Raw genomic sequence first — 233629 nt, 5'->3', positions numbered from 1 at the left:
CGTAGGTCCCGCAGCTCGTCTTAAAGACGGGGGGTGTGGGGGTTCGCAGCAGCAGAGTGCCAAGGCCTGGGAAGCGGCGCGGCGCGTGCGCAGTGGCGCTCGGCGGGACCCGCTGAGGCAAAGCGGAGCTGCAGTGACAGAAGGGAGCGGAGCGGCCGCCGGGTGGGACTCACCGAGGCGCAGGGGCTGGAGGTGGTGCTGGGGGTAGGCGACCGCTGGACCGTGACCAAAGCCATCTAGGCGCTGCTAGGTTGTTCCGGGCAGGGCATTCTTGTCCTGAGTGTTGGGGGCGGGAGGGTGACGGAGCCGGGATGGGGAAAGGGGTGTGGGAAGGGGGTGAGGGGAACGGGGAGGAGAAGGAGGCCGCGGGAACGGCCGCAGGCTCCGCACCCACCACCGGACTCTCGCCGACTGACGCGCCGAACGGGCGGCTGGCGGGCGGGCGGGCGGCTCGGCAGCAGCGGGGCACAATGAGCGCTCCCAGTGCGCAGGCGCCACCTGTCAGCAACCGCCTCTCCCCTCGGCGCGCGCCGCCGCCTCGCCGTAACCCTTGAGTTGCCGGAAGCCGGCCGGTTGTTTGCGCCTCTGACCTCCGCCCCTTCCCGGGTTTCCTCCTTTGCTGTGGAATCGCGCGGTTCGCCGGCGCTGGGAGGCTGTGAAGTGGGGTGGGGGGAGGGGCCCCGGGCCTGGGAGCCGCTGGAGTCCCCTCTCCTGAGAGACGACCATTTTCTGAGGTGGGGGCGCACCGCTTAACCGATCTTAGAGAAAGGAAACGGAGGTGAAAATCCTGAGGCAAACACGTTGTCTAGTGAGAAAGGACTCCCCGGGGCTTCAAAGGCTTTCTCTAGGCGGGAGTGAGACTTACTGGACTTGAGACCCTCGTGGCGCGACGAGGAGACGAGTTTATCCCCCTTTGACCCGGCTCTCGGGGGCTTTTTCTGAGCTTGATCACCCTCTGTCTCGGATTCCGTGTTTTATGATGAGACTTTATGAAAGAAAGAAAGCAGGCTTTTTAATCTTCATGGTACCCTCACGCTTCCTCTATTACCCTGGCCCCTGTCTAAGGACTCATTCATTCCTTATTCCTAAGGTGAGAGAGGCTGTATGAGCCCGGGAGGCCGAGAAAGCCGGGCTCACAGAGTTGTAAGGGTCCAACCTGCTATTTACCTCCCACTTGCTTCCTGCTGAGAAGAAATTCTTTTAAATAGCATTTGCTCCTTGAGATGTTTTTTCTCCTTCGGCTCTAGATTTCATTATTTCATAGACATATGTGAAATGTAGGTTATTAAATATTTTACAGGAATAATCTAAAAGATAAACCGTCGGCATGGGGCGGGCGGGTGGCTTGGTTGGTTAAGCATCCGACTTGGGGTCAGGTCATGATCTCACAGTTTGTTGAGTTTGAGCTCCACATAGGGCTCTGCGCTGACAGCTTAGAGCCTGGAGCCTGCTTGGGATTCTATGTCTGCCTCTCTCTCTGCCCCTCCCCTGCTTACGGCCTGTCCCTCAAAAATGAGTAAACGTAGGGGCGCCTGGGTGGCTCAGTTGGTTGGATGTCGGACTTCGGCTCGGGTCGTGATCTCAAGGTTTGTGGGTTCAAGCCCGGCATCAGGCTTTGTGCTGATAGCTCAGAGCCTGGAGCCTGCTTGGATTCTGTGTCTCCCTCTCTCTCTGCTCCTCCCTTGCTTGCTCTCTCTCTCTCTCTCAAAAATAAATAAACATTTTTTAAAATGAATAAACGTAAAAAAAAAAAGAAAAAAGATAAGCCATCAGCAGACCATAAGCAAAGAAAGTAATGAAAAATCAAGATTTAAAAAGGGGGAGGGGTGGAATCTCACTATGCAAATAACATTGGTTATTTGCACAGAGAGAGTTGGCAAAGCTATTTCTCAATTTGAGTGGATGTTCTGGAATATACCACCATCTATATCAAAGCTGAGGAAACAGGCATTAAGGAGTTTACAGTTATTAAAGCCACCTCCTCCAGTTTGTCACTCAAACTCTCTTGGGTTTCATTGCTTCCTTTAAACTGACAGGGCTGTCATGTGCTCTTTCTGGCTGCTGTATGGTTAAGTGCCACTGGAGCCCTCTGTGCTGAGCCTTTGTTCTCTCCCTGGGGCTCTGCGGTTGAAATAATTAGCAGGGAGGTTCCATCAAGAATCAGACACTGAGGGTCCCTGTACTGTACAGTCCTGTGTAGAATGAATTGCAGAGAAGCCAGCTGGTAGGCTTTTGCCCCCTGGTGGTAGTCAAGAGTGCCTGCGAGACAAAAATTAAACAAAGATAATATGGTTCACAGATTAAACAATCTGACTGTGTTTTTCCCAGAGCTGCGAAGTAAACAGGAAAAGACAAGACAAAGTTCAGAAGTAAGAACTTTGAACCAATGCTTAGGAGACCACACAGGAAGCAATATGCATAGCTAAGAAATATACATAGCTGAAAGCTGAATGAACTCAAATGAAACATGCGGTTTATAAACCAAAGTATCGTTCTAGAAAAACTATTATATAAATCAATAGGTCTTAGTAATGTATGTTGATTTTCTTACTGACTCAGGATAGCAAAACTGCTTATTTACTTTTGTGTCAACACAATATTAAGAAATTCTTTTGGTAGATGGGAGAATTCCATTAATCTCCCAGTGCGAAAGATCACTACCATAGGAGTCAGAAGACCTGGCTTCTACTGTCTTCAGATTCTGTGTCTCCCTCTCTCCCTTACCCTCCCCTGCACCTGCTGTCTCTGTCTCTCTCTTAAAAACAAATAAAACATTTAAAAAAATTTAAAAGAAGACCTGGCTTCTAGTTCCAATTCTGTAAAACCTTATGTAAATGGCTTAAACGTTTTGAGCATTTGTTTCTACAATGGAGCTCTAACTCACAGGATTCTTGTGATCATATGAGATAATGCATGGTAAAGTGCAGTATAAACTATAAAGCCTTGTATGTAATTAAGATAACTTTATTATTCTTTGAAGTATGTTCCAAGTTCAGTCAGCTTTTGCTGAATGTACCTATGTGTAGAAAATAGCATCAGGCAAAAAGGGACTAAAAAGGACTAAAAAGACATATGATTCATGCCTTTCTTACCGGTGAGAGAAGCAGACTAGTGGTCAAGAGATGTGTCATCTGTAGGAAGATATAGAACATCTCTGTTAAACATATCTGAGAAGACAAAATCCTGGTCAAAACTGGAATTATAAAAACAAGTTGGGATTATAAGGTACCCAGATTCACATTAAGTATTTGTATCAGGAAATTAATTTGTTAATTTGCAGAGGAAATCTCTCTTCCTGGCATATAACCTTTTAAGGAAACTAAGATTTGGAAATTACTGGTCCATGTTCATTAATTTATTCACCATTAATTGAGAAAATACTGAGTGTGTATTATATAATAGACACTGTTTTAAGAACAAAATAAAAGTCTATCCTCAGGGGCTCAAAGCCTGTTAGCAGGGAAAAACCCACCAAATAATGACAGTATGGCCTAGAGGCACTGTGGATTTAGTCACCTCTGCTAGGCTCCCAAGGGAGACACATATACAGGAGAAGTCTAGTTATGTGCAAAGTGCTTTCGAAACACAGGAAAAGGTCTGGGCAAATGTACACTTTACAATATTGCCTTTCAGGCTTTGGCTGCAGAACTAGATCAAATTTGAAATCTATATTGTCTTCCCTGGGCTCCACCCTGGTTTGTACTTTCTGGTGATCTGAGGAATTATTTACTTCTCCAATAGAGAAAAGACCCTAGAATCCTCTTAGTATGTTAGTTGAATTTGAGAAGAGAGAGGCCAAGAGGAGGATTCCCAAAAGAGGGAGCCAGAGACAGAAGTCCGCCTAGTTCTATTTATAGCCCCTTTATTCTTCCCACCTGTGATAATGGAGGCCTACTTTTGCTATTGGAATTCCTTTAACCTTTAACTTGTGACATCATTTCTTTGGGTGTGAAATTACAGGGAAACTTTTGCAATTCTTGAGTCACTTGTTTCTTAAGCTATGAGAACTTGATGAAAAGTATTAACTATCTCTCCAGAGAGATAGACTTGCGCGTTTCACACACCCACTGAATCCATTGAGAGGCCCCAGGTTGAGTCCTGCTCTAAAGCTAAATGTAACCTGGTGTAGCCCCTCTGGAAAACGGCGTGGAGGCTCCTCAAAAAATTAACAATAGAACTCCCCTATGACCCAGCAATAGCACTCCTAGGAATGTACCCAAGGGATACAGGAGTGCTGCATAGGGGCACATGGACCCCAGTGTGCCCCAAGCAGCACTTTCAACAATAGCCAAATCATGGAAAGAGCCTAAATGTCCATCAACTGACGAATGGATCAAGAAGATGTGGTTTATCTATACAATGGAATACTACATAGCAATGAGAAAGAATGAAATCTGGCCGTGTGTAGCAACGTTGATGGAACTCGAGGGTGTTATGCTGAGAGAAATAACTCAGGCAGAAAAAGACAGATAACCACATGTTTTCACTTAAAAGTGGATCAGGAGAAACTTAACAGAGGACCATGGGGGAGAAGGGGAAAAATAGTTGGGGAGAGGGAGGGAGGCAAACCATGAGAGACTCTTGAATACTGAGAAGAAACTGAAGGCTGATGGAAGTGGGGGAGAGGGGAAGGGAGGTGATGGGCACGGAGGAGGGCACTTGTTGGGACGAGCACTGGGTGTTATATGGAAACCAACCTGACAATAAACTATGAAAGAAAAAATAAAACAAAGCTAACGCAGTGCTTCTCAACCTTTTTCCATATAATGACATCCATAGAAATAATGATATTTGTATAGCATACTGGGATAAATTTAAAGGAGATTTGGAGGCAACTATAATGGAGTGTGGTGAAAAGATGTATTTATATAATATAATGAGAAAAGAAAATTAAAGTATTCAGGATATGAAACATTGAATTTGTAAAAACTTCCAAATAAAGTCTTCTCAAAAATTTAATGAAAAACTTGAGATTGCTTCTATAAACATAATGTTTTTTTTTATGTAGGGATTTAAAAAACATTATTACAATATTATTGACTATACTCTCTAAGCTGTATTTTTCATCTCCATGACTTATTTATTTTATAACTGGAAGTTTCTGCCTCTTACTCCCTTTCACCTATGTCACCTGAACCCCTATTTCCCTCCACTCTGGCAACCACCACTTTGTTTTCTGTATTTATGAATCTATTTCTGCTTTTTGTTTATTTGTTTTGTTTTTTTGGATTCCACATATAAAGAAATCATATAGTGTTTGCCTTTGTCTGACTTATTTCACTTAATTTAATACTCTTCAGGTCCATCTATGTTGTTGCAAGTGGCAAGATTTCATTCTTTTTTTATGACTGAGTAATATTCATATATAAAATATTCATATATATGAATGCATTCATATACATAAGTATATATAAAGAAGATGTGATACATATACATATATATCATATCACAATATCACATGTGATATATATATGACATATAGATATACACACATCTCCTTTATTCATCTGTCTATAGATGAATACTTGGATTGCTTCCATATCATAGGTATTATAAATGCTGCAATAAACATAGGGGTGCATATATCTTTTTAAATTGGTGTTTTCACTGTGTTTAGGCAAATACCCACTAGTAGCATTACTGGATTATATGGTAGTCCTATTTTTAATTTTTTGAGGAATATCCATAATATTTTCCATAGTGGTTGCACCAATTTACATTCCCACCAACAGTGCATAAGCGTTCCCTTTTCTCCACATCCTCACCAACACTTGTTATTTCTCGTCTTTTGATGCTATGCATTAAGACTGGTGTGAGACAATATCTCACTCTAATTTTGATTTGTCTTCTCCTGATGATTAGTGACAGTGAGCATCTTTTCATGTGTCTGTTGGCCATCTATATGTCTTTGGAAAAATCTATATATCCTCTGCCTATTTAAAAAATTTTTTTCTTTAATGTTTGTTTATTTTGAGGGAGAGAGAGACAGAGTACAAGTGGGGAAGGGGCAGAGAAAGAGGGAGACACAGAATCTGAAGCAGGCTTTAGGCTCCGAGCTGTCAGCACAGAGCCTGATCCAGGGCTTGAACTCAAGAACCACGAGATCATGACCTGAGCTGAAGTCGGACGCTTAACCGACTGTGCCACCCAGGCGCCCCTACCTATTTTTTAATCAGAGTATTATTTTGTTAGTGTTGACTTGTTTAAGTTCTTTGTATAATTTAGATATTAACTCTATTGGTTATATCATTTCCAAATATCTTTTCCCATCCAGTGGGTTGCCTCTCTGGTTTGTTGATGGCTTCCTTTGCTGTGCAAAAGCTTTTTATTTTGTTGTGGACTCAATAGTTTATTTTTTGCTTTTGATTCCCTTGTTCAAAGAGATATATCCATAAATATGTTGCTAAGGCCAATGTCTAAGAGTCTACTACTTATGCTTTCTTTTAGGAATTTTATGGCGTCAGGTCTTACATTTAGGATTTTAACCCATTTTGAGTTTATTTTGGTGAATTAGGTAAGAAAGTGACCACTTTCTTTCTTTTGCAAGTAGTTGTCCAGTTTCCTTGGCACCATATATTGAAGAGACTGTCTTCATTGAATATTCTTGCCTCCTTTGTCAAAAATTAATTGATCATATACATCTATTTCTGGGTTCTCTATTTTGTTCTGTTGATCTATGTGTCTGTTTTTCTGCCAGTACTATACTGTTTTGACTGTTATAGTTTTGTAGTGTATCCTGTAATCTGGGATTGTGATACCTGCAACCTTTGCTCTTCTTTCTCAGGATTGCTTTGGCTATTCAGGGTCTTTTGTAGTTCCATACAAATTTTAGGATTATTTGTTCAAAATCTGTGAAGAATGCCATTGGTAATTAGATAAGGATTATGTTGAACCTGTAGATTGCTTTGGGTAGTGTGGACATTTTAACAATATTAATTCTTTCCAATCCATGAACGCGGTATATCTTTCCATTTGTTTGTGTTATCTTCAGCTTATTTCAACAGTGTATTATATTTTCAAGGTATAGGTCTTTCACCTTATTGGTTAAATTTATTCCTAGGTATTTTACTCTTTTTTGGTGCAATTATAAATGGGAGTGGTTTTTTTATTTGTCTTTCTGCTACTTTCTTATTAGTTAATAGAAATGCAGCAAGTTTCAGTATATTAATTATGTATCCTGCAATTTTACTGAACTCATTTATTACTTCTAATGGTTTTTTGGTGGAGTCTTTAGGGTTTTCTATATGAGGTATCATGTCATCTGCAAATAGGGGTAGTTTTACTTCCTTACCAATTTGGATGCGTTTTTTTTTTCTTTTGTCGGATTGCTGTGGGTAGGACTTCCAGTGTTATGTTGAATAAAAGTAATGAGAATGGACATCCATGTCTTATCTTGATCTTAAAGGAAAAGCTTTCAGTTTCACCATTAAATATAATTTCAGCTGTGGGTTTTTCATTTATGACCTTTATTATGTTGAGATATGTTTTCTCTAAACCTACTTTGTTGAGAGTTTTTATCATGAATGGATATTATATTTTATCAAATGCTTTTCTGCATGTACTGAAATGATCACATGGTTTTTATCTTTCCTCTTGTTAGTGTGATCTATCACATTGATTGTTTTGTGAATATTGAGCTATCTTGGAATAAATCCAACTTAATTGTGGTGAATAATCCTTTAAACATATTGTTGATTTGGTTTTGGTTTGCTAATATTTTGTTAAGGATTTTTGCATCTATGTTCATTGGTGGATTTTGGCCGTAGTGTTTTTCTTTCGTCTACTAATGTCGGGCTTTGCTTGTTCTTTTCCTAGTTCCTTTAGGTGTAAGTTTACATCATTGTTTTGAGCTTTTTCTTGTGTCTCAAGGTAGATTATAAACTTTCTTCTTAAAACTGCCCTTTGCTGTGTCCCAAAGATTTTTGACCATCGTGTTTCCATTTTCATTTGTCTCCATGTACTTTTGTTGTTGTTGTTTAATTTTTATTTCATAATCATAAACTCAACTCTGCAATCCAGCTAGACCTGGAGGAGAGTAAGGAAAATATGGAACCCATAGAACTACAGTGACAGCACAGATTATAGGATATTTCAAGTAGATGGGGGTGATGGGGTGCACTCTTGAGCTACAGAAGGAATGGTCTGGTAGTTAAGATAAAACACAAGTCAAATTTATTAGATTTATCCAGTCAGCAATGGTGATCTTCTTGCTGGTCTTGCCATTCCTGTACCCAAGGTGCTCCATGGCTTCCACAATATTCATGCCCTCTTTCACCTTGCCAAAGACTACACGCTTGCCATCCAATCACTCAGAGGAAAAACTGGGAACCATTTGTGTTGGGTCCAGCATTTGCCATGGACAAGATGCCAGGACCTGTGTGCTTCAGGATGAAATTCTCATCAAATTTCTTCCCATAGATGGACTTGCAGCCAGTGCCATCATGGCATGTGAAGTCACCACCCTGGCACATAAATCCTGGAATGATCCTGTCAAAGCAGGAACCTTTATAACCAAATCCCTTTTCCCAGGTGTTCAGAGCATGAAAAGTTCCCTGCTGTCTTTGGAACTTTGTCTGCAAACAGCTCAAAGGAGACACGGCCCAAGGGCTCACCATCCACAGCAATGTCAGAGGACATGGTGGGGTTGACCATGGCTGGGTGGCATGGGCAACTCTGGGATGGTGACACCTGCAAGGCTGTCTCCATGTATTTTTTGATTTCCTCTTTGATTTCTTTGTTAACCATTGGTTGCTCAGTAGCATGTTGTTTAGCTTCCATGTGTTTGTATTTTTTCCAGTTTTTTTTTCCTTTGTAATTGATTTCTAGTTTCATATTGTTGTGGTCAGAAAAGATGCTTGATATGATTTCAATCTTCTTATTGAGACTTGTTTTGTGGACTAACACATGATCCTGGAGAATGTTTCATGTTGCACATGAAAAGAACATCTATTCTACTGTTTGGGGGTGAGATGCTCTGTACATATATATTAATCCATCTGATCTAATGGGTTATTTAAAGCCACTCCTTCCTTATTGATTTTCTGTCTAGATGATGTATTCATTGACGTAAGTGGGGTATTTAAGCCCCCTACTATTATTGTATTACTGTCAATTTCTCCCTTTATGTCTGTTAATATTTGCTTGTATTTAGGTGCTCCCATGTTTGGTACATAGATATTTACAATATCTATCCTCTTGTTGCATTAATCCCTTTATCATTGTGTAATGCTCTTCTTTTTCTCTCATTACAGTCTTTTCTTATAAGTCTATTTTGTCTGATACAAATATTGCTACCGCTTTTTCCACTTTCATTTGCATGGAATATCATTTTTATCTCTTCACTTTCAGTCTGTATGTGTCTTTAGGTCTGAAGTGAGTATCATAGACAGCATATAGGCGCATTTTGGTTTTTTTATTCTTTAAATCACCTGATGTCTTTTGACTGGAGCATTTACATTTAAAGTAATTTTCGATAGGTATGTACTTATTGCCATTTGTTGTTTTCTGGTTGTTTTTCTAGTCTTTTGTTCCTTTCTTATCCTCTTGTCCTCTTTCCTTCTGGTTTGATGGCTTTCTTTAGTGTTATGATCAGGTTTATTCCTCTTTAGTTTGTGTATCGTAAGTTTTTTTAATTTGTGGTTACTATGGGGTTCATATTTAATGTGTATTAGCAGTCTATATTAAGTCAGTCACCTGAGTTCACATGTATGCTGAAGAACACATACTAAAGGCACTAAATTTTTACTCCCCCTCCATGTTTTATGTATGTGATATCATATTTTACATCTTTATTTTGTGTATCCCTTGACTAATTTTTTGTAGATATAATTGATTCTACTATTTTTGTGGTTTAGCCTCCTTACTGGCTTTATAAGTGATTAATCTGTTACCTTTATTGCATGTTTGTTTTTACTAGTGAAATTGTTTCATAATTTTCTTCCAGTTATGATCTTTTCATTTAAAGAATTCCCTTTATTTTTTTTCAATTAAATATTTATTGAACAAATGCAGGACAAACGAAGCGGGGTAGGAGGAGATAGTCTGAAGATACAATAAACCCCTCCAAATATTCAGAAGGCATCACGCAAAAACTGAAAGACTTGTTCAGTATTTCTCCAAAAGGCAGAACTTGAACCAAAGGATAAATATAAGCAACCAGTAGGCTGCAGGACAGTTGTGCAAAGTGGATCACTTATCTTAATAACTTCTTTGCCAGTATAATGCATTCCACCCTACGGTTCCCTGCCTCTGAGAGGAATATTACATCTAATACGTCTCCTGAAGGTCTTAAATAGTCACATTTCATGGCAAACCCTTCACTGCCAGTACACTGGATGTACTAATACTACCAGGAAAAGATGTGATGGTCTTTTGTTCCTCATCTACATTTCAGCATTCTGTGTGAGTGATTTTCAGGAGGTGAGGAGAAAGGAGAGCACATTCTCTGAAGAGGGTGGATTGGAACCCACAGCAGCTCAGATATTGCCTCTGGAGACAGTCCTCCTCAAATCCCACATGAATCACTGTAACTGTCAACCATCGGTGCAGACGTGGGTGTGCTGTGTGCTACAGTAGGGACAAACAGTTGACAACCACTGTCCCACATGAAGCAGGAAAGCTGTGTTTTATAGTCATTAGGAAATATAAACTGCATAATACTGACAGGCTCCATCCAAATTGTTAAATATTACAAAATGAGAGTTGTTGCAACAACTATTCAGGATAATGTTTAAGGACAAAATATATACAATACACTTTATATATGTAGTTTTTCACATACTCAGTAGGGAATGCTGAGGTGCTAATCCATCCAATAAATTGAAAATTAAAATATTACATTTTTATATTTGTCAGTATGCAGGATTCTGAAGGTGGATCTTGAATTCATAATAATATATCAGTTTTCGAGGGAAGCCACATAATCGGTCAGTGTGGCTAACTGCTGCTCATTGGGGATTGGTGGAACTGGGGCAGGTTCTGATAAGGGAATAAACCAGTTGAAGGAAACATCCAGGGCCCCTGCAACTGGCTTTTTGGACATAACATTCTTGTGGCAGAGTGGGCCTGCCATCCTTGTTCTAATGTACCTTTCACAGCCTCTTCCACAGGAGCCCGACAAAGGCTGCAAAATCACTGGCTCTTTATGGAGGTGTAGGCTTGAGCAACCAGAGTGAAGGCTCTTCTCTTTGTGGCATCTCTAAGTGCTTCCGTGATAGGCTGGACCATCTCAGACCACTGGTGTGTGTCGACGGTCATGTAGATCCCAGGGAAACCTCTCTGCCAGATTCTTTGTCCACCTGACCAAATTCCCCCAAATTCAGAATTTGCAGATTCTATAGTATCCTTTTCCAAAGATATCTTGCATTATACATGTCACTGTGGAGCAGATATAAAGCCAACAGCTGACCATACACTGGGGATGTAGCAGTTCCTCCAGGAGCCTCAAGCTCCCAGTTCTCACACTGATCCAGCAACTTGTTGAAATTAAGGCACTTTCTGCCATCACCACCACTGGCATCTTCCCAGCCAGTCCCACCTCAGCACCTTCCCAAAAGTGGACCCCAGACGGTCCCTTGGCCATCGCACCCACAGTAAAGTACTAAAGAATTCCCTTTAGACAAAAACAAAAAACAAACAGAAAAAGAAATTCCCTTTAACATTTCAAGTCATCATCCAGAATTTAAGAAGAGAGAAAGATTTTCCCAGATAAACAAAAGTTAAAGAAGTTCATGACCGCTAAACTAGTCTCACAAGAAATGTAGAGTTTTAGGATTGAAATGACAGCACGTAATTCCTGAACAAGACAATTCAACAATGATCGCTTAGTAGTCATTATTGATGAGAAAATAATTCATGCAACTAGGTGATAAATTTAAAACAATTTGCACAGCAATGAAAAACTTACAAGTATAAATCATATTTGACTCTATTCGCTCTTACTTTTTTTCCCACTGGCAAATGTAAGGTGGCACTATCTTATGATAACATGACTGGTTTTAGAATTCACTTTTTCATATTAAGTATATATTACAAAATAATGATCAAGCTCTAATTTGCAGAGTATGACTGTGTTATTAAAATTAAAATCCTGCAGCTAACTTGGATGTAACTAAAAGGACACATCAGCCATAAAGAAAAGGAAGAATTCAATATATACAAAGAGAGAAATTGGGAGTTGAGTCCATAAAGAGTATCTTGCACGCCTCCCTGTGTTTCCTGGCCATATCTTAGGCTGTGAGTCTTGCCCCTTGGGTACCTGGACCATGCACTCTTCCGGCAGCTCCAAGGCTCAGTGTTTGTGACAAGCGGCAATACTTACTGCAACTGGCTTTGGAAAGTGATGCCCTGATAATAGAATACTCCTTGGTTTTGCTCTTTTGTTAAAGGATACTTGCTTTAATAAAGCAAATTCTTCATTGTGCTTGCCTCCTGTGGGACCATGGGGGACACCAGAATGTATCATCAGTCTCTGATTATTTTGGGCTACTCTCTGAGAAGCCTTAGAACAAATTGCTTCTGGCCAGGGGTGAATTATGTAGAGGCACCAACCACCCCAGTCCTTTCAGGCCACTTGTAGGGCTGAATAGGTAACTATCTTGCGGTACATCTGTAACTCATTTGTTATATACTAAATGAAGTGTGTCACTTAAAAGACTATGGTTTATATAGCTAAGCTTGTTAAAACGGGGGAAAAAAGAAATCATAGTTTCTGTTTTTAATAATCCAATTTCTTACGTTTGAAATTGCAATATAACAATTACAAAGTAATATAACTATAAATTAGTACAGGTGGAATATATAATAACCAGAGAATGATTGAGTCATGTATTGCCTTCACCTGGTTGTAATTTTTCTTAAACTTTAATAATCTGTTGCTAACTTTAATAGTCAGTGTCCATACAGGAAATGGAAATCATACCATTTATTTGAAGAGATAATTTAACAAGAATTGTTAACTAGATATAAAGTGAAGGAGGTGACTATAAAGCTAAAAAGAGATATCCAAGATATTATAGAGGGAGCAAGTGTTACCACATCTAGAGCTGGGGAAAAAATGAAGCAAAGGAAAAAACTTACAGACGTAGAGGAGTGACCCCTCAGAGCTGAAACTCAGATCTCAGAAGATGCTGCTCAGCTGGTGTGGGGGGTCTCTGAGCTTAGAGAAGGCACTCTGTGGGACCCAGACCTCTAAGGCAGGAACGCTGGCTGGCTGGTGCTGATGTCTTTGAGTTGATGAAATGTACAGAACTATAGAAAAACTGCAAACTGGATTCAGTTGATGCTGCAGAAAGGGCCTGCTGCTACCAAGATGAAGAATCATTGCTGGGATAAAGCACACAGGATCCAAAAGGCTACAGGAAGCAGTCTTGGGGTGGACAGGAAGGAACAATTCTCTTGCCCTTCCTCAGTCTTGGGGTCTCCCTCTGCTGCCACCAATTAACAGAACTTAACAGAACCACCTGGCAAGGCAAAGAAATGTGGTTTTCAGAGTCCCAGCTCCAGCATCAAAGAAGAATACAAAAGGGTGAGTTGAGAGCTGAGGTAAGAATGTAGTGACTGGCATTTGACTGATGTGAAAATTGATACCAGAAATGGAGTTTATCTTTAATCCTCTGGTTTGCATGTATCTCATGAAGATAGTTAAAGACCTTGCTTCTTCCTTCACCTCATATCCAATGAGTATAATGTCATCAATGTAGTGGGCCAAGTCAGTGCTGATTGGAAGGTCAAGATTCTCAAAATCTCTATGGACTACGTTACGGTAGAGAGCAGAAGAACTGTTGTAGCCCTGGGGCAAGACAGTGAAGTTATATTCTTGGCTCTGCCAAGTAAAATCCAATAGCTTCTGGTGTTCTCTGCCAAGTTGTATGGAGAAATGAGCATTTGCCAGGTCAATAGCTGCATACCAGATGGCGGGGGTGCGTTGATTTACTCCAGTAAAGATATTATATACAGAAAGTAGCTCCAATTGGAGACCTCACCTGATTAAATTTATAATAATCTATAGTCATTCTCCAAAATCCATCCACCTTCTTCACAGACCAAACAGGCAAGTTAAATTGGCATGAGATAGGTTTTATCATTCCCTGCTTCTTTCAAATCTTTATTGGTGTTACTAATCTCTGTAAATTCCCATTCTGCCATCCCAGGAAAGCCATAATTTTTGTTTATTCTCCTGGTGTACGTATATGTGGAATAGGGGAGTTTCCCTTCATACTATAAACCTCCTTTTTTCAGGATCAGAAATTCTGATCTGGGATTCTAAACTGAAAATTCTGTCCGTTACCATGTATCCTAATTATACATCCAGGAACTGATGAAATCACTACAGAGTGGTTCTATGGATTTACTTAATCCACTGTGATTCAAACTTGAGTTAAGGCTTAATTTCTTTGGGGATGGGGGGTGAGGAATGGTTTAAATAGGTGATAGGAATTAAAGAATGCACTTATTGTGATGAGAACAGGGTGATGTATTGAATTGTTGATTCATTTTATTGTACAGCTGAAATTAAAATCACACTGTATGTTAACTAACTGGAATTAAAAAAAAAACTTTTAAAAAATAAAGAGAAAGTGCAAGGACTAAGCTCTGGGAGCACTCCAATATTAAGAACTCTAAGAAAAGACGAGTAACCAATAGGCGAGAAATTAAAAGCAACTAGGAAAGTGAAAGAAAAACTCAGGTATTGCTATCCCGGAAGCCAAGTGAAGAAAGTACAGGTTTCCCCCACTATCTCAAAGTACGACGTTCCTTTGAAACCTGTAAGCTAGAATAACATAAAGCAAAGAAGCAATTAACATTTATTTATATGGAAAAAAATTTTGAACATTCCTAGACCGACAAAAATCAACTCTCTTAGGCTTTTCTGTTTCCTTAGGACACATCTTGTTAATGGATGCACAAAATATGTCGAGATAAAGTACAGATGCTTCAGACACAGTTCAAAGCTACAGTTGCTGAATGCTGAGCTGCTGAGTGTGGCTCATAGGAAGGAGCTTAGGGTGCAGGCTGCCTCTATAATCGCTTCCTGCAAAACAAATGCTGAATGCTATTTTTGCTTTTTGCCTGTTTTTGTAAAGGCAAAAATCCTGTTGGATTTCTTTCCCTTAGGGAAACCAGGTGGTGGTCAGTGCATCACCAAGATTAATGTTCAGTTATGACCTCAAGACCTAACTCACCGATTGACCCTAATTCAACTGTGTTCAAACTCTTCATCACCACTGGGAGAAATGGTGCAAATCTTAAAGGACCCTGCACCCCAAGTCATGCCGTGGGCATTACAACAATACTCCTTCATGAGACTCTCATGTTGTGCCACGTGCAATTCAATAATACTTTGCTAGACATCCCAGCAAGCAAAGTCTTCCATGTCCATGCAGATTTCAGAATGGAGAAAGATCATTGTGAAGATTCAGATGTCCTCCAGAAGTTCCTGGGTTCTCACCAGATCATCCTCTTTACCCTCTTTGTGATGCTGTTATAACAGTTTTTGTCTTCTGGCATACAATGCCTTCTTAAACAAGATACAGATAATTCCAGTTGTTTATGTAGCAATTCTAGGAATACCACAGCCAGGTTCTTAGACCCCCACATATTCTGCCCCACTCTTTCATGACTCTATAACCCCCACCACCCCAGAGTCAGCTACAACATTGGCTATGGAGTATAAGGCACTAACCTCCACTTGGACAAGTCCCCTTAACTGTAGAGGACTGGAGATTTCTAGCACTAAACCAGGAGACTAGCAGCAATCTCTGTACTCATAAGCCCCTAAACAAGGGTTTTGAGAACTGATTAGATGATCCTAAGCTGTTCCATAAAAAGAAAGAGAGAGAGAGAGAGAGGGTCTCAGTTTCTCACCTGTCCACCACAAGCTCACACTTAAATTGGTGGACTGCAGTGGCATTTAGAGTCCCCAGAAATTAACATCAATTTAGTGCCAATATTTAGAAATCCCTGAAAAACATGAATATTTCTTTTTCCCTGGCACATAGTCATCTTAGGAGATGGCCACAGCTCCTTGTAAAGATGACCTGGAGGAAGAGGTAGCCTCCGTTAGGGGGATGCAATGTTGCCTTCAGTTATGGGGCTTAGGCCTGGAAACTGGTAGAGGTCAGAACTCTCTACTGTGGTGACTAAAGTCATATTTTGGGCCACCATATATGGATTTTTTTTTATACTAAATGTTGGTGACCAACATTTCGGTAGGTTGGCCATCTATTTTATTCCTACAACTACCATAATCATTTAGCCACAGAGATCAGCGAGGGTCAAAAATATTTTGATTACCACTATATTTCTACTTGCCTCTCTCTCTCTTTTTAAAAAAATGTTTATTTATTTTTGAGAGAGAGAGAGACAGAACATGAGCAGGGGAGGGGCAGAGAGAGGAAGACACAGGATCCTAAGCAGGCTCCAAGCTCTGAGCTGTTAGCACAAAGCCCAACATGGGGCTCGAACTCACCAACTGTCAGATCATGACCTGAGCTGAAGTCAGACGCCAAACCCACTGGGCCTCCCAGGTGCCCCTATATTTCTACTTCTCTTTATGGTAAATGTGCCTACTTTGTCTTTGGTGGTTAAACACTGAGATTTAGCCTCTGCTACTCTGAAATGAGTCATCCCACATGCCTAACCTACAGAAGAAAACCACTATAGAGCTTTTCAAGGATTTAAATTCTCCCATTCACTAATATAATTTTCAATGCTTTAGTAAGGGGATGTTCCCAGAATCTTCCCAGAGGATATACTTGGAGGGAGTGGATGTGCAGGCCAATATGTGATAAATCTACTCCAACATTCCTATCTCCCTAAGTCTTTGGATTTCTTCCTGCACTACGCCAGGGAAGTTCCAGTATCTGAATTTAAAACACAGGCCACTGTGGAGTTCAAGTTTCAGTGAATTTACCAAATAAACGGTTTGCATTGCTTACAGCTGTAGATGCTAAGACATTAAATCCCTAATTTCTGATAAGTGTACCCATATTAATAAATTATAACCAATTCAGCATTATATTCTGTGCTCCTTGCTTAAACTCCCTTAGAGTATACTCTCACATATTTTCTGGGTTTTTGTCATCATATATGGAAATCCTGAGAATCTTTTGCTGTAAAAGCTACTTCCTCCTGGTCAGACTTTGTATTTGCCCTGCTGGAGCACTTGAACATCTGACTGTAGTTATGAATCTACTAGAAGTAAGAGGTGGCTGTGGTGAGTCTTCAGGAAAATGGACGTCCCCTAGCAAGGAAATTGCCCCTGATGAGATTATTACAAGGTTTTCAATTTAGTGAAGGCTAGTCTCCACAAGTACAGGAGGTTGTACTGCCTTCATTTGCAAGAGAAGCTTAGAGAGACTCAGGAGTTTGAGATTATTAGTCTCCTAGTTCCACTAAATGTTGGAAATTTGGAATGAGGTCCCTCTTCCAATCAGTGACCTAATTTTCGCATGAGTAACTTGGATGGGATGTGAATTCAGTTAATACTGTAATTCTGAAACCCATAATTCTTGATGAATTGACTACCATTCTATAATGACTTTCTTTGTCTCTTGTTGCAGCTTTTGGCTTAAAGTCTGTTTTGTCTGATGTAAATATAGCTAGCTACCTCTCCTCCATTTTGATTTCACTTGCATGTACTATCTTTTTCTATCCCTTCACTTTGAGCCTGTGTGTGTTCTTAAAGCTGATGTGAGCCTCTTGTTTAGGCAGCACATTGTTGGGTCTTGTTTTTCATTCATCCAGCCACTCAGCATTTTGATGGAAAATTTAATCCATATGCATTTAGAGTAATTATCAATAGGGAAGAACTTAATCATGTCATCTTGTTAATTGTTTTCTGGCTGTTCCATAGTTCCTTCGTTGCTTTCTTCCTCTCATACTGCCTTCCTTTGTAAACTGATGATTTTCCAGAGCGGTATGGTTTGATTACATTCTTTTTATCTTTTGTGCATCTACTGTGGGTTTTTGATTTGTGGATACCATGGAGCTTACATAAAACATCTTATAGATACAATGGTTTATTTTAAGCTGATAACAATTTAATTTCAATTACATATAAAAACTCTACCCTTTTACCCTCCCATTTAAAAAAAATAATTTATTTTGGGATGGCGGGGGAGAGGCAGAGAGAGACGGAGAGAGAGAATCCCAAGCAGGCTCCACACTGTCAGCACAGAGTCCAGTGTGGGGCTCAGTCTCATGAACCATGAGATCATGACCAGAGCCAAAACCAAGAGTCTGACACTTAACTGACTGACCCTTCCAGGCACCCCTCCCATTTTGTTTTTGATGCCACAATGTACATCTTTTTATATTGTATATCCATTAGTAAATATTGTGGCTATGATTATTTTTAATACTTGTGCCCTGTAACCTTTATACTAGAATAACTGATTAGCACACTACCAGATTACAGAATTAGAATTTTATGAATTTGACTATATAATTAAATTTACCAGTATGTTGTATATTTTCTTGTTATCTTTTTTTAAAATTTTAAAAATGTTTTATTTATTTCTGAGAGAGAGACAGTGTGAGCAGGGGAGGGTCAGAGAGAGAGGGAGACACAGACTCTGAAACAGGCTCCAGGGTCTGAGTTAGCTGTCAGCACAGAGCCTGACACGGGGCTCAAACCCACAAACCGTGAGATCATGACCTGAGCCAAAGTCGGACGCTTAACCGACTGAGCCACCCAGACGCCCCTATATTTTCTTGTTTTCATATTACTAGTGTCCCTTCACGCCAGCTTGAAGAACTCCTTTCATCACTTCTTGTAAGGCAGTTCTAGTAGTGGTGAACTAACCTCAGCTTTTGTTTGACTGGGAAAGACTTTGTCTCTCCTTCATTTCTGAGAACTTTGCTAGATTCTTGGTTACTTTAAGTATATCACCTCACTCTCTTCTGGCCTGTAAGGCACCACTAAGAAATCCACTGATAGTCTTATGGAGCTCCTTTGTAAGTGGCACACTTTTTTATTTTTATTGCTGCTTTCAAGATTTATCTTTGTCTTTGATTTTTAAAAGTTTTATTATAATGTATCCTGGGGAAGATCTTTTTGGGTTGAATTTGTTTGCGACTTCGTGAACTTAGATGTGCAAATATGCCCCCAGATTTGGGAAGTTCTCAGACATATTTTTTAAAATAAGCTTTCTGCCCCTTTCTCCCTCTCCTTAGATTCTCATAATACATAGGTTGTTTCTCTTAATGGTGTCCCATCAATCCCACAGGCTTTCTTCATTCTCCTTCATTTTTTCCCCTTTGCTTTTCTCTGACTGGATCATTTCAAATGATCTATGTTCCTACTGGATATTTACCCAAAGAAAATGAAAAAACACTAATTTAAGAAGATGTATGCACCCCTATGTTTATTGTAGCATTATATACAAAAGCCAAGGTGTGAAAGCAACCCAAGTGCCCATTGACAAATGAATGGATAAAAATGTCACACACACACACACACACACCACACATATGAATATTACTCAGTCATAAAAAAGAATGAAGTCCTGCCATATGTGACAACATGGATGGACCTAGAGGGTATTATCCTAAATGAAATAAGTCAGAGAAAGATAGATACTTATATATGGAATCTAAAAAAAAAAGCCAAAAAAACAAAAAGCAGAAACAAACTCATAAATACAGAAAATAAAGAGATAGTTGTCAGAGGACGATATTGAGGGATAGGCAAAATAGGTGAAGGGAGTGGGGAATACAGACTTCCAGTTATGGAATGAATAAGTCACAGGGATTAAAGGTACAACATAGAGAATATAGTCAATGGTATTGTGATAGCATTGTATGGTAACAGATGGTTCCTACACCTATAGTGAGCATAGCATAATGTACAGACTTGTCAAATCACTATGTTGTACACCTGAAATTAATGTAATATTGTGTGTCGACCATACTTCAATAAAATAATAATAAATCTGGGTTCAGATTTACTGACTCTTTCTTCTGCTTGTTCTCATCTGCTATTGAAGCTCTTTATTAAATTCTTCATTTCAACCTGTATTCTCCAAATCTAAAATTTCTGGTGTTCTTTTTTATATTTTCTCTTTGTGGAGCTTACTTCATTCTTATATGGTTTTCCTTATTTCATCAAATTGTTTATCTGTGTTCTCTGCTAGCACTCTGAGCATCTTTAATATAATTATTTTGAATTCTTTATTAGGTAATTTATGAATATTTACTTCTTTGGGGTCCATTACTGGATGTTTACTATGTTCCTGTAGTGGTGTCATGTTTCCTTGATTCTTATGATACCTGTCACCTTCATACGTGTTTGTGCATTTGAAGAAGCAGTTACCTCTTCCAGATTTTATGACATGACTTTGGTGAGGAAAGACCTTCCCCTGTGGCTGGGGGCATGCTGGCACAAGCTGCGACCCTTGGTCTAGTACTGCAGGATGCCAAGTGTGAGGGCATGTAGCATCTGTCGATGGGGATAGATGGAGGTGGCATGGTGTCTCATTGGCTCCAAAAGCTATGGTCCATGACATCAGTTACATGATCCTTAGTGAGAGCTACAGGCAGTCCACAATGTCTGCAAGGACTGTTGGATTCTTTAATGGCACCTCCAGTCTAGTGGCTAGGGACCATGCCAGGCAGTGATGGTGGCCATAGCCAGTGGTGTGCACCCTCCTAGCTATGGGGCCAGTTGAAGGGGCTGGCTGCAGGGGCCAGTTGCAGACAGATGTGCAGTGGTGAAGGCTAGGGGCCTCAGCAGGTGCTGGGGCCAACTGCAGGCACACAGGCACATGCAAGGGCTCTGGTTGTCAGTGTGTACCTGTGTGACCATCGGGGCCAGCTGTGAGCATGCGTTTGGCAGGGGAGGCCAGTGATGGGAGTTGAGGCTGGTGTCTTGCAGGTGTACAACTGTAGGGTTAACTGCAAGTAAGTGGAGCTGTTCAGACCAATGACAGGGTTAGGGTTCAGTTCAGGCCCACCAGCAACTGTACAGATGTTGGCTGTTGGCGTATACCTGTGGGCCTGCAGGAGCTTGCCCAGGAGTAGAGGCTGGGAATGAGAGTCAAGCCAGCAGCGTGCAGGTCAATAGATTCAGGAGTCTCCTGCCATTCTCCGCAGTTATCTCTATCTTACACTGGCTTTTCTTTCTTAGCCTTACTTTCAAGTGTTCATCAGCAAGGGTTTATCCTTAGCTTTTGTTTTCCATCTCTTAGAAGATATTGGGTGAGCTCCACTAGCGTCTTCCTGCAAATGCATCTTTCTGTCAGTACCCAGGAGTTTAAGACTCATGAAATCCAGCTAAATGACATTTCTTATCTTCTGTTAGTCTGACAAATCAGAATTGTGTATGATTACTTTCTTATACTGGGGAAACCCCTTCCTCAAGGATAACTAGCTACCCTTTCATATATGACTGACAGTCCTGCCAATCAAGATGTCAAATGCTGCAATTCACCAATTTATAAATCTATTGGGAGTACATGTAAAAGACTCTTATCAGATTCACAAAAACTAGGCCTCATAGATGACAATCTAAGTAGAATGACTCTAGAATCTCATGGGTGGAAATGTGAGGTGTGAAGAGTGCTATGCACTACGAGTAATTAAAATGCAAATTAATACTGTTCAGACTGGGCAGTGCTTCTATCATTATCCAATGGACCTGATTCTGCATAACTTCCTACCAGTGCACCACAGTATATTTCAGTGGCATTAAAATTTACTGAGAACTTCTATCAAACTATTGAGCAGATATCTTAAATGTGTTAACACCTACAAACTCAAACTTTTATCATTCCTCCAACCTATTTTTCTCTCCTTTCCTTATTTCATTTAATGGCATCACGATCCATTCAGCCTTGTAAATATTAAAAAAATACTCAGTGAATCTTAACTATTTTTCTCTTTAGATCCAATTTTGCTCCCAATCCTGATCATCATACCTGCTTTAGTGTAGGTTTTCTCAGAACAGACTCTGACCCAAGGAGTTAAATGCAGGTTCACTTGGGAAGTGTTTCCAGGAAACAATGATAAGGGAGTAGGGCAGTAATATAGGAAAGTGAAGGAAGCCTGTACTATTGGACAGGTTTCACTGAGGCAACTGAGGCTCTATCCCACTGGGGAACTCTGGGAGACAAAAATGTTCCACCCATGAGACTATATGCAACTTCTTACCCATCACTGGCTGAGGATTTCTCCTAGAAAATATCAACTCTCAGTCACTTATTACCATCCCACAATTTGGACTTGCACAAGCCCTCAGACAGAATTGCAGGTGCTTGGAGTCTAAGACCATCCGCATGTACTGAAAAGTGAAGCTGAAGGCATATAGTTAGGGTATGGGCAATGTCTGGCAGAATGTAGACTAGAGGGACACCTGGGTGGCTTAGTCGGTTAAGCATCCGACTTTCGCTTGGGTCATGATCTCGCGGTTCGTGGGTTCGAGCCCCGCGTCGGGCTCTGTGCTGACTGCCAGCTCAGAGCCTGGAGCCTGTTTCAGTCTGTGACTCCCTCTCTCTCTGACCCTCCCCTGCTCACGCTGTCTCTCTCTCTCTCTCTCTCCTAGAAATAAATAAAACATTAAAAAAAAAAAAGAATGTAGACTAGAGTAAGGAACATTGAAACGTGCAACATTTCCCGTGCAAAATTTACCTCCATTCTCTGCACCTTCCCCCTTTCCTTCACAATTCTAGTCATTGCTGGCAGAGTTAACTTTTTAAAAACACCAATTTGATAACATCTGTCTTATGCTTAAAAAGCACAGAGTAAAGTCCATCCTCCTTGATTTCACATGAATAAACTTTACAGACTGAAAAATTACCTTTAAAATTTTTTTAACATTTATTCATTTTTGAGAGACAGAGTGGGAGTGGGAGAGGGGCAGAGAGAGAGGGAGACACAGAATCCAGAGCAGGCTCCAGACTCTGAACTGTCAGCACAGAGCTTGAAGCAGGGCTTGAACTCACACACCGTGAGATCATGACCTGAGCTGAGGTTGAATGCTTAACTGACTGAGGCACCCAGGTGCCCTGAAAAGTTACCTTTTTAGCCTCATATTCTGCCATTTTCTTTTACATAATGACTAAGCTCTGTACATGAATGCTTCACTTTTTGAACTTTCATACCCTAGTGTGTATTGTTCTGCCTCAAATATTCTTTCCCACTCCTTTACACAAAAATACTAGTCCTTTAAAATCCAGTTTAGAAATCTATCTTTCTATGAAAACTTCCCCAACCTCCCTGGGAAAATTAATTGCTTACTCCTATGTGTTCCTTTTTTTTTTTCTCTTTTTATTTCTGAGAGAGAGAGAGAGAGAGTGAACAGAGGAGGGTCAGAGAGAGAGGGAGACACAGAATCTGAAACAGGCTTCAGGCTCTGAGTTCGCTGTCAGCACAGAGCCCGATGTGGGGCTCGAACCCACGAACTGTGAGATCATGACCTGAGCTGAAGTTGGACGTTCAACTGACTGAGCCACCCAGGCATCCCACTCTTATGTGTTCCTTAACATCTCTGCTTTTGCACTGTGCAGATTGAACTGCGCCTGTTTATCCTTTTTTTCATCACTAAACTAGGAATTCTTCCAAGGAAGTTTTCTTGTCTCCCTGAGCACAGGTCTCATTCAACTTTTTTTTAACCCCAATGCTTGTATTTAGAAGGCACCCAATAAAGGTTTATTGCATTGAATTTATCTGGGTGCATCCAAAACAAAACTAATTTTAGAAGAAATGGAAAGGAGCTTCTTTGTAACTTCAGGAGATAGACACTATAAGCAAAGAAAGCAGACTGTGAGAATGTACAATTGGAACCTATCAGAGAAGCCTATTTTTATACGTACTGCTTCAGAAAGGGTTTGAGGCAGCTCTTCCTAAGTGTTGGAATCTGTTGTCTCCAAAGGCAGTACTTCTGGTGTATTCAGCTAGAACATGTGTTGATAAAAAGAAATGCAAATACTCTAGCATAGTATAAAGACACCATTTCAAATTAAATAGTCCCTAGATTGTAACTGGCCTAGCAGCAGTGGCCATGTACATAAAATTTACCTTTTAGCACCTAGTCTAAATATACACAGATTCTTAAATTATTTTTGGCACAGCAGCAGTTTTGATAATTTGTGACTGAATCTGTAGTCATTTGCAATGAACTAAGGATCGGATAATCATCTACTTTAATTCCTTAGTATGAATAAGTAAACAAGATAAATCACATTCCTCTCAGAACTCCCCACTCAAAAAATGCTTTGTAGAGAGATTATTATTCTAATGTCTGTATGTCTTTCTTACATGAATTGGGTAACCATCAGAGTTTCGCTTCACCTCATCTTGTTACTTCAAAAATTAATGAGGATGATAATAATGTTTAAATTTTTAAAAAATATTTATGTTTATTTGTTTTTGAGAGAGAGAATGTGAGCAGGTGAGGGACAGAGAGGTGAGGGGAAATACAGAATCTGAAACAGGCTCCAGGCTCCGAATGTCAGCACAGAGCCGAACATGGGGCTCAAACTCACAAGCTGTGAGATCGTGACCTGAGCTGAAGTCAGGTGCTTAACTGACTGAGCCACCCAGGGGTCCCATGATGATAATAATGTTTTTTAAAATTCACATGCATTACTGTTGCTGGTGTGTGTGTGTGTTTCTTTCTTAAAATGATAATGGTGGTGATTATTATGGTTGAGTTTTCCTATCTCCCTGAGCACTAGCCTAGCACTAATCGAGGTATGGTCAGTAATAACAGCAGTAACAGTAGTACAGTTTGAAAAGTTTAGCAGTTGAGAACTTAGTACCATTCAATAGAATGGTGGGATGCAATGGGAGTTGGGAGTGACTTCGGTCTCCAACAGTACTTTATGTTGTTTAATAATATTTTCTTTCTCTCTTTTTGTTATTAACGTTGGTCTGATAATAGTGTTCCCTACTATTTGATGATCCCTTTTAGAGGTCCAGATGAGTGAGTCAGCATCTCCAGAGGAACCCAAGCCTGCTCAGGTACTTGGCTTACATAGATTTCTAACCATTTAAGCAAAAGAGGACTTGAGATTTAACATTCTTGAGAAAATTGAGATGCAAGATCCTATTTTATTATTTAATTATTTCTCTTCTTAGTCGAAGTACTCTGCATCAGGTCATGACAAAAGTGCTGGGAAAAGGGGTTCAAATAATAGTTGGGTCACAGTAGCCTTCTAGTTGGTTGACATTTATAACATGTCTGTTACTGTTTGAATTTGTAAGACAGCTACTTGGTGTGACTTTAGTTGGTATGACGTTTGCCCATTATGTAAATCTTTTTACATAAAAAGTTTGCTATACTAGATTATGAGATGTTAGTTTTATTTTTAGCTTCTTTTGGATCCCACTTACTAACACTGTTTCCATTTCAGGAAAATGGGAAAGAAGACAAAGAAAGGAAACAGGAAGCAACTGAAGTGAGAGCCCCTACTGAGGTAGAGTTTTCATGAATAATCAGATGTTAATGCTGGACAATACACTGGTCAAATTAATTTTCTTATGAAAAAGGAAAAGAGGGGTGCCTGGGTGGCTCAGTTGGTTAAGCTAAGGCTCTTGATTTCAGCTCAGGTCATGATCTCACATACAGGAGATCGAGCTCTGCATTGGGCTCTGTGCTATGTGCATGGGGCCTGCTTAAGGTTCTCTCTTACTCTTCCTCTGCCACTCCCCTACTCATGCTCTTGCTCTCTCAAAAGAATTTTTTTTTACAAAAGGAAGGAAAAGAGGTGGGTATTGAAAAAGATAAATAAAATAGCAAATGGAAAGGGGCAAACTCACATTAACCAGTAAGCTGACTCATCTGAGTCAGTTGCAGGAAGCATCCATGGACAGGTAAATTATTTGTGAAAAGCTTTTTAAAATTATATATAAATATAGGTCGCTTCCTAAAATCAGAACCATTACCCCACGTACAAAAACCACCAGTTTTTAGGGTAACTTTCATTCTGAAAGTATAATTTCCATGTTAATAATTTAAGTAATTTTGTGTTTATTTGAACACAAGACTTCAGTGAGGAAGAATATTCCTTAGAAAAAGGGATACAATTGAAAATAGTTATATGGGGCCTGGATGGCTCAATTGGTTAAGCTTCTGACTCAATGTCAGCTCAGGTCATGATCTCATGGTTCGTGAGTTTGAGCCCCACACCAGGCTCTGTGCTGACTGCAGAGTCTGCTTGGGATTCTCTGTCTCCCTCTCTCGACCCCTGCCTTGCTCTCTCTCTTTCTCAAAAATAAATAAACTTAAAACTTAAAAAAATAGTTATATGGATTCACCATTAAGTTCAATAATATGCGTCTTAAAAATATTCCGTTATCATTCTTTTAAAACTACAACAACATGAGTACAAAAGACTACTTTGTCACCATTTATTCATAAAACTAACCTTTAATTTCAATTAAGATGAAATATTTTTCTTTCCACCACAAACATAGAAGGTGATTCTAATAGTAGAAGAAAACAGTAGCATTTTCAAAAGTCCAATTTCATTTTGCAGTGTTCTCAAATATTGTTTCTAGAAAGTATTGTATAATTTGAAGATTAATGTACATCTGGAATAATATCCTTAGAATATCACTTTGTTAGCCCTAGGAAGATGGGATGACATGTTGAGCCAATGTATTTTATATTATCGATGCAGTAAGTAGGCTTTGCTTCTAATACACAGCATTAAATCCTAGAAAAATCAAACATGTTTGGTAACTCCTACAAGCCATTTATCTGCATTCTTTAATTGGGAGGGTTGATGCAACTTCGAGCAAAGTAACTCATTTTAAAATTGGGGTTTCTTTTCTCGTTTCAGAGTTCACAGAGTATACCAAGCAGCTCTGCCTTAGACACCAGCAGCAATGTGCCAGAAACAGCAATAGATGCAGTCGAATCCCAAGGTAGAGAACTAGTCTTTCTCCTACACAATGGAATTGAAAACAATTATGTTTTCACTGGGGATGCATTCCTTAAGATTTTGCCTTAAAAAATATAATCTCAGGAGTATTTTAAACACAATTTGGGAAATAGTTTAAAATGTATTCCCTTAATCATCTATTAATGTTTTTGAAGCAACTTTATGACTATTTATTCTGTGCTTAAAGAGAAAATTTAGCTGAGAGCTGGCTGATACATAGCAGGCAACCCATTAATGAAAACATAAAATGAAGAACACAAATGATTTGGCCTGCTTATTGTATTTTTGTTTGTTTGTTTCTCCTTCTTACCTCTGTAGTTGACCACATATTTATTCTGTTTGACCTCTAGCCTCATCCTTAACCAAAATCCCACATGATTATGCATATTGGAAATATATAGGATCAAAGACAAAACACAAGTGGGAAAGACATTCATCCCTTTCACTGCAGTTCTTCAAACGTTAGATACTTAGTGAAATCCTGTACAACAAAAATTCTTTACAATATTTGAAATTTAATAATTTTAATTAATTGAAATATGCTTCAGTTTAAAGTATTAAGTGGTTAGTATGTGCTAGGCTGTGCTAGGCCGAGTTACCATAATAATTATTAAAGCATTTTCTAAATTATAAATTGCTATATGGGTGCTACTTACCACTTTTAGGTGCTTCCTTTTCTCCAAAGGGTTTTCGGTCTCTTAAACCAATTAAAAGCAGTTATTTAATGGGGCACCTGGGTGGCTCAGTTGGTTAAGCGTCCGACTTTGGCTCCAGTCATGATCTCATGGTTTGTGGGTTCAAGCCCCAAGTCAGGCTCTGTGCTGACAGCTAGCTCAGAGCCTGGAGCCTGCTTCAGATTTTGTCCCTCCCTCTCTCTCTGACCCTCCCCTGTTCATGCTGTCTTTCTCTCTCAGAAATAAATAAAGAAAACATTTAAAAAATTTCAAATATATATATATAAAATAAAAGCAGTTATTTACTATTTCTTCTTATGAACACACATTATAATACATACACATTAAGAACCAAACTTTCCAACCCTTACTTTGTTTTTATTATAAACTTGTACTATTTTCATAGGTTCACTAGGTTTTAAAAAGTTTCTTGGAAAGTCCCTCTCCTCCTGCTTCACCCCACACCCCAGTTTCTTGATTTTATTTCTTCCTCATTCCCAGCCTCCATCACCATTGCTGTATACATATACTTTGCCTTTACCTTAATTACTTCAACCAGGTGTTTTGTTTTTTTTTTTAAGTTTTAAGTTTATTTATTTATTTATTTTTAGGAATCTCTATCACCCAAGGTGGGGCTCAAACTTACAACCCTGAGATCAAGAGTCACATGCTCTTCTGACTGAGCCAGCCAGGTGCCCCTCAGCCAGGTTTTTAAATGAACTCTTTCATTTTATTTTATTTTATTTTATTTTATTTTTTAAATGTTTTATTTATTTCTAGGAGAGAGAGAGACAGCATGAGCAGGGGAGGGTCAGAGAGAGAGGGAGTCACAGACTGAAACAGGCTCCAGGCTCTGAGCTGGCAGTCAGCACAGAGCCTGACGCGGGGCTCGAACCCACGAACCGCGAGATCATGACCTAAGTGAAAGTCGGACGCTTAACCGACTAAGCCACCCAGGCGCCCCGAACTCTTTCATTTTAAACATGCCAAACAGAATTGTGATCTAGGTAATTTGTTATAAATTTAATTAGGCGTTCACTTTAATCAGTTCATGGCCAAATTTGCACATGCAAAACTTCACACATGCATACCATGATGTAATTTATTGCCTCTCTAGAAAACGTGTCAATCAAGAGTTTGTGGTATTTCCTGTTCTTGTATTTTCAATTTCTGTTCTTGCTTTTCTGTGTAGGGTAGAGGGAAGTGTGTTTTGTTTAAGTCAATGCATTCCAGGATGTGATATACGCTGAAAACATTGCAGTTGCTTATTACAATCAGTTGCAAGGCAATGTACTTATTTATTTGGTGACCAGGCACTATTCAGCCTAATATTCTAAATCTCCCTTTGTAAGAGTGTGTGTGTGTGTGTGTGTGTGTGTGTGTGTGTGTGTAATAAGTGGGAAGAGGAACTGCTAATGCAATTTCAACATATCAGAGGAAGTGTCTTTATTCTTGTCGTATACTTTCAAAATTAAAACGATGTTATCTTGTCAGGCAGCTCTCAGAATGCACTCAAATACATATGTTTGCAAAAAATATTGTGTTTAAGTGTACCATGTGAATTCCTCATTTCTTTACCCTAGTTATTGTACTTTTCAGGGGATGAGCTTAACTTGCATTTTGAGTGGTTTTTTTTTTTGAAAATGTGTTTGCTCGGGGCACCTGCCTAGCTCAGTCAGTGGAGCATGTGACTCTTGATCTTGAGGTTGTCAGTTTAAGCACCTTGTCGGGTGGAGGTATTTTATTTACTTAAAAATAAAAGAGTAAAAGAAAAAAAGAAAATATATTTCTCAACTCTGTTCTTATTTCACAGCCCTAAGATGAACAGTTTTGTAGGAAAATACATTTTCCTATAGTTATTGAATCTTAATTCCAGTAGTATTTAATAGTGCTTCTTTTCCTCCTTCTTTCTGTATAGTCCTTCTACCTTATGTACAAATGTTAAGAATCAAGCCAGCTGGAAAAAAATCAAGCCAGATGAGTTTCAGACAGAGCCTATATTTAAGGAGAACATCACACATCTAATTGAGTAGCCCTGCTGGGTCTATTTGCACCAGTTTAATCAGCCAGCAGTCCCACTAATGTTATAAACCCTTTTGTGAAGAAAGAATCTGCTAAAGCTTATTATAATGTGGATTATAATTCATGCCTATATATGTCCTTAAATAGGGTTGTACTGAGGCCCTGCGCAGCAGGGGGCCATGAACTAAGTACGGGAAGTGGTAAAAGTCACTTCGAAGGCTGGGCCTTTCAAAATATGAACAAGGAATTCTTTTGTGTCCCTACTTATTTAATTGAAAGCATTTATGCCCAAAGTACCTGAATGTGTCTTTGTATGTTAGAAGGTAGATTAATGCAGGGGTGAAGGTATACATGTCAAAGAAGAATGTGAAAGACCCTTAATGCTATGAAGAGTTTAGGAAGATAATCCTGAAAAAGAATTCAAGAGCTTAGCATAGTGCCTGGCACAAAGTGAGACATCTATAAATATTTATTAGAGTGAATGTATAAATGAATCAATCAATCTGTGAAAGGGTTAGGAATGTCCAAGCATAGACCTGCTAAAAAACCCAGTACCTGTTTGAAACTATATTCAGTTGAACCTCAGAATTAATTTGCCCTTGGGGTGGTGCTGTAATTTATGAACCTTGAACTCAGAGGTCTCTTGATCAAAAGACGATTGCAGTTAGGCTTGCTTAGAATCCTGATTTATTAACCCTACTATTGCCTCCTCTTCTTTTCTTGGTTTTATAGCTATAAGAGAGAAGTGTTTGACTAGAGTTGTAATCAAACACACATCTTCTTCCATTCTACATATAAATGCAAACACTAGGATTATTGCTTAGCAACCTACAATAACCAAGCATACTGGAGAAGCACTGGCTGTCTGCAGCAAGTTGGAGAATGTCCTAATTCATGTGTGAGTGTACAAATAAGCCATGGCAAATGGGTAGATATCAAGTTGCTATATATCTGTAACAGTACCTTTAAAGCAGGAAAGGATCCTCTTCGGGTTATATCTGAGAGAGTAAAAGCAAAGAAAGTAACATTAGAATCCACAGACTTTAGGAGAGCCTGGGTGGCTCAGTCAGTTAAGCATCCTCGGCTCAGGCCATGATCTCAAAGTTCATGGGTTTGAGCCCTGCATCAGCCTCTGTGCTGACAGCTAGCTCAGAGCCTGGAGACTGTCTTCGGATTCTGTATCTCTCTCTCTCTGACCCTCGCCTGCTTGCACTGTCTCTGACTCTCAAAAATAAACATTAAAAAAATATGTAAGAATCCACAGACTTGAAAAGATTTTTTAAACATTTTTTCAAATTTTTATTTATTTATTTTGAGAGAGATACAGAGAGAATGAGTGAGGGAGAGTCAGAGAGAGAAGGAGAGAGAGTCCCAATCAGGCTCCACACTGTCAGCCCAAAGCTTGATGCGGGGCTCAAACTCACGAACTGTGAGATCATGACCTGAGCCAGAACCAAGAGTCAGATGCTTAACCGACTGAGCCACTAGGTGCCCCTAAATTTTTATAAAATATTTATTTATTTATGAAGGAGACAGTATGAGCAGGGAAGGGGCCAAGAGGGAGGGAGACACAGAATCTGAACCAGGCTCCAGGCTCTGAGCTGTCAGTACAGAACCCCATGTGGGGCTCGAATCCATGAACCATGAGATCATGACCTGAGCTGAAGCTGGATGCTTAAGCAACTGAGCCACCCAAGTACCCCAGAACCTGTAGACTGTGAAGAATTGCTCTTTCACACTTAGTAAGCATTGTCACCACCAGAGTGGAAACATCCCCTCCCACTTAAAAAAGCAGTTAACTTGTTTGCAACTCCAACTGAGAGGTTAGGGAGAGCATCACTTCTTCCATATTGGTATGAGAATTAGTCAAAGAGCAAATCAAACCTTGGGAGGAGGTTCATAAATACTATTCACTATTGGACATAAGACATTCTTTAGATTAAATGTTGGGTTTTAAAGAGTTTCTTTATAGGCTACTTAATTTTTTCCTGGGAAGAAAGATGGATACTATCTAGGTAGGATTTAAAAGTATTCTTCAGAGTATTTTCAATTAAGCTAAGGGAAATTTTAAATAAGTTAATTAAACAAATTTTGAAATATTTGTGGATAGCTCCCCACCAAAAATGAGAAAGAATAAATACATTGCAATACAGTCATATAGTGAAATACTATGAAACAATGAAAAATGAATGAAGTTCATTACAAGTATACCCTCCCCCCCCAAAAAAAAAATCCCTAGGAATAAACCTAACCAAATTGGTGTAATACCTGTAGTCTTAAAACTATAAAACACTGATGAAAGAAATTAAAGATGATACAAAGAAACAGAAAGACATTCCATGCTCATGGAGTAGAACAAATATTGTTAAAATGTCTATATTACCCAAAGCAAGCTACACATTCAATGCAATCCCTATCACAAATACCAACAGCATTTTTCACAGAAGTAGAACAATCCAAAAATTTGTATGGAACTACAAAGGACTCTGAATAGCCAAAGCAATCTTGAAAAAGAAAAGCAGATTAAGGGCAAGATGGCAGAGAAGTAGGGAACTCCATACATTGCACTTGCCCCCATAGGAGAAGGCCTGAAGCCATAGGAACCCTTACAGAATCCAGAAGTTTGGGAAGAAAAGGAGACAGAGTCCGCTGAGAAAACCTTCTAGCATGAGTGCCAACTGGGGAAGATAAAATCGGGCCGGGAGCAGAGACACAGAGGGACCGGGAGATCCCCCCCTGCGGGGAGTCTAGAGGGGAAAGAGAGTGGCCGAAACTGCTCAAGGCCCTGTTCCTGTCGCTGGAGAAGGGAAAAACCTCCGCTCGGGACACAGAAGGATCCAGTTTCCTGCTCTCCAGCTGACCCTAGGCAGGACGCACTCGTCCAGGCGACCCCCGGGGAAACTGCTGCCTGCTCACCAGCTCGACCTGGAGGGGACGCACGGCGGCTGCGCCTTTGTACTTCTGGCTCGGCTGGATCCCTAGAGGGGAGGCGAAAGGCTTAAAACTGGGAGATTTGCCCGCGAGTTTGCGTTTTGGGCAATGGGACACAGAGGGACCTGGTTTCCTACTCTCCAGGTGACCCTACGCGGGACGCACACGTCCCAGGCAACCCCCGGATGAAACTGCTCCTTACTCGCCAACCCGACCTGGAGGAGACGGGAGCAGCGGCTTCTGGCTTAATCCCCAGTGGGAAGGCAAGAGGCTTGGTACTGCCCTGAGGGGCTCGCCTGCGAGATTATGTTGCCGGCAATTTCAGTGGGGCCCGCGGACTGGGATCTGGAAACGAGGACTGGCCTGTGATATAGAGCACGGCCCACCTTGGCTGCGCCCCCTACACACGGAGTTTACATACCCAAAAAAGTGAGTTGCAGCGCTTGGTTCAAGAAGGGACTGGAGCGCCGCCACTCTTCTCCCCACAACAGCCAAGGCAGGACTCCCGCGGAACGCACTGGACCAAACCATGCCCATCCCTGCTAGAGAGCTGCCCTCTTCCTTTTTTTCTTTTTAATTTATTTTTATATTTTTTTATTTTTTATCTTATTTATTTATTTTTAACTGGAGCTGGGGCAAGACCACATGGATGCTCTGCCCTGATTAATTCTGGTCACTGGCTTGCTTAAACAGTCACATTTAATCCATTCTCTAAATGTAAATTCTACAGCTACCTACCTTTTCATCTCTTTCTTCTGGAGTAATCAGACTATATGGTTTCTCTGGATAACACCATCATCATTTCTTTCGCCTCTTCTCCAACCATATTCCACTCTTTCACTCTTTGAAAAAAGCTTATTCCTTCTGCCAGCTCATTTCATTTCCAATTTCACCTCATCCCCGCCCTGTCATTTCTCTCTTTCTCTATGCTCTTCAACCAGCACTGCATACACCCAGCTATTTATTTGTAGCTGGGAAACCTGGTTATATGCTTTAAACTGTTCTTTGTCTATTGAGTTTCTTCTTTTTTCCTTTTCTTTTCTTCTTTTTTTCTTTTTTATGTATTTTTATTTCTTATTATTCCCCTTCCCTCCTCCCTCTATTCTCTTTTCTTTTTCATTTTCCTTTTCAGTTTACATGTGTTTTGGATTTATCTGTGCGTTTGTGTGCCTTTGTTCCCTGTGTCTTTGTCTGTCTGTGTCTCTTCCAGGGCTACCTCAAGAAACAAGCCAAAGTACACATGGCAGAAGGTCCCAAATACCACTACGAGTAGAAAATTAAATAACCAAGGTCTCAACAAGAGAGACTGAGGGATACCATTCAAAGAACACTTTCTGAATGGATAGGCCTTGGCAGTCAAAGAGCCTTCTTTGGTACAGCAGCGCTCACAGTTGCAGAGTGCATAACAAGCTTTTAAAACTAACAAGAGATAGAAAGCTAACCAAAATGACGAAATGGAAGAGCTCGCCTCCAAAGAAATTCCAGGAAGAACTGACAGCTAAAGAACTGCTGAAAACAGATATAAGCAAAATAACTGAACAAGAATTTAGAACAATAATCATAAAATTAATCGCTGGCTTGAAAAAAGCATGAAGGACATCAGAGAAACTATTGCTACAAACACTATGGAGCTTAAAAATAGTTATGATGAATTTAAAAATGCGATAAATGAGATACATAATAAACTGGAGATGTCCAATGCACGGATCAAAGAGGCAGAAAGGAGAATAAGTGATTTAGAAGACACAGTTATAGAAAAAGAAGAAACTGAGAAAAAAAGATAAACTGATCCAGGAACATGAAAGAGTTTGAGAGCTCAGCGATACAATCAAATGGAACAATATCCGTACCATAGGAATCCCAGAAGAGGAAGAGAGAGGTAAAGGTGCTGAAGGATTCCTGGAACAAGTTATAGCAGAGAACTTCCCCAACCTGGAGAGGGAAGTAGACGTTGAAATTCAAGAGGCACAGAGAACTCCCCTCGGTCGTAACTTGAATCGATCTTCTGCACGACATACCATAGAGAAACTGGCAAAATATAAGGACAAAGAGAGAATTTTGAAAGCAGTTAGGGAGAAAAGGGCCCTAACATATAAAGGAAAATCTATCAGGGTGATGACAGACCTATCGACTGAAACTTGGCAGGCCAGAAAGGAATGGCAGGAGATCTTCAATGTGATGAACAGAAAAAATATGCAGCCAAGAATCCTCTATCCAGCAAGCCTGTCATTCAGAATACAAGGAGAGATAAAAGTCTTTCCAAATAAACAAAAATTGAAAGAATTTGTCACCACTAAACCAGCTCTACAAGAAATCCTGAGGGGGACTCTCTGAGGGAAATGTTGCAAGGAACACAAGATGCTAGAGACACACTGCAAGCATGAATCCCACAAACGACACAATGACTCTGAACCCATATTTTTCAATAATAACACTGAATGTAAAAGGACTAAATATCCCAATAAAAAGGCATAGGGTAGCAGAATGGATAAAAAAACAAAATCCATCTATTTGCTGTCTACAAGAAATTCATTTTAGACAGGAGGACACCCTCAGATTGAAAGTAAGGGGATGGAGAAATATCTATCATGCTACAGGAAGTCAAAAGAAAGCTGGAGTAGCTGTACTTATATCAGACAAACTGGAATTTAAAGTAAAGACAGTAACAAATGATGAAGAAGACCGTTATATAATAATTACAGGGTCTATCCATCAGGAAGAGCTAACAATTATAAAGGTCTATGCACCAAATATGGGAACACCTAAACACATAAAACAATTAATCAAAAACAGAAACAGTCTTATCGATAATGTGCTAATAGCAGGGGACTTTAATACTCCACTTACAGCAATGGACAGATCAACTAGACCGAAAATCAATAAAGACACAATGGACTTGAATGACACATTGGACCAGATGGATCTGACAGATATATTTAGAACTCTACATCCTGAGGCTATGGAATTCATATTCTTCTCAAGTGTGCATGGCACATTCTCCAAGATAGATCACATACTGGGACATAAAGCAGCCCTCAATAAATAGAAAAGAATTGAGACCATACCATGCACACTTTCAGATCACAATGCTATGGAACTCAAAATCAATCACAGGAAGAAGTCTGGAAAACCCCCCAAAAACATGGAGGCTAAAGAACACCCTACTAAAGAATGAATGGGCCAATCAGGCAATTAGAGAAGAAATTAAAAAATATATGGAAACAAATTAAAATGAGAATACAACAATCCAAACTCTATGGGATGCGGCGAAAGCAGTCCTAAGAGGAAAGTATATTGCACTCCAGGCCTATTTCAATAAATTAAAAAGGGCAAGTGCAAAATCTAACAGCACACCTAAAACAACAAGAGAGAGAGCAACAAGAGCACCCCAAACCCAGTAGAAGAAGAGAAATAATAAAAATCAGGGCAGAAATAAACAATATAGAAACCAAAGAAACAATTGAACAGATCAACGAAANACACATGAAACGATGCTCAGCATCCCTCCTCATCAGGGAAATACAAATCAAAACCACACTGAGATACCACCTAACGCCAATCAGAGTGGCTAAAATGAGCAAATCAGAGGACTCTAGATGCAGGCGAGAATGTAGAGAAATGGGCACCCTCCTGCACTGTTGGGAATGCAAACTGGTGCAGCCCTTCTGGAAAACAGGGTGGAGGTTCCTCAAGAAATTCACAATAGAACTCCCCAATGACCCAGCAATAGCACTGCTAGGAATCTACTCAAGGGATATATGAGTGCTGATGCATAGGAGCACATGTGCCCCAATGTTCATAGCAGCACTCTCAACAATAGCCAAAACATGGAAAGAGCCTAAGTGTCCATCAACGGACGAATGGATCAAGAAGATATGGTTTATCTATACGATGGAATACTACATGACCATGAGAAAGAATGAAATCTGGTCATGTGTAGCAACATGGATGGACCTTGAGGGTGTTATGCTGAGTGAAATAAGTCACGCAGAGAAAGACAGCTACCATATGTTTGCACATATAGGATTATTAGGAGGAACTTAACGGAGGATCATGGGAGAGAAGGGGGAAATAGTGGGGGAGAGAGAGGAGGCAAACCATGAGAGACTCTTGAATGCTGAGAACAAACTGAGGACTGATGGGTGTGGGGGGAGGGGGGGTGATGGGCATGGAGGAGGGCACTTGTGGGGTGAGCACTGGATGTTGTATGGAAACCAACTTGACAATAAACTATTTTTTAAAAATTTTTAAAAAAAGAAAGAAAGAAAAGCATAGCTGGAGATATCACAATTCCAGACTTCAAGTTATATTACAAATCTGTGGCAATCAAAACAAAAATGGATACATAGATCAATGATACAGAATAGAAAATTCCAAAATAAACCACAATTTAATGGTTAATTAATCTTCAATAAAGCAAGAAAGAATATCCAATGGGAAAAAGTCTCTTCAGCAAATGGTGTTGGGAAAACCAGACAGCAATACGAAAAAGAATGAATCTGGACCGTGTTCTTACACCATAAACAAAAATAAACTCAAAATGGTTAAAGACCTAAATGTTAGACCTGAAACCATAATAATCCTAGAAGAGGGAACAGGCAGTAATTTCTCTGACATTGGCTATAGCAACTTTTTTCTAGATGGATCCCCTGAGTTAAGATGACAGAGCAGCATGGAGTCCTGGAGCTTATCTTATCCCTGAAATGCACTAAACCATTTTGAACACCTAGGAAATTGATCTGAGGATTCACACAGCAATCTGCATAACTTGAGGTATGTGGTGAGGAGAGGTGAACTGGGGGAGAGAAAAGCCACAGAAGGTAGGGAGGTTTTTTTGCAGAGAGAGAACAGAGAAAGAGAAAGGGGGAGAGTGCAGCCCATGGGGATCGCGCAAGAAAAGCACTTCCCTGAAAGTAGCTGGAGAGAAAGAGAGAGAAAGAGTAAAAACAGTCAGAGAGGACTGAACAAGAAATCTGTGCCCCAAAACCATTGACAGGGAGAAAGGAGAGGGATTCTATAAACAGTGGAGGACAGACTCTGAATGTTCCGAGCTCAGTGCCTGACAGTGACCTGGTGAGGAATTAGGGCAAATCCCCAGGCATGTGGTCTGAGGGTCCATGTGCCACATGGGGAGAAGTGGTTCCCCTGCTTGGAATGCATTTGATAGAAATCACATGGCCATGCCACAGGGAAAGGTCCCAGCAGACCCTGGAGAGCAGCCAATGTTTGATGGTATTGGGACAAAGATGCTAGAGTGTGGTAAAACCTGGCGCTGGCTGTGTGTTGTTATTTCCCATAATCTCTGAACCTCTGCTGCTGTGTGATCACATGCGTGTTTTCTGGGGCAAACCCAGTCATTGCTCAGTAAGACACCCCCTTCCCCAAAGAGTTGACCCATGTCCAAGCTGTGGGGGTCTCTGAAGTGTGGGGGTTTGAAACACTCCTCCATCTGAGATAAAATTCTGGAGGGTGGTGCCACCTGGCAAGTGGACAGCTTGGACATGGACAAGGTAGAGGTGGGGGAATAGATGGAGGCCTGAGAGAAGGAGGGGTGCTTGACCGCCTGTTGGTGAGAGCGGTGAGAGCCAAGAAGTTCCTGTTCCAGAGACGAGGGGGCTGGGTGAAGCCATTTCCACCTCTACTGCAGACAGGCATATGCACAAAACACTGATCCACTCCACTAACCTAAGCAGCGCCACCTAGTGGAGAATGGAGCCATTACACTAAGTCTCACTCAACTGTGCCCTCCAAAAACATCCTCCACAAAACCAGCACAAGTCACTCCACCTGCTTAGTGTAAGGATTTAGTGTATAGAGGGCTTCGTTGTTCTAGGGGAAACTGGATGTAACTTCACTTGGGTTTCATTCTATTTGCTGGTTCAGTTATTTATTTGTTTTCTTTGCTTCTGTTTTTGCTTAAATTGTTTTCTTTTTTCTTTCTCTTTCTTACACACAGAGATAGAAAATTTTATTTTTATTTTTTACTTTATTTTTTATTTTTAATATTTTTTCATTCTATTTTATTATATAATTTTTAAAAATTGTTTATTTTTTTCTTGTCCTTCCCTTTTTTCTCTATTCTATCAATTGTCTTTCAACAAGCAGACCAAAATACACCTAGGATCTAGCTTCCTTTATTTGAGTTTTTTGTTTTGTTTTTAATTTTTAAATTTTTAATTAATTTTTCCCCCTCCAAAATGACAAAATGAAGGAATTCACCCCACAGAAAAGCAGGAAGAAATGACAGCCAGCGGCTTAATCAACACAGGCATAAACAAGATGTCTGCAGTAGAATTTAGAACCATGGTAAGAATACTAGCTGGGGTTGAAAAAAACATAGAATCCCTTTCTGTGGAGATAAAAGAAATAAAATCTACACAGGATGAATTTTAAAATGCCATAATTGAGATGCAATCTGGAATGGCTGCCATGACATCAAGGATGGATGAAGCAGAGCAGCAAATCAGCAATATAGAAGATAAAATTATGGAGAATAATGAAGCAGAAAAAAGAGGAAACAAAGGAAAAAGATCACAATACAAAACTAAGACAACTCAGTGACTTACTAAAAAGGAGTAACATCTGAATCATAGGAGTCCCAGAAGATGAAGAGAGGTAAAAAGGGACAGACGGTTTATATGAGCAAATTGTAGGGGAAAACTTTCCTAATCTGGGGAAGGACACATACATCAAAATCCAGAAAGCATAGAGAACTTCCATTAGATTCAACAAAAACTGACCATCACTAAGACATATCACAGTCAGATTCACAAAATACAGAGACAAGGTAAGAATTATGAAAACAGCAAGGGGGAAAAAGTCATCCTTAATCTATAAAGGAAGGCAGATCAGGTTCACAGCAGACCTATTCCCAGAAGCATGGCAGGCCAGAAAGGAGTGGCAGGATATATCTGACATGCTGAATCAGAAAAATATGCAGCCAAGAATTATTTATGTAGCAAGACTGTCATTCAAAATAGGAAGAGACATAAAGAGTTTCCTAGGCAAACAAAAACCAAAGGAGTTAGTGACCACTGAACCAGCCCTGCAAGAAATTTTAAGGGGGACTCTTCGAGTGGAGAAGAGACAAAACAAAACATAAAAAGAAACAAAGACTAGGAATGACCAGAGAACACCAACAGAAACACCAACTCTACAGGCACCACAATGGCTAAATTCATATCTTTCACTATTCACTCTAAATGTCAATGGACTAAACCCTCCAATCAAAAGACATAGGGTATCAGAATGGATAAGAAAACAAAACCCATCCTTGGCTCAGTTGGTTGAGTGTCCGGCTTCAGCTCAGGTCATGATCTCACAGTTCGTGGGTTCGAGCCCCGCGTTGGGCTCTGTGCTGACAGCTCAGGGCCTGGAGCCTGTCTTTGGATTCTGTGTCTCCCTCTCTCTCTGACTCTCCCCTGCTCATGCTGTCTCTCTCTCTCTCTTTCTCTTTCTCTCTCTCTCTCAAAAATAAATAAAAACATTAAAAAAAAGAAAAAGAAAACAAGGCCCATCTATATTCTGCTTACAAGAGAGTCGTTTTACACCTAAAGACACCTGCAGATTGAAAGTAAGGGGATGGAGAACCATCTATCATGCTAATAGACATCAAAAGAGAACCAAAGTAGCCATACTTATATCAGAAAGACTAGATATTAAAATAAAGACTAAGGGCATTATAAAGATGAAATAAAGATGAAAGAGGATTATATCATAAGTAAGAGGTCTATCCACCAAGAAGATCTAACAACTATAAATACTTATGCCCCCAACTTGGAGTACCCAAATATATAAATCAATCACAAACATGAAGAAACTCATCAATAATAATACCATAAGAGTAGGGGATTTCAATACCCCACTTACATCAATGGACATACATCTAAGTACAAAATCAACAAGGAAATAATAGCTTTGAGTGACACACTGGACTGTATATTCAGAACATTACATCCTAAAGCAGCAGAATACAGAGTGCACATGGAACATTCTCCAGTATAAATCACATACTGGGTCACAAATCAGACCTCAACAAGTACAAAAAGATCAAGATCATACCATGCATATTTTCTGACAACAACCCTTATGAAACTCAAAATTAATCACAAGAAAAAAATTGGAAAGACCATGAATAACTAGAGATTACAGAACATCCTACTAAAGAATGAATGGGTTAATGAGGAAATTAAAAAGTACATGAAAGCCAATGAAAATGAAGACAGGACAGCCCAAAACCTCTGGGATGCAGCAAAGGTGGTCATAAAGGAAAGTCTATACCAATCTGGGTCTTCCTAAAGAAGGAAGAAAGGTCTCAAATACACAACCTAACCTTATACCTAAAAGGCTGGAAAAAGAACAGAAAACAAAGCCTCAAATCAGCAAAAGAAGGGAAATAATGAAGATTAGAGCAGAAAGCAATGATACGGAAATTAAAACAACAACAACAACAGTGGAACAGATCAATAAAATCAGGAGCTGGTTCTTTGAAAGAATTAACAAAATTGGTAAACCCCTAGCCAGATTGATCAAAAAGAAAACTGAAAGGACCCACATATATAAAATCATGAATGAAAGGGGAGAGATCACAACCAACACTGCAGAAATACAAACAATAATAAGAGAATATTTTGAGCAATTATATGCCAACAAATTGTGCAATCTGGAAGAAATGGACATATTCCTAGCAACATATCAACTACCAAAACTGTAACAAGAAGATATAGAACATTTGAACAGACACATAACCAATAAAGAAATTGAATTGGTAATCAAAAACCTCCCAAACCACAAGAGTCCAGGGCCAGATGGCTTTTCAGAGGAATTCTACCAAACACTTAAAGAAAAGTTAACACCTATTCTTTTGAAACTGTTCCAAAAATAGAAGTGAAAAGGAAACTTCCAAACTTGTCCTATGAGGTCAGCATTACCTTGATTCCAAAATCAGACAAACACCTGACTAAAAAGAACTACAGACCAATTTCCTTGATTATCATGGATGAAAAATTCTCAACAAGATACTAGCAAAGTGGATCTGACAATACACTAAAAGAAATTATTCACCCTAATCAACTGGGATTTATTCCTGGGGTGCAGGGCTGGTTCAACATCTGCAAATCAGTGTGATGCATCACTTTAATTTTTTTTAAAAAAGGATAAGAATTACCTGATCCTTTCAATAGATGCAGAAAAAGCATTTGACAAAACACAGCATCCTTTCTTGATAAAAACCCTTAAGAAAGTAAGGATAGAAGGATCATACCTCAAGATCATAAAGTCCATATACAAAAGACCCACAGCTAATATCATCCTCAATGAAGAAAACCTGAGTTTTAGCCCTAAGGTCAGAAACACGACAAGGATGTCCACTCTTACCACTGCTATTCAACATAGTGTTGGAAGTCCTAGCCTCAGCAATCAGGCAATACAAAGAAATAAAAGGTATCCATATCAGCAAGGAGGAAGTCAAACTTTCACTCTCTGCAGATGACATAAACTGTACGTGGAAAACCCAAAAGACTCTACCAAAAACTTGCCAGAAATGATAGATGAATTCAGCAAAGTCACAGGATATAAAGCCAATGTACAGAAATCATTTGCATTTCTATACACCAATAATGAAACAGCAGAAAGAGAAATCAAGGAATTGATCCCATTTACAATTGCACCAAATACCATAAAATACCTAGGAAGAAACCTAACTAAAGAGCTGAAAAATCTATACACTGAAAACTATAGAAACGTTATGAAACAAATTGAAACTGACAAAAAAAAAGAAAAAAAAAAACCTTCCATGCTCATGTATTAGAAGAACAAATATTGTTAAAATGTTAATACTACTCAAAGCAATCTACATATTCAATGCAATTTCTATCAAAATAACAACCAGTATTCTTCACAGAGCTAGAACAATCTTAAAATTTGTATGGCGCCAGAAAAGACCCCAAATAGCCAAAGCAATCCTGAAAAAGAACACCAAAACTGGAGCATCACAATTCTGGACTACAGGCTGTATTACAAAGCTATAATCTCAAAAACAGTATGGTACTGGCACAAAATCAGACACATAAATCAATGGAACAGAATAGAGACCCAGAAACGGACCCACATATGTTATGGCCAACTAATCTTTGACAAAGCATGAAAGAATATCCAATGGAAAAAAGACAGTCTCTCTAGCAAATGTTTCTGGGAAAACTGGACAGCGGCATGCAGAAGAATGAACCTGGACCACTTTCTTACACCATACACAAAAATAAATTCAAAATGGATGAAAGACCTAAAGGTAAGACAGGAAACCATCAAAATCCTAGAGGAGAAAACAGTCAAAAACCTCTTTGACCTGGGCCACTGCAGCTGCTTACTTGCCATGTCTCTGGAGGCAAGAGAAACAAAAGCAAAAATGAACTATTGGGACCTCATCAAGATTAAAAGCTGTGGCACAGAGAAGGAAACAATCAGCAAAACTAAAAGGCAACTGACAGAATGGGAGTAGATATTTGCAAATGACATATGAGATAAAGGGTTAGTATCCCCAAATCTATAAAGAACTTATCAAACTCAACACCCCCCACCAAAAAAAACAAAAACAAATAATCCAGTGAACAAATGGGCAAAAGACATTAATAGACACTTTTCCAGAGAAGACATCCAGATGGCTAACAGACTCATGAAAAAGTGCTCATCAGCACTCATCATCAGAATAATACAAATCAAAACCACAATGAGATACCACCTCAAACCTGTAAGAATGGCTAAAATTAACAACTCAGGAAACAAGAGATGTTGGTGATGATGCAGAGAAAGAGGAACTTTCTTATTGTATCCTTTAATGGGTAAAAGTTACTGATTTTGATGAAGTTCAGTTTTCTATTTTTTCTTTTGTTTCCTGTGCTTTTGATGTCCTATCTGTGAAGTCACTGCCAAACCCAACATTATAGAGATTTTCCTCAAGTTTTATAGTTTCTGAGAGTTTTATGGTTTCAAGTCTTAAATTTAAATCTTTCATTTTTAGTTCATTTTTGTATATGGTGTAAAGGTCCAACTTTCCACCTCCTTTGATATCCAGTTATCCTAGCATCAGCTCTTGAAAAAACTGTTCTTCCCTCATTGAATGAACTTGGCACCTATTGAATATATGTACACACACACACACACACATTTACTTACATATATAAATATATATATGTAGATTTATTTCTCGTCTGCCTATTCAATTCAGTTGGTCTAGGTCTGTCCTTATACCTCTGCCATGTTGTTTTAACTACTTTAGCTTTGTAGTATTTCAAAATTAAGTAATGTGAATCTTCTAAGCTTATTCTTTTTAAAGATTGTTTTGGCTGTTCAGGATCATTTGTAATTCCATATGAATACATGGATCAACTTATCAATTTATATGAAAGAGACTTAGAATTTTGATAAAACTGCATTGAATCTATAGATCCCTTTGAGTGATATTTACATTTTTACATGTTAAGTCTTTCGATCCATGAACACAGGATTCTTTTCATTTATGTATGTCTTCTTTAATATTTTTCAGCAGTGGTTTGTAGTTTTCAGCATTCAAGTCATTCATCTCCTTGGTTAGATTTATTCCTGTCTATAATTCTTTTAGGTGCTATTGAAAAAGGAATTGCTTTCCTAATTTTCTTCTTGGATTGTTCATTGATGTTGTATAGAAACACGACTAATTTTTGTGTGGGTATTGTATCTTGCAACCTTCCTAAATTCATTTATTAGCTCTAGTTGCTTTTTTGTGAATTATTCAAGATATTCTATATACAGGGTCATCTCATCTGTAAATATAGGGTTTTTTCTTTCTGGTTTGGATACCTTTTAATTTCTTTTTCTTTTCTAATATCTCTCTAATACCTCTGGCTAGAACTTCCAGGACAATGTTGAATAGCAGCTGTGAAAGTGGGTAGCCTTGTCTTTTTCCTAATCCTAAGGGGTAAGTTTTCAGTCTTTCACCACTGAGTGTGATGTTAACTGTGGGTTTTTAAATAAATATCATTTATCATTTTGAGGAATTTCCCATCTGTTCCTAGTTTTCTGAGAGGTTTATTTTATTTTATTTTTGTAATTATGAAATGGTGTTGGATTCTGTCAAATACCTTTTCTACATCAATTGAGATGATTATGTGTTTTCTTTTTCCTTCATTCTATTAATGTGATGAATTACACTGATTTTCGTATGTGGATCACAAATGCAATCCTGGGATAAACCCCATTTGGTCATGGTGAATAATTCTCTTACTTGGATTTGATTTGCTAATATCTTGTTGAGGATTTTTGCATCTGTATTCAAAAGGAATATTGGTCTGCAATTTGCTTTTCTTGTGATGTCGATATCTGCCTTTGGTATCAGAATAATGCTGGCCTCACAGAATGAATTAGAAACTGTTCTGTCCCCTTTAATTCTTTGGGAAGATCTTGGTAGGGATTGATTTTAATTCTTTAAATGTTTGATTGCACTGGTGAAGCCATCCAGTCCAGAACTTTTCTTTGTTGGTAGAATTTTGATTACTAATTCAATCTCTTTATTTGCTATAGGTATGTTGAGATTTTCTATTTCTTTTACAGTCAACTTAGATAATTTTTCTGTTTCAAGGAATTTGTCCATTTATTCTAGGTTATTCTTTTTATCTCCGTGAGACTGGTGATAATGTTCTCATTTTCATTTCTTTTTTTATTTTCTTTTTTAATCCTTTATTTAATTTTGAGAGAGAGACAGAGACAGAGTGAACGAGGGAGGAACAGAGAGAGGGAGACACAGAATCTGAATCCAGGCACTGAGCATGGAGCCCAATGTGGGACTTGAACTCATGAACCGCGATCATAATCTGAGCCGAAGTTGGACACTTAACTGACTGAACCATCCAGGCACCCCTCTCACTTTCATTTCTTAATTTATTAATTAATTGATTAATAATTAATTAATAATTATTAATCAATTAATTAATAGAGAGCACGCACGAGTTGGGGAGACGGGGAGAGGAACAGAGGAACAGAGGGAGGAGAGAGAGAATCTTAAGCAGACTTTATGCTCAGCACAGAGTCTGAACGGGGCTTGGTCCCACAATTCTGGGATGATGACCTGAGCCCAAATCAAGAGTTGGACACTCAACTGACTGAGCCACCCAGGTGCCCCTTTCATTTCTTATTTCAGTTGTGTCTCTTTTTTCTTTGCCAGTCTAGCTAAAAGTTTTTCAATTATGTCAATCTTTCCAAAGAATGAACTTTTGATTTTATTGATTTTCTCTGCTGTTTCTTTATTCTCTATTTTGTTCGTCTCCACTCTAATCTTTATTATTTTCTTCCTTCTGCTTTCTTCCTTCTGCTTCAGTTCTGAGTTTATTTTGCTCTTCCTTTTTTAGTCCTTAAGATATAAAGTTAGGTTATTGATTTGATTTCTTCTTTTTTTAATGTAATCACAGCTTTAAATTATCTTTGAGCACCATGTACACTGCATCCTATAACTTTTTGTTTTGTTGTGTTTTCACTTTCATTCATCTCTAAGAATTCTCTATATCCCTTGTGATTTCTTCTTTGGCTCATTGGTGTGCTTAAGGGTGTATGTTTTAATTACCACAGATTTGTGAGTTTTCCAGTTTTCTTTTGTTATTGATTTCTAATTTCATCCTGCTTTGGTCAAAGAAGATACTTTATGTGATATCTATGTTTTTAAGTTTATTGAGATTTACTTTATAGCCTAACATACAGTCTATCTGAAGGATATCCCATATGCATTTAGGATTTAGGAGAATGTGAATTCTGCTTTGTTGGGTAGAGTGTTCTCTATATGTCTGTTAGGGATAACTAGTTAATTTTTGTATATGATGTGAGGTAGAGGTACAACTTAATTTTTTCCCATGTGAATATCCAGTTGTTATAGCATCATTTGCTGAAGAGAAATTTTTCTCCATTGAATGACCTTGGCACCTCTGTTAAATATTTGTTGGTCATGCACATATGGATTTAGTTCTGGACTTTTAATTATATTACATTTACTTACATCTATTCTTATGCCAATACCAAAATTTTTATAGTTTTCTTCATATTGGTCGTAATACATTTTTGATAGGTTTATCTCTAGTTATTTTCTTTTTTTCTTTTTTTAATGTTTTATTTATTTATGAGAGAGAGAGAGAGAGACAGCATGAGCAAGGGTGGGTCAGAGAGAGAGGGAGACACAGAATCTGAAACAGGCTCCAGGCTCTGAGCTGGCAGTCAGCACAGAGCCCAACGCGGGGCTTGAACCCACAAACCATGAGATCATGACCTGAGCCGAAGTCAGATGCTTAACCGACTGAGCCACCCAGGCGCCCCAATCTCTAGATATTTTCAAGTTTTGTTGCTATTATAAGAAGAAATTTTGAAAAATTTTATTTTTAATCCATTATTGCTAGTACCCAGGATATCTTATCCCTGTCATCTATCTACCTATCCATCCATCATCTAACAAATTATAAAGAATTTATTAAAAATGTTGATTTAAGCATCTGCAATGGTGACTTCAACCTCAACTTCTGGCTCAATTCTGAGGGAAGTAATCTGCTTAACAATCTCAAAAGGACTGTGCAAATCAATGAGTTGCTTGTGGATCCTCATCTAAAAATGATCCCAAATGTTAGAACCTTCACCACAAGGAGTTTTTCTTCTAGTGATTCTCAAAGTTTTGATAGGCATCTGAACTGGTCCTTTCACTTTGCAATTCTTTACTTTTGCTCCTCTGATCTTTCTCCAAAGATTTTACATTCTGGTTGGTTAGAGTATTCTAATTTGGTAAGTTGCCACCTCTGGTTCCATGGGTGTCTTCCCAGCCTCTTTAAAAGTCATGGCTGCCACACTGACTTGTTCCTCTGAGAGAGTCAACAGCAGTGAGTCAGGAACAGGAGCCAGAGCTTTGCTATAGCGCCAACTGCATCTTCCTCAAAAGACTTTTGTATTTTAATCATGTATCTTGCATTGATTATTTGGTGCTTTTAAAAAATTGTGGTAAAACGCACATAATATAAAATTTACCATTTAAACTATGTTGGGGTGTACAGTTCAGTGTCATTAAGTAAATTCACAATATTGTGCAATCATCACCACTGTCTAGTTGAGTAGTTTTTCATCATTCCAAACAGAAACTCCATTTGGTAAGCCTTTTAAAGTTCAAGATTTTTTTATTTCTTCGGGACTATGAGATTTCCTTGCATTATCTCTTTGAATATTTCCTTATCCCTATACTCTTGATTCACTCCATTTAACACTTTTAATAGATGAGTATTAAAAGTTCTAGATCTATCTTCCATTCTCTTATTTCCTTTGCCCTTTTTATCTGCTTTGGCTTGGTATTCCAGTTTGCTGTTTAGTTATTTAGTATTTTCTGATCTTCAAGTCAATGTATTGATGGTTTTGTTGGCAACAGTAATTCTTTTTCATTTCCACGTGATTTCTCTCTTTCTTTTTTGGTTTGTTTAGTTTCTTTTTTAAAGATCATGACCTGAGTAGTCAGATGCTTAACCGTCTGAGCCACCCAGCTGCCCCAAGTTTCTTTCTTAAATAAACTTTTATTGTTTATTTTAATTTTATTTTTATTTTTTAAATATAATTTATTGTCGAGTTGGCTTACATACAACACCCAGTGCTAATACTATTGTTTATTTTTAAGTAGTGAAGTCTGTCAGCAATTCATTTTCTCTCTGTGTAGAGGCATTATCCTGACTCTCTAGCCCAAACCCCCTTGTCCCAATGCAGGGGTGAACACCTCTGATGCCTCTGATGGTGAGCTCAAATGGGGATGAAGGTACACAAATGCTCAGTGATTTCCTAAACTTGGGGTGCCTCAAAGTTGCTCCCAAATTTCACAGTGATCTTCTCTTGTGTTTCTTTAGTCCTATAGTTTTCTCAATCTGATTCCACGTTCCATACATGTTTCAGAAAACTTCAAAATTTCTGACTACTGAAGACCTCCTTCATGATTGCCATGATTGCCAGTTTTCTCATGTTTATATTACACACACACACACACACACACACACACACACACACAACTTTTTAGTCATTTCTAGATATTTTGGTAGGTAGGGAATGTAAGTACCTGTTCTTACTCTACTATCTTGGTCTCCATACTGCATTTTAAAGAATTTTTTTTAATGTTTATTTATTTTTGAGAGAGAGAGATGGAAGGAGGGAGCTGCAGAGAGAGAGAGGGAGACAGAGAATTCAAAGCAGGCTCTCTGCTATCAGTGTAGAGCCTGATGCAGAGCTCAAACTCATGAACCATGAGATGTGACCTGAGCTGAAGTTGGATGCTTAGCCAACCAGGCCACCCAGATGCCCCACTCCATATTGTACTTTTTAAATGAAAATCTGAAAGAGGCTGGAAATATGAGCCTTTCTTCAAGAGAGAGTAGACCCTTTCATTGTCTACTCAGCAGACATTTGTTTACTCACCTTTTTGCCTGACAACGAAACCTCAGTTCTGTAGCAGATGGAAATCATTTGATATCAGAGAGCTTGCTCTTTTTTTTAAAGTTTATTTATTTATTTTGAAAGAGAGAGAGAGACAGAGAGAGAGAGAGAGAGACAGACAGAGAGAATCCCAAGCAGGCTGTCCACAGTGCAGAGCTTGAATTCACATACACAGTGAGATCATGACCTGAGCTGAAACCAAGAGTCAGACTCTTAACTGACTGAGCCACCCAGGCACCCCCAGAGAACTTGATCTAACCCCTAATATGAAGGAATAGATTATGATTACTCAAACCTATTCATAGTAATTCCTTTTCCCTTTACCAGGTATTGGTCTAGGGGTAGACATGCAACTTAATAAGTCCAATGAAATATAAAGGAAAATCTTAGAGTAGCAAGTCTAGGGTATTCTCTTCTTATATATTCAAACAGAACCATAAGAGAAAAAAGTCCCCTTTGTTCTCAAATCTCTTATCCTTTAAAAGGATGCTGGGAGATACAATAGCTGTCTTGTGAGCCTCAGGTAGAAGCACAAAAATTAATAAAGAACAATAGAAACAGGCTGTGTACTTAATGAAAAACAGTGAGCCGCTGAATGACATCTGATTAAGTCAATAATTAATGTCCTTATGGTTAAAGTCACATTACCTGATTTTCTGTTACTTTCAGTTGTGTTTGAATATGCCATATAAATAGATGCAAAAAAGCTTTTTTCAAATAATATTCTAAACTAACATAGATTAAAATCTACTTCTAGTATGTCTTACATTTCCCTTCTTTTCCTCCTCAGAAATAAACTTGGAAGGGCAAAAAAAAGCTTCACCTGATTTAATAATGGACACTGACACTAATGTCTCAAAGAATTTTGTGGTTAGAAAACCTGCAAAAGTGATTTTCAATTTAGATCCAGCTGTACTGAATTCAAAGCCAGAACAGCCATGGAAGAAAAACTTTTATGAAAGAGTGGAGGCAAGAGCCCAGGCAATGCAGCAGAAAATAATAAATAAGGATAATTTGAAGAAAGAACTAGAAAAAAAAGCTGAAAAAAAACTCCGTAGGGATGATTTGGCCAAAGAGTGGTTTAATACTGAAAAAATGACAGGTAACACTCGTGCATATTTGCTTGATAAACTTCTACCCACCTTAGTGCCTGGAGTGGAAAAAATGTTAATGCAAGTAGAAAAGAAGAAGCTTTGGGCAGAAGCTGATATTACAACCACGTTTGATCCAATTAATCATTTGGGGGAATATTTAATGAGAAATAATCCTTCTTATATCAAAGACTCAGGAATGTCTGGTTATCAGAGGGTGATGAGGGATGTCACAGAAGACCTGAAGATACACGTTCCCAACACTGTCGGCAACAGGTACAATTTTTTTTTTTTTTGAGAGAGAGACAGAGCAAGCTTGAGCAAAGAGAGGCAGAGAGAGAGAAGGGGACAGAGGATCCAAAGCCGGCTCTGCGCTGACATCTGAAAGCCCAATGTGGGGTTCAAACTCACAAACTACGAGATCATGATCTGAGCCAATGTTGGTCACTTACCCAACTGAGCCACCCAAGCACCCTGTAATTTGTTACATTTTCAGTTGAGGATCTAGGTCCTTTTGTTGAAAGGAAGTAGAATAATAATATAATCATACAAATAGGACTTAAATATTCAAAAAGTATTTATTGAGCTGCTAGAATTTATGAGGCACTATGAAAATTAATGAAGCATATGAAATAAATTCCTTGCATTTGTGGATTTAGTTATCTTACTATGATCCATAGTATATATTTATTTGTTTATCATCTGTCTGCCTGCACTGGAAAGTAAGCTATGTGAGAGCAGGGACTTCTTAATAAATTTTTTTTCAGTTAGGCAGCATATTTACAGTTCAAAGTCAAAATGTGTTAAGAGTTATACAGTGAAAAGTTTATCACCCATTCTTATTCTCCTTCTACCCAATACTCCACCTCTGCCATAAATAACCAGTGTTCTTCATTTTTAGTGGATTTTTTCCTTTTTCTTTATACATACAGAAGCAAATGCAAACTTGGATTCTAAATTTTCTTCTTTTTATATAAGAGCATCTGACTGAGTTACAAGTATTTTCTTCTGTTTTTCATTTATCTTTTGTCATGCAGAAGATTTTATTTCTATGTGGTTGAATTTATTTACCTCCATTTTATGGCTTAGAGTCATTGTTACATTTCAAGATATTAAAAGAATCCTCCCATGTTATCTTCTGGAGTTTTAATATTTTAATTTCCATTTTAGGTATTGATCCATATGGAATTTATCCTAATATAAGATGTAAGATATGAATCTAACTTTTTCCTTTTCCAAATGGTTACGTAGTGATACCAACAACTATTGTCAAATAATATATTTTACCCCACTGTTCTGAGATGAAGCTTTATTTACTAAAACCCTGTATATTTTGGAGTGTATTTCTGGATCTTTCTATCCTATTCCTCTGACTATCCCCTTGTTCATGCACCATAGCACACTGCTCAAATCACTGAGACTTTTAAGTATACAGACAGCCCCCAACTTACGCTTAGGATCTTTTGACTTTACAATGGTGCAAAAGTAGTGTGTATTCAGTAGAAACCATACTTGTAGCTAGCAATATGCAGTATGATGCTTTCTCATGATGTTGGTAAATAGCAGTGAGCCACAACTCCCAAACCCATGTAACCATGATACTTTCATGATATCATGCACTTACATAAAATTACATACATATATAATCATACACTTAACATACATTACACACACATATCATACACTTACATACAGTACATGATATGCATTACTTACATACACTTACAACCATTTTGTACCCATACAACCATTCTGTTACTTTCAGCACAGTATTCAATCAATTGCATGAGATATTCAATACTTTTTTTAAAGTTTATTTATTTTGGGAGAGAGAGACAGCATGAGCAGGGGAGGAGCAGAAAGAGGGAGGGAGAGAGAAAGAATCCTAAGCAGGCTCTGCACTGATGGTGCAGGGCTTGAACTCACGAACCACAAGATCATGACCTGAACTGAAACCAAGAGTTGGACACCCAACTGACTGAGTCACTCAGGTGCCCCAAGATATTCAACACTTTATATAATGGGTTTTATGGGGCACCTGGGTGGCTCAGTCGGTTAAGCGTCCCACTTTGGCTCAGGTCATGATGTCGCGGTTTGTGGGTTTGAGCCCCGCATCAGGTTTTGTGGTGACAGCTAAGAGCCTGGAGCCTGTTTCAGGTTCTGTGTCTCCCTCTCTCTCTGCCCCTCCCCCACTCATGCTCTGTCTCTGTCTCAAAAATAAATAAGCTATTAAAAATTTCTAAAAAAATAAAATAAGTTTTGTGTTAGATGATTTTGTCCAACTGTAGACTAATGTAAGTGTTCTGAGCACATTTAAAGTGGGCTTAGGCTAAGCTGTGATGGTGGGTAGGTTAGGTGTATTAAATGCATTTTTAGCTTAGGATATTTTCAATTTATGATGGCAGCCAAAACCCTATAAGTCAAAGAAGATCTGAATTTTAATAAATCTGACTGTGTTGGTCCTTATTATTTACTAGTCTTTTATTCTAGTGTTTTTACTTTTTAATGTGAACTTTAGGATTGATTCACCTACTTAAAAAAAAAAAAAAAGAACAACAAAACAAACCTTATGGGAATGTTTATTGAAATGTTTAAATTAACTTAGGGAAAATCAACATCTTTAATAATGACGTATGTTTCTGAGAACACCTATCTTTTCATTTGCTCATCTTATTTTGTATTCATCATTGTTGTCTTAAAGTTTTGTTCTTTTTTTCATTTAAGCTTACATCTCTTGTTAAATTTATTACTAGTTATTTAATTATTTTTTATTCCCATTGTAAATGGGAATTTCTTGTTTTATTACAGTGTCTATCTATATGTAGTTTCTATCTATACCTATTAATTTTGTATATTTTTGCATTCTCCTACCTTACTGGGTATAACTGTTTATAGAAAAATTTTAGTTGATTATTTGGGTTTTCTAGCGAGGCAATCATATTATCTGCAAATAATAGGAGTTTTCCTTCTTTTCCAATTTTTATACTTGCAATATCTTCCTTTTACCTTGTTATATTGGCTGTTACTTCCAATACAATGTTAAATAACAGTGATGATATGGGCATCCTTGTCTTGTTTATGACTTTGGTACAAACCTTCTCTTTTCTCCCCATCAATGGTTTTGGGGAAAGATTTCTTGTTCAGTCCCCTGTGAAGGTTTTCACTCTTTCTCTCCAGCTACTTTTGAGGGGAGTGCTTTTCCTGAATGACTCTGATGTGCTGCACTCCCTCCAATTCTCTTTCTCTATCTGCTCTCTCTCTCTGCAAAAAAACAGCTCCCTACACTCAAAAGCTTTTCTCTCCCACAATTTACCTCTCTGTACCTTGTACCTGCCAAGTTCTATGGCTCAAGTTATGCAGATTGTTGAGTTAATCCCCTGGTCAATATCCTAGGTGTTCAAAATGGTTTGGTGTTGATCTAACTGCATTTCCAGCACAAGTTCAGGATTTCCATATCTCTCTGCCATCTTAACTCCTCCCCCCACCCCCAATTTTATTGACCTATTCAAAGAAACAGCTCCTTGTTTCACCTGTTCTATTGTTTTTAAATTTTAAAAATTCATTTATTTTTTCAAGCAAAATGTCTCATATATTTATTAAGAACCAACCTACTGATGCAGAAGCATAGTAAGAGAGAAAAATCATTTCCCTGATAAAACATGTCTATTGTATAGGTAGCAGTAATGTTGTCCGAGTCCTGGGGATACAAGCACATGGCCTGCATGCAGCATAAATATGTGTGCCATCTCATGTGTGATCCCTTATAGTCCCTAACTTGGTTCTTCTCCAATGCTTCCTCTTGAAGTTGTACATGATTTTATTACTAGTTTTCATTTGATTCCACTGAAGAATGGGTTGGTTCTACTTTTGTTTCTTGGCCAAGAATTGCTTGATCTTGAAAGTCTTGTAAGAAGACATGGCAAGGAACACTCAACTGCACACACCATTATGGCAGAGAAAAGGAAAGCTGTTCTTTTTTTTTTTTTTTTAAAGCTTCTATGTTATTTATTTCTGCTCTAATCCTTATTGTTTCCTTCCTTTTGCTTGGTTTGGGTTTTGATTGTTCTTCTCTTTCTAATTCCTTTATAGAGTGATTTTTAAAGCTCAAGAATGATTGTTAATTTTGTCAAACACTTTCCCAACACCTGTGAAGATGATCATTTGATTTTCACCCTAGACTGGTTAATGATGGATTCTATTATTAGACGTCCTAATTTTGAGCCATTGGAATTCCTAAAATAAGTCACATTTGATTGCTGTGTATTTGGTTACATTGAAATATGCTTCCTATTAGTAAGACAAAACTAATGTTTCATTCTTTCCTTTAAATTACGGATTCAAAGTATTGTATATTATATCTCTAGATATCTATGTGTCTACCTATTTATCTATCAATAGTCACTTGGAGGGGCAAGAAATGAAAGGTTTTTTTCCCTTTTGGGGTAAGAGTTCCTTTTAAGTATCATAATGGACACATTGATTTTAATGTATATTCAATGTATTTTAATCTATTATAGTTACTTTTTCTTTTTTTCTTTTTTTAAATGCTTATTTATTTTTGAGACAGAGACAGAGAGAGACAGACTGCAAGAGGGGGAGGGGCAGAGAGAGAAGGAGAGATAGAAGTTGAAGCTGGCTCCAGGCTCTGAGCTGTCAGCACAGAGACCACCATGTGGACCTTGAACTCACGGACCTGAGCCAAAGTCAGATGCTTAACTGACTGGGCCACTCAGGAGCCCCAAAGGTTACTTTTTCTTTTTGATCCTCAGTTTGACCCAACTTTGGCTCCTGTGTTCATCCAACATTACTCTTTTAGTCTTTGAAAGCTTCATGCATTTTTTTAAAAAGAATTCTTAGTTCCTTTTAATGGGAATCACTCATCTGAGAGCTAGGAATTCTCATAAATATTGTATTATCATTGCTTTAGGCTCTTTTAGGACTAAAAGGTATAATTTTTTAAAATAATGAGTAAATATTGATAATTTCATATCAGATATAATGATGCAGGTTCTTTACCTATCTTTGAGTTTATATTTGTAACTATCTTTTTTCCTTACTAAAAATCTTGGCTCCTAACAACATTGACAAAATTAGTTGTCTTATCCTACAATTTATGTAAGATAGCTCCAAAATAATAATACTAACAATCCTACTAGTAATAGAGCTACTAAATGATGTTAAATTTCTTTTAATGTTTATTATTTATTTTTGAGAGAGAGAGACAGAGTGAGAGTGGGGTAAAGGCAGAGAGAGAGGGAGACACAGAATCTGAAGCAGGCTCCTGCCATGAGATCATGACCTGAGCTGAAGTTGGGCACTTAACCGACTGAGCCACCCAGGTGCCCCTACCAAATGAGGTTTTAGATTTATTTGCAGCTTTTTTGTCCATTGAATATATCCTACTAAGTACATGTATGTGAAAAATGAAGTCATACAAAAGCTAGAAGAAACCAGGGGTTAAATTCCTTTATTACCAGAGAAAAACCTTTTTCACCATGACTCAAAATTGTGAAATTATAAATTTGATGACATAAAAATTAAAAGCTTTTTGCCTGGAAAAAGTCACAAGTGTGTGGAATTGAGTCACAACTACTCGATTTTGCTGTTGTAGTACAAAAGTAGCTCTACACAATGGATAAATGAATAAGCATGGCTGTGTTCCAAGAAAACTTTTTTTATGAATAATAAATGTGAATTTCATAGATTTCCTACCATGCAACAACACATTATTCTTATTTTGATTTTTAAAAGCTTTTTTAAAATGCAACTGCCCATCTTAGCTTTTGAGTGGAACAGTGCGAGGCAGCAGACCAGATTTAGGCCCTACACTTGATTTGCTGACCCCTGGTCTAGATAACATCTAGGTCTCTTCCAGATCTAAAAACAAACAACAATAACAACAACAACAACAAACAAAAACAAATAAGACACTTCTGATTCTCCTCCTGAATGTCTTCTCGCATGAATACTTATACTAAAATTTATATTTATTTATTTATTATTTATTTATTTTAAAAAATTTTTTAAATGTTTAATTTTGAGAGAGAGAGCGAGCACGGGAGGGGCAGAGAGAGAGGGAGACACAGAATCCAAAGCAGGCTCTAAGCTCTGAGCTATCAGCACAGAGCCCAACGTGGGGCTCGAACTCACAGACTGCAGGAACATGACCTGAGCTGAAGTCAGTTGCCTAACTAACTGAGCCACCCAGGTGTCCCTATATATATATATTTTTTTAATAATTTATTTTTAAATTTACATCCAAGTTAGCATATAGTGAAACAATATTTTCAGGAATAGATTCCTTAATGTCCCTTACCCATTTAGCCTATCCCCCCTCCCACAACCCCTCCAGCAATCCTCTGTTCTCTATATTTAAGAGTCTCTTACGTGTTGTCTCCCTCCCTGTTTTTATATTATTTTTATATTNTTTAATTTTGAGAGAGAGAGCGAGCACGGGAGGGGCAGAGAGAGAGGGAGACACAGAATCCAAAGCAGGCTCTAAGCTCTGAGCTATCAGCACAGAGCCCAACGTGGGGCTCGAACTCACAGACTGCAGGAACATGACCTGAGCTGAAGTCAGTTGCCTAACTAACTGAGCCACCCAGGTGTCCCTATATATATATATTTTTTTAATAATTTATTTTTAAATTTACATCCAAGTTAGCATATAGTGAAACAATATTTTCAGGAATAGATTCCTTAATGTCCCTTACCCATTTAGCCTATCCCCCCTCCCACAACCCCTCCAGCAATCCTCTGTTCTCTATATTTAAGAGTCTCTTACGTGTTGTCTCCCTCCCTGTTTTTATATTATTTTTATATTATTCCCTTATGTTCATCTGTTTTGTATCTTAAATTCCTCATATGAGAGAAGTCTCATGATGTTTGTCTTTCTCTGACTAGTTTCACTTAGCATAATACCCTCTAGTTCTATCCACGTAGTTGCAAAAGATGAGATTTCATTCTTTTTGATTACTGAATAATACTCCATTGCATATATATACCACATCTTCTTTATCCATTCATCCGTCTATGGACATTTGGACTCTTTCCATACTTTANTGTTGATTTTGTATCCTGCAACTTTGCTGAATTCATGGATCAGTTCTAGTAGGTTTCTGGTGGAGTCTGTTGGGTTTTCTATATAGAGTATCATGTCGTCTGTGAGAAGTGAAAGATTGACTTCTTCTTTGTCAATTCTGGTGCTTTTTATTTCCTTTTGTTGTCTGATTACTGATGCTAGGACTTCCAGCACTATGTTAAACAACAGTGGTGAGAGTGGACATCGCTGTCGTCTTACTGATTTCAGGGGGAAAGCACTCAGTTTTTCCCCATTGAGGATGATTTTAGCTGATGGCTTTTATGATGTTTAACTAAGTTCCTTCTATCCCGACTTTCTCAAGGGTCTTTATTAAGAAGGGATGCTGTATTTTGTCAAATGCTTTATCTGCATCTATCAACAGGATCATATGATTTTTATCTTTTCTTTTGTTAATGTGATGTATCACATTGATTGATTTGCGAACATTGAACCAGCCCTGTAGCCCAGGAATGAATCCCAGTTCATCATGGTGGATAATTTTTTTTATGTGCTGTGGAATTCGATTTGGCAAGTATCTTGTTGAGGATTTTTGCATCTGTATTCATCAAGGATATTGGCCTGTAGTTTTCTTTTTTTGCTGGGTCTCTGTCTGGGTTGGGAATCAAAGTGATGCTGGCTTCATAAAATGAGTCTGGAAGTTTTCCTTCTATTTCTATTCTTTGGAATAGCTTGAGAAGAATGGGTTTGCTCTTTTAAATGTCTGGTAGAATTCCCCAGGGAAGCCACCTAGCCCTGGGCTCTTATTTCTTAGGAGATTTTTGATAACTGATTCAATTTCTTCACTAGTTATGGGTCTGCTCAGATTTTCTATCTCTTCCTGTGTGAATTTTGGTAGTGAGTGTGTGTTTAGGAATTTGTCCATTTCTTCTAAGTTGTCCAATTTGTTGGCATATCATTTTTCATAGTATTCCCTGATAATTGCTTGTATTTCTGAGGGTTTGGTTGTAGTAAGTCCATTTTCATTCATGATTTTGTCTATTTGAGTGCTCTCTCTTTTCTTTTTGAAAAGCTAGAGGTTTGACAATTTTGTTTATTTTTTCAAAAAATTCTTGGTTTCATTGATCTGTTCCACTAGTTTTTTAAAATTATTCTATATTGTTTATTTCTGCCCTGATTTTTATTATTTCTTTTCTCCTACTAGGTTTGGAGTGCTCTTGTTACTCTCCCTCTGGTTCCTTTAGGTGCACTTTTAGATTTTCTACTTGCGCTTTTTCTAATTTCTTGAAATAGACCTGGAGTGCAATGTACTTTCCTCTTAGGACTGCCTTTGCCGCATCCCATAGAATTTGGATTGTTGTATTTTTACTGTCATTTAATTCCATATATGTTTAAATTTCTTCGCTAATTGGCTGATTGGCCCATTCATTCTTTAGTAGGGTGTTCTTTAACCTCCATGTTTTTGGAGGTTTTCCAGACTTCTTCCTGTGATTGGTTTCAAGTTTCAAAGCATTGTGATCTGCACGTGTGCATGGTATGATCTCAATTCTTTTCTATTTATTGAGGGCTGCTTTATGTCCCAGTATGTGATCTATATTGGAGAATGTGCCATGGGCACTTGAGAAGAAACTGAATTCCATGGCCTCAGGATGTAGAGTTCTAAATATATCTGTCAGATCCACCTGGTCCAGTGTGTCATTCAAGTCCATTGCTTCTTTAATGATTTTCTGTCGAGTTGATCTATCCANTGTTAGGGCTCTTTTCTCCCTAGCTGCTTTCAGAATTCTCTCTTTGTCCTTATATTTTGCCAGTTTCACTATGATATGTCATGCAGAAGATCGATTCAAGTTGCGTCTGAGGGGATTCTCGGTGCCTCTTGGATTTCAATGTCTGTTTCCTTCCCCAGATGGTGGAAGTTCTTGCTATAATTTGTTCAAGTGCTCCTTCAGCGCCTTTCCCTCTCTCTTCCTCTTCTGGAATTCCTATGATACGGATATTATTCCCTTTGATTGTATCGCTGAGCTCTCGAACTCTCCTTTTGTGTTCCTGGATCAGTTTATCTCTCTTTTTCTCAGCTTCCTCTTTTTCTATAACTGTGTCTTCTAAATCACTTATTCTCCTTTCTGCCTCTTCAATCCTTGCATTGGATGCCTCCATTTTATTTTGCATCTCATTTGTAGCATTTTTTTCATTCATCACAACTATTTTTAAGCTCCATAATCTTTGTAGCAATAGTTTCTCTGATGTCTTCCATGCATTTTTCAAGCCCAGCAATTAATTTTATGACTATTGTTCTAAATTCTTGTTCAGTTATTTTTCTTATATCTGTTTTCATCAGTTCTTTAGCTGTCAGTGCTTCCTGGAATTTCTTTGGAGGAGAGCTCTTCCGTTTCGTCATTTTGGTTAGCTTTCTATCTCTTGTTAGTTTTAAAAGCTTGTTATGCACTCTGCACCTGTGAGTGGTGCTGTACCAAAGAATTCTCTTTGTCCAGGGCCTGTCCATTCAGAAAGTGTTCTTTGAATGGTGTCTCTTGGTCTCTCTTGTTGAGACCTTGGTTATTTTATTTTCCTACTTGTAGTGGTATTTGGGACCCTCTGCCATGTGTACTTTGGCTTGTTTCTTGAGGTAGCCCTGGAGAAGAAAACAGACAGACAAACACACAGGGAACAAAGGCACACAAACGCACAGACAAATCCAACAAACACGCAAACTGAAAGGAAAAAGAAAAAGAAAAAAAGGAAGGGACACATACAAAAAAAAAAAAAGGAGGGAAGACAAATAATAAAAATAAAAATTCATAAAAAAGAAAAAACCCAATAGACAAAGGACAGTCTAAATCATAGAACCAGGNCTTGTTGAGACCTTGGTTATTTTATTTTCCTACTTGTAGTGGTATTTGGGACCCTCTGCCATGTGTACTTTGGCTTGTTTCTTGAGGTAGCCCTGGAGAAGAAAACAGACAGACAAACACACAGGGAACAAAGGCACACAAACGCACAGACAAATCCAACAAACACGCAAACTGAAAGGAAAAAGAAAAAGAAAAAAAGGAAGGGACACATACAAAAAAAAAAAAAGGAGGGAAGACAAATAATAAAAATAAAAATTCATAAAAAAGAAAAAACCCAATAGACAAAGGACAGTCTAAATCATAGAACCAGGATTCCCAGCTACAAATAAAGAGCAGGGTGTATGCCGTGCTGATGGAAGAGCATATACAAAGAGAGAAATGACAGGGCCGGGAGGAAGTGAAATTGGAAATGAAATGAGCAGGCAGAAAGACTAAGAAGCTTAATTCAGAGAGAGAAAGAGGGGAATATGGTTGGAGAGGAGGTGAAAGAAACGACGATAATGCTACTCAGAAACCATATAGTCTGATTACTCCAGAGAGATAGAGATAAAAACGTAGCGGTGGAGGTGTAGAATTTACATCTAGAGAATGAATTAAATGTGATTGTTTAAGCAAGCCAGTTACCAGAATTAGTCAGGGCAGTGCATCCATGTTGGTCTTGCCCTGGCTCTGGTTTAAAAAAAAAAAAAAATGGCAGCTCTCTAGCGGGGATGGGCGTGGTTTGGTCCAGTGCGTCCTGCAGGGGTCCTGTCTTGGTGCTTGTGGGGAGAAAAGTGGTGGCGCCCCAGTTCCTTCTTGAACAAAGTGTTGCAACTCACTCTTTTGGGTGTGATCTCCCTGTGCCGGGGGCATAGCCAAAGTGGGCCGTGCTCTATATCCCAAGCCAGGCCTCGTTTCCAGATCTCAGTCCAGGCGCCCAATTGAAATTACCTGAAATATAAACTCGCAGGCGAGTCCCTCAGAGCAGTTTCGAGCCTCTTGCATTCCCCCTGGGGATCCAGCTGAGCCAGAAGGACAAAGGTGCGTCTTCAGGCGCTGCTTGCGTCCCCTCCAGGTCAAGCTTGCGAGCGAGTTGCAGTTTCTCCTGGGGTCACCTGGGACGAGTGTGTTTGCCTAGGGTCAGCTGGACAGCAGGAAACCGGATTCCTCTGTGTCCCAAGCGGAGGTTTTTCTCTTCTCCAGGGACAGGGACAGTGTCTTGAGCAGTTTCAGCCACTGTTTCTTTTTTTTCCCCTAGATTCATCGTGGCTCCCTGCAAAGGGGGATCCCCCCTCCCTCTGTGTCTCTGGTCCCAGTCCTGGCCGATTTTATCTTCCCCAGGTCGCACTCACGCTATCAGGTTTTCTCAGTGGACTCTGTCTTCTTTTCCTCCCAAACTCCTGGATTCTGTAAGGGTTCCTATGGCTTCAGGCCTTCTCCATTTGAGAGATGGGGCAAGTGAATATACGGAGCTCCCTACTTCTCCGCCATCTTGCCTCCTCTCCAGGGTAGTTCTATTTTTAACTTTTTGAGGAAACCCCATAATGTTTTCCAGAGTGCCTGCATCAGTTTGCAGTCCCACGAGCAGTGCAAGAAGGTTCCCCTTTCTCCTCATCCTCGCCAACATTTGTCATTTCATGAGTTGTTAATGTTAGCAATTCTGACAGATGTGAGGTAGTATCTCATTGTAGTTTGGTTTGTATTTCCCTGATGATGAATGCTGTTGAGTTGGTTGGCCATCTATATGTCTTCTTTGGAGAAGTGTCTATTCATGTCTTTTGCCCATTTCTTCACTGGATTATTTATTTTGGGTGGAGTTTGATAATTTTTTTTATAGATTTTGGATACCAACCCTTAATCTGATGTCATTTGCATATATCTTCTCCTATTCCATCGGTTGCCTTTTAGTTTTGCTGATTGTTTCCTTCACTGTGCAGAGGCTTTTTATTTTGATGAGGTCCCAATAGTTCATTTGTGTTTTTGTTTCCCTTGTCTCCAGAGACGTGTTGAGTAAGAAGTTGCTGCAGCCCAGGTGAGATCAGATGTTTTTGACTGCTATCTCCTTTAGGATTTTGATGGCTTCCTGCCTTAAGTTTAGGTTCTTTATCCATTTTGAAATTATTTTTGTGTTTGGTGTAAGAAAGTGATCCAGGTTCATTTGTCTGCATGTCGCTGTCCAGTTTTCACAACACCATTTGCTGAAGAGACTGTCATTTTTCCATTGGATATTCTTTCTTGCTTTGTCAAAGATTAGTTGGCCATACATTTATGGGTCCATTTCTGGGTTCTCTATTCGGTTCCATTGGTCTTAATGTCTGTTTTTGTTCCAGTACCACAATGTCTTGATGATTACAGCTTTGTGGTACATCCTGAAGTACGGGATTGTGATGCCTCCAGCTTTGGTTTTCTTTTTCAAGATTGCCTTGTCTATTTTCTGGGTCTTTTCTAGTTCCATACAAATTTTAGAATTGTTTGTTCTAGCTCTGTGAAGGTGTTATTTTGATAGGGATTGCTTAAAATTTATAAAAGGAATTTCTAAAATTTCTTATGATTGTTTTAGTATTCTTCTTACAGGGTAAGCAACTAATCAGAAAGTTTAGAATAACAATTCTTTCGAAATTAGGTACATATATCCCTCTAGAATAAAGTAAGAGATATGTACAGAACTTTTCATTTGTTTTATATTCTATAAGGACATGGCATTTTAATTTTCAGTTGAAGCAGTCTTTCTCAGAGTGTGGTTGCCTAAGAATGAAATCAGGATTACCTAGATGCTTAGTAAAAAGTACAGCTTCTTCCTCAGATCTTCTAAATCAGAACATTTAGGAATGCATTGAAAACAAGTTTCACAGGAGGCCATTATGTACACTGACAAAAAGCTTCAAAATCAATTATGTAGAGAAACCAAATTAAGGGAGTTTTAGTACTAGTGAAAAGTTCCAACAGCAGCAGGGGTGGTGTCATTAAATTTAATAAATAGCTTAAAGTACATTTCTGCTCACCATCTGTTCTTGCAGAGCAATAAATTGGATTTGTATTTAGATCAATTGCCATGGAAAATACTTAAAATTTGGGAGCTAGTGTCAAGGCTGTAAATCAATATATTGACAAATCCTTCCTCCTGTTAGGGATATGTAAATCTCAGTCAATACATAAAACTAGTCATTTATCAATATCTGTAATAAGAAGAGTAATGGGCACACTTGGATGCTAGCCTAGGTACCATTGCCAGCAAATAACACGACACAACAGTTTATTCCACTGGTGCTTCCTGAATTGAGAGTTTGAATATTTAGGGTCATTTAAAGTTGATAAGAGCCTAAGAGCCCAAGTTTCCATTAGAGCAATACTGTAGGAGTTTCATGAGTTAAAGTAATCATAGATGCTTTGCCTAGATTGTCAGGATTAGGGCTTCATCTCTTTCTGCAAAAATCCAAGATCTATATGTCAACAGGTGACAGTGTCAAGCATCTGCAGAATATTCAGAAATCCTTAGCTAAAACAGTCTTGCTTTTACATTCTCTAAACTATATCATTGTTTGGGTCATCTTAGAGAGTTGTGGAGAAGTCCATTTATTTTAGGAATGAGAGTTTTTCTTATTTATATTCAAGAAAAAGGCAAGTAAAATTTTTGTTTGGTTTGTCAAGACTTTATCTCCTGGTGATGATGTTAAAGCATTCATTTGCCTCAACTAGATCCAAAAAAATTTTCCATCTCACTACTTCTCTGGGTAAAAAGGATTCCTCTCTGTTTGGTGCTTATGAACAATAGATAGAGAAGACACTCCTTACTGATTTGGAACAATTTTTATAGTGGTAGCCACTGAACTAAAAATCAAAATATCACTGTTGTTTATAAGTTTTACATATGCAGTATACCTTTATTGCTTTTCATCAGGGTTTCTGAACAGATTAAGAGTTGAAGTGAACTTTTAATCCTTGTGTGTAATTTTGCAAAATTGATATGGTTAGGTTTCTGTCCCTTTGGTTTCCTTCATATTTTCTTTTATTTTAACATCTTTCTTTCAGTATCTTTTCCCTCTGATTCTTGATTTTCCTATGCTTGGAATTGCATGTTTTATAAGTCACAACTTCCTCTTCAGAATTGGCAAAGAAGAAGTCAAACTCTCACTTTTCGCAGACGACATGATACTTTACATAGAAAACCCAACAGACTCCACCAGAAGCCTACTAGAACTGATCCATGAATTCAGCAAAGTTGCAGGATACAAAATCAAGGTACAGAAATCGGTTGCATTTTTATACACCAACAATGAAGCAACAGAAAGAGAAATCAAGAAACTGATCCCATTCACAATTGCACAAAAAACCATAAAATACCCAACCTCAAAGCAAACATATAAAATAAACCTTAAAAAACATAANAATGTTCATAGCAACACTCTCAGCAATAGCCAAACCACGGAAAGAGCCTAAGTGTCCATCAACAGACGAACAGATCAAGAAAATGTGATTCATCTATACGATGGAATACTACATGGCAATGAGCAAGAATGAAATCTGGCCATGTGTAGCAACATGGATGGACCTTGAGGGTGTTATGCTGAGTGAGATAAGTCAGGCAGAGAAGGACAGATACCATATGTTTGCACATATAGGGGGATTAGGAGGAACTTAACAAAGGGCCATGGGGGAGAAGAAGGGGAAAAATAGTTGGGGAGAGAGAGGGAGGCAAACCATGAGAGACTCTTGAATGCCGAGGACAAACTGAGGACTGATAGGGGTAGGGGAGAGTGGAAGGGGGGTAATGGGCATGGAGGAGGGCACTTGTGGGGATGAGCACTGAGTGTTATATGGAAACCACTTGACAATAAACTATGTAAAAAAAATAAGTCACAGCTGCCTTATTGTGAATTGATAATGAAAAGTATTTGCTCTTAAAATAGGATTATAAACTTTCAACAGCCTGATTATAGTGATTACACATTTATATGTATGTTTAAATTTATAAAACTATGTACCAAAATGGTCAATTTTACTATATCGTATTTTGAAAAATAAAAATAATTTATACAGTATTACAGAGGATATTAAAAAATTTTAAACAGAATATTGCAGAGATGTATATTAATTAACTGGAATTCAAATAAAAGCTTTAAAAAATTACAGAGATTATTAATGCTAGAATTTTACACTATTCCAGAGAAGCAGGGCCTATTATACTGTAAAATTCCGCACTTTTCTCTACCAGTACTGAGCCTGGATGAGAGTTCAAATGAACTAGGAAGTAGATGTAAAAGATTCAATGCAAAAAGTTGGGTCTTTTCCTGTGTGGCAGTTATAGTGATGCCTATCAGGTTCTGGCTTGGTAATGATCTTTGATCCCTACATCCTTTGCTTATTTTATAATCACTGTGGGGTCTGTGCTGACCTTGAGATACCTTTTAGTCATTTTCCCTTTGACAGCTCTTTATTAGCTTTATGGACTAACAATGGATCATTTAACCCACAAAGAGAAAGAATCACCACAAACTATGTCATAGAATTACTTTCTACACCACAGCTACATAAAGGAGAAAAATAAGTCAGGAAAGTGCTCAGGCATTAAGGATGCACAAGCCAAGTAAAAGCTAAAAAGAAAGAAGACCCCACTCTTTATTTTACTTAATAATTTAAGGAATTTTTTTACTTCGTAATTCCCTGAGAATTAACTCATTGTATGGTGTTCAAAGAACTTATGCAGACCACGTGACAACATCCATTGTGTATGTTTCTATTGGAATTTGGTATCTGCAAAGGGTTTGATGATTTACTTCAAAGTACTTAGTTTTTGTGTTTCAAAAAAAAAACCACCCCAAAATATCTAACTCATGCTTACAATACACCAGTCACTAGTACTTGGCAAGACTAAGGGAATGATATGCATCTTCTTTGGTTGCCAGGAGACAGTGACTTCCTAGACAGATGTCTGTCTGCTTATACTCCACACCAGCTGTCACCTCTTTACCGAGCCAAATTCTTATGGTTATATTAAGCTAGGAAATCCCATGGCTGCTTCTCCCACAGGTGATATTATTAATACCAATCATTTTGTCAATCATATTGAGTATCATAGGTTATCAATCCAGTAAAACAGATTATGCCAAAAGTGAGTGGATAGATAAGGAAAATGGTTTTTTTATAACATGTGAATGACTAATACAGCCGATGGTGTGTGGTAGGACTTTATCAAATAGATTCTACTTTTGTTCAACCTAAAGCATAACAATAACGTATGTATATTACTAGTTTCCTATCCATCTCTAAGCCACACTTTGTTGCATATGTATATATTCCATTATTAAGTACTTAGAAATTCAAGTACATATGTACTGAGAACTCATGGTCTCCTTGAATGTTATTTTAATATCCTTCAAACACCCACCCTACAACTTGATGGTGAATGAATCTGTGGTCCTACCTCCAGTGGCATAGAACATTCCTAATGTTAAAAAGACTGAAGTGAAGTTCCTGAGTCAAGTACACTCCAGCTGGAGCTGGATATCTGGCGTAATGCATGATAAGGTATGGTGGTCCTAGAGTAAGACTATCCAAGATGTCCAGAAATTCCTGGGATTTGCCAGATAAGTTATTGATTCATTTAAAAAATTTTTAATGTTTATTTATTTTTGAGAGAGAGAGTGCAAGTGGGGAAAGGGCAGAGAGAGTGGGAGACACAGAATCTGAAGCAGGCTCTAGGCTTCAAGCTCTGAGCTGTCAGCACAGAGCCAGACACAGGGCTCAAACTCATGAAATCATGAGATCAAGACCTGAGCTGAAACCAAGAGTCAAACACTTAACTGACTGAGCCGCCCAGGTGCCCCTACTTCTATTTTTAAATCAGATTTATGCTGCTTTTCTTTAAAAATATCTCAATATACTTGTTAAGATGGGTAAATTGGTTTATTAGTTAGCTTTTGCTGCATAACAAAATACCTCAAAACTTAGTGGCCTAAATCAATAATCATTTATTTGCTCATGATTTTATGGGTTGATAGCTTTGGGCTGGGCTTATGGCTTATCTCTCCTCCACATGGTATTGGATTCACTCATACATTGCAGTAAGATGGCAAGTGATGGTTTTAATCACTTCTCTATTCATTGGCTGTTTGCAAAAGCAATGGAGGTAACTAGATCATCATCCAGCAGGCCCATTTCCGAGGTGGTGGCAAAAGGGCTTCTAAGTTCATTTAAAAAGGGCAAGGCCCAATGTTCAAGCACTTATTCATTTCTTTTTTTCCAGTTTTATTGTTATATAATTAATAACACTTTTCAACTTTCTGCTTGCATCATGTTTGCTAATGGCCCATTAGCCAAAACAAGTCACATGGCCATGGCCAGACACAAAGGATGCAGAAATAGAGTTCATCTCTTAATGGGAGAAGCTGCAAAGTTACATTGCATACAAACAGACATGTGTACGGGAATGGGAAGAATTTGTGATCATTTTTGCATTTTACCACATTTTAAATATGGATTTATGCTTAGAATCTGCTTGTAGGTTATGTCTACCCTACACTACCCAAAGTTAAGAGCTTTGGATGCTGTTGATTGATTATCCTCATGAGATAATGCAGACCACAGAAGAAAAATTTTATTCACTCCCTGCATGAGTTATATAATCAATTTAAAACTCATTTGATTATATTTGGAGTCTCATGTTCAGTTGCCCTGAAATACAGACGAGGTGTGGTTCTTTATTAACAAGAGGAAAGAAATGAGGTCTGAGCTGAGACCTAAAGGTTGTGGAGGATCTAGCCAAACAGAGGAAGCATGACAAACAGAAACATGACAAAAACCCAGTTTTGTTGGTCTATTTTTCAACAATTGGCACACATGAGAATTTGGAGACACCCAGTACTTATCATTTACTTATCTTGTTCTTCTTTGGACCCTAAGCTTTATAGTGGCAGAGTCTATGTTAGGTGCCCAATAAACACCTAACATGTGTTTGTGTAATAAGTGAATAAGTGATTGACTTTGTGCATCAGTGTTTGAATGAATGAGAAAAGGCTAGAAGAAAGATACAGACAAGGAATAGAAAGTCATGCAAGGATGAAGATAGAAATTGGGGAGAATGTTGTACAGAGAGAGGAAAGAGGGAAAGAAGGAGAGAGAGAGAGGAGAGAGAGAGATAGATAAAGCAGCAGAGGGAGTAAGAGTGGTAGAAGAACAGGAGAGCCAGCAGAGGAAGGGACTGGGAGAACCGAGATGGATGGTAGAAGCTTGGCTACTTAGCAGTTGCATCAGAGGAACTTAGCACTTTTATGGGGCACCTGGGTGGTTCTGTCAGTTTTAAGAGTCTGACTTCAGCTCAGGTCATAGTCTCACAGTTGGTAGGTTTGAGCCCCATGTCGGGCTCTGTGCTGACAGCTCAGAGCCTGGAGACTGCTTTGGATTCTGTGTCTCCCTATCTCTCTGCCCCTCTCCCGTTCTGTCTGTCTGTCTGTCTGTCTCTCTCTCTCTCACACACACACACACACACACACAAATAAACATTAAAAAATACAAATTACTTGGAGTACCTGGCTGGCTCAGTCAGTGGAGCAGCAACTCTTGATTTCAGGGTCATGAGTTCAAGCCCCATATTGGGTATAGAGCCTACGAAAGAAAGAAAGAAAGAAAGAAAGAAAGAAAGAAAGAAAGAAAGAAAGAGAGAGAGAGAGAGAAAGAGAGAAAGAGAAGAGGGAAGGAAGGAAGGAAGGAAGGAAGGAAGGAAGGAAGGAAGGAAGAAGGAAGGAAGAAGGAAGGAAGGAAAGAAGGAAAGAAAGAAAGGAAGAAAGAAAGAAAGAGAAGAAGGAAGGAAGAAGGAAGGAAGGAAAGAAAGAAAGGAAGAAAGAAAGAAAAGAGGAAAGGAAAGGAAATGAAATGAAACAAAAGAAAAGGAAAGAAAACAAAGTGAAATGAAAGGAAGAGGAAAGGAAAGGAAAGGAAAGGNAGAGAAGAGGGAAGGAAGGAAGGAAGGAAGGAAGGAAGGAAGGAAGGAAGGAAGAAGGAAGGAAGAAGGAAGGAAGGAAAGAAGGAAAGAAAGAAAGGAAGAAAGAAAGAAAGAGAAGAAGGAAGGAAGAAGGAAGGAAGGAAAGAAAGAAAGGAAGAAAGAAAGAAAAGAGGAAAGGAAAGGAAATGAAATGAAACAAAAGAAAAGGAAAGAAAACAAAGTGAAATGAAAGGAAGAGGAAAGGAAAGGAAAGGAAAGGAAAGGAAAGGAAAGGAAAGGAAAGGAAAGGAAAGGAAAGGAAATACTAATTAATCTTCCAGCAGCTCATAAACAGGCCCTTCTGCACTATTTACCTGTTTTTATTTTCAAGCTTAAAGGTTTATTTTTGAAGGCCTATTTACATCGAGAATTTTGAAGGCCTTACATGAACATAAAGTAATCACTTAGATTTTGATTGATTATTTTGGATTATTAGAAGTATCCAATTTGCCAGCCCTAACCACAAAGTCTTTTGCATTTCCAAATTTATCAGATCAAATTGGAAGGCCTTAGTCTTTCTTCTTTGAAACATGAAGACCTGGCTCAAACAAATTGTATTTGAAACTAGCAGATATTTTTATTATTTTGAGTCATTTTGGTATTAGAGTCAAAACCAGCTTGAGGGTTTTGGAGTTCTAATAGGGATGACAAATATGGGAACAATTAAAATCACAATTCTTCCCCCATTCCCAACATGGGCACTGTAGCTCTATCTGAATATAAAGATAACTATGATGCTCAGGGGCTGTCATAGTATTTGGCTCTAGATGTTTAAAAGAAATTGGCAATATATATTCCTAGACAGAAATCAAAAGTTTGGTCCAAGACATCAGAATTACCTAAGATGCATATTATAAATGAAGCTTCTAGATTTAACTCTAAACCTGAAATCAGAATCTTTCCAGATGCTTTCTGTATCCAGAGAAGCGAGAGCCCCATCACTGTAAGGCCTTAGGGCATTCAGCTTTGCTTTTAGGTATGTGTGGCAGTCTCTAGAGCTATTTTTAGTACTTCTTAAGTATGATATTTTCTTGGGCAAAATAAGGTCCATGTATAAAAACTCAAATAATACTAGAAGACAACCTCTGATCAATGCCAAATATAGTAAGTTCTGAGGGGACAAGGAGGTCACCTCAGGCCTAAGTCAAGAAGATTTCATGGAGTAAATATAGGGACAAATTGTAAATGAGGCTCTGAATTCTTGTTTTCTGCCATTTGAACAATCTGAATCAAATCCAAAGGTCTTAACTCAGCATGTCTTTTATTTTGACATCCTTCAGAGTATCCAAGATGAAAGAGAGTATTAAACGGAAACACGAACAAAGAGAATACATAAATGAAGTCAAAGCCAAGGTGGCCAATACACGGAAACAGGCTCTGCAGGAGCAGTTCAGTGAATGGATTCTAGACCCCAAAGGAATGATTCCTATGGTAGTGGTAAGAAAGGAGGATGTCTGTGAAGGGGAGGTTGGGTGGGTGATAAGAAGATGATTGTTGGAATATTGAGTGGAGTGCCAGAAGCCTACCTCTAAATTTTCAGTCTTGCTGAGGTAAGCTGATTCCTGACCAGTCTGGTCCATGAGAGTCAATTTCTTCAATTTTCTCATGAGCATTAAAAAAAAAAAAAAATCCAGCTAGATTTCTAAAATACTGACTCTGACTGAGGCTCCCAAAAGGACAGACATATTTCCAAAGAAGATATCCAGATGGCTAACAGATACATGAAAAAATGCTCAACATCCCTCATCATCAGGTAAATACAAACCAAAACCACACACTACCTCACACCTGTCAGAATGGTTAACATTAACAACTCCAGAAACAACAAATGTTGGTGAGGATAAGGAGAAGGGAAACATTTTTGCACTGTTGGTTGGAATGCAAACTGTATTTTTCCAGAGTGTAGCCACTCTGGAAAACAGTATAGAGGTTCCTCAAAAAGTTAAAAAATGGAACTACTCTCAGACCTAGGAATTCCACTACTTGGTATTTATCCAAAGGATACAAAAATGCTGATTCGAAGGGACACAAATACAAATAATATAAAAACAGGGAGGGGGACAAAATATAAGAGACTTTTAAGTATATAGAGAACAAACTGAGGATTGCTGGAGGAGTTGTGGGTGGGGGGATAGTCTAAATGGGCAGGAGCATTAAGGAGGACACTTGTTGGGATGAACACTAGGTGTTATATATAGGGAATGAATTACTGGATTCTACTCCCGAAATCAATATTGCACTATATGCTAACTAACTTGGATATAAATTTTAAAAAAAGATAAAAGCAGAGACAGAGGCAAACCATAAGAGACTTTTAAATACAGAGAACAAACTGAGGGTTTCTAGAGGGGTGTTGGGTGGAATGATGGGCTAAGTGGGTAATGGGCATTGAGGAGGGGACTTGGGATGACCACTGGGAGTTATATGTAAGTGATGAATCACTAAATTCTACTCCTGAAACCATTACTACACTATATGTTAACTAGCTTGGATTTATATCTAACCAAAAAAAGACAGACATGGTTTTCATTTTTTGCTGGTTTTTGTATGTGTGTGACTAATTACTTTTGTAGACTAAGAGCCCGTGTCTTTTAGCTGTAGAAAACAGCTCTACTTTTAACAGTTAAACATATTCTTTTAGGTGTACATAGGTGTGAGAACATTTCTTGGGTAGATACATGGCTAAGCATATTTTTAATTCAAAGTGAATCATTAAAAATAGACCAAGGACACTTCTCCAAAGAGGACATCCAGATGGCCAACAGACACATGAAAGAATACTCAGTGTCACTTATCATCAGGGAAATACAAATCAAAACCAAACTGAGATACCACCTCACGTTGGTCAGAGTGGCTAAAATGAACAAATCAGGAGACTATAGATGCTGGCAAGGATGTGGAGAAACGGGCACCCTCCTACACTGTTGGTGGAAATGTAAACTGATGCAGCCCCTCTGGAAAACAATGTGGAGGTCCCTCAAAAAATTAACAATAGAACTCCCCTATGACCCAGCAATAGCACTGCTAGGAATTTACCCAAGGGATACAGAAATGCTGATGCCTAGGGGCACACGTACCCCAATGTTCATAGCAGTACTCTCAACAATAGCTAAAACATGGAAAGAGCCTAAGTGCCCATCAACGGACGAATGGATCAAGAAAATGTGGTTTATCTATACGATGGAATACTACATTTCCCATGGTAATGAGAAAGAATGAAATATGGCCATTTGTAGCAATGTGGATGGAACTTAAGGATGTTCTCCTGAGTGAAATAAGTCAGGCAGAGAAAGACAGATACCATATGCTTCCACTTATAGGAGGACTAGGAGAAACTTAATGGAGGACCATGGTGGAGGAGAAGGGGAAAAATAGTGGGGGAGAGGAAGGGAGACAGGCAAACCATGAGAGACTCTTGAATACTGAGAACAAACTGAGGGCTGATGAGGGGGGAGTGGGGAAGGGGGGTGATGGGCATGGAGGAGGGCACTTGTGGGGATGAGCATTGAGTGTTATATGGAATCCAACTTGACAATAAACTATGAAAGAAAAAGAAGAATAAAATCTCAGTTAGGTTTGTAAAAAAAAAAAAAATAGACCAAGGAAGACAATCCACAGACTGGAAGAAAATATTTTCAAAAGAGATATCTGATAACAGACTATTATCCAAAATATACAAATAACTCTTCCACAAAAAGAAAACAAAACAACTGACTTAAAAATGGGCAAAAGACCTAAACAGACATTTCACCAAAGACATATAGATGGCAAATAAGCATATGAAAATATGCTCCACACATGACATCAAGGAAATGCAAATTAAAACAATGAGATACCGCTACACACCTATCAGAATAGTCAGAATCTGGAACCTTGACAGCATCAAATGCTGACAGAGGTACGCAGCAACTGATGGGAATTGTTGGTGATAATGCAAAATGGTACAGCCACTTTGGCAGTTTCTTATAAAACCAAACACAGTCTTACTATATGATCCAGCCATCATGCTTACTGTATTTACCCAAAAGGAGCTGAAAACTATGTTTACAGAAAAACCTGCATGTGAATGTTTACAGCAGCTTTATTCCTAATCGGCAAACTTGGAAACAACCAAGATTTCTGTCAATGGTTGAACGGATAAGTAAACTGAACATCTAAACAATGAAATATTATTCAGCACTAAAAACAAATGAGTATCAAGCCATGAAAAGACATGGGAGAACTTTAAATGTGTATTACTAAGTGAAAGGGGCCAATCTGAAAGATATGTACTGTTTGATTCCAACTTTATGATGTTTGAGGAAAAGTACAACTATGGAGACGGTAAAAAGATCTGTGGTTTCCAGGAGTGAAGGCAGAAGGAAGGATGAATAAGCAGAGCACAGAGGATTTTTAGTGTAATGAAACAATTTTGTATAATTCCGAAATGATGGATACATGTCATGATACATTTGCCAAAACTCATAAGATGTACAAAATCAACAGTAATNGCGGGGCTTGAACCCATGAACTGCGAGATCATGACCTAAGCGAAAGTTGGAGGCTTAACCGACTAAGCCACCCAGGCGCCCCATCAGTAATTCTTAATGTAAACTATGGACTTTGGATGGTGATGTTTCATGTAGATTCATCAACTGTAACAAATGTACCGCTGTGGTGCGGAATGTTGATGGGGGGAAGATGTGTATGTGGTGACCGGGGCGGGGCAGGGAGTATAAGGGAACTCTCTGCACTTTCTGCTTAATTTTTCTGTGAACATAAAGCTGACCTAAAAAACATCAAGTCTACTTTTTTTGGTTTTTTAATTAAGCTCTACTCTCAATGTGAGACTTGAACTCATGACTTGTAGATCAAGAGTTGCATGTTCTACTGATTGAACCAGCCTCAAATCTATTTTTAAAAAATGGACCAGGGGCACCTGGGTGGATCAGTTGTTAAGAGTCCGACTCCAACTCAGGTCATGATCTCACGGTTTGTGAGTCTTAGCCCCACGAGGGCTCTGTGCTGATAGCTCGGAGCCTGGAGCCTGCTTCGGGTTCTGTGTCTCCCTCTCTCTCTGCCCCTTCCTAGATTATGCTGTCTCCCTGTCTCTCTCTCAAAAACAAATAAACATTAAAAAATTTTTAATGGACCAAGAAGAACTCTGAAATTTTGCTTTTTAGTAATTGAAGAATGAGGAATTATAGAGGGTTATTTGGATTGCTAAACTGGTTGGCAAAGGTGCCTAGTGTCTGAGGATGGCTAGAAATGTCCTTGGTGGGGACAAAATAGGATCAGTCTCAGCATCCTAGTTCTCACACAAAATGTTCTCAATGGGAGTCATTGAAGATATATACGGAAAAGCATTTGATATACCTTGAAGTAGTGTATAAACTAAGTGTTAATTATTACTGTTTCTGTCCCTGAGCTAGAAAGATTACCCAAAACTTAAATTGAAAGTCTCTAAGTAGCTTTGAGTCTAAAATACTAAATGTATGATAATTGAAGTAATATATGGTATATTTTCTTTGATTTGCAGATTCAGAATGTCCTTCACGAATTTTTTCAAAATCCAGATTTCCAGCTTGGTAAGCCTGCCTATTCCTGTAGTATTTCTACTTGTCCCTCTTTTGCAGGGAAGCGGTGAGGGGAGGGATACTGGATTAAGATGAAAAGTCAATATTGAGATATATGTTATTCAAAGCTGTTATACATGTACTTAAGTTCTTTTGCTCTTTCCAGATGGAGAATGTAGAAAAACAGAAAAGCAATCAGCAATTTTCAATTCTTTTAATCAAGAGCTCTGTTTTATTATAAATATTCTGTATTACCTCTGTATCATCCTATCAGGTTCCTAGAAAATATTACTGATATACACAGAACTTAAAAAGAGTTATAATATCTGAACTATAATATAAAGACAAAATATAAGGAAAGACATAAGAAAACTATATGTACTGCATTAGAAGAATTATTCACCACGAACAAGTGGAATTTATTTCTGGGCTGTAGGGCTGGTTCACTATTCACAAATCAATCAACGTGATACACCACATTAATAAAAGAAAGGATAAGAGCCATATGATATTTTCAATAGATGCAGAAAAAGCATTTGACAAAATACAACGTCCTTTCTTGATAAAAACCTTCAAGAAAGGGATAGAAGGAACATACCTCAACATCATAAAAGCCAAATATGAACGGCCCACAGCTAATACCATTCTCTATGGGGAAAAAGTGAGAGTTTTCCCCCTAAGATCAGAAACAGGACAAGATGTCCACTCTCACCACTGTTGTCCAGCATAGCACTAGAGGTCCGAGCCTCAGCAATCAGACAACAAAAAGAAATAAAAGGCATCCAAACAGGCAAGGAAGAAGTCAGACTTCCGCTATTCACAGATGACATTATACTCTACATGGAAAACCCAAAAGATTCCACCAAAAACCAGTTAGAACTGATACATGAATTTAGCAATATTGCAGGATATAAAGTCAATGTACAGAAATTGGTACAGAAATTGGTTGCGTTTCTATACACCAATAATGAAGCATCAGAAAGAGAAATCAAGGAATTGATCCCAGTTATAATTGCACCAAAAAACATAAGATACCTAGGAATAAACCTAACAAAAGAGTTTTGTTTCTAGGTTCTTTTATTTGTACCTCAAATGTGGCTTTCCAGGTTTCCTTTTTGGCTCTCTTATCAGTTTATACACTCTACACACTCCTTGGGTTTTCTTATTTACACCCATGACTTTAGCTAATGACTCATTTATGTATCTACATTCCCATCCCAAACCTTCTCCCTGAGTTCCAGATCCTATTTGAAAAGACCTACAAGATGAGTAAGTGAAAAAAGCAAGTTGCAAATCAATATAATCATATTTATGTGTAGGAAAACAAAAGGTGTCTAATATATATATAAATGCTTAGGTTGCTGGAAGAGTGGCAACAAACTGTTGACAAGCAGTGGTTCCTTCTGGGGTAGGGGAGTGAGAATGCTGGGGGGGGGAGGGGAAAAGGTAGATACTCAAGTTTTACTGCTTATGTTTTTGTATTATTTGAATGTTTTACTAAAAGAACGTATTCATATGTTTTTAAGTTAATTTTAGAAATATTAAAGACATAATATTTAAAAAGAAAGTTTGTAGAAGTGTGTTTTAGGATCTGCTTCCATAAATGCTAGCATCAACCAATACAGTTGTTATTGTAGTCTTTATGCTATTGACATGCATATTTGGTTTTGCTTTATCTTGGGCTGGTTGTTAAAAATGTAGGCACCTTTATTTCAGTGTTTTTGTTGCTCAGTTAAATAAAAGCCAGGAAAAATAATCATTTTGTAGGAATTGGAATGTCACACAACTATGTATCATTTACTTGTAAATATTGATGGACATTAATTAAGAAATAATTTTATGTTCTTCTTTTAATGAGCTATAAAATGAATATGAAATATGACTGTATTACAACCAAGCTAACTAGCAAATAACATTTTCCCCATAATTAGAAGCATGTTGCAAGCAGTTGGATATTGCTGACTCAATGGGACCAAGGCTGAACAAAGTGGAATTTATAGAAGTAAGAAGTTATATCCTTTGTTATTTGAATCAAATTATTTTGCCAGTTTCACTTCTGGGGGATGTTGCATATACATTAACTTAGAATTAAATTCAATTAAATGAAAGCACACTAACTTACTTTGATTCTAAGATACAATGTTATTTTAACTCTTCTGAAGTTAGGGTACATCTTATGATCAAAGGCATTTTACAATTTCTTTCAATTAGTTACTCATGATGTGAAAGTGAAAAACTTCCACTCACACCTTCAGTTAAGATCAAGAAAAGACAGAGGTGCCTGGGTGGCTCAGTCGATTAAGCGTCTGACTTCGACTCAGGTCATGATCTCATGGTTTGTGGGTTCGAGCCCCAAGTTGGGCTCTGTGCTGACAGCTAGCTCAGAGCCTGGAGCCTGTTTCAGATTCTGTATCTCCCTCTCTCTCTGACCCTCCCCTGTTCATGCTGTGTCTCTCTCTCTCTCTCTCTTTCTCTCTCTCTCAGAAATAAATAAAACACAGAAGGAAAAAAAGGATCAAGAAAAAACAGCGCTTTTTTTTTCAGTGAAATCTGCTTATACAAATAAGAATGAAATCTAAAAATGACAAAACATCTACAAGCCAGGCATTGTCCTAAGCTATCCTTTTATTAACTCAGGCAACCCTCTATGCAATCTTGATTCCTGCTTTTATAGAGGAAGACACTTAAGGTGCAAACTGGTTAAATAACTTGCACAAGGTGTCAAAATTAGTGAGTCTGGGGAAATTTGTACTCAGGCAGTTTGGTTTCAAAGTCTCCATAATATCCCATCTGTGAAAGTATGGGATTACTTTTGTATTAGGATTGTATTTGGACAGGCAAAAGAAGCAATGTAGTAGTACCAGAGTCATGTCTTTCCCAGGCTGCTTTTTCTTTTGTTCATGTCTTTCCTCTAATTTCCCTTGTTTTTCTGAGTCCCAGAGTCTCCTATATACCCTTGCTCCAGTGTAGATGACAACTATGTACTATATACAATTTCAAGGTCCTATGTGAAGGATTCTGGAATCCTTGAAGTCAGGAAGAGAAGTTAGAAATGTCAGGAAAACTAATATTAGTAGCTGAAACCACCCATTAAAACAAAATTGTTTATGTACACACAAACACACACACACACACAGGTATTATGTAGAATGCTAATGAGTTTGTATCAAGTATTATTGGGTATATATCACCCATTTTAATTGTGTAGATATGTATATGCATGCATATATACACATATCATATGTGGATATATGTATTTGTATATGATTTGTGTATATGAATACATGTATGTGTATATATACACACATATATGTGTATTTGTTGAATTAATTAAAATAAACAAAGGGAGAAAAACAGTAAAACTGACATTAGACTTCACAACATTCAATACCAGAAAACAAGTAGGCAATGTCTATATTGTTCTGAGGTAAAAAGGAAAGAAAATGTGATCTAATTACACTGTAGTTTAGAAGCAATATGCAGACATTTTCAACACAAAAGAACTCGGAAAATATAATACTCATGTGACCTTCCTGAAAAAATAACTGCTTTATAATAAATTCAGCCAATTAAGAGATGAATCAGAATAAATAATTTAGGAATAGCAAAGCCATTGTAAAAGAACAGGAAGTGCTTTTTATTGTGGTGTAGTCCCAATAACTTCGTTTTGCTTGAGGAGACATATCTAGAAAAATGTTTTGACAGACAGTACCAGAGACATTACTGCCTGTTTTCTTCTATAAGTTTTATGGTTCAGGTCTCACATTTAGGTCTTTAATCCATTTTGAGTTTATTTCTGTGTATGGTGTAAGAAAGTGTAGCTGTCTAGTTTTCCCAATAACATTTGTTGAAGAGACTGTCTTTTCCCCATTGTATATTCTTGTCTTCTTTGTAGAAGATTAATTGACCATACAACTGTGGGTTCATTTCTGGACTCTCTATTCTGTTCCATTGATCTACATCTCTCTTTTTGTGCCAGTACCATATTGTTTTGATTACTCTAGCTTTGAGTGTATCTTGAAACCTGGAATTGTGATATCTACAGCTTTGTTCTTTCTCAAAATTGCTTTGGCTATTTGGGGTCTTTTGTGATTCCATACAAATTTTTGGATTTGTTCTAGCTTTTACGTAGCAAAGGAAAACAGCAACAAAACAAAAAGGCAACCTATTGAATGAGAGAAGATATTTGCCAATGATATATCCAATAAGGAGTTACTACCCAAAACATATACAAAACTTATATAACTGAATACCAAAAAATAATCCAATTTAAAAATAGGCATAACACCTGAATAGGTAGTTTTCTATTTCAAATTTTAATGTGTGGTTTGAGTTATTAATATCAGTTTTCCCAACATTTCCAACTTCTCTCCCTGAAATGTAAACAGCCCATATTAAGGTATTTTCATTACAGAGAAGAGCTGTTACATCAACAGAAACCAAGAAAATATTTCTTGTATAGAAATATTTATTGAAAATATTTAATTATCTGATCACTAAATCATTGAGCCATTCTGTATAACATATGACATAGAAATAGTGTTTGGAATAGTTGCCTTTTTTGGGAACACTTGCTTCCAAAAGAGATTTGTTTTGGAGTGGCTTAGTGGCTCAGTCAGTTAAGCACCCAGCACCCAACTCTTGATTTCGGCTCAGAGCATGATCTCATGGTTGGTGAGTTTGAGCCCTGAGGTGGAGCACCACATTGAGCCCCATGCTGGCAGTACAGATCCTGCTTGGGATTCTCTCTCTCCCTCTCTCTCGGCCCCTCCCCTACCTGTGCACTCACTTATGCTCTCTCACTCTCTCCCAAAAAAAATAAACTTTAAAAAAAGATAAAGAGATTTGCTTTCAGCCTATTATGTCAGCACTCATTTAATGAAACTGGAAGACAATAAAATTATAAATGTTGGGTTTAAAGACAAAATATTACACACCTGCCATCCAGTAGAGATACTATGCCATGTAATTACCCCTCTGATCATTTGTTATGAGCCAAATAATTAACATTCAGGATGGAGCATGTTTGGAGAAAACAGAATCATTGAGTAATAATAGAGAAAAAGACAAAAGGAGGGAATGAATAGTCACAGATGCTTCTGTATACATATCATTTTCTTAGGTTTCAGTTTTCTGATAGATAAATGAGCAGGTGACAATCTTTTTGTTGAGTATAACTTCTCTCACTTTTCATCTGTTTTATTCTAGTAAACGAAGACCAGAGGTAACTGTTTTTAGAAGAATATTTTGTATTCTTTATAATATATTATGGAAGAATATTTATGTCTAGTCTCTTAGTTACTAAACATACATTGAATATTTCTTTACTCTCTGGTAGGAAAGATGTCAAAATAGGAAGTTGTATCTCTTACCCTTAAGGACCAAATAATGCCTCGTTGTACAGGAGTCTGCCATTGAGTATATATGTCATGTGCATGTATGTGTGCATGTGTGTGTGTGTATGTATGTGCCTACACATGCTGGATGGAACTGGAGTAGGATCCAGGGAATAGAAGGATCAAAAATATAAGCATATTAAGGACACACACCACAAAAAGATAATTACAAAGCAACAAACAGGTGCAAACCATTATGATTAGTATATTCATCACTGCCAAAGGATGCATAGTAAAAGAAAAATGAGACTTCAGTGGGGCACGTTTTATGTAGGAAACTCATCTGGTGGTCACGGTGTTTGAATTTCTTCCACCTGCCATACCTGTAGCTCCTTACTTTGAAAGGAACCTTAATAAAAGTGATTTAAACATTTATATATTGACAAAAAAACAATTTAAAATGTAGAATGCACTGGTTTATTTGGGATTCTTGATTTATTTTGTAAGTTGAATATTTAGACACAAAAGAAATATGTTTTGGGAGAGTGTCAGGCTTGTTTAGAATTCTCAGAACACTCTGGTTTCCAAAAGAACTCATTCCAGGAGACAAAACTTAGCATTTGTATCATTTTAACACTGGTGTTCAGTTGTCCAAGTGACATTGAATACAAGTTTGAAAATGAACAGAAGTATTAACCCTTAGGTTTCATTAAGTTCCCATTAGCAAAACTAACTGCTAAAAGTAAGTTTTCAGGCCAAAGTAAGCAGGTGCTGATAGGTGTATCCTTCCTGAAATTTCCAGATTTCAATCTTACAGAGGACATACCCTTTCATTTTGCTATCTGAGTAATTTGTTTATCAGCAGAAGAAAATCACTATGTGGTTATAGAGAATTTAGTTAACTTTTTTAGGTAGGAAGTTTCTTTTTTAATTTCCTGGACTCTCTGAGCTCTACAAATTTCATTTGCTTCCAGAGAAGTCTGAGAGATGAGCATGCCTAATTTTTCTTGGTACATCTCAAAGCAAACTTACCTTGAGTTTTTAAAGTTCCCATAGTTCTTATTTTATTCTTTAAGTGTTTTAATGTTTATTTTTGAGAGAGAGACAGAGTGTGAGTGGGGGAGGGGCAGAGAGCATGGGAATCACAGATCTGAAGCAGGCTCCAAGCTCTGAGCTGTCAGCACAGAGCCCAATGCGGGGCTTGAACTCATGAACCGTGAGATCATGATCTGAAGTGACCGAAGTCAGACACTTAACCGACTGAGCCACCCAGGTGCCCCTAAAGTGTCTGTAATTTTTAAATGACAGTCCCACAAGTGGCTATATGTCCTCCCTCCAAAAAAATGTTTCCGTAGGTTGTTTGGAACTTGGACCCTGTTTTCTAAATAGAAGCAATATTTTATATAGTGACTGGAGTCTGTGGTTTGAATGTGCTTGAAATGGAGTTCTTAATAAAAGTGACTATTTCTGTGGGGAGAATGCTATCTGAAGGAGGCATCACCATGCACTACCAGGGAAAGGCAATCTCTAATCTCTAAACCAATAGTGACGACCACATATAAGACTTTTAGTATGACAAGAGTTCATGGAGTGAGCGGTAAGGATGGCCTCAGGTAGAGGAGAACCTTCCAATACGCTAGAGTGAGGAACCGACAGAGCCTGACCTTTTATCACTGCAGATCCTCCTTCTCCACCTCTGGGAGGCTCCAGAGATTGACATACTCCTGTTTCTACTGATAGCATCAGCTGGCTCTGGCCTGGGTTATATTCATTCCCCGGTGTAATTTCTAAGTTAGTCCCCTAAACTCTTGCTTCCAAAGTAGTACAAAGTATGTCCTTCTCAAACAAGAGTGAAGTCTTAAAGCATTATGCTCTAAGGGAGTGTGACCTGCTTATCAGTTCTGCTTGTTCTGGGCACCAGACTCCTGACTCAGATTGTCATTTGTCTTCATCATCATTCCCAGTTATCTATAACAAACATGTATTTCTTTATCTTATGATTACATAAATATGACAAATGGATTGAGAATGGATGAATGCATACCATAGAATAAGAATTCTCTGTACAGCTTGTCCCATGCGTGATTGTCCAATGGGATGGTAATGGAAAGATGGTTCACACACGGTTAAAGACTGCAAATTTCTTTTATAGCAAAGGATTCAGGTATTTACAGAGATGGTTTGTTATATAACGCAGGACACAACATAGCATGCTTCCAAACAGAGGTTCCTCCAGAGTTTTCCACTGGCATGGATCAATGTTTAGAGTTTCAAACCATCCTGATTTACTTGGAAATGAGGGGTTTCTTAGACCATGGGACTCTCAGTGCTAAAACTAGGGAAGTCCCAGGCACACTGAGGCAGACAACCACCATAATTGAGTTTGCTTTGGTTTGATCCTATCTCCCACTGGTCATTGTGGAGACTCTGGCCACACGTCTGCCTGCTCACCAGAGCAAGTGAAAGCAATCTAGCATCTTGTTTACTGTGGGAAGGGGCAAAGTGAGGGTCCGTTTCCCAGGAGCAGCCTTCAATAGGTCTGGTCTTCAAGCAGTCTGAGGTCTGCACCTGAATTATAAAATGGGCTTAAGAATAATTATATGCAAAAACTACAAGTACTATACACTGAGATTCAGATATTAACTTCTGCCTGTGTGACACTAAGGAACTAGGGAGTCTTTAAAAAGGAGTAAAAAAAGGCCACATCTCTGCCTGAATCTCTCCTCTGGGATTTAGTCTGCTCTTGTTCCATAGTGGTCTGCTTTGAGATAGCCACTTCCTTAGGCGCAGTTGTTTTGTACCAGTCACACAGTCTGAGGCCTTCAAGCTGATGTGAGTCAAAGTTTAAATTTTAAATAGAGAGGCTTCATCAAATTACTCAAAGGCTGTATCCTTCCTTTAACATATTCTACTAAATCCAGGCTGTGCATTTTCCCCAAAATGGTATGTATCTGAGTGGCTTTCTATTCTGTTATTTGTAATTTTGCATTTTGTAATTTGTGTGGTTCTGTTTATTTTGTGTTTCATGTGCTTTGAGCTATGGCAGGGAAGAACAGAAGGAAGAATAAGGACTTTGGTGGAAGTAGAGGTAGGAGAAGCAATATGATGTGAAAACTGCGTTAGGAATCCTTGGGGTGAAATAAGGGAATTTTAAGCCAGGGAAATGAGACAGTCTATGGTAAACTGTCCTCCCAGATATGTGTCTTCCTAGCTTGTCTTCAACTGTAAGAAATACATAAATCGGGACGCCTGGGTGGCTTAGTCGGTTAAGCGTCCGACTTTCGCTTAGGTCATGATCTCGCGGTTCGTGGGTTCGAGCCCCGCGTCGGGCTCTGTGCTGACTGCCAGCTCGGAGCCTGGAGCCTGTTTCAGTCTGTGACTCCCTCTCTCTCTGACCCTCCCCTGCTCACGCTGTCTCTCTCTCTCCTAGAAATAAATTTTAAAAAAAACATTAAAAAAAAGAAATACATAAATCAAGGAATTTATTGATCAGCAATTCCTTTTTGTTGGTATCAGTTTGCTAGGGCTACCATAACAAAGCACTGGGTGACTTAAACATCAGAAATGTTCTGGAGGCTGGAAGACAAGTTATTGGTAGGGTTGGTTTCTTTTGAGGGCCTCTCTCCTTGGCTTATAGATGGTCATCTTCTCCCCGTGCCTTCACATCGTCTTTCCTTTATACACGTCTGTGTCCAAATTTCCTCTTCTTTTTAGGAAACTGGTCATATTAGCATTTGGTCCACCCTAGTGAACTCATTTTAATTTAATTACGTCTTTAAAGATCCTATCTCAAAATATAGTCACAATCTGGAGTACTAAGGGTTAGGCCTTCAATGTATGAACTTTGGGGGAACACAACCTAACCCATAACATTGCCTAAGCTGCCTTTTACCAGTAAGGGGGAAATTGTGTGTTTCAGTCTGTTACTTTTATTATTATTAGATAATTACACATATACAATTATTATTGGATAATTAAATAAGGCCTTTGTTCATTTGTTAAGCAAATGATTCTGATTTTCAAAAATTGGAAGAGTTAAAGTATATTTCTGCTTTGTTGAGTATATTGTTAGCATTAATTGTTTTTAAAAGTTCCTTCTCTGAGACTGGAAAGTGAATTTTCTGTCCAAATCCTATATGAACACACCACTTCTTCAATGATAGATAGCCAATATAATCTATGTATTTCAATATTCTATAGGCCTTGTCTGCAGGCATTTCTGAAAATGTTATTTGCTACCAGGACTTACAAATATAGTTTGGAAATTAATGCCTAAAACAGCTTCCAAATATAGTTTTCTTTCTATCCCTCTTTTATCACCCACTTCATCAACTCTCCAGTATGTCTATAATTAAATATGTATGAATCCCAATGGCCCAGAGTTGTAGAATTTAACAGTAGCTATCAGTCTGTTAATTGTGACATTTACTACATTCTTAACATTTTGGTTTTCAAGTCAGAAAGGAAAAGTCCAGATTTCATCACGCTGGGACCCAGCACATAGAGATAACTTGATTAAGTACAATTCAAGTGTTTATCAGCTCACAGAGCTATTTAACTGAAGGATATTAGTAGTTCATTATATTCTTAAACTAGGCAATCATTTCAGGATTGGTGGGTATTCATTGTTTTATTCCTTGGGAGGCTATGAAAACCCAAAGGTCATGTGTTTTCACTTTCTGTTCTTACAAGAGATACCAGCAAACTTCTGTAATTGTCCTGCTTGGAGTCTGACTTGTAGTTAGTTGGCAATGGGTAGTCTTTGCGTCATGTAGCCCATGCTTACAGAACACACTCACTCAGAAAACGCATAGTCTATAAATCCAGAATGTTGAAGTGTCTCTTGGAGAGGCAGTTAAAGTAATCCTTGGTTTAATAGGATTACCACATCCAGAAAACTCAAATGCCCTTGAGGTCAATCCCCCAAAGCTTAATTTATATATTAAACAACAGGATCTTAGGATTCTGAAATAATTAGGACCAGTTGCCCCCACGTCATGTATTTCAATGGTTCTCAGCCTTTAGTGAACATAAGAATAGCTCAGAGGGTTTATTTTTATATTTTATTTTGTTTTTTCACCCAGAGTGGGCTTTTTATTTCAAGTTACCATGTATAAAGTTGGAGGAAAAAGATCCAAGTCTGTTTCCTTGGCTAGAGCCCACCTGGATTTCTATACATAGTTTACACAACCACATGCCCCCACTGGCTAATGTCACAGGATTTCTGAGTGTTGAGATACAATGAAATAATAACAGCAGAAAAGTGTTTGGGTCCATCTGTTTTTTAAAAGGGGGAAAGAAAGATGATTTCCCTTCTCCAAGAACCCTGGGGGCAGCTAATCTGGTCATGTGACATTAACTCATATTATTTCTGTTCTGACTCTGCACACTTGTAACAGGAAGGACACTGTTTAAGAGCTGGAAGTGTATTTTGCTCCCAGAGGGCTTTTAAAAACACAGATTCTGGGTCCCACTCCCCTCTCAGAGTTTCTGATTTAGTAATTCTGGAGTAGGGTCCCCAAATTTACTTTTTTTTTTTTGAAGAAAAGTGTTTATTTCTTTAAACACATTTTGCTTTAATAGCCATCCAAAAGACTGTTTCTTATTTTATTTTTTTAATGTTTATTTATTTTTGAAAGACAAAGAGAGACAGAATGCAAGTAGGGGAGGGGCAGAGAGAGAGGGAGACACAGAATCGGAAGCAGGCTCCAGGCTATGAGCTGTCATCACAGAGCCCGAGGCGGGGCTTGAACTCACGAACTGTAAGATCCTGACCTGAGCCAAAGAAGTCAGACACTTAGCTGACTGAGCCACCCAGGCGCCCCTCTTTTTTTTTTTTGTTTCTTTTTATTTCCAGTTAACACTCAGTATAATATTAGTTTTAGGTAGACAATATAGCAATTTAACACTTCCATATGTCATCATCCTGTTCTCATCACAGGTGCACTCTTTAAACCCCATCACCTATTTAACATCCCACTCACCTCTTCCATCTGGTAGCCGTCAGTTTTTTCTCTATAGTTAAGAGGGTGTTTCTTGATTTGTTTCTCTCTCTCTTATTTTTTTCTCCTTTACTTTTTTGTTTTGTTTCTTAAATTCCACATATGAGTGAAATCATATGGTATATGCCTTTATCCTAATGATTTATTTCACTTAGCATTGTACATCCTAGCTCCATCCATGTTGTTGCAAATGGCAAGATTTCATTTTTTATGGCTGAATAATATTCTATTATGTATATGCCACATCTTCTTTATCTATTCATTAATCGATGGACACTGAGGCTGCTTCCATATTTTAGCTATTGTAAATAATGCTTCTATAAAAGGACACTTGCATTACTGGTGGGAGAGCAAACTGGTGCAGTCACTGTGGAAAACAGTATGGAGGTTCCTCAAAAAGTTAAAAATAGAACTACCCTGGGGCACCTGGGTGGCTCAGTCAATTAAGCATCTGACTTCGGCTCAGGTCATGATCTCATGGTTCATGAGTTTAAGCCCCGCATACGCACTGTGCTGACAGCTCAGAGCCTGGAGCTTGCTTCACATTCTATGTCTCCCTCCCTCTCTCTCTCTCTCTGCCCTCCCCCACTTATGCTCTCTCTCTCTCTCTCTCTCAAGAATAAACAAAACATTTTTTAAAATGTTTATAAAATAAAACTACCCTATGATGCTGCCATCACACTACTGGGTATTTACCCAAAGAATACAAGAATACTAATTCGAAGGGATACATGTACCCTTACGTTTATACCAAATTTACATTTCTAACAAGCTCTCAGGTGATGCTCTCAGAGCTTCTAACAAGCTCTTGGGAGTTGTAGTCAAGGGATGACATTTTGAGAATCCCTGATCTCATTCGGTTTTTCCTTCTAAATAGGTATGCCAACTGAGAAGACTTTTATTCTCTTTCTTGGTCAATTTCTTACCTACCTCAAAAGGAAGCAGGAGCAATGGCTACAGAGAACTTATTACATGAAATACCTATGCTCTGTACATACACAGGATCCTCTTCAGGACCCAGTGAGAAAGCTACTGTGATACACATTTCATAAATGAAGAAACTGGGAAGTTCAGTGATTCAGACAAGGTTACTCAGCCAGTAAATATGGCAACTGGGATTTGAACTCAGATAGGCTTCAAAATGTGAGGTTGTTTTTGTTGTTGTTGTTGTTGGGTTTTTTTTTGGTCTCCACATTCTAGAAATGTTTAGAATCTGATGTCTTCTCACCACCTGCACTCTGTTGTAAGCCATCTTCATCTCACAACTGCTTTATTTCATTAGCCTAATGTAGGCTTATCATACATTCTAAATGTGCCTAGATGATATTAGTGAGGAAGTGAAATGTCTACTATATTCCTCATTTCAAAAATGGTGCCAATGAAACATGCCAACAAAATATTCCATTTTAAACAAACTATATTAGTTAGTCTCCTTTAATTTTAAGACAAGAAGCCAACCTGAGTTAATGTAGATGAAAATGAAACGTATGGAGTCCAAGGGCAAGAATATGGTCTGACATCTGGAAGTCAGGGAGTTGGAAAATTTCAAGACTCTTCTCTCTGCTTTCTGTTTCATCTGTCTCTATGTGCTGACTTATCCTGCATCCTCCATTTACCTGCAGGAATCTGGCCACCCAAAACTCTTAAGTTTACATTCACAAGTCCAACCCCTCTGAGAGGACAACCAGCCATTTCCCAGTCCTAATTCCCAATTCCTAGTGCAAAGAATCTGAATGGCTTTGTTTAGATTAAGGATCATCCCCTGCTCCAATCATTCATGGCTATGGAAGTAGGGCAATTCAATCCAAATTGGACTCCCAGTACAAATTTGGCTACCACTGTGCTTGGGACAGAGGAGAAAATCATTGACTTATGAGTTGGGCTAACATTTCAAGAGACGTTCACTCAGAAACTCTTCTAGTGCTAGATCCATTTCTCCCTAACACAAGATCTTTATAGTCAAGTATAGATCAAGAATGGAATGTTCCTGACCCATCAAATAAGGAAAAATCCAGAAGGCAATACACACTGGTGGTGAGACTGAGGAGGAAGCCACTCACTCATTAGTATTGGAAGAACAAAAAGGCCCAAGCCTGATGTCAAATCCTACCCCAAAAACAGATGTATTTACCTTCTAAGCTAGCAATCCCACTTGCGGGAATCTATTCAGTAGGGACCAAGAGAAATGTCCCATAAGCATAAATGTTTTCAGACTCTATACTTTCAAAATTAAAAAAACATAAACAAAGGATACCTTATTATAATATCAGAAGATGCAGAAACTTCGCACAATCCCCATTCCTTATACTCCAGTAATTCAATGTAGCCAGTCTTGGAAAACACATGGTCTTATATGCCATTCATCAAAAGAAAATCTGCATTCAGTTTTTAGAACTATTAATTTACAGGCAATGTATTATAACTGCTGCTATTTCATACTGTGAGGTAAAAAGTCTGTTCTATATAATGCTGCTGTGGTCTAGAGGGGAACTGCTGCAAATACTTAGTCTCATTGGTGTATGGCTTTGGGGACTGTATTGATAACCTCTGTCTGCAGCACAGCTGTAGAATAGTACTAACATGAAAATGCTTTATTCACATGACAGGCAAATGATACGGAAAAAATGTAACCAATAATTTGATACACATCAACTGAATCCTAGGGAAAATCCGAATAAAGAACTGTTTTATTTTTTATAGTTTATTTATTTTTGAGACAGAGACAGAACATTAGCGAGGAGGGGCAGAGAGAGAAGGAGACACAGAATCTGAAGCAGGCTCCACGCTCTGAGCTGCCAGCACAGAACCAGATGCGGGGTTTGAACCCACCAACTCAGAGATCATGACCAGAGCCGAAGTCGGACGCTTAACCGACTGAGCCACCCAGGCCCCCAAAAACCCTGTTTTAAATCAATCATTTGTCTTCTTTTTCCCCCACAGTACATCTCTTCCTACATTGCAGATTTTAAAAGTGAAATGTTTGAGGAACTTCTTAAGCACCTTTGTCACTGTGCAGATGAATTCCGGGAGGTCATAAAAACGGATATGCGGAGGCAGATGTTTGCTGAACTCTTCCTGCAGTGTGACCGTAGCAAGGTAGGATAAGACCCTTAAAGCAATATTTCTCAAACTATTTTTTTATGAAAGACTGAGTTTTAGGTTGTTGCTGTTGAGGTGATTTTTTTAAAAATTTTTATTTTAATTTATTTTTATTATTTATTTCTGAGAGAGAATGAGAGAGAGAGAGAGAGAGAGAGAGTGAACAGGGGAGGGTCAGAGAGAGAGGGAGACACAGAATCCGAAGCAGGCTCCAAGCTCTGAGCTAGCTGTCAGCACAGAGCCCGACGTGGGGCTCAAACCCACAAACCGTCAGATGGTGACCTGAGCCCAAGTCGGGCGCTTAACCAACTGAGCCACCCAGGCGCCCCGAGGTGATATTTTTAATTGCTAATCCGTTGTGGACTAACACTCAATGAAAAATGGATTGGTAGGGGGGAAAAATGCACGTACAAAAGACAATCCACATTTTTTATTATCAGATTCAAATCTGATTTATCTGTTACTTTCTCAGATTGCTATAAAATTTTCTAGATACTATTCTCAATTTCTATACCTTTCTTGTCACAGACTGATACCAGCCTATAAACCACATCTTCAATGGCCCTGCCATTTTACAATGTACAACTTGTCTCTTTCCATTCTTAAGAGTGGGTTTTTAAAAGATTGTTTTTGCTTACTCTCTTTGCTGCTGGCTTCCTATAGAAAAGAATTGTTGAGGGGCGCCTGGGTGGCTTAGTCGGTTAAGCGTCCGACTTCCGCTTAGGTCATGATCTCGCGGTTCGTGGGTTCGAGCCCCGCGTCGGGCTCTGTGCTGACTGCCGGCTCAGAGCCTGGAGCCTATTTCAGAGTCTGTGTCTCCCTCTCTCTCTGACCCTCCCCTGCTCACGCTGTCTCTCTCGCTCTCCTAGAAATAAATTTTTAAAAAAATATTAAAAAAAAGAATTGTTGAGAATAGGAGGTTTACCACATTTTGTTATGCTGCTTCTTAAAACAAGAAAAGTTTATGTCAAAAAGTATTTCTAAGAATAGTGTTTGGAAGGATACTAGTGTGTCAGGATACCAAATGGATTTGCAAAAATTAGATACAAACTTTATTGAAAGATATTTGTTTATGAACTTTATATTTGTTTGTAACCCCATTGTCCAGAAAAGATTTAAGGAAGCTTTTGCTAATAGATAAAATGCAACAAAGGAACATAATTGAAAAATAGGATGAAAGAAGAAAAAAATGAGAGGATACTAAATGAAGCTGGAAACAAAGTCTAAATTGCATACTGTAATGACAGTATTTATTCTGGGTCATCTACAAGTTTGAATCTAAGCTTCTAGCAGTGAATGTGAAGAGGGAAACATAACCAAATACTCTATTGATGATGTTTATAAGATAAATACAAACTGGTGTTAAGAAGTCACAAATATTGAACCACCCTTGCAGCCCAGGAATAAATCCCACTTGAGTGGTGAATGATTCTTTTAAGGTACTTTAGGATTCACTTTACTAGTATTTAATTTAGAATTTTTGCCTCCATGTGCATTAGGGATATTGTAGTTCTCTTTTTAAGTGAAGTCTTTATCTAGTTTTGGTATCAGGGTAATGCTGGCCTCATAGAATTAATTTTGAAGTTTTCCTTCCATTTCTATTTTTTGGAACAGTTTGGGAAAAGTAAGTATTAACTCTTCTTTAAATGTTTGGTAGAATTCTCCTGGGAAGCCATCTGGCCCTGGACTTTTGTTTTTTGGGAGATTTTTGATCACTGATTTAATTTTTAAAGTATTTATTTATTTATTTATTTATTTATGAGAATGAGAAGGGGAGGAGCAGAGAGAGGGAGGGACAAGGGATCCAAAGTGGGCTCTGCGCTAACTTAAGCAGAGAGTCCAATGCAGGGCTTGAACTCACAAACTCTGAGAACATGACCTGAGCAGAATTCAGACGCTTAACTGACTGAGCCACCAGGTACCTCTCAATTTCTTTGCTTGTTACTGGTCTGCTTACGTTTTCTACTTCTTCCTGTTTCAGCTTTGGTAGTTTATATGTTTGTAGGAATTTATTCATTTTTGCCTGAATTGTTGGCATGTAGTTTTTTATAATATTCTGTTATAATTACTTATGTTTCTGTGGTGTTGGTTGTTAGTTCTCTCTCATTTGTGATTTTATTTATTTGGGTCCTTTCTCTCTCCTTTTTGATAAGTCTGGCTAGGGGTTTATCAGTTTTTTAACTTTTTCCAAAGAACCAGCTCCTGGTTTCATTGATCTATTTTTTGTTTTTTGTTTTTATTTTTGTGTTTTTTTTGGGGGGGGGAATGCAAGTGGGGAAAAGAACCAGAGGAAGAGAGAGAGAGAGATCTTTTTTTTTTTTTTTAACATTTATTTGTTTTTGAGAGACAGAGAGTAACAGTGTGAGTGAGGGAGGGGCAGAGAGAGAGGACACACAGAATTTAAAGCAGGTTCTAGGCTCTGAGCTGTCAGCAAAGAGCCTGACACAGGCTCAAACTCACAGACCACAAGATCATGACCTGAGCCGAAGTCAGACGCTCAACCCACTGAGCCACCCATGTGCCCTGAGAGAGAGAATCTTAAGCAGGCTCCATTCCCAGCATAAGCTTGATGCACGGCTCAATCCCATGACCCTGGAATCATGACCTGAGCCAAAATCAAGAGTCGAACACTTAATAGACTGAGTTACCCAGCCATCCCTCATTGATCTGTTCTTTCTTTTTCATTATTATTATATTTTTAGTTTCTATATCATCTATTTCTGCTCTAATCTTTATTATTTTCCTTCTGCTGGCTTTAGTCTTCATTTGCCATGCTTTTTCTAGCTTCTTTAGGTATAAGGCTAGGTTGTTTACTTGGGATTTTTCTTGCTTCTTGAAGTAGGCCTAGTGCAGCCACTCTGAAAAAGAGTATGCATGTTCCTCAAAAAGTCAAAAATAGAACTACCCTATGATCCAGCAATTGCACTAGGTATTTACCCAAACAAAAATACTAATTCAAAGGATACATGCACCCCAATGTTTATAGCAACATTATCAACAATAGCCAAATTATGGAAAGAGCCCAAATGTACATGACACAAAATAGACTTTAAAACAAAGGCTGTAACAAGAGACAAAGAAGGACACTATATAATAATAAAGGGACAATCCAACAAGAAGTTATAACAATTGAAAATATGTATCCAACATAGAAGCACCCAAATACATAAAGCAGTTAATAACAAACATAAAGGAAGTAAATGATAATAATACCATAATAGTAGGGACTTTAAAACCCACTCACAACATTGGACAGATCATCTAAACAGAAAATCAATGAGGCCATTATTTGTATGTCATATTTGAATGGTATACTAGAACAGATGGATTTTACAGATAAATTCAGAACCTTCTATCCTAAAAGAGCAGAATATACATTCTTTTCAAGGGCACATGGAACATTTGCCGGAATAGATTATATATTAGCTCACAAAACTAGCCTCAACATTTCAAGAATATCAAAGTCATACCATGCATCTTTTCTGACCACAATGCAATGAAACTAAAAGTGAACCACAAGAAAAAATTTGGAAAGTCCACAAATGCATGGAAGTTAAATACCATGTTACTAAACAATGAACGGGTCAACCAGAAAATAAAAGAAGAAATTAAAAAGTGCATGGAAACAAATGAAAATGAAAACACAACAGTCCAAAAACTTTGGGATGCAGTAGAAGTGGTTCTAAGAGGGAAGTTTATAGCAATACAGGCGTATCTCAAGAAGCAAGAAAAATCTCAAACAACCTAGTTTTACACCTAAAAGAGCTAAAAAAGGTAGACTAAACAAAACCTAAAGCTAGCAGAAGGAAGGAAATAATAAAGATTAAAGAAGAAATAAATGACATAGAAACTTAAAAAAAAAAACAACCAACCCAATAAAACCTATCAATAACACTAGGAGCTGGTTCTTTGAAAGAAATCAACAAAATTGATAAACTTTCCAGTTTTACTTTAAAATCTTCACCAGAATGATCAAATGATATACTATGAATGTGGTCTTGATAACTTCAAAATAATTGAAATCATATTGTATATGTTCTTTGACTACAGCAGAATCAACTGGAAACCAGTAACAGAAAGGTACTTAGAAAATGCCCAAATATTTAGAAATTAAAAACATACTTCCAAACAAACAATGGAAAAAAAAATCAGAGAAATTAGGAAATAGTTTAGACTCAGTGAAAATTAAAACACAATGTGTTAAAATTGGAGCAATACAGTGGTGCTTAGAAATTTATAGCTTAGAGTGCTTTTATAAGAAAATAAGAGAGGTCCAAAATCAGTGATCTAGGCTTCCATCTCAAAAAGCTAGAAAAGAAAAACAAGACCAAATAAATGAAAACTAAGTAGATATGATAAAGAAATGAGTAGAAATCAATGAAATAGAAAAAAAGTACAATAGTGAAAATCAATCAAAACAAAAGCTGGTTCTTTGAAAATATTAATTATAAATCTCTAGGTAGACTAATCAAAGAAAAGAGGGAAGATACAAATTACTGATATCAAGAAAGAAAAGGGGGACATCACTACAAAGCCTGAACACTTTAAAAGAACAATGAGGGAGCATTATGAACAACTTTTTGCCAGTAAATTTGCAAATTAGATTAAGTGAACAAGTTCCCTGGAAGACACAAATTTCCGAGTCTGACTCAAGAGGAAATAGAAAACCTAGATACTCTTGGGGCGCCTGGGTGGCTTAGTCGGTTAAGCGTCCGACTTTCACTTAGGTCATGATCTCGCGGTTCGTGGGTTCGAGCCCCGCGTCGGGCTCTGTGCTGACTGCCAGCTCAGAGCCTGGAGCCTGTTTCAGAGTCTGTGTCTCCCTCTCTCTCTGGCCCTCCCCTGCTCACGCTCTCTCTCTCTCTCTCCTAGAAATAAATAAAACATTTAAAAAAAAAAAAAAGAAAACCTAGATACTCTCATATGTATTAAGAAAGTAATTAATGCAGTTAAAAACATCTCCACAAACAAAACTCCAGGCCCAGATGGCTTCACTGATCAATTCTATCAAACATTTAAGAAGAACTAATTCCAAACCCATGCAGTCTTTCAGACAATAGAAGAGGGAACACATCTTACTGGGTTTATGTGACTGGCATTATTCTTATATCAAAACCCAACAAAACCCTTCCAAGACAAAAGACTATACACTAGTATCCCTCCTGAACAAGATATAAAGATTTTTGAGTTAGTTTTACTTATTTAGTTCAGTTATATATTAAAAAGATAATATGTCAGTATCAAATGGAGCTTAATCTAGGGATGCAAGATTGGTTTAATAGTAAAAATTCAGTCAAGTCAACTTACCACATTAAGAAATTAAAAAAAGAAAAGCTGTATGATCATCTGACAAAATTGAACACCTATTTATTGTTTAAAAAACAAAACAATAAACCTCTTGGCAAGTAAAAATAGAATTTCTTCAACCTGATGAAAAGCATCTATGAAAAACCTGCAGTTATACCTAATGGTAAAAACTTTAATGATTTTCTCCTATCAGGAAGAAGCCAAGGATGTCCACTTTCACCACTTTTATTTCATATTGTACTGGAAGTAATAGCCAGTGAAATATGACATGAAAAGAAAAGGAAAACTCCTTATTCAAGAATTACGTAATCTTCTACGTATAAAGTCCTAAGAAATCTTTAAAAATAAAAGTTGAATTCAGCAGAACATATACATGATTTAGTAAGGCTTCAGGATATATGGTCAATACATTCAGATCAATTGTATTTCTATATATTAGCAATGAACAACTGGAAAATGAAATTTTATTTTTTTCTTCCTTAAATAGTTTATTGTCAAGTTGGTTTCCATATAACACCCAGTGCTCATCCCAACAAGTGCCCTCCTCCATGCCCATCACCCCCCTTCCCCTCTCCCCCACCCCCTTCAGCCCTCAGTTTGTTCTCAGCATTCAAGAGTCTCCCATGGTTTGCCTCCCTCCCTCTCCCCAACTATTTTTCTCCTTCTTCTCCTTCATCATCCTCTGTTAACTTCCTTCTAATCCACCTATATGTGCAAACATACGGTATCCTTCTCTGCCTGACTTATTTTACTCAGCATAACACCCTCTAGTTCCATCCATGTTGCTACACACGGCCAGATTTCATTCTTTCTCATTGCCATGTAGTATTCCATTGCATAAATATACCACATCTTCTTGATCCATTCATCAGTTGATGAACACTTAGGTTCTTTCCATGTTTTGGCTATTGTTGAGAGTGCTGCTATGAACATTGAGGTACATGTGCCCCTATGCATCAGCACTCCTGTATCCTTTGGGTAAATTCCTAGCAGTGCTACTCCTGGGTCACAGGGGAGTTCTAACGTTAATTTTTTGAGGAACCTCCATACTGTTTTCCAGAGGGGTTGCACCAGCTTACAATCCCACCAACAGTGTAGGAGGGTGTCCAAGAAAATGAAATTTTAAAATACCATTTACATGGAGTGCCTTGATGGCTTAGTCAGTTAAGCGTCTGACTTTGATTCAGGTCATGATCTCATGGTTCATGGGTTCAAGCCCCACATTGGACCCTGTGCTGACAGCTTAGGACCTGGAGCCTGCTTTGGATTCTGTGTCTCCATCCCTCTCTGCCCGTCCCCTGCTCCTTTGCTCTCTCTCTCTCTCTCAAAAATAAATAAAACATTAAAAAATTTTTAAAAAGTAGATAAAATAAAACCCATTTGCATTAACATCACACACATGAAATAGAGATACACTGAACAAATTACATGCAATACCTATAGACTAAAAACTAAAAAACACTGCTGAGAGAAATTTTAAAAACCTAATGTTTGGAGCAACTAGAATTCTCATACATTGCTGATAGTGTTTTCATATTATAGAATAGCAGACAGCAGCTAAAAGGAATAAAGTATATTTCTTTACATACATTGATTGATCTCAGTGTTGAGTAACTAAAAACAATTTTAAGAAGTACACATGTTTTATGATGCCAACTATATACTTTTAAAGTACATAAACAAAATGTTAAATCATCATTCCTGGGTGTTGGGGACAGAAGTGTTAGTTTTATCATTTTCTCTATTTTTCTATAATTAAAATGTTTCTCAAAAACAATGTGAAAAATTGAACAAGTAGGGAGCAATTAATTGTTTGAAGTATCAGACTCAGATCAAATTAGATAAGAACTGAGCATTGTACATTGGGTTTAGCAATTAAGTCGGTAACTATTTGTTAAGCATCTATTTAAGTGCAAGGTATTTTGACATGTCACAGGATGGGGAAGTAGAATATAAGCCTGAAGAAAAGGTATAACTTTCCAGATTTTAACTCCATAGCTTTTATTTATGTAATGATGGTAGTGGTGTTAATGATAAAAGCTTCAATAAGCCATATTACATTTACATAAAAATCTCGAATCTCCTGTAACAACTAATTGCAAACTTTCTACTTAGGTAGGGTTTTTGGGTCGGCAGAGGACATTGGCCTTGCTGGAAACATTCTATGACCAAAGTTCAAAAATGCTCAGAAGTTTGCTGCGAAACCCAAGACAATGTAAGTGCCACTCAAAGAGAATATGCTCAAGCCGAAATGATATAGTTGTACACTGGCATAAGAAAAGCCGTTCTATTCCCATGGAATCCCTTCACATGACATCTCCCTTAGAACATGGTAGCTATATCTAACTGTTCATTCCCCACAAAATTCACTCTTCATCACAACTAGATGTATTTTTTGCTATAGTGCGATACTCAAAGTTGTCAAGTTAGAACTCAGTTTTTATGTTCATTCAAATGAAGAGGTTCTTGAGTGATGATCTAAATGCTTTGGAAATTAAGTTGGTAATGGTAGTTCCAGTTTTAAGGTCTAACTTAGAATTCTAACATTTCTAGGTTTCCTTCTCCTAAGCGTTTTTACTTGTATGCCTTTACTGAAATTATACAGTAAAATATCTTTTACGTATTACTGCCGAAACAAATAGGATTATGGATTTTATTTTTATTTTTTAAAGAAAAAAAGACTTTGTATTGATGGATTTTCCAAAGAATGTCAATATTTTATTTCTGTGTAAGACTAGTTGGATACTTAAAAATCTATGGGTGATACAGAGTAATCCTGAAAACTGTGGGAATCGTACTTTTATAGCTTAGCTACTAAATGTTTTGGGTGGGAAAAGGACAATCCTGTGTCATGAATCCCACTACAGAGAGTAGTCATGAACACCAGGGTTGTTTTGTTATTATTGTTGTTGTTGTTTAAGTGGAGTTCTGGTGAATGTATCCAATCTTTCCCTAGAATTCTGAAACAGGAGTTCACATAAGTTGTGGGGGAAAAGAACTGAGGAAGGAAGAAGAAAGAAAGGGAGAGAATAAGGAAGGGAGGAAATGAATTTTGGGAAAACATAGTCTAGTGGACAATAGTTATGGATAGAGACTTGCTTTTATTTTGATATTGCAGATAATTGAAAAGATACTTGACGTGGAAGACTTGTGTCCTCTTCCTCATCCCTACGCTGTGTTTATTGTGGGAGGAGCAAGAGTAAAGATAAATTCTTTTTTTAATTTTTATTAAAATGTGGTTATATACAATGCAGTACAATGCAATTTTGGTTTCAGAAGTAGAATTCAGTGATTCTTCACTTACATACAACACCCAGTGCTCATCCTTAGTACCCATCACCCACCCAGCCTGTCCCCTGCCCTCCATCAACAAACACTCAGTTTGTTCTCTATAGTTAAGAGTCTCTTGTGATTTGTTTCCCTCTTTTCTCTTATTTCTCCCCCTTCCCATGTGTTTATCTGTTTTGTTTCTTAAATTCCACATATGAGTGAAATCATGTAATATTTGCCTTTCTCTGATTGACTTACTTTGCTTAGCATAATACATTCTAGCTCCACCCACATCATTGTAAATGGCAAGATCTCATCCTTTTGATGGCTGAGTAATATTCCATTGTATATATACTACATCTTTATCCATTCATCAGTCAATGGACATTTGGGCTCTTTCCATAGTTTGGCTATTGTTGATAATGCTGCTATAAACATTGGTGTGCATGTACCCCTTCAAATCTGGATAAATTCTATTTGCCTTGGCAGTTCTAGGCAACTCTGCAGGTAGAAAAAGAAGAATCATGTTCATTTTCAAAGCCACACCTTTTAGGAAGGGATGATTTCTAACTTACAGTAGTAAGCTTCTGTTATGTTCCTTTGAATACCTTTTTGCCTATGTTGTGTTGGAGGGAAAGCTGTTATTTATTTAAAGCAATAGGCCTGTGTTATAATTATTTTGATCAATGCTGTTTTGCATTAATTTACTGGCTCTGATCTGCATTATAAGATCAATTGTTTAGGTAAATATTGTGTTTTCTGCATTAGGGCCATTCATTGAATTTGAGGAGATAGACTTGCCTGAGCTCTGGGGAGACATGGATAATCAGAAACATATTTATGAAGACTTTGACAATGTGCTCTTAGAGACAAATGCATTACTTTCTGAAAAACATGGTAGCAAAACCCAAAGCAAATTGTTAGAAAATCCAGAAGATCAACATAAACATGATGAACACAGAGAATCAACACTACGAGAACAGCAGAGAGAGACAAAGGAAGTACAAGAACCAAACAGAATTTCAACCGAAGAACAAGAGCAAGACAAGGAATCTAGTGGAGAAAAAGAATTATACAGAGAATTAGTAACAAAACAAGAAACCCATGTAGGGTCAACTTCAGAACAAGGATCAAGTAGAGAGTTAAGAGCAGAACAAAGACTACATAGAGACTCAGTAATAGAACAAGAACCGCTACAAAGAGTGTCATCTTCAAAACAAGGGGTCAACATGGAATCAACTGCAGAACAAGGACACCACAGAGAATCAATAGCAGCACCAGGACCAGACAGAAGGTCAATCTCAGAACAAGGATCACACGGAGAGTCAGTAACAGAACAAGAACCACACAAAGGGTCACTTGAGGAACAAGGATTGCGCAGAGGGTCAATAACAGAACAAGGACCACACACCAGATCGACTGTGCAACAAGAACTATCTCTAGAGATAATTCCAGAAAAACAACAGGACATAGATTCAACTTTACAATCAGGAAGAGGTAGTATCTTCAGAGAAAGTAAAAAATCTAGGGAGTCTGCTTCCTTTGAGTACCCTGAAATCCTCCCACAGGAAACGAGGACTCAGGAGCAAATATATGTAAAGGAACAATTTGTGAGTTCTGAACTGCAAGAGGAAGTTCCAATATCAAGAAGAAAAGATCATCTTTCAGGTAATAATGCAGTTCTTCTATGACATTGGCTCCCTGTTTTGTGGAGTGATTGCTCAATTCTTTTCAGAAAATACTCGTTTCAATTAGCATCTTTTCTGGCATATCAGATCATTCAAACCTTAGACATATTTTGCTACTCATTATCCATCTAGGCCTTGAACAATCAATTAAATGCAAACCAGAATGTTTCTATTGTCAATTTACCTAGAATTCATTTTGCAGAGGAGGCCCATTCATAAAGAAGAAATCTGGTAATGTTACATGTAGAAAGTTTCACTGGACTCCTGAAAAGGCAGTAGAAGCCCTTTAGTTTTAAATGTAGTGTGTAATATTAGAAACCACTTTTAAAAATTTCTTTTATTTGTTTATTTTTAATTTTTTTTTCAAGAGAGTGTGTGTGAGAGAGAAAGAGAGAGAGAGAACAGGGGAAAGGGGAAGAGGGAGAGAGAGAGAATCCCAAGCAGGCTCCATGCTCAACACAGAACCTAACACAGGGCTCCATCCTATGACCCTGGGTTCATGACTGGAACTGAAATCAAGAGAAGAGTCAGACACTCGACCAACTGAGCTACCTAGGCATCCCTAAAATTTCTTTTATTTCAACTGTAAAATGGATCTTGCTTTTTTCACTTATATAAGATATATGCTCTAGAAACATTTCTGAAAGTTACATTGAAGACAGAAAGCACCCTGCATTTCAAATATTTATTTTGCAAAAGACTTTCCCTCTGAATTACCTATGCCACTGTATGCCTTTTTGTTGAAAAAGTCTAACTTAGCCAGTCTCAATACCACTTAAGGCCTCAGTGAGGCATGAATATTTTTAAAGTTCTGCTCTTTCATTTTAAAGTCCCACAGTCCCAAAGAAAATCCTTATTTAAAACTCCTAAGAAATGAGTAACCTGGGGCACCTGGGTGGCTCAGTCAGTTAAGCGTCTGACTTCGGCTCAGGTCATGATCTCACGGTTCATGGGTTCAAGCCCCGCATCAGGCTCTGTGCTGACAGCTAGCTCAGAGACTGGAGGCTGTTTCAGATTCTGTATCTCCCTCTCTCTCTCTGACCCTCCCCTGCTCACACACTCTCTCTCTTTCTTTCTCTCTCTCTCAGAAATAAATAAAAACATTAAAAAAAAAAACTTTTTTAAAAGAAATGAATAACCTGTGTTCTAGATGCTACATTATCATGAACTAATTTGAAATCTCACATTTTTTTTTCAGCAGTATGTTTATTTCTCCACACAATAGGGCCACTAATTTCTGGCTATCCTTACATAGGAGGGATGCAGCTAGAAAATTTGTGAAGTTACTATTCAATCAGATGTTATTAGTGATGACTTGATTTTGGCTATGTGTAACAGTGATCCCAAATGACAGTGTCTAAAAAAAAACATAAAAATAAAACAAAATAGCAAAATAGCAATGTTTAAACAGCATAGAAGTTTCTTTCCTTCTGATATAAAAGTCAAAACTTATATGACAGCTCAGTCTCATGAAACCAGCAATGGCTCAAGTCCTAGCTTGTGTCTCCCTTAACCACATAGCTCAGGATGACTCACTACTATGTCCGCATTCTGACCAGAAGATAAGGAGAAAGGAGAAGGGATAGGCATTACATCACTTGCTTACACTGACATTGGTCAGAATTTAGGCATTTGGTGACACCTCACTGTAACAGAGACTAGAAAATGTAGCCCTCAAATCGAGTGGCCAAATTTGGATACAACACATAGCTTTTGTCAGAGAGCTGCTCTCAACAACTAAAGTTATTAAATGATATCGTTGTGGTTGAATATGATAGAATATATATAGGAAATTATCTGATAGAAAGTTTTTAGTGTTCTATATGCATTTTTCTCATTTATTAACTTAGGAATTTATCATAGAATATATAATGTCCAATTCATAGGCCTTTTGTTTTTTCTTTCAAGTTTCTATTTAAATTCCAATTCACTATAGGTACTTTCTTTTGTACCTTTTAGAAACTACAAAAAAGGAAGTTCAGAAAGATCCATCTTGTGAGAAGTCCCAAAAAATAGAAGGAAAGTCATGGTCAGGTGACTTCTCATTTAATCCTCCTTTCATTTATACTCTAGAACAAAAATATTATGAAAGTGAAATTAAATTGTCTATGTTACGGAATGTATGTTTTGTAGGTAAACTTTTGACATGTAACTGGAAGATGGATTATATCAAATGCAAAGATGAAAAACAAGCAAAATTACTCTACAGTAACTCCAGGTTCACAGGTACATGTCAGCAACCAAATTAGGAAGGATAGATGGCAGTCCAGTTGATGAATTTGATTTACTGTGGTACCCCATGAACTTAGCCAAGACACAATGGCAGGGTGATCCTTGCATTATTTTGTCCCTGAGCTGATAGATCTAAACATATACAAGGTGGATGTTTTGGCAGTAGTGTACATGTAGGCATGTCTTATTGAAGAATGCCTTTCTGCTTTAAGTCATATGCATTAGTATATAATTTGTTTTGACCATTACATGACCCCACAGCTACTTTGAAGCTATGATCCACATACAAAAGGAATCAGATATTGGATATTAGAACTCAATAGAAATCATTCTAGCTATTCCTTTCCCTGGTAGTCCCATAACTCAACATGTCAGACAGGTGAGAATCTGTTATGTTTTTGAAGGCTTATAAAGAAACATCTACTCAACAGAGAGAACAAAGAATAACTTTTAGCTCTCAGGTAAACCATGTATTTAACAATGATTATTCCAACAAGTATTCATATGCCATTTTATCATTTTACCTTTCATCAATAAGAACTAAGACTAATTAACTATATATTATATATATAAGATTATTTTCTTCCTTTCAGCAATTTTTTTCTCATTTAAGCCTGGGTCAAATAACAAACTTTCTATCCTCAAAATATTTTGGTAAAAATGCATGACATTGGTCAAGCTCTTGTGGCCTGCTAGTTCATGTTCTTCTTCTGGTCTTACTTCTTTATTTCAGTGTTGCTTTACTGTCTAAAAAAATTGCATGGGTCATTATTTTCAAGTCATGTCAAACTCATGTGGAAGGCACAGGACATGAATGATTGAATCAATAAATACATCAAACATAAGGACTGATATTTTATGAAATATGCCTCATAACATTGAGCTTCAAGATAAATATATTAGTCAAGGCTCTTTAGGGGAGAGTTTGCATGGTATCTATAGATTTATTTAACTGTGAAGTCCAGACTACAGCTGGCTTCAGGCACAAATGAATCCAAGGGCTAAATGATAGCAGCGAGATACCATCTCTGCCTCTCAGTCCCATTCCTCTCTGTGTAACTTTCAGTTTTAGGTAGTTTTCTCCATGTTGTGGCTTTTTTTATACATTTATAAAAGTATTGCTAAGCCTATATCCTACTAATTCAGGAATCAGAAGACAAAAAGAGTGATTCTTCCCCAATAGTTCCCCAAAAAAGTTCTGGGCTCATTCTCATTGGCATATGTAGTAGATAACATTACTGTCTTATGGGAATCATTGGCCAGACCTATATCACATGGTCATTCTTGTTGCGAGGGTGGGGGAGGCTGAGTACCACCTGTTTCATCTAATCTGACAGTGGGGAAGAGATGTTTTCCTCATGAAAGGAGCATGGATTCCCAACAGGAAAAAAGTAGCAGATGTTTATTACAAAAAGTACTCATATATTTTTTAAGCTTTAAGAAATTGTTCACTTTACTGTTTTATGTTTCCTGCTTAATAGACCTACACTCAATTATCAGAAATATTCAGTCTTACAAAGAAGTAAAAGGTGGGAGTGCTTTTAATGGAGTTTCCTTCAATCTGCTCCAGTTTGTGCAACTTCTGGAGACATTTGTTGGTGAAGATGCCCCCTTGAGTGTCAGTGAGACCCTCACATCCTTTTTTAAGAGGGGCTATGTTGAAACAAAAGAAGAGAAAATAAGTGGCTTAGAACAGGTGAGTATTATACATTGATAAAACAGGTGAGGTCGGAAGAACAACAGCCTTGTGAATTGACTGGAAAAACATCCCTGCAGATGAGAAATGAAAACAGATTAGAGTGGGCAAAGCCACACCCTAAATAAGCAATTAAGGGGGCTCGAACACAGGTCCCACAAACCCTGAGTCAGAGCAGCCTAGGGCTACACACACACACACACACACACACACACCCGGCTCTAGCTTCTTCAGGCTAACGTCTCAACGCCTGATGGAGTATGTGTCTGCCGTCAAAGATCTTAAATGTAGATTTGTCTCTGTGTTAGAGGTGGAAGTCTTGCAGTTGAATGGGGGAGCTTCTCCTAAGAAATTTAGAAAATTTCAGTGACTGAGCTAATTCTTTCTTGCAACATAGACTGCTTCATGCATAATTTAATATGGTTCCGGATTTTGGAAATAAAAAGTCGATCCTGAGCCTTCTCTATTCTGATTTAAGCCTTTTGTCCTGCACATGGCCTCTTACTGTTTTTCCTACTTCATCCTCCCAACACTCACTCCCAGCTGACCCTGATTAAGGAGAGACTGGGTAGGGCAGGGGTTGGGAGCATGGCTTCTGGAGGCAGAGGGCCCAGACTCAAACCACGATTCTGCTGTTTATTTGCTGTGTAACCTTGGGCCAGAGCCTTAACAGCAATACTGGCTCAGCTGCCTTTATTTCAAATGAAGATACAATTGTACTGACCTCACCAGCTTGATAGGAGAATTAAAGGTGTAATATAAGTACTTAAACAGTGCCTGACCCATAATAAATCTTAACTGTTATCATCTTCTTCAATTTTCTGGTCAGAAATCCCAAATAGTTAGAGAATTAGGACCAGCGTTTCACCTGAAATAGACTCTCTTGGCCTCTTTTAACCCACGCACTCCAGCTCAGTTCCCCAAACGTGCCCTCTTGACTTGACTCATGCTGACCCAGTACTGCCATCAGTTGAAGTCACCGCTGCCCCTCAAAGACAGGCTCTCTGGTCAGATATGTCAATGGGCTTTCTTTCTCCTTTGAGCCATTCTAAGTATCTCAGTATCCCAGTTCCTCTAAAGTTGTAGAGGAGGAGTACCCGGGTGGTTCAGTGAGTTAAGGGTCCGACTCAATTTCCGCTCAGGTCATGATCTCACAGTTCATGAGTCTGAGCCCCGTATCAGGCTCTGCACTCACAATGCAGACCCTGCTTGGGATTCTCTCTCTCTTCTTCACTCTCTTCCCTTGCTGTGCTGCTCTCTCTCTCTCTCTCAAGATAAATAAAATAAACTTTAAAAAATTATTTAAAAAATAGTAAAGTTGTAGAGGAAAGCTAAAGTCATCATACATGAAAAGTATTCTCCAAACAACTGACCATCTAAAAAATTACTTATTAGGTGTGCCTGGGTGGCTCAGTCAGTTAAGTGTCCGATTTCGGCTCAGGTCATGATCTCGCAGTTCGTGGGTTCGAGCCCTGCATCCAGTTCTGTGCTGGCAGCTCAGAGCCTGGAGCCTGTTTCAGATTCTGTGTCTCCCTCTCTCTTTGCTCCTCCCCTGCTCATGCTCTGTCTCTGTCTCAAAAATAAATAAAAACTATTTTTAAATTACTTATTAAAATTATTATTAAACAACAAAAATTCAACTGAGTAACTTTAAAGATCAAATTGGCTTGATTCAACAACTCATGAGTTCAGCAGCATCCCATCCAGCAGTGGAAAGGAGATCTGAAGGGCTCCAACGTTTTTAAAAGGCAGAAATGGGGCTGGGAAGGTGAATTATTAGTAAAGAATGCATTATTCCAGGAAGGTCGCCTTTCTAAGGGAATAGAAGGGGTCTATCAAGTGGATGACCTCACTAGTGCTGACTAGGTATTTCCATGATGACTGGTTAAAGGTTATGCCTAGGGAGCTGAAGGTGCACTTAGGTTAATTATTAAGCCATGATTTGCTGACATAGGGCTTAGCACAAGTAATTCCATATTGGGCCTATTGTCTCTTTTTAAACATCTCCTTACCTAACACAATCCACCTGTCATAGCCCATCTCATACTTAAGACTGTGGGATGTCATAAACTTCTGAAATTGACAATACAACAAAATGGTGCCAAAGTAAAATTTAAGTTTTAAAACATAGAATTTCATAAAACCATGAAAATGCTATTGGGAAATTGCTCAAAATGATTGTAGTCATTGGCAAATGAAGATCTGAGAGTCAGGTCCATTAATGAATGAAGAGCTTCATGGAACCGAGTAGGTACTTCATGGGGGTGATTTGAGTATCAATGAGATAATGGATAAAGAGAGGTCTTCAGATGTGGTATATATACACAATGAAATACTACTCAACAATGAAAAAATAAAGAAATCTTGCCATTTGCAACAACGTAGATGGAACTGGAGAGTATTATGCTAAGCAAAATAAGTCAATCAGAGAAAGACAGGTATCATATGATTTCACTCATGTGGAATTTGAGAAACTCAACAGATGAACATAGGGAAAGGGAAGGAAAAATAAGATAAAAACAAGGAGGCAAGGGCACCTGGGTGGCTCAGTTGGTTAAGCATCTGACTTAGGCTCAGGCCATGATCTCACGGTCCGTGGGTTCGAGCCCCTCATCAGGCTCTGTGCTGACAACTCAGAGCCTGAAGCCTGCTTTGGATTCTGTGTCTCATACTCTCTGTGTCCCTCCCCCTCTCATGCTCTGTCTTTCTCTTTCTGTCTCAAAAATAAATAAACATTAAAATTAAAAGAAAAACAGGGAGGCAAATCATAAGACACTCTTAAATACAAAGAACAAACTGAGGGTTGCTGGAGTGGGGGCAGGGGTGTGGGTTAAATGGGTGATGAGCATCATGGAGGGCACTTTTTAGGGATGAGCACTGGGTGTCATATGTAAGAGATGAATCACCGGGTTCTACTCCTGAAACCAGACTACACTGCATGTTAACTAACTTGAATATAAATAACAGAGAAAGAGAGGTCATCAGGAAAACTGAGGAAGCCCTTGACTAACTTTGCAAAAATGACTGAGTGCCCTATGGAAATGATATCCTATTGTGCAATCATATAATTTTAGGAGGGAAATATACTTAAAATAATTTTGTTCTACGAATTATCCCGTAGTTCCAATTACATTTTGTTAAGAGATACTAGTTTTAGTAGTAGTTTCATTTTGCAAGAAGTTCCAATCAAACCTTTCCCACTATTTATTATATGCCACTCTGGTCTCCATTTTAAGTAGGTTGACTCAGAGAAACTTTTTCAGGTCTCAGTTCTTTTTGGATAATGAGCACCTTTTAACTTATTTTTATCTGCCCCATCTTCCCTAACAGACAGCACACTCCTAGGGCATATGAAGCTGACACATACAGAAATGCCATGTCATCATCTCATGGGACAGTGGGGGCAGATATACATGAGTCACCGATTAAGCCTGTGCAGACCCATAGCCCTCAATTGCTTGTTAAATGAACAAGTTCTGGTGTATTCAGAGTTGTTGGAAGCAAAGACCCTCAGTGAGGGTTGCCAGCAATGAGAGGTGACTAGATGACCTCAGATACCCAGGCTCTTGTCCTCAGTTCTATTTTGGCTTTTCAGTCATTGGCAGTGATCTCCAAAAGTCTGGAATGCTTTGCAGGGCAGGGCCGGGGGAAGGACATGAGTGGTAAGGGTGATCAGGGATGCCCAGGTAAGGAGAGGCAGAGGCCCCTGCTGCCACTCCTCTGACCACCCCCCCACCCCAGTAGCATACAGAAGTCATGTAAAGTGGCTTTATGTGCACTAGTTCATTCCTGCCTGTTATGGTTCAGAACTTTTTAAGACCGAGCTTCATAACCAGAATGAGTGATGGAGTTTTCCCAGTCCCAGTCCCAAGGAAGGTGCCTGGAAAGAGGAAGTTAACTTCCTACTTGGGAGTACAGGTGAGAAGGGCCAAGTGGCACCAATGTTCACCCCAGATCCAGACACTGACTGCTTTTCAAGGAACCACCAAACCTAGCAGAGGACAAAAAGCAATGCCAGGTGCTACAGGCCTTTCCGTTCAGGCTTCTTTTATTTTTTTTTTTTTAAGATTTATTTATTTTTGAGAGAGAGAGCACAAGCAGGGAAGGGGCAGAGAGAGATGGGACAGAAGATCCAAAGTGCACTCTGCACTGACAGCAGCGAGCTCAATGCAGAGCTCGAACTCATGAACCATGATATCATGGCCTGAGCCAAAGCTGGACATTCAATCAACTGAGCCACTAAGGTGCCCCCAGCCCTCCCTTTGCCTGACAAGATTGGGTTAACAGAGCCCTTGGGCCCATGAGGCAGTCCCTAAGTTAATGCCTCAGAACTGCGTGGGGGCGGGTGGAGGAGATGTACACATGAGGCACGGCCTTGAAAACTGTCTCTAGTGGGAACACCTGATGCTCTAGCAGTTTCCCCAAGATCCTGGGAAAGATGGCCTTTGCTGCATCCCTGGTAGATTCATAAGAAACTATTGTTAATAAAATGTCCCCATTTTAAATACCTTGATTTATAAGTCTCCAAGGAAGCGTGCATGAGAGGATGGCAGAGAACTGAGTCTCAGGAATACCAATACTTAGGAAGCAGGGAAAGGACTGTCAGACAAAGCCCCTGAGAGCCAATTGTAGAGGTGTAAGAGCCAGCAGGAAGTTTGCCATGCTGTGAAATGCTTTGAGAAGGAATGCTTTGGAGTAGGGGCTAGAGTACTTGGCTAGACCTTGGTGACATCTGAGGGCAGTGTTGACGGGGCAGAAGGAGCCTCTGAGACAGCAGCTGGTTTATCAAGTCAGATGAAAGAATCAGATGCCTGAGGTACCAGAGGACCAAGATCATGTCCCAAGGGCTGACAGGGACCTCAAGAGTGGATGCCGCCCCAGTAAAGAATGTATGCTAACTGGCACCAGCACCTTCTGGGCAACTTGGAAGACCCTCTGGTTCTAGGGTTTGACCTTCCTCATGGCAAAGTACAGTAGAGGAGCCATTTACAATTAACATTCATCTGTTTAAACTTGGGTGACAAAGCCTTAAATATATTCACCTACCTTGGGCTCCTTTGGCATTGGAGATGGCAGGGAGGATCATAAGAATGCCAGGTCTTCGCTTCCTTTTCCAACCTTGAGCTCTAGGATCCTCATGGAGGCTCTCTTGTTAGATAGAGCACACAACCTGGGCCCTGGCCTCTGCCTCAGACATCTACCCTGCAGAGGCCCTATCTCCCCTGCTCTTCAGCCTGGAGAGCTGGTCTACATCTTACAGTTCGGTCTGTAGTCAGGATCCTCAGCAAAGTGAGGCTACATTGGTCTCCACAGGGCTCAGGAGTTCTTCGATGCTGCCTCCACCCCAAAAAGCAGTTCTTTCTGTTGGCCCCCTTCCCATTGCTTTTATATAACTTTAAAGCATCAGTACACCTGATGCATCTGTTAAAAATTCTTAATTCTTTAATGAAATATACATATGAACTTAAAAAATGAAATGAAACAGGTGAGGTCACTGTTATTAGTAAATCTCTCAACCTCAGTTTCTCCTAATGTGGCTCTTTAGAAATTTACAACCAAATTTATCATCTTATTTCAATGAGCACAGCCATTCAATATTTTATTTTATTGTCAAATGCTCCAAGGTCACACTCCAGAGAATTTAGTCCCCTAATAGTAATATGATTGCTGGTGGCAAGAGACACTTTATTGTACAGCTTTGTTTTTCCTCCTCTGAAGCTTGAAGAGCAGATTCAGAAGATCAGATATGTGTATATGCAAAAATGTGTGTGTGTGTGCGCGCGCACGCGCACTGTCTGCTTTGTGAATACATTTACAAAGGCACATACCTAGGGGTACAATTATGATTTGAGTACATACTTTTATTCATGTGAATCCAGGTAATACATAATTCCTAAGAACTTACTACTTACTTGAGTGGTAGATAAATGCACACACATTAGCTGATATAAACAATTTATGTGCTCTTTTGTGAAATACATAAACTACATTCTCTGGGCATATTCACTCATCTCATCAGTCTCATGAGTCTTCTCAGCCTAATTCTAGAGTTGATCTCCCTTTGCATCCTCAAATCCAATTCCCCCATTTAACCAAATTTTATATATTCACTTTCTTTTAGTGATTAAATCTCTATAATAGTTACTATCTTTTTTTTTAAGTTTATGTATTTATGTTGAGAGAGAGCTCGCAAGTTGGGGAGGAGCAGAGACAGAGGGACAGAGAAAGAATCCCAAGCAGGCTCTGTACAGTCAGCACAGAACCTGATGCAGGGCTCAAACTCATAAACCGTGAGACCATGATGTGAGCCGAAGTTGGATGCTTAACAGACTGAGCCACCCAGATGCCCCGATAATAGTTACTATCTGACTGAGATTATAATTAAACTAGTAAAAAATCTAAAAGGTAAATAGAATCAGTGTCAAATGGGGTCAATATTAAATATAAAAAATCTTTTTTGAACGTGGTCATTTTTCATGTTTTGAACACTGCTATACATCCTCCTTAACTACACAGCATACCCCCTCAAGAAGCCAGGTAGAGCACACCATATATTTATAATATTCCTGAACAATAGCAAGGGAGTGGAAAGGAATGAATCAAAGATTCTTAAGAGGTGTAGTCTCGGGCGCCTGGGTGGCTTAGTCGGTTAAGCGTCCGACTTTCGCTTAGGTCATGATCTCACGGTTCGTGGGTTCGAGTCCCGCATCAGGCTCTGTGCTGACTGCCAGCTCAGAGCCTGGAGCCTGTTTCAGAGTCTCTGTCTCCCTCTCTCTCTGACCCTCCCCTGCTCATTCTGTCTCTCTCTCTCTCTCTCTCTCCTAGAAATAAATAAAACATTAAAAAAAATTAAAAAAAAAAAGAGGTGTAGTCTCTTTCCTAAGTTAATGTGTTTTAGTCCAATGCAGAGAATGCCTGGTTTGTTTTTTGTTCATTTGTTTGTTTGTTTGGTCTAGAGGTGAAACAGAGAAATAGTATTAACATTAAATATTAGTATTAACATTAAGTGCTTCATTTTCCCCTTAATATCATGCTTAGTCCCAGTTGTTTGTTTTTTTTTTAAATAAAGTTGCTTTTAGAAATAGTGTTGCACTTTGGGGGGAATAAACATAGGATGGCAGCTAGCACAATGAATAGTGTGTCTTCTGTGCTTTGTTATCCTGTTTCTATCCTAGAGTAGACATAATGCTTCCAAAGTCCGACGGGAACTTCTCCTAGAAGCCCTGTTTCAGAAGTGGGACAGTGATTGCTCAGGCTTCCTGGATCTGAAGGAAGTTGATGAACTCTTGTACACATATAAGGAGGGAATGGAAAAAGAATCTATGAAGAAAGGTAAAAAGATAAGAATTTTCTCATTAAAACAGTGGTAACAACTTGGCTTCAAGTTTTCCAGTACTATGACATTCATGGTTAAAATTCTTGGGGCACCTGGGTGGCTCAGTCGATTAAGCGTCCGACTTTGGCTCAGGTCATGATCTCATGGTTTGTGGGTTCGAGCCCCGCGTCGGGCTCTGTGCTGACAGCTAGCTCAGAGCCTGGAGCCTGTCTTCGGATTCTGTGACTCCCTCTCTCTCTGACCCTCCCCTGCTCACACTGTCCCTATCTCTCTCTCTCAAAAATAAATAAAACATTTAAAAAAAACCTCTTATTCTGAAACCTCAAAACACCACTTCACACCTATTAGAATGGCTGTAATTATTTTCAGTTTCAGCTCAGCACTCAGCACAGAGCTCAACACGGGCTCAATCCCACAGCCGTGGAATCACAACCTAAGCCAAAATCAAGAGTCAGATGTTCAACTGACTGAGCAACCCAGGTGTCCCTATGTTTAATGTTTTGAGGAAACTGCATACTGTTTTTCATAGGGGTTGTACCAATTTACATTCCCGCCAACAGTATGCACTGGGTCCCTTTTCTCCGCATGCTTGCCAACACTTGCTATCTCTTCTCTTTTTGATAATAGAAATTCTGACAGGTGCAATATGACATCTCATTGTGACTTTGATTTGCATTTCTCTAATTGTTGGTGATGTTGAGCATCTTTTCATGCACCTTTTGGTTATCTTCACATCTTTGGAAAATTCAGTTTCTTTGTCCATTAAAAACATTTTTTTTGCTGTTTAGTTGCATGAATTCCTTATATATTTTGATTTTTAACCCCTAATTAGATATAGGATGTGCAAATATCTTCTGTAGGTTCCCTTTTCATTTTGTTGATTGCTTCTTTTGCTGTGTAGAATCCTCTTAGTTCAATGTACTTCCACTTACTTACTTTTGCTTTTGTTACTTATGTTGTACGGCTATAACTTAAAAATCGAAAAATAACAGGTATTGACAAGGATGTAGAGAAGCTGCAACCTCGTACATTGCTGGTGGGCAGTGCAGAAAATGTCAGAGCTCTTAGGAGTGCATTGTGTTGTAGAGTGCTTTGTCTAAGACCTCAACTCTACCTAGTTAGATTCCTTCCATGTGCCTGGCTACCCTTACTCTCGGGGTTAAAAAAAATCTATAACATTCCTCTGTTCTGCCTATTTTCTCTTCTTGTTGTACCTCTCTGCCTCTACAAGGTCTAATTCACTTCTCAAATTGGGCAGGCTTGCAAGTTTCTCCTGAATTTATAACTTAACCACTAAATTCTCCTTAATGACTTTTCTTTTCTTATACTACATTTTTCTCTTCTGATCAAACTTCCCAATCAAAAGTTACTAAAATTCTTATTCCAGTATAAGTTTCTTCATTCATTTGATTAGATTCCAGTATAAATGATTTTGCTTTTCACTGGGTTTAAGGATTTATCCGGTGGCTTTTGCATATTAGATTTCCAATTCTTAAAGTATTGGGTTAGTTAAGTTATTCAACCTTTTAAAAAAGTATTGTATTCACTTATCTTCAAATGTACCTAAGTTTATCATTTGTCATGCATTCTTCATTCACTACATCTTCTGCAAACTTGACGTTAAACTACGCTACTTGTCTTAGACTGCATCCAAAGAATGAAATTTCAAAGGGCACAAAGAGGTGTTTCCACTTACAAGGTGGGCAAATTTTATAATACAAAACCATGTTCTATAGAAGAAAGAACACCACACAATTGTGAGGAGAGCTGGATTCCATTACTGGATCTTTCACTTAATGGTCACGTGAACAAGGGCAAGTTACTGAACCTCAGTAGATCCAAGGGTCCTCATTTGTAAAATGAAGGAGTTAGACGTGATAATTTTTAGAATTTAAGAACCCCGAGAATGACATTATTAGAACGTTCCAGTGTGTATGACTGAAGTACAGCAATAGGGTTAGGTAGAATGGGTTAAGCCCAGCAAATGAGAATGAGGAAAGTAATGAGGAGGCAGAAACTGCTGCCAGAAATAAATTTCTGCAAGCAGGAAGAACAAATTATTCTCTGCAAGGGTAGGCTTATACAAAATGACTCTCTCTGAACACATGTTGGTAGCCACCTGGGCTGAGGAGATGATCGCTGAGCTGATGGCCATATGGAAGAAGAAAGGCAGATTTAGCTTCTTTTAAAAAGGGAGAAAATCCTAAATCCAAACATTAGCTAATAACTGATCAGCAAATATTCAAATGCTCTTTGTTTTGTTTTGTTTTGCTCTACACTTCTTATCTACTTCTGTGTCCAAGATTAAAAATTGGATAAAAATTGGAGAAATAGGATAAAGCCACAGAATTAGAATGTCTATAAATGTTTCTGTTGGTGTTCTCAAAATGGAAGTATTCTATATGGAAGGGGCAACTTGAAACTTTTAGCTAGTAATTTTCCCTTTTTATTCCTGTATAATACAGCCTAATCTTCAGAGGAGAAATATTACATATAAAATCTGTAAGACATGTGACCTGTATACACTGTAGAATAGATCACTCTTTCCCCATTACTTCCCATGGAATAGCTATTAACATTTGTTGAATATATATGCCCTCTAATTTTCTATTAAATGATAACATTTGCTTTAATATAAAAATTTCTCTGTAAGTAGGACATTTAACTCTCTTAAAGTTATGACATTTTTGTGATGCATTTTGTAACCAAATTCCAGAAATCTTGAACATTTATGAACCATGTTTATTTAGAAAATCTCACTGAAAAACTCACATAGTGATTTTTAAATATGTACTTATTTTTGAGAGAAAGAACAAGCAGGGAAGGGGCAGAGGGAGAGAGAGAGAATCCCAAGCAGGCATCACACTGTCAGCACAGAGCCCAGTACAGGGCTAGAACCCACTAACTGTGAGATCATGACCTGAGCCAAAACCAAGAGTCGGACGCTTAACTGACTGAGCCACCCAGGCATCCCACATAGTGTTTTTTTTAAAGAAATTGAAAACTGAACAAGTAGTTAGTGTAAAACAACTGCCGCTTCTTAACTCTGAAATAAGGAATCTAAGAAACTCCTCAGTCTTTCCTTGATTGCCATGACTTTCACCATTTGAAGATTATAGGCTGTTTGTTTGTACTATGTCATCCTTTTAGGTTGGTCTAATGGTTCCTCATGATTAAATTCAGATCACTCATCTTTACCAGGAATATCATGTAAATGACACTGTGTTCTCATTGAATCCTAGCAGATTCAATGATGGGATGGGCTGCCCCTCTACATAGATACCCTCCTCACTCTGTTTAGGTTCTAACTTCCAAAATCAGGCTGTCCTTCCATTTGGATGCCCTTCTCGCTCTTCTCAGGCCTAAATACTCCATGTTGAGCATCTATCCCATGTGGATATCCTCTTCATCCTGCTCGGGTTCTGACACCCCAAGCCAAACCACCTCTGCAGAGCCCCCTCTTCACTCATGTAGGCTGAGATTGCCCTTGCCCCTGGATACCATCCTTACCTTCTCAGGCTCTAACAACCCATGCCTATCACTTCCTGAACAGTGCCCTCCTTACTCCACTGGATTCTACTGCCCTATTCTGGGCCACTGGGGTCCTTTGACCAGGAGCAAATGTTTAACATGCCCTACCTCACCAATGGCTTTAGGACCTTATTGTTCAAGAAAGAAAAGAATAAAAGGAGGAGGAGAAGGAGGAGGAGGAGGAAAAGGAAGAGGAATAGAAGAAGAGCCCACAAGTTAATTGATTTCAAGATTATATCAGTTAGGACCCTTTGAATCCAAGTAATAGGAAACCCAGCCCAGAGTTTAAACAAACAAACAAACAAAAACCTTTATCGGTTCATATGATAGAAAAGTCCAGGGCTAGTTCAGAACACAGATAGATTTGGGACTTCAAGTAGTGACATGAGGACAAGTGTCTGCTTCTTTCTTTTTCTCTTTTTCAGTCTGACCTTGCTCTTTTCTGTGTTTTGACTCCATTTTAATACAGCTTTCTCCCTTGTCAAGTCCAGGTACAGGCTCACACCCTCCAGTCCAGTGAGAATAAAAAAGGAAAATGTCCTCTTCCTAGCAAAAAGTCTGGCTTAGTCTGGACTAAACTAACCACACCGTCTGAGGGAATAGAATGTCCTGACTGGTTTAGGCCGGAAATGCATGCTGCATCTTGAATGGAATCTCACTCAAACAAAGTGAGATGAGAGTGGAGTAGTTTCCCGAAGACAAAATTTGGGATACTAGTAATAGGAGAAAGATGAGTGGATGTGATAGAGCAAAAATCAACAAAAGTTCACACTAGAGGGGAGGAGTTAAGATGATGAAGAAGTAGGGGGACCTTGGGCCTTTTTCATCCCTCAAACCAGCTGTATTGATATCAGGTCACTTGGAACACCCATGAAATCAATCTGTGGACTGGCAGAAGGATCTCCTTGGTTGGAGGGAGATAGGGTGGCAGGTGAGAGGCTTATTTTAACAAACATATCAAGGCACACCTAGTTAAAGGTCCAAACACTTCCCACTGTAAGCAGGAGGAGCTCTGTAGAGGACTGACCAGTGGGAAAGAGCCAAAATGCAATAGCAGAGGGTACACAGCGTACATCAAAATCACTTACTGAAGTGCCAGGCCCAGGACAGTGCATGACCCCTTTTTAATACGGTATTATTCTCAGATGAAGGGAACATACCAAGCATTCAAAACATGCAAAAGACAGAAACTTAGCCAAAATGACAAGTCAGAGGAATTTTCCCAAAAGAAAGGTAAAGAAGAAATCACAGCCAGGGACTTACTCAAAATTGATAATAAGCAATATATCTGAGCAAGAATTTAGAGCAACTGTCATAAGACTACTAGCTAGGCTTGGAAAAAAAGCATAGAAGACACCAGAGAAACTCTTACTGCTGAGATCAAAGATCTAAAAACTAGTCAAACTGAAATTAAAAATGCTATAACAGAGTTGCAAAACCAACTGGATATATTCACAATGAGGATTGAAGAAGCAGAGGAGAGAATAGGTGATACAAAAAATAAATTTCTGGAAAATAATTAAGTTGAAAAGAAGAGGGAAAGCAAACTATTAGATCACGAAGGGAAACTTAGGAAACTCAATGATTCTACAAATCCATTATAGATTTGTAGAACTCACTATCCGTATCATGGGAATCCCAGAAGAAGAAGAGTAAGAAAAAGAGGCAGAAGGTTTATTTGAACAAATTTTAGCTGAAAGCTTTCCTGATCTGGGGAAGGAAACAGGCATTCAAGTCCAAGAAGCACAGAGAACGCCACTCAAAACAAGGATAAGTCAATACCACGACATATCATAGTGAAATTTGCAAAATACGAAGATAAAGAGAATTCTGAAAGCAGCTAGGTACAAAAGTTCCTTAACCTACAAGGGTAGACACATAAGGTTAGAGGCCGTGTCCACTGAAACTTACCAGGCCAGATGGGAGTGAGAAGAAATATTCAACGTGTGGAATGGTAAAAATATGCAACCAGGAATTCTTTATCCAGCAAGGCTGTCATTCAGAATAAGAGATAAAGTTTTGCAGACCAATAAATAAATAAATAAATAAATAAATAAATAAATAAAGGAGTTCATGACCACTAAACCAGGCCTACAAGAAATTTTGAGGACTCCACAGCTCTACAGGTGACATAATGGCACTAAATTCATGTCTTACAATAATCACTATGAATGTAAATGGACTAAATACTCCAGTCAAAAGACAGAAGGTATCAGCATTGATAAAAACAACAAGACACATCTATATGCTTCCTCTAAGAGACTCATTTTAGACCTAAGGACACCTGCAGATTGAAAGTGAGGAGATGGAGAACCACCTATCATGCTAATGGACATAAAAAGAAAGCCAGAGTAGCCATACTTATATCAGAAAAACTGAATTTTAAAACAAAGACAATAACAAGAGATGAAGAAGGGGATTATATCATAATTAAGGGGTGTATTGATCAAGAAGTACCAACAATTATAGCGGTGCCTGGGTGGCTCAGTTGGTTAAGTGTCTGAGTCTTCATTTTGGCTCAGGTCATGATCTCACAGTTTGTGAGTTCAAGCCCCACATCAGGCTCTGTGTTGACAGTGTGAAACCTGCTTGGGATTATTGGTCTCCTTTCCTCTCTACCCCTCCCCCAATCGCATGCTCTCTCAAAATAAATAAATAAACATTTAAAAAAATTTTAGGGGCACCTGGGTGGCTCAGTTGGTTGAACGGCCAACTTCAGCTCGGGTCACAGTTCGTGGGTTCGAGCCCCGCGTCGGGCTCTGTGCTGACAGCTAGCTCAGACCCTGGAGTCTGTCATCGGATTCTGTATCTCCCTCTCTGGCCCTCCCCTGCTCACGCTGTGTCTCTCTCTCAAAAATAAATTTAAAAAACATTAATAAAAATAAAATAAAATAAATTTTTAAAGAAAAAGTACTAACAATTGTAATTATTTATTCTCTCTCTAACACTCCCCTGCTCATGCTGTCTCTCTCTCTCAAAAATAAATTAAAAAGCATTAATAAAATAATAAAATAAAATGAATTTTTAAAGAAAAAGTACTAACAATTATAGATATTTATTCCTCCAACTTGGTAGCACCCAAATATATGAATCAATAACAAACATAAAGAAACTCATTGATAATAATGCTAAGAGACTTTAACACTCCACTTACGGAAAGGACAGATCATCTAAGCAGAAAATTGACAAGAAAACAATGGCTTTGAATGACACACTGGACCAGATGGACTTCAGAATATTTTATCCTAAAGCAGCAGAATACACATTCTTCTCTAGTACACATGAAACATTCTACAGAATAAATCACATACTGGGTCACAAAGCAGTCCTCAACAAGTACAAAAAGATTGAGATCATACCATGAATATTTTCAGATCACAACACTATGAAACTTAAAATCAACCACAAGAAGAAAATTGAAAAGCCCTCAAATACATGGAGGTTAAAGAACATCCTACTAAAGAATGAATGGGTTAACCAGGAAATTAAAGAAATACATGGATGCCAATGAAAATGAAAACACTAAGGTCTAAACCCTTTAGGATGCAGCAAAGGCAGTCCTAAGAAGAAAGTATATTACAAATCAGGCCTATCTCAAGATGCAAGTAAGGTCCCAAATAAACAATCTAACCTTGTACCTAATTGCTAGCAAAGGAAAAGCAAATAAAGCTTAAAGCCAGCAGAAGGGCAATAATAAATATTAGAGCAGAAATAAAAGATACAGAAACAAACAAACAAAAAAAGTAGAACAGATCAACAAAACTAAGAGCTGGTTCTTTGAAAGAGTAAACAAAATTGATAAGCCCCTAGCCAGACCTATCAAAAAGAAAAGAGAAAGGACCCAAATAGATAAAATCATGGGGCGCCTGGGTGGCTCAGTCGGTTAAGCGTCCGACTTCGGCTCAGGTCATGATCTCACAGTTCGTGGGTTCGAGCCCCACATCAGACTCTGTGCTGACAGCTCAGAGCCTGGAGCCTGTTTCGGATTCTGTGTCTCCCTCTCTCTGACCCTCCCCTGCTCACACTGTCTCTCTCTCAGAAATAAATTAAAAAAAAAAATTTAAAAATAAAAAAAATCATGAATGAAAGAGGAGAGATCACAACCAACACCACAGATATACAAACAATTTTAAGAGAACAAGAGAACACTATGAAAAATTGTATGCCAACAAACTGGACAATCAGGAAGAAATGGATAAATTCCTAGAAATTCACAAACTACAAAAAAAAAAGAAAAAGAAAATTTGAACAGACTCATAACCAACAAAGAAATTGAATCCATTATCAAAAAAATCTCCCAACAAACGAGTCCCGGGCTAGATGGCTTCCCAGGAGAATTCTATTAAACATTTATTTATTTATTTTAATGTTTTATTTATTTTTGAGAGAGAGTCAGAATATAAGTGGAGGAGGGGCAGAGATAGAGGGAGATGCAGAATCCGAAGCAAGAGCCAGGCTCTGAGCTGTCAGCACAGAGCCCAACGTGGAAGCTCAAACCCACAAACCATGAGATCATGACTTGAGCTGAAGGTGGACGCTTAACCAACTGAGCCACCCAGGTGCCCCTAAACATTTAAAGAAGAGTTAACATCTATTCTTCTCAAACTGTTGCAAAAAATAGAAATGGGAGGAAAGCTCCCAAATTCATTCTATGAGGCCAATATTACCCTGATTCCAAAACTAGACAAAGACCCACTAAAAGGGAGAATTACAGGCCAACTTGCCTGATGAACATGAATGCAAAAATTCTCAACAAAATACTAGCAAATCAAATCCAACAATACATTAAAAGACTTATTCACCATGGTCAAGTGGGATTTATTCCTGGGCTTTAGGGCTGGTTCAACATTTGCAAATTAATCAAGATGATGATATACCACACTAATAAAAGAAAGGATTAAAAAAATATGATCCTGTCAGTAGATGCAGAAAAAGCATTTGACAAAATACAGCATCCATGCTTGATTAAAACCCTCAATAAAGTAGGGATAGATGGAACATACCTCAACATCATAAAAGCCATATATGAAAGACTCACAGCTAATATCATCCTCAATGAGAAAAACTTTCCCCTATGGTCAGGAACAAGACAAGACACTCTCACCATTACTATTTAACATAATACTGGGAGTCTTAGCCTCAGCAATCAGACAACAAAAAGAAATAAAGGGCATACAAATTGTAAGGAAGAAGTCAGACATTCACTATTTGCAGATGATATGATACTCTATGTAGAAAACCTGAAAGACTCCAGCAAAAAATTGCTAAAACCAATATATGAATATAGCAAAGTTGCAGGATATAAAATCAACATCTATAGCCAAAACATAGAAAGAGCCTAAGTGTCCATCAACGGACGAATGGATCAAGAAGATGTGGTTTATCTATACAATGGAATACTACATGGCAATGAGAAAGAATGAAATCTGGCCATGTGTAGCAACATGGATGGAACTTGAGGGTGTTATGCTGAGCGAAATAAGTCAGACAGAGAAGGACAGATACCACATGTTTGCACGTATAGGAGGAACTTAACGGAGGACCGGGGGGAGAAGAAGGGGAAAGATAGTGGGGGAGAGGGAGGGAGGCAAACCATGAGAGACTCTTGAAGACCGAGAACAAACTGAAGGCTGATGGGGGTGGAAGGGAGGGGAAGGGGGGTGAGGGGCATGGAGGAGGGCACTTGTTGGGATGAGCACTGGGTGTTATATGGAAACCAACTTGACAATAAACTATTTAATAAAATTAAATAAATAAATAAATAAAATCAACGTGCAGAAATCTGTTGCATTTCTATATGCCAATAATGAAGCAGCAGAAAAAGAAACCAAGTAATTGGTCCCATTTGCAACTGCACCAAAACCAATAATATACCTAGGAATAAACCTAACTAAAGAGGTAAAAGATCTGTACTTTGAAAAGTATAAGGAAATTGAAGAGGACACAAAGAAATGGAAAAGCATTCCATGTTCATGGATCAGAAGAACATTGTTAAAATGTCTATACTACCCAAAACAATTTACACATGTAATGCAATCCCTATCAAAATTACATTATTAAGTATTTACCCACAGGATACAAAAATGCAAATTTGAAAGGGTACATACACATCCAATGTTTATAGCAACATTATCAACAATAGCCAAACTATGGACAGTGCCTAAATGTCCACTGGCTGATAAATGGATAAAGAAGATGTGGCATGTATATATATCTTGCCATTTGCAAAGATGTGGATGAAGCTAGAATGTATTATGCTAAGCGAAATAACCCAGTCAGAGAAAGACAAATACCATATGATTGCATTCATGTGGAATTTATGAAACAAAGCATATGAACATATGGAAAGAGGAGGAAAAAACAGAAGAGACGGAAACAACCACAAGAGACTCTTAATGATAGAGAACAAACTGAAAGTTGATGGAGGGAAGTGAGTGGGAGATTGGATTGATGGGGGATGGACATTAAGGAGGGCACTTGTTTTGATGAACACTGAATGTTGTATGTAAGTGATGAATCACTAAATTCTACTCCTGAAACTAATTTGCACTCACTGATCATTAACTAATATGTTAACGAACGAAAATTTAAGTAAATTTATAAACAAGTAAACAAATAGTATAAAACTGGAAAAAATCAACAAAATTCCAACTACAAAAATGAGAAACCTTCATTGTAGGAGGACTAAAAGTAACAGGCAGTATTTGTTAATTATCAAATAAATGGTATGGAATAGATGCTTGTCTCCCAAGAGAAGGAGAAATCATGGTAGAAGCCTTCTTCAGGAAGGAGAGACTGTAAAATTTAAACAAGAAGAGTACATATCCTATGACTTATTAAATTATAATAAATGTCAAAGAAACTTGCACATGCATACCAGGAGACATGTATAGCAAAATATTGGTGACAACCTACATGCCCACTGACAGGAGAATAAATCAATGGTGGTATACTCACAGAATGACATAGTATATACTGGTGAAAATGAGTGAATCACAGCTACAGGAACAACACGGATGGATATGGTAGCATGATGTGAAATAAAAAAGTAAGTCCCAGTATATATATATAGTATGATGTCCTTTTTCTGAAATTTACAAACAGGCAAAACTAAACCACGTATTGTTTAGAAGTGCACACACAAACACACACACACACACACAACACTACTGGGAAAATAAAAGGAAGGGAAGGATAAAGCAAAAGCAAAATCACAGGATATTGGTGGGGGTGTCGGGGGGCAGGGGATGGAACAGAGTAGGAGCATGGAGTGAGATATGTTACTGCAAATGCTTAAGTTTGGTAGCACATTCATAATTGTGCAATTAAAAAATAGAAGAAATGTGGATGCAGAAGTGTGCAAGACATTGTCAGGACCGTGAGTATAATGGAGATACAAGAGCAAATAATTTCTATATGGTATTATGGGTAGATATTATTGGAAAATGGACTGGATCTGTATACGGGAGGACTTTTCCCCCTGTTTCTTAATTTTTATTTATTTTTAATTTTTAAATTTCAGTATAGTTAACATATAATGTCACATTAGGTTCAGGTGTACAGCACAGTGATTCAGCTTCTCAATACATTGTGCTATGCTCACATCAGATACAGCATCATCTGTCACTGAATATGGTAGGACTTTGAACCAGGGAATTTCATTTTATTTTTTATTTTTGCATGTTGATATATTTTTATTATTTAGAATAATTGAGGAGTGTGTTTATTTAAATATGATTAATAAAAGCCATAAATTTGACTTAGTGTCTTTGAGGTTCATTCCAGTTGTGTGATATGTATGCATTAAATTTTTTAATTTAAGTATAACTGACACACAATGTTACATTAGTTTCAGGTGTACAACATAGTGATTCAACTTTTCTATCTGTTATGCTATGCTCCCCTCAAGTGTAGACACTATCTGTCACCATTCAAAGCTATTACAATATTATTGACTGTATCCTCTCTGCTGTGCCTTTTATCCTTCTGACTTATTTATTCTATAACAAGAAGCCTGTATCTCCCATTCCCCTTCTTTTGTCCATCTTCCCACCCACCTTCCCTCTGACAACCATCAGTTTGTTCTCTGTATTTATAGGTCTGATTCTGCTTTTTGTTGTAAATTGTTTTAATTTAATTTTATAAATATGTATTGAGCCTTACTACTGGTAATCTAATTATGTATACAATGACTAATACTGGTCTGTGATTATGGAAGTAGGAATGTAGAGGACTAGCCACAAGATACATTGCTAAAGGCTAGCAGGATAGGATTAAGTGGCCTATTGGATATGGAAGGTAAAAAGTAGGGAGGAGTCAGATTGACCCCGGAGTCTCATCTGGCTGAGTGATAGAGTTAAAAAAACAAAACGGAAACAGGGAAGATGACACAGGATATCTTGGGTTCAATACAGAAATTCACTGTGAGATATTTCGTTGGGCTTTGAGATACCTTTGATATACCTGGTTTTCTGTGGGGAGCAGTTGTCAGGAGCTTCAGTCTGCTATAAAAGGGGAATAAAAATTTCCCCCATAGATAAGTGAACTTTAAAAAAAATGGTTTTTTGCTTATTTTTGAGAGAGAGACAGGGCACAAGTGGGGTAGGGGAAGAGAGAGATGGAGACACAGATTCCAAAGCAGTCTCCAGGCTCCAAGCTGTCACAAAGCCCAACACGGGGCTTGAACTCATGAATGGTGAGATCATGACCTGAGTCGAAGTAAGACGCTTAACTGACTGAGCCACCCAGGTGCCCCAATAAATGAACTTTTGATTAGTTCTTGGTTTTGTGTTTATGTCTTTTAGCTAAACTACACATCCAATTTCCAAAGCCACATCCTGGTCAAGAAGTGAGATTGTCTTCAAAACAATTTCAGAAATATATAGAGTTGGTTGTATCTGAACTCAGGGGCAATGAAGATCATGTTCTGGAAAGTGTAGTCGAGTTTCTGATGAATACTTTAGAAAGGAGCCATACTGAGAATCTGAGGAATTGTGCCAGGCGGAAGTGGCTGCACCAAATCCAACATGCTGCAGAGACAAGTGGGGTATCCTTGGAGCCAGTATACACCGAAACCTTTAAGGCTCTCACTCAGGTATGTTTTTCTAGCGTGACATATAAGAGGAAAAAATTCCTCTCGTAGGTGATGTTCAGTGGTTGCAGAGGGGGAGCACACTAAATTCTCTTGAAATATCACTGGGTACTGCTATAGATGTTTTATTTATTCCAAAACATTACAGTGACCCAAAGCCTGGGAAAGATGAAGCTGGACTGATTGTAGGTTGGGAAGGTAGAAGTAGAGAGGAAGGGCACAAGAGACAGAATTATGTCTTGGGATTTCTAATTTAATTTATGCTGAGAGTCAATAAGATTAGAACAGACAATAGACTAATAGTGAAAAATATCAGGAAGGAGATGGTGCAGGCATTTGAAGCTACATTTCCCTTGAATAGTGTTTTAGGAGTCAGTTTCGAAAAGGAAATATTTAGGGGCATCAGGGTGGCTCAGTCGGTTTAGCGTCCAACTCCTGATTTTGGCTCAGGTCATGATCCCAGGGTCATGGAATCGAGCCCTGTGTGGGGTCCTCGCTGAATGTAGAGCCTGGGTAAGATTCTCTCTTTCCCACTCTCCCTCTGCCCCTCTCCCCTGCTTTCACACACACACATACTCTCTCTCTCTCTCAAATGAAAAAAAAATTTAAACTATTTAAGGGGCACCTAGGTGGCTCAGTCAGTTAAGTGTCTGACACTTGCTTTCAGCTTAGGTCATGATCTCATGGTTCATCCAATGGAGCCCCACATTGGACTCTGTGCTGACAGCATGGAGCCTGCTTAGGATTCTCTTTCTCCTCTCTCTCTGCCCCTCCCCCACTTGCTCACTCTCTTACTCTCTCAAACTAAACATTAAAAATTTTTAAAGAGAAACTATTTAAATCATAAAGTCATTATGAAGTAGGATCCAATATCACACAATATTTCATTGCACTGCCTAGAAACAAGCTGACACTATTATAGAATTGTGTCACTTAAAACACATGACTCTGATGGGCCACTGCCCACAGCTTTGCCACCCCCTCAGACACTCCCAGCTGGCTGATCCTCCCAGACAGAAACAGCATGGCTGCCTTATACATATACACATATATATATTCATATATATGTATGTGTGTGTGTATATATATAAGGCAGCCATGCTGTTTACATATTTATTTATTTATATTTATACATATACATATATATATAAGAAATCTCTCACAGATTCCACTAGTCCAGGGAACTTGGAACCATTCATCTCAGCTAAATAGCAACACTTAATTAATGGATTCATCAACTGAATGGCTGAATTTTCCAATGTACTTTGAAATGATGTGACCAGGAGCAGAAGACTAACCTAGAAAAATAAGTATTACTCCAACTGACTTCAGAGATCTGTGGTACCATAAGAGAAATCTTACTACATTTGCTAGTTACTCTATAGATCTTTTATGTAGAAAAGAAAGAGTAAAGGGAAAAGAAAAAAATACATGAAAAGCAAATCCAGCGCTGACTTCAGCAGCACATGCACTAAAATTGAAACAATACAGAGATTAGCATGGCCCCTGCTCAAGGATGTCACGCAAATTTGTGAAGCGTTCCATATTTTTCCAAAAATAAAAAGAGAAAAGAAAACCAAACCCAAATATATAGGAAGAGAATGCAAATATCAAGGAAAGCATCTTTGATGTCCCCAACTTATGGACATGCTCAATATATGTGTTAACACAATATTATTAATAACATAATAATATTTTAGGTACAGAGAGTTTTCTGTAATTTTAATTAGAAATAGTAGTTACATAAAGTCTGTAATTGGGGGCCCAAAGAAATTTTTTCCTGGCATAAATGAAATATCATAGCCAAACTATGTTAAGAATTCCTTGAGAGTGTTTTTTCCTACATTCACTTCATAGTAGATGGTGAAAATGTACTCAAGAAATAGGAGTTAAATGAAACCATATTCTTGCCCTGGCCCTCTAAAATAAATACTTTTAACTGAAGCCGAAACAATATGACTATATAGTTCAAAGGGATCCAAGCCTTAAACCTCTAAATTTGAGTAGACAAGGGATTTTTTTTTTTTTAGTATAGTTGACATAAAGTAAATCTATTCCATTAATTAAAACTCATTTCTGGGGACGGGGGGAGGGAGGGAGCGTTTGGGTGGCTCATTGGTTAGGTGTCTGACTTGATTTCAGCTCAGGTCATGATCTCACGGTTGTTGGATCGAGCCCCTCATCAGGCTCCACGCTCACTGTGGAGATTCTGTCTCTCTCTCTCTCTCTCTCTTTCTCTCTCTCAAATAAAAACCAAAACCAAAACCAAACAAAAACTTAAATTTGGGAGACAGCTGTGGTATCAGCCTTTTCCCCACTGCTCATGAATGGTAATTATTGTGGTCAGATGCACAAACTGGCTAATGAAGGGAAACATGATTAAGAGAATAACTCTTAATCAGCAAATACATGGTCAGAAACATTTTGCCACAGGATGCTGAAGCCCATGGAAATAAGAAGATCAGTGCTCACATTTCCCTCTTAGAAGAAAACAGACTACTGCCTGATAGAGGGAATGTTCTATTGAGGAATGTGGCTTCTACTTTAGATGATGCTCCATTTGTACTGAACAGAGTACTCTACAGGGACATGAAGGGAATCAGGTAAGAATTTCTTGAAGAGGTTGGTTTTACACTTTTAAAAAATAATTCCTTTTCTGAAATAAACTAGTATTGAAATCCCAGTTAGCTTCCCAGGAGAGAAATGCCTCAGGTCACCAGTTTCTGAAGTGGGAGGTGATGGGTTTCCAGTTTTGAATAACTTCACCTGGTCATTTCTAGAGCTCACTCCTAGGCATTGATTTGCCATGTTGGGACTCTGCTTCACAACATCAGCTCGATTATTTATGCCTGCTCTATAAGTTATGTTTCCAGCGTCCTGTTCATATATGTTCGCTCTGTTATGAGCTAAGCTTGTTTTTTTAAATCTTTTTCTCAAGTCAGACTCTCCAAACTAGTAATTTCATGAGTCCACTTCTCTGACATATAATGACCATAACTATGAATGGAGAATTGATCTAATTTCCCGCATAGTTTCATCTAAAGCCTTCTCCTGTGCCTTTCTACCATCTTCATATCCCTATTCCTCAGCTTTACAGTAGTGGATGAAGGGAAGCCAATACATGTCCCCCAGGTTCAGCACCATGGGAACATCTTCTTCTGGAACTATTCTGTTAAGAAGAGTGGTCAAAATGGTTCATTCCTGGCTCTGCCTCTTCAGGATGCATCTATGAGGGTCTTTGGGGTCATGGCTGTTGACACACTAAGAGATCCCCAAAAAATAAACATCTTTGTACCTCATGAGATCAGATTCTATCAGGTAAGTCATGGGGGAATGGTAGGATGGCCTCTCCTTCTATACTTTTTACAAAGCAAAACCTAACACCAGATGAAAATAAAGCTATGTATATAGATAGTGTCCTCATACTTGTTCCTGTTCACTGTGTCTATCAGTCTTTGGAGAGGTTCTCCATTACATATGGAAGGACTCTCAGCCTCATCTATGCCTCAGCCTCTGGGAAGATTGTTAATATGTGTCCTATTGCACTAATCATAGAAACAGCATTTTATGTTGTAGAAGTGAAATCCAACCATTAGACTACTAATGAAGACCCACAAAGTAGAAATGAAACCTTTAGAAGGGAGATATTTATGTTTTATTAGTAGGGGAACTTAGAAATCTTTTATTCTTTCCATAAATGCATCCCCATGACTCTTGGTTTCAGTGTCATGATTTTTAAGGATGAAGAATGTAGGAAGAAACCTAAATGTTTCTTGACTATTCATGTTTTCAAATTAGATCACAAAAAAGATGGGCACTTAAAATTTTTTTCAATGTTTATTTTTGAGAGAGACAGAGACAGAGAGACAGAGACAGAGACAGAGTGTGAGCAGGGAAGGGGCAGAGAGAGAGGGAGACACAGAAGCTTAAACAGGCTCCAGGCTCTGAGCTGTCAGCACAGAGCTCAAGGCGGGGCTTGAATCTATGAACTGAGAGATCATGACCTGAGCTGAAGTCAGATGCTTAACTGACTGAGCCACCCAGATGCCCCAAAAGATATGCGCTTTTAAGACGTATGACTAGACCATTTATTTCTACAAGCATTTTAATTTTATTTTATGAATAGAAATTGTGATGAAGGGAGATTGAAAGACTTTATGAAAGTGATGCACTGGGATGTAGCAACAATCAGGAACTTGCTATACCTTTACCACTTACTCACCTCTAAGCCTTTGGCTCTTTATGTTTATTTACCACAGTTTAAAATTTTCTCTTCTCAGGGTGCCTGGGTGGCTCAGTCAGTTAGGTCCAACTCTTGATTTTAGCTTAGGTCATGATTTCACAGTTTGTGAGTTTGAACCCTGCATTGGGCTCTGTGCTGTCAGTACAGAGAGCACTGTGCTTGGGATTCTCTCTCTCTGTCTCTTTGCCCTCCTCCACACTATCTCTCTCTCTCAAAATAAATAAACTTAAAATTTTTTTTCTCTTCCCGTTTATTGGATATATAACCAAGAAAAGTGGTGGAATCTTTTTCTCTGGACATTTAAAAAAATGTTTATTTAGTTATTTTGAGAGAGAGAGAGAGAGAGAGAGAGCCCAATGTGGGGCTCAAATTCATGAACTGTGAGATCATGACCTGAGCCGAAATCAAGAGCTGGACCCTTAACTGACTGAGCCCCCTAGGCAGCCCTGGACATCTTTTTAATAATATGATTCACTCTCATCTGACATGAGAATGATATAAAGATATCAAGAAGAAAATGGAGAAGTATGGAGTTATCAGTAGGTGAATTATATATAATCTTATTAGAGAACCTGTCAAAATGAAATTTACTTTTTATTTTTTTAAGTTTATTTATTTATTTTGAGAGAGAAAGCATGTGCAAATGGGGAAGGGGCAGAGAGAGAGAGAGAGAGAGAGAGAGAGAATCCCAAGCAGACTCTCTGCTGTCAGCACAGAGCTTGACGTTGGGCTCAAACCCAACGAACTGTGAGATCATGACCTGAGCTAAAGTCATACATTTAACCGACTAAGCCACCCAGGTGCCCCTCAACATGAACTTTAAATGGACTCTCTAGGACCTAAAGGTAAAGTGTCCTGGGTTATCCTTCGATGCCTTGGATACTATAGTCTTGGATATATAGTCTTGAAGAATTTGTGGTTCGTAGAGTCTTTTGACAACAAGACAACAGTTGAGTTCTAAGGACTTGGTCCCCCTTTTCCATGGAACAGGCTCTCTTAATGCTTATAAGATTATGTTGTCTAGCATGTTGCAGGCCTTGGGCAGAGTACAGCCTATACTGATCTAATGACAGAAAGCACAAAAAGATCCAGACATTAATATTGCATCATATCAGTCAGGGCAGCTCCTACCCATCTGCCCAAAGCTGGTGTTAGCTCCTGGCTTTTAAATATTTTTCCTCATTTCAAACTTTATCTTGTTCTTCTGACTCTATTCTTTGATAGCACATATCACAAATTTCACTGGATGATTATCAGGAAACATAAAGTTATGTGGATCTTATAGTAGATCTCTCCTTACATCTTTGATTTCTTGAGATCTTTTTTTTCATAATAGAATTCCGAACACTGCCTTTTGAGAACTGATGAATGATTTGTCTGAAGTAGATTATCATTAGTTTTAAAAGATAATCTGAATGTCTCAGTGGTTGAGTATCCAACGTCATCTCAGGTCATGATCTCGGGGTTTGTGAGTTTGAGCCCCACATCAGGCTTGCTGCTGTCAGCACAGAGCCTGTTTCAGGTCCTCTGTCCCCCTCTCTCTGCCCTTCCCCCACTTTGTGCTTTCTCTGAAAAATAAACTTTAAAAAAATATAATTCAATTGGTACATTATTTTGCTATTTTAAAAAGAAAAGACAGTTGGGGTGTCCGGGTGGTTCAGTTGGTTAAGTGTCCGACTTAGGCTCAGGTCATGATCTCACAGCTTGTGGGTTAAAGCTCCGCATCTGGCTCTGTGCTGGCAGCTTAGAATCTGGAGCTGCTTTGGATTCTGTGTCCCCCTCTCTCTGCCCCTCCCCTGCTCTCACTCTCTCTTTCTCTCTCAAAAATAAATAAACATTAAAAACAACTTTCAAAAAATGCAACTAAAATTTTCTGTCTCTACAGGGTGTTGCGAATGTCTTCAGCAGTGCCTATCACTACGTCCACAGCAGGGAGCACATCCTGCATGTTGTGATCACTGGCATCGCCTGGCTCTGTGACATCACATCCAACATCACCACCATCACTACATACTTCATCGAGCCTGGCCCAACGGATGAAGGCAAGGTGGGCGGTGTCAGACCTCGAACAGAGTTTCCATATAGTATTGTCTTGCTAATATGCTAAAACCATATGGTAGCTATTAGACCAACTAAGGACATATTTCCATGATCCCAATTTAAGATCCTTGGTTGTGAGTGGCAAAAGTCCATCTCAAACTGCCTTAGGCAAAAAAGGGAATTGATGGACTTGTGTGACCAACATAAAGAAAGGACAGGAATCAGGCTGACTTCTAGGATGATGAGAAAGAACCAGGAATTCAATATCAGCGCTTTCTCGTGTTCTTTCTCTTTGCAAGTCTCACATGTGCTTCCCTCTACGCTTTAGCTTTGTCCTTCTAGCTTAAGATAGGCTTTCTCCACAGGGCAAGCCAGTTGCTTAGTAACTAAAAAAGAATCCTTCTCATGTTAATTTGGAAACCCAAGAGGGCATTTTTAGTCTGTTCTGCGACATGGCCTCCAGCTGGGGGCAGGGCTGTCAGAGTTTACAGTAAATGGCAGCCCCCACCAGAATCGAATGGGGAAGTAGGAAAGGATGAGGCACTGTTTTTTTGGAGGGACATGATTACATCACACCCGTTAAAGAGAAAAGTCCTATCAATAATGTAAGGAGTTTTTGCTGAATGTTTGTTTTGGTTCTTTTACACTTCCCCCTCCCCCAAGTTTTAAATTCCAGCTAGTTAATGTACAGTGCAATATTAGTTTTAGGTGTAGAATTTAGTGATTCATTACTTACATACAACACCCACCAGGTGCCCATCACAACCCGTGCCCTCCTTAATCTCCATCACCTATTTAACCCATCCCCCAACCCTCACCCACCTCCTCTCCAGTAACCATTAGTTTGTTTTCTATAATTAAGAGTCTGTTTCTTTGTTTGCCTCTCTCTCTCTCTCTCTCTCTCTGTTTCTTTTTACACTTAATTTTAATGTTAGGATTTTGCACGTGGTGAGAATGGATGGAAAGGTGTCTGTCTTCCTTTTTAGAACACTTTATAAACCGAGGTGTCTGGGTAGTCCAGTTGGTTAAGCATCTGACTCTTGGTTTCGGTCATAATCTTGCAGTTCATGGGATCAAGCCCCGTGTGGGGTTTTGCACTGATAGCACAGAGCCTGCTTGGGATTCCCTCTCTCTCTCTCTGGCCCTCTCCTGCTCTCTCTCTCTCTCTCAATAAATAAATAAATAAATAAATAAATAAACATTAAGAAGGAAAAAAGAGGGGCACTTGGGTGGCTCGGTCAGTTAAGCATCTGACTCTTGGGTTTGGCTCAGGTCATGATCTCAAAGTTTGTGAGTTCGAAGCCCTGCATTGGGTTCTGCACGGGCTGTGGAGCCTGCTTGGGATTCTCTCTCTGTCCCTCTCACACACGCTCTCTCTCTCTCTCTCTCTGTCTCAAAATAAACAAATAAACTTTTTTAAAAAAGACTAAACAATCCTGTGTAGTGCCTGCTCAGGTGGTGGTGAAGAGCCTAAGTAATATCATTTTGAAATTAAGGCCTCCATTAAGAGCAACCTCAGGCTGCACATAGCCCCAGTTCCTCAGATTGCTCAAGGCTAAAGCCATCCTCCGACCACCCTCAGATCAGCTAATCAAAAAACATTCCTGTGGTCTGAGTCAAGGCTGGGAACTGTGGACAGTTATTCTGTACAAACTAGCCAATTTCTCACAGCTTGCCTGAACCCCATGTGGGCCCTTTGAACTCACCTCATAATTGGTCATTTTCAAAGGATTTTCAAAAGTCATGATTGGGTCCCACCAAAAGTAATGAACACCTCACAGATACTGAATGGTCAAAGCTGTTAACACGGGTGCAATTGTAATTGGTGCTTATGTGATGATGCCATATGTACAACGTGTACACTGTAACACTCCCATCCCTAACCCCTTAAAAACCCTGCTCACTTTTGTTCGGGGCTTCACCTTCTGCCACGACACTGGTAGACGGGTGAGCCCCTGCTCGAGCTTGTAATAAAGACCCTTTTGTACTTGCATCGGTGTCGGCTCCATGGGGGTCTCAGGGGACTCGTGAATCGGGCACAACAGTGGCAGCACCTTGGTGCTCTCAGTCCCTCGATTGGCCCTCCATATGTGTCTCTCCCCTTCTCTCCAAGCTTCTTTTCTTTCTCAGTGGCTGGACCAAGCTGATGCAGACTTGGCCAAAGAGCAGGATCATAGAGCTCTCTGATAGAGCGAACAGACTGAGGAGATGGAGAACCCTAGTTGTGGGTGCTGCTCCTGGGGGTGGGGCAGGAATGGGAACCCCCAAATGCCCTCAAAAGGGGGGGTGGACCACCCAGTGGGGGATGAGGGTGGTGAGGACCATTCAGTGTGGGGGACAGACCACCAGGTCTGATGGGCACCATTGTAGTGTGGGATCTGGAGAGGATTTGACTTGGCCAGTGTCCACACTTAAGAAGACCCCTGTTTGGGCTTTAAGGGAAATGATATCTAGAGAACTGTGAAGAAAGTTAAGATCACCCACAGCAGTCAACAAAAGCATGCCTTCAGGGGTAGGTAGTTTTCAGAATCACAACCCTGTGGACAAGATCACTAGGATCACTATCCATCTGAGTCAGTTATAGAGTGAAAATATCCCCAGAGTGAGGAGGAAGAGGAGGGCCACTCAGCAGCCCAGGGTCTGGGTGGGGTCACACCTGAGCAGAGAGACCAGTGTACCGGTCCAAGGCTATAGTCAGGGGTTCGTCCTAAGTGGAAGAGAGGTGAGATTTTGGTGTTAAAATGGCTGTGGGTGGCAATAGGGATACCTTTTTCCAAGTACTTAATTCTAGTAACTTCCTAAGCCTCCCCCTTCCTCGTCTTCAGCTTCTCCAATCTATTCTGCCCTCTTCTCCAGTCTGCTCTCCTTCAAAAAGTAGACAGTATCAATAGGATCCTTGGCTTCTGCTTAGGTTTGTCCAATGAGACATACCAATAGGAGATCGCAGGACACAGGAGAGTGAGGCTGGGTGTTTTGCTTCTGGCACTCTCTCTGCCAGGTTGCTGTGGGTTGGCTGTCCTCTTCGACTAAAAGCCACTACACCTTCAATCAGGTGACCCTCTCCATACAGCTGTCCTCTCCAGGTTCTGGTAATCGCTTCCTTCCTTTACCTCTTCAGGCTGAGTGGTAACAGCTCCCTATTGTTACTAGGCCTGGGATTCTATATACTATCCACACCTTTACAAATAGTCCCTGATTGGGGTGCCTGGATGGCTCAGTTGGTTGAGCATTCAACTCTTGATTTCTTGATTTCAGCTCAAGTCATGATCTCAGGGTAGTGGGATCGAGCCCCCAGACTGGGCTCTGAGCTGAGCTCTGACCTGCTTAAGATTCCCTCTTTCTTCCTCTACCCCTCCCCCACTCATTCCCTCCCCCTCTCTTTCTAAAACATATATAATTTCTTCCAAAAAACTCCAAGAAAAATCCCCAAATTTTTTTTAATTGACCAAATGATTTAATTTTCATCTGGAGAAAGAATAAATAAATGCATGAGCATTGCTAAGAAAAAGAGGGTTGAGAGGGAATTTACAGTCTTTGCGGAAGAATGGCGAAATCTATCCCGAAGGTTGAAACAATTAAAGTGAGGTTGATACATTGTTGGCTTAATAACGTCAAACTTCCTTGCACCAAATTATAGACAAAATAAGGTGCTTTAGACAAAGGGGGGAAAATTGCCACATATTTAACAAAAGGTTAACACTACTCTACACAAATCAGATTTTTTTAAAAATCCAAAAAAAAGCAAAAGACACAGCTACTAAAAAATATTTTAAAAAGGCACACTCAATAAATATACAGGAAAATGTTCCATTGTTCTTATAATGAAATAAATACAAAGTTAAGTAAAAGTTAACTTTTTACCTACTAAATTGAAAAAGATTTTTTTAACTATAATTTAAAATGCCTGTTAGACATCTGAGTGGAGATATTAGAAAGACAGTTGAATATATGAGCTAGTGTTTGGGGAAAACTCTGGCTTAGCAAATAAATGGTATTTAAAACCATGTGATTGGGTTACACAACATCGTTAATGTATTTCATGCCACCAAATTGTACACCTTTGAATGATTAAAGTAATAATATTATGCTATGTATATTTTACCATAATAACCAAAAACAAAACAAAAACCATGAAACTAGAGAGAATGATCAAGAGAATGAGTGAGGATAGGAAAAAATGTCTGAGGTCCAAGCCCTAAGGTACTCCCAAGTGTTTGGAATCATTGTGGCTCAAAATTATATTGACTTTGGCCTATCATATGAAAACCATTCTATGTCCTGACCCCATACAGACACATACATACACTCAGACAGAAGTTTCACAAAACAATACCTACTTTTACTATGTGATGCTTTCTAATATTTTCTATTCTATTTGATTTGTTTTAAAAAAAATGTTTGTCACAAGAGAAACAAAACAGAGGAGAATAAATTCTAAATGATGTGTAATATATAAGGTGAGAATGAATAGATGCTAGTGTTCCCACTTTCCAGAAATTCACGTTAGGCCACTTTTGTTTTCTAAAGGCCCTCAGTAGTATCTGGTTTTGCTAACTGAAAGAAATCCGAAGAGGATTTTGCTTTTACGTAAAAAGGTGAAAAGTGAAAATGGCATTCAGTGTTTGTTTTGTGGTGAGCCCCCAGAGCAGCAAGGGTGTCCCCACCAAGATCTCCTTGCCCTCCAGCCGCACTCAGCATCTCACAATGCCTCCAGCCATCACACCTTTGAATTGTCTGTGAGCATCTGTGCTTTGTCTCGATTTATTTTGTGCATCTGTTAGCAAGGTCCATTCTAAGGTATCAGAAAAGCCTAAGAATGGTTATTTCAGGGGCCTGGGAATGCTCAAAAATTTTTCTGTATAAATTAATAGTAATTGCAAAAAAAAAAAAAAGGGAGGGGCACCTGGGTGGCTTAGTCGGTTAAGCATCCAACTTTCGCAAAGGTCATGATCTTGCAGTTCGTGGGTTCGAGCCCCGCGTTGGGCTCTGTGCTGACTGCCAGCTCAGAGCCTGGAGCCTGTTTCAGAGTCTGTATCTCCCTCTCTCTCTGACCCTCCCCTGCTCACGCTATCTCTCTCTCTCCTAGAAATAAATAAAATATTTAAAAAAAAAAAAGAATAAGTTTGTGCATTTCAAAAAATGTTGCAATTTGAAATTTTTCTCTTGTGAACACTTCATTCTTTTTTAAAAATGTTTATTTTTGAGAGAGAGAGAGAGAAAGCGTGCACACATGCACTTGCTGGGGGTAGGAGGAAGGGGAAGGACAGAGAGAGAGGGAAAGAGAATCCCAAACCGCCTCCACACCGTCCGCTCAGAGGCTGATGCAGGGCTCCATCCCACAAATCCCAAGTCCGTAATGACCTAAGCTGAAATCAAGAGTCAGACACTTAACTGACTGAGCCACCCAGGCGCCTGGTGAACACCTCATTCTTAATAGTACTAAGAAATGTCCTGGTACTTCAAGCTAGAGATCATCTAAACTTTCCTAATTTTTCCCCTATCTTTCTGTTCCCCAAACCTCTAGTGGGAAAATGAGATCTAATTATGCCTCTCTGTGTTGAAATCTCTTCTTCTTTTCAAGGATTCAGACTATGTTTTACGCAATATGATGGTTACGAAGCACTTGGGTTTAACAAAAATCCACAGGAATCCCCCTATCATCTTCAGGAACACATGCATCTTCAGGTATGAAATGCATTTTCATGTCTGTTTTGTTTGACTATCAGAGCACACCCCCTGCTGTGATAGTAGATCTGAGAGACACAGCTTTTGTCTATCATTAGTATACTTGAATCTTACCCTGATCGAGTTTTAAAGAAAAATTCCTGTTTGCGTGGGACACGTTAACTCCTTTCCCCTTCAAGTCCTTTTTAAAATGGATCTCACTGGTATTTTATATTAAAATTGGATGTTTCAAAGCATGATAGTGTTTTATTTTCTGTGATGTTCTTGTAAACATGGAATTCAACAAAAACGCACCATGACTGTGAAAAATACATCCACATCACTTATGAGAGCTTATCATCTTAAGGTTGGCTAGCCTGTGAATGTGTATCTTTCATTTGAAGAAAACAAGCCGGGTAAAGGTGGGGAGGAAGCAGAGAACTTTGTCTTTAATAAGTACCCAGCTCTGGGTTACTTTGCGTGCCTTTCATCTGAGGGATGCCGGGAACACAGACTGGATAGATGCAAAACTGGTCTCAACCAGGGACGCACCTATTGCAAAAGGGGCGAACTGGCTGTTAGAGGTCAGTGTGGTTGAGTAGGCAGTAACCTATCTCAGTCCAGTAGGCTAATTTGACATCTAAGTGCATGTGTTAATTAAATTTTACTTTGGCCTCATACCTGAATGTTCATCCACTGTCAACCTCTTTTCCACAGTTATTCCTTGTGCTAGGCAAGAGTCTGATGAGAGTCCTTGTACACCCAGACTCGTAAACTTAGACTCCCGTGCGTAACTTAGAACAGGTGCCTTTGAGGAACTTTGGGGACCAATCGGCTTTATTATTATGCCTGGAAAGTTTGGCATGGTGCTTCGGGACTGTGGTTATAAATAAAGACACAAAGTGGTGGCTCAGCAGCAGGAGGGGGTGCGAACAGAAAAAAAAAAAGGGACATAAAGGACAAAATCTTCCGTGGCATTATAGGATTGGTATTATGAGCCATAAATGTGTTTTTGAGGCTAGGCAAAGCACCACCATTTTTATAAATACCTCAAAAGAACGACACCTCAATGTCAATGTAGATTGGAAAGGGGGGAAAAGATGTGTATATACCTCGTTAGAGAGAGAAGCAGCTACTACATTTCATTGAAAATCTCAGGCCTCTCTGGGGAGCAGGGCTGCTGGCTGCTACACACTGTAACTTCCTCTGGAGCAGTGCCCTCCAGTGATGGGAGCCCCTACCCAGATGTGCCTCACAGTTAGGTAAACACTGGCCTCACAGCACACATCCAGAGCATCTTAGAGCCAATGACTGATAGAAGGCCTCTCCCTTGCTTCAAGGTGGGGCAGATTCTTGGCACCGTTTGCCTGTCAGAGCTTCCCTTGGGATGAGGCTGAGGCTAGCCTTCACATTCTTTATAAAAAAATTTTTAAGTTTATGTATTTTTGACAGAGAGAGCAGAGGAGGGGCAGAGAGAGAGGGAGACACAGAATCCAAAGCAGGCTCCAGGCTCTAAGCTGTCAGCACAGAGCCCGATGCAGGGCTTGAACTCATGAACGGTGAGATCATGACCTGAGCAGAAGTTGGACGCTTAACTGCCTGAGACACCCAGGTGCCCCTAGCCTTCACATTCTTTTTTTTCTTTAATTTTTAAATGTTTTATTNAGAGCCCGATGAGGGGCTCGAACCCACGAACCATGAGATCATGCCCTGAGCCAAAGTCAGATGCTTAACTGGCTGAGCCTCCCAGGTGCCCCTAGCCTTCACATTCTTAATTAGCTTCTCCTTCCCTCTCCTGCTTTTCTCAGACCCTTACAGGTTTCTCTGGAGAGCACTCCCTCCATAAATCCTTTGCAGAAGCATTCGTGTCTCGGGCTCTGCTTCTAGGGAACCTGACCTAATGTACTCATCAGCTCCTTCAGGCATTCAACTGGTACTTATTGGACGATATGTAAACAAAAACCAAATACCTCAGACAAGTAGAAGTATAGCAAAGACAATAAAACAGAGTAGCAGATGGACGGTGACTTGGGTGCTGCTACTTTATGTAGATTGCTTGGTCAGAGAAGGCTTCTCTCTCCGATGAGTGAGCTGAGAGAGCTCTGTGAAGAGAGGGGGGAGTGGTCCAAGCAGATGAAACAAGGGCTGGTGTGGCTGGAGCAAAGCTGGAACAAAAGAGTTACTCGGTATGTTTGGGTGGAATGTTACATGCAGGCTGATGTCTTATATCTTTATGCTAATTTGGTTTTGGTTTCAGAGACTTCCTCTTTAAGTGTACGGACACTTCAGAAGTCGTTTTGGCCTCTACCTGTGGAGAGAATCACATAGTAATTCCACTCCGTGAGAGAACAGGAAAGGCTTTGGGAGTTCTTGATTTTAACATTGGCAGGAATAAAATGCTACTGTATCAAGAATTTAAAGATCTGCAGAAAATGATAAAGGTGGTCCAAGCTGCCTGCTATGAAATATTGGGCGAATTATCTGGAGAAATAAAGAAAAACTATATCCTAGGTATTGTGAATGTGGCAACAGTTTGGATTCGTGGGTTTAATAAATTTAAGGGGAATCACAGATTGCAATGGAAGATGCACTTTCTAAGAGGAATTGTTACAATATACAGCAATATACAGCATGAAAGGAATTCCCTCATGCAGTCTTGGGCTGATGAGTGTGATCTATAAATTAGAGCAAAGGGTATGAAGTCTCATTTTCTTGGCCAGAGTCATATGGTTTAGAACTAGAAGGACTTATAAAGGCAATATAGAACTAGCATTTATTTTAAAAATGTTTTAATGTTTTATTTATTTCTGAGAGAGAGAGAGCCGGCATGAGCAGAGAGGGTCAGAGAGAGAGGGAGACACAGAATCTGAAGCAGGATCCAGGCTCTGAGCTAGCCGTTAGCACAAAGCCTGATGCGGGGCTCGAACCCACGAACTGTGAAATCATGACCTGAGCCGAAGTCAGACGCTTAGCTGACTGAGCCACCCAGGCGCCCCAAGAACTAGCATTTATTAAATGTTCCATCATGTGTCAAGCACTTTAAATATGTCATTTCTACTAGTCCTTACCATAACTCTGTGAAGTGAATGGTGATACCTCATTTCACAGGTGAGGAAAGTGAACTTCAGAGAAATCAAACAACTCACACCAAATCACAGTTAACAAGTGATGAAGCCTGGATTTGCACCCCAGTCTGGTGCTCTTTCCACTAGATTATACAGAATTTGTTCACTGGAACAACTTATTTTACAGATAAAGAAGCTAATACCCGTCAAATTTAAGGTCCAACAGCAAGTTTAGTGGCAGAGCCCAAGACTTGACCCCAGTGCTTATGATCCTACATCCACTTGGCCGCTCTTAGTACAAAACCAGTTTGGACATAAGGGAGGGAAGAAGGAAGCATGGAGACCTTTGGCTATCTGGAATGGAGTAAATAGAGTAACACTATGTGGGGTTAATCTGAGAAGTTTCTTGCCACTAGATAGGGTGCACTAAGTAGAAAAAAGAAGAAAATTTATGTTTTTTGAGCATCCACTATGAACTTACCACTAAGCACTTTTATGTATATCATCTGGTTCAATTCCCACAGATCCCCGGGGAAGTAGGGATCAGCCTGTGTTCACAGGAAGGAAAAGGAGGTTCAGAGAGACAAAACTAAGAGTGGGTATTCAGCCTGAGGTCCAGCTCCAAACCCCGAGTTTTTACCTTTCCTCAGAGCCTCCTCCTGTGAGCTTTACCAGGTGCAATTCCATTTCTGTGTATTAATCTCATGACTAGAGAAATGAAGATTGTTTAAAAGCATAGGAGATGCTCTCCCTTTTCCTGGAAAAAAAAAGTTTACTGTATTATGCCCAGAGTGCTCTGACGAACCAATACATGTACTGAACAACAGTGTGGGATGTTTACTCTGTTGTTTCAGAGATTGAAAATGTAGGCGAAGTCCAGCGGGCAGGAATTCTCTTTTTCCGAATCATGCTGCAAGAGTTGCGGGAAAGCCTCCAACTACTTACCTCCTTCGACTTTATAATACTGTTGCTCTATGACTATGACCCTTCGGCAGAGCCCACATCCCTGCTGGACACCAAGTCCCAGGCGGCAAAGGCCAGCGCAAAACTAGTCCATGACATCCTGTTAGGGGCTGTCTTGTTCATTCATCCAGACCTGGAATTATCAAGTGACTTTGAAAACTNGAACTGCGAGATCATGACCTAAGCGAAAGTTGGACGCTTAACCGACTAAGCCACCCAGGGGCCCCCCAGTTTTTTTTTAAACATTCTTTTTGTTGAAGAATAACTCACACAAGTTTAGGTATACAAATCATAGTTGCATAAATCCTACGTGTACAAATGTAAGATTTTTTTACACAATGAACATTTGTAACCAGCATCTATATCAAGAATATTAGTGGCATCCCCAGAGTCCGCCTTTGTACTCTCTCCCATCACTCCCCTCACACACACATGCCACACACACACACAATTTACTCACCCCAAGAGTAACCAGAATCTTGATTCCTAACACTGTAGATTGTTTTGCCTGTTTTAAAACTTACATAAATGGGGGCGCCTGGGTGGCTCAGTCAGTTGAGCATCTGACTTTGGCTCAGGTTATGACCTCACAGTTCGTGGGTTCAAGCCCCACATCGGGTTCTGTGCTGACAGCTCAAAGCCTGGAGCCCTCTTTGGATTCTATGCCTCCCTCTCTCTGCCCCTCCCCTGCTCACACTGTGTGTGTCTCTCTCAAAAATAAATAAACATTAAAAATTTTTAAATTTATATAAATGGAATTATCTAAACTCATGAATTGGATACTCTACTTCCACTTGCTGGTGCTCCCATAACTGTTATTCTCTTGTTCACAGTATGTTAACAGACACTTCGTCAAGAATATTTGTGCTTTTGATCCAACTGCTACGCATGAAGAAGTCAACTTAAAGGTCATTGGTGAATGTATCAGAGGTAAATTTACACTTCATTGTGTTCTAATCCTAACAGCAATTAAACATAGTTGCAATTCAGATATTCAGATATTTTTATTATAATAAAGTAAGTGCCTCATAAGTTCAATTTTTAGGAAAAATAGTTCTGATAGTAATCCTCTACAGGGAAGAACACTGTCTATAATTGAAAGCATTACCCAAAGTCACTGTCTATGCCACACATTTGAGAATTCAGAATCACATCCATCTTCCACTTTATTGACTACATGTGCATTATTTATTAAAAACCAATAGTGGATATGGGCTGCAGTGAGGATAAGAAACAAGTACATTAAGAAAAAAGGCTACTGTTGTCTTTGGGTTTCAATGAAGAACCAAAGAAAATGATAGATCATGAGACTTTATAGACTAGTAAGAGTTTTTGGAGAAGGAGAACCATCAGGAATCAAGAGTCGGGGAGCTCCCAGGTTGGAGAAGGTGATGGGCTCTTTGGCCATGGAGAACTGACCACATGCAAGAGTAAATATCCAGAGTGAAATAGATGAAGGGATTTTCTTTATTTCAAAGTTTTACTTAAGTTCTAATTAGTTAATATATTTGGTAAAATTGGTTTTAGGGGTCGAAGTTAGTGATGCATCACTTACCTATCACACCCAGTGCCTCTCACAAGTGCCTTCCTTAATGCCCATTAGGTGAAGAGATTAAGAGGACACTTGTGATGAGCACTGAGGAATGTATAGAATCATGGGATCACTGTATGGTGCACCTGAAACTAACACAACACCATATGTTAGCTCTACTGGAATTAACATTTTTAAAAAAGAGTATCTATGCATATACAGGCATACATTCCTCCCTGGGTGTATGTTACCCCACCAGAGACCTCCAGCCATTTGTGCGAATGGACCAGTTAGGGAGAAATTGAAAGTTTGTTCCTATTTTGTTACTTATAAAAAACTAATCATCGGCTGGGGAAGTGGCTCGGTAGAAGTTGTTCACTAAGTGTGTCCCTTTTCCCCCCTTCCCCTTTCCAACTCTCTGTGGAGACTCTGGACTAAGTCGGAAGGGTTTCTAGACAGTGAGCCAGGGGGTGCAATCGAATGGCCTAGGGAGGCAAGATACTCTCAGAAGTTTGGGAGTGCTAGAGAACAGGAGAGAACATGACACTCCAATAAAAGTTAACATGAGTTCGTGTGGACCATGTGTGATGTGAATTAAGATTAGAATTTCTGGGGCACCTGGGTGGTTCAGTCATTTAAGCATCTGACTCTTGATCTGGGCTCAGGTCATGATCTCACAGGTTTGTGAGTGTGAGCCCTGCATCAGGCTTTGGGCTGACAGGGTGGAGCCTGCTTGGGATTCTCTCTCCCTCTCTCTCTGCCCCTCCCCATGCTCCTGCTCTCTCTCTCTCTCTCTCAGAATAAAGCTCCAGGCTGACAGGGTGGAGCCTGCTTGGGATTCTCTCTCCCTCTCTCTGCCCCTCCCCATGCTCGCGCTCTCTCTCTCTCTCAGAAGAAACTTAAAAAAAAAAAAAAGATTAGAATGTCTATTTAGAATGGCTTCTCCTATAGCCTCATGACTCTGGGCTGATTCATGGGAGCCTGTGGATTCAGAGATTTCACAAGTGTCACTTCTTTTAAGGTGCTATTCAAGGGAAACAATAATAAGAGCAAAAACAAAAATTAAAACTTGTTTACTCTATCCTTGTCTATACTTGTTCCATACTTGTTCACTCACCGTTCACTGAGGACTTAAAAATCCAGAAGAAATGTGTCTATGTCAGTGCCTGCTTGCTGCTCCTCTCTATAAGGGAGATTTAGGGGCGCCTGGGTGGCTTAGTCGGTTAAGCGTCCGACTTTCGCTTGGGTCATGATCTCGCGGTTCGTGGGTTCGAGCCCCGCGTTGGGCTCTGTGCTGACTGCCAGCTCAGAGCCTGGAGCCTGTTTCAGAGTCTGTATCTCCCTCTCTCTGGCCCTCCCCTGCTCACGCTGTCTCTCTCTCTCTCCTAGAAATAAATAAAAATATTTTTTAAAAAAAGGGGGAGACTTAGACCCCACCATGAGCCCCAGGACAGCCTCCCCTCCATGTGCGACGGGAGTACCTCCTCCACCTGCCAGCCCCTTGGCATAGAGCCAGACCCTGCTGCTAGAGTCCCTGGTGTCTCCTGACTGATGTTTCACCTTGTGGGGCAAGGACACAGGTGCTCACCACTGAAAAATCAAGTCCTTTTTTCAGATGGGAGCTGGGGATGAGGAACAAGCGCCTCCACTCTCCATCTTGCAAGTGTGTTCAGGACCTGGCTCTCACCCTTAATAACCTCATCCCCAAAGACGTCTTCTGTGAGGTTGTCCCAATGCTTTTTGGGACTCTTTGCAGTTCAGGTTCCACCTCTGATTTGCGTACCAGAACCACCTCCTCTAGTCCTATACACTCCTTTGTTTAAGAAAGCATGCAAACTTTTGCATGACCCCACTTTCAGTTGTGCTGGCCAATTCCTGAGCAGTCTTGATCGCCAATGCTTCTACCACTTTCTCTTTTCCAACAGTGTCCTCAGGCGGCAGGAATTCCAACTGCAATTAACAGAGCTGATTCAGCCAGAAACCAATAGCCCCCAGGCAACCCTTCCACCACCCACCGCCTGCCGCCAAACCTTTAGCATTATCGTGGTCTCTGCTGCAATCAAGAAAGTTCATAGGCCATCCAGATACCAACCCTCCCTCCTTCAGATGTGATTAGGAAATTCTAAGCTCTCCATTTAGGGATAGGAAGGGGAACTCACTGGGGCACCTGTTTGTGCCTCAAAGATAAGAGCCTCTGGCAGGGCAATTTGTGGCTCAAATTTTATCCGAGCCTTCTAGCAGTGTTAACTGAGGTCCCACTCAACAACCCTACCCAGCATGAAATACCACCAGCAGTATCTGTCGGTTCTGCCCAGGTTAGGGCGGGACTGTTAGCATAGCTCCTCACCCATCAGGCCTTTCAAATTAATGATCTTGCCAAGAAGATAAAATCAAGGCTGGTGATGTGTCTACACTTTCTTAGGACTTCTGCTGCCAACTTTCACCCTACTTCATCCTAGTTCTAGAAAGGAATATGTATTTTTTAATGTCTTAGAAAAGGTACACTTTATTATTTTTTCACTTTTCCCCCCAAGTTTTATTGAGATATAATGACATATAACATTGCATTAGTTTAAGGTGTGCCACATAATGATTTGATATATGTACATATTGAGAAATGGTCACCACAGTAGGTTTAGTTAACATCCATTACCTCACATAATTATAAGATTTTGGCAGGGGGCTAGGGAGGTGCCTGAGTGGCTCAGTCAGTTAAGCGTCTGCCTCTTGATTTCAGCTCAGGCCATGATCTCCCAGTTGGTGAGATCAAGCCCCGCTGAAATTCTCTCTCCCTCTCCCTCTCCCTCTGCTCCTCCCCTGCTCCTTCATTCCCCACAGCACAGCTGAAGACAAGATAGGAACCTTTAACAAGACACTACCAACTTTCCAGAAATAACAAATGGGAGCACAGCACTGAACTGAACATGCAACTCTGAGAATGTGCCTGGTTCTTTTAAATGAGTCAAAGTGAAATGGACAAGATACCAAGAACATTGTTTTGTCCTATGAATTTGGACCATCTGTATACCCTCATTGGTTTGGAGTTAGCTAACTTTCTCTACTGCCTTCTTAGACTTGGTTTCTTGGGCGGTGACTCCTTCTGAGAGTTGTTTTCCCACCTGTGAGAAAAAAGTGGCAGTCACAGTGAGACCTGGGTTAAACAGGGAGCCCTGAGGGTGCCTTTTATGACATGCTCATAGATTTCAGGCTCTAGGGGAGGAAACATCCATTCAGTTTCAGAATAGATTCCTTTTGTCCTGGCAAAAACCTCTTATAGGGCCCTTGGAGGAAAGATATTGGACAAGCACTCAATTCACACACTGTTTGGGAAACCAATTTAGGGTTCAGTAAAGACCTGGGGCCTGGGTGATTGATCTGTTTCCCATGCATGCAGACCCTTTCCATCTCCAGGCCAAGTCATCCAGGGGGAAAAAAGAAAGAAAAAAATCAAATCATCAATTCTCTTTCTGCTCCTTATCATTCTTTTTGGTTTTAAATTTTGAAGTTTTTCAACAGCCATTATTGAACTTAGGCAAACAATGTGGCTTTATTTATCTAGGTACCATCACTGATGTTTTAGTATCCAATAAAATCTTTGAAAAATCAGTTTCATGAGAACATTTTTCTATTTAAGGGCAACATAGTTTTCCAGATTTCCTTGACATAGTTTTTTTTTTCTTTTTTAATTTAGTGGATGTTAAATAATTGTTTGTCTCAAAGGAGTATAAAATTATATTTCTAGTAAAGTATTTTAAAAGGTCAACTAGAACTAAAAGCCTTCTAACAAAAGAGTCGCTAGCTCATTTCAGGTCTCCCCATGTCCCCTCACAAGAGGCCATTTTTTTAGACTCTTGACTATTTCTTCTGGCATGTGCACATTTCTGTCTTGCTAATACTATAGAGCATTGCTATCTTTTCATTCCTCAATTATAAACCTTGTCAACTGATTTCCTTTTATTATAGTTGAAAGTTGAGTTCTGTTGTTCCACCCTTCTCTTTTCCTGTCCTTCCAATGTAATTATATTACCATTTGGATTTAAACCAAAATGCAATGTTTACATGATTTTGCCTATGCAAATATGTTCCACAGCTGAACACTAACATATTTTGATTGCTTCCTTTTTACTTTTTGTCTTTCCTGAAATAAATAACTCACTTTTACATTTTTATTTATTTATTAAAATTTTAAAATATAATTTATTGTCAAATTGGCTTCCATACAACACCCAGTGCTCATCCCAACAAGTGCCTTCCTCAGTGTCCATCACCCACTTTCCCCTTTCCCCCACCCCCCATCAGCCCTCAGTTTGTTCTCTGTATTTAAGAGTCTTATGATTTGTCTCCCTCCCTCTCTGTTTGTAACATTTTTCCCCCTTTGCTTCCCCCATGATCTTCTGTTAAGTTTCTCGGGATCCACATATGAGTGAAAAAAATTTATTTTAATGTTTACTCATTTTAGAGGGACAGAGAGAGACAGTATGAGTAGGGAAGGGGCAGAGAAAGAGGGAGGCACAGAATCCGAAGCAGGCTTCAGGCTGTCAGCACAGAGCCTGATGTGGAGCTTGAACCCACGAACTATGAAATCATGACCTGAACTTAAGTTGGATGCTTAACTGACTGAGCCACGCAGGTGTCCCTCACTTTTATTTTTTTAAATCTTGAGTTTTCTTTGTATTTCTTGATAATTTCCATCCCATCTATTTTGTCTCTCCATATAATTTCCCTTGGAGGAAGTTTTATCAGGTAATTTTTTTTAGTTCCATTTTTTCCTCTTTAAGCCATCCCTTCTAGAGATCTTGATTCTCTTTCTATCTAGGGTCTTCTCCCACCCCAGATCTGCTACTGGGTTGCTTTCCTGAAATTCATTTTGCTGCTATCATAGGAATATCATTTTGTAGCATCTCTCTCATAATTTTCTGAGAAAGAATGTGTGAATTGTAAATTTTTTGAGACCTTTCATGTCTAAAAATGTTTTTATTCAACCCTCACATTTGGTTTTTAGTTTGCCAGGGAACATAATCTTGAAGACAATGCCCCATTGTCTTTTTTGAGAAAATGAGTGTAATTCACATACCCCAAATTTCACCTATTTGTACTGTACCATTCAGTAGTTTTTAGTATATTCACAAAGTTTTGCAAACATCGCCACCAATTTTAGATTTTCAGCACTCAGAAAAGAAACCCAGCGCCCATTAGCAGTTACTGCCCCTCTTTGCCACTCCCTACCCCAGCTGGCAACCACTAATCTACTTTCTGTCTCTAAGATTTGCCTGTTCTAGATATTGCATATAAATGGAGTCTTACAAGGTGGATTCTTGCACTCAGCATAATGTTTCAATGTTCATCTTTGGTCTATGTATCAATACTTCATTCCCTTATTACAGCTGAATAATATTCTATTATATGGATATAGCAAATTTTATTTATCTGTTTATCATTTGATGGACATGTGGATTGTTCCTACTTTTTGGCTATTGTATATAATGCTGGTATGAACATATGTTTACAAGTTTTTGTGTGACCATATGCTTTATTTTGAGAGCACGAGAGGGAGGGAGGATGGGAGTGGGGGGAGGGCAGAGAGAGAGGGAGAGAGAGAGAAACCCAAGCAGGCTCCACACTGTCAGTGCAGAGCCAGATGCAGGGCTCAAACCCACAAACCGTGAGATCATGACCTGAGCTGAAATCAAGAGTCTAACGCTTAACCCACTGAGCCACCCAGGCGTCCCAGCAATAATTATTTTTTGAAGTTTTTTCTTCTCTGTTGTTTCTCCTTTCTTTTTGTTTAGTATTTTTGTCTATCTCATCTCTATGTCACACCACCAGGCAACTTCCTCTCCCCAACACTAGAAATTTATTTCTCAAAGGGGATAACATAGAAAGTCTCTGGGCTAGGGGACTTCAGACACAGTTGAGAGGAAAAGGACCAGAGTCAAAGCAGGGAGAGTATGAGTGTGTTTACTGAATATAGAGACCTCTGTAAGCTTCCTTGACAAAGCTCCAAACAAAAAAGCAAACAACTGATACCTGTTCTTTTGGGGTGTAAGAAAAATATTATAGGACTTCTATTTGTAATCATTTTATCCCATCATTGCCCAGTTTCTTTTTTTGTTTGTTTTAAAGTGAATGATTCACAAATAAATATACATGCATTGGGGCTCATGCTCAATATTTGTTATGGGTGGAGGTACGTAATCAGAGTTCAGAGTCTACTGCATTAAACTATGAATTTTTGTAAAGCAAATTGCATTGATTTCAATTCTTACATTTAAAAAAGTTTATTTGTTTATTTTGAGAGAAAGAGCAGGAGAGAATGAGGTGGGGAGGAGCAGAGAGAGGGAGGGAGAAGAGAATCCCAAGTGGGGCTGAAACCCATGAACTGTGAAATCATGCTGGCCAGAAACCAAAAGTCAGACACTGAGCCACCCAGGTGCCCCTCTCACATTTGATTTATAAACATCATGAAAAAAAAAAGCCAATCCAATGTGATATTGTACAGAAATTATACCACCATAAATGAAACTTATATACCTGCAAGAACCCAATGTTCAGCCTGGAACAAACTTCTACCCAACTTTGATAATTCAAGAAAAAATATGTTCTTACCTCTCCATTTAACACTGATCCTCTCCTGATAAGCTGGAAGAGGCACTCTACAGTACATTTTGGATCACTTTAAGTTAACAATAACCTAGTAAGTGCCCGAAAGCCATGGCCAATCTGAACTTTCTGACCTACATAAGTACCGACTGAGACGTGCACACATATGGTCTTTTAACTATAGGATGTTGCAGGACATTCAGCCAATTGAATGTGGCAGTAATGTTAAGAGGAGGCACACGGTCTACAAAACAATAGAAAGAAGGGAACTAAAACTAAGAACTTATGCTAAGGAGAGAAGCATGCAGGAAATACTGCTGATCTTGGATTATTAGCTGAAAGGAGCAGTTACACTTTGACAACTGAACCTGATGCATAAGTGCTTCTTTATTTTTGCTTTGCTCATCTTTCTAACTGCTTGTAATTCCCAAAAGGGTTTTACTAATCTCGTTTTAAAGCAGAGTTCCGTAAAGGGACTTTGAATTAGAAATATCCTAGAATATTCCATTGCTTTCAGCAAAATCAACTCCTTATGTAATTAAAAGTTTGATTAAACTAGACCCTACAAAAATACCATAAAATGTTTCTGAGTTAATAGATTCTTAAACAGATTCAAGGGTTTGACCCGGCAATTCTTTTAGCTCAGATGTCCTCAAATACTTTACTATAAACTTTACCAAGGCAAAGCCAAAAAAAACCCCATAATTTCTAACGGTTAGAAAAGAAACAAAAGCAAGTCTATCTGCTTGAAAGAATTACTAAACCTGTAGTCTGGCTTTGCCATCTGCCAAGGGGCACAATCTGGAATCTATCCACCACTAGAGGGCAGTAGCGCTCAACCGTTGTTGATGGGAGCCCAACAGAGCCAAGGAGGCTTCATTAGAGAAATCATTGCAGCTGTTGTTAATACATCACTCTCTCATTGGAAAACCAGGCAAACAGGAACCACAACCCAGAAAGGTTCAGAGCTTCTTTCCCCGGTAACAATAAGGCAGGAAATAAGCAACAGGGGCTTGTGAAAGGGGGCGGCCTCCCTCCCCATCCTCATCTTGAGTCACCGTGGAGACGGCCGGCTTGCTTAATAATGGCTGCAGATAGGGGTCTGTTTCATTTGGATGTTCAGATAAGAACACTGTGGCAGGCATCAATGGAACAGAGCCCTTAATGGGGAGTTGGAAAGGGAGAATAAAAACTTTGGGGTGCAGGAGAGCTGATATCTCAGAAAATGAATTAGGTTTGGTTTTAGGTGTGTTCTGGGATGAAGTTTAGATTCAAAACACCGAAACAATAGGATTATCAAAGTAATCTTTCCAGCCTATAGCATTACCTTGTAAAGTTTTGAGGAAGCAAATTAATACAAAAAGGAATCAATTGTAATCAAATGCACCTCAATATTTTAAGTATGTATGTGTATTGGTCTGGGATTGCCCGGAACGTGAGATGAATCAGGTATTTCTACTAATGCTTTCATGACCAGCATCTGTTTTTGTTTTATTCATAACTGTCATTTATGTGACTGAGCTACAATCTGAAAAGATTTTTAACATTTGAAAAACCTAATTTAACTATTCTGTAATTTAATGTTGTTTCAACATTTATTGAACAATTACAATCAAGAGAAAAGACAGTGCCTCTGTGTGTGTTGAAAGAAAAAAATTTAGAAAATTGTACCCCCATGTTTTAAATTGGCCTCAAATAAAAATCGAGACTTATGAATGTCTCCTACTTTTTATGTGCCTTTCATATCTTGTATTGTACCTTTTGTTGAAGTTAAAACTTCAAAATCATAGAAAGGCTAAATCTAATTCAGGGAATCTTGTTCCCTCATAGAAAGAAGGGATAGAATATAGGGAAATAAAATATGTTTAGTTTTCTCTCTCTCTCTCTCTCTTTCTCCCCCCCTCCCCCTGCCTCTTTTCCCTGCTATCTCTCTCTCTCTCTAACATAAAATTAAAAAAAAAAGAATGACAGAGGTGTCTGAATAGCACAATAGATTAAATCTCATTCTAATAGAGACCCATGAAGGACGTAACTGTCATTGTTAATGAGCCATCAGATAAAAGATGACATTTAAAAACTCTCATTCAGGGGCGCCTGGGTGGCTCAGTCGGTTAAACGTCCAGCTTCTGCTCAGGTCATGATCTCGCGGTTCGTGGGTTCGAGCCCTGCATCGGGCTCTGTGCTGACAGCTAGCTCAGAGACTGGAGCCTGCTTCAGATTCTGTGTCTCCCTCTCTCTCTGACCCTCCCCTGCTCACACACACACTCTCTCTCTCAGAAATAAATAGAACATTTAAAAAAAATTTTTTTTAACTCTCATTCAATTCTAAGTATCATTTAATGGTTTATTCAACTCAAATTAGCAAACATTTATTGGATTAGTCACATGGTAAACATTAGAAGTAACAAAAATGAATAAAACATCGAGCTGAGGGTAAGAGGCACCTGAAAGAAGGAAAGTAATATTTTTTTTAGCAGCTACTCTGTGACAAAGTTTTGCATATCTTTTCTAATTAATTGTCATAACAGTTCTGAAGTATTACCCCTATTTTGTGGAAGAAGAAACAGGCTAACAGCAATTAAGTGGCCTGCTAAAGGTCACAGACTAGTTGGGGTAGAGGCAAGATCGAAACCCAGATCTGTTCAATTTTAAAGTATATTCTCTTTTCATTGGACCATTCTATATGAATATTAGTCATTGACTCCTGGGAAAAAGTAACTTTTATGAATGGCAATAGTTTACAGTTTAACAAATGAAACATAATGGTGTGCAGTGATTACATATTTTAAAATAAATTTTAATTAGGAAATATTTTAAACATAGAAATTAGAGGGGCACCTGGTTGGCTCAGTTGGAAGAGCCAACTGAGACTCTTGATCTTGGGGTCCTAAGTTCCAGACCCGCACTGGGTGTAGGGTTTACTTACAGAAAAAAAAAAAAAAAGGAAGTTAGATGTAGTCATTGAGAGCCATATTCTACATCCAATCTTAATGTTATGTATGTTTGAGTCAGACATTGTTTTTAAATTTTTTTTAATTTTTTGAGAGAGAGAAACAGAGCACAAGCAGGGTGGGGAGGAGGGGGCAGTGAGGGGGGGGGAGAGAGAGAGACGCAGAATCTGAAGCTAAGCTGTTAATACAGAGCCCAACACAGGGCTCGAACCCACAAACTGCAAGATCATGAACTGAGCCAAAGTTGGATGCTTAACCAACTGAGCCACCCAGGCGCCCCAAGTCAGACATTTTTAAAGAAACAAAACATTATAGAAACAATTGAGACTTTCTGCCCCTCCTTGATCCATTCTCTTTTTTTCCTCTCTAGAGAAAACACTATTATGAATTTGATGTTTATCAGTTTTATGCATGATTCCTTACTTTTACTTACATGTTTATGAATCTACAAACAATATAATACTATTTTGCAGGATTTTAAATTATATTTTAATTGTATCCAAATAAGAACATATTATTCTACAACGTGCTTTTTGTGAAAACATGTTTTTGAGATTTATCCACAATGAATATGTAGCTTTAGTTCTTTATTCATTAAATCCTGTCCAATATTCTATTATGTGAATATATCAAAATTTATATACCCATTTTCTTATAATTGTACATTTAAACAAAATTCTGCCATGGTTTTGATTCAAAGCATATCTGATGAACTTTTATAATACTGGAACTTATTATCTTAATAATAAAAGTACAAAACTATCCACGCTAACTTTTTTTTCTTGATATAGATCATTCTCGAATCGAAGTATGGAAATTTGGCAATACTGCCATTGAATACCTATACCACTGGGCACACATCTGTTTAACTCTCACGGAGCTAAGCCAAAAAACAAGTAATGCTATTGCACCCCCATTGCCCTGCAAAACGGACTCCTACATGTACGCAAAAATGCCAAAGGGAAGCTTGCCAGAGAAATGCTGATGAATTGCTACTGTATTTCGGATATTTTTGTCATACTCAGTTTTGTTAACTATAAAATATCTTCAGTTGGAAAGGAGTGCCACATAGACATATTCTACTCATAGACATTGACCTCAGCATTTTCTAAAACGGAAATGCTACCTAAGGAGAAATTCGATCTAAAAAATATCCAGTTAAGGTAGCCATAACCAAATGTGTGTTATAGAATATATTTTAAAGTTTCCTTTTGGTTTTAGCTTTGTATCTGCCACGGGACTATCGCGGTTAATTGGGTAGAATTATTTTAATTCCTTAAAGGTACAAAGTAAAGGCTGAGGATTTAGGGGGGAAATGGACATTTTTACATTAAAGGAGTACCAAGTAATAAAGATTTTAAGAAATTAACTGGGAACTGTTTTTCCAATTCTTCAGAGACTTAAATGAGCACGATATTTCCCCCCTTCCAAACCATCACTTTCCTTCCCCACTTACTTTAACAACTTATTTCAATGAATAGAAATTCTTGTAGGAAAATGCCTATGACTCATGGAAAAAAGAAAACATACCTTTTTTTTAATAACAAAAAACCTCTCAAGTTCAAGAACTGCAAAAAGAATTTATATTTATTTAAAGCTTATTATTACAGCAAACTTTACTGCTTTTGTGAGATTTCATCTTTGCAATAAGATATCTGATGTGAGTCCATTTTTAATAAAAATTTGGGAAATTAAACTTCATTTTCTTTATTTGGTTGACAAAATGTGATGTGTTCCAAACGTCTTATAATTTGAGGTTGGAGGTCCCTTCTTAACCTTTTCTGATAAAGTGGCAGCAGTGTTATTACCAGTTCTCATCTCCTGGGTGATCGCATGCCCAGTTTTAACCTAGAAGCCTATTTCATATTTGAAAGAGGGCTTTTCAGGGCATTTGCAACAACATTTCTAGGAACAATGTTCTTGAAGATATTAAACTGATAGTCGCATATCCTGATGGCTTCAGAACAAGCTTATAGAGTTCACTGTGCATACAAATGGCATTTCAGGCAGCTAGGAGAGGACTTTTTTGCAGAATGCTATCTTATTCACCATTATCACAGGAATTAAGTTAACTAAATGACATCTAACTTGATAAGAACAGGTATCATACGTCTGCATGGAGTTTAACTTGTTTGAAATATTTTCAAACACAAGCTCACTTGATTCTCCCAATAACCTGTAAGGTAGGTGGTCTAATACCATTATCCCCACTTTATAAGTGAGGACATAAGCTCAAAGAGTGAGTTACCTAGGTCATGACAGCTAGTAAGAAACAGGGGGACCTAGTATCCATCTATCCTAACTTTTGCCAGCACCTCAGACATCTCACTGACACTTTCAACCTTTATCAGGCTAATGACCACACTATCAGTCTTTTGGAAACTACTTTAAAAGTAAGCAACCAGGGGTGCCTGGGTGGCTGGTGGTTAAGTGTCTGACTTCAGGTCAGGTCATGATCTTGTATTTAGTGAGTTTGAGCCACACACTGGCCTTGCTGCTGTTAGCACAGAGCCTTCTCTCTCTGGCCCTCCCCCACTCACACACACACATTCTCTTTCTCAAAAATAAATTTAGAAAAAATAACTAAGCAAAATTAAGCAACCAACAAGAAAGATTCATTGAATTTATTTAATGATCAATCAAGTAAAATACTATCCTTTAACACTAGGAGCTTACATTTTTAGTGAAGAGGATGGTATTTATACTTGACAAAATTTACATACAGATTTATATTCAAATCTATTTATTGAATAGATTGATTTGAATAGTCTGAATACTTTGCTTTACTTACAGTTACTTATACTTCAGAAGCTTAGAATTGATTAGATTTTTTGTTGGCTTTCTTTACTGTAGCTTACAGGTAACATGGACATTGTATGGTGTTGACTATCCAGACCATTTTCCTTTTTTTTTTTTTTAAGTTTATTTATTTTGAGAGAGAGAAAGCATGTGCAGGGGAGAGGCAGGGGAGAGAGAAGCCCAAGCAGGCTCTGCGCTGTCAGTGCAGAGACTGACACAGGGCTCAATCCCACAGACCATGAGATCATGACCTGAGCCAACTGAGCCACCCCTCCCCCTGCTTTTTTTAAGGAGACAGAAGTTTTTTGAATACACTCTAAGGGAGCAGTGGCATTCAGGACAGCAAAGGATAGACTGTCTGCCCGAAGACAATGGTGGGGGCTGTAGTTATGGGGTGAAATGAGGAGGTATGGGAACCTATGGATTCTTCCTTTTTTGGTAACTGTGCCCATTTGTAAGTAGCCCATTAGTCAGCTGGGGCCTAAGGCTATTTTGAAGGTGGGTCTTTAATGAGTCTGTTTGCATTCAGCCTGGTCGTCACTCTGGGCCCTTTTGTCTTACTCAGGTTTCCATTGCTCAAGTCTGTTGCGTAAAACAGCCTCTACATTCCACCTAGATGAATCAACGACAAATCTTTGGTATTTGGGTGGAGGGCTCATCTTTAGTAGGTGTTTCATGCTAGACAGGAGGGGTGCACTGTCTCTACCTAAACTTGTGGATGCATCAGGGGTTCTGTGCAGTTATAGACCAGAGCATGGCATTATTTAATGTGCTGAAAGGAGATTGGAGTGAAATCCCAATACATGCAGGAATGTATTTTGCCTATAGATCAAGATTGCAGTTGGAACAAAGGAAACAGGGGTTGGTGGAGGGGAGGAGGAAGCAAGGTAGCTGAGAGGCAGCCAGCATCAAAAAAGAGTCCCAACTGAGTCCATAATGTGTGCAGATTTGCCCAGGATGAGCTTTTGCTGCCAAATGTGCCGCATGTTGGGAACAAAGACCTCAGGGGGATGGAGTGGGAGAGGAGAGGAAAGGGGTCTTTGCCCTCACAGGCATGAGCAGTCAGACCTGTTGGCCCTCGGACCTTCAGACCACACAGGTGAGCTGCCCTGGCCAGAGATCTTGAGTTGTGGGCAAGTACTAGGGTTAGACTGCGAGGGCTGAAAAGAGAAAGGTGATGGAGGAAAGGATCCCTCCGGGAAATCACCCATTCAGGCAAGCTTCTCCCCTGGGGCTTTGGATCCTCACCAAGGAGTGACCTCAGTCAAGGTCATCAGTTCCCTAAGGACTACTAGAGACAATCCACTGAGGGAAAGTCCTGAGAAATTCCTGGAGAATCCAGGGAGAGTCTGGGCCCAGCACAGGTTCCCGGTGTGGGCCACAAAATGTCGGGGCATCCAGACTCGGTGAAGGACGGTGGTGGGGGCAGTGAAAGAATTCACCCAAGGCAGAGCCAAGAAGACCGAAGTTTACTGAATACACTGCAAGTGAGCAGTGGGCAGAACAGCAGAGGAGAGATTGTCTGCCCAGACCATTTTCCTTTTTAATTATGTCTTCCCATGGTCCGTGACAACTTAAGATTTCAAGACAATGATACTGGAATCTCAGAAAAGCTCCTGTTGGTTCTTTTCACAGCTTTACTGAAATATACCTTACATGCTATATAATTCACCCACTTACCATGTGCAGTGCAATGGTTTTTAGTATATTCACAGAGTTGTGCAACCATTACAGCAATCAATTTTAGAACATTTTCATCAACCCCATAAGAAACCCATACTCACTGGTAGTCACTGTCCATTTCCCCCCATACAAGCCCTAGCAATGATTCACCTTTCTTTTTCTATGGATTTGCCTATTCTAGACATTTCATATAAATGGAATCATACAATATGTGGTCTCCTGTGACTGACTTCCCATTCCCTCTTAATAAAATATGTTTAAGTTACCAGCTACCCTTAACTTGCACAGACATCCCCAATTCAGCCCCAAAATATCTTTTGCAGGTAATTTAGGGACTTTTCATTCTTCTCATGTAGGTTTTATGCAATGCCACTCCCACCTAACCTCACCCTACCTCGTTAACTCTGTGTTCCTACTCTCCCCTGTATGATTTGATTGTAAAGACTTCTCTCAATAGATAATATCAATTAATTAAAGATTGTCTATTTCTTTGTCCTTAGGCATGGTAATTATCCTCAGTGGCTATTCCATCTCTTAGTCATTAGTTCTATGTTACCTCTCCTAGACCATCCCTTCCATAGACCACAACTGGTAGGGTACCTCTTGGTGGCCATATTTTGTTCTCTGTGACCCTGACTTTCTAGACTCTCTTTTGAACAGGAGTTGACTCCTTGCGAAAGGAAGAGCAATTTGTGAAATGGCTAATATAGAAAGTAACCAAACCATGGATAATCCAAACTGGGAAAGACCAATAGAAGCAGTGTCTAGAAGGACAGTAAGTGTTTAGAGAGGCCAAAAGTGTCATGTCAAGCCTTAAACAAATTAAAGGATACTGCCTTCCAGACACTACAAGTTGGCAGAAGCTGTTGATAGAGATCATAAGAGCCATCTATGAGAAGCCCTCAGCTAACATCATCCTCAACGGGGAAAAACTGAGAGCTTTCCCCCTGAGATCAGGAACACGACAGGGATGTCCACTCTCACCACTGTTGTTTAACATAGTGCTGGAAGTCCTAGCATAAGCCATCAGACAACAAAAGGAAATAAAGGGCATCAGAATTGGCAAAGAAGAAGTCAACCTTTTGCTTTTCGCAGACGACATGATACTCTACATAGAAAACCCGACAGACTCCACCAGAAGCCTACTAGAACTGATCCAAGAATTCAGCCAAGTTGCAGGGTACAAAATCAACGTACAGAAATCGGTTGCATTTTTATACATCAACAATGAAGCAACAGAAGGAGAAATCAAGAAACTGATCCCATTCGCAATTGCACAAAAAACCATAAAATACCTAGGAATAAACCTAACCAAGGATATAAGAGATCTCTATGATGAAAACTATAGAAAACTTATGAAGGAAATTGAAGAAGACACAAAGAAGTGGAAAAACATTCCATGCTCATGGATTGGAAGAATGTAACTAAAATGTCATGACTACCCAAAGCAATCTACACATTCAATGCAATCCCAATCAAAATTGCACCAGCATTCTTCTCAAAACTAGAACAAACTATTCTAAAATCTGTATGGAGCCACAAAAGACCCTGAAGAGCCAAAGGNTGCAGCCCCTTTGGAAAACAGTGTGGACGTTTCTCAAAAAATTAACAATAGAACTCCCCATGACCCAGAAGTAGCACTGCTAGGAATTTACCCAAGGGATATAGGAGTGCTGATGCATAGGAGCACATGTACACCAATGTTCATAGTGGCATTGTCAACAATAGCCAAAACATGGAAAGAGCCTAAGTGTCCATCAACGGACGAATGGATCANAGAAAGAAAGAAAGAAAGAAAGAAAGAAAGAAAGAAAGAAAGAAAGAAAGAAAGAAAGAAAGAAAGAAAGAGGCTGTTTGTTGGTAGTTAAATAGTTTAGAGAATGAGTAGTTGGTTAGGAACAAGAATGTACAAAAAGGCAGAGAGGGCACAAAAAGAAGCAGAGACTGAAAGAGTAGGGAAGTAACATCAGTAACATTAATGTCAAAAGATTAAATAGAAGATCCATTAGTTTGGGTGCTGAGGTCACTACAGTTGCCTTGGATCCAATTCTAGCAAACTGTTCTGTTCTTGAGGTCTTATTCCTGGAAGTCTAAGACCGTCAGAATTCTCTGCTGTGGAATAGTCAGGCATATGGTAGTGATGATACCATCTTTTATTGGTTTACTCTGCTTCTGTTCTTACACCTTCTTCAATTAAAGTTCCAAACTTGGGTTCAAAATGTTAGGAGCCTTCACTGTGTCTCTGATTCACTGTTGCAGGTATCACCATTGCTGCAAACTCTACCCAGTGATTGAAGAATTTGAACTCTCTGAAACAGTGCATCAGAGAAATCAGCCTTCTACCTTTAGGAAAATCTCACAACTACTTCATGATGACATCCCAAAGGCAATGGGAGAATACAGGATTCAATACACGAATTCAAAAGCTCACTTTATATATAGGACATTGAGCTGGGTCATTTTGTGTAACTAATTTCCCATCAGTCTCTTTAAGCAAGAGGCAGACAGTCTTGGCAGGGGGCTTTATTTTTACCCTCTATTGATTCTTTTTATTTTAAGCAAAATAACACATGCTCATAATTTAAAGAGTCATCTTGTTATACAAGGTCTTTTAAGACCAGTACATTTCCCAGCCCCACCTCACCCCCGTTTTTCTTACCTTTAAGTCAACTACTTTCAATTCTTTCAGGTCAGGAATTAATAAACAGCCCAGGGCTAAATCTGGCCAGTTAGCTATTATGATAAAGTTTTATTAGAAAGGCCATGCCCAGGGGTGCCTGGCTGGCTCAGTCCATGGAGCAAATGACTCTTGATCTCAGAGTCATGAGTTTCAGCTCCACATGTAGTGTAGAGTTTATTTTAAAAAAAGAAAGAAAAGGATGTCCATGTTTTTTATGACTGCTTTCACACTACAAGGGCATAGTTGAGTAGCTGCCATAGCTACTAAGACCCCAAGACCCACAAAACCTAAATATTTACTATCTGACCCTTTGCAAAAAGTTTCCCAATCTCTATTTTGGCCTTGATTTTGACATGTACCTCCATAGTGTGAAACAACATGTGGCGTGGCTACATTCCCCCCCCGCCCCCAACTTAAGCAATATTTATTAACCTTCCAGTATACTTTACAAAGATTCAGCTTCTTCTTCAGTACGTGCGTTCACACACACACAGACATTTCTCATCCCTCCATCTTTTTCAATATATTACATTGTAATTTAAATTAGCATAGACTGATATTCAGCATTTGCATTACCATGACTATGTATGCTGTTTAGGGCTTAGCTATGCAGTAAATTACAATCGTTTTTGCTTTTCTGAACATCTTTTCACTTTCTCTGGAGTTACTGTCAAAAAAAACTTTTGGAGTCAATGTTAAGAGTGGCTGGAGTGACTATAATAATAACACACAAAGTAGATTTCAGAGCAAAGAATATTACCATGATAAAGAAGGTCATTTCATAATGAAAAATAGGTCAATTAATTAAGAAGCATAACAATCTCAAATATTTATACATCTAATAACAGAGTTCCAAAGTATATGGAGCAAAAACTGAGAGAACTACAGGTCCATGGAGACAGAAGTAGATAACTGGTTACCTAGGGTCAAAGGGTTTGGGCAAAAATGAATGACTAATGTGTATATGCTTTCTTTTTTGGGCATTAAAAGTATTCTAAAACTGATTATGGTGATGGTAGCACAACTCCTTGAATATATTAAAAACCACTGAATTACACACTTTAAGTTGATGAATTACAGCGTATGTGAATTGTATCTCTATAAAACTGTTCATTTATTTAAAAAAAATTTTTTATAGTTTATTTATTTTTGAGACAGAGAGAGACAGAATATGAGCAGGGGAGGGGCAGAGAGAGAGGGAGACACAGAATCAGAAGCAGGCTCCAGGCTCTGAGCAGTCAGCGCAGAGCCTGATATGGGGCTCAGACTCACGAACAATGAGATGATGACCTGAGCCAAAGTCTGACGCTTAACAGACTGAGCCACCCAAGCGCCCCTCTATAAAACTGTTTTAAAAAGAATGGCTGTGGGGTGCCTGGGTGACTCAATTGGTTGAGCATCTGACTCTTGATTTTGGTTCAGGTTGTGATCTCAAGTTTGTGGGATTGAGCTCTGCACTGGGCTCTGCGCTGACAGCATGGGGCCTGCTTGGGATCCTCTCTCTCTCTCCCTCTCTCTCTCTCTCTGCCCCTCCCATGCTCGTGCTTTCTCTCTCTCTCAAAATAAATAAGCNAATCGGATCTACACGAAATGGTAAACGTGTATGTAAACATATTTTTCTTATTTTAAAAATAGTTTTGAAAAATAATTGCTTAAAGCAAAAATAACAATTTATTGTGTGCTTGTAACATAAGTAGAAGTAAAACATGTGAAAATAATAGCACAAAATCTAAGTGAGGGAAAATGGAAGTATACTTTTGTAAGGTTTTTTTAAACTATACTTAAAGAGGTATATTCTCACTTGGAGACAGACTGAGATAAATTAAAGATATATACAAGAAACCCTAAAGCAACACCTTAAAAAAATAAAGAAGTGTGGCTAATAAGCCAGCAAAGAGGTTGGATTATAAAATTGTAAGTTGAAACATAAAATTTCTTGCTATGTAAAAATTTCTCCATTAATCCAAAAGAGGGCAAAAAAAAGAAAAAAAAACAGGGAAGGTTAGAGAACAAAGAACAGATAGGAAAATAGAAAAACGGCAGCCAAACTCATACTCACTTTAATGAAAATGTTCTAGGGACACCTGAGTGGCTCGGTTGGTCAAGTGTCTGACTCTTGATTTCAACTCAGGCCATGATCTTGCAGTTCCTGAGTTCCAGCACTGTGCTGCCAGTGTGGAGCCTGCTTGGGATTCTCTCTCTCTCTCTCTCTCTCAGAATAAATGAATAAACCTAAAAAAAAAAGAAAATGTTCTAAACATGCTAATAAAAGAAATTATCGGATTAGATTTAAGAAAAGCAAGACCCAAATACAGTAAAACCTTGGATTGTGAGTAATTGGTTCTGCGAGTATCCTGCAAGGCAAGCAAACATTTCTAATAAACATTTCTAATAAATTTTAACTTGATAAATGAGCGATGTCTTGCAAATATGAGTAGTATGTGATGCTGACGGTCATCTGATCACCACAACTAAACCAATGGCTCTTCTCTCTTTCTCTCTCTGCAGGATTGTGGGTGGTTTTCTCCCATGCTCAGATGCTCGGTCTCAGGCCGCGGTGTTTGGCAGAAATCAGTGATTTTTCTGAACTTTGGAAGTGCCCACAACTGGCACTAGTGTATTTTCCATCATTTCAAAGCACCTATGGACAGTCCTTTGCTTTTCCACGCAAGAGTAAGCTTAGGAATGCTTTGATTCATTCTAGGTCAGGCTGCCTGCAGCTATAGACACCTTCCTCTGCTGCCTTATTGCCAGTTACTTTAAATACAGTGTACCGAATACAAATGGGTGCAGCCACTCTGGAAAACAGTATGCAGGTTCCTCAAAAAATTAAAAATAGAACTACCCTACGACCCAGCAATTACACTGCTAGGTATTTAACCAAGGGATACAGGTGTCTGTTTCAAAGGGGCACGTGCACCCCAATGTTTATAGCAGTGCTATTGACAATAGCCAAAGTATGGAAAGAGCCCACATGTCCTTCGACAGAATGGATAAAGAAGACGTGGTGTGTATATGTGTATGTGTGTGTGTATTATATATACATATATAAAATGGAACATATATATATTATATATAATGTAATATTACTCAGCAATCAAAAAGAATGAAATCTTGCCATTTGCAATCACATGGATGGAACTAGATGGTATTACGCTAAGTGAAATTAATCAAAGAAAGACAAATATTATAGGACTTCACTCATATGAGGAATTTAAGATACATGAGGAAGGGAAGCAAAAAGAATATAAAAACAGGGAGGGGGACAAAACATAAGAGACTCTTAAACACAGAGAACAAACTGATGGTTGCTGGAGGGGTTGTGGATGGGGGGATGGGATAAATGGGTAAGGAGCATTAGGAAGACACTTTGTTGGGATGAGCACTGGGTGTTATACATAGGGGATGAATCACTGGAATCTACTCCTAAAATCATTATTGCACTATATGCTAACTAAGTTGAGTATAAATGAAAAATAATAATAAATAAGTAAATAAAATACAATATATAACAAGAGTTTATTAATACTGTACTGCAGTCAACATCCGTGTTAGCTATACAATGGTCCCCTTGCAGAAGATTCCATTGAGCAGTGATTCCTTTAGTTATAGTGAAAAGTCGTCCTACACAATAACCCTCCTGTCTCCCTCACACCAACCACAAAGATTTTCAAAGAGTAAGTGCAGGTTAATTTGTTTATTTTTCTTTATATTTATTATTTTGTATTTTATTACAGTATTATAATCATTTTTATATGAGTATTTTGGGGTTGTGGAACAAATCCATTATTTCTTATGGGGAAATTCATTTTGATATACATGTGCTTTGGATTAAAAGCATGTTTCCGGAATGAATTATGCTATGCTCACAAACCAAGGTTTTACTGTATATACTATCAACATGAGACCCACTTTGCATATAAAGACACAGATTAAAATAGGTTAAAAGGATGGAAAAAGATAAACTATGCTAACAATCAAAGCTATCTATATTAATATCAGATAAAGTACATAAAGAGAAATACAAAAAAGAGAGTCATTTCTTAATGGTATCAAGGTCAATGCAAGAGGACCTAACAATCCTATTTATATATCTAATAAGACTTCCAAATAGGTGAAGCAGGGGCGGCCTGGGTGGCTCAGTCGGTTAAGCGCCGGACTTCAGCTCAGGTCCTGATCTCACGGTTTGTGGGTTCGAGCCCCTCATCAGGCTCTGTGCTGACAGCTAGTTCACAGCCTAGAGCCTGCTTCAGAGTCTGTGTCTCCCTCTCTCTGACCCTCCCCTGCTCATGCTGTCTCTCTCTCTCTCTCAAAAATAAATAAAATATTTAAAAAAAACCAAAATAGGTGAAACAAAAACTGACAGAATTAAAAGGAAAAATAGACAATTTCACGATTACAGTTGGGAGATTTTAACATCCTTTTGCGGTAATTGAGAAGATCTCTTCGGCTGCTAGAAAACCAGTTTGGAATGGGCCAAGAGCTGGTGGATGAGCAGACGAGAAGTGACTAGAATTAAAATATATATGTATATACATCACATATAATTTTGATTCCTATATCCAGTATACCACGATGTTATTAATAATTTCGTCATGTGAGCATACTATGTCCTGTTTTAACAAACAGATTTTCAGCTGCCAAGTCACCACCCTGAGCCTGGTATACTCACACTGACCACCTCAGCGGGGGGGAAAAAAAATCGATAGCTTTAGGGTAGCGTTTTTCAAACTTGACTATCAAGAGTTACCCGCAGGGCTCTGTAAAATTCAGATTGCTGGGCCCCAACCGGGAGTTTCAAATGCAGTAGGTCTGGGAAATGGCTAGAGAATTTGCATTTTTAACAAATTCCTGGTGATGCTCCCGGGACCACACTTTAGGAATTGCTGGCCTAGAATTCTGTCATTCCTTTCTCCCCAAAATGTCCAGGAAGCCAGCTGGTTTCCAAGCAAAACCAAAAGCCCTAGGAATTGGGTCTTGCAGCACGCAAGCAACTCAGAACAAGCATTCAGCCGCTTAGAAGTGCTTCAGGCCGCCCAGATCCGCGCGAGAGTGTACGTGATGACGTCGACGTCTGCGTGAGCGTCACGTCGCCGTCGGCCACGTTCAGCGGAGACGGGAGCAAGATGGCGATTCCGGGCAGGCAGTGAGTGATCCGGGAGTTAGGGTCAGGCTGGGAATGAAAGATCACGGCGACTTTGTCTTTGGCCGACGAGTAAAAGTGCGCTGGAAGTGAAGGGGTTTTGTCGTCAGGGATAGAGACGGGGAAGAGCGAGAAATCCTGAGGAACATATTCCCCTCCCCCCCACATTTTCCAGGATGGAAGTCCGAAGTTTGAGGGAGAAACTTGTGAGGAAATAAAGGAAGTTAGGCTGAGGGGCAGAGAGCGAGACTTTTCTATTTTCCAAAAGCTCGGTCTGAGGCCCCTCAGTCTTGCTTCCTACCCCGCGCTTGAGTTTCTCCCTGGTTGGATGCTTTCAGGGGCAATGAGAAGAGACCATTCCCGGCTTCCTTAGAGGGCCTTGTTCTCCTTGGCTGCTCAAGTCCTGATTCCCGCCCTCCCTTCTTGTTTTAGGAATGTTGTGATGAGAAGCCACAGGAAAGGGTAGGCATAATAGGGAATTGGGGTATACGTTGCCGCAAGAGAGACAAATATTGTATGTTCTTGGAAATTTTACCTTTGATGTATAATCCTTATTTTCACTGGAGTTTCCCGTCATCTCGGCATTTTAAAGGCCGAAACGTGAGAAACTAAATGAGTTGGGTCTGTTGGATGGTTTTCTGAGATGCCTGCAAATGAGCACAATGGAGTGTAATGGGCATTTGTCCCGTGGCTACTTGGGTTTCTCAGTTACTGTAATCTTTTAAAAATTTTTCGTGGGTGACATTATCCAATAACTTATTTTAAACTATGTAAGTACCCAGTTGGAAGAAAGCCAAATAGTTCTTTTCTTGTTCGACCACAAGGATACTTTAGAGCGTTTTAAAATTTTTAGTGGGCATGAACTGAGCTTTCCACTAACATGTTCTTTCTAAAAGCTTACTCTTTCACCATCTAAAACTTTTCTGAACTCTTTGATTATTTCTCTTCTTTGATTAAAATGGTATTTGAATTTGGCCCGTGTCTGCAAATAATTACTTAGAGGAATAATTGTAAAAACGCACATTAGAATTTTGAGATCATTAGAAAGCGGAAACCCTGCTTTGTGTTCATAAGCTGTGTGACATGTTTTGACTCGGTAGCTTCGTCTGGAAGAAGTAGTGGATGTATTATTTTTTAACATTTAAATGTAATGGTTTAATTTCTATTTCAAAAACAAAACGCAGGTATGGGCTTATTTTGCCAAAGAAAGCACAGCAGTTGCACCCTGTTTTGCAAAAACCATCAGTGTTTGGGAATGATTCTGATGATGATGATGAGGTAAGGGAACCTATGTTTTTCTGTTGCATTGTTGGACATATCATTTTTTAAATTGAACTTGTGAATTTGATATCTTTGCGTGCCTTAGTTGTTTGTCATTATGGTGTATCTGCACTATATTATAATTTAGAATTACCAAAGGAATATCTTTTTAAAGAAAGACTTCACTGATTTTGTTTTCTTTACTAATGTTACATGGGTAATCTAAGATTTTTTTCCGAAGCTGTGATTTTCAGTTATTTCTGAGCAGTTATACAAAGTTGTTTTAGACAGCTAATACTAAAGTAACAAAATTATTAGGGTAAAGATCCCTGAAAATGAGGTATTAAGATGTCACCAGTTTCCTGGAAATTTTTATTAGCAAAGTAGTTTCTTATAAGACTACTTTAGTGGCTATTAATTGTCTGCTAAATGTAGTTACTCAGTTTTATAATTATGGTAGTGCATGAAGTTACCGTTGTTCGTTCTACAGTAATAACATCTAATGTGAATATTTTCTATTTTAGCAGCCAAAACTGTGTTTTCCTGTGAAATCTACAACTTATAGCAGAAACAACCTCAATGTATGCTTATGTCATTTTCAGTATTTCTAAAAGACCTTTGCATCAGTTAATCTGATAGTTCCTTTGGTCTGTCAGGAATACAGCTTCTCTTTTTACTCATTTTATAATGGCATAGGTAGGTAATTGAACATATTTGATACTTCTTTGCTTTTTCCTTTCTTTCTGTTGAAGAAATTGGCTCCAGACACAGTTTGCCTCCCAACATTCTGCCCCAGGCAACTATCTCATTGTGATTTTGATTTGAATTTCTCGATGGCCAGGGATGTTGGCCATTCATGTATCATCTTTGGAGAAAGGTCTATTCATATCATTTACATATTTTAAAATTGGATTATTACCCTTTTATGAGTTGTAAGATTTCTTTACATATTCTAGATACAAACAAGTCCCTTATTAGATATAATTTAAATATATTTTTCCCATTCTGTTGTCTTCTTGATAGAATCCTATGAACCACAAAAATTCAATTTTGAGAAAGTCCAATTTATTTTTTTTCATAGGTTCTATTGCTTTGGTGTCATACCTAAGAAACCACCGCTTAATCCACTGTGATAAAGATTTATACCTCTGTTTTAGTATACCTCTTAAATTTAGGTCCATGATCCATTTTGAGTTAATTTTTGCATATGGTATGAGGTAGGGGTCCTGCTATTATTCACATATGGATATCCAGTTGTCCTGATATCATTTGTTGAAGACTATCATCCATTGAGTTGATAACACCCTTGTAGTTTGTTTTAATGTACATTTTCTTTTATTATTTTTTTTTTAATTTTAGAGGGTGGGGAGCACCTAGGTGGCTCAGTTGGTTAAGCATCTGACTCTTGATCTCGGCTCAGGTCATGATCTCAAAGTTCCTGAGTTTGAGCTGTTGTCAGGCTCTGTGCTGACAGTGTGGAGCCTGCTTGGGATTCTTTGTCTTCCCCCTCTCCGCCCCTCTCTCTGTACTGCCACCCCTCCCCAATAAATAAACTTAAAAAAAAGAAAACTCAAAGAAGAAAGAAAAAAAACTCTGAAAAATGATGATGGGGTGGGGAGGGATGAGAGAGAGAATCCTACATAGGCTCCATGATTTTAGGCTTGATCCCATGACCCTGGGATCATGACCTGAGCCAAAATCAAGAGTTAGACACTCAACCAATTGAGCCACCCAGGCACCCCACAAATACTTTTTTAAATCACCCTACTATGGATGTGCTTATTCTGATGTTTTACATAAGTCATCCTGGCATACCGTATAATACAAAGCAAAATATTTGAGAAGGGTGGATGTACACAAGTGATCTAGAAAGTATACTCATTGCTCTTTGTTTTCCATTGTGAAATGAGGCTGGTGTATAGTGAGGCTAGACCTAGAGCAGCTAAGGCTAAGCCATTTTGCTCTTTCTTCATTCTGTCCCTCCCTCCTTCCTCCCCTTCTTATACATAAAGGGACTTTATTTATTTATTTTTAATATCTTATTTATTTCTGAGAGAGAGAGAGAGACAGCATGAGCAGGGGAGAGTCAGAGAGAGAGGGAATCACGGACTCTGAAACAGGCTCCAGGCTCTGAGCTGGCTGTCAGCACAGAGCCCGACGCAGGGTTCAAACCCACGAACCATGAGATCATGACCTGAGCCGAAGTCAGACGCTTAACTGACTGAGCCACCTAGGTGCCCCAACATAAAGGGATTTTAATGCAGAGAATTGGTTACATAAGTAATGGAAGACTTAAGCCAAAAAGAGTATGGATGGTGACGCAACCCAGAGATTAGCAGTAGTAAGAGCCAGTGGTGATAAGTAGAGGGATACAGGTAGGATATAGGTCCTGGAGGCCAAGGGCTAGAGTTATCTGGTGGGAACTGGATTCTTCCAGGAGCTGAAGCCACTGGGGAGATTCAGTTTTAGGTAGAGAAAAGGGCAGGGAGGAATACCTTGTTTTTTCCCTTTCTTCCACCTTCTAATAGATCATCTTTGTCTTCCATTAGTAGAGCTCAGCCAGAAGCCAACTGACAAGAAGCTGCTGCTTAGTTCTTAATGAATAGGATATAAAACTGTTCTTCAGTATGTCTTACCAATAAGATCACTCTGATGAATTCCAACTTACTCTTATACTGAGACATTTCTTAATTAAGTATTTTTAAATATTTGTGAAGTTTGAATACAAAATCTCTTATTTAAAAAATCAGTCAACAGTTTAAGCAATAATAACGTTTTTCGTGCTTTGGAAAATATAAGATAAATTTTATGGTTGTCTTCTTAGAGAAGGCATTTGATGTACCAGGAGAAGAGCTGCTATAACACAAATCCTTTTATTGTTATTTATAGCAATTTAACAGAAGCATTTAAGAGCCCAAATTCAGTAAAATTTTTTTTAATGTTTTATTTATTTCAGAGAGAGAGAGAGAGACAGCATGCACAGGGGAGGGTCAGGGAGAGAGGGAGACACAGAATCTGAAACAGGCTCCAGGCTCTGAGCTAGCTGTCAGCACAGAGCCCAACACGGGGCTCGAACCCACTAACCCCCCCACTAACCGTGAGATCATGACCTGAGCTGAAGTCAGACGCTTAACCTACTGAGCCACCCGGGCGCCCCAAGAGCCCGAATTTAAGATCAGACTTGCCTTCCACTGGTCCAGCAGATGGGTCCCTAGTAAATGAATTCAATTTTAATATGTGCTTATATCCAGAGTAAGTTTAAAAACTGGAAAGTGGTAGCCAGCACTTTAAATTATTATTTAAATAGTTCCTCTTTTTAAAATTGTCAGAACTAATTAGAAATAATTATTTTGTTCAAAGGTAGGGGAAATGGAGTGTTTTACCTCTTATGAGTAAGCTGTTTATATTGTATCCAAATGCTGCTCTCTGATTATAAGTATTTGAGTGGTTTTGATATTATAGTAATGTGTTTATTTTTTTCAAGTGTATTGTTTTTTCCAGCCCCATTGCCACCACCTTCATTACTTACATTATTTTAATAGCTTTGTAACTAGTTTCCCTATTACCTGTCACCACCTTCATTACTTACATTATTTTAATAGGTTTGTAACTAGTTTCCCTATTACCTGTCTCCTTAAATTCATTTGAAATACTGTTGACAGACTGATCTTTCTAAAGCACAGTTCTATTCACTTGTAACCCCCTTGCTACTGAACTTGATGTATTTAAAATCTAAACTGCTAATCCTGACTTTGAAAGCCTTTCTTATGCTTTGGCTTCAAAATGCTTATTAGCACTTTTTCCTAACTGTGCTCCTCTATGCAGAGTACACTGTCATGTTTGTAGGTTTTCACAACTCTGCTTTTTTTCACACTGGAAGTCTTCCCGTCCTACGTATCCAAATTATAGTTATCCTTCAAAACGCATTGCAAAAGCTGCCTTCTTCAAGATTTCACCCATTGGATGCAATCTCATCCTTTTTATGTCACTCTACTTACCTTAGCAGTTAGCTTTTCATACCTTGTGTTGTAAGTTACTTGCATACAAGTCTTGTCACTATCTCGGAGTATGAGCTCCATAAGTTAGGATCTGGATATCTATGCTGATATATTTTTTTAGTGTTTATTTTGAGAGAGAGAGAGGGAGAGCATGTGCATGCGAGCGCATGACATGCATGTGCCCATGAGCAAGGGTGGGGCAGAGAGAGGACAGAGAGAATCCCAGGCAGGCTCTGTGCTGTTAGCTCAGTGCTCAGTTTGTAGGGCTCAAACTCACGAACTGTAAGATCATAACCTCCGTTGAAATCTAAATCAAGAGTCAGATGCTTAATTAGTAGCCACCCAGGCGCTCCTATGCTAGTACTTTTACTACAAATAAAATTATTTACCCAGATATTTTAGCGGTCTATATTGTAAAGAACCCGGTAGTAGATGTTTGGGCTTTACAATCCAATTACTGAACTTTGCTTTCATAGTGTAAAAACAGCCATTAAACAATATGTGAATGAATGAGCATGACTAATAAATATGTTCTAATAAAACTTTATTTACAAAAGGAGGGGTGGCTGGATTTGGCTGTAACTTACCGACCCCTGGTCTACACAATTATTCCCAAAAATACTTGTGATAACCAGTAGTATTTCACATATGTTATTAGATGGTCACTGACTAACATAGATGTTGCATGACAGATTCAACAAGGAACTTTTAGATAGTTCTCAGTAATAGGTGCTTGCTCATTTTGCATTAGCATAGTGACTTTTCCTTTTAATCATGGCAATTGAAATGCTTATTTTTAGACAATATTCTTGTAGGATCCTATTTTGCACAGTAATTCATAATGCCATGAAGAATTAGCCATACAGCCTGAAAGTTGTTGCAGTTTTGTATCTTTATCCAAAAGCAACAATTTTCTGATTGGATAAGGGTACAGAACTCTTTGATCTCTTCATAGAAATATTAAGTTACACCAGATAGAGGGGTGCATGGGTGGCTCATTAGGTTAAGCATCCTACTCGATTTTGGCTCAGGTCATGATCTCAGTTTCATGAGTTTGAGCCCCTCCTGGGCTTTATGCAGACAGTGCGGATCCTGCTTGAGATTCTCCCTCTTTCTCTCCCCCTCCCCTGCTCGCAATCTCTGCCTTCTCCAATTTTAGTATATTGCTGCCAAAGTGAGCACTCTGCCTTCTTAAAAATAATTAAACAAACAGGGTGCCTGGGTGGCTCAGTCAGTTGAATGTCCGACTTCAGCTCAGGTCATGATCTTACCATCTGTGAGTTTGAGCCCCATATCAGTTGTGCTGACAGCTCAGAGCCTGGGCCTGCTTCAGATTCAGTGTCTCCCTCTTTCTACCCCTCCCCACTCACACTCTCTCTCAAAAATAAACATTAAAAAAAAAATCGTGCCTTTAAGAGGATAAATTAAATAATGGATGTAATGTACTTCATATAGTGTTTAGGACATAATAAATGTTACATGTATTTTAAAAATTACATTTGTACCGATTATTAAAGCTTTTATTGTGGCCGCATTCTCATGCCATTAGTATTCCTTGAAACTGGAGTTTCTAAAATGGCTTACAGAAATTCATTGTATGGATTGTGTGTCTCTCTCTCAAAAATAAATAAACATTAAAAAATAAATAAATAGGGGCGCCTGGGTGGCTCAGTCGGTTAAGCATCCGGCTTAAGTTCAGGTCATGATCTTGCGGTTCATGGGTTCGAGCCCCGCATTGGGCTCTGTGCTCACAGCCAGCTCAGAGCCTGGATCTGTTTCAGATTCTGTGTCTCCCTCTCTCTCTGACCCTCCCCTGCTCGGGCTGTCTCTCTCTCAGAAATAAATTAAAAAACATTTAAAATAAATAAGTAAACAAACAGACTTAAAAGCCTGAAGTAAGGTGAATTCAGCGGAATACAAAACTGAATATGTATGACAACACAAAGCTATATGTACATGTGTAAGTAGAAAAACGAAGACCGTTATTTTGGATGACAGCATGTGGTTTTTTTTATTTAGAAAACTTACTGTAATTTTGAAGGCTAGAAGGAAGTGAGTTCTTAAAAAGATAACCANGAACCGTGAGATCATGACCTAAGCGAAAGTCGGACGCTTAACCAACTAAGCCACCCAGGCGCCCCCATAATTGTATATTCTTGAAGTTAGAGAAATTAGCAAGTAACTGGGTTACATAGTATACTTTCATTGCTTTCACTATTTCTTAATCTTTCTCCACTTTAATTCTGATCCATTTATTTATTTATTTATTTAAGCTGGATTTCTTTTTTGAAAATTTATTTATTTTGAGAGAGAGAAAGAAAGAGACAGAATCCCAAGCAGGCTCCACACTGTTATTGTGGAGCCTGATGGTGGGTCTTGAACTCAGGAACCATGAGATCATGACCTGAGCCAAACAGGACTTGGATGCTTAGCCAACTGAGCCACCTAATTCTAATCTTTTAAAAACATTGTCTTGAAAAGTAGTCTTTATAGGTCTGTTTTTTCCTAATGAAAACCTATTCTTATTTTATTAGGAAGCCTGCTTGGCTTGCTGATGGTAAGATACTAACCTATCTGAACAAATAAAGTTTCAGTTGTGTTTTTTTTTTTTAATCAGTTATAATCATAAGATCTTCTACTTCTCTGGATATAGTTTGGTGTAGTTAAAAATGACAGTTTTATATACACATGACAAATCATATTAGGTATGGAAATGGCAGGAAATTTAGGTTATTTTAATGGTAACTAAGAATTTTTTATACTTTTCTCATGCTATTAAAATGAATTCCTGGTAAATTTATGATACTGAATATATCTAACAAGAGTATAGGCAGTGAGAGATTTAAAGTAATTGTGTAGTTTTGCTAAAAATACATTCCCTGATTTGCTATCCAGGAGGGAAACAAACATAAAATGTAAGGGGAGAGAAAAGGATAGCACTAAATGATAGAATTCTGTTAGGAGTGGGAGAGATGACAAGAGAATTCTGTTCTTATTTTATTTTTTAAGTAAGCCCAAATGTGGGGCTTGAACTCACGACCCTGAGATCAAGAGTCATGCTCTATTGACTGAGCCAGTCTGGTACCTTGAGAATTCTATTCTTATTTTATCTCCCAGTAGGATGGAAATATTAAAGAAGTGGCTGAGAGAACCCAGATTATGAAGATGAGATAAAGTAGGAGTTTTTGGGTTTTTTAGGAAGGAAATGATGTATAATCATGAGTCCTTGTCGATATGTAAAGTTGATTTGTGAATCTCTGTTTAAATCTGTGCATTTTTAGGCAAATTTACTTAACATTGGCAAATCAGTGACTTATTTTTTAAAAATCTTTTTTGGTTTGAAATATATTGCATAAGCATTATTGTATTTTTCAACTCCAGAATTTTGGTTTCTTTTATGATTTCTGTCACTTTATTGATATTCTCTATTTGATGAGACATTGTTCTCTTATGTTAGTTATTTAGACATGGTTTTCTTTATTTGAAAGTATTCTTTGTATGGATCATACTTTTTTTGTTTCCTTTCATGTCTCTTAATTTTTGGTTCGGAACTGAAAGTTTAAAATAATGTGGCAACTCTGGAAAACAGCCTTTCCTCTTCCCTAGGTTTATTGGGATTTTTTGCTATTTTCTGTTTTTGTCTTTTACACAGAGACTTTCTGAACTAATTCTTAAAGTTTACATTTTTTGTTGTGTGTGGCCATTGGAGTCTCTGCTTGGTTAGCTTAGTGGTTAGCTAATGATTTGACAGAGCTTTCTTTCTTTTTTTGAGAGACAGAGCATAAGCAGGGGAGGGTCAGAGAGAGAGGGAGTCACAGATTCCAAAGCAGGCTCCTGGCTCTGAGCTCTCAGCACAGAGCCCATGCGGGGCTCAAAGTCACGTGAGATCATGACCTGAGCCGAAGTTGGATGCTCAACCAACTGAGCCACCCTGACGCCCCTGACAGACCTTTAAACACTTATAACTAATAATTCTCTAGTCTGCCAGGAGGCCCTATATGCATGCTGGTCATGTGTATGGTACACCACCAGGCATTTTACAACTTTGCCTTAGCCTTCAGTTCTTGCTTGTACAGAGTCTCAGGGTCAGTTGTGAGAGTTTATGACCTTCTCAGGTTTTTCCTGATTGGGTACAAATGTCTTTGTATGTATGTGGGCCTCATGATCCCCAGGAATATGTAGGAACTTTCAAAGCCCCTATTGAACATTCTGTTTCTCAACTTTTCTTTTTTAGCTTTTTGGTTAACCTATTATTTACCCCAGCTGTTATGCACTGCCACAGGCAGCCCTGATGTTCAGCAGTTGTCTTTGATTGTTTTTGACAGACACCCCCAGGGAAAAGGCTCTTTTACTTTGGCACTCTGTCAAGTCAAATAAAGACAGTCTAGTGAGAGGTGTCTTCAGGGAACCATCAGACAGGTCCAATAATAATTCTTTGGGAGAGGGGTTCTGAAGGAGCTATAACCCCATTCCGCCTTCTCTGGTTGCTGCCAGACTGCTGGTTTCTGCCATGATTGTTGCTGTTGGTTTAGGCCACCATGGCACTGGGGGGGGGATGATGGAAATAGGGAAAGTAAAACCCCACAAAGTTCTCACTGAGATTCACCTATTCTTTTTTTTTTTTTTTAATGTTTTTTATTTATTTCTAGGAGAGAGAGAGAGAGAGAGAGAGAGACAGTGTGAGCAGGGGAGGGTCAGAGAGAGAGGGAGTCACAGATTGAAACAGGCTCCAGGCTCTGAGCTGGCAGTCAGCACAGAGCCCGACGCGGGGCTAGAACCCACGAACTGCGAGATCATGACCTAAGCAAAAGTCGGACGCTTAACCGACTAAGCCACCCAGGCGCCCCAAGATTCACCTATTCTTGAATAAATGCTCTCTGGGCCTCTGAAGCCTTTGGTTACTTTCCAGAGTTCTGAAAAAACTGATTCTGACATTTTTTGCCAGTGTTAAAAAGAGGAGTTTTGTTGGTCCATACTTTGCCTTTTTCAGTGACTCCCCAGGTTATCTTTGAAGCTGCTCCAGTACATTTTTGATCACTTCAGACAACGTCCTCTTCTTGGTTTTAAAATTACTATTGACTTCCCATTGCTTTTAGGATAAAGACCAGTGTCCTTATTTTTGACCTGCAAAGTCATACATTGTCTTGTTATTCTCTTTAGCTCCTTTCCACTGTCCTGCCCTGTTTTATTCTTTAAAATTGCCTTGGGTCATCTAAGTGAATTTTAGGGTCACCTTCAGGTACACATTGAAAAAACTAAGAATTTTGGTTGGACTTGTGTTGGATTTTTGGTTACTTTAGAAGAAAATTGATGTTTTAATATTTCAGTCTTTTCATTTATGAAGATGGCATATGTCTTTATTTGTTCAGGTGCTTTATATATCCTTTAGTACAATTTGAAAATTTCTTCAATTAAGGTCACACACATCTTTTATTAGATTTATTGAGGTACCATATAGCCCTTATTGCTGTTGTAAAAGGGATTTTTTCTGAATTATTACTAGTAAATATGAATGCTTCTGATTTTTCATTGATTTAACTTTAGTTCCTATATATATCTAATAGCTTGATGATTCTTTTGAGTTTCTTGGTTTCTTTAGTTCTTTTATCTGATATTATTTTTTTGTGTGATTATGTGTGTGCATATTATTCCATTCCTTGGAAACTACAATATGGTGATAAACAGACACAGTGATAGAAACATTCTTTCATGTTTCTCTAATGGGAGTTGCTTATAAAATTTTATAATTAAATCTGATGTTTGAGCTTTCTGTTTTTGGTAGTATTTCTAGTTTACTAAGAATTTTTATCATAAATGAGTATTAAATTTTAATCTTTTAGCATCTATTAATATGGATTTGTATTATTTTTTTGAAGTTAAATCATCCTTGTATTCCTAGAATATTTGATTTATTATTTACTTTGATTTGGTGCACTGCACTAGTCTTTTTACCAGTGCTTTCCATTTCTGAGGTCTTTGACTTAATTTCATTGTTGAGTACTTTTTGGGCATGTGCTCATAAGGGCATTTTTCCTAAGTTCTTAATTATTAAGGAATAATTGCTTACTTCTTTTGTCACCTAAATATCTACTTGAATGTGCATAGTATTTCTAATGAATAATAATTTATTTCAAAACCCTGTAGACATTAGTTATTTTCCCAGATATTGAATGTTCTTGTGAGGAAATACAATATTTTGGTTTTTTGGGTTTTTTAAATCTCTCTACAAGATGACTTACTTTTTTATTGGCATGGACAATTAGTGGGTATTTTCTTTATATTCTTTAAGTTAATGTTTTTATGCCAGTCATTTTGAATTTTTTCCTAGAATGAATGCATTGTTGCTTTTTACCTAAATATCTTTTTTTTTCTTCATTTCACAGAAATTTACTGTCATTGTATCAGAGTACTTTTTCTGACCCACTTGCTAGGTTATCTTTTTGGGAGATCATCTTCGCCTTTCATATCGTTTTGTATTTATTCATTATTTCACTCAATAAATCTTTAGTGATTCCTGTTCTCTGGCAGTGAAACAAAACAAAGCCATGGCCTTTGCGTAGCTTACATTCTAGTGGTAGGAACAGAGGTGATAAATAGTTAACCTAAAAGATAAATCAATTACATGTTAATTTAGAAGATGTCAAAGACTAAACTTCTGACATTTGATTCAGGTAATGATCCCAGGGTCATGGGATTGATCCCTGCGTTGGGCTCCACGCTGAATGTAGAGCCTGCTTGGGATTCTCTCTGTCTCTGTCTCCCCTCCCTCTTCTTCTGCCCTTCCCTCACTTGTGTACTCTCTCTCTCTCAAATTAATAATAAAAGGAAGGTGTCAAGGATCAAGAAAATGTAAAGCCAGGTAGGATGAGAGAGTTAAGTAGATATTTGGGGAAATTACTTGATTTTTGTCTTTTTCTCTGCATTATTCATTATTACCTTCAACCTTTGTCAGTATTTCAGTTTTATGTTTTTTGTTCTTTCTAATTAATTTATTAGCTTTAATGGTGGTTTGCCAGCCCTCACTATGTTTTCTTAGCTCTAGAGTCTCCCTTTCCATCCCTTTTGTTGTTTTATTATCTGACTGTTAACTCATTTGATTTAATTCGTGATCTTATTTTCAAAGAATTTGAAGGTGAAGAGAGAGAAGAGATGGAGATGATAGCTTGAAGGAATAATAGAGTTGGTGGAATTTTCCTTTTTGTGGTTTTCTTAGGATAGAGTGATTTATGGATGTTTAAGCTGGAAGGGAAGAAGCTGAAGGAAAAAGATTATACAGCTAAGGACGCCAAGGTGTCAGGAAGTAAATTGGCATGTATCACACACAGAGTCCTTTGGTAGTAGTCAGATTTTGAATCCAGAAGATCTGCCTGGTTCCAGAGTCCATGCTTTTAGATATTATAATGTACTCTCTATGAGAGGTAGTTTGTTTATAGTGGAATTTTAAAAATTTGAGAGAATGGTTTTCAGACGGAATAGAAAAAGGGTTAGTTGGGGGACTGGCAGAAATCAGATAGACTTCAAAGAGTCGATCTTGTTTACTAGTTGGAAAAGGAACACAATTAGAAGTTATGTTGGGGCATGGATGTGAAATTACACATGTGAAATTACACAACTCTGCCTTCTGGTGACTGATGACCTAGGAATATTTTGAGGAGATGGGGCTATTGATTTTCAACAAAGTGGGTATCCTGTTGTCCAGAATATTTAAAAAAATTTTTTTAAATACTTATTTTTGAGAGAGAGACAGAGTGCAGGCAGGGGAGGGGCAGAGAGAGAGGGAGACACAGAACCCAAAGCATGCTCCAGCCTCTGAGCTGTCAGCACAGAGCCTGACGCGGGTCTCGAACCCACCAACTGTGAGATCATGACCTGAGCTGAAGTTGGACGCTTAACTGACTGAGCCAGCCAGGTGCCCCCAGAATTTTTTTGATAAGTCTATTCCAGAGGTTTTCCGTGGAGATGTTACTACTTCCAGAGGAGCATTAGGAAGTTTTTGGAGTGGCTTTTGTTTATAGTAGTTATTGAGAGTATTACACCAGTTTTTTAATTAATTATTATTTTTTTAAATCCAAGTTAACATATAGTGTAATAATGATTTCAGGAGAATTTAGTGATTCATCACTTACATATAACAAACACCCAGTGCTCCTCCCAACAGTGCCTTCCTTAATGGCTCTCACCCAATACCCCCCTCCAGCAATCCTCAGTTTCTTCTCTGTATTTAAGAGTTTCTTATGATTTGCTTCCCTCTCTCTTTTTATCTTATTTTTTCCTTCCCTTTCCCTCATCTGTTTTGTTTCTTAAATTCCACATATGAGTTGATACCAGTTTTTGATGTAGACCAGGCAAGATAGATATTCTTCATTTCATGACCCCATTCATATAGGTGAAATCCCTCTGAACATTTATATAGATGAAAAACTGTAGTTTCTTGAGCCTAGTCATAAGTTCTTTTTACACATAAACAAAACTTGTTGTGTACATTTTATTTTTATTAAATAAATTTTTAAAAAATAAAATTTTAAATGCTTTTAAAAAGTATTGATTTTGCATAGCAAAATGTATGCTAAAATTTCCCCTAATTTGACTGTCTTGTAGATTGAGGGAAGATTGTATCTATTTTGTTTAGAACTTTACGAAAAAAAAAAGAACTTTATAGAGTTCACCATTTAAGAAAACCAGTGGTATTTGAGTCACCAGTTTTGCAGTCAGCATTTGTATCTGTAGCATTAATAGTGATTACAATGAGTCTCCATAGAAGCTTTTGATAACTTACTGTCTTCTAATGTACTTCTTCTTTTACATATTGAAATACAGCATATGTTATTCCATTATAGGTTACTTCCCATTATTTTTTGTAGTTCTTATGGATAAATATGTGTGTATCCAAAACTGCACAAGAAAGAAGAGATATGCAATAGTTTTTAAAAACTATGTGTAAGGAGTTATCTGTGTGTTTCATTTCAGTATATATAAAGGACCTATAAAAGGGGTATTGGGTCTAACAGGACTGAGACTACTGTTCTGTGCCTTTCCCAATGATGTAAAAATGACTCGTTTATTATATATTAAATTCCCATAAATATGTGTGTCTGTTCTCTAGACTGTTGTCTTCCATTAATTTCTTTCTCTAATGCTGTTCCAATGCAATTTTACTGCAGTTACTTCAGCATTATAATCTGGTTTGATACACATTAGTATAAAGAATAAGAAAAAATAGTATTTATTCAGCACTTGCTATTTGTTAGCCATTGCTGTGTTTTATATGAATAAGTTCATACGGTCGTCACAATAACACTAAATATTACCATATTTTGTTAAATCTAAGATGCCTTGTTAGTGATGCTTTCTTGATGTTACCATTAAGTGTCAATGGAAAGCTTTCATTTGGCACAGCATTATTGCCTCCTGGGTGACAGCTATTATTTTTACGACAGCATCAATTTCTGATACATTAAAATGTGAAAAAATATGTTGTAGAATCATTGAAATAGTGTGTTGTCATCTTCATTTTACAGTTCAGAAAACAGGCAGAGAATTTAACTTGCCTAAGATCACATAGTCCCTCCTTGATTGAGATCTTTTAAATTTATTACATTTTCCAAGTATTTATTGCTGCTGATACATAGCAATGCTTATTTTTGCTCTAGGTTTATGGTAAATACCCTTTTTCAAGTTAGAGGAGTTGCCCTCTGTTGTAGATTTATGTTTCCCAAATCTTATTTACAATTATTGGGTAATTGTGTCTGTTGGGTCCATCTCTATAGAGTTCTGCTATCAGATGTTCCTCCGGGTATATACTTTCTGCTCTTGATACTGATCTTATCCATGAGACTTGCTTTAACCGCTGGAATGTGAGTGAAACTGATAAGCTATATCTGAGCAGAAGCTTTCAAAGCCATCTCGTGATTGAACCACTGCTGTTCCGCCCTGCCATAGGAACAGCGTGTGGTAGATAGGGACTGCCTTCAGCCTGAAATGAAGACACTATGGACCTACAAACCATCCACAGTGGACATGTATCATGAGCAACAAGTAAACCTGTATGCTGTAAGCCATGAGATTTTGTTTTGTTTTGTTTTGTTTTTTAATATTTTTATTTATTTCTAGGAGAGAGAGAGAGAGACAGCGTGAGCAGGGGAGGGTCAGAGAGAGAGGGAGACACAGACTCTGAAATAGGCTCCAGGCTCCGAGCTGGCAGTCAGCACAGAGCCCGATGCAGGGCTCGAACCCACGAACCGCGAGATCATGACCTAAGCGAAAGTCAGACGCTTAACCGACTAAGCCACCCAGGCGTCCCTGTAAGCCATGAGATTTTGATGTTGCTTGTTAACACAGGCTAAATTAGTGGAAGTTGGCCAATAATGTAGATTGCTAAAAGTCCTTTCATGAGGTCTGTAAAATCAAGACTATTGGGTTTTTTACTGTTTTTCTCACAAGAGTACAGTGGGGTTTTCCACTGGGATTTTAAAAGTTTTTTTTAAGGGTCAGAGAGAGTAAATCTTAAATGCCTAGTACAGTGTATGGCACAGAGTAAAAGTGCAATAGGTGGGTGCCCACATTGCTACAATAAAACTAATACCATGTCTATGTGCAGTAACTAGATCATGTGCAGTAACTAGATTATTAATCATTAGTCATCTGAAATTTTCTTGTTCTGTCTCCATCCTACTTTGTGACAGTCATAATTTTGGTAGCCTGGGTTTTTTTTTTTTTTTTTTTTTTTTCNTTTTTTTTTTTTTTTTTTTTGTCTTTTTAATAGAATCTTGATCTTCATGTTGGGTTGTGGCCATTAGCTAGGAGCCATTATGTTAGAAAAATTACATAAAGAAGGCAGCAATAGCCATAATTATATTTTTAAATTACTGGTTTTTATCATGTACAGTCTTATTGCACTCTTTTTAATCATTTTTTAAAACTGAGAGTTTCTAATTAGCAGACAGTAAAAGCTTTACTTCCAAATTTGCTTTTAAATAACAAAATTACCTTTTTATTTTTCCAAAACCACACACATCTCCTTCATCTATTGACAGGCTTTGATACTGCCTATTCCAACTTTACCATAAAAAAATTATTAAAATTTTTTTCCTTTATTTTCTTGTTGTGTTTCAGTGTGTATAGTGAGACAAAAAGTAATAATCCCTCATCTCATTCCTGGATTTATCAAAAGCTGAAAGTAAAATAGATCAGATCACTTTCTAGAACAAAATTACTTTATTAGTTTAGTAATAATTTGAGGTTACTTTAAAGATAAGAAGCAGCATTTGGGAGGAGATTCATTTCCTGCCTTTGGGCTTTATCTGCAAGAACTACATCTTCAGTGTCAAGAGATTGTGTATGTATAACTGAACTCTAATAAAGTCTGTACTTGGGATGCTGCACACCTGACTTGGTCATTGTGATTATATATTAGGTGCCAAACTGTTGCTTGTGTTTTGAAGGAAAAAAAAAAAACAAAACACTGCCAAGTGTACTTCATTAAAATTTGCCTTTGTGGGGAGGACCTTTGTTGATTATAAGTGTGCTAGTATTTTTAAGATAGTTAATGATGTTCCTTTAGAAAATAAGTTTGTGGGTTTTTTTTAATGTTTTAAAAATGTTTTTATTTATTTTTGAGAGAGAGAGAGCATGTGCTCGTTCACACAGGCATGAGCAAGTGGGGGAGGGACAGAGAAAGAGGGAGACCCAAAATCCGAAGCAGGCTCCAGGCTCCAGCTGTCAACACAGAGCCCGACGCGGGGCTTTAACTCAGAACTGTGAGATGATGACCTGAGCCAAAGTCTGATGCTTAACCAGCTGAGCCGCCCGGGTGGCCCAGTAAGTTTGTGTTTTTAAGTGGAATAAAATGTAGTTTTCCTTTTATTGGTAAATTAAACAATAATTGGAAGAGGTCATTAATTATAGTATGTTTTCACTAAATCTTATGAAGTTTGCTACAACTCTCCTTGACTGATGGCAACATAGGATATTGACTGATAGCAACCTCCAACTGCTGATACCTGACCCTTAGTGCTTAGGACTAAGTAGTGCCTGCTGGAGTTCAGAGCCAGATAACTATTTCTGCAGTTTCTTAGCTTAGAAACTTTAATACAAGTTTAATCCTGTTTTCTGCATTCGTTCTGTCCATCTACTTCCAAGTTCTTTTTCTTTTGGAACATCACCTAGTTTATCCCATTTATCCATTCCCATGTGTCATAGCCTTATAACCTCTCTGCCCCTAGTTTAACCTCCTATTATCCATATTACATTGATTCCAGATCATTTTTCTAAATGAATTCTCATCAAGTTTTAAAAAAGTAAAAATTCTTTTTTATTTTTGCATCACTTTTAGGGTTCTTGTTTTCATGATGTAGTCTAAGTCCATTTCCAGTTCTTAGCACCCATGCAGAAGTCATTTGCTAAAATCATATTGATCTCTTTATTCTGTCTTGCCTGTGTTTATGTCATGACATTTCTTTATAGGGTTTCCTTTGTATAATACAACTTTTTTTTTTGATGTTACCCGTCTTTCTAAATTTGGCTTAGACCTACTTCCTCCACAGATTCTTCTTTGACTCTCTTAGACCATGATTTTCACTCTTCTGAATTCTTAATACCAGTAGTATTTTTTTCCATTCACTGTGTTGCATCCATGCGTGCTTCTTTGGACACGTTAGCCATGCTCTTGCTTATTCTCAATGCTTGAAAAGCTGTTCTCCAGATCTCATTATGACTTGTTTTCTTAACTTTTATAGGTCTTGGTTCAAATGGCACCTTCTTATTGAAACCTTCCTTGAGTATCCCATTTTAAATTCAGTCCTCTCCTTAGTCTCTGTACTTTTCTTTGATTGTTTTTCTGCATAGAGTGCAATATATCTGACATAAATTTTACTAGTCTATTTTTGTTCCCTTATAAGCTCATTGACGACAGAGGTTTTTGCTTATTGTTTTTTCATCAGTACCTTGAATAGTGCCTTGCACGTGGTGTATGCTCAGAAAATACTTCTGTGAATGAATAAATGCTATTAGGTTGGTGTTAATTGTTCTTTAGTTGTATAAAAGTATTGTTTAGTTGTCACCTTAACTAGACAGGAAGTTCTCTGAAAGATAGAGTGTACTCTCAATTCGCTCTTTAGCATAGAGTGACCTAGCAACATTACTTACTGAAGGTGTAGAATTAGAAATTTTGTCCACACAAAGGCAGATGGCACTTTATATTCCACAACTGGTCAGGATACTAAGCATAATTAACTTTCAGTTCTGAGTAGGATCTTAAAGTTGCTTTTGTTAATAAATTAGAATAACTTCTGGTTTCATAATAAACTATAGTACCTCCTGGTTATATAAAAAATAAATATTACTTGAGACCATTTAGAAATATAGAAAAATATGGACAGTATAAAGTGTTTACAAGAATAAAGTGATGGGAATTTATACACTGTAGGTGGAAGCTTGAATTGATTAGACCCCTTTGGAGAACAGTTTGTCAGTATTTAGTGAAATTGAAAATCTATGCCCTACAACATGCACTACAATGTAACACCTCCCCTAAATGGTTACACATGTGCATCAGGACACATGGACGACAAGGTTCATAGCTGATTCTTTGGGGGTGCGGGGGATAACCCAAATGTTCATTAGCAGGAAAATGTGTAAAAGTTCAGATCATGCAAAATCAGCATCATTTAGAGATATGCTGAAAGGGAGGTAAACTATTATTCTGCTATCATAGAGTCTTTGGATACAAGACAGATTAACAGGAGAAAAGCCAAGTTCATTTACATGGGAGCCCTTGCAAGAAAAATGAAGACCCAAAGAAGTAATTAGGCCTAAGTGCTTATATACTAGGTTGAACAGAGTAGAAATTGTGGGAAAGTAACTAAAATAAGTGGGTAGACTAAAGGAAGATAGCTATTTTATCAAGATGTGTTTCTGTAGATTTCTCTTGGCCTTGACTTCCCATGTGGGTTGATAAGTATGTTTCTTCCTTCTGGTACAAAGAAGGCATCTTTCACATGGGAATTTTGTCTCCTCCTTTTAGGAAGAAAAGGAGTGTCGAGTGTCCATGTACTGGCTGTTTTTCAAGTGTCTTCAACTCAAAATAATCAGTATGCCAAAGTAGCATATTTTTGGGTGGCCATGTCCTGATCTCCTTCAATACCTATGTGGCAAAATTAACAAAAAACGACAGGATGATATAAACAAAATTTAGGGTGGAAAGGGTGGGAAATGAGATTAAGGAAGGATCTTTACTGATAATGTTCCATTTTTTAGGCTGGGTAATGAATTCACAGATGTTGTGTTATTTTTTGTACATAATGATTTTTAAAGGTAGTGTTTTTAAAGGTAGTGTCAATGTCATGTATAGGGAAAGTTGACAGAGTATAGGAGGTTTAAAAAGAAAGGAGACCTGAATATAGTTGTTAGAGAAGAGAGACTTGATAAGTGAAAAAAGAGACATGGTAAATAGCATGAGGGCCCAGTTACAGTTGGAAGCTAAGAAATTATATTTTCCTGGAATGCTTGGTTGCCTTACTACAGACAGCAGATGGTTGCATGGATTCAGGATTTGTGATTATCAAGTAGGCACAGAAGATGGGCAGTGTTGCAAGGGAGTTATGATTATTGGCAAGAGTAAACTACAAAAACGGAACGGGCATCTAGGTGGCTCAGTCGGTTAAGTATCTGACTCTCAGTTTTGGCTCAGGTCATAATCTCATGATTCATGAGTTTGAGCCCTGCATCAGGCTCTGCGCTGGCAGTGTGGAGTCTGCTTGGGATTCTCTCTCCCTCTCTCTGACCCTTCAGTGGCTCTCTCACTCTCTCAAAGTAAATAAACTTAAAAAAAGAAGAAAATAGAAAAATTAAGGGAGTAGGGACATCCATAAGAGCAAAGAAAAAATACAGTGGAAATAAATGAACAAGAGAACTATATATTTTACTGAAATCTGAAACATTGTAAGTTGCACTTTTATGCATCTTTATGAAAACACTACCAATTAAACTATGATAGTCTTTCTTATGAGTTAGAAATATGGAAAGAATTATTTTAGTCTTAACTAGATGTAAATTTTTATCTTAAATTACTCTTATACATGTATAAAAAGTAAAATATAAATGAAAATGATTGGTTAAGGAATCCCTAAAACTTCTTCAGAAGTTTTTTTTTTCTTACTGGTAGTGAGTTCTCATTTTGTTCAGATTTTCCAAGGAATGCATATGAGTGAGTCATCATCATTCTTTTTTGGACTTAACTTTTTTGCTCAGATTCCTTGATGACTATTTTTCCAAATTTATCACTGTTTCTGACATTAAGCTTAATGGTCATAAAGAGGATGTTTGGAAATGGTGAAGAAGGCCTGTTAAGTAATAATCCAAATGGGAATCCAAAGCAAATTATCTCTACATAATTACATAATTTTAGGAAATGCTACATCACCAACACTTGATGATACTCATTTTGCAGGTTTTGATGCTGACACTAATATTCACACATATGTAGGCAATACCAAGTATATTAAGACTACCTTTTGGTCAATAGCAATTAGATGATGCCTCTGATTACAAGGTGTATCCCAATTTCAGAGATGTAAGGATGTGAAATAATGTACATCTCATATTCAGTGAAATTTGGTAGAAGAATAGTTATTGTTGTCGGTCAGGTTGGTTGTCCAGATTTACAGTTTCAGATCAGAGTTGGAGTGGTCTCAGATAACGACAAGAGTGACCATGATAGGGTGACTTAGAGAAGAAACCATCATTACTGGAGCTGAGGAAAACAAGGTCAGGTCAGGGTGTTGTATGGATTATCCATGATGATGATGGCATGATGTAGAGTAGAGAGGAAAACTGAAATCAAGATGTCAGAGATAGTAATAAAGGTTCACAAATTGAGAGAAGGAAAGGATAAGGGTAACAATCACATGGCATGAAGTTCAAAGGAGTAGTGGTTTTACCCATAGTGTATGACTCTAGAATCAGGAGGAGACACAGTGTTTCCCTAATCTGAAGAATGCGAGGCATGAGCAGCCTAAGAAGAAGGGGTATTACTAGGGAAGAGCTGGTTTCAATCAAGGAATTTAAAGTTCATCAAAGAGAATGAGGATGTGGAGATTGGTGGACTTCGTGGAAAGGTTTTAATCAAGGTGAAAGACAATAGAAGTAGTGTGGCCATAGTATGAGACGAGATGATTATTAGAGGAGGTCTCTTGAATAGTGAACGTGGACTGATACCGGTATAGCATTAAAGTTTGCCCATACCATTAAATATTGTTGAAACCAAATCTTTAAGTGGCTGCAGAACTGTTGAAGGGTATACTTACTTAACTGATGTTCTGATGTTGAAAGTTAAGTTGCTTCAAGTTTTTCACAAATGTGAATGGATGTCCTGTGATATAATACAGTGAATATCCACCAGCCAGAGTGGCTAAAATGAGCAAGTCAGAGGACTCTAGATGCTGGCGAGGATGTGGAGAAACAGGCACCCTCCTACACTGTTGGTGGGAATGTAAACTGGTACAGCCCCTCTGGAAAACAGTGTGGAGGTTCCTCAAAAAGTTAACAATAGAACTCCCCTATGACCCAGCAATAGCACTGCTAGGAATTTACCCAAGGGATATAGGAGTGCTGATGCATAGGGGCACATGTACCCCAATGTTCATAGCAGCACTCTCAACAATAGCCAAACCATGGAAAGAGCCTAAGTGTCCATCAGTGGACGAATGGATCGAGAAGTTGTGGTTTATCTATACGATGGAATACTACATGGCAATGAGAGAGAATGAAATCTGGCCATGTGTAGCAACACGGATGGACCTTGAGGGTGTTATGCTGAGTGAGATAAGTCAGGCAGAGAAGGACAGATACCATATATTTGCACATATAGGAGGATTAGGAGGAACTTAACGGAGGATCATGGGGGAGAAGAAGGGGGGAATAGTGGGGGAGAGGGAGGGAGGCAAACCATGAGAGACTCTTGAATGCTGAGAGCAAACTGAGGACTGATGGGCGGGGGGGAGATGGGCATGGAGGAGGGCACTTGTGGGGATGAGCACTGGGTGTTATATGGAAACCAACTTGACAATAAACTATTTGTAAAAAAAAAATAATAATAATACAGTGAATATCCTAGCACCTAAATCTTTTTGTACATTTTTTTTTTTAATCCATAGAATGAACTTCTGAAAGTGGAATTACTGGATCAAAAGAAATGGATATTTTTTCAGGCTTTTAATAGATTTTGCCAAATTGAGAACTATTTCACATTTTCACAATGTAGGAGTATATATTTGCTCATTACCTTGCCAATAATGGATAATACGATTTTAAAAATCTATCAGTTTGAGGATAAAAGTTAGTTTTCTTTTTCATCTTTAGTTATTGGTAAGATTGAACTTTTTCATATAGCTAATGGTCATTTATATTTTCTCTTTTATAAATTTTCTGTTGATAGCTATGTCCACTTTTTCTGTCAGAGCTTATATAATAAAAATTTTGTGTATTTTCTACGTCTCTTAAATAGGCTTTTGTACTTACAAAAGAGTCATGTGAATGTGGACAAATAAAGCTTATAATAGAGATTGCAGAGTTGTAGGGCCTTTATTAAGTGATCTTTTGTTAAGTTTTAAAAAAATGAACAGGAAGTTTTCATTTCAAGTTCTCAGAGCACAACTGAAAATTTTAGCAGTAAGCCATTTGAAGGATTGATTCTTGAACTGTTTTTTCTCTAGCTGAGAACTATTTTGGATCATTGTATAGGTAAACCTCTTATTTCATAAAGAAACCCTTATGTCATTTTTTAATTTGTGATTTATTAGTTATGGAAAAAGATTTCTGCAAAGAAAAAGAAAAATTCAGATCACTTTTCTGAATTTCTGTTTAAATTTAAAAAATTTGTGACTGAAGAAAGGAAATTCAATAATATAAATTAATGGTCCAGTATCTTATTTATTTCCCAGTGTCATTAAACTATAGTTGTGTGTTGGTGATCGAGCTCCAATAAAAGCTATTTCTCTTCTGGTAGTTCTCACAGCCCAGGAGGCAATCCATCTAAACGTGTAGTGACGTTAGAAATGCACAAACGTGATTTCTCTTGCATTTATCTGAACTAATTTTGAAGGTTTTTAAAACCATCTCTGAGTTTGAACCCCACATCAGGCTCTGTGCTGACAGCTCAGAGCCTGGAACCTGTTTCAGATTCTGTGTCTCCCTTTCTGCCTGTCCCTCGCTCATACTCTCTCTCTTAAAAATAAACATTAAAAAATAAATAAATAAAAACCTAAAACATCTCCCTTTTAATTAGATCATATCTGTCTGCAACTCATGGAGACAAACATTAGATTGATTAAATAATTTTTATTCTCTATACAGAACAATGGAGGTACTAAAGTCTAAGAATACCCAGTTGCAGTGTTTTTCTTAATTCTGCAGTTTATGGTGCCTGTGCTTGGACATCATGTCTTTACTGTGCGTGTGTGTGTGTGTGTGTATGTTTAGAGAGTATATTGTTATTTATTACTAGTATATATAAAATGGACCTGGCATTTTATCTCCTTCTTTGTCTTCATGTTTATTTCATTTTTTTTATTTAAAAAAGTTTTTTTATTTTTATTTTGAGAGAGAGATCATGAGCGGAGGAAGGGTAGGGAGAGAGAGAGACACAGAATTTGAAGCAGGCTGTGAGCTGTCAGCACAGAGCCGTACGCGGGGCTCGAACTCACAAACCATGAGATCATTACCTGAGCCGAAGTTGGATGCTTAACTGACTGAGCCACCCAGGCGCCCCTTCGTGTTCATTCTTTAATTTCTTATTTGGAATTAAAGTTAATAGGAACCAACTCTTAGATTAGACATAAAAAACTAAGGTGTTGACCAAATATGGCTCTTCTCTCACTTTCAGTGCCATACACCTAGTAGGCTCTCAAAACATGTTTCTTGAATTAAGTGAAAACATCTGCAAGTAACTATTACTTCAGGTTTTGTGAAATGTTGTTTCCCTGAGATTTTTGGTATAAAACCTATTATGAAAGATTGTGGTACAGTGGCAATTTTTACACTTAGGACAGTTGGAGTGTTTACATTTGAGCCAAATTATAACTTGAATTATTTTTTCTTTAAGATAAAAGCCCTTACAGGCAGTATTTTTATCTTCCTACATTTAAAGCTAATGATAATTTGTGGTTTTCTTAGAAGGCACTATTAAGGAATACTCTCTTATTATGTAAATTAATTGGTCTTCAGACATAAAATTAGAATAATTGCCTGCCTGCTAATTTTGAAACTAATCAGTCAGTGACTGTATTGTGTGGTTTGGTCACATTCAGCTTTAATCATTTTATTTAACAGCTGATTTTCCTTAGGCCACTTGTAGGCTAGAATATTTTGAGGCAAGAACTAAACGGTTTTGTAATATCTGTACTAAGCAATATACATTCCTTTAAAATAATGCTGAGTGAAAAAAGCCAAGCTCAAAATGATTGCATTTATTTAACATTCATGAAGTAACATATAGAGATAGAGAACAGATTCGTGGTGCCAGGAATTAGGGATGGGGAAAAGAGGTGAGTATGGCTATAAAGGGGTAGCACAAAAAAAATACTGTGGTGATGGTACAGTTAAATATCTTGATTGTGGTGTTAGTCCCGTGAAGCTATATGTGTCATAAAATAGCAAAAAATTATACACATACTCTCACAAATATATACACATATAACTGGTAAAATATGAATAAGTTCTGTGGTTTGTACCAATGTCTGTTTCCTGGTGTTGATATTGTACTGTAGTTATTTAAGATGTAAATATTGGGGGAGGCTGGGCAAATGACTTCCCTGTACATTTCTTTGCAGCTACCTGAATTTACAGTTACTGCAAAAAAAAGTTTTATAAAATAGACTTTAGTAAGAACTCCACCCTAAACCAGAGCAATTCTTAAAGGCAGATATCCACTCAGATCAAGTCCCACCATCCAGTTATTAATATAGCAGCACAGTAGAGGACTCCCTCAAAGAAGAGTTCTTTCTCATCGACTCATGCTTGGAGAGGTGTATTTTCATTTATAAGTAGTTCCTAATAAAGCCGCTATTAGTTCTAAAAAACCCATTCCTTAGCTATGTCATAGTTCCCGTGGCTAGCGATGGACTTGAATGTATGCATCCTCCATTTTCCTGTTTATTGGTATACTGGATATAAAACCTAAGGAATCTTAACACAAAAAACATGTACAGTCTTTTAAATATTCAACAGAATAGATTTTTGTATTTGAGTAGATATAAATTGAATCATACTGTATAACTCTAAATAAATAACAGTTTGGTGTTTTATTAAGCATAGCGATAAACATAAGGTAAGACATAGTTTACGTGCTTTTCTGGTGAGCACGTTGGTTTAACTGTAATACTATTTTCCCATAACTTAATTTGTTTAAATATAAGCATTTCTTCAGCCTCATGTTTTTAAACATGAGCATAGTAATAATGTAATAATGATGGCTACCCCTTATTGATACTTCTTTGAGCCAGAAACTTGCTAAGCACTTTTTATATTTTATTTTTATTTAATGCTTTTGAGGATTAAAGAACCTTCTGAGGTAGGTACTATTATATAGATGAGTAACATATCTGAAATAATACAGCTAGTAAGGGAAAGAACAGTTTGAAACTCAGATTCCCAAACTTACACTTGTAACCAGTGTTCTTTACTTCCTTTTTATACCATACAATATAGAAACTCTGAAGTTAGAGACTGATATACTGGTGGTTATTATATATCTAAGTCTTTTTTATTCATGAGGCATATACATGAAATCTGTTCTCTTACTGAGTTCAATAAGATGAAGCCTTCCTTGACTTATGTAGGAGGACTTGTTTTTGTCTTTTTAATCTTCTCTCACTTAATCTTCCTTTTTTCTTTTCTTTTTTCTTTAATTAAATAAGCCCTATGCCCAGAGTGGGGCTTGAACGCACGATCCTTAGTTCAAGAGTTGAGTGCTCTACCAACTGAACTAGCCAGGCTTTGCTCCTTTTTTTTATAGAAACTGTAGATAGTCCCTGATTTAGTAGTTTGACTTAGGATTTTTTAGCTTTACAATGGTATAGAAGTGATACGCATTCAATAGAAATTATATGTCAGATTTTGATCTTTTCCTGGGCTAGTGATATGCAATACTCTTGTCTTGGTGCTGGGCTCTGGCCATGTGATCACAAGGGTAAACAACCTGTATGCTTAAAGTTACTCTGTACCCAAACAGCCATTCTGTTACTCACTTTCAGAACAGTATTCACTAAATTATGTGAGATATTCACCACTTTTATAAGGTAGGCTTTGTGTTAGATCATTTTGCCCAACTGTGGGCTAATGTGAGTGTTCTGAACACATTTAAGGTAGACTGGCCTAAGGCATGATGTTGGGGTAGGTTATGTGTATTAAATGCATTTCAACTTAAAATATTTTCAATTTATGATGGGTTTATTAGGACATACTGAGTCATAAGTTGAGAAAGAGCCATAAATTAAAAGTTGAGTCTTAACATTCATATTAGTATTTTAATTGAAGGATATCTCTAACGACCTTTAAAATACAAAATTTTATTGATCCTGCTTTTAATTTTGCTGGTTATTTTTGTCTCCAAGATGGATCTAGACTTGAATTTCTTATGTTTGTTATATAGGAAATTTTAAATGATCATTAATGTATTTGTTGATTTTTATATGTTGATTTAAAATTGTTCAGTACAGTTGTTCACTGATTTTTATGTAAGGTCACTATTATAGAAACAACTAAAAAGTTTTAGTGCACTCAATTTAAAAAAAATTTTTTTTAACGTTTATTTATTATTGAGGGACAGAGAGAGAGCATGAGCATGGGAGGGGCAGAGAGAGGCGGAGACACAGAATCGGAAGGAAGCCTGTTCTAGGCTCTGAGATGTTAGCACAGAGCTGGAAGCAGGGCTCAAACCTACAAACTGCAAGAACATGACCTGAGCCAAAGTTGGACATTTCACTGACTCAGGCACACTTGCACTCTTTATTTTTAACTTTTTGTGTATATGTGTTTAAACAAATTGTTGTTTTTTTTTGTTTTTGTTTTTGAGTAAACCGAACCCCCAATGTGGAGCTCAAACTCATGACCCCAAGATCAAGAGTCATGTGCTTTACTCACTGAGCCAGCCAGAGGCCCTCAGTTGTTGACATTTCAGTTAACACCTTTAATAATCCTGTCAGAGTTCCTTTAATTAGAAAATGGAGAATCAGGGGCTCCTAGTGACTCAGTCACTTAAGCCTCCAATTCTTGATTTGGGCTCAGGTCATTTCATGGTTTGTGAGTGGTTTGAGTTAAACAGTACAGAGCCTGCTTGGAATTCTCTCTCCACCCCTCTCTCTGCTTCTCCCCCACACTTGTGGCGTGTGCTTGCTCTCTCAAAATAAATAAATAAACTTAAAAGAAAAAAAAGAAAACTGAGAATCAAATGAGCTTCAAAAGGAGATACTCTTCCCTCAGTTTGAGGTTCAGAGCTACCTCTTTATTCCAGTGGTGATGCTGTTGGAATTCTAGGAATGTAAGTCTGTGAGAAGAATGTGTAAAATACTATACTCCCTCCATTCTGTTTTTCAAAAGTCAAAAATCATCCTTTAAAACACCTCTGAACAGAGAAACAAAACCTCTTGTTATGTCTCAGAGTACATATACTTTACATTAGAAAGGCCCTTCCCAGTCTTCTTGTTCTGTTTTTATAGATTTATAGATTTTGTAGATTTTCTATAAAAATATATTTTTATCTTTTCTATATTTTTATAGCTTTATGTTTTATTTTTCTAAGTTCAGTAGTTTAGGTTGAAGCAACCAGTTTGGAAGTGACAGCAGGTGAGTTGTGACTGACTGAAGAAGAGATAGGAAAAAAAAAAAAAGAATAAAAGCAAGTCAAAGAAGTAAAAGTCTAGCGTTTGGATACTTAATCTTCTAGTCAGGCCTGAAGACATTACTAAGTCAGTGATCAAGAAACATTTAATTTACACTTAGAAAGACTGAGACATTAAAAATAGATGGAAAGAATTCATGAATTACGCTTATTAGTATATTTGACATTTTAATGTTTAAAATTGATATTCTAATGAGTAAAAATGTGTTGTATCACATAACAAATTTGTACTAAATGACTAATACATGTCATACACAAGTAACCCACCTAGCATAGCACCTGGCTCAGTAAATGTTAGCTACTATTGTTTTTGTTATTGATATCTTTTCCTCTAGTTTAGTCAATTTACTGTCACCTAAAATATCCTTAGTTCTTTGCCTGTACGTTTCTTTTAATAAGTGTGTGCTCTATTACTTGTATGGCCTTTGTGTATTAACTTTACCTCCATGACCTTAGGGAGCTAGAATTAGGTTTATTTATTTTGTTCTGTTTGTTGCCATGGTAAACAAAGGAGGTAAACAAAGGAGGCACCAATTGATACTATACAGCTGAAATGTCAATATGCTAGAGAAGTATAGTCCTGGGGGTTATACTTTTCATTAAAAGATAATTTCATCAGTAACCTTATTTTAAGATAAAATTCACATACCATAAAACTCACACTTTTAAAGTATACATTTCAGTGTTGGTTAGTATATTTACAAAGCCTTATCCTTTTCAGAAAACATGTTTTTAAGTTTTTAAAAAAATATTTATTTATTTTTGAGAAAGGGAGAGAGTGTGACAGAGCATGGGGGGGCCGGGGGCGGTACAGAGAAAGAGGGAGACACAGAATCTGAAGCAGGCTCCAGTCTCTGAGCTGTTAGCACAGAGCCTGATGCAGGGCTTGAACTCACAAACTGCAAGATCATGACCTGAGCTGAAGTCAGACGTTCAACCGACTGAGCCACTCAGGTGCCCCATAAAACATGTTTTTAAGTATTTTAATTATATTTCTTTTCTTAGCTGTGTTTGCTTTTTGCCCATGTGATTACTTCTTCCTAAATACCTCTTGCCTTCCCTTAAATTCTTTTTGGTTCAGGTTTAATGTCCTGTCTCTTTTAGAAAGGCTTTCTTGATTCTGTGCTCCTACAGCCTTTTTTAAAAATCCCTTTATTATACAGCATATCACATCTGTGTTGTAATTATCTCTTTAGCTACTTGTTCTTCCCTTTCAGACCATTTATCTTCCAGAGATAGAGACTGTTCTTGTTTTCCTCGCTATCTCCAGAAACTTAGAACAATGTCTGATATGGTAGGCTTTTCAGTACATATTTATTGAATGATTATAACCACAGATAGTTCTGGCAGCCCCTAAGCCTTAACATATACTAAGAACTTGATATACTATTATTCAGTGGTGAATATTAAAAGAATGTGCTTTTTTGTTGCTGGGAATCCTACCACTTTTGTGATGGAAGGGGCCAGTGTTCCCCTACACAGTGCATGCACGCTCACACACACATTCACATGTGCACACAAAATAAATTGAAATCTGTTCAAGATTGAATGCCTTAGTGGTGAAGTTTGGAATAAAAAACCATGTTACCTCATTTTTTCCTATTCCACTCTATTTTCTCTTACACCTTAGAGCTTATTCTCATAATTTATAATAAAAATTCATTTGTTTCCTAAGGTTTAGGTAAAAGACCTTGAAAATGTTAACTTAGTTCATAATATTTTTTAATAACTTTTTCTGTTTTTAACTATAAGGAACTAGTTGCCAGCCAGAATACTGGAAAAGAAATTTTATTTTATTTTATTTTTTTTTTTTTAAGGAACAGAATATTTATTACAGCAAATATATATGATGAAATTCAAATGGAAAAGAAATTTTAAATTAGTTTAAACAATGACAGCATTTTTATGTTTTATAGACCTCCGTGAGTGAAAGTCTTCAGAGGGAAGCTGCTAAGAAGCAAGCAATGAAACAGGTAAGCTTGCTGGGTGAATTCTATGTATTTGGTGAAGTATTTCAGCTCAAGTTTTTTTTTAAGTATCAGTTTTGGTTACCCAGGTCTTGATCAAGATTGAGCAGTATATAAAGAAATAATTTTATCTTGACCTTTGTTTTCTGAAAATGTTTAAGATGTTTCTTGATTCATATAGATTTCAGGTTTTTGTGATAAATCTTAAAAGCACAGTGAAGAACTCTCTTCATTGTGTTGTATGTAGATTAAACCCATTTCTGCTTTCAGATGACTCAGTAGCCTTACAGTGGATTATGTGGTTTAATAATTCTTATTAATGAGCTTACTTGCTTAAAAAAAAGTCTTTTCACGCTGAAGTGAAAAAATCAGTGAATCGATTTTATAATTATTTGAAGTTCTCTACTAAGAATGAGGAATATCTGGTAATTTTCGATAGACTTGCTTAGCACCTTATATGGTGCTCTGGTATTTCCAAGCACTTTTTTTTAATACATACATTATATTTTTAAAATTCTCACAAACTTGCTCATGGTCGATTGAGAAATCTGAAACTTCTGGGGTGCCTGGGGGGATTAGTCGGTTAAATGTCTGACTCTTGATTTTGGCTCATGTCATGATTCCAGGGTTATGCGATTGAGCCTCACATGAGGCTCCACACTCGGTGTGGAGCTTACTTAAGATATTCTCCCTCTCTCTCTGTCTCTTCCACTATCTCTTTCCCCCACTGCTGTGCTCTCTCTCTCAAAACAAATTTTTTTATTTATTCTACATGTGTAGTACATTGGGGGTTATATTATTGATTTAAGAGACTTTCATATATATATTTTTTTTTCTTTTTAATCCATTGTTATAGTTTAACCATGTTAAATTGTAAGGATAGGGTTCAATTTGCTCCATCCCCTTGGCCATTTCTCATAGTTTGCAATGTCAGTAATAACATTTGAATAAAAATTGATTAAATCTCTTTGAATGGCAAGTACTCATCTAAATATATTTGTTCCAGGGGTGCCTGGGTGGCTCAGTCGGTTAAGCATCTTACTTCATCTTAGGTCATGATCTCGCAGTCTGTGAATTAGAGTCCTGCAACAGGCTCTGTGCTCGCAGCTCATAGCCTGGAGCCTGCTTTGGATTCTGTGTCTCCCTCTTTCTCTGCCCCACCCCGCTCATACTCTGTCTCTCAAAAATGAATAAATGTTAAAAAAAAAAAAAACCAAAACAATAAATGTATTCCATATCAATACAGAAGAAAACATAACACCCTCTAGTAAATATAGGTTGTTTTTTTTTAGCAGTTTCAACCTGCATACACCAAATATCAGTTCTTATATGTATAATATTAGCAACCGTTTTATACCATTGCTTATTATCTCTATAAATAGCACCATGCCCAGTACCTAACTGTTGTTGTAAGTAAATAAAATCTTTAGTAGTTCAATACTAGTAAGTAAATCTTTCAGTGATTAAATAGCTCTGTGGTTATATAGGTGAGAAACTGTGACAGGTTTTTTTTTTTTTATTAATGTTTATTTACTTTAGAGAGAGAGACAGAGTATGAGTGGGGGAGGAGCAGAGAAAGAGGGAGACACAGAATCTGAACCAGGCTACAACCTCTGAACTGTCAGCACAGAGCCCAATGTGGGGCTCAAACTCCTGAACCATGAGATCATGACCTGAGCTGAAGTTGGATGCTCAACCAACTGAGACACCAAAGTGCCCCTCTGTGGCAAGTCTTTAGCTATATTTTGCTACAACAAAATTTATATATAGATTTCAAATTTTTATTTAAATTCCAGTTAGTTAGTATAGTGTAAAATTATTTTCTGGAGTAGACTTCAGTGATTCATCACTTACATATAACACCCAGTACTCAAAATGATTAGTGCCATCCTTAATACGCATCACCCACTTAGCCCATTCCCCCACCCACCTCCCTCCATCGGCGTTCAGTTTGTTCTGTATCATAGAGTCTCTATGGCATGTTCCCTTTCTTTTGTTTTTCCCTCTTCCCATCTGTTCATATATTTCGTTTTTTGTTTTTTTTAATTCCACATATGAGTGAAATCATGGTATTTGTCTTTCTCTGACTTATTTCACTTAGGATAATACACTCTAGTTCCATCCACATCACTTAGGATAATACACTCTAGTTCCATCCACATCATTGCAAATGGCAAGATTTCCTTCCTGTTGATGGCTGAGTAATACTCCATTGTATATACCACATCTTTATCCATTCATCAGTTGATGGGCATTTGGGCTCTTTCCATAATTTGGTTATTGTTGATAATGCTGCTGTGGATATCGGGATACGTGTATCCCGTCAAATCTGTATTTTTGTATCTTTTGGGTAAATACCTAGTAATACTATTGCTGGGTCACAGGGTAGTTCTATTTTTAAACTTTCTAAGAAACCTCCATACTGTGTTCCAGAGTGGCTGCACCAGTTTGTATTCCTACCAGCAGTGTAAGGTGGTTCCCCTTACTCTGTGTCCTCACCAACTCTTATTGTTTCCTGTGTTGTTAATTTTAGCCATTCTCCTATGTGTGAGGTGGTATCTCATCGTGGTTCTTGATTTGTATTTCCCTGATGATGAGTGAGGTTGAGCATCTTTTCATGTGTCAGCCATTTGAGTATCTTTGGAAAAAGGGCTGTTCATGTCTTCTGCCCGTTTCTTAAATGGATTATTTTGTTTTTTAAGTGTTGAGTTTGGTAAGTTCTTTATAGACTTTGGATACTAACCCTTTATCAGATAGGTCTTCTCCCATTCCTTAGGTTACCTTTTAAGTTTTGTTGATTGTTTTCCTTCACTGTGCAGCTTTTTATCTTGATGAAGTCTCAGTAGTTCATTTTTTAATTTTGTTCCCCTTGCCACTGGCATCTTCTAGTAAGAAGTTGCTCCAGATGAGGTCCAAGAAGTTGCTGCTGCCTGTGTTCTCCTGTAGGATTTTGATGGTTTCCTGTCTCACATTTAGGTCTTTCATCCATTTTGAATTTATTTTTGTGTATGATGTAAGAAAATGGTCCAGTTTCATTCTTCTGCATGTCGCCATTCAATTTTCCCAACACCATTTGCTGAAGAGACCTTTTTCCATTGGATATTCTTCCCTGCTTTATTGAAGATTAGTCGGCCATATAGTTGTGGGTCCATTTCTGGGTTTTCTGTTCCTTTGATCTAGGTGTTTGTTTTTGTTTGTGTTATATGTACTTCCTTGATGACTACAGCTTTGTAATATAGCTTGAAGTCCAGAATTGTGATACCTCCAGCTTTGCTTTGCCTTCTTCAGGATTGCTTTGGCTATTGAGGGTCTTTTGTATTTCCATACAAATTTTAGGATTGTTTGTTGTGGCTCTGTGAAAAAGGCTGGTGGCATTTTGATAGAGATTTTTATTAAATGTGTAGATTGCTTTAGGCAGTATAGACACTTTAACAGTGTTTTTTCAATCCATGAGCATGGAATGTTTTCCCATTTCTTTGTGTCACCTTCAGTTTCTTTTGTAAGTGTTCTGTAGTTCCAGAGTAGATAATCTTTTCCTTCTCTGGTTAGGTTTATTCCTAAATATCTTACTGTTTTTGGTGCAGTTATAAAAGGGATCAATTCCTTGATTTCTCTTTCTGCTGCTTCATTATTGGTATATAGAAATGCACCTGATTTCTGTTCATTGATTTTATATGCTGCAACACTGCTGAATTCATATATTAGTTCTAGCAATTTTTTGGTGGAGTCTTTTAGGATTTCTATGTAGAGTATCATGTCATCTGCAAATAGTGAAAGTTTGACTTCTTCCTTGCCTGTTTGGATGCCTTTTATTTCTTTTTGTTGTCTGATTGCCAAGATTAAGACTTCCAGTACTATGTTAAATAGTAATGGTGAGAGTGGACATCCCTGTCTTGTTCTGATTATAGGGGAAAAGCTCTCAGTTTTTCCCCATTGAAGATGAGGTAGCTGTGGGTCTTTTGTTTGGGTATGTTCCATTTATGCCTACTTTCTTGAGGGTTTTTATCAAGAATAAATGCTTTTTCTGCATCTGTTGACAGGATCATATGGTTCTTATCCTTTTTTTTTTTAATTAACGTAGTGTATCACATTGATTGATTTGTGAATACTGAACCACCCTTGCAATCTAGGAATAAATCCCACTTGACTGTGGTAAATAATTCTTTTAATGTACTGATGGATTCGATTTGCTAGTATCTTGTTGAGAACATTTGCATCCACGTGCATCAGAAATATTGGCCTGTAATTCTCGTTTTTAGTGGGGTCTTTGATTTTGGAGTCACGGTAATGCTGGCCTTGTAGAATAAGTTTGGAAGTTTCTTTTCATTTTTATACTTTTGGAACAGTTTGAGAAGAATAGGTATTAATTCTTTAAATGTTTGGTAGAATTCCCCTGGGAAGCCATCTGGCCGTGGTCTTTAGTTGGGAGATTTCTGATTACTGATTCAACTTCTTTGCTAGTTGTGGGTCTGTTCAAATTTTCTATTTTTTCTTGTTTCAGTTTTGGTAGTTTGTATGTTTCTAGGAATTTCTCCAATTCTCCAGATTGCCCAGTTTGTTGGCATATGATTTTTCGTAGTATTCTCTTAAAATCATTTGTATTTCTGTGGTGTTGGTTGTGATCTCTCCCTCTGCCATTCATGATTTTATCTGTGTGGGTCCTTTCTCTTCTTAATAAGTCTAGCTAGAGGTTTATCAATTTTATTAATTCCCCAAAGAACCAGTTGTTAGCTTTGTTGATCTGTTCTACTGTTTATTTTGTTTCATTTATTTCTGCTCTAATCTTTATTATTTCTCTTCTTCTGGCTTTAGGCTTTATTTACTTTTTCTTTTCTAGCTCCTTTGTAAAGTTAGGTTGGGTATTTAAGACTTTTCTTGCTTCTTGAGATGGGCCTGTATTGCAGTATACTTCCTTTTAGGACTGCCTATGTTGTATCCCAAAGGTTTTGGACTATCGTGTTTTCATTTTCATTTGCTTACATGTACTTTTTAATTTCTTCTTTAATTTCCTGGTTAACGCATTCATTCTTTAGTAGAATGTTCTTTAACCTCCATGTATTTGTGGTCTTTCCAGATTTTTCTTGTGGTGTACTTCAAGTTTCATAGTGTTGTAGTCTGAAAATATGCATGGTACAATTTCAATCTTTTTGTACTTGTTGAGGCCTGATTCATGACCCAGTATGTGATATTCTCTGTTCCTTTCTAGTCTTTATTTCTTCTTTCCCCACTCAAAGAGTCTCAACCTTTAATATTTTCTTGCAGGACTGGTTTTGTGGTCATGGACTCCATGAGTTTTTGTTTGTCTGGGAAACTCTTTATCTCTCATTCTCTTCTGAATGACAGCCTCCCTGTAAAGTACTCTTGGCTGCATATTTTTCCCATTCAGCACACTGAAGATATTATGCCACTCCCTTCTGGCCTACCAAGCATTGTTGACAAATCTGCTGTGAACGTTCTCTGTCTTCCCTCGTAAGTTAAGAACTTTTTTGCCCTTGTTGCTTTCAGGATTCTTTCTTTGTCTGTGTATTTTGTGAATTTGATATGAAATACCTTGGTGATGGTCGGCTTTTTTTTTTTTAACTTAATGGGAGTTCTTTTTACTTTTTGGGTTTTGATGTCTGTTTCCTCCCCCAGGTTAGGGAAATCTTCAGCTATAATTTGCTCAAATAAACCTTCTGCCCCTTTTTCTCTATCTTCATTCTCTGAGACTCCTATGATAGGAATGTTACTAAGTTTTAAGGAGTCATTGAGTTCCCTTAGTCTACATTTGTGATCCAATACCTTTCTTTCTCTCTTCAGCCTCATTATAGTCCATAATTTTATCTTTTATGTCACTGATTTGTTCCTCTGCTTCGGCCATCCTCATCAGGTTGCATCTCGGTTATAGCATTTTTAATTTCAGCTTCACTAGTTTTTAGTTCTTTTATCTCTGCAGTAAGGGATTCTCTAGTGTCTTCTATGCTTTTTCAAGCCCAGCTAGTCCTTATAATTATTGTTTTAAATTCTAGTTCAGACATCTTACTTATATCTGTATTGATTAAATTCCTGACTGTTATTTCTTCTGTTCTTTCTTTTGGGATGAATTCCTCTGTGTTGTCATATTGTCGAGGTCATCAAAAAAAAAAAAAAAAAAAAGAAAACTGGATTGTAGATGTGTTTTGATCTCTTGCTGCATTCAAGGCACCCTCCCCATTGCAGCACCCACAGCTCTTCTGTCCCCCCAAATCAACTCTCCGCAGCTCCTGCCTTCCACATTGTGGCAATTTTTTCACCTCTATTGCATTTTTTCCCCTCTCAGTCCTCAGATTAATCTCGTGGGTGTTCAAAATGATTTGATATTTATCTAGGAATATTCAAGGGATGAGGCAAGCCTAGTAAGGTCTCCCCCTCTTCACATTTCCTTTAACTTTTGGCATCTGTTTCTTCCTTGTCCAACTGGCATCCTGCATAAAGATAAGTTAAGCACTTTATAATGTGCTAGACATTATGGCAACCACTTTTTGAGAATTATCTTTAATTCTTAAAATAATCCTGTAAGATAAATGCTCTTATAATCTCCATTTTATAGTTGAAGGACATGAAGGCAAAGGATTTATGTGACTTTATTGAGGTCTCATAGTTAGTTCAAACCCAAGCACTGAAATTGCAGAGCCCACGCTTTTAGCCACTATGTTTACTGCCACCTGGGGAATGGGCACAGAATTATGTGTTTTGTAGTATTACGGTAATATCTTAGTTTCATAGTGGAATTGTAACTCAGCAGCCTCAAAATGGTTTAATGCACACATTTAAAAAAACTGAGTTTTTAAAACGTAAATGATGAAATGCTTTGAGTTAGAATTTTAGAATTCAACTTCTTCGCCATATCAATGAGAGTATTAGTTTCAGAGAATCTGATGACTTCTCCAATGTCATGTAGGTGTCTTGTTTTCTAGTGTTCTTTAAAATTTTTTTTCATGTTCATTTATTTATTTTGGAAGAGAGAGAATATGCAAGCAATATAGAGACAGAGAGAGGGAGAGAGGGAATCCCAAGCAGGTTCTGCACTGTTGGCACAGAGCCCAACGCAGGGCTCCATCCTATGAACTGTGAGATCATGACCTGAGCCAAAATTAAGAGACAGATGCTTAACTGACTGAGCCAGGTGTCCGTTGTGTTCTTTTGACATTTTTGTGTTATCTTTTCTTACTTACTTAAAGCATAAATCCCAAATCTACTTTTACTTTTAACCCTATCCTGTCCACAGCCACTTTTTCTATTAGTGAGACCTTTTCTCATAGTTTGCTTTAAAATGAGGAGTGCTTGGGGCACCTAGGTGGCTCATTTGGTTAAATGAGTCCAACTTTGGCTCAGGTCATGATCTCGCGGTTTGTGAATTTGAGCCCTGTGTCCAGCTCAAGGGTGACAGCTCAGAGCCTGGAGCCTACTTCAGATTCTGTGTCTCCCTGTCTCTCTGCCCCTCCCCTGTTCATGCTCTGTCTCTCTCTGTCTCTCAAAAGTAACTGAATGTTAACATAAATACAATAAATTGAATGAATGAATGAAAAAATAAAATAAAAAAATGAGGAGTGCTGCTACAACTCTTCCTTGTATCTCTTACCTTCCTGCTGGTGCTTTGATCTCCCATCTATACTCCTACTTTTCACTTTATTCCCTGGTTGGATGAATTAGCTTGTCTTCTGCTTTAATACCAAACTAACTTTTATGATAAAAAATACTATTTACCATTTACTAAATCCAAGGTAAAATACTTTTAGAAATGGGGTATTTTGTTTATTTATTTTTAAATGTTATTTGAGAGAGAGCATGTGCTCAAGCAGGGGAAGGCTGAGAGAGAGAGAATCCCAACTAGGCTCTGCACTGTTATTACAGAGCCTGACACAGGGCTCAAACTTAAACCATGAGATCGTGACCTGAGCCACCAGAAATGGGATATTTCAATAGTTAGACAACAGTTTTTTCTTTTTCTTTCTGTTCTTTTATCTGAACCTTAGGTGCACAGAACTGATGATAGCAACATTATCTTACTCCCTATATCATTGGAAAAGCTGTTAAATGTTATCATTAAATGCAGTCTTTGATAGATATCTGTCATGAAGCCAAGGAAGTTATTTTCTGACTTTGGTTTGAGGTTTTGTTTGTTGTGTGTTTATTTTAAAAATCCTATATGAGTGAATTATATAAAATAGATAACACAACAACTTGGAAGGTAGATATTTATCCTCAATTTNTTAAGAAAACCGAGGCACAAAAAGATTACACAAACTTTCCCAGAGTAACTAAGTATAGAGCCTGGGATTCAAACTGAAGCAGCCTGGCTTCAGAATGATGTTTATATTTTCAGTCTAAAATGTTATTGATAGAATTTTTATGATCTATATCTGATTCCTGATCCTCTCTCAGAAAAATTACATAAAGACTTTCTTTGGTATGTATTAGCTGGCTCATTTTTAAATGTATTTGTTTGTTTTAGACCAAACTGGAAATCCAGAAGGCCCTTGCAGAAGATTCCACTGTATATGAATATGATAGTATTTATGATGAAATGCAGAAAAAAAGGGAGGAGAATAATCCCAAATTGCTTTTGGGAAAAGACCGAAAGGTTTGTAGCTGAAAAGTATAAATTACTTTGACCTTAACCTGTATTTTATATCTTAATCTTATTTTAGCATGAGGGTGAACTGAGAAAAAGCTTTTAGGTACTTGAAGTGTGAAGAGCCGCTAGTTGCAGATAATACAGATTTAATTTAGAACCCAGGAAGCCTTACTAAAAGTATCCTAACAGGAGTAAATTATCTAACAATAAAAACAAGTTGTGTTTGTTGCTTTAAAACCTTCACAAATTTTAGAAACTTTTTTCTTATAAAGTCTTTGTATTAGTAACTCCTGTTCCTGTTCATATATTTGTGTTTTATCATTCTTTTATTTTTTTATTGCATTCTAGCTGATAACTGAGTTACCTGTACATGTGATCATATTTTTAGTTTGAAAAAAAATAATAGTGGGAGCTTGAAATAAGTTCACATTTTTTATCGCTCTTTGTCTTTCACAAGCACAGACAGATTTTTAAGGATCTTTGCATCTTATAGTATGTGTAGATAGGGTGGTAGTATAAAATTAAAGCTATTATTTTAAATAACCATATTACACCTAATGTGAAAAAGTAGTAGGAACTTTCTGAATCACTTACCTATTGAAGTATTGAGATAATACTTGTGAAAAGGGTGAAAACACTGGAAAAATTGGTTTGAAATTTAAAAAAAAGTAAAATAGCAGTTTGAATAATTTATTTTACACTTAAATTTTTATTGAAAAGAGTTTTAGTTTCACTCTTGCTAGTAAATTTATTTGAGGGTGACAGTCCCACCTATTTGGACTAGCCATTTTTATCTTAATAAATTCATGGTAAAAACAGAATATTCTTAATTTTTATTTTTGATTCTTTCCTAAATAATCTTATTTTTTCTCCTAGCCCAAGTATATTCACAACTTACTAAAAGCAGTTGAGATCAGAAAAAAGGAACAGGAAAAGAGAATGGAAAAGAAGATACAGAGAGAACGAGAAATGGAGAAGGGAGAGTTTGATGATAAGGAGGCATTTGTGACATCTGCTTATAAGAAAAAACTGCAAGAGAGAGCTGAAGAGGAAGAAAGAGAAAGAAAGGCTGCTGCACTTGAAGGTGAAATGGAAGAGGGAGAAGGGTAGAAGGAAACAGAAGCAGCAAAATTCTGTCCTTTGGTTTAGCCATTTGCTCTATCCCTGAACTTCTAGGTTATAATGTGGTGGTCCTAATTTGTGTATATGAATTTAAGGTATAAGATACGATGTTTTGTAGTATTATAAAACGTAGAAGAGATTATGAGTAAAAACACAGTTGCACTCTCAGTAATTGTTACTTCTACTGGACTTTTCATATATCTCATTTTGTTGTTTAAAAATATGGCCATTACAAGTCATTGCTTTAGAAAATTATTGTAAATGTAAGAATCTTTATTACAAATCATAACATCATAATATTTGTCAGAGCAATATAAACTGAGATTTAAATCAGTTATATTTTCTGGGTTTAGAAAACTAGAGTAATATCACTCAAGGAACATTAATTTGGTGGGCATTTAGAAAAAGAAGAACATTAATTCAAGAAAGAACAAAGATGTGCAGGAGCCAAAGAGTGTCTTAATGCTTTACTTTAGTACTTTCTATTCATGGTCATTTCTCAAGATCTAAGTAAAATGTATACATATAAATAGCTTAACTGAAAAATGCTCATCAACTTTAAATAGAAGAAAGCAAGTCTAATATTCTGTCTAAGCATGTATTATGTGTTCATCTAGAGTATCAGTTGGCAGATTTTCTGTGAAGGGCCACATAAGTAAATACTTTAGGCTTTGTGTACCATATGGTCTCTGTTGGAGCTACTCAGTTCTGCTTTTCTAATACAAAAGCAGCCTTAAACAATAAACAAGTGAACAGGGCTACATTCTGATAAAAATATATTTACCAAAACAGTAGGCCACATTTGGCCTGCAGGCTATAGTTTGGTAACTCTAGATCTGGAGAATAGTTTATACACTGTATGTTACATACTCTACACACAGTAGAGTAAAACGGAACTGTGTTGTGCCTTGTTGAGTATATTCCTCTCACGTTTGCTTTCCCTCTCAGCACGTTTGGATGTAACCAAGCAGAAAGATCTCAGTGGATTCTATAGACACCTATTAAATCAAGCAGTTGGTGAAGAGGAAGTACCTACATGCAGCTTTCGTGAAGCCAGGTGAGACATGGCATATGAAATATTTAGAAGAAAGATTCTGTTCATGATCTGTGGTTGTAGGATCATTTTAACCTTCTGAAAGATAGAAGATTGCAGCATTGCATATTGTGTTGTCAGCCAAACCTGGCCTGTTTGAATTGCAAAGGGTTTACACTTTCTTAATTAAAAACCTACAGCTTTAGTTCAAGATTATTTCTTTTCTGCAGGATTTCTACATGTATGTTCATAAGAAGTAGTTTATTTTCATAAATAGCACATGGCCTCCAGAAAATGTAAGATTCACATATTAAGGTCTAGAAATGCACTATCTAATATGTAGCCACTAGTTACATGTAGCTATTTAAATAAAATCTAGAGGTGCCTAGGTGGGTCAGTCAGTTAGGCGCCTATCTTTGGCTCAGGTCATGATCTCACAGTTCATGAGTTTGAGCCCCCCATCCAGCTCACTGCTATCAGCCTGTCAGCCTGGACACTGCTTTGGATCCTTTGTCTCCCTCTCTGGCCCTCTCCCGCTTGCACTCACATTCTCAAAAAATAAATAAAACATTAAATATATATATATTATAAATAAAATACAAAATTTTGGTCATACTGGCCACATTTCAAATACAGTTGCCACGTATGGCTAGTGGCTACCATTACTATTTCTGTAGATATTTCCATTAGCACTGGGATAGAAAGGATTGGAGGTTTTTGTCTTTTAATAAACTTCTTAAGTATTATAGGAATGGTTAAATGATTCATAAGTATATAGCTGAAGGTAAAAGGGAGAATTTGTCCTAAGCTTGTATCTAAGTAAACGGTTTTTGGAACAGAGACAGTCAGATTAGAGGATCTGAGTCTGTGTTGCTGGGAATAGGAAAGAGGCAGGAGAATGGAATTAAAGGTGAAGAGAGGGAATTAGATTTATACTCCCACCTCCATCTCCGTTGCTGCCAACTGCAAAGTTTGGTTACAAAATTGATGAAAATTATGAGGCTAAGAAAGTATATTTGAAGAGAGATTTTGAATGGAGAATTAGAATTTCTGTTAGTCTCATTTGGAACAGTTGTGAGGCCAGCCATGAAACTCCATAATGTCATTTAATACTTGTACTTTACTCAGAGTAATAATAGAATTCCTGACTATTAGTTAATCCTTAGAGACACTTCTGCCACCAATTCCCAAAGAACCACTGTTGTTCTGTTAGTGTGATTAGTAAGAATGAATGTGTGAGTAATGTAAATAAACTAGCCACACTTATCAGCTGGGAAAAAGTAGGTGATATAAACAATTTTTAGTGTTATTGATTTTAATCAGGCAGATTCATATATTCCCATTTTTTTGTGAAAAGTGCCAAGTGAGGGGTGCTCGTGCCTTTTTAATCATAAGAGAAATTATTTAGTGATATTGAGAATTAGATTTTGCTATGAAAAAAGTGATCTTTGTCTATTTTCAGGACTATTCTTAAATTGTTTAAAAAGAAAGAGAAATAAAAATCCATCAAAGAGCTGTAACTTGAACTTCATGTTATATAAATAGTACATAGATCCAGAGTATATCTTACTTTTCCCAATTATTGGCATGTTTAACAAAAACGAAGACCTTGTACAAGACCCCTGTCTGGAGGTTCTAGCTGTCCAATACAGAAAGCTAATTGTCTCTATTTCACTTCTACCCTCTTCTGAAAATATTCTGAATGGTTAGAAATACTAGTTTTCAATGTTTATAAGGTAAATAGCACCTTTTCACATTTAGTAGTTAAATTTAAGTATTGAGAAAAATTATATGAACACTTCATGTGCTTACTACAATTGATAATATGGTATTTTGTGTTATTTTTTTTAAGGTCCACAATAAAGGAAGAGAAATCAAGGGGTTATTCTGATGAAGTAAGTCCAGAGAACAGAATACCACATGAGAAATGCATTCTCCAAACTGTTGTGCAAGGAGAGGAGAACCCAGATGCAGACAGCGACTTTGATGCTAATAGCAGTGAGGATGACGTAATGGAAGAAAATAAAAAAACAAAGTTCAGAAGGGAGAAGGTCACAGAAACCTCCAAGAGTGACTCTAAACATCAGAGGAATCAAACCCACTCACGGTCTTCTAGTGAAGAAAGAGAGCGTGGTACCACATGCCACACAAAAAGAGCCAAGTCAAGAGTTCATGAGAAAAGGGAAGATCAGCATCAAGAGAGACAATCCAGGGATCATGAGAACTATTACAATGACCGTGATTACCGAAAAGAAAAGAAGGATTCCCATAGGCACAGAGAGTCCGGCCATAGAGATTCCCACTGGAAGAGGCATGACCAGGAAGATAAACTGAGGGGAAGAGACCAAAGAGAAAGAAATGACAGAGATTGGAAAAAGGAGAAAGACAGGGAAAAATATTCCTCAAGAGAACAAGAAAGAGATAGACAGCGAAATAACCATGACCGACACAGTGAGAAAGGAGGAGAGAAGGAAGAGAAAAGCAAAGAAGAGCATGTGAAAACGAGGAAAGAGAGATATGAAAACAGTGATAAGTACAGACCTAGAGAACGACGAGAAGTAAGTGTTCAGTCTTCAGAAAAAAACCAAGACAAAAATGAAAGCAGCCCGAATTCTAGGGCAAAGGATAGGTTTCTTGACCAGGAAATATCCAATAAAGTGAGAAACATGGACAAAGAAAGAAACCCAGAGAAACCCTGTAGTTCTGAAACATCACTGGGAGCAAAACATAGACTCACAGAAGAATGCCAAAAGATGGGCAAAGAACAAGAGGGACCACATGAGGTGGGTAACAAGTTTGCAAAGCGAAATAATGAAGAAACTGTAATGTCGGCTAGAGATAGGTACCTGGCCAGGCAGATGGCACGGGTTAATGCCAAGACATATATTGAGAAAGAAGATGATTGATAACTGCCCCAATAGAAAGACTGTGGAGGCACAGAAAATGATAACTCCTGGAACATTCTGTGTGAAAGCATAAAGAAGTGTGTTAACAGTGGTTGGGAGGGTATTTTTTAATATATATTTTTGAAATTCATTATTGGCTTAAGTAAAAATTAAGTCCTTTTGTCTTGAATGTTTGAATTGATATGTATTTAATTGTCATTACCACATTCTTGGTTGTATTCAAGCAACTTAAAGAATGTGGTAAATCTCTATATAGTTACTTAATGAGGAAAATTGTCTCCACTGCAACCATTAAAAAATAACTCCTCAAACAACTCTCCTAATAATGTTGGCTTTGTTGTAGGAGGTGTTTTATAAATATTGTATTCTAGATAAAAATACGTGGATTTGGAAAAAAAAATGTGGATTTGAATAATAGAGAATATTGCTATACTTTATGTTTTGAAATTTGTTAGTGTATAAAATATGGATCATACATTGTCTAACTTTCTAGCTCACAGAAAATATTTGGTTTAAATGCAAATAAAAATAGTAATATGTTTGTACATTTAATTCATTTCCTATATTATTTTAAAAGTAATGTCACTCATTTATGTCACAATTCCTCTTAAAAAAATTTTTTTTAATGTTTATTTTTAAGAGAGAGAGAGAGTATGAGCCGGGGAAGGGCAGAGAGAGAGGGCGACACAGAATCTAAAGCAGGCTTTAGGCTCTGAGCAGTCAGCACAGAGCCAGATATGGGACTTGAACCCATGAACCACAAGATCGTGACCTGAACCAGTCAGACACTTAACTGACTGAGCCACCCAGATGCCCCACCTCTTTTTTTCTTAATTAAAAATCACTTTAATTCTGAAATGCTAGCAAGATAGTAAATTGGTTAATTCAGTCCATTTTAGCTACGGTGAAAACATGGAAACATTTAGCCTAAATGAGGTTAGCCAAAGATCCATAACCTATTTATGACCCTGACTTTTACATACTCCAATGAAAAAAAAACAGCATTTGAAATTAAGCTGTAAATAATTCATTCATGGGTAAAAGATGAATGATATGGAAAAAAGTAGTTTATATCTCTCATACTTCATTATGAAGTTACATTGTCTTATTTTCAAAAGGATAAACTTAGTAACATTGCCTTTTATTAAGTTTATTACTTTTATTAAGTAATAAGCTTAATAATACTGACTTTTAGGGGCACCTGGGTGGCTCAGTTGGTTAAGCATCCCACTTCGGTCCAGGTCGTGATCATGGTTTGTGAGTTCAAGCCTCATGTTGAGCTTTGGGCAGAGAGCTCAGAGTCTGGAGCCTGCTTCAGATTCTGTGTCTCCCTCTCTCTGTGTCCCTTTCCCCAGTCATGATCTGTCTCTCTCTTTCTCTCTCTTTCAAAAATAAGTAAACAGGGGCACCTGGGTGGCTCAGTTGGTTAAGTGTCTCACTTCAGCTCAGGGCATGATCTCACAGTTCATGGGTTCGAGCCCCGTGTCGGGTTCTGTGCTGACAGCTAGCTCAGAGCCTGGTGCCTGCTTCAGATTCTGTGTCTCCCTCTCTCTCTGACCCTCCCCTGCTCATGTTCTCTCTCTCTCAAAAACAAAAAATTTAAAAAAAAAATTTTTAAAGTAAACATTAAAAATTAAAAAATGTCCGACTCTTGACTTTGTCTTGGGTCATGATCTCACAGTTCATGAGTTTGAGCCGCGCATCAGGCTCTGCTGGTTGCATGGAGCCTGCTTGGGATTCTGTCTATCTCTCTCTCTCTGCCTCTACCCAGCTTACTCTCTATCGCCCTCAAAACAAATAAAGATAAACTTAATAATACTTCAGAAAATACATTATATACTTGGGATCAAATTTAGTATTCAAAGATCATTTTATTGTACCCTTAAAACCAAAAAAGGAAAGTAACAAATCTAATGCCCGTTATCTCTTGATGGACACATTAAATATCAGTTGCATCCTAATACTTTAAAATAGATCAGTGACAGTGACACACTTAAGAGCATTGGCTACGTGTACACAGAGGGAGTCATATGTAACTATGAAAAAGTTCAGGTGACATGAATGAAGACCATGAGTGACAGGCTAAAAATCTTCAACTTCAGTAGGAATATGGTTTCTTTGTTGGAGTTACAACTAGTGCCATATAGTGGAAAGACTAATTTGACCATAGTATGTAAGATACAGTCAGGGAGAGATTGGAGTCAGAGAGGTTTGATAAATTTGATTTCCCTTCCCCAGTAGGTCAGAAGCTTTCACAAAGCAGCTTGGATGCTTTGGATAGGAGAAGCAATATATTACCTTTATTAAAGTTTTGACATAACTCAGGAACAAACTACAAATTAAGGTATTTTTTTTTCTATCTCCTCCAGATATATAGATGTTTTTGCCTCTCATGTTCATTTTACCCTTTTCTAGGACCAGTGCCTTGGTTTTCTCTTGGGAAAGTACCCCTTCACTACTTAGTCCATTGGCTCAAATGGGGTTGAATGAGGAAAGGTTTGTGACTTAACTTGGGCCAATTCTGACACTGTCAGACTTAAAGAGATGTTTTCCACTACCATTGCCAACGTCAAAGATGAGGTTAAGTCCAGAGTAGCGTGGGAGAATGACTGCCTCAGTGCCTGACAGAATAAAGCCCACACAAAAGAAAGACATGAGGGGAGAGAAGGACAAACACCTGATGATTGCTTTTGTCTCTCTGGCTCTAGTGGGCATACATTTTTTACATATTTAAACCAATACTTTTTCTGTCTTCTTAAGAAGAAGGATTTCTGCCACTGTAGTCAAAAAAGCCCTATCTGATAGAACGTTCTGCCTATGAGGTCTATGCCAGAAGTTACTGGAACATTTTTAATAAACTTTTAAAAATTGTACCATAATAAGCATTTTTAAATAGTGCATATATCTTAAGTACGTAGTTTAGTGGATTTACACAGAGTGAACACATCCAGTGCGAAAAGAAGCTGACCCACAAGAAGCTGTCTTCATACCCCTTGCTGGCCTCCTTACTAACCCTTACCCTTTGACTTTTAACTCCACAAATTAGTTTTTCTTGTTTTCTAGATTTTATAGTATTCGTTCTATTGATGGACATTGAGTTATTTTATTGTGAATAATACTTCTAGGAGCATTCTGGTACTTGTCTTCTAGTGTATATATATGTATTTTGGGGGGTATTCCTAGGGATGGAATTGCTGACCCATAGGTTATATGTATATTGTCACTTTAATGGATACTGTCAATCAGTTATCCAAAATATACTCCATCAATGTGTGAGAGTTCCAGTCGCTCCGTGTTGTTGCTTCAGCTTGGTAATTGTTTATCTGTTGTCTTCCGAGTTTAGTCATTCTGTTGGGTATGATGATCTCATGGTTTTGTGGTTCCCTGCTGGCTGTCAGATACTAGCATTTGCATATCTCCCTTTTGAAGAATATGTTTCTTTTGCCTATCTTAGAGAGGCTGGGGATGGGGGCTATTACCTGCTTTTTTTTTTTTTTCCCATGATCTAAGTGGTTCTTTATGTATTCTGGCTAGCAGTTGTTTGTTTTTGTAAGCAACCTCTCTTTCTCAATGGCTTGCCTTTCACTCTCACTCATAATGGTATCTTTTAATGAACAGAAGTCTTTAATTGTGATAATTACACTTAATCAAAAGTTAAATAAAATTTAAAGTTCACTTCCTCACTTGCACTAGACATTTGAAGTGCTCAACAGCCACATGTATCTAGTGCCTACCATATAGGAAAGTGCAGATTTATAGAACACTTCTACCATTGCAGAAAGTTCTGGACAGCACTCTTCTAGAAGCGTTATTGTTGTTGTTTTTTTTAATTTTTTTTTTTTAATGTTTTATTTATTTTTAGGAGAGAGAGAGAGAGAGACAGCGTGAGCAGGGGAGGGTCAGAGAGAGAGGGAGTCACAGGCTGAAACAGGCTCCAGGCTCTGAGCTGGCAGTCAGCACAGAGCCTGACGCGGGGCTCGAACCCACGAACTGCGAGATCATGACCCAAGCGAAAGTCGGACGCTTAACCGACTAAGCCACCCAGGCGCCCCTAGAAGCGTTATTGTTTACTTTCACAATTAGATTTACCATGCATCTGGAATGAATTTTTGTATGTAGTATAATATGGAGAAGAAGATTTATTGCTTTCCATCTGGGCATCAAATAGGACTCATCAGTGAATGAAAACTTTGTTCAAATTAAAACCACAATGAATGCCATTGAACATCCGCCAGGAATGGCAAAAATATTTAGACACTACGGAGCAATGGGAAGTCCTATATGCCACCAGTGGCAGATGACTGGTACAACAATTTGGTTTGACCTAGGAATATTGATGCTGCACCTTATCTATAACTTGTGTTCTTCCACAGATGAACCAAGGATTTTCATAATAGTGTTTTTCATCAAACCGGAAACAACCTAAAATGTCTATCAAAAGTAAATGAATCTGCTATGTATATATACACAGTAGAGTGAAAACACTAGAGCTACACACAACTGTGATGAATTTCACAGTATTGTAAGTAACAAAGAGTAATTAGCATGGTTTAAAAAAAAAAAAACAAGCAAAATAGGGGCACCTGCGTGGCTCAGTTGATTTAAGTCTTGGACTTCAGCTCAGGTCTCAATCTCCTGGTTTGTGAGTTTGAGCCCCATATCAGGATCTACTGAGAGTGCGGAGTCTGCTAAGGATCCTCTGTCTCCCTCTCTCTTTCTGTCCCTCCCCAGCTTGCACGTGCGCTCTCTCTCTCTTGCTCTCTCAAAAATAAACAAACATTTTAAAAAGGTAAAAAAACAAGCAAGGGTGCCAAGGTGGCTCAGTCAGTTAAGTGTCTGACTCTTGGTTGCAGTTCAGGTCACCATATCACAGTTCATGAGCTCGATCCCTGCATCAGGCTCTCCACTGACAGCTCAGGGTCTGCTTGGGATTCTGTCTCCCTCTTTCTCTCCTACCCTCCCCCACTTGCTCTCTTTCAAAAAAAAAAAAAAAACTTAAAAATTAAAAAAGGAACAAGCAAAATGATACTGTATAATAAAACTAAGGAAAAACAAGGAAATGATTTTTAAAGTCAAGATTTGTGATACTGGAGAAGTACACATAAGACTTCAAGATGTTTCATTTCTTGACGTGGATAGTAGTTACTTGGCTGTTTGTTCTTTCAATTATAAATATGCTTTATATATTCTGTATGCATAATACATCTCACAGTAAACACTTTTGTAAGAAATTTCTAATATATGAATCAGAGGACCTGTTGCCCATCCTGGTTAATCTTAGTCATTTCTACAGGAAGAGTCTATATAGATTTGCTTAACTGAACGGCTTACGCACAGGGCAGCAGTATTTGATAATGTATTATTTGGGCTAGTATGAATAAGAGATTCCTTAAATTTGTTACTAGATATGTGTTCTTTTAAATATGAGTTCCAAAACAGTGTGCTTAATTTTGTGAATTGATAAACAGCTGTTCCTCCTCAATTTTCAACAATACATAAATAACTCAAGATGTTTTTATTTTCCTTCTCCCTCCCCTTGTTTACTCTCACTCCAATCATACCAAATACATAGTGCTGTTTCATGCTGACCAGGCCTTCTCACATACTGGTTGCTTTGCCTAGAACGCCACCTATGTTTCTACCTAACTTATTTTTAAAACTGACCTGAAGTGGCATTGCCTCCAGAGAGCCTCTCTTAATACTCCTCTTCACTTCAGCAACACCTCTGTTTCCTTCACATGGTGTGTATGATAGGATGTTAGTTGTGTGAGGACAAAGATCAAAAGTCACCTTTATATGCCTAGTGCCTACTATCATGCAAAGTTTTTGTTTCATTTATCTTAATATCCCTTAAGCATTTCTTAAAATCAGAATTTTAAAACTGGAGTGACCTAACCTCTAACAACCCCTGCAATTTAAAATGTCTTTAAGGCACAGGGCACCCGGGAGACTCAGTCTGAGCATCTGACTCTTGAGTTCAGCTCAGGTCATGATCTCACAGTTTGTGAGTTCAAGCCCTACGTAAGGCACTGCTTGGAATTCCCTCTCCCTCTGCCCTTCCCGAGCACATGTGCAATCTCCTCCCCGCCCCCCACCGCTGCCCTTCCTGCACATTCTCTCTCTCTCCAATAAACTTTAAAAAAAAAACAAAACTTTTCTTTTGGTTTGTCTTTAAGGTATCACGTTTAAGAGCTGAGACTTGGGAGGTCTAGGGTCTACTATTTATTAGCTGCATAACCTTGGACAAGTTTAAGTTCTCTGAGCTTCAGTCTCCTCACTTGTAAAATGGGGATAATAAAAGTGTGTCTTCCATAAGACTGATGTGAGGATTGCTTGAAACAATGCGTATAATGCTATGCCTGATATTAGCACACAGTAAATATTAATATTTGTCATCAATTATGACAACCCATGAGGAGATCAGGCCAGTGAAGTTGAGTAACTTATGTAAGGTTACTAAGTTTGGTAGTTGCTGTGAAGAACTTGAGCCCTTATCTTCTCAATCCTATCTGGTTATTCTTTCCACCAGTGCAGGAAAGATTTTTGCTTTTGGCAAAATATGACATCTGTCATACTTATGATGAAAGGAAAATAGGCCAGATGAATGACATGAAGTTGATATATTTTCGTGCATCTAGCAAATTGAGGAATTTGGGCCAGATGTACTGGATTCTTGTTCATTGTGTTAAAGACAATAAAGCCTAAAAGAAGAAATAGGAATAGTTAACAGGTTGTGGGTTGGGAAAAACTTTAGAAATATACTTGATCACTGAAGTGTCTCCCCTGGAAGACGATTTCTTTTTCCAAGCTCTGACCATCCCATTATACTGCCAATCCCTTTCCTCACTTTGTCCCTTAAGAAAATATGATGGCTTTCTTAGGTTATAATTTTGTAAGTATTCATGCAAATTGATACTCTCCCCTTTTGATCAACCCTTCCCTAACTAGTCAGTCCATTAAGTGGTACTGTGCAAGGTAAAAGCTCTCATGGCCCAGAGCTGGGGGTCACTGCAACATAGTGAAGAAAAGAACTATGTAGGAGTGGCCTACACTTTGTGTCAGACCAAATGAGGGTGAGGGGTAATCGTGCAGAGAGGAGGCCCCTGCAAGAGGTTGAGCCCAGGTGTAGTAGGGAAGGCATCCACGGAGGACATGGCAATGGTGACTGCCCAATAAGTGTTGTCAGCCTGAGCAAGGTGAGAAGGACAATTGTCCAGGGGGCATCCCAGCATGAGGTGTCAGAACTTGAATGGGATAAGGAGAGCAGCAGCAGTAGAATATTCTTCATGTCCAGGGACACTGATCAAATAGGTAGATATATTCAGGATAATGGGAACCAGGTTTCTCATTGTCCTAGAAGGGGTTATAAATACAGACAAAACTAGAGAGAACTTTGCAGGGTTGGGTTAGAATTGGAAATACTGGGTGTGAACTTGTAGTTTTCACAGTACAGATCAGGAAATAATTATGGGTCCAAATGTGTGTGTACACATACACACATGCACACACGTACTTTCATTCTGTCCAATGAGAGGACTTGCGATCAGTGACAAGCCATTAGTAGTGATCATGCCTACGCTCTAAATCTTGGTTTCTAAATACATTCTTCACTACAAGGAACCAGGGCTTCTTGGCGAAAAGGCTGTGGCCAAGAAAGTACAAGATGATCCTGGAACATCTTACTCCAGAAAGTAAGGAAGTGTTCTAAATGATGAGGACATGTCGTAAGGATAGGAGCCAACTTGCCAGGGCTCTCATTGGCTAAATTTGGGATAATTTGAGCATCAAAATTAATGATTACAGTTCACTGAACAAAATAGGAATCCATAAAAAATAAATGAATAAATGTTAGAGGAAGAAGAGGATATTTGCAGTCTCAGAGTAGCACTCCCTACAAAATAGTAATTACAAAAGAAAAGAAACTTTACAGTGGAAAACCTGGTAGACACCACCTTATTTGGGTAACTGAAGTAAACATCACCAATATGGGACAAATCAAACTGTGCTTCACCTGATAGAGGAGCATCGGGTGAAGATAGAAGAGCATGGGCACTCCCGTGATATTTGCCAAAAATACTTAGCCTGAATCTAATCATGAGAAATCAATCATTATCAAACATCAAACTGAGGGACATTCTGGCAAATATCTGACTTGTGATCTTCAAAAGTATCAAGGTCATGAAAGTCAAGGGAAGACTGAAAAACCGTTCCAGCCTGAAGGAAACAAAAGAGACATGAATCTAAACGAAAAGTGTGATTCTGGACTGGATCCTTTTGCTAAAAGGATGCCATTGAATGGGGTCCGAGATGAAATGGCAGTAACGTATCAATGCCATTTTCCTGATTTTGATGGTTGTAATGTGGTTATGTAGGAGAATGTCCTTATTTGTTGAAAATACATCCCTCATGATTTTCATTTTTGAATTTAGGATCTGTGTATTCAGGCTTCTATGGATGATGATTTTAAAGACAGCATGCAAATAACCTTTGACCTGGGGTCAGAAAGCCTAGGTTCTCGTCCTGACCTGGAACTCGTCAGCTGTGAGCTTGGGCAAATTAATTAACTTCTTTCAGCCTCAGGCTCCTCATCTGCAACACTAGGGAAATAACAGCTGCCACCCAGAGCTCTGATCTGATGATCTATCAGATGATCTATCATCTGAAGATCATGTGAGATGATAGATGTGAAAACACATTATAAACTAAAGTTCTACACAAATCGCAAAGATTTGTCATAATTTAGCTTTACCGAAATTTAATATTTCTAATTGTAGATAGTTTTGATACTAAATATTTGCAAATGACATGCAGTGGTGTTTGGGAATTGTGTAAATGTCTTGATAATGTACAGTTAAGATTAAGATTTAAAAACTTTTTTTAGTGTTTATTTTTGAGAGAGAAAGAGTATGTGAGCAGGGGAGGGGCAGAGAGAGAGGGAGACACGGAATCTAAAGCAGGCTCTAGGCTCTGAGCTGTCAGCACAGCTGAAGCGGGCTCGAACTCACAAACTATGAGATTCCGACCTGAGCTGAAGTCGGGCGTTCAACCAACTGAGCCACCTAGGTGCCCAAGATTAAAATTTTTTTTTTAAGTTTATTTTTGAGAGAGAGAAAGCACGGGGAAGGGAATGACAGAGAGGAAGACAGAGGATCCAAAAGCAGGCTCTGCTCTGACAGCAGAGAGCCCAACGCGGGGCTCAAACTCACAAGCCTAGAGACCATGACCTGAGCCAAAGTCAGATGCTTAACCAAATGAGCCACGCAGGCACTGTAAGATTAAGATTTTTATCTTAACCTTAAGAGTTTGGAAGTTTTGTTTCTGTTGTAAGACAGAACAAATCTATATATTGTGATGTGAAAAGATAATTACAGTTGACAGTTCACAACATAATGCATTTGCTGACATCTCATATTTAACTTGGACCATCTACAACTAAACTGCATAAATGAATACAGGGGCATGCTATGAATCTTAAAGAGGAGACTCTGCTTTTATACAAACAAAATTTAGTTTAGTTCTGGGGTTCCTGGCTGGCTCAGTTGGAAGAATATGCCACTCTTAAACTCAGGGTTGTGAGTTTGAGCTCCACGTTGGGTATAGAGATTACTTAAATAAAACTTAAAAAAAATGTAGTTTAGTTCTGCCACTAAAGTTTTAAAATAATTATGTTTCATGTAAAAAAGAACAGTGAGAATTTTTATATTACCACTGTTGACAGAAGTGAAGAGGAAATTTACTTAATATTTATTTATCTTTGAGAGAGAGAAAGAGAGTGAATGAGCAGGGAAGGGGCCAAGAGAGAAGATCCCAAGCAGTCTCTGTGCTGTCAGTGTGGAGTCCAACATGGGACTCAATCCCACAAACCGTGAAATCATGACCTGAACTGAAATCAATAATCAGACACTTAACTGACTGAGCCACCCACGTGCTCCAAAATTTGCTTAATTTTAGCTGTAGGTAATGTGGGAGGTGAAAGTAAAGATGAGGGGAAAGAAATACCATTTGTATATAACTCAGTTGATCATATTCTAGAATTCAAAACACCTTACCTTTTTTTTTTTAATGTTTTATTTATTTCTGAGAGAGAGAGAGAGACAGTGTGAGCAGGGGAGGGTCAGAAAGAGAAGGAGACACAGAATCTGAAGCAGTTTCCAGGCTTTGAACTAGCCATCAGCGCAGAGCCCGACGTGGGGCTCGAACCCATGAACTGTGAGATCATGACCTGAGCCAAAGTTGGACACTTAACCAACTGAGCCACCCAGGCGCCCCTTGAAATACCTTACTGATATGCCCAACACACAAAGTATCCTGACAACTTGTTTGTAAATCAAATCATATTTTACACTTGATCTTAGCCAAAAGGCCAAGAAGCAATAATCAAATCATATTTAAATTATATTGGAGAAATAACTATAAATTCTTACATCCCTAATTTTATCTTTTAAAATATGCATTTTTCATATATCAAGTTTTCTTAAGATAAGGTGCACCTATAGGTTAGAGTTTGAATAAGAATAATCTTTCTTTTTAAAATACCTTTTTTTTTTCTTTTTAAGATTTTATTCTTGGGGTGCCTGGATGGCTCAGTCAGTTAAGCATCCAGCTTCGGCTCAGATCATGATTTCATGGTTTGTGAGTCTGAGCCCCTACATCAGGCTCTCTGCTGTCAGCACAGGACCCACTTTGGATCCTCTGTCTTCCTCTCTGCCCCTCACCCCACATGCAGTCTCTCTGTCCCTCTCTCTCTAAAAAAAATAAAAATAGGGACGCCTGGGTGGCTCAGTTGGTTGGTTAAGCATCCAACTTCGGCTCAGGTCACAGTCTCACAGTTCGTGGGTCTGAGTCCCACGTCAGGCTCTGTGCTGACACCTAGCTCAGCGTCTGGAGCCTGTTTCAGATTCTGTGTCTCCCTCTCTCTCTGACCCTCCCCTGCTCACACTCTCTCTCTCTCTCATAAATAAATAAAAACATTAAAAAAAATTTTTTAAATAAAAAAATAAAAAACATTTAAAACAAGATTTTATTTTTAAAAATCTCTGCACACAACGTGGGAGTCGTACTCACAACTCTGAGGAGTCTCATGCTCTACTGACAGAGCCAGACAGGCACCCCCAAAATGACATTTTTTTACAAAAGGAAAAAATAGAAATGCTGTTATTTGTTCATAGTTTTTTAGCTTTTTAGCATAAAGGTGGGATAACTTTTCCTCCCCAAGTATTTGTTTGGACTGTCACTGTTTACAAACTCTTAGAAATAAATTATCTACTATAATTGGGGTCTTCAATTTTAGAATTGAAGGACTGTTATAATCTATTCTTTCCCATAAGCGATAAGATTTAGCAGACATTAAAACTTTTTTCTGATGAGATGTTCCAGCAATGCAGAGTTTCCAGATTGGAGTTGCCCAGTCAAGACAATCTATTTTGATAGCTTCAAGAAAAAAAAAGAAAAAGACCACTAAAGACAAACTTGCACTGGTGTTAGAGGAATTTGGCATAGATATTGCGATGAGTTGGTAAGAGAAATACCATCTGAAATTCCAAATGAAATATATTGTGAATTATTTTTTTTTAACTCTTGGAAAGGTGAGTTGTTTTGAAACACCTAATTTAGAAATAATACCAAAGAGATCCCAGTTAATATGAATAAGAAGGAGAGACACATTTGAGATTCCATCCGAAAATGCTTATCTTTCCCATTGTGGTAAATGCTCACTAAAACAATTGAGAGGAGTATTGTTTCATTCTAGCAGAAGAAATAACCTCACCTTCATTTAGAAATATCCAGAACCCAGGGCACCTGGGTGGCTCAGTCAGTTAAACCTCCAACTTCAGCTCAGGTCATGATCTCACAGTTTGTGAGTTCAAGCCCTGCATTGGGCTCTATGCTGACAGCTCAGAGCCAGGAGCCTGCTTTGGAATCTCTGTCTCTCCCTCTCGCTCTGCCCCTCCCCCACTCACATTCTGTCTCTCAAGAATAAATAAAACATTTAAACATTTTTAATAAAAAAAAGAAGTTTCCAGAGCCCAAGAAGAGCACAGAAGTGAGCTAGATCACCAGATTTGCTCTGCCGGTAATGTGGGTTATCTGAACCTTAAAATATTTAGAGAAAGTTAAGCAATGCGGGGAAAGTAAGTAAAGAAAAAGTTAAGAGATTTGAAATAGTCCATCCATGGAACTAATTATGACCAATTTTAATAAAGATCATTTACTTACTATGACAGTGGAAAAAAAAGTCAACAACTAGAATGTTTCAAGTAAAACAAAACAGCTTTCTACAGGTTAGGGATACTCTCTGTTGTAATGTTTCTTTTCCCACACTTGAATTTATAAATTTCATTCACTAACATCCTCCTCAAATAAGCACTTTATAAGCTAAACGTTTCAGTTAAGAGCCTTTTGTGTAAGTCACCTTGTGTTTTATTTTTTTTTAATATTTATTCTTAAAGAGAGCATGCACACGTGCAGGAGAGAGGCAGGGAGAGAGGGAGACCGAGGATCTGAAGTGGGCTCTGCGCTGACAGCAGGGAGCCCCACGCAGGGCTTAAACTCACGAACCGTGAGATCCTGACCCGAGCTAAAGTCAGACGTTTAGCTGACGGACTCTCCCAGGTGCTCCTCACCTTGTGTGAGTTCCATGAGGACTTTAAACTATATATCTCTTCCCACTTAGCATGGGACTATTTTGCTTTTATTGCATTACTTATGGGGTAACAGGTTGCAACAGTCTCTCTGGGGAAACTGCTGCTTCTCTTCCCCACCTTTCCCTGACCAAAAAAAAAGAGAGAGAGAGAAGAAAAAAAGGGATGGTGGAAAATGTCCTCTGGTTACTGCTGTGTTTAATGAAGACAACCATTCTGAACAATTCTGGTGTCTTAAGCACCAGTTGTTGATTTATGAGTAAAGAGACTTGCTAAGAAAGGAACCAGACTTCAATTGTATGATTCTGTAGCTAAGCACTAAGATATGTGTCAGAACATCACAGTTAAGCCATTGCATTCCATAGTTTTAAGTTTTGCTTTGACAGTGAACCCCAAATCAGCTACACACCAAGTAGAACATATCAGGTCGCTCTTTCCTACATATCAGAGAGACTATGATTCTAATTCTAGGAGAATAATTTCCCTGTTAAGGCTTGGGGATGGGGTAGATGAGTTAAATGGAAATTCATATTTAAGCTTACATTTCGAAATTAGTATCATCAAATTAACAAGCTTAGTAAAAAGGATGGTGAGGAGTGACTCATCTCACCAAAGGTCTTTTTTTGCCTTATTTTGAGATTTCATTATTTGATTCGATTTTCACGATTTGACTTTGGAGCTATTATATCAACTTTCTGCTTGCATCCATCTCCAGATAGGGCAGCCAGGGCAATGAATTTACGTTACAAATGACATGCATTCTACACAACAAATGGAACAAATTTTAAATGGGTTGTCAGTTTTCTGGAAGGGGGGATGAATTCTTTGGCTTCATAGCTTATTAACATAGGAAACAACCTTNTCTGTAGCTAAGCACTAAGATATGTGTCAGAACATCACAGTTAAGCCATTGCATTCCATAGTTTTAAGTTTTGCTTTGACAGTGAACCCCAAATCAGCTACACACCAAGTAGAACATATCAGGTCGCTCTTTCCTACATATCAGAGAGACTATGATTCTAATTCTAGGAGAATAATTTCCCTGTTAAGGCTTGGGGATGGGGTAGATGAGTTAAATGGAAATTCATATTTAAGCTTACATTTCGAAATTAGTATCATCAAATTAACAAGCTTAGTAAAAAGGATGGTGAGGAGTGACTCATCTCACCAAAGGTCTTTTTTTGCCTTATTTTGAGATTTCATTATTTGATTCGATTTTCACGATTTGACTTTGGAGCTATTATATCAACTTTCTGCTTGTCAGGGTCTTGCATCCATCTCCAGATAGGGCAGCCAGGGCAATGAATTTACATTACAAATGACATGCATTCTACACAACAAATGGAACAAATTTTAAATGGGTTGTCAGTTTTCTGGAAGGGGGGATGAATTCTTTGGCTTCATAGCTTATTAACATAGGAAACAACCTTAATCAGTTTAATTGCCTCCACGCCTTTGTCTTGTGTCTTGCCAATTTCTTAGGTATTTCTTACTAACAAAATCAGCAAAAAAAAAAAAAAAAAAAAAGCCCCAAAAAACAAAAAACTTCAGTACTTAACTTTACAATTCAATTCCATTTTTATTTTTTACTTTTATGTAAATACTACATTAAATGTAAAAGGTCTTTAAAAGATTATTTTAAAGTCCATCTCCCTACTTCTAGGTTTTCCTTTAAAAAAATCCAGAGTAGTACTGATAACTAGGGATCAAGGAAATGGAAACTGTGCGGAACAGAGATTTAGTTTTTGTTTCTGTTTTTTTTAAGTCCAGTGAAGTCTGACAACATTTCAAAACACCTATATAATTCCCTCGATACCTGGCTTGGCCAAACTCTAATTCTGTTGGAAAAAGTGCTTTTTAAAAAATAATATCTTTGGAGCATGCATAAGTGTGTGGGGGATGGAAAGAATCCATATCCGAATATCTTCATAAAGTAGTTCCTAAAATTTGCAAAGCTATTTACCACTGAATACGGTGCCACTTATACAATCCCTCTCCTTTCAGCTTGCTAGAAAGCAAAGAGAAATAAGGTAGCATGAAGGAAGGAAAGAGTGAAGATAATGAAGGCAAGTCAGTGAGGGGCATCTTTTAATTCCTCTTCTCTTTTCCTCTAACATCTCGGGAAACTTCTCAGCAGCTCACATCTCTAAGGAAAACATCCTGCTGAGAGAAGCAAAGAATCAGAAATAGAAGAAGTAGTGGGGACACAGGGAAATGGCTGGGGCAGAGATTGTTGGGGAAAGGAAGCCAAGAGAGGACGATCTATAATTGGATAAAACCAGGCCTCTGCTATATGGGTCTTCTTTCTATAAGGTTAGAATTAAATTAGATGTATACAGAGGACTGAAGTGATGTGGGGCTAGATGAGTGAGTCCTTTTATCATTGACTCACTCGGCTTTAGTCCCTTGAAGACTTTGATGAGGAAGTCTTACACAACAAGGTGAATTTGCTTCTTTACTTGCGCATCTGAGAGGCATAAGGCCAATGAAGGTCAGATTTACTTGATCTGTTTAAAGGCTTTATGTGAAATGAAAAGTTATTCATTTAACTGACCCTTTTTCAATTAGCCTTACTTAGTTTTAGGCTCAGTCTTGGAAATTATCCGGAGGGCTCACAGTCCTGATTGTCAACCAGGTAGGTCTGGGGAGTTCCACTGAAGGCTAACCCAAAGTCTCCAATTACGTCTGGACTGAGGATGACCTTGGTTACAGTCGGGATGCCAGACCTATATATCCTATAAGCAAGAACTGGATTTATCCTCTTCACAGAGCAAAGGAACACAGTCATTTGAAACAGAGCTTAAACCAGATAGTTAACTGAGCACTGAAGATGCATTTGTCGGTATCCAACTTCAAAGTAGTTCACGGCCAAGCCACAGTCACTGATGAAATAGGCCAGATTTGCCTGTGGAACATTATCCTGATTGTTTAGCTGGCAGAGACAGGAAGATGGCAATGAAGTAGAGCAAACGCTGAACGCTGACCCATAAAGGAAGGTGTGTGGGCTAAAGTAGTGTCGTTGGAAAAGGTGACATAACATGTTGTAGCAGTTATACCCTTATAGTAACATACATACACATTTGAGTAGGTGGAATTTGTTAATGTAAGAAAATTTAGAGGAAATTCATATAGCTTGTAATGGGCCCAAAGGATTGGAATAGAGATAAGGATACACTGAAACAACAGTATACACAGACACACATGCTCACATGTATACATTATTTTTCAGTTTAGTTTCTACATCTTTCTCTCCTCCTCTGACTCCACAGCAGCACACAGGTTGAAGGGTTCTAGTAGATTCCAGCTATGGAATTCTATGCTACTCAGAAAATATATGGCTAGCAAAACAGCATCCCTGTTTTCTCCTACGTGGTTTAGGTATTCATGAACAGTGAAACCTTGAGAAGCAAATGCATGGCAGATACCAATGATCATAACAAGAAATGATACATGAGACTTTTACAAACTTAATTCTAAACCTAATCCTAACTGATTAGATGGTGGTTTTCATCACCTCCATACACACCCTCGCACATCCAAAATTGTCCAGGTCAGCTGCGTCACAGAGCTAACAAGATAATATGTCCAGGAGATTTCACAGAAAGAAGTAGTTGGAGGCCATAAGAGTCTGGGCACCATAGTCTTTGGGACTGTCCTCCATGAAGAAGGCCCTTCCATTGTCAGGCTTAGCTGGAAACTCATTCACTCAGAGGGGAGAAGGCGAGGCAGGACTTGTCAGAACCAGAGGAGAGGTTGTTGGGAAGCCATTTTCCTCTCACTGAAGTATTTTATATGGCATTCAAGTGGATGTCCCCATAGGGAATTTCTGTTGGTGTTTCGGGAGTGATACCTTTAATAATACGCTGTTGAGAAGAAAATATGTTATAAATATTCTTATAATTTAACAGTATTGCAAAAATATTTCAACATTAATATTAAAACACTTAAACAGCATGTTAATGGCATTTAATAGTAAGTTGGAGTAGTCTCAATGACTTTCCTTAAGAAAGGAATTCCCAGGGCACCTGGGCGGCTCAGTTGGTTAAGTGTCTTGATATCTCTTGATATCAGCTCAGGTCGTGATGTCATGGTTCATGAGTTGGAGCCCCACATCGGGCTCTGTGGTGACGAGGTGGGGCCTGCTTGGGATTCTGTCTCACCCTTTCCCTCTGCCCCTCCCCCACTTGCTCTCTCTCTTCAAAATAAACATACATTAAAAAAAATTTTTTAAAGGAATTCTCAATTTATTTGCTCTCATATATAGATAAAAATGATATATTCAGGGAACACCTGGCTGGCTCAGTCAGAAAAGCAACTCTTGGTCTTGGGGTCATAAGCTTGAGGCCCACATTGGGTATAGAGATCACACAAATAAATAAATAAAACTAAAAAAATTGATATATTCAGGAACTATAACCATCTGTAAACTAATTAAGAATATCACTGTAACACTAATGGGAGAAAATGGGAGAACCTCCACTGGCCTATAACATGCTTTTTTTTACTCTTTTTAAAAATTTTTCTTTGGTGTTTATCTATTATTGAGAGACAGAGAAAGACAGAGCACGAGCATGGGAGGGGCAGAGAGAGAGGAAGACACAGATCCTGAAGCAGGCTCCAGGCTCTGAGCTGTCAGCACAGAGCCCGACACGGGGCTTGAAATCACAAACCATGAGATCGTGACCCGAGCCAAAGTCGGATGCTTAACCAACTGAGCTACCCAGCGTCCCACTTTTGGTGACCTGGCTGGGTAAGGGCATCGTTTTCTCTGGACAGAGGAGGCCTGCTGTGGCCTCACAAGGCTCGGGGAGCAGAGTGAGTGCTGGCCTCTGGCCCCCTCCCCTCTGCCAGGCTCCTTGTACCTCACATATACACCCAAGGCATGGTGCACAGTGCCAGCAGCCACTGTGATGGCTGGGACGTTACTGATTTAATGAATCTACCTGTGAAGGAGTATGGGTTATTCATATAAGGGTACAAATTATCATAATTAAGTTGAAAAAGATGTGACCATTTAAATCATTACTCGTAAAGCAAGCTCATGTTGACATAGTACTCACTACAGGGAAAAGGCTGAGAATTTTCAGCCTAGAAACAGCTGAAGTACACAGAAGCTTTAAGACAGATCTGAAATATGGTTGGGCTTGGGTGTGAAATATACAGCCCACCTTGTAAAACTTAGCATCAGGGTGACATGAAGCAGCTCAGGGATGTGAAGAAGGAAAAACAGCACCACTTCAGAGGTTTAGAAAAATCTTTATTAAGTTGCGTAGTAAACTTTTTGATGACCAAAATTGGATCCAAAAGCATTTTTTGATTTACGGATTTTAGGTGAAGTTCTGCTTCTTGTCTTTTATATTTTGGATTGAAAACGTATGTAATCCCCTTTGATTTTTTTTTTCTTTTGAGTATAGTTGATACACAACGTTACATTAGTTTCAGTCCTTCAATTTCTTTTATTCTTATTTATTTACTTATTTATTTAGAGAGAATGCACACAAGCAGGTGAGGGGCAGAGGAAGAGAGAGAGACAATCTCAAGCAGGCTCCACATGGAGCCCGACGGGGGGGCGGGGGGGAGCAAGGGACTCCATCTCAGGACAGTGGAATCATGACCTGAGCTGAGATCGACTCTGTTATATAACCAACTGAGCCACCCAGGCACCCCAACAATTCTAACTACTCTTAAGTGGAGCTACGTTGTGCAGGGAGAGAAGGTGTATGGTGTATACTGAGGTGTTTTGTTGAATAGTGGAATGAACAACATTGTAAAGTAGAATTCTGGCGTTTATATTCTAGTGCCTAGCCACCCATTCTGCTGCCCTTCTGGTTGCTGATATCCCAAAATGCCAGGCCCACTTCTTGCCGTACTTTGGGAGCATTCCACTTGTCACACTACCACTGTTCTCAAAATTTGCCAGGCCCTGGCCTTTTGCGAGGTGATAATCTAAGAAAACAGGTCACTATTGATGCCTTCATGAATGCTTACTTATTAGGGAACATCTTCCCAGGATCTTTGTGTAGTTTACTAGAGGTTTTTACAACAACGACCTAATCCAGGTGAACAAGTGGTAGACTTTCCATATAAAAGTCCAACCTTTGATCTGGCTAGGGCCCAAAAGAGTTAAGAAATTTACCTTTCTCTTAGTCTTTTTTTTTTTTTTAACTAAACCAAAATTTCATACGAGGCCTCCCTCCCTCATAGGTAGAATGTTATGGACCATCAACTCTGGTATTCACAAAGAAGCTCACAAGGTATTTTGAGATAACATACATGGAGATTCTTTGAAAAATATATAATCTTATGCAAATTTGAAGGTTCTATTATTAAAATTAATTTTATTGCACATTCTTTTTTCTTTAAAGTAGGCTCCACCCCAAGGTGGGGTTTGAACTCACAACCCTGAGATCAAGTCACAACCCCGAGATCAAGAGTCAGATGCTCTACCAACTGAGCCTCCAAGGTGCCCCTAAAACTTTAGAGCACATTATTCATCACTGTAACGAAATAATGAAAAAAAAATGTAACTTTTTGTTTACTCCAATGCCTTAAGCTAAAACTACTACATCCTTATTTAGTGATGATTTTCAAGATAACACTTGTCACACTGCTGTTAGAAAAATGGCCACAGGCATTTTTCACCATCATCTCCACTTAAGTCAAAATTCACGTATTGCTTCAGACATGACAGATCTGATGTCCATGTCCGATGGCAAGCAAAAGGCAGTGTAGGCGTCTGATGCACTGAGAATGCTATACACACCTCAAGCCGGGTGCTGGGGTGCATGCGAATAACCACTGTATCTGAGGCTTACGGGGAAGCTTTGATTGGTGACAAAGGCAGCCATCATAGGTCTACACCATGGTATAGGTGAACTTCACGTGGTGGACTCATCTCCTTTGAACAGAGCATAACGAGAAGACCCTTTCCTCCCAAAACAATTACTAGCCTGAACACACACACTAGCACCTACCTCTTTAAACGTCCCTGGAGTGATGATCAGCCGATACGTTATATATGTGGGGATGCAGATGAAAGATGAGGTTCCTATGCAGTAACCCAGGATGATACTCCACTGAGGATAGTTATATTGGAAAAGTCGTAGCTCTGGCGGGCTCATCAAAAAACTGCAAATGATGAACTAAAACGGAAATACCAAGAAACATTCAAAATCTTAACAACATCCGTGTGGATAGGGACAGTTCTGATACCATGAACACCAAAGGCTAAAGCTGAGATCTTTTCGGGAGACTCCCCAAGGGTGATCTATCCTAGTTGAACTCTGACACATGGGATTCACGAATTTGTGTGCCTAAGTGGCAACAGTAAAACCACCAGGTGCTTATACTGATTTTCCTCTCCACCCCTCACCTCAACCCTTAAAGCAGGGACACCAAGATTCAGAAAGTTGTTTATGGAGAGTTGCAGCGACCCCTTCAGGGCAAAGGGGAAGAGACGGGCATCTATTAAGAGTGGTCTGGGGCCAGTCTTTCCAGACAGTGGAAGACTAAACTGGATGACCTCTCCACGACTCCTCCCATCCTAAGGCCTCATACTTCTCTGCTTTGTCTTCTTTTCCTCCTGCATTTCTCATCTATGATTATTTTTGGTCAGAAGGAAGTTACCTCTGTGCCAGAGAGATACTAAGGTTCTCAAGACCTGGAGAGGACTCAGGCTCCTGGGTGCGTGTTCCTTCTTTTCCCTTTTCTTGAGCTCTGCTTTCGGCACTGAGCACCTCAGCCTGGGGTTTCAACAAGGCTGGCTGGAGGCCTCTCAACAGTGAGTGCCCACCTGCCCCAGGCCCTTGTCACGAAAGGAATAATGGAAGGAAAAAGCAGCTTACTGTATTTTTTACTTGAAAATGCCGTGAAAGTTTCTCTCAAGAGAAATTCTACCGTGTGCTCCCCACACTCCTTTTATAAGTTTTCGTATTTCAGTTTGGTTTCCAGAGAGAGCATAAATACCAGGTTTTTGCCTAGTAACCACGAGGCCGAAATCGCTATTGCTCTTGATTTAATTTTATTTTATTACTTCATAGTCATAAAGAAGACAGTAATGTAAATTATTTGTGCGGTTAAACATCTATTTATATCTTTTTTTTCTTTGTCCTGCAGGTAATAAAATGGGAAGTTGTTAAACACACATCCATCTTTCCAACAGTGTTGTCCTAAGTCCAGGAGGAAGCTTTCAGAACAGGAGCCTGGCCAGTTGCAAACTCTCTCTGGACTTACTCTCCTCACCCCCGGACTCAGCTACTAAGGCAGCTAGTTTGGGAACATGGGAAGACGGATTGGACACAGCGAGGAACACTGGTGTCATCTCGATGTCAGGTGTGTGAAATCCAGCACAGTCCAGAGGCGCCTCAAGCTCTCGGGGCCGTAAGTGTTGCCCCAGACACGCCTCTGCACAGCCCTGCCTCCCCTTGCTCGTAAACAATATTTTCTCTTTTTGTAACTTGGCCTCGGTGAGAAAGGATATTTTTAATAAGCTGCTCATTGTTTACTGAAAGCATCCTTTAAAAGCCCAGGGCAAGGGATCTGCTAAGTAAACCCAGAAGTGGAAGACAGATTTGCCTCCTCTTAACTGGGCACTGGAGCACTTGCCTTTAGAGGAAGTGAGTAAAGCAAACATCATGGGGGTTATGAGGGATGTGCCTGAACACGGGTCTGAGCACGGCTTTTGCTGGGTACAGCAGCTCATTGACTGTACACCGAGTCTCGCCCTGTCTGTCAGTCGACCAGAGGTTTACAGAAATTAAAATGCTGAGAACCCGGAGCCAGGGCTAGGGTGGAACCTGTGAGGCACTCACCTTGGGCACAACATTTCAGTAAATTTTAGTAATCAAGAAATAATATGATGGTGCATATTTTAAAAAGACACGATCTGACAGGACCACATTAGGGTGAGTCGGGTGAGGTGAGACATGCAAGCAGAGGGTCAGATCTTGTGTTTGTTTAAAATGAAATCTGTTGGGGCGCCTGGGTGGCTTAGTCGGTTAAGCGTCCGACTTTCGCTTAGGTCATGTACTCGCGGTTCGTGGGTTCGAGCCCCGCGTCGGGCTCTGTGCTGACTGCCAGCTCAGAGCCTGGAGCCTGTTTCAGTCTGGGACTCCCTCTCTCTCTGACCCTCCCCTGCTCACGCTCTCTCTCGCTCTCTCCTAGAAATAAATAAAAACATTTAAAAAAAAAAAATGAAATCTGTTGATTGGGGACTTTTTTTTTTTTAACAGAGCACGAGAATCTCCCAGATTCTGAGCTGTCAGCACACAGCCCGAAGCGGGGCTTGAACTCCTGAACCGTGAGGTCATAGCCTGAACAAAAGTCAGATACTTAACTGACAGAGTCACCCAGGTGCCTGGACTGGGGACATTTTTGCATTAATTTTGGTTTCTAGAATATATTATATTAAAATGGTCTTTACCCTGAGTTTTTCGGCAGCCCCCCCACCCTAAGTTTTATGCCTGTGGTGAGTGCCTCACTTGTCTCTCCCAGGTCGCAGCTCTGGACATCATCCTCACTGTGTGGGGAATACTAAAGGAAACAAACAAACAGACATGGTTTCTTCCCTCAAGGAAATAATTCCTTTGAGAAACAAATGAAAGGATTTAAGTAGATTATCTAAAAGCCCTGGTAATAATATGAATTAATAATCCATTTGTCGGAACTTCTGCTTTTAGTAATGGCAGGCTAGGTGGTTCGTGCCAACTCTCTCACCGAAAATAACGGAAAAAATATATATACACATATATACGCATATATATATATGTGTGTGTGTATATATATATATATTTTGTTTTTTTTAATCTACCGAAAAGCACCACTGAGCTGATAAGGTAATGATAAACTACCAGGCCAAGATCTAGGGGAACACACCAGAGCCACTGGGCCCTGAGAATTATCTGTTGCCCAGGACAACAGCTGGCTTTGGTTCTGGAAAACTCCAGAACCAAGGAATGGAATGGAAGTCAAGAAGGGATTCTGGGGTAGAGACAGACACAGGCAGCACCGCAGAAGCAAGAATTGAACATACCACACATCTTATATGTTATTGTCCAGACGTGTGGGTATAAGATACCAAACAAAGGGCTGCCCAGAGAAAGTCAAAACAGAATACAAAATGGTTTTTTGTTTTGTTTTTGTTTTTTAAAGACGGAAGGTAACAGCTATGCTAAAGGCAGAGATGTCCCTGAGGAAAAATGTTTGGCCCAGACACTCCTACCAAGCGGGGGAGCCGGATGGAAGGACCAGTCCAATAAACTTGCGGCTCTAAAAGATTAAAACATTCCTTCCGAAATAAAGTCACAGATAAATGAAAGAAGTGGAGAGTGATTTGTGCTGACGTGCACAGAGTCACTTTACCCCACACTACCTCAGAGCTTACTGGGGATGTGAGCAGGGCGCTTATCCGCTTTTGTGCAAGTTATCTCCTTCAGGGGGATGCCACGAGGAAAGCAGCGGCACGTGCTCTAAGGAAAGAGTGAGCGCTGAATGCATCCTGGCAAGTAAGTAACCCTTGGAACTGAATGTTCTCACCCAGGTCCTTTGCAATAAATGGATTCCACTTCTGACTCAGGTCCATGTTTGAGGACTTTTGCAGGGGGTATCTAAGAAAATGAATTTTAGGTGCACCTGGGTGGCTCGGTCGTTTAAGCGGCTGACTTCGGCTTGGGTCATGATCTCAAGGTTCATGAGTTTGAGCCCTACATCAGGCTCTGTGCTGATGGCTCAGGGCCTGGAGCCTGCTCTGGGTTCCGTGTCTCCCTCTCTCTGTGTCCTTCCCCCACTCGCATTCTGTGTGTGTCTCTCTCTTTCCCTCAAAAATAAATAAACATTAAAAAAAGAAAAAGAGGGGCGCCTGGGTGGCTTAGTCGGTTGAGCGTCCGACTTTCGCTTAGGTCATGATCTCGCGGTTTGTGGGTTCGAGCCCCGCGTCGGGCTCTGTGCTGACAGCCAGCTCGGAGCCTGGAGCCTGTTTCAGTCTGTGACTCCCTCTCTCTCTGACCCTCCCCTGCTCACGCTGTCTCTCTCTCTCTCTCTCCTAGAAATAAATAAAACATTAAAAAAAAAAATTAAAAAAAAAAAAGAGAAATGAATACAAAATTACAAGGCCCCCTCCCAGGGCCTTCAAGAGCAGCTCAGGAAATCCTTCCCAGGTCTTGAATGGGTCTTACTTGTCACGTGACCTGGGACTCTTTAAGGCTTCAATTTTCTTAAATGTAAAACGGGGTATTAGAACTATTACTACTTCACAGAATTGTGGAAGGATTAATGGAGCAATGGGTGTAAGTTCAGCACAAGGTCTGGCCTGGCACTTAATGGTCAATACATGTTATTGATCATGATCATTGAGCTGGGGAATGATACAACACATGCAGCAGGGAACGAAGCCCAGACTTTTTACGGTGTTAGAAGTCAGAAGGGCGGTAAGCCTGGGGAGCACAGTGACTGAGAGGGGGCTCCAGAGGGGCTTCGGGAGTACTGGTCACGTTTTTGTTTTCTTAGCACGGTTTTGGCTACAGAAGTGTGCTCCATTTGCAAAATTTCAATGAGATACACACTAAAGATCAGCACACTTTTCCCTGTATCTGTTACGCGCCAATAAAACTTACTTTTTATAAGTGTTTGAGTCAATCTTTCTTTAGGGCCGTTAGGAAAGGGAAATGACAACTCACCAGGAGAAAGAGAGGGCTGATGGCCACCCAGCAGATCTTCCAAAACCATCCGGGGCTGAAGCCAAGCATCTCCTTCACATCACTGCAGAACTGAGTGATGCCTACAGTCACCCGAAAGAGAAAGAGATTGACTCAGGGAGGCCAGGGGCTGTCCCGTCCCTTGATTCTCAGAGACACTAGCAGCTCTGTATTCCTCCACAGCAGGAGCTCAGGGGCGCCCATCTGGTCTGAAAGTGGGACAGCGGACTTGTCACAAAACTGCACTGGACAGCAAGCACCGTTCTTTCTACACGGAGTAGGAGTGGGAGCACAGGCGGACTTTTGGGGAGGGGCCTAACCGCCCCCCCCCTTTGTGCCCACACTGCTTTTCCAAGATCTCAGCATATATTTACTTTTATTGTCATTGGAGAAAAGAATTTTCTAGGAATCGTGAACCCACTTGACAGAGGCTGACTTCAACCCTTTGCTGGAAACTTCCAAGAGACAACTTTAACCACGTATTGCCCATCTCCTATGCCAGATCAAGATCAAGGTTCTTCCATAAAAGGTGTGTGACGGCGAGTACTGCGAGACATCGAGAGGGGCAAGGCAACTGCTTCCCTGAGAGACCCAGCAATACCTGGGGCAGGCGTCCCGCGAGTCACATACTCAGAATCACTGAGGAGGCAGGGAGGACTTCTGTTTTAAAAATTGGGCTCATGTGCGACTCAAAATTTGGGGCCCCCCTTCTTCATATTATGCATAACAACAAACATGCCAAAGCTGTTTTGTTACCATAGAAATTAGGGGAAAAACATCGTGACATTTTCAGAATAAAATCATCATTTCTTGATTTTAAACAGGAAGAACGGTAGCTCTGAATCTGGGTCATCCCCACCCCACCCATGGATTCCTGGGACCCGTGTTAGCTCACTCTCTGTGCTCTTGCTAGTTTCACCCTTATCAGAATCCGTCCCAGGATCAGAGGGGGTGAATTGGGGGTTTCACCAAGGCAGATAATCCAAACAGGAACATTCTTGCCTCTTCCCTGGAAGATAATCTCCTGAACTCTATCTTGGGGTTTGCAGGGAGCCCTTGCTTGCAAAATTTAAACTGGGGGCCACTCTATAAAACAGTGGGATATTGCACACTCTGCAAATGCACTCGCCATGCATTAGTTCATTTTTCAATTCCTAGGGATGGTCAGTATTTGAAGCATCCACTTGCGGACCAGCTGTATGGAACTGCTTCAGCCTGTCTCTACTGGGTGAACATTTAGACTCAGAAGGGGAAACAAATAAACCATCCTCCCAAGAGTAAGGGGCATCTGTGGCACAGAGCGTGGAGGAAATGGTGACCTGTTTCTGAAGAAGGCACTCCGCTGAGGTCATTTTACCGACCCACTGGCAGGTGCTGCACCCTGCCCTGATTTTCTTCAGTGAAATCAGCCCTTCTCCACTCTGGAGGCTACAGGCTGGTGTCGATCGTGACTGGTGGAAGGAAGATCTTACCGTAAAACCAGTACACGGCAACTGCTTCTATCAGTACAACGGTGAGCACGGCTGGGCCTGTGGCATATTCCTCCAGCAGCTTCACCACGTACGCCCCTCCCTGCAAACGACATCATGACCCTGAGTACAGGCTCTCTGAGGCACTACCTTCTCTTTATGAAAAAGGCCAAAAGCAGCTTCTTCACTTAGGCTAATTCTGGGAAATTCCCACCTTGGACCTAATATGAATATCCTAGAGCCTGCCTCTTGGACTGGCCCTCGCTGTGGGGGCCAGATTTCACCCCATCAGCCGCCTCTGCCTGTCCAGTGGAGCACTCTCTCCTTGTTTTTTCTCCCACTAAGTTTTAAGAGAAACTCGAAAGAGTCCCTGGATCTTTTTTCAACTTCTTTCAATTGAATACCTGAATACCTACTGTGTACTCTAAAGAATCCTGGTCTCTCGGGGAGCCTGGGTGGCAAGTGACCAACTCTTGATTTTGGCTCAGGACATGATCTCACGGTTTATGAATTTGAGCCCCAGGTCACTGCCTCTGACAGTGCAGAGCTTACTTGCAATTCTCTCCCCAAGCACTCATTCTCTCTCTGTCTCTCTCTCTCAAAATAAGTAAAATAAATTTTTTAAAAATCTAAAAAAAAAAAAAGAAAAGAAAAGAAAAAAAGAATCTTGGTCCCTGAAGACTGAACCTAGGAGAGTTCACAACACCAGACCCACTGAACACATTGGCCATGGCTTTGCCTTCTATCTTAATTCACAAACCCTTCGGATCCTCCTCAGGGCCCCACCGCCCTGACAAACTCCAGAGACATTGGGGTCATGGCCTGAAGATTCAGATCTTCAAAATCTGCCTTGAGTCAGGCGGACGCAAGCCTAGGATGCCTGTGGGTGCTATCTGATTACATTTTACAGTATGTTCCTCAGCTACCAAAAACAAAAAAAAAACAAAAACCAAAAAAACCAAAAAACAAAACCAACCACAAGAGAGGGTCTGACTTCCTCACCACTGCAAATTCCCTGGAGGAGACAAGGTGGCATGACAAACATGAGATGCCAACCTTCAGATATTCTGCGTATGAGGCCATCACGGCAATAATCCCACAAATGCAGCCCTGAAGACTGGAAGAGCAAATCTTAGTTTTTCTCTAGATACCCTGCCAAGCCTGAAATCTAAATTGGTCTAATGTAAGATGCTAAGACCTCCACATACCATGCACAGATTCTACAAACAGATGCTGCCAGAAACAACTTTCCTTCGTCTCCTCGGTGACATTTTAACAGCAGTGACAACCCCTCTTACTTTGGCCCCAAAGCCAGGGCACCATGTGGAGTGGAAGGAAAGGAACGGCTTCTTGTGCTGTTCCGCTGGCCCGGAGGAGGCTGGCTCACAGCTGAGGGCCGTGGTACTCACAAAAGTCAGGGTGACCAGGGATCCCAAGAAGCAGGTAGTGACCACGCCAAGCACAAACCACTCCCGGCGCTCGGACCAGATGTGCGGAAACTCGTCTATGACAGCTGTGATCACCCCCTCCAAGCCTGCAAACTGAGAGGGACACACAGGCAGTCACAGGGGAAGCTCAGGACAAGTCTGTCACCTTCGAGGACAGTGAGCAGGAGGGAGGGTTGCTGAGGGACCGGCCAA

The 233629-nt window shown here is 38.7% G+C and overlaps 4 protein-coding genes, 2 non-coding genes and 4 pseudogenes across 9 annotated transcripts in view; 3 read left to right on the top strand and 7 right to left on the bottom strand.

Moving 5' to 3' along the window:
- The window catches only part of SSH2 (slingshot protein phosphatase 2), a 250679-nt gene extending 250276 nt beyond the window's left edge, over nt 1-403 (bottom strand). For both annotated transcript variants that reach the window (XM_077749595.1, XM_077749597.1), the window contains exon 1: nt 174-403. In XM_077749595.1, coding sequence (XP_077605721.1) covers nt 174-236 — 63 coding nt within the window. In that variant the 5' untranslated portion in view covers nt 237-403. The remainder of the gene's footprint in view (nt 1-173) is intronic.
- A 7746-nt stretch (nt 404-8149) lies between these two features.
- LOC144219670 (peptidyl-prolyl cis-trans isomerase A pseudogene) lies at nt 8150-8652 on the bottom strand (annotated as a pseudogene).
- Nucleotides 8653-10897: 2245 nt separating this feature from the next.
- LOC144219813 (COP9 signalosome complex subunit 8 pseudogene) lies at nt 10898-11518 on the bottom strand (annotated as a pseudogene).
- Nucleotides 11519-24870: 13352 nt separating this feature from the next.
- EFCAB5 (EF-hand calcium binding domain 5) lies at nt 24871-151480 on the top strand. The gene is made up of 23 exons (XM_077749652.1): nt 24871-24960; nt 25353-25415; nt 26784-26868; nt 49764-50340; nt 70192-70348; nt 74430-74478; nt 76398-76468; nt 88745-88900; nt 96326-96425; nt 98249-99148; nt 101128-101202; nt 101302-101394; nt 102882-103096; nt 110272-110428; nt 122768-123057; nt 125488-125657; nt 126144-126372; nt 129183-129344; nt 134919-135022; nt 137259-137512; nt 138921-139194; nt 139850-139959; nt 150903-151480. The coding sequence occupies exons 1-23, from the start codon at nt 24919-24921 to the stop codon at nt 151094-151096; spliced, it is 4527 nt and encodes a 1508-aa protein (XP_077605778.1). The 5' UTR covers nt 24871-24918; the 3' UTR covers nt 151097-151480.
- On the bottom strand, nt 47006-47350 carry LOC144219726 (small ribosomal subunit protein uS10 pseudogene; annotated as a pseudogene).
- On the bottom strand, nt 53812-53982 carry LOC144219727 (large ribosomal subunit protein eL39-like; annotated as a pseudogene).
- LOC144219830 (U6 spliceosomal RNA) lies at nt 124502-124605 on the top strand. The gene has a single exon (XR_013331507.1). It is a non-coding gene; the product is annotated as a U6 spliceosomal RNA (small nuclear RNA).
- Nucleotides 151481-162351: 10871 nt separating the features above from the next.
- On the top strand, nt 162352-206741 carry NSRP1 (nuclear speckle splicing regulatory protein 1). Of its 3 annotated transcripts, none has more exons than XM_077749693.1 (7): nt 162352-162419; nt 163601-163694; nt 192482-192538; nt 201006-201134; nt 202005-202212; nt 203199-203307; nt 205136-206741. In XM_077749693.1, exons 1-7 carry the CDS (start codon nt 162400-162402, stop codon nt 206187-206189), a joined length of 1671 nt encoding a protein of 556 aa, XP_077605819.1. In that variant the 5' UTR covers nt 162352-162399; the 3' UTR covers nt 206190-206741. The 3 variants fall into 3 exon arrangements, with proteins under 3 accessions (XP_077605819.1, XP_077605821.1, XP_077605820.1); XM_077749694.1 differs by lacking the exon at nt 162352-162419 and adding an exon at nt 162738-162878; XM_077749695.1 differs by lacking the exon at nt 163601-163694 and having other exon boundaries at nt 162401-162419.
- Nucleotides 182809-182894, bottom strand: LOC144219836 (small nucleolar RNA SNORD116). The gene has a single exon (XR_013331509.1). It is a non-coding gene; the product is annotated as a small nucleolar RNA SNORD116 (small nucleolar RNA).
- A 13643-nt stretch (nt 206742-220384) lies between the features above and the next one.
- SLC6A4 (solute carrier family 6 member 4) overlaps nt 220385-233629 on the bottom strand; it is a 36058-nt gene continuing 22813 nt past the window's right edge. Inside the window, exons 10-14 of the mRNA XM_077749719.1 lie at nt 233399-233530; nt 231993-232092; nt 230503-230603; nt 225805-225972; nt 220385-222693 (exon numbers count right to left, since the gene is read on the bottom strand). Of these exons, the coding sequence (XP_077605845.1) occupies nt 222619-222693; nt 225805-225972; nt 230503-230603; nt 231993-232092; nt 233399-233530 (576 nt within the window). The 3' untranslated portion in view covers nt 220385-222618. The remainder of the gene's footprint in view (nt 222694-225804; nt 225973-230502; nt 230604-231992; nt 232093-233398; nt 233531-233629) is intronic.

Source organism: Crocuta crocuta, unplaced genomic scaffold, assembly GCF_008692635.1.
Source record: "Crocuta crocuta isolate KB4526 unplaced genomic scaffold, BGI_CrCroc_1.0 scaffold149, whole genome shotgun sequence".
Classification (NCBI taxonomy): Eukaryota; Metazoa; Chordata; class Mammalia; order Carnivora; family Hyaenidae; genus Crocuta; species Crocuta crocuta.
This window is presented reverse-complemented; position numbering and strand designations above follow the sequence as displayed.

Coding starts and splice junctions, on each gene's coding strand:
- NSRP1 (XM_077749693.1), top strand. CDS start 162,400: ATGGCGATTCCGGGCAGGCA. Junction 163,695..192,481: donor ATTCTGATGATGATGATGAG/GTAAGGGAACCT, acceptor TATGTTTTATAG/ACCTCCGTGAGTGAAAGTCT. Junction 202,213..203,198: donor AAAGGCTGCTGCACTTGAAG/GTGAAATGGAAG, acceptor TTTCCCTCTCAG/CACGTTTGGATGTAACCAAG.